The 288,358-nt window shown below is 47.5% G+C and overlaps 2 protein-coding genes, 1 long non-coding RNA gene and 1 pseudogene across 20 annotated transcripts; 3 read left to right on the forward strand and 1 right to left on the reverse strand.

Moving 5' to 3' along the window:
• Positions 1 to 42,042: 42,042 nt before the first annotated feature.
• BTRC (beta-transducin repeat containing E3 ubiquitin protein ligase) lies at positions 42,043 to 221,838 on the forward strand. Of its 17 annotated transcripts, XM_073354542.1 has the most exons (17): positions 42,043 to 42,210; positions 56,361 to 56,414; positions 73,375 to 73,443; positions 97,317 to 97,424; positions 121,361 to 121,438; positions 133,185 to 133,274; positions 180,166 to 180,397; positions 191,622 to 191,808; positions 195,231 to 195,327; positions 196,160 to 196,297; positions 197,293 to 197,411; positions 203,650 to 203,899; positions 204,321 to 204,439; positions 207,140 to 207,250; positions 209,105 to 209,183; positions 214,224 to 214,415; positions 215,450 to 221,838. In XM_073354542.1, exons 1-16 carry the CDS (start codon positions 42,163 to 42,165, stop codon positions 214,383 to 214,385), a joined length of 1,941 nt encoding a protein of 646 aa, XP_073210643.1. In that variant the 5' UTR covers positions 42,043 to 42,162; the 3' UTR covers positions 214,386 to 214,415; positions 215,450 to 221,838. The 17 variants fall into 17 exon arrangements, with proteins under 17 accessions (XP_073210643.1, XP_073210647.1, XP_073210648.1 ...); XM_073354546.1 differs by lacking the exon at positions 121,361 to 121,438; XM_073354547.1 differs by lacking the exon at positions 97,317 to 97,424.
• LOC140915091 (uncharacterized) lies at positions 73,452 to 83,914 on the forward strand. Its single transcript, XR_012160094.1, has 2 exons — positions 73,452 to 80,333; positions 83,402 to 83,914. It is a non-coding gene; the product is annotated as an uncharacterized lncRNA (long non-coding RNA).
• LOC140915090 (small ribosomal subunit protein uS7-like) lies at positions 104,601 to 105,197 on the reverse strand (annotated as a pseudogene).
• A 17,949-nt stretch (positions 221,839 to 239,787) lies between the features above and the next one.
• On the forward strand, positions 239,788 to 259,116 carry LOC140915397 (solute carrier family 2, facilitated glucose transporter member 9-like). Of its 2 annotated transcripts, XM_073354984.1 has the most exons (12): positions 239,788 to 240,072; positions 244,580 to 244,678; positions 245,763 to 245,923; positions 246,346 to 246,470; positions 246,973 to 247,118; positions 248,603 to 248,735; positions 249,336 to 249,523; positions 250,011 to 250,121; positions 251,442 to 251,543; positions 252,103 to 252,178; positions 255,450 to 255,577; positions 258,030 to 259,116. In XM_073354984.1, exons 1-12 carry the CDS (start codon positions 240,028 to 240,030, stop codon positions 258,267 to 258,269), a joined length of 1,554 nt encoding a protein of 517 aa, XP_073211085.1. In that variant the 5' UTR covers positions 239,788 to 240,027; the 3' UTR covers positions 258,270 to 259,116. The 2 variants fall into 2 exon arrangements, with proteins under 2 accessions (XP_073211085.1, XP_073211086.1); XM_073354985.1 differs by lacking the exon at positions 258,030 to 259,116 and having other exon boundaries at positions 255,307 to 255,463.
• Positions 259,117 to 288,358: the final 29,242 nt, after the last annotated feature.

Raw genomic sequence — 288,358 nt, forward strand, 5'->3', positions numbered from 1 at the left:
ATATTGGGTTCCTCAATTGGCTGAGCCATGTGCTCAGGAGGGGTCTGCAGATGCCCCTGAGTTCTTGTCCCAAGCGTTGGCTCTGGGGGAAGATCTCTGGCCCCAAAGCACTCTGAGTGGGGAGCTGCTTTGCAGTCCAAAGACACTGGTGGGGCATAGCAGGCTGGCAGCCCCCTTCCCAGGAAGGCAAGAGCAGGGGGATGAGGAATTGTTGACCGAGGGCCCACTGGGAGAGTGTGTTCCTGTGGGGATGAAGGCTGCAGGGCCCGGCCAGCCCTGCTGTAGATGTGATAAGCGTCCAGGGGTTGGCATGTTTTATCTGAAGTGAACCACAAACCTTTGGAGGTCTCTTGCTTTCATGCCTATTTTTCATAGGTGAACTATCTACTGGGTTTTTTTAATGCAGTTTTGCAGTGGTAAGGCTGGTTTCCTGGGTGATTTTTCTCTAGGTTCTGCAAAGCTTAGGTGGGGTTTGTGGCCTGCTTTTGCCCATAGTCCTTCTGCATCGCTGTGGGGTCGCATCTGTGGTCCCCTAGAGAGAGGAGGCTCGGGCCCAGGGCATTACCAGTGTGCTTTGCTGAGCCACATGTGCCGAAGTGGTTAGCGAGCAGGCCTGGGGCTTAGGAGTCCTGCGTTCTGTTCCTGGTGCTGGCACTGACCTGCTGGGGGGACCTTGGGCAAGTCGTGTCACCCTCCACCCCCCGTCTCCCCTGTCAGTGGGGTCAATCATATAATGACTTGGCTAGGGTGGGTCCCTGCTGCCCTCTACTGGACAGAAATCTGAACAGCTCATCTGTGTGTCATGGGCCCTGTATTGCTATCAGAGATTCTCCTTTAGCTTTAGAGGCAAGGGCCAGCGCTTTGAGAGGAGCTCAGTTCTCTCCCTCATCCGTGAAGTTCCTAGTGGCCATGGGTTGCCACACAGTGATGACCGCAAAGCACTCAGGGGGCCACAGCTTGGCTACACAAATGATCTATAATCAATGTCTGGAGAGCACCTTGAGATCCACAGATGAAGGAGGCTGCAGAAGGGCCGAGTATTATTGACATTGTCCAATCCTCTGGCTGCTTCGATTTCAGCATCGCTTCCTATTGGGCCCTGTAGCAGAACAAGACCAGGACTGCATCTCCCAGTCCCCACAGTGGTGGCTTAAATTCAGAGCTGTCTGTCTCCCCCGACACAAACAGGCACCCACTCCTCCTTGGTGATATCTCTCAGCGAACGGACAGCTGGCTGCACCCCAGCTCAAGCAACCAGAGCCCTGCAATGCTCAGCTGCTTTCCCCCTCCGGTCCCGGGCTCCGGGAATCCCCCGTGCCTGGTTAGCTGCCCTTGCTGCTCCCCGCTTCTCCCTACTGAAGAATTATGTAGCATGAAGAAGCAGTTGCCACCATCTTGAACTGCCAGTGAACTTTGCTTTCTACATATAAATACAGATAGCAATCACACCCCAATCAGCGTGCAGGCTTCGGGGCATCATCTCGGCAACTCTAACTTTCCCATTACGATAATGTGATTTTCGCTCCGTCTATAATATCACCAGCCATGAATAAAACAACTGGCTCGCTCGCTCCCCCTTCCCCCGCCCCCCTTGGATCACATTCTTTGCATACTAATGACGGCTGCACGCCGCTTCCAGGATCAAGCGCTCGGAGAGCTTTCCCGGAGTTTCCCGAAGAGGATGGATTTGGGGTGTCCTCGCTCTCCGCTGCGGGGCTGGCCTGACTGACCTCCGCCCCTCTTTTGACGCCGGTCTAGGTGACATTTGGCCCAGTGGAAGGGCGGAGGTTGGGTCCTCGGCATGGAGCTGCACTGTTGGGGGCTGCCCAGCGGCCGGTGGCTCAGGCTGCGAGAGCGAAATCTCCTGCAGTCAGGGGCGTTTCCATCTAGAATGCTATGCTCCCCAGCGTCTCGGCATGAAACACTAGGAGACATACAGCCTGGGAATAGCCCTCTCCTGGGCAGGGATGGAGGAGCTGCCCAGCAGGTCTCTTCAGCCACTAACTCCTACAGTGTGGAGTTCACCAGCTAGCAATGGGCAGGACCCTGGACAGTTTCTAGGCCTTCAGTTTGGATAATGGTCTGGATCAATGCAGACCATGCTGGGAGCCAGCATAGGAGCTGCCATAGTGGATCAGAGCTAGGGTCCATCGAGACCAGGGTCCTGTCTATCACAGTGGCCGTACCAGCTGCTCCAGAGAAAGGAACCCTGCAGTGGCCACTCAGGGAATAAATTTCTCCAAGGGCAGGTTTCCTCTTAACCCCAGTAGTTGGAGGTTGTAGTTTAATGAGGCTCGGCACCACCCAAGAAAAGGCAGTCGTCAGATTCCTAGCACTTCCTGGTATCCGCTGGAAAGGTAACAGTTATGTCTTGTGGTAGCCTCCAGAGTCTCCAGTCAGGAGCAGCACTCAGTTTCACCAGTTGCTGCTCAAAGAGCCCTAAGGATTTTGCAATCTAGAGCCCCTCCCGGGAAGACCTCATAGCAGGATCAGGGCCTAGGGAGTCAAGGAGGGCAGAGGGGAACAGTCAGGTATATGCAAGTGTTTATTTTTGTAATTAGCTAGATCAAGCAGAGCTGACCCGCCATCGGTATCTGTCTGACTTCGGACCTGTGTCACTGCAGAGATGGGTCTTGAGATGGTATCACAACATGAGCAGGATGTCTTCTCCACTATACCTTGGACTCCGGCTCCAGCCCTAAAAATGGGGTGTGGAAAGGAGAGCAATCAGTTTGCTTCACACCTCAAAAAAGGCCCAGTTTGTGGCAGGAGACTTGCAGGTGTTTGGGGTGGGTCTTGTTTTCTCCAAATTTCTTTGACCAACCGTGCTACAGTCCCCAGCCTGTTGTGATCAGTGACTTCCAGAACAGGTCTCCCTCAGCCTCCCACAGGCTCTGGCCCTTCTTGTGAGTCAGCGGCCCACCTTAGAACCCAGGAGTCCTGACTCCCCTCGCTCTAACCAATCAATCACACTCCCCCTTTCCCCCCTGAGCTGCGAATAATAGAACCCAGGAGTCCTCCCTGTTCTATCCAATAAACTAATCGTATTCTCACCTATCGGCTCTTCCTTGATGTATCACTTGTTACAGGGCTGTCACAGGTAAAAGACTGTGGGCCTGTTTCTCATTTACACTGAGGCCTGTTTACAATGTTCCAACAGTGTAAAGGGGCCTTAGTGGAAACGAGAATCATGCCGCTTTTAGGAAAATGCTCCCACTTTACACCAGTGCAAGCTGGCTGGCCCAAGAGGGAGTACAGGCTAATGCTTGACTCATCAGTGGCATAACTTGTCAGTTGCTAACTGAGCCACTGCCCCCTGGAGTGCCACTTGTCGTCCAATGCCTTCCCACAATTCCCCCTGTGTGCCCAGAAAGGAGAGAAGTTTTCCCACAATGCACAGGGAAAGGATCTATAGGGCAGCTCCGGTTGACTGCGGTGCTAAGAACCATGGGATATGCCCCCGGATGTCTCTGCCCCAGTGAGGACACAAGTGGTGCTGCACCGTGTGGCTGCCTGCTCCCGTGAGCCCGGCACGCCTGAGAGGAGTAACTCACGTTAAGTCTGCCGTGAAAACACCCTGAAGCTAGCCGGGTCCGTTTCCCTTTCTGAGCCACTCGCACGAGCCCGTGCAATCGGAGAGGCAGGAAAACCGGGGGCAGGTTTGGTCTTTTGCAAACATGTCGGTTAGGCTTTGCATTTGCAAACCTGTGGTTCAGATCTGACTTTTTTTTTTTTCCCTGTCCTGTGGCCCAAAGCCTCAAAGGTTTCTAGGCACCTAACTCCCATATAACCTACATGTGGGGCCGAAAGTGCTGTGATGATGTCTCTTTAATTTCTATTCACCCATCAGTTTGGAAGAGCTTATTATCTCAGGGTGGGTAATTAATTACACTGAATGTCAGCAGCTTGTAATAGACTTGGGCTGTGCTGGGAAGCGAAGTTGCAGAGGCAAAGATTGGGTTGTAAAATGCAGAAACACCTGTCCTTTCCCAGGGTTTTCTCTCTGGGATCTATAAAAGGTGGGACTGAGGGAAGGTGCCTGCTATGCAGTGGGGCTGGGGGAACTGGGCTAATTGGTTCCTCTGGCCCAAATAGGGTGCCTCTAGCTGGAGTTTCCACTTGCAGGTGATGAGGGGAGTGAAACTAACTATAGAGGAGAAGAATAGTCCCTTCTTTCCCCCAGATCCAGGGGAGCCGTTGAATAAAGGCCTGAAATGTCATGCCTTCACCCAGGATCATTGCAGGGGTATTGGTGCTGTGCGGAGGCTGAGGGCTAATGGGCCACGGAGCACCTGGCACCTCTCGTGCTGGGGAGGTAGGCTGAGTGAAACGGACCTAGTGTCTCTGGTGAAAAGTTTGTGACAGTAAACGTATGCAGGCCACCTACACTTCTGGCAGCTGAGATCCAGCCCTGTGGGTCGGAAGCTACGCAGTGAGCGTGTCTGAGGGCTGTAGCTTTGCTGGCTGCGTTTCCAGCCCTTGAGTATGATGTGGGCGAAGGGTGATCCCAGGAGGGTTGTCGCCCCACCCTGCAAGCTACCAACTTCAATGACCCCTCCATTGTCCGGCCCAGGAAAAGACAATAGTGGACCATTCGAGTGAATGGCAAGACACTGAGACAACTGGGAATTTCCCCACTCTGAATAACCAGGAGCCACCAGGCCAGGGAGGGAAAGAGGAAAGGGAAAATGGCTTTTAAAAGCACACTTGTGTCTGAGGGGTTTTTAATCCAGAAACTGAAGGGCAGCCTCTAAGTGGGACGCTGTCCCGGAAACACTGGATTCCCCCTGTGACGGGGGTGGGGACGGGGGGACGTTCTGGGAATCTGTTCAGAGGCAATAAGTTACATATTAGAAAAGGGGATTTGTCTAATGTAGATGTGTAAAGGCTGACGTTGTGCCTTAGTTTTGATGTAACGGGTATGTGCTTGCTTTTCCTTGCTATTTCGTCTCTGAATTGGTGGTTTTTCCATGAACTTGTTTGTTTTTCCACCAAGCAGGTCCCTAGTGTGCAAACTGGGTGGAGTGTGTTTGCTAAAGTGAACTGATAATGGGGCTGGTTTTACACCTTTGGGGGTAAGGCACCAGAGAGGAATAGTCCAAATGTCTGGTAGTTAAGAACTCAGGGTGGACAGATTTGGGGAGACTGAGGAGCGTCAGGGTGTTGGGGTCACCCTGCCAAGGAGTAACCAGGCTGGTGGAAGCCAGGGTGAGACCTTTCTGCTTGTGGGCTGGCAGCTAGCATCAGGGCTCTGAGCCAGAGCAGCATAGCGTTACTGCATCCAAATGGAGCAATGCTAACTTACATCCGCTGAGGGTCTGATTCTGCAGAGTTACACTGGTTGCATCTGAAGAAGTGGGTTTTTACCCACGAAAGCTTATGCTCAAATAAATCTGTTAGTCTTTAAGGTGCCACCGGACTCCTTGTTGTTTTTGTGGATACAGACTAACACAGCTATCCCCTGATACTAGTGCAAGTGAGAGCAGAATCCAGCCTTAAGCATTTGTCACCGGAGAGCACCCTACTCGTAAGGGCAGGGACCCTAACCCTAAATACCATCGTTACAGGGATGCTCTCAGGCTATGTGGTCCAAAGCCAAGCTTCCTCTACGGTCTCGCTAATAACTCCTCAGATGCTTCAGCTGAAAAGAACTGTAAAGGCCTGATTCTCCCACAAATGCCTGCTCTGGATGCAAATTACACTTGTGCTTGCTCTAAAGACCCTCTGTCCTGCCCGAGCAGCGTGAAGGGGCCTTGGTGGAGGTGAGAATTGGGATCTAATACCCCGGTTGACTATTCCCCATTTATTCTTCTTCTCTTGCGGTGGCAGGTGGCTTACGCTTCTCTCAGCGTGGCCAATGGACCTGACATCAGAGCGACAGAATAATCTTGAACAGTACTTCTAAGATTCAGTAACGAGAGACTATATGAAACCCAAAAAATGACCGGGGGGGGGGGGGAGGAAGAGAGACTTAAGTAGCCCCTCTTGCTTCCCCTTCCCACTTTGCTTGCTAACAAACACATGCTTCCTTCCAGAGGAGAACTGAACAGGGCAACTGACCCTTGCCCGCTGGCGGGTCGCACTGCTCTGAAATGGATAGGACTGTAATGGGAGATACCTACTGGGGGGTTACCCAGGTGACGTGCTTATCTATCATCTGATTTATCCAGGTTCAGAGGCTGCGCTCAGTCACCAAGGTGGATTCATTCGGCAGTAAACAGTGCCTGAGGGTTTCCAGGACCTATTTCACTGCTAAGCACTCTCTCTTTCCAATGCTTGAATACTTTTGTTCCCTATGGAGCCATTGCTGACTGATATATAAAATATGGGGAGTCCCCATGACTCTTTTTATTTTTCCTCCCCGCTCTGCACAGCTACAAACCCTGTCTCGAATGCACCGAGCTGTGCAAAGAATGATCTGTCCAAGGCAACAGCTTCCTTCTTGTGTCCAGGGGCACAGCTGGCCTCTGCTACCCCGGACAGTCCTAATTACAATGAAACTGGGGCTGTACTGAGCAAAGTGGGAGGCAAGAATCAGGGTGTGGGGCGGGGGGGCTTTACACTCAGGCATTACTTCCCCCTGCACCACAAAGCCTGGAGCTTTAAGGGGATTCCCGGGATGGGGGGCAGACTGGGAGCTTAGTGAGATGGGCCAGAGAAAAGGCACGGGTGAGGAAGCATACAGATGGATGCTGCTGTCCCGGCAGTGCAGTAGTGGCCTCCAGGGGCATGCAAGGGGGGGGGCAAGAAGGGGCACTCTGCCCCCCCACCCCAGTTGTCAGGGGGCACAGAACTTCTCCAGCCCTGGGGCTACGATGGCGGGGGGGGGGGCGGGTAGTGAGCTCCTGCTGGAGCCAGGGGAACAGGAGGAAGGGAAGAGCGAGCTCCTCCCAGGCCTGGAGTGGCACAGAACGTGCCCCACCAAAAGGGATCAAAGTTAAATTTCTGCACACCCCACTTGTGGCCTCATAATGGCCCCAGTGCCGGGGGGGGGGGAGGGGGGGAAGAAAGGGAAGGCGGTATTATCAACCCAACCGATTTGGGTGGCCCTAATCCAGTGTTTACCAACCAGTGGGTCACCAGGGTCAAAAAAGGGCGCTGGGGAGGGTGGGGTGGCTCACAAGTCATTGGGAATTGCGTTACAACCTAAAGCAAAGAAAACCTTGTTCTCCCAGCCACCCTCACCCTTTAAGGTCAAGTACGCTGTCCACCTTTTCTCCTCCCCCCACGCACCAGTTATTGTATTAGCATTGATAGAATTTATTTTTTACTCTCTTTTATAGTAAATATTGGTGTATGTGTGTGTGAGAGAGAGAGAATTTTTGACTTCCAGGAAGGGGTTGCCAACCTAACAATTTTATTACGTATTATAGAGCAAGTACCTCTTGTGATACATTTTATAGATTTCCGGAAGGCTTTTGACAGCGTACCCAGAAAAAGACTTTGGAAAAATATGGCATGTTTTGAAATACCCACAAAAATAATTAGGATCATTAAGGACTGCTGTGATACCGAATGTGCATCCGGAGATGATGACAACATCCTCCAATGGCTTGCAGTGACAGCTGGAGTGAGGCAAGGGTGTATTATCTCCCCATTATGGTTTGCACTGGTCATTGACTATGTCATGGGGAAAGTCACCACAGCACGCAACTGAGGAATTTTATGGACACTTGATGAAGCACAATTGGATGACCTTGTTTTTGCTGGCGACATTGGCCTGCTTCATTCAACACAACACTTAATGGAAGAAAAGACCCAGACTTTTTGGGTCAGATACAGCCACACACAAAAAAAAATTGATAACCATATATTTTGTCTTCCCCTGGTTGATGAACAAACCAATGTCCCAAGAGTAACCATCAGGGGCACCGGACCAGGGAGGGGATAGGGGACCATGGCCCCATCACTTTTAAAAGTAGGAGGGCTATGCCCTCCCACTTTTTACCAGCCATAAGGGCAAGTGACAGGAGGGAGGGGGGAGAGGAGTGAGCAGGGAGCGGGGTCTTGGGGGGAAGAGGCGGAGCAGGGCTTAGAGGGAAGGGACGGTGCTCAGGTGGGGACTAGGGAGGGAGGGGCAGCGCGGGGGGGGAAAGCTTCAGGTGCCGGTGGGGCCCCCGCCTTAGGGAGTTTCCACCGCTCATGGCATTAAAGCGGACGAAGAAATGCTAGATGAAGTAATTTCCCTTATCTAAGGATGAGAGGTGCAATGTTGGTGACACCAGGCTAGATGTCAACAAATATAAAAAGCAGCCCACAATTTTCATAAACTTGAAAAGATTTGGATGATTGGCACTGACACAAAAATACAGATTTTTAACACCAGCATCACATGTGACCCTCCTTTATGGAGGAGAGTCATGGAAATCTACAACAGAAATTGATAAGAAGATCAGTTCGTTCCAAACTAAATGCCTGTGGAAGATCTTCAGAGTCCATTGGAAAGAGTTTCTTGCAACATCAAAAAGTCTAAGTAGAGCAAACCAATCTAAATCCTCAAATATGGTAAGAAGAGGAAAATGGACATATTTAGGAGGCACTTTAAGGATAAGCCTATCGGTCTGCTGGTGCCACAACTCCACTCAGTGCCACAAGGACGTAGGTATGCAAAGGACTGTTAGCAGTGACTGCGGAACCAGAGTCTCTATTGCTGGTCAGAGCGTGTCTCGGTACGGAGAATCTCTTGGTCTCCAGACCCTTATGCATCCCCAGTACCGTCCCCTCCCTTTTCAGTCAGGGCTCCCCTGTTAGGGGAAGAAGAGGACAATGATGGAGACCTCCCTCCAGTATTATCAGGCTCTGGTCAGGGTTCTCCTACTTACCCGTACACGAACTCCCTTTCTCGAAGAGCCAGGGAAGATGTTCGGAGACCTCATCACTCCAGGTGGGAGCAACCCTGGATGCCACCCCCTTCCCTTTATGGTCCTCAATGGCCATATTAGGATGCCTGGACAGCTTATCACCGGCAGTTCTCCAGGGCCCCAACCCTCTCCTATCGAGATGATAGGGAGACTCAGGCTTCTCCTCCCCAGCAACAGGAGGAAACGTTCAAGGATCAAGAGTCTAGGGTGGTTAAAGAAGCTACCCATCTGCCTACCATCTCAGCATCTTCACCGGATGAGGCGGTAATGGTGCCTCCTCCATCTGTGGCCAATGATTTTTGGCAGTTTCAAGACTTCATTAAACAGGTGGCAGACTCCCTACAGATACCTCCCGAGGAGGTCTAAGAATCCCAACACAAACTGTTGGATAGTCGTCACTCTGAAGCACCACCCAGAGTTGCGCTTCCTATCAGCGAGGCTCTGCTAGAAACTGCAATACCCATTTGGCAAACTCTGGCTACCGTAACACCCATGTGGAAGAACCAATAAGAAGCATTCTGTTCCCACCAAGGACTGAGTTCTTATTTTCTCATCCTCTCCCCAACTCTCTGGTGGTTGACATGGTGAATGAATGGGGCAAACAACACCAGTATAAGTCCACCCTGTATGACGGAGACCAAAAGCTCCTGGATCATCTAGGGAGAAAATGGTACCCATCAACAACTCTACAATTCCGCATTGTGAATTACTAATCACTGATGGCCAAATACAACTTTACAAATTTTGCAAAATTTCGCCTCTTTATTCAACACCTTTCTCCAGACCAAAGGGAACAATTTTGGGCTACCATTTGCCAAGGGACAGTTACTGGCCAGGACTTCTCTTCAGGTGGCTCTTGATGCTGCAGATATGGCAAGCCATTCCATCTCCACAGCACTAGTGATGAATAGGGCTTCCTGGCTACAATTCTGTGGTTTCCCCAGAGAATTCCAGAATATGGTAGAGGATCTCCAGTCTGATGACCTGAAGTCATTCACAGAGAATACAGACACGTCATTGCATACTCTTAAAGACTCCAGGGCCACATTACGTTTGTTAGGCATCTACGCTCCTGCAAAGAAAAAAGAAATCGGTAGATCACAAACAGCTCAAAGATCTCACCTGAAGCAATTCTCTGGTTTTCAGAGACCGATGGAAAGAATGTTCCGGAGAAAAAGATCCTCTTACCCACCCAACACAAATTGATAGCAGGCTTCATCTTTGAAGCGTCAGTTTTGACAGGATGGTCAAGAATTTAGACCCTCCTCTGTCTGTAGCCTGTTAGCTACAATGATTTGCCCAACTCCTCCATTTGGGGACTGACTTTCCCATTTCTGACAAGCATGGGTCCATATCATCTCAGACAAATGAGTGCTGGAAATAATATCGGACGACACCATCCATTTTACCTACTTCCCTGTCCTCCTTCATGGACCCTTGTCAGGAGCTCCTACTAAGACAGGAGATAAACTCCCTTCTTTGTTTAGGAGCAACAGAGCCAGTCCCTGCTCAGCACATTGGAAGGGGCTTCTACTCACGGTATTTCAAATTAGAGGATTGGGCCAAACAAAATCTGATGGAGGTTCAACAAAGACAAGTGCAGCATCCTGCACTTAGGACAGAAGAATCCCATGCACTGCTACAGACTAGGGACCGAATGGCTCGGCAGCAGTTCTGCAGGAAAGGACCTAGGGGTTACAGTGGACAAGAAGCTGGATATGAGTCAACAGTGTGCCCTTGTTGCCAAGAACAATGGTATTTTGGGCTGTATAAGTAGGGGCATTGCCAGCAGATCGAGGGACGTGATCGTTCCCCTGTGTTCAACATTGGTGAGGCCTCATCTGGAGTCCTGTGTCCAGTTTTGGGCCCCACACTACAAGAAGGATGTGGAAAAATTGGAAAACGTCCAGCGGAGGGCAAAAAAAATGATTAGTGGACTGGAACACATGACTTATGAGGAGAAGCTGAGGGAACTGAGATTGTTTAGTCTGCGGAAGAGAAGAATGAGGGGGGATTTGATAGCTGCTTTCAACTACCTGAAAGAGGGTTCGAAAGAGGATCGATCTAGACTGTTCTCAATGGTAGCAGATGACAGAACAAGGAGTAATGGTCTCAAGTTGCAGTGTGGGAGGTTTAGGTTGGATATTAGGAAAAACTTTTTCACTAGGAGGGTGGTGAAGCACTGGAATGCGTTACCTAGTGAGATGGTGGAATCTCCTTCCTTTTGAGGTTTCTAAGGTCAGGCTTGACAAAGCCCTGGCTGGGATGATTTAGTTGGGGATTGGTCCTGCTTTGCGGGGGGGTTGGACTAGATGACCTCCTGAGGTCCCTCATATTCTATGATTCTATGATTTCCTCATGGCAAGGGAAAGATGAGAGTGGAGACCAATCTTAGATCTAAGACTCCTAAACGGATTTGTGAGGTCTCAAAAGTTCAGAATGGTGACTCTGGCATCTAGAATTCCTTCTGTAGATTCAGGGGATTTGTTTTCAGCCCTCAACCTTCAAGACTCATTCTGTATAGCGATACACCCATCCCACAGGCGTTTCAAGCATTTTGTCATAGGCCAGAATCCTTTTCAGTACTAGGTACTCCCGTTTTGGTCTCTCCTTGGCTCCAAGAGTTTTTGTTTGTTTTTGTTTTTGTTTGTTTTTTTCAAAGGTTCCAGCAGTGATGGCTGCCTACTTGCATCATCAGGCGATGGTAGTACTCCCATACCTTGATTGGTTGCTCAAGGGTGAATCGTACCAAGAAGTTGTCTCCCACACGGAAAGCACTTTCTCTGTTCTTGGACTTGGGTCTTAATAGAACATGGAAAAAGCCACACTGAGTCCCGTTCAGAACATACCATTTATAGGGGCATCCCTGGATTGCTTGGCCTCCAGAGCCTTCCTTCCCATGGGCAGATTCACAGCACTATTCAACCTTGTCAGAACTGTTCCAGGGAGCCCCCAGACTTCAGTCAGCAACTGTCTTCAACTTCTCAATCACATGGCAGCTTGCACTTTCTTGACAGATCCTGTGAGGTCACCGCTTCACTGTTTCTAGGGGTGGCTGAGATCAGGTTACTCACCAAACAAACACAGCGAGCCAAACAGCTGTCGGTTCCTCACAAGGTCAAACACTCCCTAGACTGGTGGAAGGTTCATCAGTCACTGGCTGCATCTCTGTTCGGATGTGGGGGGGCACCTTGATGCTCTAACGGTACAGGGCAGATGGTCACCCCATGAATCCACCCCCCAAATCAACCTGTTGGATCTCAGAGTGGTTGGAAATGCCTGCCTTCATTTTCTGGCTCTTGTCACACACAGGTCTATCAGAGTCATGACTGACAACAGGGCCTGCAGGATCTACAGTCGCCGACTTTCCTTTTTCTGGGCGGGTGCCCCCCGCCAGGCTGCCCTTTCCATCAAATCCCTGACCTGGATCCGCCTCTTCCTGCCCCTCCCCCGCACCTCCCACCTGGAGCCGACCAGCTGGTTGGCGGGGGCCACCGGTCGGTGGATGGCTGGTAGGTGCTGAGCATCCCCCTTTTTTGTTTTTGTTTTTTGCCAGAGCACCCCCGGAGTTGGTGCCCATGCTTACAGTAGAACCTCCGTGTTAAGAACACCTCGGGTGTTCATAACTCTGAACAAAACGTTCTGGTGGTTCTTTCAGAAGTGTACAACTGAACAGTGACTGAACACTATGCAGAAGAAAAATGCTGCTCTCCCTTTATTTTGTTAGTAGTTTGTCTAACACCGTACAGTACTGTATTTGCTTCTTTTTTCTTTTTCTTTTTATCTCTGCTGCTGTCTGATTATGTACTTCCGGTTCCAAATGAGGTGTGTGGTTGGCTGGTCAGTTCGTAACTCTGGTGTTCGTAACGCTGAGGTTCTACTGTATTTCAATGGGCAGGGAAGAGTGAGATCCCCCTTCCCTTTGCGTTGAAGCAATAAGGTTTTGGAACTGGTACATAAAACACTGCATAAGAATTTCAGCAATGTATCTCCCAAGCAGGCAAAGTGTCACGGCTGATGCTTTCAGCAGGTGTTTTTCTCAAGATTACAAACGGGAGTTGGATTCCCAGGTTCTTGTTGGCATATTTCAAACTTGGGGATTTCCAGAAGTGGACCTGTTTGCCACAGCTGTGAACCAAAAAATGCCATCTATTCTGTTCAGGGGGAGAGTTAGGTCGCCTTTCCTTGGGGAATGCCAAGAAGAAGCTGATTTATGTGCTCCTCCCAATGCCTCTGATTCTCAAAGTGGTGAACAAAATCAGACAGGACCATGGGTGCTGGAACTAGGGGTGCTGGGGGTGTTGCTGCACCCCCTGACTTGAAGTAATAACCCAAATACATGAGTTTGCACCTTCAGTACCCTCACTAAAAAAATTGTTCCAGCACCACTGGACAGGACAAGACCAGAGTTATCCTAATAGCCCCGATGTGGTCAAGGCAAGTGTGGTTTCCTTACGTGTTTTCACCTCGCTCTTTGTCCAGCAAAAAATCTACCCATCACTCCTCAGCTCCTTTCCCAGGGTGCCGACTGACGGCTGCATTCGAGTCTGAGCATTCTCCGCCTCAAGGCACGGCTCCTCGGTGCTGTGGCGGATTCGAGTCTGTCTGTTCTGCAGAGGTGCAACACATATTATTAAACAGTAGGAAAAGATTCTATCAGAAGTACTTACCTTCCAAAGTGGAGACGACTCAGTCATTGGTGTGAACTCCAGAATGCTGTCCCCGAATCTGCCTCACTTCCATTAGTTCAGGAGTAGTGGCTGCAACTAAAGAACTAAAGAACTAAAGAAAAGTGGCTGCAACTAAAGAAAACTGGTTCTCTCCAGGTTCATTTGGCTGCCTTGTCAGCTTGACACACAGCTGTTTCTCGCTATTTGCTCACCCTGCAACCGTCCAGTTCATGAAGGGTCTGGGTAGTCTGTTCTCACTGCTGAAAGTCCCCACCCCACTTTGGGATTGTAATTTTGGTTCTTAAAAGTCTCTTGAAATCTCCTTCTGAACCGATGGCAACCTGCTCCTTACTGAACTTGTCAATGAAAACACCCTCCTTGGTGGCTATTCCGTTGGCCCGCAGAGTCAGAGAGACAGGCCTTGATGGTAGCCCATCCTTACACAGTCTACAAGGACAGTGTTTCATTATGACCACGCCCCGGGTTTCTTCCTAAGGTGTCTTCTGAGTTTCATCTAAATCCAATCATTTACCTACCCATTTTCTTTCCCACCCCACACAATTACAACCTCGTGACCACCTTCCATACTCTAGATGTCAGGAGGGTGCAGTCCTTCTATCTAGATCGAACTAAATCATTTCGTAAATCTCCTAGACTGTTCGTTTTGTTTGCAGGCAGATCTAAAGGTTGTGCTATTTCTACCCAAAGACTCTCGCAGTGGATTTGGGGGTGTATTATAGCTTGTTACGGTGCTGCCGGCATTCCACCCCCTGCTGGCGTGTCAGGTCACTCGACGAGGTTGCAATCTACAGCTTTACTCTAAAATGTCCCCGTATCTGAGATCTGCAGAGCTGCTACATGGTCTTCGGCACACCTGTTCTCCAGGCAGTACGCCTTAGTCAGTGCCGCTAGTCCTGAGGCACCCGTTGGTAATGCTGGTCTTTCTTCTGCGCTGGACTCCGTTCCAAAGCTCCCTTCTCCTTACCCAGTGGTCCCCAACTGTGGGGTGCACCCCCCCTTGGGGGGGCATGGAGGAACATTCGGGAGGTGCAGTGGGGCCTGGGTCAACCCCCACAGTGGGCGGGGAGGGAGCGCCCTCCACCCCCGGACCGCGCCTTGGCCCTCGGCTACAGCTATGCCTCCGGCCCCGGCTCCATTCCCAGCCTCGTCCCCAGTTGTGACCCCAGCCTAAGCCCCTTTACCTCTCTCCGTGTCCACCCTGCCCTTCTCTGGAGCTACGGCCCCAGGCCTGGCCCTGGCTCTGGGGTGGGGGGCGGTGCAGACGGGGCAAGGGAGGGTGATACCCTCAAAAGTTTGGGGACCACTGCCTTACAGGGATGTTTCTCGGGACTCACTGAAGAGAAGCACCCAGAGGGACTCTACTTGGAGAAGAGAGAGAGGTTAGTCACCCTGTGCAGTAACTGTAGCTCTTTGAGATGTGCTCCACGGCCCACCCTCCTTCCCCTCTGCTTCGGAGTTTCCTTCTGAGACTCAGCAGTGGAGCAGGAACGGAGGGTGGTTTTCCCGCGCAGCCTGATATGCCCCATGCTGAGGCTATGAGGGTATCAACGGTGCATGCGCAGGCCGAACAGACGCGGCGAATGAAAATCTCCAATCAAAGGCATATGGGGCACGTGCACAGCTGAAGCGGGGCATCGATAGGACACACCTCTCAAAGAACTACCATTACTACGGTGGGTGAAGAACCGCTTTCTTCCTCTTGAACCTATTAAGAGAAGGGTTTCAGTGACTAGGCAGCAGTTATGCCAAAAATGCTCTTAGATGACAGCGCTTCAGACTCATTTCTGTGTTTAAATTCCTGTAGCTACAAGTGAAGGCCAGGGGATGGAGATGGTAAATGCTCTACCTTCTAGTAGCTCTTCTTTTAAAAACACAACAAAACCCCGACCACACTCACCTTTCAGAAAACAATGAGAGTGTCAGATTGGGAGAAAAATAGGCAAGAAACTTTTTTTTTTTTTTGCCACTATCGATTTTTAGTGCTTTGTGGCTTTAGTTCTCCATTATGTGTGAGAGCAGAGGGGCAGGTGCCAGGATCCTGTTGCAGTTCCCAGATCCTTGGCCATCCAGCCCTGGCAAAAGTTAGAGGAATAGGGGGTCTGCTGTGAATTCCACCCAGTCATGCGATTGGGTGTAGTGAAGCTCTGTTCCACCACTCCTGCCCATGCCCCACCCATGGAATACCCCTTTGCTTCCCTTCGGCTGGAAGCGAAGGATGTAGCTGGCATGGGAAAAGGCAGAGAGATTCCCTGCCATGCTCTCCATTCTGAAGAGTCCAGCCTTGCAACTATTCATCTAATCGATGGGCTAGATCCTCAGCTGGGGTAAATCACTGGAGCTTTATTAGGGGCCTGCCAATTTATACCAGCTGAGGGTCTGGTTCTGCATTAGAGCTGGTCTAAATCTGTTCAGAAATATACATGAAAAGGGCTTTTCTTAAAACCAAAAAACTTTTTCAAAGGTTTGTTTAGGAGCTTTCTCCCCCCACCACCATCCCTTTTTCTTGAGCATCTTCTTCCTTTCTGCCACTGAATGCAATGGAGCGTTTTTTTCCTTGTTTCCATTTTCCTTTCGCTGCTCTGTAACTTTTCGGAAGGCAAGACAGCTTTGAAAAGTCATAGAGTAGCCCGAGGGAAAATGAAACAAGCTAACTACGCAGCATGGATGTGAATTTGGACATGAAACTGTTTTAAAAAATTGTTTGAAAAAATGAGAAACTTCCATTTTAAACCCAGCAAAATGAAAAGAACTTCAAAAATGTTTGCAAAACTCTTTCCCCTCCCATTTTTGCAGCACTCTGTTTGATGTTTACATCTGAATTTGGAGGGGGGGAATCCCTGGGAAGAAGCCTATGATAAAATAGCATTTCCCTCCATTATTTTTAGCTTGTCATGATCCCTTCCCAATTAAAAAAAACCCCACAATGTATTGACACTGCCCAACTGTCAGTGATTCTGTAGCATTGCTCATCCTGGGATCCCAAAGCACTTACTGGCATCATTATCCCCACTTTACAGATGGGCAAAACTGAGACACAGAGGGAATGAATCAGTCGATGGCAGAGTTGGGAATAGAACCCAGGAGTCCTGTTTCCCACTCCACTGGACCATGACCCTTTGTATCGCCAGGCCTGTAGGGCACCTGTTCTGCAAAGTGGATCAGACCTCTTTTTCCCGCATCGTCGCTTATTAAAAGAGTCACCTAAATGTGGATCCAAGTCTATCATCAGAAATGGGTTTGTTAATTTCCTCCCCCTCCTCCTGTCCCTAATTAGATGTAGAGTGAGGAGCTAATGGAGTATCACTACGAGTGACTTCATACGCTTCCCAAAGTGCTTACCTAAGGGGAAAACGCTTGGTGACAAATAGATACGCTTCAAGACAATATGTCCTTTTGATCCTTCAATTGCTAACGCTGTCGCTTGAGCCCAAACCAGAACTCCAGACCTCAGTATCCCTGAACCTTTGGGGTGGATCAGAACTCTGTGGCTTGGGCCCATGCCCGGGTGGTGGCTGAAGCTAAGCACTGCGGGGTAGGCTGACTTTCGGCTCCCGCTGGGACTTGGGAGAGGTGTAGCTTGGTGGGCGAGGCTAGGAGGCTGATTTAGGTTGGCTCTTGCCTGTTCTTGCATCGCAGGGAGGCTTGAAAATGGCATAGCGGGTGGGGAGTGACCAGAACTCTTCCGGAAGAGCTCAGGTCATGAGGCGGCTGATGGCTCATAGTTTATCCAGATCTTTCCTCCCGCCCCGGCTCTGCTCTCTGCATAAGGGGTGGTCTTGGCTTCTGCTGGTACCCTGAGCAAGCTAGAAAAACATTGGGACAAATGGTCTTGTAGTGTCCTGAGTATATCCATCCTAGGACTGATCACAATAAACCGCTCCTGCCAATGGTCAGAGGGAGACATGGAATCACCTGCTACAAGGGTCTCTGTGGGATGAGCTCCTACTTCCAAGCAATTGTTCCTCTGCCCTGGTGCTTTAGCAGGATGGGTCTTTGTTCCTTACAAGCCCATCAGCTCCTCCTGCTTATCTCCTCGCTGGGAGTCAGAGTCCTCTGGTGGTGACCGACTTATGGCATCGTAGCAGGCAAGACTACTTGGGATGGAGAATAAGCAGCCAAAGCGGATGAGCTCCTAATACTTAGCATAACAGCCCCCTTTGTGAGTTGTCAAGGTTCCTCCCCCACTTTGAACTCTAGGGTACAGATGTGGGGACCTGCATGAAAACCTCCTAAGCTTACTTTTACCAGCTTAGGTTAAAACTTCCCCAAGGTACAAATTAATTTTATCCTTTGTCCTTGGAATAACCACTGCCACCACCAAACTCTAACTGGGTTTACTGGGAAACGTAGTTTGGACATGTCTTTCCCCCCAAAATTCTCCCAACCCTTGCACCCCACTTCCTGGGAAAGGTTTGGTAAAAATCCTCACCAATTTGCATAGGTGACCACAGACCCAAACCCTTGGATCTGAGAACAATGAAAAAGCATTCAGTTTTCTTACAAGAAGACTTTTAATAGAAATAGAAGTAAATATAAGTAAAGGAATCACCCCTGTAAAATCAGGATGGTAGGTACCTTACAGGGTAATTAGATTCAAAACATAGAGAATCCCTCTAGGCAAAACCTTAAGTTACAAAAAAGACACACAGACAGAAATAGTCATTCTATTCAGCACAATTCTTTTCTCAGCCATTTAAAGAAATCATAATCTAACACATACCTAGCTAGATTACTTACTAAAAGTTCTAAGACTCCATTCCTGGTCTATCCCCGGCAAAAGCAGCGTACAGACAGACCCAGACCCTTCGTTTCTCTCCCTCCTCCCAGCTTTTGAAAGTATCTTGTCTCCTCATTGGTCATTTTGGTCAGGTGCCAGCGAGGTTACCTTTAGCTTCTTAACCCTTTACAGGTGAGAGGATTTTTCCTCTGGCCAGGAGGGATTTACCATTCCCTTTGTATTTATGACATGAGTCATTAGTGGGCTTTGTACCTGGGAATCCTGGCACCCAATCTTGGACCTTTACCACTTGTGCTAAGGGAGTAGCTCCATTAGCTTGTTATGGCAGTAGGCTTTTATCCTCTGGTGCAGACTGCCCCTACTGGAGAAGGGTGTAACAATCAGCATTTTATATTCGCTCTTGCATATATTTATTTTATATTCGCTTTTCATCTGTCAGTCCTTCTTTGTCACTAGTGATAAAGGACAAAAGGCGAGGGGAAAGGCAGCGGGTACATGACTGAGACGCTGAGTGCTGTGGAGGATACTAACAAAGTATCTGCACCTACACTTCCCTGGGATGAATCCAACAGTGAGCGAGAGCTTTGCCTCTCTGGCTCTTTGGGAGCATGGATTCTAGTCTCGGTACTTAGCAAAGCCGGACACCATCCTGAACAAGTGACCTGCTGGAGGAAACTGGCTCTTCTCAAGGGCCCCTCTTTGCTGATGAGAGCGTGGCCGGGAGATGAGCCTTGCGGGTGCTGCTCTGTGTTGTCCTACCTGAAGCTGAATATCTTCAGGGGGAACCTGGGTAAGCTGTTCTGTGACCAGTAGAGGTATGTACCCCCAGCCAGCCCCCTCAGGCTGCCATCCTGCAAGCAGTGGTGGTTCAGGATAATTTTAACGTGTCACTCTTACACAGCGTTCTTCCCGACAAGGGGATGTCCTCTTAGCCTGGGAGTTTGGCACCTGGATGAGCCTAGATGGGGTGCGAGCAGTCCCACTGCAAAGCCCTGCCCAAGTTACTGCATCCTCATGGGTGCTGTGCTTTCCTACGTGTGTCACTAGGACGTCTGTGGGCACAAACCATGGGTCACTTCACTGAGCTGAGCAGCTCGGCTACTTTCCCACTGAACTGTGGGAGAACTTGTGGGCACGTGGGGGGAGTTATGGGAAGGCATTGGAGGACGGTCAGCACTCAAGTGGTTTAGCCTGTGTCCTCACGGCAAAGTGGGTGGGTTACCAGACCCAGTGAAAGTGGTACCTGGGCTCTTTCCCACATCCCCAGTTGGGCCAGCTAGCCTGGGGTGAAAGCACCAAACTCAGGTGAGAGGCTTTTGCATGTGGACGGGAGGGGGTCTGGGATGTCAGCGTAGCGAGAGCCTGAGCTAATTCCGCAGTGAAGACTAAGAGTCATCAAAGGAGAACCGAGGTGTGGCGGGATGTGGGACTGGGGGTTTCCTGCTTTGCAGGGTTACTTCCTTTGGATATCGCTGAGTTCCTGCAGAATTACACCCTTCCTCTCCAGCAGGGCAGACGGAATTCCAAGACACCAGGGACCAGATCCTCAGTCGGGGAGTCAGCTGGGGCAGCTCCATTGAAGTCAGTGGCAGGCCTGGCCACAAGATTGGAGCAAAGGGGGCAAAAGTGTTTCTTACACCCCTCTGGTTTTCACATGCTGGTGTAACCCCTTTGGGGTTTAGAGAGCATGGCCCCTTTAAATCTTTTTCCTAGGGGAGAGGGGGAGCAGTGAGAGAAAGGAGGGAAACTTGGGGGTGGCTCTGGAGCTCCGGGGGAGAGAAGGGCTGCAGCCTGGAGGCCCTGACGAAGTGAGGCAGAGAGAACCTGCCTGAAGACTGGGAAGGACAGGGCGGCCGATCAGGGACACCCCAGGCCAGGAGCCAGGAGGAGCAGTGTGCCAGGGAGGAATTGCCCGATACTGGACCCAGTATCACTACTGCCCAGAGGTGCATGGGGCTGTGAGTCCTGGGGCTTGTGACTCTGCATAGGGAAGAAGGAGGGAGGCTGCTAGGTAGGTAAGTGGGGAGGTGGTCGCTCTGTGTGGCTTTGCAGAGAGCGGCAGAAGAGGGCACCAGAGGGGTTTGTTGGGGAAAGTTCACTGGCTCCGAAGATGACCAGGAGCACCCAAGACTCACTGCCAAATTGGAACTTTGCTCAGGACTCCTGAACTCTGTCTGCAGACACATTGCTCGGCGTCTGCCCTTTCAGATCACTACTACACTGCTACCACTGGGCCTTGGGGCCTTGGTTTGGATGCAACCCTGTTCTACTGCTCCCCCTGTACTTCCCCTGGTTGTTTTTCTCCTCTCGTCCCTCTGTAAATAAATATCTCCCTTTGTTATATCCATTGTACTTGTCCTAGGGGGGAGGGGGGGTTCACTCTGGGAGGTTTGGAACAGATGGCCCTGGGGTGGAAGGGATTTTTCCTGCTGCGTTCCTGCACGTGCTGTCTCTTGGCCAGAGCTGCCTGCAGAGCAGACTCCATCTTGGCCACGAGGATGCGAAAGTTACACTGGTAAGTGTCCTGCTGTCATAATCTTCTAGCAGTGACTTTTGCCATCACTTCCACAGCAACTGGCTGTGATGTCCCAAACACGATTAGCACATCAGGTGGGAAGTAAGAGGATTTATAAGCGGCTGCGTATCTTGTTTTCATGCTACTCTCTCTAAGTGACTTTTTCTTTTTAAATACTCGGGGACGCCGAATGGGCTACACGATCTGATCTGTGCTGGACTTCGCTTCTCCTCAGATTTCCTGCCGTTGTGGCCACAGTTTCAGTTGCACTGGTGATGAACGTGGGGCAGAGGGGAGCAGTAACACTTCCTAATATCCCAGATCAATGGTGGCATTAAACCAAATTTTGGCCCCAGTTAGAACACTCAGCTTCTGACTAAGACTAGGGGCGAAACTTTGCCTCCAGTACTTGGTAAATGATCACTTTACCAGCTGTCAGTCCTTATTGCGAGCTCTTTTGGGCAGGGATCATCTTTTGTTAGGTGTTTGTACAGCTCCTAGCACAGTGGGGCTCAGATCCCTGATTATGCTGCTAGCCATTACTGCAGTACAGATAATAAATAGTAATGTAGAGACATCATGGTGTTTTAACCACTGGGTTGTCATAAGAACATAAGAACAGCCATATTGGGTCAGACCAAAGGTCTATCTAGCCCAGTATCCTGTCTCCTGACAGTGGCCAATGCCAGGTGCCCCAGAGGGAATGAACAGAACAGGGAATCATCTAGTGATCCATCCCGTCACCCATTCCCAGCTTCTGGCAAACAGAGGATAGGAACACCATCCCTGCACATCCTGGCTAATAGCCATTGATGGACCTATCCTCCATTAACTTATCTAGTTCTTCTCTGAACCCTGTTATAATCTTGGCCTTCACAACATCCTCTGGCAAAGAGTTCCACAGGTTGACTTTGTGTTGTGTGAAGAAATACTTCCTTTTGTTTGTTTTAAACCTGCTGCCTGTTAATTTCATTGGGTGACCCCTAGTTCTTGTGGTATGAGAAGACATAAATAACACTTCCTTATTTACTTTCTCTACACCCGTCATGATTTTATAGACCTCTATTATACCCCCCCCTTAGTTGTCTCTTTTCCAAGCTGAAAAGTCCCAGTCTTATTAATCTCTCCTCATATGGCAGCCGTTCCAGACCCCTAATCATTTTTGTTGCCCTTTTCTGAACCTTTTCCAATTCCAATGTTATTTTTTTGAAATGGGTCTACCACATCTGCACACAGTATTCAAGCTGTGGGCGTACCATGGATTTATATAGAGGCAATATGATATTTTCTGTCTGATTATCTATCCCTTTCCTAATGATTCCCAACATTCCATTTGCTTTTTTGACAGCCGCTGCACACTGAGTGGATGTTTTCAGAGAACTACCCACAATGACTCCAAGATCTTTCTTGAGTGGTAACAGCTAATTTAGACCCCATCATTCTATATGTATAGTTGGGATGATGTTTTCCAGCGGGCATTGCTTTGCATTTATCAACATTGAATTTCATCTGCCATTTTGTTGCCCAGTCACCCAGTTTTGTGAGATCCCTTTGTAGATCTTCGCAGTCTCTTTGGACTTAGTTATCTTGAGTAGTTTTGTGTCATCTGCAAATTTTGCCACCTCACTGTTTATCCCTTTTCCCCAGATCATTTATGAATATGTTGAATAGGGCTGGGCCCAATACAAACCCTGGGGGACACCACTATTTACCTCTCTCCAGTTTGAAAACTGACCATTTATTCCTATCCTTTGTTTCCTATCATTTAACCAGTCACTGAGCTATGAGCAGATCTTCCCTCTTATCCCGTGACAGCTTACGTCGCTTAAGAGCCTTTATCCAGACTTGCTTTGGGCATGGTTAGATATCAGAGTGGTTGAAATGCCAGTGCCAGATCTAGGCTAGAGCTCCCATCATGGGTGTGCTTCACCAGTGGTAGCAATGGGGGAGGCCTAGTGTGGGGACAACCTAAATTAGATGCTTTCCATGAAGCTTCAGAGGCTGTTCTGTCCCTGCAGACTCCTTCCTGGGGGTAGGTTTTCCCAGCCCCTTCCGCTTTTCCTTTGAAAGTCTCTTGGGTATATCATATGGAGGCTGCAACTAAAAGTGTGGGGTGGCAACAGGAGCTGGTGCCCCAAACTGCATTCCCCCCTCTCTAATTCAGCTGGCGCGACACAGCCCCGTCTCGTTAGCTTTCAGAATATGCCAGCAAAAGAGGTGGAGATTTTTTTTTAAATGATTGCTAAAATGCAGCATCACTATCACAAACATCATCTGTAACCTTCAGCTTCAGCTCCTCTGCTTCCCTGTGGGCAGTTCGCTGACATTTTAAACCCTGCCCATGACAGCAGTGCTCGGCGCGCTTTGGGAAGATGTGAATTCACTCTGACCTGAGCATCTGCATTGACAGACACGGGGATGTGTATGTGGGCCCATAAGTGGATGCCGACGTGCAGATGTGAGCACGTAATTTAGCCCTTCTTTCTGCCCCTGAATCATTCACCAATGGGCCTTCTTTTTACACAGCAGCTTGATATTCGTAACCACTCGACTGTCTTTAAACCAGCAAATTTTGGCTGCTGGGTTGTTCTGGGGCTGTTCCCATGATATTGTTCCTGCTCTGGATTGGAAGATTGGAATGTCAGACAGGAGCACAGCGACTAGCCACTAATGAATAACAAATAATGATCAGTGCATGCCCTTTGTCTTACACGCAGACTGGACAGTTCAGGCAAAGGACAGTCATTCAGCTAAGAGTCATGGGAACAAACCTTTCTGGGTATGAATGTTAGCCCATTTCAAAAGGGCACAAACCCGTTTGAACCAAGCAGGTGCTCAGAACTTGAGTACAGGTGTAACCTACTGGGGCATGTGTGTAACCAGTGGGTTTCCTGGCTAAGATACTGATCTGGCCCCTATCCCCACAGCATCTGAGCACCTCACGCTCTTTATTGTAGGTTGCCTCACAGCCACCCTGTGAGGAACAGAGGCAGTTTGATGAGGGGGAACTGAGACACAGTAAGACTAAGGTCCCACAGAAAGTCTGTGGCAGAGCAGGCCCCTAGTCTCCCACACACTCACAAACATGGCTTTGGTGGGCTCCTCCATCTCTAGATGCACTAGAAATCTGACACAGAGAACAGGAGTGATGAACCACATGGTTTCTGGAGGCTGGCCTGAACCAAACCCCAGCTCCAGCCATCCTCGAGTGAGGCTTGGATCCCCACTCACGGGCTGGCCATGGCTCTGTAAAAGTCCAGATGGAAGGCCTCGCTCCCTGCCCCTGAGCTCTTGGGGAGTTCAGGTCCAGGCTCGTACTCAGCTCTGTTGTGGTACAAGGCTCTGAGGTGCCAGACAGTTTGGATCAATTGCTTTGGGAAAAGAACAGAAGAGGCCAAAATCTCTCTCTCTCTCTCTCTCCCCATTGTTAGGCTTTCCCTAGGAGGCTTTTCACTGCTGCCTCCGCCATTCCATCCCCTGCTGGAAAACAGACATGCCCTGTGCCTCCAGGGAGGCCATGCACATTCTCTCTTCCTGCCCCACCACAAGCAGGCGGGTCGCAGGGGGGACCTGCCTTTGGAAAACGTCAGCCCAGATTTGCAGACACAGGCTGTTTGGATAAGCGAACTTCTGGGAGCTCATCTGAACTGACCCGCCAGCTCCACGCCGTTGGGGATGGCCCAGCGCTAGTGTGCGTGTGGAGTGAGGGTGGTGGGCACACGCTGAGGGGGCCGCAGAAGACATTTTATTATTCTTTTGGAGCGACAACCATGCAAGGGGCATGGCAGGGAATGCCCTGCAGTTGGGTCTCTGCTCCGAAGAGCTTGCAATGTAAATGGCGGGTCTGAGAACGGGATGAGGCTACAGCAGACTCCAGGAAGAGGGGGGAAGGAATGACCTGAGTCACAGGAAGAAGCGAGTGAGTAGCCTGTTCAGAAACCCAGAGGGGTGCCTGCGTGGCTCAAATGTGGCAGGATTTGGTTTCTGTTTAACGCTGCCGTTGCCTGGCAATAGCGAAACAGTGCAAGCAGCAACGTGACTGCCAGTTTTGCCATTGCTTTGCTGACCATGGGCCTTTTCAGGACATTCGGTCGCCAATTTGACGACATCCATGGTGCATACGCACGGAGCGGAGGCAGGGTGACCAGATGTCCCGATTTTACAGGGACAGTCCCAATTTTGGGGTCTTTTTCTTATATAAGTTCCTATTACCCCCTACCCCCTTCCCGATTTTTCCCATTTGCTGTCTGGTCACCCTAAGCGGAGGAGACCGTGAGCAGGTTGTCATCTCCTCCCCCTCTGCAATAACAATCCAGACACTGATGTCCCGGGGCTGCAGGATCTGGGTGATCAGAAGGCGGCGAGGGGCCGATATTGGAAGGGTCCGGCAGGGTTAGAGGGCAGTGGGGGTGCAGCAGACACACTTGGTGCAGAGCGATCAGTGGGCGCGCAGCGGACGTGGCTGGTGGGCGCAGGGCACGTGGTAGATGTGGCTGGCGCAGGAGAGTGAGTGGGCATGGCGGCACCCCATTGCTAGCTGAGGAAGGGCAGACCACTCGAGAGGGCGGTTTTGGGGCAAGGTGTAAACAAGGAAAAGCAAGAGCTACCAGAGCCAGGGCTGCAAACTCGCGGCCAGCGAGAGTAGCACGGCCGAGCGTCCCTGCAAGTGAGGGGAACAATTACAGACGTGCTGCCCTTCCCCTACAGGGAGCAGTTACTGCTGCCCTGACCCTCTCTCTGCCAGGGTCCCCTTTCATCTTACTTTATGCTGCAGCTGGGGAAGGGTAGATCAAACCTCCACCTGGCCAGTTGCCACATCCCCCTGCCCCTCGAAAAGGTGCAGAGCAATCAGCGGAGCGGCTGGTGAGCCAGGGTCACTCCGTAGCGTTCCCACCAGGGTGGAATCCTTTCAGCTCTCCAGCAAACCCCTAGTGAAAGACAATCAGGCTCGCTGTCACCAAGCTAATTCCGACCGTATAAAAGCAGTAATGAAATTCACGGCAGGATTAGCCTCTCCATCCAATGGGCCGGTGCGGCGGTGACATATCTCGCTTATTGCCCAAATGTAACACACCATCTAATTTACGTCGTGTAGCGAGCGGGAATGAAATGTTCATAAAGAATTGCTGCATCTCGTCACCTTAACTGCGGCCCCGGGCTCTGAGGCATCTGTCAGAGAGAGGCGAGCAGAGAAGGAGACGCCTGCCTTGCAGAGCTGAGACCGGGGCTCTAGGAGTGTGAAGATGAGTGTATTAATCTTCTGGGGCCATGTGTGTCTAGCTGCATGTGTGCTACTAGGAGCGCAGAGGACCGGGTGGATGGGGCATTAGGAAGCCGCGTGTGGACTGCGGGGTCGGGTGTGCGGAAACGGGGCAGGTGTGAGTGCGTGCGTGTGTCAGGGACTGCATGGATGTGTGTGTAAGAGATGAGAGTGGGAGTGAACATCGGTACGGTCACAGGTGTATACGTGTTTCCGTGCATCTGTCTGGCTGTGGGGCATATGTACGGCTGGGGGTTACCATGCATACGCCTTGGCATGCGTGTGTCCGGTATGCACGCGTGTCTGCGTGTGCAATCCCCTGGATTGCACATACACGTGTGGCTGGAGGATGCTGCGTGTTCAAGGCCTGGTGTGCGTGTGCAGTCCCCTTCTGCCCTCCGCTTTTGGCTCCGCAGTCTCCGGCGTGTTGATTTGCAATTAATTTTCCTGGATTGTAATGGCTCGGATCCTGCCAGGGGTTTCTCTTCCTTGACTCTTCAGCAAGAAAGTTTGCAACAGAAAAATAGCCCTTCCCGTTGTGTTTGGAGTAATAGCATTTTGGTGTCCGGAGGGGAGATGGCAAGACAACAATAAACTTTATTAAGGGGAAGAGATTGAATTTCACTGAGCTTAATTGAAACTGCACGGGTAGGCGGGGAGGGTCCTCGGCTTGGCCAGGCCTGCAAGGGGCTGCTCAGGAGGCATCTGGCATCTCCCAGGCTTGGGCCTGTGGTGTCCTCACAGCAGGATCTCATTGTGCTCCGAGGGGGTGGCTCACAAATTAACCCTTTCAGGTGTGTCTTGTACGCTGCCATTTCCCATCTGTGCCTGTCTCTGAACTCCTTGGTAGTTGTGATCTCCCACGCCTCAAGCTTTGAACCCAGCACCTGCGGCTTCCCCACGCTCCCTCCGCCTCTCTGAGTGGAAGCGAGGGTCCAGGGCCATCATGCAGTCTGCCTTTCCCTCCAAGAGCACCACTTGCCTGCTTGTAGATCCCCTGGGCTGCCTCTGAGGTTTTTGCCTATCGGTGCCTAAAACCCAGTGCAGCTAGTCTGGCTTCCTATCCAAAACGGACCAAATGAGGTGCAGCTGGTGGGCTGACAGCATGCAGGGAAGGCAGAGTCTGGAGTGGATCTCAAGTTGCAAGAGCGTGTAGCGCAGGACAGCGGCAGATCCGTCTCCTGATCCGGCATTTTGGAAATACAGGGCCGTTCGGCACACTCCCCCATTTACGACGAGTGCGCAGCACCCATGCATGGGAGATGCAGAAGGTCAGATTCTGCCCCCGCTAAGCCGCTGCCATGGCAGGAAGAGGTCCACAGGCGTTTCCTCAATGCACGCCCCGTTGCGGGCTCAATGGGGGAGTAAACGTAGCGCTAGGTGCTGTGCTTATTATGGGCTGTGGTGCAGCTGTTCGGAGGGGGAGGGCTGCCGTAAATTGAAGTAGCCCCTAGAAATGCTGGGGGCCACACTGGAGGCAATATAGATTGAAACCACCTTTGTGTCCCATTTCCCACCCCTTCCTGGGCTGTGTCGCTGAGGCACCAAACACAAGCTAGCCTCGAGAGTGCAAATTGTACCTGGTGAAGCTGTTCACTCGGCCTGGAAGAACGCTCCACAGAGTGAGCGGAAGAGCCTGTCTCCGCAGGTACAGCGTTCAGATAGATGCAAAACAATATGTGAATGCAGCTTTGTGGCTGAGAAATTAACTAGAGCCCGAAAGGTGAACAGTCGTATAGTGAACCCCTCGCTGCCTCCAGAGATACCCTTACCACTAATGACACTTCGGGTTGAAAGTGACAAATTTTAAACAACTCACTCTTTTTGCCGGCTTGCTGTATCACACTCATCTTAGAGAATGGAAACCGATGAGGCTAGCTGGTTTCACTTTTCAAACTCCCTGACAATGGCAAAAGGCTGCAGTGTTTGGGGGGTTGCAAACGCTACTGGGGAATATTTAAATCTAAAGCGCACACAAACCTGCTTTAACCGAAATGCTCCAGGGCTCTTGGGTTTTGTGAAACCCGGCTTTTTCTAAAAACCTCCGTTTCAGGCTTAGACTGACCTGATGGCTGACTAACTGGGGGTCTGTGTGCCCACTGAACACCCAAAAGTCAGGAAATTCATATTTGCTTCCCAACAGCGACCCTAACTCGTCCCACTCACGAACAAGGTCAGCTCCCAGACTGCTGTGCTGGGCATCACAACATAGGGAAGAGATGGCCAGCCCTCTGTGGAGATAGAGGTGGTTAGGGACTATTTAGAAAAGCTGGACGTGCACAAGTCCATGGGGCCGGACGAGTTGCATCCGAGAGTGCTGAAGGAATTGGCGGCTGTGATTGCAGAGCCATTGGCCATTATCTTTGAAAACTTGTGGCGAACGGGGGAAGTCCCGGATGACTGGAAAAAGGCTAATGTAGTGCCCATCTTTAAAAAAGGGAAGGAGGATGATCCTGGGAACTACAGGCCAGTCAGCCTCACCTCAGTCCCCGGACAAATCATGGAGCAGGTCCTCAAAGAATCAATCCTGAAGCACTTACATGAGAGGAAAGTGATCAGGAACAGTCAGTATGGATTCACCAAGGGAAGGTCATGCCTGACTAATCTAATCGCCTTCTGTGATGAGATTACTGGTTCTGTGGATGAAGGGAAAGCAGTGGATGTATTGTATCTTGACTTTAGCAAAGCTTTTGACACGGTCTCCCACAGTATTCTTGTCAGCAAGTTAAGGACGTATGGGCTGGATGAATGCACTATAAGGTGGGTAGAAAGTTGGCTAGATTGTCGGGCTCAACGGGTAGTGATCAATGGCTCCATGTCTAGTTGGCAGCCGGTATCAAGTGGAGTGCCCCAGGGGTCGGTCCTGGGGCCGGTTTTGTTCAATATCTTCATAAATGATCTGGAGGATGGTGTGGATTGCACTCTCAGCAAATTTGCGGATGATACTAAACTGGGAGGAGTGGTAGATACGCTGGAGGGCAGGGATAGGATACAGAGGGACCTAGACAAATTGGAGGATTGGGCCAAAAGAAATCTGATGAGATTCAATAAGGATAAGTGCAGGGTCCTGCACTTAGGACGGAAGAACCCAATGCACAGCTACAGACTAGGGACCGAATGGCTAGGCAGCAGTTCTGCGGAAAAGGACCTAGGGGTGACAGTGGACGAGAAGCTGGATATGAGTCAGCAGTGTGCCCTTGTTGCCAAGAAGGCCAATGGCATTTTGGGATGTATAAGTAGGGGCATAGCGAGCAGATCGAGGGATGTGATCGTCCCCCTCTATTCGACATTGGTGAGGCCTCATCTGGAGTACTGTGTCCAGTTTTGGGCCCCACACTACAAGAAGGATGTGGATAAATTGGAGAGAGTCCAGCGAAGGGCAACAAAAATGATTAGGGGTCTGGAACACATGAGTTATGAGGAGAGGCTGAGGGAACTGGGATTGTTTAGTCTGCAGAAGAGAAGAATGAGGGGGGATTTGATAGCTGCTTTCAACTACCTGAGAGGTAGTTCCAGAGAGGATGGTTCTAGACTATTCTCAGTGGTAGAAGAGGACAGGACAAGGAGTAATGGTCTCAAGTTGCAGTGGGGGAGGTTTAGGTTGGATATTAGGAAAAACTTTTTCACTAGGAGGGTGGTGAAACACTGGAATGCGTTGCCTAGGGAGGTGGTGGAATCTCCTTCCTTCGAAGTTTTTAAGGTCAGGCTTGACAAAGCCCTGGCTGGGATGATTTAATTGGGTATGGGTCCTGCTTTTGAGCAGGGGGTTGAACTAGATGACCTCCTGAGGTCCCTTCCTACCCTGATATTCTATGATTCTATGATTCACTTATGTATATGCCGTGTCCTGGATTGCAATCTATGCTGTCACTCCAGTGCTTTAGTGCAATGTGGGAGAGTTAAGAATGCGGTGGGAACCTAATGTTGAATTTCTGACATTTGGATATTTAAAATCACAACCTTTGTGTTGCATTAACACAGACTTTAAGGCCAGAAGGGACCATCCTGATCCTCTAGCCTGACCTCCTACGCATCACAGGCCACAGAACCTCACCCGCCCACTCTTGTAATAGACCCCTAACCTCTGGCTGAGTTACTGAAGTCCTCAAATCACAATTTAAAGACTTCAAGGTACAAAGAATCCACCATTTATGCTGCTCATTTTAAAACCGCAAATATGGCCTGGATGCAAGACTTTTACCACACACTTCAGCGGGAGCAGGATAAACTCTCACAGGGTAGGATTTGGCATGCATAGTTTGAAGGAGTCTGGTATCTAAATAGTTCAAACCACCAAGTGACCCCGTGCCCCATGCTGCACAGGCTCCACCAGGGTCTCTGACAATCTGATCTGCAGGAAAGTTCCTTCCTGACCCAAAATACGGCGATCAGTTAGACCCTGAGCATGTGGGCAAGACCCACCAGCCAGACAGCTGGGAAAGAATTCTATAGTAACTCAGAGCCCTCCCCATTGAGTGTCTCGTGCCCCAGCCATTGGAGATATTTGCTAATAGCAGTCACGGATGGGCCATGTGCCATTGTAGGCAACCTTATCATGCCATCCCCTCCCTAAACTTATCAAACTCAGTCTTGACACCAGGTAGGGTTTTTTGCTCCCTCTGCTCCCCTTGATTTTTGTTTAGAAAGAAGAAAATTTTTGCTCTTGTGGCTAAGGCAGTGGGTTGGGACTCAGGAGATCTGGGTTCAGTTTAGGGGCTACCCTAAACTTCTGACTACCAGAAGCAGGGAGGGGAAGACAGGAGCAGATCACTCCATAATTGCCATGTTCCATGCACTTCCCCTGAACCTCTGGTATGGGCCACTGTTGAAGACAGGCTACTAGGCAAGATGGACCGTGGTCTGACCCAGTACAGCAGCTCTTATGTTCTTAATTCTTGGGTCTGCCACAGATGCCCTGTGTAACCGTGGCCACATCATGTATTCTCTCTCTGCCTCAGTTCTCCATCTGTAAAATGGGACTAATGATCCATCCTTTGTCTGCCTAGTCTATTGACATCCCAACCCTGCAAAGACCTTCACTTCAGCCGTGTGAGCAGCCCCCCAGGAGTCAATGGAGCATAAAGTTAACCCTGTACATAAGTCTCTGCAGAATGAAGGCCTTCAATCGTAAGTTCTCTGAGGCAGGGACTGTCTCTCCTATGTATTCGTACTGCACGTGGCAGACTGGGGCCCCATGCTAGGTTGGGGCTCCGAGGCACATGTGCAAATCGACGTTTACAGTGTGCTACTTAAACGTCCAATCACTGCAGCTGCTTTAATTCACCGTGTAGCTATCTAGATAGACGCATGTCGGGGCACAGATACAGCTGAGGCATTGCACCTTGGCAACTTGTAAAAAAAAACCCATATTTTTTCAAAATAGCGTAATGTGTAATGCAGCTTTATTTAGACACCCGATTCCTTCAAACCGTTCATGCCAAATCCTACCCAATGAGAGTGCATCCTGCTCCCACTGAAGTGTGTGGTAAAAGTGTTGCATCCAGGCCATACTTGCAGTTTAAAAATGAGCAGCATAATTTTTAGTTGTCTGAAAGCCAAGGATGGGTCTGGGACTCTGAGCAAATGCAAGGGCCCACCTGCATGGAGCTGGGGATTGCAAGATTGGGGCCTAAATTGCACTTTTTTTGTTTTTTCACACTTAGCTAACTGGAATTCTGTCCACCTTTGCAAAATGAAAAAGTGAGCTTTGAGAGGAAAGCAAGAGAGATTTCAGCACAAACTATCTGCTGTCTTGGTCGTAACCAGAGAGGTGTGTTGTTCTAACAGATGGGGTCAGTAAGAGGCTGTATGCTGGCATGGGAGGATGGTGGGATTAGCAATGGTGTTTGTCTTGAGGCGTTTCCTCTCAGTGCCATTTGCTGAGATTCATCCCAAATCAGTGGTGGATGAAAATTGTTCCTGTTCTGTTCAGTCTAGATTCTTATACCGCCCTCCTCACCGTAGTCTCTGTGCGCCTGGTCTGTGGTCTGGCCTTTGTGTGAAATGAGGAGACGGTCTCAGTCTAGAACCTTCTAGACAACGATCCAGGCCACATTGCTACCAGCTCAGGTGGTAAAACCACCTCCTCACGGGCAGTCGCAGCGTAGAAGTAACGGATTGTCTGGGCCTTGGAGACTGAACTGCTCCCTTCCCTTGTGAATGGTCCTTCCTTGTGGAGGTTTGTTTCATCTCTGGCTCAGAGGTCTTGTCGATACATCCTCCAGTGGTGACCATAACAGCTGTGGGTGACCTTGTAAGGGCAGACCCATGATGGAGGTCATATTTAAAAGGCTGGTTTGAGGACCAGGCAGAGAAGGTTTCATCAGTGTGCTCAGTGTTGCTCAACACACAGAGGAAGACTTGGTGAAACGTGCTCCAAGGAATTCTGGTTCTAAACAGGGCAGATAGAAGAGTTAATACATGGATAAGCAGATGCAGCTCTAGACTGTGGGAGGTTTCCTCGGTTTTTAATTGTTGATAGCTGGTCCTTTTTTCAAAGAGAGATTGGATTTTTTCAACTGAGAACCCAGCTCTAGTTTGCAGGAGGATTTTGAATGAAGAGAGAAGGCAGTTAATGAAATGCACAAGAAAGGAAGACAGCAGAGGGTGGGTAACATAAAATCCCACAGGGCCCAGCCCTGAAGCTTCTTATTCAAGCATAGAAATTAACAGGAGTTTTGCCTGATTAAGGACTTTGGGATTGGGTCCACAACCTTGATCCCCTATAATGTCAAGTAACTAACTAATTCTTACTGTCCCAGTCATGCAGCAATTACTTTTGGACCTGAGAAGTATAACACACCTCCAAAGGATTCGGCAGAGATGTGATCACTGCATAGTGAGTGGGTATTCGCCAAGCAAACCCTCTCGTGTAGTTACGATGTAAGTCAAGAGTATTTACAGGAGATCTCACTGCCTGTAACTTAAAGCTTTAGCGAAACAAATTGGAATTGCCTTCTGGAGGCCATTGTTATAAATTACAGACCCAACATCTGCAATGTCTAGACAACCCGTCTCGGATACAAGAGTGAGTCTGGGGAGGGAGGGGTTGGAGTAACAAAGGGACTACACCAGTGCCACGTCAACCGCCTCCCCAACCTCCCCACTGAAACCTTCAGCTTCTGATCAAATCAGGGTCTGGCCCCCTTTGTGCCGAGTACAAGAACTCAGCACCTGCACCAGCCACGAATGGAAGCAATTTCACAGGGCTCAGAATGGGCGACATGGCCGGAGAACCCCCTCCACTAGCGTAAGATCCTTCCTCGTTGTGAGACCCACTGCAGTCGGTGCACCGAAACCAAGGATGGATTTGTCCTTTGTAGCCTCTGTCACTTATTTATTACATGTTTGGCAGATGTCAAGGAAGCCAGTCCTTCAGGCCGGCTTGTTCTTTCCTTCCCCTGGCCCCTGGGCAGCGCTTGCGATGGGACCGTCAGCTAAGCGAGGGTTTTTTTTGTTTTTTATTTTTTACAGTTCCTAGCACAAACCTTCTCATTTATATGTAAAGCAGCCATTAGTCATAGCTCCGTTCCCTCACACTGCCTGATGTACAATCACATTTTGCAGTGGATGAATCTTTCCACACAGCTGCTCTGCTATGAATAATCCGTCGCTGGGTCCATAAATCAGAAAAAAATCATGCCCCTTCTTCGCCTGATCCTTACACAAAGTCATATATTTTACATGAGGACAAGCTAAATATTTATGAGGCTTTACAAGGCCTTTCTGACTCCTAGGTACTGGTTGTTAGGGTTGTTTTGTTCTGTTGGGTTTTGGGGGGGTTCTTTCTCCTTTGCACTCGTCTAAACTAGGGATGGTAACCCTGTGCCCTGCCCTTGTGACTTTCATTGAAGGATCTTGGATAATGCTTGAGCTAACCAGGGAAGTGGTGAAACTGACTCAGGGCTGAGGTATGTCAGCAGAACCACATGTGAAGGTGGCCTGGGACTGGAAAAGCGAAAGGTGCCGTAGATTGGGATGGAGGGGGCGTTTACAGAGCTGCGTTTGGGAGACTCAAGCCTGGAAGACCAGGAAGGTCCTCGAGTCAGGATTGAGGTGCATCAGCAAACCTGTGTGTGTGTTTGTGGCACCTAGGATCTGACTAGCAGAGGGCTGTGGGTCAGTACCGCAGCCCATTGGCCATGCTATGTGTGGGAAGCTTATAGCGCACCCAGCTCTCGCCAGCACTATGACCCGCGCCCTTTCAGGGGCATTAAATTCATTCTCAAATGTTAAAAATTACAGACAGTGCCAAGGAGAGGGAATTTTACACCCCTGTGGGATGGTCAAATTAATTCAGCCTGAAACAGTCCTGTGAGGTTGGTATTCTCAGCCTCCCTTTGTAAATGGGGAACGAGGAAGAGACATGCTCAAGGGCACGCAGCAAGGCAGTGGCAGAACTGGGACAAGAACGCAGACATCATCCCCAGAGTCCTGCCTGAATCCTCTGCTCCTTCCGTGGCTCTGCAGTCACATTCCCCAGGCTTTTTCCCTATCATTTCACACCCCAAGGAGCTAAATCTCCAAGGGGTTCAAGAGAGAGAGAGATCACAAGTAACTGGGAGACTGTCCGCCTGGCTCTCCCTAAAGATCTCAGCCAGCAAGTCTGCTGGCTGACTGCAAAGTAGGCAAAACCCCAAAGCAACCCTTTGTCACCTTCCTCCCTGCAGCATCCAATACAAATACATGGCTGCTACAGCGCTGTGCTGTGCATGCCAGCTTCCTGCTCGGACCCTGCATCTGCTGGGAGTTAGCAGGCGCAATCAACAGCCCTGACAATAAAATTTGGTGGTGAAGAGGGTTCTTGGGAGCCTCCCACCCGCAATGGAAGCACCACTAACCTTATGAGAAAGCTGATGCCTCTGCCAGGCCAGACAATTGTGCCAATCCTGCAGTCACAAGGCACCTCTAGGACAGGGGGACCGCAGAGCTCAAAGACTGGTGTGCCACGTGCTGATGATTCTGCAGAGGGCAGGATTCGCTGAAAGCTTTCTGCTGCTACCAGCTAAACCCCTGGTGAATCGGGACATTTCCCCTGTTATCACAGCCCTGCCTGAAGCATCTCACAGCTTCCCCCCTCTTTTCTTTAACTGCTACGAGTCTCCTGTAGACACGTGTGTTGTTCCGGACTTTCCCTTAGTGCCTCTCTGAGCCCAGCCCAGTGGGCAGACAGAGCTCTTTGGAGCAGATGTCAGGCGGAGGAGAAGTCTGCCCATGTAACACCCGCTCCTACTCAAGTCCGTGGGAGCTCTTCTGCTGAATGGACGCACACACTGGCCCTGAGTCTTGAAGCTCAGGGTAGGGGATGTGGCTCGACTGAATGGCTTTGCGGGAAGCCCCCCGACATATTTGAATTGCCCCGGGAGATTTCCAGCTCAGTCTCACCAGGCCCAGATCCTCCAAGCTCTGAGAACTGTGCTAGGCACAGAGCTGGAAGGGGGAGGCCAGAAGGGACCCAGGCCCCAGCACTAGAGAGGGCACCCTTCGTCCTTCATCCTGCTCTATCTTCCCCTGGCAGCCAACAGCCCTGTTCTGGCAGCTGGGGATCACTGTGGTGTAGGGATGCTTCGACTAATGCTCTTTTTCTCCTGGCAATGCACCCAGCAGCTGGTGGCAGGGGGCAGAGGGGCTACTATTGCAGGGCAATGACCCTGGAGGTTTCTACTATACAGGCAGCATCCAACTGGGATTACCGGTGCTTTGGGCAGCAGGGGCAGTGGAAAGCACCCATAGGTCCCTGCAGAAGCAGGCTGAAGAGGTTGAGCTGGAAGAGAGGGGACGTTTTGTTCACACTGCCCTTTTCAAGGGAGCGGGGGGCTGGACTTGATGACATCTCGAGGTTCCTTCCAGCCCTACATTTCTATGCTAATCCATTGAGGCTTCCCAGGCCCGGTTGTCCAAGTCTAACCTTGGCCTCTCCTCCACCAAGTGCTAGGGGGCAGAGCTGTATAATATGGAACATTGACAGTCCTTGCCCCAAAGATCTTGCACGCCAAAGGGAATAACAAGGCCTTCTCTTGCCAATTTTCTCCTTCCCCCTCAATTTCCTTTATTTTTATTTTACTATGGGAATAATTAAGGCCAGGGACTGCCAAATAAGTCCAAACACACACAGATGGCAAGCCCACAAATTTAATTTAAAATCATCCTTTATTATTCAAAATATGAAAATTCAGACACTAATGCCCAAAGGAACTGCTCTGATTAAAGCTCCCAATGTCTCATGGCTGGCTCCTGCTGCTTCCTCCGAGGGTCACTGGGACAAGAAATGAAAACCCTCTGGAATGCGGAGAGAGGTAGTGAAATACCTGCGGTAGATCGTTTAACCAAACGTTTATTTACTGACCCAATCATCTTCACTTAAAGCAAAGCACCAGCTGTTCCTTATCCAATTAATGATTGCCGCAGCAAATTAACATGGAGTTACACTGTGGATGTGGTCCACAGAGTCTGCAATGCACAGAGCAATGTGACAGCACAAAAATAATCCCAATGATAACTTTACAGTAAAGCAGCATCTTTCCTCTAGAATGATCCCAAACTCAGCACATGGCCATGTGGCCACCATAAAATGCAGCCACCCCTGCAGCGCTCAGGACAGAATATTTTATCCCCTTGAAAACTGAAGTTGTTAGAGTTTTGGCCAGGACAAACATGCTGTTGTAGAAAAAGCCATGGGCTCATTGATCACAAGTGGCGAGGACCTCACTAACGGTGATCCAAACAGTATGTTATAATGTACTTGTTTAAGATTTGCTGTGCTTTATCTTCTTGTGTAATGAGACAGGGTGAGAAAGGAGGGATGAATCCGTTTTCACTTCCCCTTCATAACTCTGGGTCCCTAAATCAGGTACTGAGATCACTGTCTATCATGTTGCCCAATATTAAGAAAATAAGAATGGCCATATGAGATCAGACCAAAGGTCCATCTAGCCCAGTATCCTGTCTTCTGACAGTGGCCAGTGCCAGGAAATGAACAGAACAGGGCAATTATCAAGTGATCCATCCCCTGTCATCCACTCCCAGCTTCTGGTTGCTAGAGGCTTAGGTCACCCAGAGCATCGGGTTGCATCCCTGATGGTTTTGGCTAATAGCCATTGATGGACCTATCCTCCAGGAACTTATCTAGTTCCTTTTTGAACCCAGGCCTTCACAACATCCTCCGGCAAGGAGTTCCACACGCTGACTGTGCGTTGGGTGAAGAAATACTTCCTTTTGTTTGTGCTGCCTGTTAATGTCATTGGGTGACCCTCTGGTGCTTGGGTTATGTGAAGGGGTAAATAACACGTCCCTGTTCACTGTCTCCACCCCAGCCGTGATTTCACAGACCCCTGTCAGACCCGCCCCGTAGTCATCTCTTTTTTTTTAAGCTGAACAGTCCCAGTCTTTTTAGTCTCTCCTCAGTGGAAGCTGCTCCATCCCCTAATCATAGGTGCCGACCCCATGGGGCTGGAGCACCCCCGGGGAAAAATTAGTGGGTGCTCTGCACCCACCAGCAGCCAAGCTCCGCTCCTCCGCCTCCTCCCCTGAGCATGTCGCATCCCGCTTCTCCACCTGCCTCACAGCAATTCCCGCCTGGCCACCGCCAAACAGCTGTTTGGATGTTCTGGGGGCGGGGAGAGGAGCGGGAACGTGGCACACTTGGGGAGGAGGCGGGGAAGAGGTGGGGCCAGAGCAGGGATTTGGGGAAGGAGTCAGAATAGGGACAGGGAGGGGGTGGGTTGGGGTGGGGACTTTGGGCAATGGGTTGGAATGGGGGTGGGGCAGGGGCGGGGCCTCATGGAAGGGGTGGGGGCGGGGCGGGGTTGGGGCAGAGGAAGGTCAAGCATGCACCGGTGGGAGCAGAAGTCGGCGTCTATGCCCCTAATCATTTTTGTTGCCCTTCTCTGAACTTTTTCCAATTCTAATATACCTTTTTTGAGATCTGCAGGCAGGATTCAAGGTGTGGGCCTACCATGGATTTATACAGTGCATTACGATATTGTCTCATTGTTTCCTTATATTCCCTCCTCTATCTGCATCCAGCTGTTGTCTCTTGTCTTATACTTAGATTGTAAACTCTTTAGGGCAGGGACTGTCTTTTTGTTCTGTGTTTGTACAGGGCCAGGCATAAAGGCATGTTGGGCCATGCTTGGTGCTTCTAGGTGCTACAGTAATACAAGTAATTAATAGTTTTAATAACTCACTTCTGCTGTCCAGGCTAAATGAAGTATCTGAACTCTGACTGTGTCTGGCATAAGCCCCATGTTAGACTCTAACTCTTTCTCCAGGTCTGTGCTTATGATGATCAAAAGAACTTGAGCTAGTGTAAATGACAGTGGCTACAATCCAGATAGATTAACCAGCCTTAAGGGCCTTGGGACAGTGGCATATGCTCCTGCAGTATTGCACTTTCCAATTTTCCTACAATTAGGCTTGCATCAAACAGCATTGTCACATAAACCACATGATCAAAATCATCGAGCCTTTCATGCTGTTGCAGAAAGGTTCTAGTTACAGTGGCCAACTGCATCCAAGTTTGCATCGCGGCTGGAGCACTGACCCAGAGCTTGGGGCACGAGGGCTCTAGGGCCTGATATAGTCGTGACCCCCTTGTATTACACCCTCATTCGTAATGACGATTGTTTGTATAATGCTGTAAGTGTCCACAGTGCTATACAGAGCCAGGAAAATACCCAGCCCCTACTTCAGCTGCTGAGTCTTCACCACTGACAAAGATTCCCAGGAGTGGGTTTAAGCAGTGCTTCATTTGTGTCGGGGCTTGCTGGGGCTGAGCTCCAGCCCCGCCAGGCTTGGTAGTTCATAGCTCTGGCACCTCTGGGCCCCCAGCCAGCAGCCACGGCTCTCTGGCCACCCAGTTCTGAAGGCAGCACCAGCACCAACACAGAAGGGTAGCAATACACCAGACCAGGCCACCCTCACTTCCGCGCTGCTGCTGGCTGCGGCGCTGCCTTCAGAGCTGGGCTCCCGGCCAGCAGCCACCGCTCAAGTGCTAAGCTAGTGCTTAATTTGTGCTGGGGCCTGTCGGGGCTAAGCCCCAGCGTCTCTTTCATTACAAATGAAGCACCGGTTTTGAGAAGGGGTTCAAAGAAGAGGGAAGTGACTGGCACACAGGTTGTTTGAGGCTGTTCAGCTCATAAGGGGAGGCATGAAGGAAAGCATGAAACTAAGAGGGGGAGAAGGAGGCAAAGGGCGTAGTTAGAAAAGATGATCTGGAGAAGTTATAGGATGAAGTGGCAGCAGAGAGCGATGAGGAGCAACCGAGCAGAGCAGTGCAGAGTTTTGAGAGCCAGCCAGCGTTGCACTGTGACGTTCGGGCTGCTTGTGTTCTTAGAGCTGTTGCTTTTAGGTCTTGTTCAGCCGACCAGACGTACCTACGATCAGCTGACAAGATGGTAAACGCCATTTGTCCCTGTCTACACCGACTGCAAAGTCATGTTTAACATCCTGTTACTTCTACTGTAAGTTCTTTGGAGCACAGACTGACTTGTTCTGTATTTGTACCGAGTCGAGCACAGTGGGGTCCTGGGCCATGACTGAGGTTCCCAGGTGCTACCTCAGTACAACTAGTAAGTCGTAGCTACCACAGCTCCTCAAAGTCGTGTTCTAACAGGATGTAGTTTTCCAGTGAAGACAAGTCCTTACACAAGTAGTTAACAACCCCTTCTTCTTCCTTTGTTTTTTTAACTGGGGCCAGGGCAAACTTGATATGCTACTCCAGGAAACTGACCTTCTGCATCCTGAAGTTCTGGAGCTCTACTTCTCCTCCTCCACCGTCTCCATAACAATCTGGTCTCACCATTCAGTGCGTGTTGGCTGCTGCTGCTCTGAGAATTGATCGAACAGGAATACCTGACTGGCATCAAAGCAGGGTTTCTCCTCTGGTGACTTCCTCTGCTTGCGATTGTTCTAGCTGGTGCCTTGGGGCCAGTCCAATATAGCAGAATCTGACCTCATAATGAACAGGAATGGTTATTCCTCTGGGCCTCATCCATACTGGTGGGGAACAGTCTGGAAATGACAGGGGCAACAGTTCAGTCCTAGGATACTGGGAAAGAACAGGGATGATGAGTGTGTGATGTCTGCTCCCCAAATTCCCTTGCAAGTCAGCAGGTATCCCACAATATGCCAAGAAAATTGCCCAAAATCCAGGGAGCCTGGAGGCAGTGCAAGGGACTCTGGGATACCTACCTGCACTGCACCCTGCTTACACTGATGCAGCGTGGCACTGTGTGGATGCAAGTGATGTTGCTTGCATGGATGCAAACACAATGGTGTGAAATACTGAAACGAGGGTTTCATCAGGGGTAAGTCACAGCAGGACAAGCACAGTTTTCCACCAGCGCAGTCTGCCTGCATTAGCTACGTTGACAGAACTGCTCACCTGTGTGTCATAGGCCCTATACTCTTCAGCGACCAATGGAGATTCCCTTTTAGCTCAGATGACAAGGCTCTGGTTCTAGCCATGCTGTTGCAGTGAAGTTCTCGGCAGCTGTGGGGTGCACCATACTGCCATTGAAATCCTCTGCGGCCTGGCACTAGGCTAAAGAACTCATCTGTAGGGCCTTAACCATCCCCCCCACAGGGGCATCATTTCAGAAAAAATCAGGTCAAGGGGGGTTAGCGGGCTGGTCCCATCTCAGAGGGGGGGCAGGGAGGAGGCAGCCTGGTCCTATCCCTGGGAGGTGGGGGGCATTCTGGGGAGTGTCTCACTCATGGCCAGCAAGGGGCAGAGTTCAGGGCTTAACTCACGCTGTGGTCAGCTCTGGCCCATGCTGCTGCTGCAGCTTCCTGCCTGCCCAGGGGGAAATGAGGGTGATGCTGACACAGTGGCACTGCAGCATGGGCTGGTGAGGAGCTATGAAAAAGCAACTGCCTCTCCCCACCCTCTAGCAAACGATGCTCCCAAGCACTCCACCCATTCAGCCATGGAGCAGGGAGGCCCTGGGCATGATGTCGTACCCCAGTGCCATGCTGGGTCACTTGCAGCCACATCCTCCTAGGCAGCGGCAGCTACTTGTTTTAGTTTGCAAGGCCCTTTGTGGTTGATCCCCACCCCACCTGTCAACTCCCACACGCGACTGAGAGATCAACTTCTGCCTCTGCTCTGCCAATGCCTTGAGCCTTCGCCACCCACTCGTTAATGTTTTCAGATGAACACCTTCACGTTGTCTCCTATACCACCTCTTGCAGTCGGGAGGAGCACGTCATAAACCTCTACCAACCTACTCACCGCCCTCCTTTAAAATCCTCTTTTGCTGCAACAACTCGCTACAAATCACAACACCTGCTGCCCTGCGAGACAGCTGCCCAGCACTCCGACCAGCATCGTCTCATTGTTTCCTTCTGCTCCCCCTCAGTCTGTCTGTAGCCACCCGTTGGCTGTCGATTGCAAGCGGTTTGGGGCAGAGACCAGTTCTTTGTTCTATGTCTGTACAGCGCCTAGCGTAACTGGGGGCTGGGCCCTGCCGAAGGTCCTAGGCTTTAGCACAGTGACGACAGTGAGGATAATGGGGAATTGCAAATTTGGGAGCATCAAAAATTCTCGAGTCAGACCTGGTAAAACCCAAAGACAAATGTTGGGCTGGCACATGAGCCACCAAGCTACACCTGGGCCCGCTTCCAACCTCCCTCTGCAACCACCAGAGCTAGAAACTTCCTTTAAAAAAAAAAAAGAAGCCAAGGGCCGCCCTCATCACATGACTCCAGGAGACGAGCCTGTAAGAGAAAGATCAGCAGACTAATGGGACTCCTCGCAGTGATACTGCACAGGCTTGCCCACCTACAGCCCAAATAGACTACAACTCCCATCAGCCACCGCTGCCCGCCGTCCGGCCTGGCATGCGCAGAGCGGCTGCGGGGCGCGGATGGGCGGTCGCCGCGCGGCATGCCGGGAGCTGTAGTGCCTCTATGCCTCCCAGGCACTTGCCTGTGCCGCCGCTGGGGACTACGTTTCCCGTGGGTCTGCGGGCGGCGCGTGCGCCCTGCCAGGGGAAGCGGCGGTTCCTGCTTGCGCTGGCTGCGGCCTGCCTGGCACTGAGGGAGGGGGCGGCCCAGGCCCCGGACCGGCGGCGGCGGCGGAGCAGCGGGGCGGGGCTATGGACCCGGCGGAGGCCGTGCTGCAGGAGAAGGCCCTGAAGTTCATGGTGAGGGGCAAAGGGCCGGGGCCCCTGGCGGGCTGGAGGACGGGTGTGGGGCCGACTAGGGGGAGGGGCAAGTGGGGGGGCGTGCTGAGGTTGGGGGGCAAAGGGCTGGGGGAGGGGGGAGTTGGGGGGGCGGGCTGAGCTTGGGGCGGGGGGGCAAAGGGCGGGGGGAGTTGGGGGGGCGGGCTGAGCTTGGGGCGGGGGGGCAAAGGGCGGGCTGAGCTTGGGGCGGGGGGGCAAAGGGCGGGGGGAGTTGGGGGGGCGGGCTGAGCTTGGGGCGGGGGGGCAAAGGGCGGGGGGAGTTGGGGGGGCGGGCTGGGCTTGGGGCGGGGGGAGTTGGGGGGGCGGGCTGGGCTTGGGGCGGGGGGAGTTGGGGGGGCGGGCTGGGCTTGGGGCGGGGGGAGTTGGGGGGGCGGGCTGGGCTTGGGGCGGGGGGAGTTGGGGGGGCGGGCTGGGCTTGGGGCGGGGGGAGTTGGGGGGGCGGGCTGGGCTTGGGGCGGGGGGAGTTGGGGGGGCGGGCTGGGCTTGGGGCGGGGGGAGTTGGGGGGGCGGGCTGGGCTTGGGGCGGGGGGGCAAAGGGCGGGGGGAGTTGGGGGGGCGGGCTGAGCTTGGGGCGGGGGGGCAAAGGGCGGGGGAGGGGTCAGTGTTTGGGGGAGCCAGGCGTTGGGGGGACAGGTGAGCGCTAAGCTGTGGGATTCCCAGAGGGTGGGGGAGGGTAAAGGGCTGGGGAACAGGGCATGGGGGGGTGCTGAGCGGCGGGAGGCAAAGGCCTGGGGAAGGTAGGCTTGGGGGAGGGGAAGGGATGGGTGGGCACCTGAGGGGGTAGGAGCAGGTGGTGATGGTGAAGGCAGTATTGGGAGTCTCAAAGGGTGAACACCAGAGTGTTGAAGCACGGGGGGCACTTGGGGCAGAACTGGGTGGGGAAATATGCCACGGTGCTGAGTCAGGAAGGGGGCAAGTTCTGGAATAAGCGAGGCAGGCACCTTGGAGGAAGAGTGAGTGCTGGTATGGGGGGAAGGCACCTGAACATTTGTAAAGTTGGCCAGTGTTGGCAGTACATAGTGAGACAAGTAGTAGAGCTTGGGGTATCTTTTGGCTGGGTTGGGGGATGCTAGTGATGGGAATGGGGCTTACCTATAGGAGGTGGGGTTAAATGTTGGGCTTTGGGTGCAAGAGCATGTGGACAAGAGACATTGCACTGGGGGACAGGGGTGCAGATGTGGCAGGAGGGCACCTGCAGTATGGTTGCAGTTCTCTGGTGGTCCTAGAGATTCTAAACAAGATTTCTAGCCTGACTTGGTGGTAAGAGGTGACCCATCAAGCACTGGTGCCTGAGAGAGGTGAAGATTTTGTTCTGCATGTAGTTTGTGGGGTGTATTAGTTTCATCTGCACATCTGCTCTCCATAGTGGGGTTTCTTTTTAATTTTTCTCTTATGCCCCTTTTTATCTTGGGTGCGGAATTGTATATAATGATGTTTTAATCGGTTATGTTTTCCTGCTACATATCCTTGTTAATAGAGTGGATGTAAATAGCCATTATACTGTCTTGGTTTATAAATGGGCCTGTGGCACAGAAAATAGCTTTGGGCATCAGTAGCCAAATCAGTTTTCAAATTTGACTGTTTAGATTTAAGATAATATACCAAATGAAGCAGTTATATTCCTTTTTTTACCATTGTTGATATTTCTAGATTTTGGTTGGAAAATAGCATCAAGAAACTGAAGCAAACAGTGATGCCAGCTTAATTAAATGCTAATTTTAGATGCTCTAAACTGTTCTGCTTCTAAGAATACATTTCAAGTGACTGGCAACATTTGCTGAAAGTTTATTTGTTGTGGATTAATGATTCAGTGGCACAGAATTAAATCTTTACTCATAAAGAGTCTAAAATACAGCTAACGTGGAAATATTGAAACACTAGATACAAATCTTGGCTTTCATTTGCACTTCAAAAGGTAGTAGAAAGTCTAAACTCTTAATTAGCTTCTATTTTTTGTCTTGTAGAATTGATATCGGTTTTTAAATCTCTTGTTTCTGTTCAGATCATTGAATTCTTTTGCCAGTTCCTTGTATTTTTGTCAGGTTTATGGAATCTCAGGTTGAAGAGGTGAAAAAGATATTGGATGTCAAAATATCTTTGGCAGCAAAAAATGCCCTCTCCATATGTGATTGACATGAGGAGTATGCCATATCCCGTTGGATATATATCTGGCCATAATAATCCACTCATTTGTGACCTACCTCTAGGCTTGATAATTACAACTTATTGTAACTAGGAGTCATGAAGTCTTGCACCTTGAAAAAATTCCAGCTGTCTACTTAGTAGTACAGAGCACCATGTTGATGCTCCTGATTCCACATCGGCTCCCAATTGAATAAAGAGTCCAGTTCAAGGTCTCTGACCTGATATTTGGAGCCCTCCATGGTATTGACCCTAGGTATCTGATGGAATACCTGACCTTCCATGACCACAGCCAGGCTATGTTCTGCTGGAACAATGAAACGTTAATGAATTGGGAGAGGCGAGTCAGTGTGGGAGAAATAACTTTCACAGGAACAGGCCATAGACTGTTGAACTCACTCTGAGTGTTGAGTGACCAAGGACTTCACTGAATTGAGGAATAAATGACAGAGTGCTTTGCTTTTTAGTTTTCCCTAAAAGAGTTCTTTACACACAGATATGCAAAACACACAAAGAAACAAAAGCAATCAAATAAGAAAAACGATAAACTAAGCATTTTATTTTATAAACTGGAAGGGAAGAGAGAGAGTCTTTTATCTGAAGATTTGTGAGTGCTGTGTAGCCTGTCGCTTAAATCAGCTTCTGTACCAGTTGACTGGAGGATCACTAATGTGATGCTAGTTTTTAAAAAAGGTTCCAGAGGTGTTCCTGGCAATTGTAGGACAGTAAACCTAACTTCAGAAGCAGGCAAATTGGTTGAAACTATAGTAAAGAACAGAATTATTAGCCACATAGATTAACATGATTTGTTTGGGGAAGTCAACACAGCTTTTGCAAATCATGCCTTGCCAATCTATTAGAATTCTTTGAGGGGGTCAACAAACATGTGGACAAGGGTGATCCAGTGGATATAGTGTACTTGGACATTCAGAAAGCCTTTCACAGGGTCCCTCACCAAAGGCTCTTAGGCAAAATAACCTGTCGTGGATAAGATGGAAGGTTCTCTCATGGATCAGTAATTGGTTAAAAGATAGGCAACAAAGGGTAAGAATAAATGGTCCATTTTCAGGGTGGGGAGAGGTAAATAACGGTGTCCCTCGGCGATCTGTACTGGGACCAGTGCTGTTCAACATATTCATAAATGATCTGGAAATAAGGGGTAAACAGGTGGCAAAATTTGCAGATGATACAAAATTACTTAAGATAGTTAAGTCCAAAGCTGACTGCGAAGAGTTGTGAGGGGACCTCACAAAACTGGGTGACAGGGTAACAAAATGGCAGATGAAATTCAATGCTGATAAATGCAAAGTAATGTGCATTGGAATACCTAATTCCAGCTATACATACAAAATGATGGGGTCTAAACTAGCTGTTGCCACTCAAGAAAGTGATCTTGGGGTCATCCTGGATAGTTCTCTGAAAACATCTGCTCAGTGTGCAGCGGTAGTCAAAAAAGCTAACAACGTTATGAACCATTAGGATTGGGATAGATGGTAAGGCAGAAAATATCATAATGCCACTGTATAAATCCATCGTATGCCCATACCTTGAATACTTCCTGCAGTTCTGGTCACCCCATCTCAAAAAAGATATATTAGAATTGAAAAGGTACAGAGAAGGGCAACAAAAAAGTGTATAGAACAACTTTGATATGATGGGATATTTAAAAGACTGGGACTTTTCAGCTTGGAAGAGACAAATAAGAGGGGATACGACAGAAGTCTATAAAATCATGAATGGTGTGGAGAAAGAATAAGGAAGTGTTTTATACCCCTTCCCATAAAAGAAGAATTGGAGGTCACCCAATTAAATTAATAGGCAGCAGGTTTAAAACAAACAAAAGGAAGTACTACTTCACACAACACAGTCAGTCTGTTGCCAGGGGATGTTGTGAAGGCCAAAAGTATACGTGGGTTCAAAAAAGAATGAGATAAGTTCATGGACGATAAGTCCATCAATGGCTATTAGCCAAGATCATCAGGGATGTGATCCTGTGCCCTGGGTGTCCTAAACTTCTAACTACCAAAAGCTGGGAGTGGATGATGGGATGGATCACTTGATAATTGTCCTATTCTGTTCAATCCCTCTGAAGCATCTGGCCCTTGCCACTGTCAGAAGATAGGATACTGTGCTAGATGGGCTGTTGGTCTGACCCAGTATGGCCATTCTTAAGTTCTTATCTTATTTATATCTGTTTTTGGGGGAGAGGGGGAGGATTTATATTGGCACCCTTCACTATAGTTTCTGAGCACTTCCCACTTTAATTAGATTGGCAAAGCAAGGTCCCTAATTGGATTTCTTGGGGTCTTCTGCTCTTCTCACATCCCTGATTATGGGGGCTCTGCATAGAGCAGATTTTTGGAGTAGGTACAAGGGGCAATTGTACATGCCAACCAGGTCATGTTGGAAAACTGGTTTGTTGATTTCTCTCTAAATGCTTGGGAGTTGCTTAGGTATCGTGGTGATGGCAGCCATATAAGTACCTACATAGATCTGGAAAGATGTATTGTAGTTCATCCAGTGGTGGATCATCCACAGTTTACTCTCCCATATGTCCACATGGATGATATGCTTGGTATACCATCACTCTGACTGACTAAGTGGGTCATAGATTGGGCCGAAGTGGGATATGCAATTAATTATTGATTTACATGGCATCTTTCACAAGAGCCAAAGTGTGCCTTTCCATATCAGATATTGAGAAACTCTTCATATCGACCAGACCCATTATCTATCTGGCTTCTGGTATTTTCGTTTTTACTACAGAGTCACATGTAATGACTGTTTGAAAACAGTTCAGTAGGTGGTGGTATCTCTGTCCCTGTCTGTAAGATTGTTTTTCATTTTTAAAATGTTTTGTGACTAATCATCAGTAATGACATTGGATCAATTGCTAAGCCACTAGATGTCAAGAAGAAATGCATGCTAATTTTGTTGTTGGTGTTTTCACACCTAGCCAGTGATGGAAAATGTTATATTGAAACCTCATCCAGTGACTTAATGGATGAAATGAAGCCTTGTGTAAAAACAGGAGCTTATTCTTTTTCTGTGTGTCAGAAATCAGTTTATAGATTTGACATTTTGAAAAACGAAGTGGGCTCATATTGGAGTTGTTTTTTGAGCAGATGAGGATAGCAGAGGAAAGGAAGCCCTTGTCCCTGCTAGTTGGTAGTAGCTTGATTACCTGTCAATGATATATTTATGATGCATCCAACCTGTATCTCTCATCGATTTATTAGATAAGTCTGATCATATGTAATACATATTATCTAATTAATTTTAGGTAATGACATTCTACCTACCCAAATTACTCCTACAGTTTCAAGTAGACATAATATTCACTTACAATCCTAAATTATTGTTGTACTGTTAAGCAGCTCATCCTCAGAGATATTTTAGTGGCGAGTTCAGTGATTCCCTCTGTGTAGTTTATGCATCAACCTTATCTTGTAAGGATTCTCTTGGATCCTTTTGGATGAAAACTACTGTATAAATGTAAGGTATAAGGCAGCATGAATTGTATAGGCCAGTGCTCTGTAGCAAGTGCAGGAGGGATTTTGTAGCACTGCAATCTACCTATGTTCCCATCATCCATTTTGTGGTGTTTCTTAAATACCCTGGATAAAACAGCAGTCATCAAAAGGTTTAAGTTATAAGAGATATGGTGCCCTATTAATGCATAAGCTTAGAGGAGAATTACATATGCTCCTTTAGTATTTGAAAAAACGTCTTGTTTTAAATAAAGCTCTGGGTTTTTTTTGTTTTGTTAAAGAATATGGAATTTTATTGTCATAACCATTTTCAAAAGTACTAAGAATGAGGAGTTCAATAAGTAACTTCCCTATTTGAATAAACTGTTTAAAAATGTAGATATAGTGCTTAAAGAATAAATGTAATAGGCTCAGCTGAGACTTTGATTAAATGTCATATAAACTAAACTATGTACGCCTGCATAGAATAGTAGATATTTTTTTCAAAGTAGCTTCAAATGGTTCTTTTAAGTGTATGAATGTTCTGATGATTATCTTTTTAATTAAAATGAGAAATCTTTGTTTAAAGTGGCATTCTTTTTTTTACAGCCTGTTACAGTCTCCGTAACAATCATTTCTTAAGTCTGAACGTTTTTAATTCCAGGAATCCATTTATATGAAACTATGTTGAGACTTAATTAAGGAATGATTCTTACAAAGCTTGTAAATAGCCAGGAAAAAAGGGACAGAAAATAAAACTGACAGTCACACTTAACAAAATGATTGTTACAAGGTATGTAATATGCTATAAAAATACAATAAAGGCCTTTTTATAAGAGTTCATATTTTTGATCCTCATTCTGAAAGGTATTTAAGAAAAATATCAAGGCTCTGTGAAGCAACATCTGTTTTCCTGAATGGACTAGTGACAACTTCAATTGTATTTAATTAGCAGTGCATGGAGCTGTACCTGATCAATTTAGGATCCTGTTTAAAATGCCTCTGCAGGCAGTATTTTAATATAGATTTAAGTTTTACCTTCTGTTTTTCACTATATGTGAATGAGGCAATCTCTGCCCACCGGCATTCCTGCCGTGGTTCATGGATGGGAAGATGTTGATACTGGCATTCTTCACTGATATAGTCTGTCTTCCACATACAAATTTACATTTCCCTTCCCTGGAATGGAGAGATATAAGGCCTGATCCTGGGAGGTGCTGAATACCCTTTAGTGCCATAAGAATGTCAGGCCATTAGCTTTTTCAACAGCTTCTGCCTTTGTGAATCTTCCAGTACTGTTTAATAAATATACACATTTGTTTCATCCCCCATTGACTGTATTGGCATTGATCCTCCAGGACTCTAAAGACTTTGAGATCTATGGATGAACAATGCTATATAAGAGCTAGGTATATTTGTTGTTGTTAAGGTGCTATGTAAATGCAAAGTGTGTTATATTCCCTTACCCATCGCGTATGGTTTACAGCAACTATGGGAACATGCTATCATTGCATTGCCAGAAAAACCCTGTGTTTCCTTAAATTTCATGATTACTAGATTTGTAGTGACTTTTGACCTCCTCCTAGTAAGCCAGCCAATAAGCTAAGCAGGATCCAACATGATTTGGATCTTAATTAACTCAGGATTCACTTTTCCTTTAACTGTTTTTCTCTGGCTGCTTTAGTAAAGGCATTTGCAGTGGAAACAGACATTCAAATTCTTAGCCTCTGTGGTGGTCCAGTTTGTATTGACTACTTCTAGCTTGGGTGTTGGTAAGAACGAACCTTTAATATCCCAGAACTTAATAATTGTTTTAATAGTTATTTTAGATAAATTGCTTTTTACAGGTAATAGTATGCTTGCATTGCTTTCATTTTGATAGAGAATACCAAGTATCCAAGACAAGGGAAACATAAGGAGACATGAGCTTTCCTGAGCTACAGCTCACTTTAGATAAGCTATTACCAGCAGGACAGTGGGGTGGGAGGGGGTATTGTTTCATATTCTCTGTGTATATATGAAGTTTGCTGCATTTTCCACGGTATGCATCCGATGAAGTGAGCTGTAGCTCACGAAAGCTCATGCTCAAATAAATTGGTTAGTCTCTAAGGTGCCACAAGTACTCCTTTTCTTTTTGCGAATACAGACTAACACGGCTGTTACTCTGAAACCTGTCATAAGGAGACATGTATCTAAGAAATAAAGGAGTTCAGGAGAGCTAGCAGTTTCTCAAAGAGACTGTATTAAAGGCACAACTGCAAACTGTGCTGATGAAAAGAAAAGATAGGAAGAATAGTAAGAGGCCAATATGAGCTCTTTAATGACCTGAAAAACAAAAAGGAATCCTACAGAAAGTGGAAACATGGAGAGATTAATAAGGGGGAATACAAAAAGAATAGCACAATTGCTTGGGGACAAAATCAGAAAGGTGTAACTTATTTTGTGCTTTAGCCTAGCAAGGGACATAGAAGACAATAAGAAGAGATTTTTAAAATACATTAGGACCAAGAGAAAGATGAAGGAAAGGCCTCTACTTAGTGCGGAAGGGGAGCTAATAACAAATGACATCAAGGAGACTGAGATGGTTAATGCCTGTTTTGCTTCAGTCTTCACTAAAAAGGCTTATGCATTGAATATTTGGTCACCAATCAATGTTAACTACAAGGGGGACGCAAACCAAAACTGGAAAATAACACATTAAAGAATATTTAGATAAGTTAGATTTATTCAAGTAGGCCAGGCCTCATGAAATACACCTGTGTTACTTAGGGAATTAACTGAAGCAATCTTGGAGCCATTAGCAGTTACCTTCGAGAACTCATGGAGGACAAGTGAGGTACCAGAAGAATTGGAGAAGGGCAAACATAATACCTATCTTCCAAATGGGGAAAAAAGTGCACCTGGGAATTTATAGACCAGTCAGCCTAACTTTGATACCTGCAAAGATACTGGAACAAATTATTAAACAATTTGTTTGTAAGCACTGGGAGGGTAATAGGGTTCTAAGGAATAGCCAACATGGATTTGTCAAGAAGAAATCTTGCCAAACCGACCTAATTGCCTTCTTTGACAGGGTTACTGGCCTGGTGGATGGGGGAAGCAGTAGACGTGATAGATCTTGATTTTAGTAAGGCTTTTGTCACAGTCCCACTGAACATTCTCACCAGCAAACTAGGGAAATGTGGTCTAGATGAAATTACTATAATGTAGGCGCACAACTTGGTACCACATGTCATTTTGATTAAAAAACTAGAACAATATAAAATGAATGTGGAGCACACTAAATGAACTAAAAACTGATCGGTCTTAATATAACTGTAAATGGGGAATGATCACTGAGCAGATCTCTTTCCAAGAGTCTCAGTTCTTGGCCCCGTGCTATCTAACATCTTTATCAATGACCTGGAAGAAAACATAAAATCATCACTGATAAAGTTTGCAGATGACCCCAAAATTGGGGGAGTGGTAAATAATGAAGAAGATGGGTCACTGATTCGGAGCAATCTAGTTTGCTTGTTAAACTGGGCACGAGCAAACTATGTGGTTTAGTACGACTAAATGTAAATGTGTTCATCTGGGAGCAAAGAATATAGGACATACTTACAGGACGGGGGATGCTCCAGGATGGTGTGGATTGCACCCTCAGCAAGTTTGCAGATGACACTAAACTGGGAGCAGAGGTAGATACACTAGAGGGTAGGGATAGGATACAGAGGGACCTAGACAAATTAGAGGATTGGGCAAAAAGAAATCTGATGAGGTTCAACAAAGACAAGTGCAGAGTCCTGCACTTAGGACGGAAGAATCCCATGCATCGCTACAGACTAGGGACCGAATGGCTAGGCAGCAGTTCTGCAGAAAAGGACCTAGGGGTTACAGTGGACGAGAAGCTGAATATGAGTCAACAGTGCGCCCTTGTTGCCAAGAAGGCCAATGGCATTTTGGGCTGTATACGTAGGGGCATTGCCAGCAGATCGAGGGACGTGATTGTTCCACTCTATTCGACACTGGTGAGGCCTCATCTGGAGTCCTGTGTCCAGTTTTGGGCCCCACACTACAAAAAGGATGTGGAAAAATTGGAGAGAGTCCATCGGAGGGCAACAAAAATGATTAGGGGACTGGAACACATGAGTTATGAGGAGAGGCTGAGGGAACTGCGGATGTTTAGTCTGCGGAAGAGAAAAATGAGGGGGGATTTGATAGCTGTTTTCAACTACCTGAAAGGGGGTTCCAAAGAGGATGGCTCTAGACTGTTCTCAGTGGTGGCAGATGACAGAACAAGGAGTAATGGTCTCAAGTTGCAGTGGGGGAGGTTTAGGTTGGATATTAGGAAAATCTTTTCCACTAGGAGGGCAGTGAAACACTGGAATGCATTACCTAGGGAGGTGGTGGAATCTCCTTCCTTCGAAGTTTTTAAGGTCAGGCTTGACAAAGCTCTGGCTGGGATGATTTAATTGGGGATTGGTCCTGCTTTGAGCAGGGGGTTGGACTAGATGACCTCCTGAGGTCCCTTCCAACCCTGATATTCTATGGTTCTATGACACAGGGACTCTGAAAGATTTGGGGTCGTGGTGGAGCATCCCAGTGGGACACTGTAGCCAAAAGAGCTAATGAGATCCTGAGATGCATAAACAGGGGACTCTGGAGTAAGTTATTTTACCTCTGGATTTGGCATTGGTGAGATCACCGATGGAATGCTGTGTCCTGTTCTGGTGTCAACAATTAAATAGAGATGTTGATAAACTGGAGGGGATTCAGAGAATGATTAAAAAATTGGAAAACATGCCTTACAGTGATAGACTCAAGGAGCTCAATTTAGTTAGCGTAATAGAGAGAAGGCTAAGGGGTGGCTTGCTTACAATCTATAAATACCTACTTACAGTAAATCTACATTGCAGTGTAAGCCCGGGGTTAGTGGGACTTGAGTCAGCTGACCTGTGTTAGAGAACCCTGGGCTTGATCATCTACACTGATTCTTAACCCTATGCTAAGATTTTTCAAATCTGGGCTTGAACCTGGGGCTCTGGTGTCCACACTGCAGCTTGTTGACCGGAGTCAAACCAAACATATCCCAGAGCCTCTAGCACCTTCCTGAAATGTACCCACTCTAGCCCTTTGACCATGATGCACTGTGGGAAATCTTTACTGCCCACCCTGCATGTTACAGGAAGTGTGACCAGCCTGCCGAGCAGTCATTTTGGTCTGTGTTCTCCCAGATACTGGAGCCAGCCTTTTGAAGAACTTCTCTTGCTTGCACTTCACTCCTGTGTCAGGAAACAGGCAGAACTTCCATGAGATGCTGGTGGACATTTCCATGGCACTTTCTGACCCACCAAAGGTACCTGATCGATTTCATCATGGAGGAGGAGGCAGAGGAGGAACAGTACCCTGGCATGGCAGATTTGCACTGGCAGATGCTGCTCAGAACAACCAGTGCATCTGGTGCAGCACTACAAGACCTAGGATGACCAGCAGTGGGTCTAGAACTTTCGCGTGAAGAAAGCTACATTTCTGGAGCTTTGTGAGCAGCTTTCCCTGACTCTCTAGTGTAAAGACACACACATGAGGCACTCTTGCCTGTCCATAAGCGGGCTGCTATGACCGCCTGGAAGCTGGCTACCCCAGACTGCTACAAGTCTGATGTCTACCAGTTTGATGTTGGAGAGTTGACTGTGGTTGAAGTGGTTGCCTCAGAAACCTCTGCTATCAGGCATGTGGTGTACCCCAAGGTGGCGGGCGTTCAAGATATTCTGGAGGCAATTGCTGACTTTGAGATAATGGGGTTTCCAAACTGCACTAGGGCCATTGATGGGACTCATGTTCTTAGTTTGCCCTCCTTAAGGCGCATGTGAGGACATAGACCACAAAGGGCACTACATTGTCATGCAGGCCCTCATGGATCACAGAGGCTGATTTATGAATGGCAGTGTGGGCTGCACTGGAAAAGTTCACAGTGTCAGTTATTCGCCATTCGGGAGTCTACATTTATGGACAGGCTGGCATGCTAGTCCCACTAAATGATACTATAAATGGAGTTGCAGTCTCCACTGTTATTCTGGGGGACCGTGCCTACCTCTTTTTGCCTTGTTTTATGAAACTACACCCTGATTTCAGAGGCTCTGGCAAAAGGAGGTTTGTTTACACTCTCAGCAGGTGAAGAGTGGTTGTTGCATGTGCTTTTGGCAGATTAAAATCCTGGTAGAGGTGTCCACAGAGCCATTTGGATGCCAGTGTCATCAACGCTGTCTGCATTACTATGGCTTGCTGTGCTCCTCGCAACCTTTGTGAAGCCAGAGGTGAGTCATTTCCTCCTGAATGGACCTATGACCGTGAGGGGCCGCTGAATCGTTATGCTCAGCCAAACAGTGCATCTGTCTCGAGCTGGCACCCAGGAAGCAGAGGTCGGGGATGTTTTGAGTTCTTACAGTACGGACTTGTACAGCCCAGTGGAAGAGGGGAATAGTACCTGTATGAATGTGCTTGTTGGGGGGAAAGGGGCTAATGGATTTTGGGGAATGTTTGCTTGATTGCTGTGCAATATACTTATGCATGACATGTTGAATAACGAATTGGGGGGTGGCAGTGTAGGTTCATAGAAGGAAGGTATTGAAGGGTGAATTGCTGTACCTAACCGCATAGAGGAATAGTGTTGCTTAGTCATGTATAATTGCCCCGATCATAGAATCATAGAATATCAGGGTTGGAAGGGACCCCAGAAGGTCATCTAGTCCAACCCCCTGCTCAAAGCAGGACCAATTCCCAGTTAAATCATCCCAGCCAGGGCTTTGTCAAGCCTGACCTTAAAAACCTCTAAGGAAGGAGATTCTACCACCTCCCTAGGTAACGCATTCCAGTGTTTCACCACCCTCTTAGTGAAAAAGTTTTTCCTAATATCCAATCTAAACCTCCCCCACTGCAACTTGAGACCATTACTCCTCGTTCTGTCATCTGCTACCATTGAGAACAGTCTAGAGCCATCCTCTTTGGAACCCCCTTTCAGGTAGTTGAAAGCAGCTATCAAATCCCCCCTCATTCTTCTCTTCTGCAGGCTAAACAATCCCAGCTCCCTCAGCCTCTCCTCATAACTCATGTGTTCCAGTCCCCTAATCATTTTTGTTGCCCTTCGCTGGACTCTCTCCAATTTATCCACATCCTTCTTGAAGTGTGGGGCCCAAAACTGGACACAGTACTCCAGATGAGGCCTCACCAATGTCGAATAGAGGGGAACGATCACGTCCCTCGATCTGCTCGCTATGCCCCTACTTATACATCCCAAAATGCCATTGGCCTTCTTGGCAACAAGGGCACACTGCTGACTCATATCCAGCTTCTCGTCCACTGTCACCCCTAGGTCCTTTTCCGCAGAACTGCTGCCTAGCCATTCGGTCCCTAGTCTGTAGCTGTGCATTGGGTTCTTCCGTCCTAAGTGCAGGACCCTGCACTTATCCTTATTGAACCTCATCAGATTCCTTTTGGCCCAATCTTCCAATTGGTCTAGGTCATGTTTTTAGTTTTATCCCAGATCATGTTTTTAGTTTTATCCCAAATCATGATTGTATGAGGTGATGCACTGATAGCAATAAACTTTTAAAAAAGGCTTTATCTGTAGACGAGTTAAACCTGTACGACAGTCGCCTATTGCTACTCAGGCCAGCTGACATTACAACACCCAAAAACAACTACCAGAAGAACCTTTCCAAAACAAAAATATAAAAGAGCAGGAAACAGTGCAAACATGACATAAACCTTCTACCGCTACTTGTCTCTTGGCTCCATGTTCTCCATTCCCTTCTTTCCCCATTTTCTGCGTTCTTGGTGCCAGGCTGGGGGTGGAGGTATCCACAGGAGAGGGGTTCGAAACCCCCAGTAGCCTTCCTTCTTGTTGCTCTGCCCAGCCTTTTTTGGGCTTGAACGCGTGGGCTGCCCCAACATGGAGTTGTCCAAGGTATTTTTAGACTGAGGGTACGTTGCAGGGAGATCAGGTCATGGTGTGGGAAAGGCAGCAGGAGCCGGTGCTCCACCCGCCATGGTGGAGATGAGTCACTCAAACAGTTTTCTGGGCTCTGTCCTTCTCCCTTAGCCACCATTCCTGTTCTAGGAACTGTGTTGCAAGTGACTGCTCCACAGCTGAAACCCTGTCCTCCCCCCGAGCGGCAAGCCTTAGCTTTTCCACCTGCCTCTCAGCATGCTATTGTTCCAGTCTTTCATCTCTCTGCTGCTGGTATTGGACTCTCAAGAACTTTGACTGTAACTTCATCTCAGAAATGCTTCCGTCTGGAACGGTCCACAAAGGTTTATTGGGCCAAGCGTCAAATTCTGGATGTACAGCAACCAATGGAGATTAAGGGGCCTGAAATAGGACAAGAAATAGAGGGTTATTGTCTAAAGTAGCTCAGTGAAGGAGCATAGAGTTAATTCTTGTGGAATCTCAAGGACATAAAATGTTACATTTCAAAACTGAACCAAAATATATTGTGAAAGGGATGCTTCTGTCCACAGAATCTCTCTGGATACAGCCTGGTTAATCACAGTTCCAGAAGTGCAGAGACAATGGTAAGTTAAAATTTATAAGCTTTTTTGGTTTTATAAAAATTTCATAAGTAATTGGATTGTTGGGGGGTGGCAACAAGTGCACTGGCAACAAAGGCTTTTTCTATCATTTCCAGCTTTTCATGTTTTGGAGGACATAACTGTTGTTTGTGGTGCCCTCATCGAAAAAGGAGATGTTATTCCAAGCTATTGGTGGGAAATCTACACTATACGCAGCTGAAGTAGTCAAACGTATAGTCAAACGTCAAACGTCATCAATGAGTGTAGTGAGCTAGTCAGCTACCGAGGTGGCCCTGGAAAATATGCTTTTCCCGGCAATGTAACTACCTAGCTGGAGTTCCTGCTTCAAGAAGACTTTGCAGCTATCAGCAACCAGGCGTGTGTCAGAATCCATGAAGGAATTAACAGGATGCTGCCTTAGCTTACCCGTGGCTTACCCTGTTATGGCTTCATGCAAATACACAGAACTCCACAGCCTTCCTCCTTCCCGCTCATGGCACATTTCTGGACAAAAATTGACACCCCAGTCGTACTTGGAATATTTTGTTACCCACGGGCTGCATGGACAACCTCTAATTGAAATGGACTAGATTTGGAAATATAACAGTTTTACTTACACAAACACACACACACACACACTTCACTGTTTCTGGGTTGCTCCATAGATCCCTGAGCAGTTACAGTGTGGCAGACTTTAGGACCTGTCAATGTAAGGTTATTAACTGTAAGAACTAGAAATGGCCCTAGCAAAAATTTGAGCTTTTCAATTAAAAATGCTCTTTAAATCTGTCCTTTATCGCAGTGATTCTCAACCTGTGGTCTAAGTCCATGGACTGTCTTAAGGGGTCTGCAAAAGACTTTGGCAATGTTTACACTAGAGAGATTACAGTGGTGCAGCTGTGCTGCTGTAGGATCTCTTGTGTAGCCGCTCTATGCCGATGGGGGAGAGAGCTCTCCCGTTGACATAATCCACCCCCAACGAGCACACTAGTGCTCATGCTGACATAATTTGTCACTCGGGGCGTGTGTGTGTGTGTGTAATATTCACACCCCTGAGTGACATAAGTTTTGCTGACAGGGGAGGGATAGCTCAGTGGTTTGAGCGTTGGCCTGGTTGTGAGTTCAATCCTTGAGGGGGCCATTTAGGGATCTGTCCATCCCCCTCACCCCCCCCCAAAAAAAAGGAATGGTATTTGATCTGGTCCTGCTTTGAGCAGGGGGTTGGACTAGATGACCTCCTGAGGTCCCTTCCATAGAATCATAGAATATCAGGGTTGGAAGGGACCCCAGAAGGTCATCTAGTCCAACCCCCTGCTCAAAGCAGGACCAATTCCCAGTTAAATCATCCCAGCCAGGGCTTTGTCAAGCCTGACCTTAAAAACCTCTAAGGAAGGAGATTCTACCACCTCCCTAGGTAACGCATTCCAGTGTTTCACCACCCTCTTAGTGAAAAAGTTTTTCCTAATATCCAATCTAAACCTCCCCCACTGCAACTTGAGACCATTACTCCTCGTTCTGTCATCTGCTACCATTGAGAACAGTCTAGAGCCATCCTCTTTGGAACCCCCTTTCAGGTAGTTGAAAGCAGCTATCAAATCCCCCCTCATTCTTCTCTTCTGCAGGCTAAACAATCCCAGCTCCCTCAGCCTCTCCTCATAACTCATGTGTTCCAGTCCCCTAATCATTTTTGTTGCCCTTCGCTGGACTCTCTCCAATTTATCCAACCCTGATCTTCTGTGATTCTATGACATAAGTGGTAGTGTAGACATAGCCTTAGCCTGAAAACTGACTGAACAGAATTCAGTTATATGCAGTACGCGCCCTCTCTATAACGAACCCCTTGGTTCGTTAATCTAATCTCAGAACTAATCTGAGACCTTCCTTTTCCTCTCTGTCTCATTCAGGCATCTCCCAGCAATGGAACCAACAGCCATTAGGTCTCACAACCACCCTAGGAGATACAATCTGTAAGAGAGATTTACTTTCCCCTCAATGGGATCCAAGCCATTTGTTTGTTATAGCCAGGGGTTCATCATAGCAAAAGAGACCTGCTGCACCTGCGGCGGGGGCTGACAGTTCCTCCAGTCTCGGGACTGGAGGTGGGATCCAGGGACCAGGTCCATTATATCTAAAGGTTTGTTATTATGAAGGATGTTACAGTGAGGGTGCACTGTACACAGACAACAGGTTTCCAAAGGGGTCCACAAATTAAAAAAAAAAAAGGGGGCGAGAACCACTGCTTTACTGTTTGGAATTCCTGGTTGCTGGTTTGAGCTCAACATGGGTCAGGGAGAGGAGACACCAAGGTGCTATGTTACAATCTGCCATTTGCAGATACACACTGGTAGCCAGGGCGTTTCATAACTTTTGCATTAGTTCTTAGAGCTGAAATCCTTTCCATTACTGTAGTAATAAACTTTTCAATTGGAGTCAAACTTACTGGGCTCAGGGGCGGCTTCTGTCTCCTCTGGGTTTGCTCGGCCACGGGGTGGTCCTTGGTGGTTGCGGTGGGGAAGAGCCATCAAACAGCTGTTCCTGTTGATCCTGTCCCACAGCCTGATCTGGGACTGGTTTCAGAAACAGTCATTTCATGCTCCTCACTCGGAGCCTCTTGCTGACTCTCATTTACCAGCCTGGATTCAGGGAACAGCAGGGCACCAGCCTGGCTGACCAGGTTGTCATGCACTATGGTTGGCTCTGTGCTGGGCACAGTTCCCAGCACCAGGTCAAACCCCTCATAAAACGGGCATGTGGTTGGCAAGCTGTCAGGTACTGTTCTAGTCCCTGGTCTGCCCGTACCCGTCTTAAGCAACTTAATCCACTCCCTGCACTAGTCACCAGTCTGGAGAATTTACAGAGCTGCCAGCTTTTTAGCTATTTGCTGGTATGCATAGTCATTCCTGGCACTTCACTAAAGTCCACAGTTTTACTGGCCTCGCACCAGAGATTCACCAAAATCTGGCTGTGCTCCCGTGACCGTGAAGCAGCACGCTTTGCAGAAGGCTTGTTCTGTTCGGTTTCCATTGCAAACACAAAAGGATCTCTGAGGGGTGTTTGCAACTCAGTGATCAGAAGACAAATAGAAGGGTTAATGCTGACTCACTGAGCTGCAGCTGTACATCAGAGGTGGGTAGCTTCTGTTTTCAGCTGAATCAATTGGAGACTGTTGGGATAGATTTCAGAGTAACAGCAGTGTTAGTCTGTATTCGCAAAAAGAAAAGGAGTACTTGTGGCACCTTAGAGACTAACCAATTTATTTGAGCATGAGCTTTCGTGAGCTACAGCTCACTTCATCGAATGCATACTGTGGAAAATACAAAAGATGTTTTTATACACACAGATCAGATTTGTGCTGGAAATGGCCTACCTTGATTATCATACACATTGTAAGGAGAGTGATCACTTTAGATAAGCTATTACCAGCAGGAGAGTGGGGTGGGGGGAGAGAAAACCTTTTGTAGTGGTAAACACCCATTTTTTCATGGTCTGTGTATAAAAACATCTTCTGTATTTTCCACAGTATGCATCCGATGAAGTGAGCTGTAGCTCACGAAAGCTTATGCTCAAATTGGTTAGTCTCTAAGGTACCACAAGTCCTCCTTTTCTTGTTGGGATAGAGAGGACTAAGGAAGTTCGCTACTTCTGGCAGACTCCCAGGACACAAGTCTAGTGGTGTTGCACCAACATTGCAAAGCAACAGGGCTTGACCTTGGGTCCCAGCTTGACTCTGGCTCAGACCCTCTACTCACGCAGGGTCGCAGGTCCAAGCTGAGGGTTAGCATGGTTCATCTGTAGGTGTAAGGGGGGTTAGGCTTGAGCCTGAGTCTGAGCCCGAGTGCTTATTGCATTGTAGACATACCTTCAGGGAACAAATATTTAACAATGGGCTCTTCAGTCTAGCAGAGAAATGTCTAATATGATCCAATGGCTGGAAGCTAGACAAATATAGACTAGAAATAAGGCATACATTTAAAACAGCGTAATTAACCATTGGAACAATTTACGAAGGGCCATGGTGAATTCTCCATCACTAACAATTTTTAAATCAAGATTGGGGGTTTTTCTAACTGATCTGCTCTAAGAATTATTTTGGGGGAATTCTGTGGCCTGTGTTAGACAGGCAGTCAGAGCAGATAATCAGTGTCCCTTCTGGCCTTAGAATCTATGAAAGTGGTTGAAAGACTGTACTCGGAGTAGCTATCAATTGTTTGCTGTCAAACTGGGAGGGTGTATCTAGTACCAGATTCAGGACTGACCCCTCTGGGACCCCACTAGTCAGTATTTTTAATGACTTGGATCATGACTTGCACATTTGCGGGTGACACCAAGCGGGGAGGTGTTGCAAGCGCTTTGGAGAACAGTATTAGAATTCAAAATGACCTTGACAAATTGGAGAATTGATCTGAATTCAACAAGAATCAGGCAGCCCCTGGGCCAGCCGCATTGGCTGCTGCTGTGGGAGGGGGCTCAGAGGTAGGGAAGGGGGTTGGGGTGTGGGCTGCGGTTCCCAGCCAATGGGAGCTGCAGAGCTGGAGCTCTTGGTGGGGGCAGCGCATGGAGCCCCCCATGGCCTGCCTTTTCCCGAGGAGCTGCAGGGACACGAGGAGCCGGGTAGGAAGCCTGCCAGCCCTGCCAAGCCTCCCCCTTCCAGCACCAGCAGGATTCCCGGGCCACACACCACTGCCCGCCTTCCCCCACCCTGCTGTCCCTCATCAGGCATCCCGGGCCATGACCCCCAGCACCTGTGGAGCCCCCAGATGGCCGGCCCACCCACCCCCACCCCAGAGCACCCGCAGCCTCCCTGGCCCAAGTTTTAGTCAGGGCCATATAGTACAAGTCATGGACAGGTCACGGGCCGTGAATTTTTGTTTACTGCCCGTGACCTGTCCACGACTGTTACTAAAAATAACCATAACTAAAACATAGCCTTAAATATGAGTCAGCAGTGTGATGCGATTGCAAAAAAGTCTAATATCATTCTGGGGTGTATTAACAGGAGTATCGTATGTAAGACATGGAAGGTAATTGTCTTGCTCTCCTCAGAACTGGTGGGGTCTGACCTGGGGTAATGTGTCCAATTCTGGGTGCCCCACTTTTGGAAAGATGTGGACAAATTGGAGACAGTCAAAAAATGATGAAAGGTTAAGAAAACCTGACCTATGACAAAAGGTTAAAGAAAAACTGGGCATGTTTAATTTTGAGAAATAAGACTGGGGGGGGGGGCGACTTGATAACTGTCTTCAAATCTGGTAAGGGCTGTTATAAAGAGGACTGTGATCAGTTGTTCTCTGAGTCCACTAAACGTAGGTCAAGAAGTAAGGGAGATTTAGGTTAATCTGCAGTAAGGGAGATTTAGGTTAGATATTAGGAAAATTGTTGTAATTATCAATAGGTTTCGAAGGATTAGATTATTGGTAAATGTCAATAAACGTCCATCCCCCCCGTACGCACGCAAAAGGTGGAAGGAAATACTTCCATCAGTAATGGAAGTTTACAGGTAGGCAGTAAGAAAAACGGTGCCTGAGAGAGTTTTAGGGTTTGATTTAAGGGTATGTTTGTGGTGTATTTCAAAGCGATGCTGACAGTTTGTGTTTGAATGGTTAGCAGGTTTTAAGGTTTTGAATCTCAATGTCTGTCATTTAAATAATTGTCTGACTCCCTCCCCCGCCCCCCCTAATTTAGTGCAACTGTGAACATTTACTTAAAAATAGAAAATAATCTTAAAACCCATAATTTTGTGCAACTGCAAAAATTACATTGATAACAATCTTTTAAAAATGCCTAAAATAAACACTGATATCCTGCTGGGCCTAACAGAAAGGGTAGTTACATTCTGGTATAGGCTTGCAGGGGAGAATCCTCATCATTGGATGTTTTTAAGAACAGGCTAAGCAAACACCGATCAGAGATGGTCTGGAGTTACTTGGTCCTGCATCAGCCCAGGAAGCTGGACTAGATGATCTCTCCAGGTCCCTTCCAGCCCTACATTTGTATGATTCTGTGATAAGTATAATAGAAGCTGGTTGTTAAATACAGGGTTGCAGGGTTTTTTTGCATTTTAAATGACTACTTAGTGGTTTAAGTTAACTACACCGTAATCACTTTTTCCCTTCAGTTTGTGGGTTTTCTGGAATCAGTATATATGTGAATATAAACCTTGATTTCCTTTCTTCTACTCACACTGTCTGCTTTTGGCTGCAGTTTTTTCTATGGTATAGGCTTTAGGTACTTCACTAACTCACCCCTACACTTCTTTTAATTTTTCATTTTAGCCACTTTGCTCCATTAAATGTATGCAATTATAAAAGCAAATGGAATATTTGTTATTGCATCGCTGAAGTATTTTGTTTCACAGACTTAAAAGCAGAATTTGGTGCTCCATGCCTTCCCCCTTATTATATATACTATAAACATCAGAGAGAATAGACTGACCTTAATATTTGCCTCCCATATTAAATCACCGCCTTGCAGCAGTTATTTCCCACTGAATAAAAAGTTTAATTTCACGCCCTGATTAGTGCTAGAATGTGCAGGTGGATATTTGTTTTATGCAGATAAACTAATCTGCCTTGGCAAATGATTTGCCAGTCAGCAGAGCTATAATTCCTCATGAGTATTTGGTGCTAAATTATAGTTCTCTTTAGTAAGGTAAATCAAAGCATTCTAACCACAAAGCTTTGGTTAGGCCAGGGTGTTATATATAAGAGTGGGGTAAATTGAGTGACAAGGTCACAACATAGGGTCAGACTGGCATGGGATACAGAAGCGGGTAAGGAAGGTTTCTAGGAAGAATAAAAGGAGTGAGTGTTGTGTAGTATCTCTGTGTATATCCCAGTGAGACCATGCAGATAATGTAAACCACTCTTGGGTTGCCTAGTTCAGTAGTTCTCACTGAATAAAACAACTTAACTGTGGTCTGTGGCGGACTTATTAGTGAGCCTCAAAGAGCTGGCTGGTTGCATAGTGCTGACTCCTTGTTTCCAGATGCTATTTCACATTAAAAGAAAATAAAAATACCCTACTCAACTGTCTTATTATTCCTTTTCCATGTAAACAGTTGTCACAGGGATGTTACTTGATTTCAGTAATTGTGAATGGCAAGAGAGGTGTGAGCTGATATTTCTATTAAGATGTGGTCCACATTATCAAAGAGTTTGAAAAGGTGATCAGAAAACACTTCAGGTTGCAAATATCTGTTGGCAGTTGGATGGGTCCCAACAGCAAGCTCTTATTCCAAGATGTTCCCATGTTAGCAGTTTGGTTTATGTCATCATGCTTTTTATTGAAAAAATACCTATTTCTGATCACAGTGGAGCCCATTTATAGTTAACTTGGAAATGATGAAACTTTGGTTACAGTGATGTGAGTGGTGGAGGAATTCCACTTTCTTTTCATCTGACAAGTGGCATTGTTGACTATATTAATTGGTTCGTTAAAAATGTGTGTGTGTGTGTGTACAGCACATCTGTATTTGCAGTAAAATATCCATTTGGAAGGCCAGCAAAGTGTTCAGCAGCTTGATTTGGTAGTCTTAAAAATTTAATCCCAAATGAGAAGGGGAAAGGGGAGGGGGAAAAAAAAAAAAAAAAGCTGGAACCAGCTATTGCAATTTCCTTATTCACTTGTAATGGCTGCCATAATCTATGCCTGTGTGTGATGGTGGAATTTTACGTGTAAGGTGTATGTGGATAGCTGTATTCAACCAGTCTGGCTGCAACCCTCCTAGTATTTCCCCAACCCGACCTTTTTCTCTACAATAGTTTTTTCAGAGACTGCTCAGCCAGGTCACTTATTTATACAGAATTTTAGGTGCTCATACAGACTTGCTGAATGTAGTATTTGTGTGTCTAGGGAAACAGAAGAGTTAAAGGAAAACTATAGAGTTTCTAAGTGCTTCATCTAAATATTAAGTGTTTAAAATATAATTAATAACAGTCAAACATGAAGTCGTTATCTTGACAGCCTCCTGTGGCAGATTAGGACTGAGAAAATTCTGGACCCCATAGAAACCACTGAAAATCAGACCTTTTCAGAGTTCGTGTTAAGATATGTTCTGTATCTTAAACAACAGTACTTTATAGTGCGTCTTTGAGGCTCTCAAAGCACTTTACAGGAGTGGGTATATATTATCTGTGATTTGCAGAAGGGGAAACTGGGTCTCAGAAAGGTGAAGTAATTTTCTTAAAGTCACAAAGTAAATTGATAATGGAGAAGAGTGGAGAATCCAGATCTCCTAACATCCAGTCGTCTGCTTCTAACCATGTTTGGGTTAATTTAACAATTCGCTAACAACCTGTTAAGGTAACACATTTTATCCTTAAATTAATTTTTAAAATGGTTTGAAACTGTCTGTTTCGAATGGGATCTGAATATTCTTAGTCCTAATCTGCCTCATGAAACTTGTCATTCTTCTAGGAAGTAGTGTTACATCATTAAAATATCACCGCCTCCCCCTCCACACACACTGAGACACATCAGTCCCATTCACTAAATGGGGATACTGAAACAATGACAGTACTTCTAAAACATGTATTACAAATTCCTTTATTCTTTCTTCCACAAGACCCACAGATCTGAGAGCCCACTGGTTAACAATCTCTCAGTCACTGATACAGGGGGATGTGGCCAGCTACACTGAAGAGCTTGCCAGTTTTTTGTTCTGCTGCCATAGCTTCAGGATGGTCTACCAGACTGCCTGCTGCAGAGCAAAGAACCATCATTTAAAAAAAGATTGGCTATAAATTTGCTTTCTGTAACTGTTTCTGGTCTTCCCTCTCATTGCAAATTTAAGGGTCTGGTTTCTCTTTACCCCTGAGACACTAGATATGCCCCCTATCACCACTCACTCCTGTGAGCGCAGCAGGGAGAAAGGCAAGAAGAAGGGGAAAGCAGGTATGTGTGTTCATGGAATCACTCTACTTGTGGAGATCCTGGATGCGGATCTCTGCAAATTTGTGGCAGGTGCAGGCAAAGGAATCCATTATCTGCATCTGTTTCACAGCTTTCTGATGCTGATTCTCCAGAGAGGGACAGGTCTAAGAGAATGAAGCACAAATCCAGATCTTGCAGGCCCAGGAGTCCTTAGCGTTCTCCTAGGAGGAGGGATAACTTTTTTAGATTTGGAACAGGAACCGCAGGAGGAGGAAAATCAGGAAAAACGTTTCCAGTTAGACTTCTTCGAATCCAGGGCAGTTTCCAGTTTAGCTCTACCCCTTGAGAAAAGTCTGTGAAAGATGAAGAAGAGGAACCAGCTCAGAAAAGCAGTGACAAAACTCAAAAGTATTCTCTCAGGATCCAGAACCAAACCTTCTGGCCCTGATAGATGTGATTGAGGAAGAATAGGGATCGCCCGAGAAACCTGCGAGACTAAGCAAGGTGGCTAAGAACTGTCAGTTTTACAATGTTTAAATCAGATTTTGTTTCTGTTTCTAAGATTGGTGCCACCCTGACATACCTACTCAAGGAAACTGCAACACCTGCTGATTGAGAATTAGGATCTAAGGACCCCAAAAACAGGAGTTTGGGCACCACACTCAGGAGAAACACGAAGGCTGCCTTTGTATCCCAGGGAATATAAATCCTATATAGAATTCAAGTAATCCTTTTGAGGCTTCCAAACCATCAAGCTTAGCAGATGAGAGAATCCCAGCTATTTTGGAGAAAGTGATCTAGAACCGGAGTTGGCCAATCCAAGAATGATACATCCACAAGACCATCTGGTCCTTCCTACCAAAACTCATGATTCTCAGTCAAAGCAAACTGGGATGGAGTAGCACATAGTGCATGGTCTATTTCAGTTTGTGGATATTAAGCCTCAGATCATCTCTGGCAAGTGGGTTCTGGAATTTGTCCTAAGAGGTTATGCATTGGATATACTTAACTCCCCTCCTCCCATTCCCAGGAACCCTCAAGAGTGGGGAAATGCAGCCAGCAAACCTTCATTTCCTGCAGATTAGAGCAACAGAATGAGTTGCAGCCCAGAAAATGGACCAACCTTGTACTCCATTCTGTGCCTGGTCAAGAAGAAATCAGGGATCAGCAGGGCAGTGCTTGACCTGAAACACCTCAATAGGTTCTTGAAAAAGTCCAGATTCAAAATGGAAATGTTAGTCCATAACAGTGACAGTCTGTTTAGATGAAATCAATAGATTTGGAAAGATGCAAACCTCCACATCCCCATTCATCTGTCTCACTGCAAACGTATCCATTTTTCACCGTTGGAGTCCAACACTTCCAATATAGTTCATTACCACCTGGCCACACCACAGCACCCGAGGTATTTATGAAGGTATTAGTTGTCTTGGTAGCTGCTCTTATGTTGGAAGAGATTTACCTCTGTCCATTCCTTAATGACCTGTTGATAAGAGCTCCATCCAGAGACAAGTGGTAAAAAGCGCTGAAGGTAGTCCAAGCAGTAATGGGCTTAATCTGCAGCAAGGAAGATTTAAATTAGATATCAGGAAAAACTTTCCAACTGTAAGGGCAGTTAAGCTCTAGATTAGTCTTGCAAGAGAGGTTGTGGAATCCCCATCATTGGAAGTTGGACCAAGAGTGGTCCTGCCTCAGCACAGAGGGCTGGACTAGAGGACCTCTCAAGGTTCTTCCAGCCCTATGTTTCTATGATTCTGTAAAATAATCCTCTCTCTGAGTTACAAGATCCACAGATCCAACTCTCTCGTTTGGAGTATTTCTTTGGCCACTACAATAAGACGACCTGTTTGGGTCATTCAAATGGGGTCGTAATGTTATGCTTTACAGTAGGAGTTCACCTTATTACTGTAGTATATATAAACTCATTAAATCCCAGTCCACAGGGCTTATCGTTCTGTGCTATGGAAGTGGTCTCAGCTGGAGGGCTCTTCAGTGCACTTGGGCATGCCCTTTCCGATCAGTGATGGATCGGTCTAATTCTGCCATGCAGACTGAGAGTCTGTTGGTTAAGGGATATGTGGACCTTGAAATTCTGAGGAAATTTTCAGAAAGTCAGTTTTCCTGTTCACCAGATGAGATGGTACAACAAATTACTGCACAGAAATACTTAAGATACTATTTAAAAGGAATTAAAAGTATAACCAACCCAGCATTTGTTCTGTAGTGTCATGAAGGAGATGTGGGTTCAATTTCCAGCCTTCTTGATTTGAATTGCATGGAGTGAAGATGCTATAGAGGCTGCTGTCTCCTCTTTCTGTTACATGCTTTTAAAATATTATTTAATCAAACCCAGTAACTCATTCTGCGGTGTTAAATAATTAGCACATATAGATTCCATGCTGATACAAGGACGTTCTTTTTTTTCAATGCACTTCCCCTGCTTCTCATGTGATAAGATATACAGGTGTGGCAACAATCAGATTTTGTCTTTCATGTACCATTCATGTACCATTTCATTTTATAATGATCCCACTGTGGTATAGTTATCCTTTTTTTTTTTAATCAAAGTGGAGGTGCAGATATTTAAGAACCCTTCTTGCACAAGGATCACTGTACCTGCTGGGTACTTAATTAGCACTTGTTTATGACACGGTGTCTGATTTGATTTTTAAAACAAATTGCACTGTGAAGTGGTGGATATTTAAACTGTGTCGTAACCACAGCTCCAGCTGTGACTCAAATATTGTAAGCCTTCGGGGGTTGTGGTAGGCTTAGAAAATAGGAACTCGGGCCCATAGTTTAATGTCCTCTAAAAACCAGCCTTTTGGAGGGTAAAGAAGCGGCTTCCATAGGATTTTAAAGTCTTGACTCATTCTGAGAAGTCAGCCATTCCAGACCTCACAAGGGACTGTTAAATCTATTAGGTTAAACCTGGAAAAGAGGATGAGGTAACTAAAGAAGAATACAGTCAGCTAATGCTTGTAGGGAAAAGACAAGGGCAGCAAAAAACAAAATGAGTTATTCTGGTCCATTGGGTTATGGCGAATAACAAGAGTTTTAATATAGCTGGGGGTTGGGGCAGGAAGAAGTGCTAGAGAGAACGAGGGCCTACTAATAAATACAAGTGGAGATTAAATTTGACTCAGAAAAAGGCTGAGATAGTGTGAACTCCTTTTAAAAATCAGTCTTTGGTGATAATGATAAGCCGCTTTCAAAGCAAGGAAGGCGTTACAGGTAAGGTACTGATACAGGGCAGATAACAGGTTTGTGACACTGCCATTAATGGAGTTAGCAGTTTCTGTGCCACCGGCAGCTGTTTTTTAAAGTACTGTAAGATTAGAGGAAAAGAAAAAGTAGCACCAGTCATCAAAGGAAGAGAGAGAAATTATTTTGGCAGGTACCACCCCGGTAAGACTATCTTCTGTCACATGTACAATAATGGAGCAAATATTAAGATAACTCATTTAGTGGAGAATAATGAAACCATGAGAAATAAGTAGTATATATTTGTAAAAAAAAAAAATAGATCTTGCCAAGCGAATTGATTGCTTTTCTGATAGAATTGCAACGTTATTGAAAAATAATACATCTGAAAGGTTTGAGTGATGATTGGTTTAAAAGGTGATTTTAGTGAGTGGTGCAGCTGTGTCTTGTAGACAAGGCCTCAGCCCATACTTAAGCAACTAAATAAGCTGCTTTTTTCCAGAAGTGCTAACCGCACAGCTCCCACTTGAGTCATTTGGAGCTGTAGTTCTGTTATCGCTCATAGGTCTTTCAGAATTGCTGTTTTCCAGGCCTCTCTACTTAAACTGCTCATTTATGCTGAAAATGCTAAGTTTGGGGCCTCATTCTCATCTGTATTGTGACAACTCAAACACAAAATAGATAAACAAATAGCCCATCCTTTATTTTAGCACCCAACACCCCCTCCCAAATATATTAAATTTCCACAAGTCAGAGCTGAAATGCTTTGACCTAACTATACTCTTCCACCAGAGTTTGGCCTCGAAGTTAACAGGACTTGAGTGTAGACAAGCCCTTAGGAACACGAGTTGCACCAGTTTAGTTGAAGTGGTACAGAGCCCCTAGTGTGGATGCAGTTATACCACTATAAAGGTGTCTTTTACTGGCATAGCTTATTCCCATATAAGGTAGAGGAATAAGCCATATTGGTATGAGGCACCTTGATAAAACTATCCACAATAGGGGTTTTACCAGTATAACTACTCTGGTAGAAGATCACACCCTGCCAAATGAGTTACACTCTTACAAAAGCTGTGTACGCTAGGCCTAAGTCACTTAGATGCTCTTCTGCCAAATATGGGCTAGGAACTGAAGTTTAGGTTCCTATTTTTGTAAATTTAGCCTGTGTCCATAAAAAAGTTTACAGTAACTTTGTTAATCCTCTGGAAGTCTAAATAACTTTCTATTAACACCTGACGTGACTTTGTCACCTCAAAATAAAGATTTTATGCTACTAAGAGATGTTAACAAAAATAAAATTTTAGCTTGGTGCTGCAGACACTTGTGTGCATGCGTAGTTAAGCATGAGTAGTCCCACTGAACTCAGTAAGACTGCTCATGTAAATAAAGTTAAATGCCTGAGTAAGGGTTTGTCTTCATGTACAGTGGCACAGCTGCAGCGCTTTGGAGAAGATTCTCCTGTGTCTCCGGGAGAGCTTCTCCTGTCGGTGTAGTTAATTCGCCTCCGTGAGAGGCGGTACCTGTGTGACTGGGAGAAGCTGTCCCGCTGACATTGTGCTGTCTACAAGGCGCGGGGTTAGGTCAGTGGATTTTTTACATGCCTGAGCAATGTCGTTATACCGCTGTAGGTATGTAGTGTAGACCCAACCAGGCCTCCGTGTTTGCAGGATTAGGCCTTTAATTTTCAGGGGTTTATTTTTTTTTTTTGCTTATAAGTTTTATAAAATTCCAATAAGACACTCTACCAGTAGCAGCATTTTGAGAACAGCATTTTTAATTTAGTTCATTTATATATTTTAATCAAAAGTTTCAATAGTGTGAATTTTCAAATTAGTTTTTACAAAGAGAGTCTTAGCCCGAGGTTTTTTTTTAATCCAAGTAGTTTAAATAATAAATTTATATTGGTTATTTCAATTGTCCCATCCTGATGTGCTTTATAAACATGAAGCAGCATGCCACTCCTAAGTGGTAGATTAGTATTATCCCCCTTCTACAGATGAGGTGACTGAAGTATAGAGAGAAGTGAAGCCATTTGCCCACGTTCTCACTGGTAGTGGTAAATCTGGACTGGTATCCAGGCCTGACTCCCAGCACTGTGCCTTAGGGCTTGTCTGCACTTACATTCTATAGCGCTCTAACTTGCTGGCTCAGGGGTTTGAAAAATCATCCTGCTGAGCGCAGCAAGTCTGAGCGCCTTGAAATGCTAGTGTAGACCGGTTCCGAGCGCTCTGAGCTAATTCCCTCGCAGAGGTGGATTATCCGGAGCGCTGGGAGACCTCTCTCCCAGCGCTCGTGCGCGACCACACTCGCACTTCAAATCGCTGCCGCAGGAGCTTTCCCACGACAGCACTTTGAAGTTTCCAGTGTATCATAGAATATCAGGGTTGGAAGGGACCTCAGGAGGTCATCTAGTCCAACCCCCTGCTCAAAACAGGACCAATCCCCAATTTTTGCCCCAGATCCCTAAATGGCCCCCTCAAGGATTGAACTCTTAACCCTGGGTTTAGCAGGTCAATGCTCAAACCATTGAGCTATGCCTCCCTCCCCCCCCGCCCCCCCGATGTAGCCATGCCTTTAGTCATAAGATCATTATTTTGGTTTAATTATGAGATTTTTTTGATTCTTTAAAGGAAAAAGTGACTACAGTACTTATATAAAACAAAATGTGGTCCTGTACAGCAGTGGTTCAACCAGGGGTCTGGGTCCCCCGGGGGGCCGCGAGCAGGTGTCAGGGAGTCCGTCAAGCAGGGCCAGCATCAGACTCACTGGGGCACAGGGCAGAAAGCTGAGGTCCCACTGCATGGGGCTGAAGCCTGAGGCCCTGAGCCCCACCACCTGGGGCTGAAGCTGACTCCTGAGTAGCTTAGCTGCATGGGGCTCCCTGTGGCATGGGGCCCCAGGCAGTTGCCTTATTTGCTACCCCCCTAACACCGGCCCTGGCTTTTATATGCAAAAAAATCAGTTGTTGTGACACAGGTGGGCCGTGGAGGTTTTATAGTATGCAGGGGGGGCCTCAGAAAGAAAAAGCTTGAGAACCCCTGCTGTACAGTGCTTTCGTCTTGATACTTAGCACTTACATTGAATAGGTCAATAGCTACGTGTATAGAAACATCAGCTAAATGTAACAGCCCTGTGAGATGGGTTAAATCGGTATTATCTTTGTTTTACAGAGACGAGCAAACCACCTGCCAAGCAGGTGGCAGAGCTAGAGTTAGGACTCAGGAGCACCCTGCTCCAAGCCATGCACTCAGTCCATTAAAGCAGGGAGTTCTCAAGCAGGGGTATGCGTACCCCTGGGAGTACGCAGAGGTCTTCCTGGGGGGACATCAACTCATCTGGATATTTGCCTACTTTTACAACAGGCTACATAAAAAGCACTAGCGAAGTCAATACAACTAAAATTCAGACAGACAATGATTTGTTTATACTGCTCTATATACTATACATTGAAATGTAAGTACAATATTTATATTCCAATTGATTTGGGTAAAAACGAGAAAGTCAGCAATTTGTCAGTAATCGTGTGCTGTGACACTTTTGTATTTTTATGTCTGATTTTGTAAGCAAGTTGTTTTTAAGTAAGGAGAAACTTGGCGTGCGTAAGACAAATCACACTCCTGAAAGGGGTACAATTGTCTGGAAAGGATAAGAGACGCTGCACTAAATCATGTTGTGTTTCTGCTATCCAATTAGTGCATTAAATATTGCTAATGCAGAGACTCAGCTGCCACGTTTGCCAGCGATCTATGCTTGGCAATAGCTCACCAGCACAGTTTCGGTTATTAAAACTTGTGCTTGACAGGGATTGTTGGCCAGGACACTGGGGTTAGTCTCTCTACTGCTTTTGAAAGGTGTTTAATTTCCACCAGAGGTGAGCAAAAGGAACTTAGTATTAATAAATCTCTTTTGAACTGCTAATGTTCAGGCTTCTGTTCAGCGGTAGAACTGGAGCTGAGTATGTCCTACTCCCTAGGGTCTGAAACAAAAACAGGGATAACCACCTCCTCCCCATTTCGTTAAAGGTTTATTGGTCCACTGTGACTTCATTTTCTGCTTCACCCATTCTGTGTATATAATATTCTACACTCAAGGCAGAAACAATTTATGTAAGATACAGTTTTGTCAATTTCTTTACATCTCCCACATTGGGGGGCACTGTTGAGTCCATTAGATGTAACGGTTCCTTTGGGTTGCAAAATAATGTGATGGCAGACTGTTTATAGCTGGCAAAAATACCAAAAAATTGCCATGTCCACCTGTAGTATATTGGGACCAACCTAATGACTTGTGTTTTCCTAGACTCGACAGGGGAGGAAACAATAGTTGTGTATAAAATGTGGTGGAGAGGGACTGTGGTCGTCTTTAACATATAAATGTAACTTGTTTGGTGCTAATATTTACCATCACCACCGCCAGCCAGGCTGAGGCTGTCTCTACACTGGTGTTTTTGAAATGTCTCACCATTGTGCTATGGCTGGAGCAGCTCCACTAGGGGGGTAGCAATGGTGGAAGCACTAGTGTAGATTAGCTGCTGGCATTTTACCACTGCCCAGTGGGAAACGTGCCACCAGCTGGTCTATACTAGTGCGCCTGCCATTAGAGCTGCGGTTGTAGTAATTTGGGGGGGATTTTAAGAGGAGTGCCAGTATGCACAAGGCCGTAATGTAAAATAGTGGAAAATGTTGGTTTTCTTTGCTAATGAGGAAAAGTATCAAGCCCTCAGGGAAGCTGAGGCTAGAATAGTGATTTTTAGCAGGAGCTTATCTGGGGACTGAAACTGCATGTGTGGCTAAAAACATTTACATTGCTTAAGATCATCCAGAAATTAGGTTAGGTTAGCCAGGTCCAAATGTAAAAGGAGGTCTCTCTTATGTTTATTCTCTCCTAGCCCCGAATACATATGCCCAAAGATGGATTCCAATTTACATCTTCTGGATACCAAGCATGGCTAAAGCAGGTTGGATTGTATTCCTGTTTCTCATCTCTTGTGAGGGATTGTGCCAGACACTTGTGCTTGTCTCCGTAGTAAAGTACATGTAAAGACCTTATTAAGTTACAGTGCTGTGTAAGCTAATATCTTGCATAGTCATATATTTGTGGGTTTTGTATATGTGCATGTTATGCATGCATCACCTTTTCTTCACAAATCTTAGGCATTTATACTTCTTATGAAGGAAAGTTCAAAACAGAATTGCCATAAGGGGGAATGGATTGGAGTCTGAAAAGAAATCTGCAGCAACAGCTCAAATTACAGAATTAAAATGAGTCTTCAAATGTAAGGGTGTATGGTGGTGGTAATAATGTGAAGGCCAGTGGGTTAATACACCTGAGACTCACAACATCTAGAGCCTAATTCAGATTTGATTGGGTGAAACAAGTGTGGACATTTGCTCACATCACATAACAATCCTGTAGTTTGACACAATCTGACACTATTGGGAGTCCCTGCTCAGAAGGCCTAATGCTATATTACTTGAGCTATTATTAAAGGCAAAGCTTTTGATGTCTCGGCAGCTGGGCTCTAGCGGTTGCTGTCAGCCTCTCACTTCGATGAGTGTAAAATTCCCTTCAAAAGAATCTTCTAATTTTAAAATTGTGTGTATAAAGCTAATCCTTGCCCATGTATTTTCATGGGAGAATCCAGTGTCCTTGAGAAGACGGAGTTAAAGTTGCTGTTTTTGTAGGAAGCCAGAATGATTGCGTTGTTATGGCAACGAAAACTGGAAAAATGAAAACAGCACAGATAAGCTGCATCCTGTTGTCGTGGCAACTAGAGTTGTGAAAATGATTGAGGGTGGTGTTGAAAGAATCTGTGGTACTGTGAGCCCAATAGAAACAGACAAAGAGACAAGTCACTTGTGGTGGATGGGAGAAAATAAAAACCAGAATAAACTTAATCTCACATGATCAATTTTATAACAGGTTTGAGTGGGGTTATTAATGGTCTTGGGTCTTTCAAGTCGTGTCTCACTATCTTATGAGTAATAACCGAGCACCTGATCCTTCAAAGTACATTGTACTCTTAACTCCTATTGATTTCAGTGGAGTTAAGATTGCTTGAATGCTTAAGAGGCAGTGGAGATTGGGTCCTATATTATTAATCCAAAGCAGTGGTCTTTAATATAACAAATGCATCTTTGTAAATTTCTAATATTCCGAAAGAGTTCTCTGGGGCTTGAACCCTGACTGTCTGAGAAACCATCTCTTTCTCCATAGTCCTTCACACTAGCGAAGGTCAGCTAGGACACTGACGCTAATGTTTTCTTAATTTAAACATAACTGGGGAGGAGGCAGGTTATTTCAGTAGAGGGACCTCAGCTTTGCAGTTAACGTCTGTCTCCCAGCCCAAATTTGTTGTCCTACAGGGCACAACATCCTTTTTGGTCCGAGGTGGTGGCCTGGGAGAGTGTGGTAGGGAAAGGATTGTCTAGATTGTGTCTGAGGTAGATTTTCATAAGTTTTACCAAGTGCTCAGGTACATATGGAAGGGTGCTTTTTATACATGCAAAATATAAATAAATGTATAAAAATTTACCATGTTCAGAAGTGAGCCTTTTATATGGAGTCTTTCACAGTGGAGCAAATTAAAAAAAAAAAAAAAGAATCTTTCAAAAAATCAATGTCTGTGGCTGGTATCTTTCTGATTTCACTGTGCCACTGTTGAGTATTAATAAACATCTTCCTCTGTTTTGCTTCTCCTTCTGCTTGATCCTTCAGTGAAATTACAGACCTATTCTTGTGCCCGCCCCCGTCCCCCCTCCCCTCGATGGAAATAGCTGTCACAAATTCAGTGCTATGATTTCACAGTAGGAATTACAGGAGTAAAGTGGCTCGTGCATGTGTGTGTGTGTGGTGGTGTTGGGCGGGGGAGAAGCCTTTTTTTAAACACATAGTTCGGGTAAGTAGCAGAGATGGTAAGAGATTGAAGTGAAATGGATTTAGTTTTAGGTGACTTGTTATAATGGCCTTTTTAAAAATAGGATTTGAGTCAAAAAGCTACTTTAAAAATATGCACAAACCTAAATATTTATTCAAATAGAATGGCGCTATGGTTATGCATCAAGTTTATTCCTCTAAGTGTGCTTTTAACAGGATTCCGCGGTAATGGTTCGTTTCCTCAGTGTAGCCGGGTATTGATCTGCTGCCTTGCTTATACAGAATGAGAAGTATTCCAGTAATACAATGTATTAATGTGGGATAAAAGCAGTTTATATTACAAATGAGATGGAGGAAGATGGAGTTCTGCAAGACTGGACACATACTATAAATATCCATAAAACTGACAATTTTATCTAAAAACCGTGCTGGCAACACTTGCATATTTTCAGCCTACTTGAAGTGGAGTTAATAGTTGATCACTACCTGAGCATGGGTCGCCCACACTAATGCCATTACCCTCTGCCCTTTAATAGCAAGTTTTTATATTTAATGTTGCTGTGGTGTAGCAGAGAGCTGTGTTATATACATATGTGGTCTAGAGGAAGTACAATACAGATGACCAGAAATACATTTTGATTTAAAGAACAGACTTTTAAGTAATCTGTAAAGCTCCATTTTCTGTCTGGGTTCCTATAAGTTCATCCTTTGGTAAAAGACAAACACCTGCAGTTCTTTTGTTCAGCCCTGTTCTTGATTTAATCTTCTTTCTTCAAATGGCAGCATTGTGTTTTCCAACAGTGTGGAACATCCCATCCCCTTAAAGCTGAGCCTTTTGAAAACTAACTAAAATTGGCTTCCACAGGGAAAGGTTTTTTAGGTTTAATGTGTACATAAATAAGATCAATAGAAATATTTTGTTCCCATTCCTGTTTATATATAGAAATCCTATATGTTTTAAATTGAATTGTGAAGTCAGATAAATTAAAGCTGTTAATTAGCTTAAATGTCTTTGATTACATTAACAAGAAAACTAAATATTGTTTAGGTGACTGGTGAGAGCAAGGTAATTCAGAGTTAAAACTGACCCTTGCCCTTCATGTACCATTGTGCCTTAGTATTGTATCACATAAAGAGTTTAATATAATGAGCTCATCTGACCCTCCCTACCACCCACAGTATCCTGGAGTATAATTTTTAGAACCAAGTTATAAACCTGTACAAATATTTTATACTGGAAACTCCGGTGCTTACCTTAGCTAGATTGGCGCCAGGAAAGGCCACTATAATCAGAGAAGGCATTTGAGATACGAATCGGCTATACATCAGTCAAGTCAGCTGGAAAAATGGGTATAAAAATCGTGACCTCAGTGAAATCTGGATCCGTCCTTTTAAGCTGAGCTTTCCTAGAAGAAATGTCCAGAGAGATTGTTTCTGTCCCTGTTTTGTAATACCGTCACTGACATACCTTCCTTACCTTCTGAAAGATATATTCTGTATTTCCAGTGAGTACCTAGAGACTTCAGATAATTTGAATTTAAAAATGCATATACCGGTTTTTTGGGGAGGAAAGTTTAAAATAAGTAGCTCATTAATATGTGGCACTCATAAAGAATTTTGAAAATGTACAGTGCTGTGCACGTATTTAAGTAGTCCTCAAAACACTCCTGTGTGGTAGTTGCATAACATAACAATCTCTCAGCATATGCTCAGTGTGCCCAACTGATTGTATAAAATTATACAAATTGGAAATAGAAAAGACAAATTATCCAGTTCATCTCCCTATCAGTAGAGGTTTGTTCCCTGTAGTACATATTTTTGGAGCTATAGAACTAGGGTAGATAAAAGTCCCAAGTGTGGGGTTCCCCTTAGAGCCTTGATATGTCTTCATAGTAGTTTAGAATCCAATGTGGTTAGGCAGTTGATGTGTCAGGGCTTCTGCTGCTTATTCTAAATGTGATCATTTCACTGTTTTCTTCTTCTTCTTGGCCACTTGCATCTGTCTAGATTAGGTGCTTATCTGGCCCCCAGCACCATGGTATCTGAGCGCCTTACAATCCTGAATATATTTATCCTCAGTACACCCCGTGAAGTAGGGAAGTGCTGTTATCCCCATTTTGCAGAAGGGGGGACCGAGGCACAGAGAGACTTAAGTGACTGCTCAAGACCACAGAGGAAGTCTGACACAGAGCAGGGAATTGCATTTAGTTCTCCTGAGTCCCAGGATGACACCCTAACTGTTAGGCAATCCTTCCTTTCAATTCACTTACTGTCTCTTGTCATGTATTAAGATTTTAAGCTTCTTGAGGCAGGGACTGTTTTTTGTTTTTAAATTACATGTGTGTGTATAGCACCTAATGCAACAGGTCCCGGAGTGGGGCCGATAGGTGCTACTGCGGTACAAATAACAAAATGGAGAGTAGTTGCACAATACTTGATAACGAATGGCTGGTACTTTACACATTCAGTTACCTGTGTAAATATTAATCAACTTCCAAGGTTAGTATCCTGGGCATCAAGGCATGGAAGAAAGTGTAAAGGTGTTGGGGAGAAGTGGACAAATGGAGGCTGGTGGTGAGGAGGAGGCACAAGGAGGGGAGACAGTAAGATTTGAGAGTGCAAAAATAAGCAAGTTGTGAAGGGTCAGCAGTTAAAAACTGGGACTTAGTCATAATCATGTGTTCACTTTTTGAAAAGTTTAATATTTTTAGCCTACTTAATACAGAATGTTGATCTAGGAACTTCAAATACCTCCATGCTTCAGACCTTCGTGAGAAATCGTCCATAGGCCTGCTTTTCATGAGCTGGAGCACAGAGGCTTTTTATTCATGTAAAAGTCATTTTGAACGTCTAGGTCCAGTCTGAAAGTCTCTACTTCTTCCAGTCTCAGGGGGTAGCCATGTTAGTCTGTATCCACAAAAACAACAAAGAGTCCTGTGGCATCTTAAAGACTAACAGATTTATTTGAGCATAAGCTTTTGTGGGTAAAAAACCCACTTCTTCAGATGCATCACAATGTTTCTTCAGTACCTCTAAAGAAGGGTATGGCATCTGCAGTCGTAAGAGCCACAGATGCACTTCATGGTATTTATAAGCTCTGTGGAACAAAAAGCAACAATTCATGGAAACATCAGTATCCACTGGCACAGACAGTAAAGCTTGTAAATTCCAGGAGAGTTATTTACTCAGTTTCCAACAATTAAATTGTAATATTCCTTAAGTAAGGTGTAGTCTCTGCTAGGTGTTTGAAGGAATTTGTAACCATCACTGGAAAATCTTGTGCATGTTTCAGTTAGGACAAGCTAGCTCCTTTGGTTAAGAAACCTCTGCTCACCTTTAATCTCAGAGACTGAGGGCATGTCTACACTAGAAATGTAAGGTGACCTATGTTAGGTCGATTTAAAACCACTGCAAGTAATTACTGTAGTCACTCATGTCCACACTATCCTCCTCCTGTCGGTGGTGCACGTCCTCACCAGGAGCGCTTCCACTGACTTAAGAGGGGCAGTATAGGAGGCTGAGAGACTGGGCTCTCAGCTGCACATGCAGCTTCCTGCCGGGGGCCCGTTTGCTCTCTGGGCTCTTGGCTCCCAGCTGCCAGGGACCCGGAGATGCCCACCAGGAGCCCTGCGCTGGGGAGCTGAGAGCCGTGGGGAGGGATGCAGCTAAGCTCCGGGCAATAGGGAGTAGGGAGCATCCGGGCGGCACCTGGGCTCCCCTCGGGGAGCAGGGAGCTAGGCAGGCAACAGCCCAGCTGGGAGCGGGAAGCCACCCACTTGTCTTGGTGACAACCCAGCTTTCTTGTCAGTTTCATGGCTGGAGCCGTGAAATTGACAAGAATGACAGCCAACAGCCTATGTAAGTAGTGCAGTGTCGCCCTAACTACGCTGACATAAACCCAACACCTCTCATGGAGGTGGAGTTATGATGTTGCTGTAGTAAGGCACTTACATCAGCGGGAGGAAGGCTGTAGAGTGTACACTAACATAATTAGGTTGACCTAAACTGCCTTACATCAGCCTAACTGTAGCGTAGACCAAGCCTGAGAAAGTCTCATAATGACTCTGGGTGGGGAGACACTCCTCCGCCCCATCTAAAACTGACATTCTCCTTCTGGATCCCATACAGGTAAAGAAATACTTGTATAATCTAAACATATACAAATCAGTCCATTCAGATTGCTATCAGCTTTGGTTATTAAGAGTATTACCTAATAAACTTGCTATAGCGCTGGAAACTCTTGAAAATGTATGGTAAACTGGGAAGGTATCAGGGCATTAGGCCTCGTCTACACTACACAGTTTTGTCGACAAAACAGTGGAAGTGTCTGCAATGCTCCTCCCGCCGATTTAACTCTCCTGCTACGCAGACATAATAAAACCACCTCGATGACAGCATTGAGCATTTTGTGACAAAGGTAAAGCAACACAGTGTCAGTGTAGACACTGCATTTTCGTATGTCGCCCTAAGTCATCTCCAGGAGGTGTCACACACTGCCTCTCATGACTGCTCTGGTAAGCAGTTTCTACTCTGCTGCCCTGCACTCAGGTAGACAGGCATGTGCCCCTCCCCTTTAAAGCCCTGGGAATTTTTGAAATTCCACTTCCTGTGGAATGGACATGCAGCAGTGCCATGCTCAGATCAAGGAGCTGAGGTAGGCGTACCAGAAGAGAAGGGAGGCCAACTGTCAGTGTGGTGCCAAAAACATGCTGCTTCTACAAGGAGCTGCATGCCATCCTCCACAGCGACTCCACCTCCACTGTTAAGAGCTCCATGGATACGTCATGGCAGCAGTCAGCGGAGTCAACCCTGAGGATGAAGTGATGGACGAGGAGGTCGAGTTCAAGGAGAATGTGGGACAGGCTCCTCTGGCAGCATGGTGAGTCAGGACCCCTTTTTTGACTCCAGAGGGGTCTAGCCAGTCCCAGCAGTCTGGTTCTGGTGTGCCTGAAGCAGGAGAGAGGAGTTCCGGTAAGTACTAATTTTTCTTTCATACTGCAGGGTTATATGAGGAAGAGATGTCCTTATTTTGTTACATGGTGCACATGGGAGAAGGGATGGAGATTAACAACACTAGGTTCTGTTTCCATCTGCTTCTCTTTCCCCTGTGCAGCTACACAGTGGGGGCCCTGCAGAAAAGTTTGTTGATGAACACCAGGGTCTCCTGGGAACCGTCCATTGAGATCTCTAGCGAGCTTTTCTGCAGATACTTTGCAGTCCCTCTGCTGAAGGTTCCTTGGTAGAGCTCCTTTGTTTCTTAGAATCATAGAATCACAGAATATCAGGGTTGGAAGTGACCTCAGAAGGTCATCTAGTCCAACCCCCTGCTCAAAACAGGACCAATCCCCAATTAAATCATCCCAGCCAGAGCTTTGTCAAGCCTGACCTTAAAAACTTCTAAGGAAGGAGATTCTACCACCTCCCTAGGTAACGCATTCCAGTGTTTCACCACCCTCCTAGTGAAAAAGATTTTCCTAATATTCAACCTAAACCTCCCCCACTGCAACTTGAGACCATTACTCCTTGTCCTGTCCTCTTCTACCACTGAGAATAGTCTAGAACCATCCTCTCTGGAACCACCTCTCAGGTAGTTGAAAGCAGCTATCAAATCCCCCCTCATTCTTCTCTTCTGCAGACTAAACAATCCCAGTTCCCTCAGCCTCTCCTCATAACTCATGTGTTCCAGACTCCTAATCATTTTTGTTGCCCTTCGCTGGACTCTCTCCAATTTATCCACATCCTTCTTGTAGTGTGGGGCCCAAAACTGGACACAGTACTCCAGATGAGGCCTCACCAATGTCGAATAGAGGGGGACGATCACGTCCCTCGATCTGCTCACTATGCCCCTTCTTATACATCCCAAAATGCCATTGGCCGCCTTGGCAACAAGGGCACACTGCTGACTCATATCCAGCTTCTCGTCCACTGTCACCCCTAGGTCCTTTTCCACAGAACTGCTGCCTAGCCATTCGGTCCCTCGTCTGTAGCTGTGCATTGGGTTCTTCCGTCCTAAGTGCAGGACCCTGCACTTATCCTTATTGAACCTCATCAGATTTCTTTTGGCCCAATCCTCCAATTTGTCTAGGTCCCTCTGTATCCTATCCCTGCCCTCCAGCGTATCTACCACTCCTCCCAGTTTAGTATCATCCGCAAATTTGCTGAGAGTGCAATCCACACCATCCTCCAGATCATTTATGAAGATATTGAACAAAACCGGCCCCAGGACCGACCCCTGGGGCACTCCACTTGACACCGGCTGCCTACTAGACATGGAGCCATTGATCATTACCCGTTGAGCCCGACAATCTAGCCAACTTTCTACCCACCTTATAGGGCATTCATCCAGCCCATACTTCTTTAACTTGCTGACAAGAATACTGTGGGAGACCGTGTCAAAAGCTTTGCTAAAGTCAAGATACAATACATCCACTGCTTTCCCTTCATCCACAGAACCAGTAATCTCATCACAGAAGGCGATTAGATTAGTCAGGCATGACCTTCCCTTGGTGAATCCATACTGACTGTTCCTGATCACTTTCCTCTCATGTAAGTGCTTCAGGATTGATTCTTTGAGGACCTGCTCCATGATTTGTCTGGGGACTGAGGTGAGGCTGACTGGCCTGTAGTTCCCAGGATCATCCTCCTTCCCTTTTTTAAAGATGGGCACTACATTAGCCTTTTTCCAGTCATCCGGGACTTCCCCCGTTCGCCACGAGTTTTTCAAGATAATGGCCAATGGCTCTGCAATCACAGCCGCCAATTCCTTTAGCACTCTCGGATGCAACTCGTCCGGCCCCATGAACTTGTGCACGTCCAGCTTTTCTAAATAGTCCCTAACCACCTCTTTCTCCACAGAGGGCTGGCCATCTCTTCCCCATGTTGTGATGCCCAGCGCAGCAATCTTGGTGCTGACCTTGTTCGTGAAGACAGAGCCAAAAAAAGCATTGAGTATATTAGCTTTTTCCACATCCTCTGTCACTAGGTTGCCTCCCTCATTCATTAAGGGGCCCACACTTTCCTTGGCTTTCTTGTTGCCAGCATACCTGAAGAAACCCTTCTTGTTACTCTTGACATCTCTCGCTAGCTGCAGCTCCAGGTGCGATTTGGCCCTCCTGATTTCATTCCTACATGCCCGAGCAATATTTTTATACTCTTCCCTGGTCATATGTCCTACCTTCCACTTCTTGTAAGCTGCTTTTTTATGTTTAAGATCCACTAGGATTTCACCGTTAAGCCAAGCTGGTCGCCTGCCATATTTACTATTCTTTCGACACATCGGGATGGTTTGTCCCTGTAACCTCAACAGGGATTCCTTGAAATACAGCCAGCTCTCCTGGACTCCTTTCCCCTTCATGTTAGTCCCCCAGGGGATCCTACCCATCCGTTCCCTGAGGGAGTCGAAGTCTGCTTTCCTGAAGTCCAGGGTCCGTATCCTGCTGCTTACCTTTCTTCCCTGTGTCAGGATCCTGAACTCAACCAACTCATGGTCACTGCCTCCCAGATTCTCATCCACTTTTGCTTCCCCCACTAATTCTTCCCGGTTTGTGAGCAGCAGGTCAAGAAAAGCTCCCCCCCCCCCCCCAGTTGGCTCCTCTAGCACTTGCACCATAGCACTTTCTTCTCCCATTGTAGGAAACTTTGCTGTGCCAATTGGCAACTGGTTCTGGAGGAACCAAAGCAGCACAAAGATGAGCAACGTACAGACCCAGTCTGAAGCCACACTCATGTAGGAGATGCAGCTTTGCATGTTTGGTTACCCTCAGTAGTGTGATTTTAGCATCGATTGACCCCGCCTGTGGAAAACAGTGCCAGTATTCCGAATAGTGGCCTTAGGCACTTGTACGGATCCCCTTCTGAAACCACCCAGATCCTTTGTCCCATCTTTCACCACCCCCTCCTTGGGCTGATCTCACCACGTTTCGTGCTCTGGCTGTGCTGCGTTTGCCAAGGGAAAGTGAGAAAGAGGTGTATGTAACTTTTACGGTTTGGGACTGTGACAATACTGACTGTTTTTGTTTTGGTTTTTTTTCCTTCTGCAGATGTACTCTTGAGGGGCAGCTCCTACGCATTGGTGGAGCGCCTCTGTCTGATAAGGAGGCAAACAAGGAGGACGTGCTTCACAAAATGCTGCAATCATCAGATCTGGCTGATAGCGAGCACAGAGCATGGAGAGACACAATAAACGAGAAACTCGAAGTGGGTAGCCAGGAGAGGAGACAAGGTCAGGAGTGGCTAATAAAGCTCATGGAGGACCAAACAGAGACGCTAAGGTCCCGATTGCACTGTAGGTGGAATACGTGTGCTCGACTCGCCCTGTAGCCCATACAGAACTTCCTTCCTTGCCCTCCCCAAACTCCCCACACACATTCCTCTCATATTCCCAGTACATTGCAGTACCTGTTGCGCCCCGCCCCAGGGATATTTTCCATAATGACATTTGAACTTACGTGCAACCGAGAGATCCTCACTTCGGAGAGAGTTGCTCACTGTCACTGTCCCTTGTGAGAAATGTTAAGCTGTGTATTGCTGTTTAATAAAAATTCTGTCTTACAGAGACAGTGAGTCTTTATTTGTGACCTACACAGGGTGTTTGCCACTGTGTGTGAATTTCTATTGCAATCAGCCCATTTGCAGACTACAATTAACGCTCAGGCAGGAATCATTATGGGGGTCATTCAAGGTGGCAAGTAAACAACACCTGGCTCAATGCATTACAGAAAGACATGTTACTGGGGCTCATTGTCAAAATGCTGCTTCAAAGCCTCCCTTATTTGAATAGCGCCCCCTGCTTCATTGAACCCCTCAAATAGCCCTGGTGTCTGGCTTGAAATCAGCCACCAGGCGATCCACCTCAGTGCTTCATTCCTGTGGAAACTTTTCTCTCTTGGCTTCACAAATGTTATGCAGAGCACAGCAGACTGCTATGACCATGGGAATATCTTTCTCATTGAAGACTAACCTGTCAAAAAGGCAGTGCCAGTGACCCTTTAATCTGCCAAACGCACATTCTGCAGTCATTCTTCACCTGCCAAGCCTGTTGTTGAAGCATTCCTTGCTGCTGTTAAGGTTTCCGGTGGAAGGCTTCATGAGCCACGGGACTAAGGGGTAGGCTGGGTCTCCCAGGATCAGTTTGGGCATTTCCGCATTCCCTGTTGGAATCTTCTGGCCTGGAAAGAGTCCCTGCATGTAGCTTTTCTATACAGGCCAGTGTTCCTGAAGATGCGTGCGTCATGCACCATCCCTGACAATCCTGCGTTGATGTCAGTGAAATGACACTGGTGATCCACCAGCATCTGCAGTACCACAGAGAAGTATCCCTTTCTGTTGATGTACTCTGTCGCAAGGTGGTCTGGAACCAACATTGGGAAATGTATGCTACCTGTCGCAATTAGGGAATCCCATTGCTGCATAGCCATCCGCTATTTCCCACTCATTGCACAGAGTCACAGTCATTCTTAGCAGGAGGCGATTTATGGCCCTGCATACTTGCATCACTGCTACCCCTAGGGTGTAATTACAGTGGTTTCTGATCGTTCACGTAACTGAAGTTGACTTAACTTTGTAGTGTAGACATGGCCTTAGAGAATATTCAGTATAATACAGGAGAAGGGAGAGTTAAGAGCAACTACAGCAATGAATAGGAGACCGGGGGAAATCACTTTGATGGATTGAGGTTCATAGGTATAGCAGGGAATGTAAAATTTACCAAACACCTACTAGTCAGAGGACTAAACCTACTAGCTATAGGTTGATCTGAAAGATGAATGGGGGGAACCCACCACTGATATCAATGATATCAGGCTGCAGTTTGTCACAGAGGTCACAGATTCTGTGACTTCTGCAGTGCCCGGTGTGTCTGGCTCAGGGACAGCTAAGGCAGCCCCTGTGCCAGGCGCACCGGCTGCTGCTGGGGCAGTCTCGGGCCCCTGTACTGTGCCCCCCATCCCCCAGCAGCAGAGTTTGGGTGTGGGAGGGAGCAGGGGGTTTGGGAACAGGACAGGATGAGACCGGCTCAGGGTGGCGCTTATCTGGGGGGCTCCGCAGAAGCAGCAATATCCCCCTTGCTCAGCTGCTTGGCAGAGGCAAGGCCAGGCAGCTCTGTGCCTCATGCTGCCACCCGCATACCCTCTCCCAGCACCTGCGGTGTCCTGGGCAGCCCTCCCCCCAATTTTATTCACTGGTATTTTTAGTAAAAGTTATGGACAGGTCACAGGCTGTAAATTTTTGTTTACTGCCTGTGACTTTTACTAAAAATGCCCATGACGAAAACGTAGCCTTAATGATCAGTGCTGAGGTTGAGAAGTCCAGTACTCACTCCCAAGTTCTTGGAAGTGGGAAGGTCCTAATGAATGTGCTGTTACTGAACGTTGCTAGAGGGCTTCACTCTCTGGTTAATGGGAGCCAATCATTCTGAACCCTTCCAGTCTCCTAGGATCTGGCTCAGTGCTTTCATAAGTGAAATATACTGTTATCCTTTTGGCTTGAAGACTGTTTGTTTTGTGTTTTTTGCCTGGTGAATTGTGTTATTGCTTAAATGCCCTTAATTGTGGTGGCCCAAAGGGTTTCACTATAGTTGGTCAGTGAAGTAGAAGCATGGAACCAACTCTTTTCTAATTCCCATAGATGTTTGTGGGATGGAGCTCGGGTATGGAGGGTTAGAGGGGTTCTGGGTGTATGGGGTGAGGGTTGGCGGGGATGTCTTGGTGTGCAAGGACCAGATGCATAGGAGTTTGGCAAATGGGGTAGCAGCTTCCTCTACAATGACCCCTCCCCCTGCAGCTGAGGAGTGATGGGGACAGGAAGCAGGGGAGGATGCTGAGCTTCCTGCAGCCAGGTGAGGTTTCTGGCCCCAGCCACTTCTTGCAGGGGAAAAGGAAGTTCTGTCCTCTCCTGTCTCCAGCCCAGCTGGGACTAGCAGCTGATTCCGGCTCAGGGCAGGAGCCACCTGCTGGGATGTCCCCAGCCCTGCGGTGATTTACCTCTCTGCCTGCTGCTCTGGGTGCCTGAAATGATGTATCTGCACAGCTACGGAATGGTGCATGACTGCTCTTGCAGCTTCCCTTTGCTTCCCTGTCAGAGAATCATTTTTCTGCAGGGAAGCAAAGAAATCTGCGGGGCACATGAATTCTGTGGACGTGCAGTAGTACAGAATTCCCCCAGGAGTAAAGGGCAGAGAAGTAGTACTATATTATCAGCCAGTGAGTTTGAGTACCTGTACTCGTGCACCACCACCACCCGCCTCTCCCCGGTTCCTGGTGGTGTCTGCCGCAAACAAGCGGGACAGATGGGGTAGTCGAGCATAACCCCCAAAAATAGAGGCTAAGAGATTGGACCTGTTCGGACACCATGTTTATTTAGTGGGTAGCCTCCAGTTACGTATCTCTAACCAGCATGGGTCATGGCTCCAGTGATTGGGCTTATCTCACAAAGTGCAGCAGTCCGTTCAGGACCTCCCCTTCAAGTGTGCATCCATGTTCTCTAAACAAACAGACTCCAAGCTTCATGGCCTCAAAGACTTGAGGGCCACGCTTCGCTCTCTGGGCCTTTACATGCCCCCAGCCTCCAGGAAGCACTTAGGCCCCAGCAGCCTCCCAGATTCCTGGTGCCTCCTTACAAAAGAAAGGAAAAGGACTGTACATGTCTTCAACCCCTACCTTCTGTCTCATCTTCCCAGTTGGGCTCACACAGATGCCCCGGCGGGGCCAGACAGGCCTTTTGAAGGTGTGCCCAAAGATGACATACCAGTCTCGACTCTGGATCCATCCATCCTTTTGTTTTTGGACCGCCTGTCACACTTCCACCCATCATGGTCTTACATAACATTGGACCGTTGGGTGCTCAGCACTATAACAGTCGGTTACACCCTCTAGTTTTCATCCACCCTGCCATCCCTACCCAGTCCCTTTTCAGGGACCCTTCTCACAAGCAGCTTCTTGTCCAGGAAGTGCAGGCCCTCCTAGGTGTGGTGGCTGTAGAGGAGCTTCCTCAAGACTTGAGAGGGAAGAGGTTTTAATTCCAGTGTTTCCTAATCATGAAGGCCAAAGGCGGGGTAGGGGGTCTATGGCCCATCCTGGACCTGCATCACAACAAATATCTAAAAAACCTGAGGTTCTGCATGGTTTCTCTGGCCTCCATCATTCTCTCCCTGGATCTAAGAGACTGGTACGCCACTCTCAATTTCCACATCTCCATCTGCCGCGAACACAGGAGATTCATCAGTTTGTGGTGGGTCAACACCACTTACCAATTCACAGCATTTCCCTTCAGCCTGTCTGCAGACCTATGGGTTTTCACAAAGTGTATGGTGGTGGTTGCAGCCTTCCTCAGATGTTGAGGCATACGAGTCTACCCATACCTGATGACTGGCTGATCAAAGGCTTCTTGCAGGCTCAAGTCCAGCACAGCATTGGCATAGTATGGGCCACCTTTCAGGCTCTGGATCTGTTAATAAATGAGCAAAAGTCAACTTTGGTTCCCTTCAGAGAATAAACTTCATTGAGGTGGTGCTCGATTCCACCCAGGCCAAGGCCTATTTACCGGAGACCAGATTCCGAACTATGCCAGACGTGATCTCCCCCAGGTCGCAGCCCACTCTCTTACAACCTCCTGGGTTTGCCTCAAACTGTTGGGTCACATGGGGGCATGTACCTATGTGGTGCAGTACATGTGGCTACACCTCCGAGCCCTATAGTTGTGGCTGGCATCAGTCTACTCCCCAGGCAGACATCACCTGGACTCAGTACTCACGATTCCATCGTCTGACATAGCTTCACTGACTTGGTGGAGAGACCCAGGTTCCAAATGAGAGGGATACCCTTTGCCGTGCTGTATCAGTTGGTAAGCTTGGTTTAGGACGCCTCAGACCTGGGGTGAGGAGCCCACCCTGACAATCTGCGGACTCGGGGCCTCTGGTCCCAGGAAGAACTCTCCCAGCATATAAATGTCAGGGAACTGAGGGCAGTATACTTGACTTGTCAGGTGTTCCTTCCCCAGATCTCAGGCAAAATGGTGCAGGTCTTGATGGACAACTCAGCCTTAGTGTTTTACATCAACAAGCAGGGAGGAACTCAATCTTCAGCCCTGTGCCAAGAGGCCCTCCAGCTATGGGACTTCTGTGTGAAACATGCCTTTCACCGCGAAGCGTCACATCTCCCAGGAGCCTGGAACACATTGGTGGATCACCTCAGCAGGTCCTTTTCCTCATCATGAGTGGTTTCTCTACCTGGAGGTTGCCAATGTCATCTTCCAGAAGTGGGGCATCCCCACGTGGACCTATTCGCCACCAAACAGAACAGGAAATGCCATCAGTTCTGTTTGCTGCCTGGGCTCAGCAGGGGTTCTGTCTTTGATGCCTTCCGGCTCTCATCGGCAGACCGCCTGCTGAACGCTTTCCCACCAATCCCCTGGGTTCACAAGATCTTGCAAAGATCAAGCAGGGCAAGGTGAGAGTTATTCTGATAACTCTGGCGTGGCCATGCCAGCATTGGTTCGGTACGCTTCTGGACCTCTCAGGGGCCATTCCACTCATGCTCCAATCCTGTCCGGACTTGATTTCACAAGACCATGGGCATTGGCCTTTGGCTTCACCCGTACCTCGTCTCCTTGCACTTGATGGGATGGTTGCTGCGTGGCTGAACCCTGAAGTCAAACCTGTTCCGAACAGGCCTGCTCAAGTCTTACTAGGTAGCAGAAAGCCTTCCACCAGGGCCACTTACTTGGCTAAGTGGAAACATTTCACGTGTTGGGCCTTTAAGCAGAATCTGTATCTATCCCGGTCTTCTCTGCTGTCTATCTTGGACTATTTGCTCCACCTTAAACATTAAGGTCTGACTCTCTCATCTATTAAGGTTCACTTGGCAGCCGTCTCAGCCTTCCACCCTCCAGTGCAGGGCCAAATCAGTGTTATCCCACGAGATGATGCTCCGGTTTCTCAAGGCCCTGGAAAGACACTCTACCCTCAGGTTTGTGACCTGATCCCCCCATGGGATTTAAACCTGGTCCTGTTGACGCTCACTGGGCCTCCCTTCAAGCCAGATGCTAGCATCTTGTTTCGTGCTACTTCTCTCTCAGAAGGTTGCCTTCCTTGTGGCGATCGCCTCAGCCAGAAGGGTCTCTGAGATCAAAGCCCTGACGATAGAACCCCATTATACAGTGTCTTCAAGGACTAGGTCCAGCTGTGCCCCCATCCGGCCTTCCTTCCAAAGGTGGTGTCGCAAGTCTAAAACAACCAGGATACTTTTCTTCTGGCCTTCTTTCCAAAACCTCAAAGACCACCAACAAGCGTTGGCTCCATACATTAGATGTTACGCAGGCCCTAGCCTTCTACACAGAGAGCACTAAGCCCTTCCTAAATCTATGCAACTCTGTGGCAGCAGCGGAAAGGATAAGAGAACTGCTTGTATCCAGGCCTGTTACATGTAGTTGAAGGTTCCACCTCCAGACATCGTGACCGTTCATTCCATGAGAGCTTAGGCTTCATAAGCAGCATTCCTCACACAAGTACCAATCCAGAACATCTGTGGAGCCACACCATGGTTGTCAGTCTGTATCTTCACGTCCCACTGTGCCATCACCCAGCAGGTCCATGATGATGCCAGTTTCGGAAGAGTGGTGTTGCAGTCAGCAGGTCCAAAAACCTTGATCCCACCTCCGAGGGTACTGCTTGTGAGTCACCTAGCATGGAATGGACATGAGCAAGCCATCAAAGAAGAAAAATGGTTACTAAACTTTCGTAACTGTTGTCTTTTGAGATGTGTTGTTGCTCATGTCCATTCCATGACCCTCCATCCTACCCCTCCATCAGAGTTATCAGCAAGAAGGAGCTGAGATGATGTGGAGCCAGCAGCGCCCCTTATACTGGCACATACATGCATGGCTCCAGGGGGTGCTAGAGCCAGTCCTACGGATACCACTAAGGGAAAAATCTCCGACAACTGTGCACAGAGCGTGCACATCTAGCCTGGAACAGACATGAGCAATACATCTCGAAGAAAACAGGTACGAAAGGGTTGAAACCTTGCTTTCTCCATAGTTCTGAGGCAGTATCCTCAGTTGAGAGTTGTCAGCGTGAAAGCCGATTGATATGCTCCTAATCATTACCTTTTGAGGAGGCGATTGTTCTCTTTTCATTTTAGAAGTTTGATCTTAAAATAATAAAAAAAAGCTCCTCAAAAAAGGCATCAGCTAATCAAGTCTGAATTATTTGATTGTTTGTTTGTTTGTTTTAAATAACTTCCAGGCACAGCATCCTGCAATAGCAAGCGAACATCGGCACTAAATGTGAATTTTCTGTGTTTTCCTGTTGGCTTAATTAAGACCTCCAGTTATTTCTTACATTTTTTCTTATTTCCAAACAAAAACAAACAAAAATTAAAATAAACAACTTTCTCTACAAGTTATAAAAGTATTAATTTGCTCTGGGCCCTTTTAGTCTCTCTGGTAAACTCATAATTAGGCAGGTTTTTGGTTTGTTTGTTTTTTTAAGTGTATTCTCATCTCTAGGGTATATATAACTGTTCCACAACTAGTAAATCTATATTTATATATTAAGGTTTTTAAAGGCATATTATTTACACAATTCACCGGAATGGCTCCTGTGGAAGTTGGAGGTGCACTCATGTAATTATGTATTTAGAATGCCTGGTATCCACTGTTTGTGTGTGTATAATATATATTTATATTTATATATTTCAAAATTTAATGGAGAAGAATTTACTGTTCATTAATTGTTTTGCAGATATTTAAAAAGGACTGTGTTGGTTTTCTTTTTCCAGTTGCTTGCCAAATGCAGTTAATTTTTAACAGGGCTATTTTTGGATTGTAACAGAGCAAAATATGCACTGGAAACTCCTTGTTTTTCTGTCTTCGAATGTTCAGATTTTTTTCTTTGATCCAAAGGTGCAGGGATGTGTGTGCTGTTGTATGGGTATGAGAAAGGTTGAGGGGATGAAAACTGTTCTTGGGCTTGGAATTGGTACATCCAGTTTGAGCCAAAGTGAATATCTATGGCTGTTATAAATCCATGGGAATAGCAGTTTATAATGTAAACGCTAGCTGACATGTAACTGATATGTTGCCTAAAATGAGCTAAGTTCCATGGTTACATGAAAGGCGCACATTGGGTGCAAGTGGCAAAGTGATGGAACTTGTACCGTTTTGACATTGTTGTGATGGCAAAAAGGCACAGTTGAGCAGGAGTGAAGGGATATGGATATGTGTGTTCTCATGCTTTTATTGTGTATGATCCATAAAACAATAATTGGCAATGGCAAAAAATGCTTCTCTCTGCTGGTAGATCACAAGCGGGGCCACATGACATGTTTAGTCTATTATGTCGTCACTGGAATCTGTCAACTGATGGCCTTGTGACTGTTAACCTCAATGTGTGTGCTTGATATAACCTTAAGAGACACAAAGTGGGGAAGATAATATCTTTTATTGGATCAGCTTCTGTTGGTGAAAGAGACAAGCTTTTCCAGCTTGCACAGAGCTCTTCAAATCCTGATCTTACATGGGTCAAGACTCCTAAGCCATGTTGCCTTCATTTTATTTTTAAAAAGGATACAAGCAGTAATACTCTAAAAAGAATATTATATTGGAAGAGCTTGCTTCCCTGCTGGCCAAAGGCCACAGTATTCTGTTTACAAAGTGACATCTTCTCATAGAATCAGAAACTGGAGGTGTTTGGTTATATCTAGTCCAATCCCAGCCATTGCATGCATGATTGTTCTCCTGCAGCCAAGTCTCCAGGGTCTTGTTTCCTTAGTTTTAAATGATGGAGCTTTCACCGCTTCCTTTGGGACACAAGTGCAGCATCTACTTTAGATAGAACTCATTGTTAGATTTTTTTTTTTTTTCCTGGTATTCTGCCTTAATTTCCCTCTGCTCAGTCTTATCTCATTCCCCTTACTTACTTTGCGCACTGGTCCAGTGGGAACAATTCCTTTCCTTAGTTAGCATTTACACTTTCCAGACCTTAGTAGGCTGTGATCATATTCTCTCTCCACACTTCCAGTATGTGTTTTGGGAGGTAGGAGGTAAGATTACACTTTCCCAAGAGAAGCAGAAGCCCTATTGCTTAATCATTTAAAACTGAACTGCACAAAGCACTGGACGCTACTACGGGAGAACAATCCTGCTGTGGCTGCAGACGGAACTCGATGTGGAGAAGCAGCTCCTGTCCCAACCTAATATAAGATTATACTGACCAAAAATCAGGACTTGGAATAAGGCGATCTGGGTTCTATTTTTGGCTGTGCCACTGACTTGCTAAGTGATGTTGAACATGTCCTGTAAAATGTAAGGCATTGTAGCTATACTAAAGGGTCACACCTACTATAGCAAGAGATGCTGCACTGTGAACTTGAAGTGTAGATTGTTGCACATTAATTGTTGTCTCTTTTAGGTTGCATCAACCTTCTTCTTTACACAAAGGCCATAATATTTCTTCCCATTGCCTCTCTTAATAGCTTTAATTCCCCAAAACTTGCTTTTTCAAAAATCTAATCTTTGAACTACTATATCCTACTTTTTCTTACTATAGTGGATTCAGATTTCAGTTTTCACACACTTTGGGTGCGCACTATATTTGTAAAACACATTGTGTTTCTGAAAATTATCTGCTTTTTTCTCCAGGTAATAACCATTCGGTTTTGCAGGCAGGGATGCATTTCTGATCTCGAACAGAATTTAATAAAATAATATTTAGTAACCTCTGACATGACACACATGCTGAAAGGACCCAGAAGAGAACAAATCTGATAAAACAGGTAGGATAGCTTTGTCAAGGTAAAGCATTGTTGCCATGGTTTAGAACCTGGCTCAGAGACGACAAAGAGCAGGAATAAATCATCAATTTTCAACATGGCAAAAGTTAACAATGAGATTTGTATTAGAACTGGTTTTGTTTTAATATGTTACATGATTTAGGAAGGTGGAGGGTGAACCGATGACAAAAATCTAGGTCAGTCTTCGACTGAGGATCTTCAGAGGGACCTACCAAAGGTAGGTGAATGGACAACCCACTAGAAAATGAAATGCATTACCTAGTATTTATTCAGAGATAGAAGACCAAAAAAAAAAAGAAAGAAAGAAACCTAATGATTCCCTCTCTGAGGAGAAATTGAAAAGATTGTGACTGTTTCATTTAGACAGAAGATGAATAGGAAGGCACATGAGATGGGAGTATGTAAAATAATGAATGGCCTAGGGAAACTGGGTGCTCTTGTTTAACCTTTCATAGAATACAAGGTCAAGGGGCTGTCCAATGAAATTGAAAGGCAGCCAATTTAAAACAAAGGAAATAGTTTTCTACACAATTTCTAATTAGTCTGTGGCTACCTTTACCACAAAATATAATTGAATCTAAGGTTTAGCAAGATTAAAATAAGAAAAGAATTAGACATTTATATTTAAAGGACATTCAGAATTATAGTAGATGTGATATGTCAGATATCACATAAAAAACCATCCTGCTTCTGCATTTAAGCCAACCACTAAAGGTATGTCTACTGCATTGTAAACCCAGATTTGTGGGACCTGTGCTTGTGGACTCGGTGTTTCCAAACTCTCCCTTCGGTGTCCACACTGCATTGTAACCCTGGTTTTACAGTTGCTTGACCCAGGTCCCACAACTGTGCTAATTCATCCTTACTGCACTCGCAGACCTTCTGACTCAGGCTGTGGCATGAGCTGCGTCCTCACTCCAAAATGACAGGGCTTAGACTGAAGTTTCAGCAGGACTTGGGCTCTGACCTTGACCCACCCTCTTAGGAGGAAGGGTCTAAGGACCCGGTCCTGAGTGTTTGCTGATCTGCGTCATACTGTTTTGTATGTAGACGGAAATGGGGCTTGGGGTCAAACCTTAGTCAGAGCCCGGGCTTAGTGTGCAGTGTAGATATACCCTCAGTGTTGGGAATGAGGAAGAAAATTCCCTTATGGGAAAGTTGGTTTGTAACTGTCCATTTTGGGATGACTTACACCTTCCTCTGAAGCAGTTGGTACTGACTGCTGTGAGAAAGAGGATTGTGCAGTAGATGGACCACTGGTCTGATCTGATACTGCATTTCCTACATTCTGGAGTAGTGGAGCATGTTCCTGTGTTTAAAGCAGAGGACTGGGAATGAGGACTTAATTTCTATTTGTCTGTGTTGCGGATGTGCTTTGTGACCTTCTGCAAGTCTCCTTCCCCCCACCTCAGTTTCCCCTTCTATGAAATTGATATAACTGTCATGTGTTGAGGCTTACTAATTTTTGTAAAGCACTCTTGGGTCCAACAGGTATGCAGAAATCCAAAATATTAGTATAATTAAATGTTAGATGTGCAGAGAAACTACTGTGGGTTAGGACCAGTACCTTGTGGCAATACCAAGGTTCCCATCTGGCTACAGTCAAAATTCAGTGCTGCTTGCGCCTTTTAAAAATAAATAAATATAGATGTAGATTGACATGGATTCAAGAGAGGGTTTTGTCAGTCAGCTTCAAATAGTAAATGCTGAGGCCAGCCCCTTGTTGGTGGAGCTGTCAATACAGAAGTGAGTATTTGACATCCAGCTTGGTTGGTGGCTGGGGATGGAGGATGTTGAGTTTTTCAGAGATCAGGCTGTAAATGAAGTTGTTCTATTGGGTCACTCATCTGATTTACACACAAGCTGTTTCTATTGAAACACCTGAGGCCTTTTGTTCAAGCTTGTGAATAAGCTTTTTTCAGTCCCCAATTGTAATTTAGAGGCTTCGTTTCTTTCAATGGGCAGAAAGCAAGTACAGGAATGACATTTCCCCCCAATATGTGAACCTTTGCTCTTTTAAAGACAAATGCTGATTTAAAAAAAAAAAAAGGAACAGAACTCCAGTGGTAATGTAAATCTTGTTACATACATGAGAAAAATCCTAGCTGACTGGCTCAAAAGTCACAAAAGGAGTTGGTTATTTTCTGTTGTGTACTTCCTCACAGATCAATAATAACTGAGGTCTGGACCAATATTAACGAACTAGTTTGCGTATGTAAATAAGTACATCCTGATTAGCTGCAAGGAGTTCTGTGACACTGATCTCTTAACTTTTCTGGACATAAGAGCTTTATAGATAATAAGAGTAGGTTTTGTTTTGTGTTTTTGTATTGGGATTTAGAATTCTTCCGTATGTTGGAATACTCAAGTATTGTCTGGTAGGTTAAAACAGCAGACTGAGAAATGTGACTTGGGTTTCTATTGTTTGCTGTGATACCTGGTCCATAATTCCTGCTCTCTCTCGACTTAAGTTTGCCTGACAATAAAATAGGTGACACTTTACTATCACACAGGGGGGTTGTGTTTTTAAAGTATACAGATTCTTGAATTCTAGATTCTTTATCAAGTGTAGAATTTATTTATAAAATTGAGGTGAGATTATATTAGGGTAACCAAAACTTTTAAAAAGCACTTTTTCCTAGGTTAAATTCTCCAGTGAATTTGAAAAATATGTGTATATTTGGAGCGGAAGCATAAATTGGAGCAAAATATCCCAAGTGACATGATGTAAACTGGTGATAGGGTTAATTCAAGTGTGGTTTACTATATGGTAACAAATTATGAATTTAGGAGGCTGTCCTCTTTCTGCCCATTTCTGGATTGGTCACATGGCTCCCACATATTAAATTTAGTGCAGGACTTTCCACTCCTCCCAGAGCAGTGAGAAATAGCAGCTCAAAAGGCACCTGCCATTTCACACCGTTACAGCTGTCCCTTCCACTCATATTTTCTCTCATCCCCCTGCTTCTTAAAAAAAAAAAAAAAAAAAAAAAAAAAAAGGCTTAATATGGCATGGGGGTGTGGAGATGAAGAATATAATGGTGTGAGATTTCATGTAACTAATCTGTCATATCCTACTGTGTTTGTAACTAGCTGCCCATTTAAAATGCATTGGTATTATACCACCATGCCAGTGATACAATAAACAGCAAGTTCAGGCTCAAAAGTTCTGTAACTGATCAGAACAAGGTTGCTGTCAAAATGCCAGTAATATTTTTAACCTGCCGTGCTAAAGATTTAAAAACTATGGATATCAGAACAAAATAGTTTTAAATATCAGGTTTCAGAGTAGCAGCCGTGTTGATCTGTATTCGCAAAAAGAAAAGGAGGACTTGTGGACCTTAGAGACTAACAAATTTATTTGAGCATAAGCTTTCATGAGCTACAGCTCACATGCATCCGATGAAGTGAGCTGTAGCTCACGAAAGCTTATGCGCAAATAAATTTGTTAGTCTCTAAGGTGCCACAAGTCCTCCTTTTATTTTTTTAAATATCAGTGACTACTATTTTCCTTTTTTTGATGGGCTAACCCCCTCTTTTTTATTTTTGTTTTTGATCCATTTGGAAAGGTGAATTATCAGTTTGCTATGGTAACTGTAGTTTAGTTAATGAATAGCAGAGCAAGTAGAAACAGAAAACCTTTGCAAACAGTAACTGAGTTATTATTGTCCTTGGGCATAGGATCTTCCCCACCCTTTTCCCACTCACTCTGGTGCAAGGGTGGGGTGGGAGTGCATGGAACAAAATCCACAAAATCTTTTCTGTTTCCCTGACACTATCCGATGGAATTTGTCGTTCATTTTTCTGCTTACCTTGTAGAATCTTCCTCTCTGTGGTATATTTGAGAGGTGACTATGCATGGAGGGAGAGAGAACTGATTAATTGGAAAGAAATAACTTTGTTTAGTGCAGTACCACGAAAACTGATGCAAAAAGTTGATTAAATAATTAATTTGTTGGACCATAACCTCTTTTTTTCACTTTTTGCTACTGTGTCGTCTAAGAGTTTCTGAGGAGACAAATCAATCCGTAGTGTTTCTTGAAGCTCTTTCAGTCTTAGAGGCCAGCTGCAACTGTGTTGATGCAATTCAGCTAAGCCGTCAAAGTTCCTGTAATCTGTGCCATCCTGTCTCATACAGTCCCATCTCATAGTTGTCCTTTCTCTGCAGTGCTCTATGCCCAGATCTCTGTGGCTGGGCTGCTCCAGCCTGGCGGACAGCATGCCCTCGCTGCGATGCCTGTATAACCCAGGGACTGGCGCACTCACAGCTTTCCAGGTACTTTCTTTCTCTCTCTCTCTTTCTCTCTCTCTCACTCTGTGTGCATGTCTGTTTCTTGCTTGCTTACATCCATTTATTCTGCTTCAAACTGTGTGCTTCCTTATGCCATTCAAAACTCCTACAGTCATAAACTCATCTCGTGTAGATTCTGAGTGTATCACTCTGAGGCATTTTCATTGCTTTGTTTTTAATATCATTTTGCCTGAAGTGGTCTGGTACCAACAACTTTTTGCCATTGTTTCTCAGGTCTATCAAAAGCATGCAGCTGAAGTTTAACAAGTGTAACTCGCACACAGTATTCATCACACAGTCTCTGATCTGGGCCTATGTATAGCCAATTGCCTTAATTTTGCTATCAACATTTTTCTTAAAACTATTAGAAGAATTTGCAATGGGCTGGTGCAGTGGCACTGATAACTGATGCCCTGTGTTCATATTTATTTTGTTAAATTTAATCATGGCAGCCCACGAGCTTCAGTTACAGAAAATTAGAACATAGAAAAGTTAATCAGATGCCACACAAAGCAAGTGGATTTTGCTTTGTACTCTGAAGTTTGGTAGATTTTGACTCTGAACTCTCAAGGGAAATAATTCCAAGGATGGGAAAGGGTCTACTGCTAGACATGGAGAATTCAAATCTTCAGTTCTGATAGCAAGCCTGTCCCACCCAATCTTAATTGTCAATTTGGAGTATAGAGTGAGAGGCAATTCTTGAATAACCACGTCCCAGACCATTCAGGGCTTCAAAATCATTGCCAACACCTTGAATTACAGCTAGACATGAACATGGAGGCAGTGCAGATTGAGCTACACGGGTGTTGTCTTTGTTCTGGGCACTACTGGAAGTTGATAACTGTTTCTGCACTAGGTGAGGCTTCTGCGGTACTTCAGGGGTAGAGCCTTGCAAATCAAGCCTTGGAGGCTCAATGGCATGAATAAAGAACAGGAGGACTTGTGGCACCTTAGAGACTAACCAATGTATTTGAGCATGAATGGGTTAGTCTCTAAGGTGCCACAAGTCCTCCTTTTCTTTTTGCGAATACAGACTGACACGGCTGTTACTCAGAAATGGCATGAATGATTGCTTCAGGGTGCATACTAGAGAGGAATAGCTGCAGTCTGTTATCCTAGGCAGATGTTGGCCACTGGGGCTTTTCCCCAGCAGCCTCTGGGAATCGAAGAGCAATCACTGATCCAGTATGCCCCTCAAGTTGTGAATCATTTTGACAAAAGTCAGTTACCTGCCTTCAAGAGATGGCGTGCAAGAAACCTGCATTTTCCTTTGGATCTGGTTTCCTGCTCCCAGGATTGGCAGGACGAGGGAGTGCTGTGGAGAGATGCTCTCAGTCCCAGGGGCCGCTTAAGTGTCTTACATCATTCTGCAGCAACCCTTCTAGCTGACCTAGCACTAGCATTGATGGACTCTGGAAGGTGTCTTGTCAGCCCTCCTTGGCTGAAACCAGCTTGTTGCAGAGCTTTCAGTGGGGGAGGGGAAGAGAGCTTTTATATCCTTCTAAGAGGACTCTGGAGACACGGGCAGTATTTAGATTCCTACTTCTAATCCTGATTTGCATAATTTGACTGAATCAGATGGGCCTCTTTTTGGATTTGTGTTGAGGAATAAATATCTGACATGTGTAAGCTCTGCTTTAAGGGCAAGCCCAGATAGTGTGTGCGGTGCAGTTTGCATACAGAAACCGGTACCCCTCTTTCTTCTTGATCTGTTTCCGATAGCACAATATATACTTCTGTTTTTAGAAAAATCATACATTTATATAGTACCTTTTATCTCAGGATACCCCAAAGCACTTTACAAACTACTGATATTCAAGAATCATTTCACCACTAACAAATTGTATCCCCATCTGAAGCTGAACAAATCAACTGTATAACAGGAACACGGCTGCTACTCTGAAAAGGAACACAACAGTTCAGGACTGGAAGTGATGATGAATACCGTATCCATTTGAAAGTACAGTGAGAATTTGGGATTTAGCTATACTCCTGTGAGAAATTTCTGAGGCTATTTAATGACCACAAGCGATGGGGAACTCTGCCTCACGTGCCATCCGAAACACCTCTCCAGCAGCACAGTATCCATGCTGGGGCATTGATTCTGTACTCACTGAGGGGAGAAACTTTGAACATCCAGCACCAGTTTCTGCAGCATTTGCATTTGTCTTTAACCCAATCAGTTTTTGAATAGACTTTGACCTTTATTAGCTTGCAAGGTCTGATGAGGTTTCTTCCTTAGGTTGCTGTCTATTTTGTTGCAGTAATCTGAGTGGGTGTGGGGTTGTAACACGTCAGTGACTAGGATATCGAGAGATATTTCCGCCTTTTTTGGTGCTATAAGAATTTTCAATGTAGCATTTTAAGATCTGTTTTTGTAGCCCAGCAAATTTTCTCATATTAAGCTACTTTTTTTTTCTTTTTTTTCTTTTTTTTTTTGTTTTAGCAAGCTTGAAGTAACTGGAGAAGAATATCAATTTTCTTTGCTTGTGGCAAGAAAGAAGATGCCATCTGGAATGCCACTTAGTCACTGCTGAATTTGTCTAGTTATTTACATGCTTTGCCATGAGATGCTCAGACAGAAATGGCAGAACAGGCACTTTCTGAATAGTTCAGCTAACAACCTGCTGACACCTCATGGGAAGCGTTGGCAAATATTCGAGGTAGAGAACTCTCTTGTTACGTCAGATGACATCCAAGTTTCTCTTCCTGTGTTTGTTTTACTATCAGAAACATTTGTTTGAGAACAGGCTCGTACAGGCCCTCGATTCAATTTGACAACGCTTTGTGACATCACAACAGGGAGCAGCAACGTCAAAACTGGAGTTCTGACTTTGCATGGGGGATTAAGCAGCAGGAGCGATATATTTCTCTAGTGCCTCTTATCTCAGAAGATCCCAATGTGCTCACAAACCATGATTGACCATATAAGTGAAAAGCAACCAGCTCTTGATGGAGAGCAACAGCAAACTGGTACATGACATGCTGCACAGCAGTGTGGGTAGGAGATGAAGACGAAATTTTAGCATAGGATGACAAAATGACTGATCCCCTACTCTTAAGAGCAAAACTACCATCAGGCCTTTAATGTTCATGAAGAACATGCCATTCCAAACTGATGGCAAATTTTAGCCCACTGTGACCCTCCTAAGCAACAGAAATCCTGTTTACATGTAGATGTTCTTCATAATAAAAATAGTCACATGCAGAGTTGTCTCTGAAACTGAATATTTTTAAGTTTCCAGGACACACACCAGAAGGTGTATTTATATTCTAGTGAAATTTTTCACTTTGAATAAAATTGTTTACTTCCCCTATCATAAAATACTTGCCGGAAAAGGAAGGATGCAAATTCAGAAATCAGCATATGTCATATTTAAGAGCCCTACCTGACTGTGAACCATGACTTACAGTTAAACTTGGTGTTAAAACACAAGAGTGCAGTGAAAATGGAATGTGTCTCAAGACATCCAAGGTTGCAAGGTCTGAATGTGTAAAAAGTTAAAGTAGTCTGGGTTTTCTGCCTTATTATTTGGGTAACAGACGTTTGGTGGTAATAGGATTTAGCACACATCTAGTGATGGTCATCTGTAGATCTCCAAGTGCTTCACAAAGGTGGGCAAGTGTGATTATTCCCACTGTACAGGTGAGGAAACTGAGCAGTGAGTTTAAATGACTTACCCAAGCTCACACAATAAGTCCGTGGCAGAAGATTTCCACACAAGTGCCACATCAGATATAGACTGTAAACTCTTTGGGGCAGGGACCATGTCTTTGTTGTAAGGTGCCTGGCAAAATTTTGGGTGCTCAAAAAGAAGACAAAACAAAATAAAGCCAGGAACAGCACTGTCAGTTGTAGGCTGCCAGTTCTGAGATCCAGTAGTATGGTGATGGGTAGCATAGAAAACAGAGAAGGGTTAGATTCCCCATGGTAGAGTCAGAAGCATCCTGTTGGGTGAAGGGGAAGATTGAGACACTGTAGTCTTTCTAGACTGCTTTACAGAGTATTTCATATAAATTCCCACAATCTGCTATAGTTGTGGCAGGTTGAATCGAGTACTTGAGCATGAAGCAGTACACACAGAACGTCACTTCCACAGGCTGTAGCTCCTTATTAAAGATGAAGGTGGTTGTGATCTGTGCAGTTTTGTGCAAATTAGTGTGGCCACCTTATTGATGACAGAGGGTGCTGTCTTTTGATTGGGCAAAGCCCTTAGAATGAAGTATACGCGAGAGTAATTTTAACGTTAGCAGATCGGACAGGGTTAAGTTGCTGATGGCATATGTGCACCTTGTCTTCTGATAGAGGTCATTTTTTGGAGAAGGGTGAGGGATAAAGATACGGGATGATTGAGATGCATGGGCCACAACCCAGTACACACAGGCAGCAAAGAGAAAGGGGCAGCTGTTTTTGTTTTGTTTTTTGTTTTGTTTTTTTGCTTGCTTGCCACTTTTCACCATGGCTGATATTGGTATATATGAAGTGATTTTTCTTAAGAGGGGCATTGTCAGTAATTTATATCCGATGTTCAGCTTTCTTTGTAAATTTCAAAGCAAGTTTCCTTCGGACTATTCACAGGTTTTGTTTAAAAAGTTGAGTTTTTCATTACTGAAAATTACTGTGTATATATAAATATGAGAGGGTATAATGACGATATTATTGATGGCCTTAAGGTAAGTAACCCCTACAAAGCAAGCTGTGCATGCTTTCCAGTCATTGTGTTGGGTGCAGATGTCTCTTACAATTTGTCTAAATGAATTATTCAGCCCTGAAAAGAGCAATTATTAGTATGATAGTTTTTGTGTCTAACTGGAGGTGAAATACACTGCGTGGTCAAGAGATTCCATCGGCACAGAGAAATAGCTGCACTTGACCGACTCCTGCTTTGCATTTCCTGCTCTGGTTCTGTTCCAGTGGCCCTGTGAAATGTGCCTGCAGGCTATTTACAGTGAGATTATACAAGTGAATCATAATTTTGGTGACTGAGATCCAGAGCATGTGGCTCCGGCACCCCCCAGCTGGTGGCAGGCTCACCCCTGTTTATGAATGTAGTTAGGTGGCCCCCAACTGTTTACAAGACAGCAGAGGTGAGATTTTTGATTGACAAGTCAGAAATGCATTAGATCATTCCCTCTGCCAGTCTCTGGTTCATGCTGTTAAAAATGTCAGCCTCTCCAAGTTTGAATGGCAGCCCGAGGGCCTCAGAAGCTTTTTGTTTTCTGAGATGGAAACACAAATTGGATGTGTGCCTGAGCGCTTCATCCTGGGCTGTAATTTCATCTTTTAGCTAAGAACCACAAGGTACATGAGCAAAGCACCCTGTAAACAATAATACTGGGGAAAAAAATAAACAAGGTCGTGTTTCTGGTACGTTGATCCACCGGTGTCCTGACCTCTATCACGTTGAACATCTCCACTCTGATTGCTGTTCCCTTTGGCATTACAATGAGAGGGAGAGAGACTGACAGAGGAGGCAAAGATTTAAAGTTGCAGTGTTGCAGTTCCTTGTATTGGCTATGAAATATTGAACTGCCACAATGTGACGCTTGGATTTTTAAGCAAAGTTTCTTATATGAGATGTTCAGAGTCCACTCCTCCTGCTTCCTTCACCCCGGCTCATTGATAAGCAGGGCCCTACCAAATTCATGGCCATGAAGAATGCTTCACGAACCGTGAAATCTGGTTTTCCCCTGTGAAATCTGGTCTTTTGTGTGCTTTTACTTTATACTATACAGATTTCACAGGGGGAGACCAGTGTTTCTCAAATTTGGGGTCCTGACCCAAAAAGGAGTTTCGGGGCGGGGATTCAGGTTATTTTAGGGGGGTTGGGGTATTGCCACTCTTACTTCTGCACTGCCTTCAGAACTGGGCATCTGGAGAGCGGCGGCTGCTGACCGAGGGCCCAGCTCTACAGGCCGCAGCGCAGAAGTAAGGGTCGCAATACCAGACCAGGTCATCCTTAGTTCTGTGCTGCTGCGAGTGGTGGCTCTGCCTTTAGAGCTGGGCTCCCAGCCAGCAGCCGTAGCTCTCCAGCTGCCTAGCTCTGAAGGCAGCAGCACATAAGTAAGGGTAGCAGTACCACAAACCCCCCTAAAATAACCTTGCGACCCCTGCCCCGACACTTTTTTGGGACAGGACCCTTACAATTACAACACTGTGAAATTTCAGATTTAAATAGCTGAAATCATGAAATTTACGATTTTTAAATCCTATGACCATGAAATTGACCAAAATGGACCCTGAATTTGGTAGGGCCCTGTTGATAAGATTGAAAGCAATAGCAATTAAATGCATGAAAGGGAATAAGAGAAATGACAGAACTGCAACCAAATTACCTGCTTGATATTTAGTGGTGTGACAGAGTTAGAGGTTCAGGAGTCCAAAGTCCAGTGGAGTGAGATGCGTGTGCACCCTAGTCTGTGATTTTTAAATGGAGGGATGCTGCAGAGCTAGTCTAGCTGTGTGTGTCTGTGTGTTGTTGAGCTTTGGTAAACAGATACAGTGCTATAGGGCAGTGCACACAACAAAAAATATGAGAGAACCTACTTATCACCCTGTTGCTTTAGTGACCTTGCCATCTAGCTGGTTCTTTAGATCCTCAGAACCAGTGCTCCATGGTCTCTGTCATTCCATGGCTGGGGAATCTACTACAGAATCCGCTCTCTGCTGCAGAATTGTGCTCTAGGATCTAAGCTTCCATTTAAAAAAAATTGTTTCCGGTCTGTGTGATTGCAAAGGAAGCGTTCCAAACATGGCAGTGGATGAGTAAGTGGTGTGGCTTTTCCTGTTAAAAATGCTATTACGAGAGTGAATTACAATTTAATAACTGGAAAGCTGTTTCTTTTCCACCTAAATGTCTAACGTTTGTAACTGTTGAAAATATAAATACCTGTTTCAGCTCTCCAGCTGAAGGCCTGGTCTCCACTAGGGGCTTGTCCACACTGGCCATTTACAGCACTGCAGCTTTCTCGCTCAGGGATGTGAAAGAACCACCCCCCCACCCCCCAGTGTCGACCAGCCCAAGGAAATCCGATCAGTAGAGCTACATCGCTCAGAGCTGTGAAAAATCCGTACCCATGAGTGATGCAGCTACACTGACCTAACCCCTGGTGTAGACAGTGAGTGGAATCACAGAGTTCACTGGGGCACTTCCCGTGGCTTTAACGGTTTGATTTGGCCACACGCTCCAGCTTGTCCTTGATAACGTAGGAGTTAGAGGAGCCCTTGGCAGCGTTGATGAGTTTGTCGGCCAGGCACTCGGCGACGGTCTTGGTGTTGCAGAAGGCGGCCTCGCAGGCCCCATGGCACAGCAGCCAGACGGCCTAGTTGACACGGCACAGCGGGGACACGTCCACGGCCTGTCTCCGAACAGTGCTGGCGCGGCCGATGCGGGTCAAGTCCATCCTGGGCCCACTGTTGATGATGTCGTTGACCGGGACCTGCAGGGGGTTCTCCCCGGTGAGCAGGTGGATGATCTCAAAGGCATGCTTGATGATGCGCACGGTCATGAGCTTCTTGCCGTTGTTGCGGCCATGCATCATCATGGAGTTGGTGAGGCACTCCACGATGGGGCACTGGGCCTTGCAGAAGCGCTTGGCTGCGTAGCTGTGGGGCAGGTACTTGGCCTACTTCTCCTTCACTGCTATGTAATCCTGAAGGGAGATGTCCTTGATCTGAATGTCATCCGTGCTCCATTTCCCAAAGAGCTTGATGTCAGGGGTCTCCGTCACAGCAGGCACAGTCTCCCATTCGGTCATTATGGCGGCAGCTCCAGTGGCATGCTGCCTCTTGGGGAGGTGGATTACCTATGCCTGTGGGCGAACCCTCCTGTCAGCGTAGGTAGTGTCTTCACTGAAGCGCTGAAGCTGCAGCCATTTATGTGTAGACAAGCCCTAAGTAGCAAAAAGAGTGGTACAACAGAGCCTACACCATTCAACTGTTCGCCCCAGCATACAACAATCAATGTGATCATTAGCATAAAAATGCATTGTCACCACTAAGCTGCCACTGCTTCAACTCTGTGTTAATGATCTCTGTTACTGTGTCAAACCCGGTGCTGTTCCCGGCAAGCAGAGTGGTGAGGTCTAGTGAGGCAGCATTGGTTTGTTGATCAATTTAAAAAAAACCCAAGAACTGTTCTGCCAGCCAAGCCTGGATTTTCTTCCCTCCCCTGTTAGAAGTCAGAAAGGTGTAGAAAGCTGTTTTGGCAAATGGCATACGTAGTGCCACACTGAAGGGATACAGGTATTTTTAAAGCTAGCTCCAGTTCTTGAGGATTGTGAACATCTGCTTAGAGGTAGTGTAGAGCTCCACAATGCACTAATTGAATTACTCTTTTCTGGAGTTGCAGACTGCACTAATTGAATTACAATCAGTGTGTGTGTGTGTGTGTGTGTGTTGAAATGAGCAGAGTTGAAGCCTTGGGGAGCAGGAAGGTAGTGGGAGACATGACAGATCATATGTACTGTGCTGCTATCTAATGGCTACTTGTGGTACTGCATGGTCTCAAGGGAAGAGACAGTATTTCAGTCCTTTGCATAACCTAAGGCTAAACTCATCCAATTTAATTCTGGTGGTCCCAGGACATTTTTTTAAAGCTTTAAATAATGGCAAGAAGGAAGGAAGTTTCATTCACTAGAATTTCTAGTTAACAATTTGTTTTTTAAAAAGCTTTAAAATAACTTAATTTTAATAGATACATAAGATGGAGGTTCCAAATATTTTTAACATAGGTCTTATTTAATATCAGTCTTTTTGCAGTGCCTCTAATGGCAACTTTAGTGTCCCGTATTGGGGGAAAGAGTGGATTAAGTATGCTGCATCAAAATCCCTCTCTTAAACTTTAATGCCTGCCTGCATCTATATATTCCTGGTGAAGTTAGTACCAGGATAGACTATTGTAAATCACAGGGCTTTACTATAATTTTGTGTTTTGAAGAACTCTATGGGAAGGGCTTAAAATGTAGCCAGTTCCACAAGATCAGGTTCTATAAATCTCTGCTGAACTGGCAAAGAGTTAAATAATATAATTTTACCACAAACCTGGGAAAGTTTTGAAACAGTGAAAAGTGCAATAAACCTTTCTCATCCAGTCTTGTAAGTCTCTGGTCACAATTCAGTGATTCATGTAAAACAAATATCATGCATTCATAATCCCAAGGAAGAGGAACTTTAATGCAAACACATGTAGGAGAACAGAACAAGGGCTGTCCTTTTATAAAGCAGGAATTTAACTAGGCACATACCAGTTTGAAAAAAAGCCCTAAAGAGAAATGTGCTTGCAGAATCCTAAAATACAGAGGTAGAAGGGAGACTTAAGTCACATTTTTGTCAATTTCTCTTCTATTGAAAAGTTGTTCCCCGCAGCATATGAAAACTTCCTGGTTTATGTACAAAAACAATCAAATGTTCTATTCTTCATGCTCTTTACTATTATGAGAACCCAGCAGCTAGATACAATACCTCACTAATAGATACCTGACTAATTTCCACTATTCTGTTTCCGCCTGTTCTCACAAAATAATTTCTCACGAGAGATCTAATAGCAGAGATAGCACTGTAGTGAGGTCTCGTTAGTAAGACTTCATTACTTTTCGAAAGATGCTAATGTAACTTGCTAGAATGCTATTTAGTGTAACTAAAACTAAACGACACTTGTCAGAATAAACAAACACCATATACAGCGATATGTGAGATCCTTTTCTATTGCATTTGTTCACTTACTTGCGATCTCTTAATATCTGGTCACCTAATGTGAATCAGCAGGGTTCCACTGTATGTGCAACTACTGTGATGTCCCCGGTTTCATTGAGATCTGCAAAAAGACAAAAGAATTCTGCAGACTAATATTTTGTATTAAATGCCACTTTTTGAGGAGGTGTTAACCAAATCAGTCTGCAGAATTTATTTTGGTTTATAGTTGCTTCTCTTTAACATGGTATCAGATTGTCTACCTTCTTGGGTTCCTTTTGTGAAATAGTCAAGGAAACTGTTTCCAGGAGACATTGCCAATCAAAAGTTCAAATAATTAATTGCAGTCCTAATGTTCTTGTCCAAATGTTACATTGGGTGGGGGTTATTTTTAAATGATTGTCAGTGTAATTTGGCACCATTGTCAAACGTTCTTTGACTCTGTCTGTGAACACCGCAGTCATCAAGCCAGCCACATACATGCAGCTTTGTAGAATAGAACTTGAGATCTAGGTCTCCTGAAACACAGCTATATATCCAGTAACCAAAAGGAGGATATCTCTTAGTCCAGCCAATGAAAGGAACCAATAAACGTAGGAACATGTCTGGTATCTCACAAGTGTATGCTTTGCACTCCGATAGCACTTTAGAAGTGATGAATTAAGTCTACAGTGACCCCATGAAGTAGGCGATACATGTTTGTCCGTGCCATACTCTCACAATACCTTTCCTTGTCAAGTTTTAGAAAAATAACGCATTGCTGTTTTGGATTGTTCATAATAAAAATCCTTATGCTCAGCGAACCCCTTCTTACAGTGCCTCCTGCTGGGAGAGCCTGGAATTGGAGGCTTTTTTACAGAGTGTGAGTCACCTTCACGTGGCGTAAGAGTGAGCTCAGTGCTGCTTTAGGAAGCTGTAAGTGGGAATGAATCCATTCCATACAGTGTGTAAAGTGCTTTTTTAAAACAATCTATTTCTAGAACCTAAATTGTCCTGGGACCAGCTCTTGATATAAAAATTCATAGAAACCTGTTTTTCAGAGTGTGGTAACTTCTTGCCATAGTGCTGTAGTGTTAGAATTCACATTGGCCAGGTTGTTCTGTAAATTAAACACTGACAGCTCCCCTCAGGGGAACAGCCAATGTATTTATGATGATGTGCTGATTACACAAAATACACTGCAAGCAGAAAACAGCTGCAGAGAACAAACCTCTTAAAAGAATACAATTACAAATAGCACCCTCAGTATTTCTAGTGGTGAGAGTAAAATACAGCATGCTAATGGAGGTTTTCTAGTCTGCTTCAAAAGAAGAAAAGGGCTATATGAAGGAAAGAAGCTACATGCAGTGCCTATATAGAATGGTATATAATCCTGTTCCTGAAAGCGAGGGTCAAGAAAATACCGCAGGGCCTTGTCTACTGTAGACCTCTCTTCTTAAAACGTCTTTCTATTGTAGCTCCACCAGCATTGGCAACAGTGGGAGCACTAGTGTAGGCCAGCTGCCAGCATTTTAACCACCACCACAACCCTGTTCCGAATGGCTCTAAGCAATGTGGTGGTTAAAACGCCCTCAGATGGTCCACACTAGCACTCTGACCATGGCTAACACCAGAAGAGCTGCGACTGTGGGAAACTTCATGGAAAAGAAAGTCTTAGTTCAAAAATAACTGACCCTGATTTTATGGCTAATTGTTTTTTATATGTTTTGGGAGACTCAGTGGGAATGAAAGAGGTGTGTTCTCTTCTGTCTCTACGTTGCAGATTTAAATTGTTCTGTTCTAGATGGCTGGGGAGTTTGTGTTTTATTTTTTCACCACTCAGAGATCTGGTAGGCACCTCCCCTGTAGGCAAGGCCTTTGGGCGGAGAGCTTACCATCCAATTTAGATATGACAGAATCAAGGCTGCAACAAAACCATGTGGGGAGGATGGTAGAGGAAGAACTTGGCATTATTCTGCTTAGAAAGCTGATGGGAGTTAGAAGAGGTTACTCTGAAGCGACTGTGGTGCATCGGCAGAGTTGTGTAGGGGGAACAAAGGATGAAGATAGCGGGGGTGCTGTGTCAGTACCTATGTGCAATAGAGAAGTTGTGGAACGGCTGATGCAGCCAGATTGTGTTAGGGTTTGTCCAAGTTAACAGAACATGGCTGTAGAATATATTTAGGACCTGCATCTATGAAACATGTTTCAAACACCAGGCACATGGTCTTCTGTTTACAGCCCTAGAAAATGTGTTGAACTTTCAGTGTATAAATCTGTTTTTACATCTAGCTAAGGAAACAACATTGGGATTCTGTGATGAGGAGCACTTCAGTTCACTTGCCTAAAACAAAGAATCAGTTCTTCCATCTGCAGATCCCTAGCATGTACTAATCAACTCTTATACATCTGTCCATCTCTTTTAACTCAGTTTTGAGCCTCCCTGCATTGTGCTGCTCTGCTGACATCTATCCCATGTGGCAAAAGGGAGTTTTGTATAATCACCCCACTTTAATCAATAGAATAATTGATAAACCAGATAAGATTTAAACTGATTACCTCCCGAGTAGAACTCCCCAGGGGCCTTGGACTCTCTTAATTTTGACATGTGTGTTGTGTACCCTGCGGATGAAGTGCAGTTTGAATTATCTGTTTTTATTTGCTTAATGATGGGGAGGGTGTTAAAGTCAAATGTTTAATTAACCCAGCAATGGGCTGCCCTGTCACTTACACACACATCCAGCTGATTGAGATATCTCACCAAGAATACTGAATAGGAATGATAATGTGGCACTGAGACGGAAGATTGCTTTTTCAATCCATTTGCTGGGTCACTGCTTTGAATGTCTTATTGGATGAAAGGCATTCAGCCTGGAAAAAAATCAGCATTTAAGTACATTTTGTTTCCTGGCCCCCTCCCCACCAAGAAGTTAACTAAAACAGATATGTTGTAGGTTTAATAAGCCATTCATGTCCTAGCAAAAGGCTGGGAAGAGTGGATCTCAATAGCCAGTGGCTTAGAGCTGTATAATTTCCTTTAAAAACTAGCCCCAAGGTATCTAAATATGAGCTATTATATACACACACCCTTACCCTTCATTCTTTGGTTGCTCGATTACTCACCTCATTTTATAGTTACTGCAGCAGTGGCATCTCTTCGTCCCCAGTCAGCGTATCTTTGAACGCCCCCTCCAGAGAGAGCTGTTTCAATGTTGGATTTTTTTATGGCCTAACCCAGTAGTAGGGTTTTAAATTTAAAAGTGTTCTATAGGGGTGTTTCATTATTTTGTGCATATTTTGTTACATCAAAGCATCAGAATAGCCCATGGGCCTTGCTCCTTGTGTTGCAGCCATTGTTCCAGCACAATAATACGGGCCAGCCAGATTTATACAAACGATCTCTAGTCCCGCACCCTCATTTTCCATTGTTTCATTAGAAGGGGTACTTTAGTTGCTTGCTATTGCTCCGAAGACTGAGGCACATTTAGACACATGCATTCTTACAATGAGTTTGTCCTTGGTAGTGTGTAGAAATGAATACATAATAATGTACTAGAAGTTAGCTGAGTTTGACCTGTAGTCCAAAGTTAGATGGACCTCTTATGTCCATCTTAGCAAATATAACTTGGTTACTCTTGGTTATCACTGGGAAGGAAGTACATTTAGAGTAGAGAACCACTTTTACTTAATCAAATATTTCCAGGAAGGGATGTGGTCTAAGGGAGCAGAGCCAGGGAGTCAGGTGTTCGGGGCTTTGTACCTTTCCCACCACTAGGTTGCATTTCAGCCTTGAGCAAGTCACTTCTCTCTTTCAAGGGACAACATGAATGAAGGTGTGAAGTTGAGCATAGGGGGGGAAAATCAGAGCAGAGACTAAAAAAGGGGTAAGATTATAGAGGGGTGTAAGGTGAGGGTGAGGAGCTTGAAGCTCCTGCTTTTGGATTTAAGGAGCCAGTCAAAGGGTTTGAGGAGAAGAGATGACTAGTAGCATTTTTGGTCTCTATTTTGGGGAGAGCTGGGAGTGGGGAGACTAAAATCAAAATAAAAAAGGCCGGAGACAGTCATGGTGTGACAGGACTTTTAGTATTGGGACAAGTGAGGCTGTATTTTTTCCTTGCTGAGGGCTTTTGCTGTAAGAAATTAGGGCTGGTCTACATTTGAAAAATAGATCAGCCTAGCTACATCGCTCAAGGATGTGAAAAATCCACACCTCTGAGCAACGTCCTTAAGCCGACCTAAGTCCCCATTTAGACAGCACTAGGTGAATGGAAACTCCCGCCCCTCGTGGAGGTGGATTTACTACCGCAATGGGAGAACCCCTCCTATTGCTGTAGTAAGTGTCTACATGAAGCACTGCTGTCGTGTTTTAAGTGTAGAGTCGTTGTAATGTAGAGTTGCTGTCATGTTTTAAGTGTAGACATACCCTTAGAAAGCAGTGCTTCAGCAAAGGACACAGAATCTACCGTGAAACTAGCCAACCTTACAGCCCATTTATCAAAGCACTTGCAGTTCCCATGTAGATGAAGCCATAATAAATATTGAGCGAAGAAAGTTAACCTGTGTCTAGAGAATTTTAATAAATAAAAAGTTCAAAAAAAAAAACCCTCTCCCCAGACCTGTTGGCTCCTGCTAACTCTTGTTAGTACTAGAAATATGTTTTTGACACCTCTTTGGGATGTTAGCTTATGTGCACAATCTTTAACGTCTGACTGTGATATTTTTCCCCCCATGTGGGGAAAATCAAGAAAGCAGCTGGTTCAAGAATAGATAAGCACCAGTAAAAGCTTTGATTCATATAAAAAAAAAAAACACCCAACAGAATGAAAGTGACTAATCCTAAAATTTGGTGTTTCACATGCTGAAATTCAGTGTTAAAAATGCATTTTTGTGTTCATCAAATGAAGGAATGCAGTAAAGCAAACCAGTGAGGAACAGGGCCAAATCATTTGATTCCCCCTCCCCTTTTGAAGTGCATCTGTTTCTTGATAAATCTGCCTCCATGAATCGTGCGTGGCAATATTTTCCAATCTTAAAGACAGATTAACTAAAGCTGAAATCGATGGTGGGAGATATTAACAGAAATTTGAAAGATCAGGGAAATCGTTACGGTTGTCTTAGAGAGTGGGGACAAAGCCGATTTGTTGGGGGGTGGGAAGGGGAGGCAAGTGCACATAAGACACTGGAGTGAGACTGACCAAAGCAGAGGGTGACTGCATGGTACAAAAATACTCTCAAGGCCAGTCCTTGATAAGTTCACTTGTGTGGTCTTCAGAAGTTCACCCTATATTATTGCTAGCATGAGTTGAATTGGTGTGCGTGCGTGTGTGTGTATACACACACACATATGCACGTGCACTTTGGAAACATGGGCTTTTGGATCCTAAAAAGATGTAGATTGTCTTGATATACCATAAAAAACTTGAAATATGAAATGCAAACTGTAAATACCACACTTACACCTGCCAAGGTGCTAATTGATTTTATCATTCAGGAAAGAGATTCTAAAGCAGACCCTGGCTGAGCAGGGGGTGTCAACATGAACCCTTAAGGTTTCTTTTGCTCTAACTTTGTTATGAAGAATGGGGAAGTAGCGCTGCCTAATGCAGATGTCTGGGAGTTACAAAAATAACCAGATGTCCTGATTAGCAGAAGCAAATGTTCTTTCCTTAATCCCTTAAAATTATATTCAAAGGCTGTCCGGATGTAATGCTTGTTTAAATAAGGCACCAACAAAAATTGGAATATAAAGGGCCTTTGGCCAACTGGCTTGAAGGCTTGAATATTAAAAACAAATTTACCACTGTTGACTCTCTTAAATTCATACAACAGAAATGTGAAGCTGCTTCCCAGGGAACATGGAAAGAGTGTTCTCATTAGCCATATTTTCACTCTCTGTTTTGAGAAATTTCTGGTTAAGCAGAGCTAGCTATTTAAATTCCCATGAATGGTGTGTTCCCACCACCTGGATCCCTGTTTATGTTAAAACAAACTTAATATTGTTGAAACTATTTCATTGTTTCATAATATCTTTGAATAATATTTGCACCGGCTTTTAAAGATCTATGTGTTACATCAAATTCTCTATTCTGCTGGTAGTGTTAAGACATCCCACAACTTTACCTTCATCTTTCTAATAAATTAATAACTGATTTAATTAAAATAATAACTTGGTCTGAAAATTCTCCTTCATTTCTCGAAGTTTTGATATGTCATGTTGCTGTGGGAAGACATTCATTCCAATCTGGCATTTATTGGGTTGAATACAAAGCAAGGAAAACCATATATAGAGTCCACTTCTGTGTATTTGAAGGGTAGAATTGTATCAAATTTTTCAACAATTTTTTGGGTAATTTTGTATGTGGAATGTATTCTAAGTGCAGGCTGAACTTTGTTTATACTTTCCTACCTTTAATTGCAAAATTGCTCAAACCTTTGATTGAAAAATTGTTTGTATTATGATAGCATCTAAGGGACCCTCCCCAGTCATGGATCAGGGCCCTGTTGTGCAAGGTGCTGTACAAATACACAAACTGTCCCTTCTTCTGAAGAGTTTACAGTCTAAGAAATCAAACACCTCACTCTGAGCCCGCTTGTGGGGGGGGGGGTGGAGGGTGAGAAAACCTGGATTTGTGCTGGAAATGGCCCAACTTGATGATCACTTTAGATAAGCTATTACCTGCAGGACAGTGAGGTGGGAGGAGGTATTGTTTTATGATCTCTGTGTGTATATAAAGTCTGCTGCAGTTTCCACGGTATGCATCCGATGAAGTGAGCTGTAGCTCACGAAAGCTCATGCTCAAATAAATTGGTTAGTCTCTAAGGTGCCACAAGTACTCCTTTTCTTTTTTCTTTTCGCTTAACTTGTGTCTTTCTCTCTGACATTAATGGCTGCAAAAGAGGGGAATGAAAGCATCAATTTGCCCCCACATCCTACTTCTCCTCCCTGTATCTCCTTCCTTCTAATAATTAAACCTAAGCCCCTTTCAAAAATACCACTTAACTTTAAACTTTCAAGAGCAAGGAAACTTAGTTCAGTCATTCCATGCTTAAGTCACCCCCTTGTGCCTACATACTGCAATACTGTGTTTTCAAAGAGGATCTCATAGCAATGAATGTTCAGAGCTGCAAGTGCCAAAGACGGCTGAGGTATAATCCGTACCTCTGCATTTTCATTGTTGTAGATCTCCCTGTGTGTTGCAGTTGTCATTTCTGTTTTATTTACTGACCATGTAGAGGGTATGACTTTCAAACTTGCCCTTTTCATACTTGTTTTCCTCACAGTAACTTAGTTCACTTTAAGGACTTGCTTTATGTTGGGTAGTGACTAGTCAAATAAGTGTGAATCTGAGCATGTGTGCCACTCAGGAACAGCTCAAAATGTGTTAACTGGGTGTTCAGGCTATAATTTTAAAATGAAAATATTGCTTGAAGTCTGAGGATGCCTGTGCCAGGTTTCATCCTAGCACTGTTTGAAATGGCTGAGATGTTTATAAACTGACACACAGCATTTATAAAATCAGGATGCTGACAGTCCCTTCACAATAACCATGCTCTTGAACTCATCTATCACTTACAAAGGTTATTGGAAAGGGAATGTAGGGCCTTTGCTATCACTTATTCCTCTTCCTCCCTCTTTTTAAATCCATATTCTGGCTGGCAGAGGCACAAAATAATTCAGGCCAGTTTTTCCATCTCTTCCATCACTTCACCTATTCCCACAGGCTGATGCAAACTAGGAAAAATCCTATTTTCTGGCATCATGGGACAACCAAAAATCCAGATTGAACAAGTGAAACTTCCTTTCTGCCAGGCGAGCTGCTGGCCTGAATTTGAACAGAAAACAATATGCACTGACTGGCAAATATAACCTGGGGCTGGATGGGAAAATGGGTCGTCATCTTCATTTTCCTTGTAAATTACACCAATCAGCAGACAGAATGCTGATGTATTCACCTTGTTAAAGTGTTCCCTCTTGATTAACCCAAGTGCAGTGTGGGGTGATTGGATAAGAGTACTCATAGCTAAGTATGCACATTCCCCAAAGTGCATTATTGGGCTCAACTACTGTTTGATGACCTTTACAAGGAACCAGAAACAGGTGGTCAGCTTTCACTTTCAGTCTCTGGTCACTCAATTTAACTATGAGTAAGGATATGTTTTAATCATGGGTATTTTCAGTAAAAGTCATGGACAGGTCACGGACAGTAAACAAAAATTCACGGCCCTTGACCTGTCCATGATTTGTACTATATATCCCTGACTAGAACTTGGGCCGGGGGGGGGGGGGTGAGGCCCGGGACCCCCGCAGGTGCTGGGGTGGGAGCCTGGGACCCCCGCGGCTGCTGGGGGTGGGTCGGGGCAGGCAGGCAGGCTCTCTACCCAGCTCCGCATGTCCCTGGAGCTCCTAAGGAGAGGGAAGGCCAGGGGGGCTGCGTGCGCTGCCCCTGCCAGGAGCTCCAGCTCCGCAGCTCCCATTGGCCAGGAACCATAGCCCATGGGAGCCGGGGGGGGGCGGTGCCTGCAAGCAGGGACAACACACAGAGCCCCCAGCCCCGCCTAGGTCAGGAGCTGCAGGGTCATGCTAGCTGCTTCCAGAGAGCTCCGTCCCAAGTGTTCGGGCAGCCCCTGAGCCAGCCGCACCGGCCACTTCAAAAGTCATGGAAAGTCATGGAATCCGTTACTTCCATGACAGACATGCAGCCTTACCTATGACTTCAAAGTGGAGCCTCCTCTGAGGAGCTTGTTCTGGAGGGAGAGAAAATAAAACATCTCACTGCTTAATGTTAAAAATGTATAAAAATGGCTACAAAAATATCTGGACAGCTAAATTTGACATCCAGGTTGTTCTTGAACTGGCAACTAATCTCATCTCAAGTTGGACACAATTCGATTCTTTACTAATGGAACTGATGTGCCCAGGAAGACTCAGGCCTTGTCTACACTACCGCTTCAGTCGACGTAAGTTATGTTACTCAGGAGTGTAAAAAACCATCCCACTGAGCGACGTAACTTACATTGACTTACACGGCGTATAGCTCCCACCTCTCGTTGAGGCGGATTAATTATGTCGATGTGAGAGCGCTCTCCCATCGACTCATCTCGTCTTCACCAGACCCACTAAATTGATGCCGCGGCACCGATCACAATGGCACCAATTTAGCACAGTGGTGAAGACAAGCCCTCACTCCCTTGCAGTGGATATGCTTATGTCACTAACAACCCACGCAGCTTTAGCTTTCCACTTCAACAAATATGTGTACACTCACATTGGCTGGAACAAGTGTTAATTGATTGGAAGGGATCTATTTGTCTGAGAGCTCTATTAAAATATAGACTGGCACATAGCAATGCATTTATAATATTTTTTTGCAAAGCAAGCAAGTGCTTTCTGTATTGGATGCAGATGTTAAAGCAATAGTTTCTTTAAGGGCCAGTGCTGCACAAATTCTGGCCTTTGGGATAATGACAAGTGTTTTGCCTGCATAAACAATACATTTTTTCCCCCCTGAGGTCCACGCACACCTAGTTTCCCTCAAGCACATCATCTCTGTCAGGTTAATCAATAGGCACCGTATGGCAGAGGGTCAGTAATCAGTGTCATCGTGCCTTTAAATCGTGTTGAAAATTTGCTTAAAGCCTGGGCCAATTAACATCGAGATGATGAATGGATGGGTAGATGGGAAGAGCCTGGCGCTCAGGGGCTTGTGAGAAGTAGATGCTCAGCTGTTGAGCAGCAGACACCAGCGAATAAAATCAGCCATTCATGTTAGCTCAGTCCACCCACTCTTAATGATAATGTCAATCTAGCAAAATATATACACATTGGAGTTGTCATGAGTTCATAAATCAAAGGAGTTTGTCAAAGGCATTCAGATTAACGAGGCAGCAGCAATAACAAGTCAAATTTGCATAGAGAATTGCCCGAATCTCAGTAAATTATGATCCTGTTTTTCATTTGATTATTTGCTAATGTCTCAAGAGGGAGAATGATTACATTAGCATGCAAAATCTACTCTAGAAGTAGAAATCTGAGGTATAGCAGACCAGCACACGATGACAATTAATCAGTTTCTGCATACTAGCATAAACGTGCAAGGCCCAGAAATGAACTCCGTTTTTTATTATTATTTCTCCTTGCTACTGATCCAAATGGTTCAGCTTGACAGAGACTTTATATTGCTTTAACAGTGTTCTGAATTGTGCCTGCAGGCAAGACATAGTTATGCAGCTATAACCAACCTATCCATCTGCCAACCAGATTGGAATTCTCCTATCCAAGGCTTCCATTAACCCCCACTGACAGCTCCAAACAGGATTAAGAATTTGAAAGCATAAAAAATAGTTGTACACAGTTCTCCCCCACCTCCTCACACGTGGAAGAAGACTGCATCTGTACTGTTTTATAATTAGTGTTGGGCAACCCATCATCAAAACAACTGCCCAGTTGGCAGGTTTCTGATCTCCACCATGAGGAGTAAGGCCGTGCTAAAGGTAGCCCTGTGCAGTTGGTAGCCTGAGTACATTCATCCATCTGAATCCCAGTATTGCTTTCATGTGTTATATACAGAAAATACTGCATGTCATCACACTTCAGATGCTTTAGCCTACAGACTCTGTGTGCTGTGTAACACAGGGCGTGTTTGAGATAGTGGGGACTTCATGTGGAGAGTCAAATAATGAAACAAGTTTGTGGTGGTTACTGGGATGATAACACGCTATGGAATTCTATCCTGTTAGTTACAGGCTGAAGTTTTAAATCCAAATTGTATTTGGAAAGAGTCTCTTGTAAAAGACAGTTACCATTTTAGGGCAGATAAACTATGAAAGGCAAATGCCCTCCATGTGGGCCTCAGAGGGGAAGGCTAGAGAGGAGGGCTAAAGCAGAGATTTGGGAATCAGGATTCCCAGTTTCCATTCCCAGCATTGCCACTGACGTTCTGTGTGACCTTGTGTAAAACCTGTGATCTCTAGTTTATCAATCTAGGCAAATAGAGGTGATAATCTCAGGGGTGGGGGGATGGGAAACTTAACCACTTAATGCTTTGTGGGGCTTGAATGAAAGATGCAAAAGGCAGGCTAGTCCTAGTTTGTAGAAGATGCTCCGTGCACTCCAGCACAAGCACTCTCTTGCCCTATCTGGTTTTGGTAAGGATGGTGGCCAAGAAAGGCACTGCCACTTAGAGGAAATGGGATTTCAGAATTTGCCCCAATTCAAGAAGTTGTTTGGGATTTCAGCCTTATGGTTGCTGATTCTGTCCCCACCCCTTCGTCCTAGCAGATTCCATCTTGTCTTTGCTACACATCAGTTGCAGTTCCTGCAAACCTTTGACATTTCTAATGCACCATCTTAATATATGAGCATTAAATGCCGCATTCTAGAGCTATGATTGCAAAACACCTTTTTGATAGCCTTTTGTCATCCTCCCTCATGGCTGGAAGCCATGCTGAAGCAAACTTAAAATTCTGCCCTCAAATAGGGGAGCAGACCTCCCTTGCATTGGTTCAGCAATGAGACACACGTACAGATGTTGTTTTCTGGTCACTGTTATAACAGACTAACTTTAACACTGGAAAGCTGAGTGGTGACTAATACTGGGCATTGTTCTATTAAGTGGAATTCACTTTAATGCAGGTCTGACTATTTCTGAACTATTTGGAGGCTTGTACACCTGGAATGGTGATTTTTCCTATTCCTGAGAAATAAGCGGGAGTTGGAAACATCTGGGCTTTGTTTCTTAAGTGTAATGCTTTCCAGTCATTCTGTCTTCACCAAGCGTAACTTACTTGCCAACAAAAGTGCATGAGCAGCGCTCCTGTTTAATAGTCTGCTATTGGAGCTGCTGTGTGGGTACTGTAGAATGGTGAGACACCAAGCTGTGAACCACCATATGCACTTGGCAGTCTTTGTCTGGTCTTTGTTCAGCCAACCTCGTAGCCTTGCCACCTATAAAGATAATGAATGCAAAAAGGTCTTCTGCTCGCTTTTAAAATTAGATCTTTAGTTTAAAGAAAAAGAAACTGGAAAACTTGTGACAGGTTGCGATAACAAGGAATTTCAGAATAAAGGCTGTTTTTTCACCTCAGCACTGAATTTCTTGGCTTTTGACATTGGTGTAACTGCAATGACATTGAAAGGCAGTTTGAGAGGCAAGGGGAAGATGAGATTTCACTTTTAAAAACTGTTTTCTAAAACACACAACTTGAGGAAAAATAGGATTTTTGATCCTATTATGGGAGGGGGGATTGAATATTCAAAATGCATCTTTAAAATAGATAAAAGCAGTTCCTGGAATTACTTTGAAATTCTGTATCTCTAGCAATTAATCTGTTTTCAGAAGTATCAAAATTGAAATCCCTACTTGATTATTAAAGTGTGCAGATGAGTACAGAGCAGTTTGTGCAAAGATGCATCTTAATTTCCTTTTCACACTCATACAGTTTAGCTCTCTCTAAACCAGACTTAGCAAATAACTTTCTCCTAGTTGAGGCCCTGTGTGAAAACTTCTCAAAGATTTGGGTTGTTTTACTGAGTTATCAGGCCTGTTTAGGATTGATTCACATTATAAAACCCTCGCTACAGCTGCTCAGACCTCACTGTGCCTCCTGAGTTCTGTGTCTTGTAAAGCTCACTAGCTGGTCTGCAGATCTTGATTTACTTAGAATCCTCAGGACCAGTTTACCTTGAGGGTTTTTTTCCTTCTCTTCCATCTCTCAGCAAACTTTGCTCATGTCCTTGCCATCTTCCCACTCTCTTCTTTTCCTTCAATGAAACTAGAAGCTGTAACCTACCTAGACCCTTGCTGATCACACAGCACCTGCTGCAGGCACCCAAATACACTGCTCCACTGACGGCTTATTGCAGTCTGCTTCCTCTCTCCAGTCCCCACTCGGCCACGCTGCTTGCAGTGTACCAGCCCTTCCTAGACTGACAGATGCTCCAGCCAGTGACTGAAATTTGGGGTTGGGAGCTAGCTCTAAGGGGGATCTGGATATGTTAGGAGCGCTGATGGGTGAGGAGGATTCTGGGAGGTGATGATCATAAAGGGGATGCAACTTCCACCTTAAAATCCTATCCTGATCCCATCTGCTGTAGCCAGAAACTCTTCCTGTTACTGGCCTAGCACTCCCTAATGCCTCTCCCTTATGCCTTTATAAACTGAGTAGTCTTCCAGGTATTGAATGCATGGGTTTGTGACTTAAAGGCTATTACTACTATGGTGTTCAACACTGACTTTACATGTGTGTACAGAATTCCTCCAAACCTTTTTAAGCAACGCAGTCTATCCTTAGCCTATCAACATGGTTGTTGAAAGTGTGATAGCAACCACCATGTTTTAGTATTGCTTCCCTGGCCAGTGTGGACAGGATTTTTTTTTTTTTCAGATAATTGTTTGCTGAATGTGTCCCAAAGAAAGCCTCTGTCCTTAGATAAACAATCGCACGATTCCCAGACAAGTAATCCGTAGCTTAGGAGGACTGAAGAGGACAGAAGTCTCCTGCCTAGTTTTCTGAGCCTGTCATCAGCTGAGGAGCATTTCTGGAGCAGCCTCTAATGGCTCATCCTTCCTCCTCAACACCCTATATTCCCAATATAAGATGTGGTATTAGTAGTGCAGGATACTAGTCCGCTTTTCTGGGGAGAGAGAGCACACACCAAAACCAGCCAGCCACACAAACAGGCATTGGAAGACACAGCAGGAATGGTGCTGTCACTGATATCACAGAATCTGATGACGTGGTTCACCACAACTTAAAGGTGGGCCAGACAAATCTGAATGTTGGTAGTCCACTAAACTCCTGTGCAATCAGTCAGTAATCCTGTTAATATAAAGATACTGGAATATAGGGGGACAGTTGAATTTTATTAGCTACATTTACTCTTTATAAAATGGAATCTTTTGAAAACAAGTCACTGTAGGGAGTTCAGGGACATAAGCAGTGGTATATTAAATCAGGCTATCAAGTCACCTGCTTGGCATCCTACCTCCAACAGCGTCAGTACTGGCTGTTTTAGAGGAAAGTCCTAAACAAACACAACTTCTCCACTATACCTATTGAATGGTGCATTATTTATTAAGAATGAGAAAAATTCTGTCTTAGTCCTAACAAGCCAGTTGGCTTACACCTGAGGCTAGCTTTTTCATGTATGTATAAAATCTAGCTTGTGTAGCTTGCAAATATTCAGTTTCCTTTCCTCCCACAGAATAACATTGGGGATAAGAACTGAATTAAAGCTTACTTTCTTTCGCAGAATTCCTCAGAGCGAGAAGACTGTAATAATGACGAGCCCCCTAGGAAGATCATTCCAGAGAAGAATTCACTTAGACAGGTATGCAACTAGTCTCTTAAAAATACAATAAAACTTCCTAACAGCTTGAATCTTAAAGCACTTCAGGAAACTAGAGTTAGGTTCCTGACTTTTATCTGGAGCACTTGTCATGCTTGAGCCTGAAAGTTCTTTCTTACTCTCCTTAGTGGGAGAAGACAAGTAGCATTGTACCTGGGAAAATCAGATGAGTTGGGCTTTTGTGAATATGAACAGGGATATCCATTTCTGAGCAAGTATAGCGCCATCAGCTGGGACTTTGTATCTGAGTTTTGTTTACTTGCTAATCATTGGGAACTCTCCAGCCTTGCTCTGTAGTACTCCCTCTGTCTCATTTATGCCTTTCTACAATACCTAGAATCTCAAGGTGCTTTACAAAGAACTACTATACTTAGAAGGCAGGCTTTCTTAGAGCCATTGTCCAGACTGATAACCTAAAAGTAGAGCTACTTTAATTTCCCTCAAAAAGTTTAAGATGGGTCCTTATAGATCTGCTCTGCCCCTGAACCCCGCAAAAGTTTTAACGTCTCTTTGATCCCTTCTCTATATTAAAACAAATTCCTTACCATCTTAATTTAAATTAAGCTCTATGCAGCAGGGAGTAGATCTTCCTGTATGTATTGTACATCACTGAGCACCCTGGTGTTCAACAAATAAATGTGTCAATATCCTTTAAAGAGAGCAGATTTTTCCTCCCGCCACACCACCCCACCCAAAAAAGTTAACTTGCCTAGCACCATCAAAAGGCCCATTTCAGCAGTTCCTCCATCCTGGCTGAGAAAAGAGGACAGAGATTTGTAAACTGGCTATGTGCGCCTGTGGTCAATTTTATAATATGTGTTAGGTACTTCAATACAACAGTAGTAGATACAGCATAGATAACTAGGCATCAATCCCTTCAATAATACTGTCGAAGGAAAAATAAGATTTTATTGAAAAAGTACTTCTTTCCTCCCCCCCCCAACCCCCCCCCCCCCAGTTCAGGGGAAAGGGATGCTTGTCTTATACCTCAAGATCCAGCCATACAGAGTGTTAATGATGTATTCTGTGGTGTACATGATGCACAGTCCTGCTGTGAGAAGCCTGTGATCTAAAAGATAGAGATAATACAAGGTATAGTGGGATCCCCAGAAGGGATGTTAGATTACACTGGTGCATGCCCCCTCCTCCCGCTTTCCTATCTTTCTCGTTCCCTAACCTGCTGTCCTTACATAATGTTAGACTACATATTTTCTATGAGGGAGAGCCACAGATCCTAGCAATTGATCTTCAGCCAGCTTGCAGCTTTGGGATCAGAGCCAGAACTGTCTGTTGTAGACAGAGTTGTGGGGCTTCACCAGAGAGCCTCCTGGTTTAATTCTGCTTTTTCAGCTGAGGATGGGCTTTTCTAGGCCTTCCTACTGCTTCCGCAAGGTGCACAAGCATGCTGAGCAAGCCCAGAAAGAAGAGAGAGGAAAAGATTCACTCATCTGGCAAATGTCCTATCGTTAAATATGTTAACGGGGTCTTCTACATATTTTGTATCCTGCTGACTCATCAGAAAAGGGGAAGAAAACTGCAACCAAGCAATAATGATTGCAAAGCTTCCTACAAAGAATGTCACTCTCCTTGTGGTTCCTTGTCTTCTACATACAGCCGACAAGTCACTGGATACAACAGCAGAACATGGAATAACAGCATGGGGGGGGGATGAATGCAATGATGATTTCTCTGCCTGGGCGTATGCCAAGAAATCGGCATGATTCCAACTCAGACCAATCCAGCATGAAAGCAAGATTAGCTGTAAGCTTCTCCAGTTAGCACAGAACTGTCTTTCCTCCTTAAGACAAATGGGCCCTTGACTTTGTTTAGGAAGAATGGTTGTTAGAACTGATCAAGTGTCTCAAACACACACTGACGGTTCTCCTAACCTCCAGCAACACCAACAGGAGCCAGCATAAGAGCAGCCATCAAATACCTCCTGTAGATAAGGTCAGTAGAATAAGTCCCTCCATCAGAGAGAGGACTGGCTCTGACTCCATTGTTCTAGTTCCCAAAAGGATCAAGAAGGGATAAGGCTATTCGGAATCTAAAATTCCTGAAAAAATGCATCAGCAAACCAAAATTGCAAGTTGAGACATTGATATCTACCAAGAAGTCTGTCTCCAAAGGGGGCTTCTTATTGTCTCTGTCTCAAGGCAGTGTGTCCACATATACTAATATGATTATCCAATTGCAGAGCCCTTCACTTCACTTTTGGAAGCCAGTATTTCCAAACTTCTTCCTTACTTCTTGGCCTGGCGGCAGCTTTTGCACCTGTTAGAAAAGTGCTGTAACGCCCTAGATGTGTGTAGGACTCTGTCATCCTGCAAGTTTGGGGAATTGAAATTCTCTGATCTTTCTCCTCGGTTAGAGAAGGGCAAGAAACTGTCAGAGATTTCCAAATCTAGGTGCAGCATGTCAGAGGCATGCACAGCCATATGTTTTATTCTGTCCTCCAGTATTAGGGCACACTGAATAAGGGCAATGATGGTTTGGTTTTGTGGGTGGAAACATCTTATGCCTTGCACAAGGAGAGAAGCAAGGTGGCCAGTTGGTCTTTCATCCCCCTTCATCTTCGCAAAACACTACAGATTGGGTCTGTAAATTAGCTAAAGCAACAATTAGCAAAAAGTGTGGCATACAGTAGTAGTACCCCAGTGAAAAGAAATTAACTCTGTCATTATTGTTTGTATATAGTTTTATTTTTTCTTTCCCTCCTTGGAGACACTGCTGATAAAATTCCGTTGTTGGGAACTGTGGACCTTCCTACATAGAAGACTAGGAAAAATTATCCAAGCTTGAGAATTTCATGTCTTCTGATAGGAATGTCTGCAAATCTAACCCGCTCAGGATGACTTAGTTTTAGATCATGGCTCAGATTCACTGGTCAGTTTCAGTGGCGGTGTAGTCTTTACATGCCCTGCAGTAAATAAGTTTAAGTGAGTTGCTCCATTGCTTTACACTTGACTGCTCTGATTTTTTTTGTTGTACCGAAGCACAGCCTTTGCTTTGAAAGGTATCTCAGGCTGGCGGGCTCTTTTGGGGCTGGGGGCCTGTGATGGTTAGATTCATAGACTCCAATTCCAAAAGAGACCCTTGTGATCACCTCATCTGACACAGGCCAGAGAACTTCCCCAAAGTAATTCCTAGAGGAGGTCTTCCAGAAAAACATCCAATCTTGATTTGTCAAAATTTGTCACTGATAGGGAATCGACCATGACCCTTGGTAAATTGTTCCAATGCCTAACTACTCTCACTGTTAAAAATTTACCCCTTATTTCCAGTCTGAATTTATCTGGCTTCATCTTCCAGCCACTGGAACGTCTTAGACCTTTCTCTGCTAGATTGGAGAGCCCATTAGTAAATATTTGTTCCCCATCTAGGTACTTATAGACTGTGATCAAGTCACGCCTTTGTTAAAATAAATAGATTAAGCTCTGTGAGTATCTCAGGATAAGGCAGGTTTTCCAATCCTTTAATCATTCTCGTGGCTCTTCTCTGAACCCACTCCAATTGATCAACTTCCTTCTTGAATTGTGGGCACCAGAACTTAGGACACTAATCCAGCATTGGTCTGACCAGGGCCAAATGTAGAGGCAAAAATAACCTCTCTGCTCCTACTCGAGATTCCCTTGTTTATGCAGCCCAGCATCTCATTAGCCCTTTTGGCCACAGCATGGCACTGGGAGCTCATGTTCTCTAACTATCCACCATGACACCCAAATCTTTTTCAGAGTCCTTGCTTCCCAGAATAGTCCCCTGCCCTATAAGCATGGCCTATATTCCTTGTTCCTAGACGTATATATTTACATTTAGCCATATTAAAACAAATATTGTTTGTGCCCAGTTTACTGAGCGATTCAGATCCCTTGGAATCCGGGACCTATCCTCTTCATTATTTAGCACTTCCTGAAATTTTGTGTCATGTACAAACTTTATCAAGGATGATTTTATGTTTTCTTCCAGACCAGACAGAAAAATGTTAAAGATCTTGTTCTGCTTCCAGAGCTGTACGTAGGCTAAAGACCATTTGATTCAGTCCTGTGGACTTTCCTACTAGAAGAAATGACATTTTCCGGTTGACTGAAATGAACTTTGTGAGAAGTTAGGGAGTTGAATGAGTGTAGCTTGGACGCCTAACATATTGGGGCTGGGAGGGCTTTCCACCCATGGTGAGCACCATGGAAGAAGTTGTGGGGTTTGGAACAGAGGAGAAAACAAAGTTGGGGATCGAAGCTATTTTTGTTGGCAAGAACATGACCAAAAAAATGAGAGCTGTGCAGAGCTCTGAAGCAAGGATTTGAAGGTTCTATTCTTGACAGCTGTTTGATATGATCAAATAAAATTTTGAGATGTAAAGTGAAAGTCATGGTAGAAAAACAGCCCTCAGAAAAACAATGACAAGTGGCAAAAGTTTTTGGCAACTTTATTTACGCTAACAAACGAATTTGCACACTGCAAAGTTATAAATTAATTTTAATAGGCTGATCCAGATGGTCCATTTGGAAAATGGATAGCTTGAGCTGTTGAAAATTAAACTAAATTTATCTCTCTCATACTTCAAACTGAAGCAAGCGTGAGAGGAGTGCCCAATAAGTCCAGCACATACAGATGGACCGGCAGGTCACACATGGGACTAATCTGATTCATTTTAAAAATAAATGCATGAGTTATTGAATCAGGTTCCTGTTTCAAGCCGTGTGCGTTTGTATGTGTGCGCGCGTGCAGCCTTTTCAAAAAGACTCACAAATGCTTCAGTGCCTTTTTAACCTGTGTGTTTCAATTTTAATTCAACCTCCTTGCCAAAAAACATAATTAGTTTTCGGGGCCTATCATTTAGTGTTAGACCCAAATGCTAGATTGATTAGGTCAGGCATTTGTTATTTTAAGGGCTACATCTCCATTCTTAATTTATGAAGAACATGAGCTCAATAGTCTTGGGGAGAGAACTGGCCTTTAGAAACTGTGAAGCTCTCTGGGGGCCCCTCAAGCCTTTTAGCTTCTGGGTGTTTTAAACAGAGCCATGAATGCAGATTTGTAAATTTATTGCAGTGCCATCTGGTTTTTTTGCAGGAACCGTATTATTGTTGGCTTGTATCTGTCTATTGTGGTGGTCACTCCCCAGGAGCTTGCCCTCATAGTCCTAAGGAAAGTGATGAATAGTGGGGGTCAACATGAGTAGGTCACAGGGCAGCTGTCCAGGGCTGCCCTGAACTTGATTACCCCACTGTTCTTTAAAAAAGACAGGCACAGTGCAGGTTGTTTAAAAAACCTCCCCTCCCTCTCTTGAATGGAGTAATAATGAAGTGTCTTTTGCTGCCTTGATTCCTTCTGTGGGCGGGCTGCGTGCAGGGAAAGCTGTGTCAAAGGTGCCTTGTGGGGAAGTGCTGATGGCAGCGGGATTGCTGTCATGCTGCAAACCAGACTCCATCATCTTCCAGATGGAAGTCAAAGGAAAAAAAAAACCCTTGCCTGCCAGCCCACTCCCCAAGTCCCTCCGCAGTTTCAAAAACTGCCCCCTTCGGCTTTGCAGCATAGAATATTACTGCAGTTCGGTCTCATGGATTTGAGATGATTTTTTTTTGTAAAGGGGTGAAGCACCCCCTGAAGCATATTGTAGGCACTATTCAGAAGGTAAAACAGGAATGGTCCCTGACCTGAAGAGCTTGAAGTCGAAGTGTAGACAAAGCACAACAAGGGAAGACAAACAAAAGAAGAGCAAGGGAATGGGAAGACAGGGGACAGCAACAATCGGACACCTTTCTTTTTAGTCTGTAGCTTTCCTTTTTGGGACTTCTCGCCAAATGAATCTCTGATGTGCAATTCTTAGTCCCATGTCTCATCTACTTACTGACTGTTATAAAGGGAAGCATACAGGTGCTACTCACGATGCAACTTCCTCTCTTAATCTAGATCAGCTATGCTGTAGTTCAAATTTTCGTTTTTCTAGAGAGTGGATGGGGCAGGGGGAGGAGTGATGTTCATTTTATAGTATCATATTGAACTTCTCTCTCACTATTGCGAATGTTCGCTAGGAAAAGGTCGTGGGGTGAAAAGCTTTGTCAGAGTAATAGAAATACTTCATAGTCTATAAAACTGCTTTTTTTATCCTGTAACTGTTGCAAAACTAAAATGACTTCTTGCCTTTAATTCGGATTAAGCATTATAAAGTGTTAGTGAAGACCATGTTTGTGCTGAAGTCCAAGTTAAAATGAAAAGGTTGCCTTATGGCATCAAAGCCACTTGGTTCTTCCAACATTAGTGCTAATAGGAGCTGTCAGCCTTGCTGCATTTCTGCATTCCTCTGTAATTGAGTAAATTGCAAGTGTTGTCTACTCCCCCTGCCCTTTGTGTTTGTGTCCACTTACCATCTGAAGAACGTGGGCAGTGATAAATAAAGCACTGAACAGGGCTCTCTCAGCTCTTTGAAAGCAGCATGTTGCCAGCCCCCTAGTTGTATTTCTTTAAGTGTTTACGTTTTTCTGTATTCTCTCTCTTGTGTGGCTGGAACCCTGGGGATCCAAAGCCATGAGAGAGGCCAAGGAGCTAACAAAGTAGCTGTCCCCTTGTTAGCTTGTTCCTTTCTTCTTTAAAAAACAAGATGAAAACCATCTGGCTCAGGGCATTACATTTTCCTCCCCCATGCACCTCTATAGATGAAGAGTTTCACCTGCAGCGAGGGTTTACATTGATTAGGGAGGGAACCGTAATTCAAGCCTCCATCCACTTCAGTGATACTTTGCAGTCTTTAAAGGTGCTGACCCATTGAGTTAAACTGTCATGGGAGGATAAAAAAGGAGCTTCGTCCCAGGAGGTAACAGCTGCCAGGTTTTCAACACCTTGCGCGCTGCTGTAGAAATGTCACAAATTGTCAATGGAAAGAAAAATCACTTGGCTGCCATCTTCTCTTAATGATGAGCCTGATAAAATGAAGGATTTAAACCTTTTAAGATCAGCAAGGAGTTGTCAGAATAATCACTATATAAATCCAGAGGGATTTTGAACAATGGCACGGAAAAACCTTACCCCGAGAGGCAGCAAATGAGCTATCTGAGTTAGAATAACCTGATGTGGTTGGGGGTGGGCATGTGGTTATCTTTGCACAGTTGGACAAGAGGGAATGAAAGCAGCAGCGCAGAAGTCCAACATTAGTTTGTCTATATTAAAAAAAAAAAAAAAAAGCCTGATTCATAACCCAGTGAGCTGAGAGAAGATGTGCTGTATCTGTGCTCTTTTGAGGACAGTTTGTTTTCAAACAGCTACCAGATGGCTAAATAGCACGACATTTCTTTTTCTTTTTTTTTTCCACAAGACATCCCGTTTTCCTTGCTCTTTTGTTTTGTTTTTGTTTTTTGTTTAAATGCTTTTACTCCGTTGAATAGCCCTGTGGTGCTTGGACATTGTGACGTATCCTTTTCTCCTACTTTGATAGATGAGGAAACCAGTGTAAGATTTAATGAAGATTCTGAGAACAGGCAGGGTGGGGTTTATTTATTTATGTGCTGTTTGTTATGGGTTAGTCATTTTAATTGTAGTGAGTAATTAGGAGGTACATGCAACCACAGGAGCTTTGTTATGGTAATTGCTCAAGAAAACCCTTTCCCTGTCTACCATGTGTTGAGATACTTCTTCCCTCTAGTGGCAATATTAAGGACTCTGGCTTTGCAGTAGGCAAGGTGTAATTGCAATATGACAAACTATGCTTTAGGGACAGTCTTGCAAATGTTCTAGTTTTTTGTTTGGCTATCCTATGTTTTGTCTTATCACTTCCCACAGAGACCCCCTCCCCCAGCACAGTGGGCTTTTGGTAGCAAAAATGTAGTCTTAAATGTGCTTTAAAAAAAACCAAACACCTCCACAATGGATTCTGGGTAATGTTTTGCAGCTTGACTTAATTTTAGTCTTCTGTTTCTTTAATTACCTATTTATAAAAATGCATTTAAATTTGTAGACATTATTTAATACTTTCAGGAGGAGCACCTCATTTGAAATAAATAAATAAATTTGTGTTTATTTTAGATAGTCCATGTGAAAGACCTTAAGGATAATTAATGCAGGTCTCCGAAGACCCTGTAAGTGAGATGAAACTGATCTTTCCAAATCTTCTGGAGTGATTTGTTTACATAACTTCCCACTTCTGCTGAATCCTTCAGAGTCTAATAACCTTTTTTTTAACTGTTTGGCAATTTGTGCTTAGCTACAAAGCCCTTGTTTGAAAAGAAGCAGTTTAATAATCTGCGCTCTGAAAATGATTTGGAGGAAGGCTATGGGTTTTGTCTTTTTGTTGTGTTTTTATTAGTGTTAGCTTTCTCTGATAAATCATGTAATTATTAACTAGTGAAAAAAATCTTATTGAACTTCTGGGTTGTAGTGTCTATTAAAAAGTGGAGTTTCATTCAGAGACTGGGGATTCTCTGGATAAATGGCCAAAGAAATGACTTTTCTACTGGTTGAGATCCTTATGAACACAATTCCACTTTGCGTTCAGTACTTCAGTCTGGCATTCCTTGCTCATCCAAAGCTCCATTGACATCTGCACTCCTTTACACTGGGGTCATGCTCTCTTTTTAAAAAGGCAGAAGTCTATCAGACCCAGTCATATAAGCATTAGAAAAATCTAATCTAAGATACTCATGGAGTGAGATTAGATATGTTTAGTGAACTATGGTCTAGCATCTGTGTGGCATTTTAAGCCCTTGGCTAAGAATGAATGCAGCTTTGTGGTTCCCGTTTTCTGCACCACATTCCTGCTCCTGACATGATTTGATGCTGCCATATATTTGTAGACTTTTTTTTTTTTTATTAGAGCTGTTTTGCTATAGGGCTGCTTAACGTTCTTCTTGAACGGCTTTTGCAAGGTTAAGGGAATGCAGCTTGGTAACAAGTTTGTGTCATTTTAAATATATACCTCCTAGTAAATAAGGAGGAGTCTGGCAATCAATCCCTTTTAGTGTGTTATATGTTTCACCTGACAACTAAACCCTCTATTGATTAGCCATTACTTTGTTAGATAATCCCATGTCAGTGAAGCCACTGTAAAAATTAAACTCTTTAAAATGTTTTACCCTAGCAGCAGTGTGAAAATTGAAAACTTGTTCAGAATTACAGCCGGCTTTCGCAAAGAGGGTAGCTTTCAGCAAACTGGTTTATGTTTGCATGCTTTATATGCAATATAAAAACATATTAAAGCACTCCAACGCAAAGCTATATGCCTCTGGCATAGAACCAGGCTACCGTTTCCAAGTGCTCACTGTGCAAAGAACCCTCTTCTAATGACTCAAAGTGTGGGGAGACTGGAACAGGGTGGGTTCAAACTAGAAAAGATTCTTACTAGGGTCCAATTTTAAAGGTGAACTGAAAAGGTTTTTATCTTTCAAGACCTGGGTTCAGGGTTTTGTTTCTCCTGGAACAGTAGCTGATCGCCAAAGCACCTCAAACAGTGAAGGGAGCTGTAATACTAGAGTCCCTCAAATTCAGATGTCATGGAATCATAGAAGATTAGGGTTGGAAGAGACCTCAGGAGGTCATCTAGTCCAACCCTCTGCTCAAAGCAGGACCAACCCCAACTAAGTCATCCCAGCCAGGGCTTTGGCAAGCCGGGCCTTAAAAATGTCTAATGATGGAGATTCCACCACCTCCCTAGGTAACCCATTCTTAGGTTTACATGTGTTTCAGTTGAAACATAGCGCTCTGAACTTGGGCATGGGTAAATAAGTGAAGGAAGAATGAATGTCATACGGTGTCATAAACTGTCAACATAAGTGCATGCATTGCTAGTGATTTAGTGTCTTAAACTCTTTGTATTGATTTAAAAGAATACATAGATCACTCCTAAAGTTTAGCCTGAGACCTTTTTGAACGTGCTGCTGGCATGTATATACCTTCTCCAGGTTGCAGTATATTTGTTCATTGCACAAGATGAATGCATTTCCACATCCTTAACAAAGAAGTTATATACTCCTTGAAGTTTCATTTTCTTTCTCATCTTTTGTGGAAAGGTGAGGAATTATATGGCTGTTTTATAATTTAGCACTTACATAGTGCTTTATGCTGTCAAAGTGCCATGAAAACGGCCATTTGAGATACGTAGTACTATCCCTATTTTATAGATGAGGAAGCTGAGATTCAGAGAAATTGGATGACTTGTTGTCCAAGGCCACAGGGAGTCATTGGGACTAGAAACTTTTGAGTGTCCCTGTCCCTTGTGTGTGAATAAAAATAACGGGAGTTGTGCAATGCTTTGGAATAAGTGTTCTTCATTTATACACTGCCTTGCTCACTAGTGGTTCTGTGTGGTTATGATAGAGGTCACCCTTCCTACTGAGCCAGTTCTAGTTTTTAGATTCTGCTTCATGGACTCAAAATGGAATGTTGCTGGTTTTGTATTCAAACAATCAGTTCTTTCCCATCCCTATAATTATTAATGTGGTTATTGGGTAGAATATTATTCTAAGGCTGACTTCTGAAAAGTAGGCTCGTTCAGCAGGCTTGTATACTTTGCCTGGAAGAGAGATGATTGGACCAGGACTCAAGAGCAGGGTTCAAATCCTAGTTCTGCTACAGACTTCCTTTGCATCCTCGGCAAATTACTTAATCTCTCTCTTTCTTCTTTCCGATCTGTAAATGGGGAATAATGCTTTTTTTGTTTGTTGTCTATTTAGATTGGGCCAGGGACTGTCTTTTAATATGTACCTAGCACTTAATCTATGCAGTGCCTAGTAATACATTCTATCATGTATTCCTATACATAATCATGGATTTATAAATTTGGGGGGAAGTCAGAATGGAGGAGATGTAAGTATAAAACGCTGCAAATGCAAGATGCAACAGAAAATAGTGAAAAATCAGGAGGATAAAAAAAATGCTCAATTATGAATGATGAGGAAACAAAGCATCTCTCTTCCTCTCTCAAGTTTTGGATTGAATTTAGTGAATGTTGATGCTTGTAAAATGAGGTTCAGATAACAGTGGCTGGAGCAATACATAGAGCAAGAAGGTGCTGTGCAAATTTCCTCATGACAGTTAGGTCAGTGCATCTGAATCATGATTTATAATGTTTTTATTCATTCTGATCTCTCTCCTGAGTAGGAAGTGCTAAACATGCCAAAGTGGTGGTTTTATGATGTGGGCAAATGTCTGCAAGGAATAGTTTGAGGCCATCAAATGCCTGTTTGCTTGTGACTTTGTCCCAGTTTGAATCTAGACATCCCACTCACTGCTGAAAGACCTAGTGCATTAGTCCACATAGCAGAGAGCCATTTGGAAGGATTTGTGTGTTTTGTTTTGTTTTTCAATTTCTCCTTCTTTTGGATCAAGTATCAGAAATTGCTGAATTCTATCTATATGCTAACCCCAGCCACTCTCAACAGATATTGGTGTTATGACTTGTGAGGAGAGTGGGGTGAACCAGGCCATTCTGTATTCCTTTACTTTAAGCTTCTACTTAAAAATAAAAATATATCCAGGCAGGATGGGGGGGAGGGATGTTTTATGTCACCCCCCCCACACACACACACACACATAGTGCATAGATTTATTTTATAGACTAGTTTGAGTGGGTTTCGAAACTTCATTTCACCCTGTTTTCCTCTTTTGTTCAGGAAAGACAAGTGATTCCAAAATGTAGTAGAATGGTTTCACAGAGTTGTTAGAGTATCTTGCACCAAAAATCTGATGCCTTACAGCAAATTGTGTGCCTCCATTCAGAATTTTTTTAATCTTTCCACAGACCTACAACAGCTGTGCCAGACTGTGCTTAAACCAAGAAACAGTATGTCTAGCGAGCACTGCTATGAAGACTGAAAATTGTGTGGCCAAAGTAAGTAATGTTGTAGTTCTGTTATCTTTGTGTCAATTTTGTGAGCAGTACCTGTTTTTTTCAAAAACTAATTTTTAACATACTTTAAACAGAAAACAAGTAGTTTGCTCAGGCCTTCTGTCTTTCACAATTGTACCATAGGCTGACCTGGCAGTGTGCCGCATTCCTAAGACTGTGATAAATGGGAGTATGGGTCCCCAGCCACCCAGATCAACGGGCTGGATGTCCTGTAGAAGCAGTAACTGTTCCCATTGTGCCGTTGTCTCCAGTACCCTCTGCTGGTCAATACCCAGAGTTACATGAACATATGTGGATGGAGGCTCTTCGCAACATGGGGCCTTTTGTTGGTTGGTGAAGAGGAAATACAGAAAGAACATTGAAGGAAAACCTTGTAATTAAAAGAACAAACATAACACGATATTTGGAGGGAAGGGGAAAAGAGAATTGGAAGAAAAAATGAATATGTTCATTTTCACATCACTATATCAGATAAGATACTTTTGTAGGGCAATATAATAACTGGGTGGGGGAAATGTCAGTAACCACCCAGCTCTCGGTTTGCTTTTCCTAAAACTAAGTGTAACTAGCATAAAATAAGATGTATACATGCGGGATTGTCAGTGAGCAGAAAACATCCTAGCCATGACACTGTATGTATAAAAAGGGCTGCATAAAGGATCTGTTCAGCCTTGCATAAGCTCCATGTTTCCGCTGGAAAGAAGTTCGGTGGGCATGCAAGACAGATCAGAGCATGCAGCCACCTGTTACTGAAACCAGCTGGCATTTTGTTGCTCTTCTGTCACTATCAAGCGACCAGTAGAAATCTTGCTCCCTCTTCTGACTTATTCCTTGGATCTTCCTGAGATTCCCTTTTCTTGGAGTTAATTTTGAATGGCTGTTAAATCTGCCCTGTCTGTTCAGGACTCACATTTCTGCTGGCCTTTGAAGGTGCTCCTGTCGCTCCATCTGTGAACTGTTCCATTGCACAAATGTTGGCTTCATGTTGCACACAAGTGATCCAAAGGGCAGCTTGCAGTGATCCAAAGGGCAGCTTGCAGTCACCCTCTGTTAGAGAGGGGCAGCCTTGTGCAAGCTACAGATCCTTGCTTGCCCCTTGCTGCCCAATGACCCTCTTTGATCAAGAGGTACAGTATTGCATTCTGCCACCTGCAGTCATGCCCGTTGTTATACAACAGGGGTCAGCAACCTTTCAGAAGTGGTGTACCTAGCCTTCATTTATTCACTCCAGTTTAAGATTTCGCGTGCCAGTCATACATTTTAACGTTTTTAGAAGGTCTCTTTCTGTAAGTCTATAGTATATAACTAAACTATTGTCGTATGTAAAGTCAATAAGGTTTTTAAAATGTTTAAGAAGCTTCATTTAAAATTAAATTAAAATGCAGAGCCCCTGGACCGGTGGCCAGGACCTGGGCAGTGTGAGTGATTTCACTGAAAATCAGCTCGTGTGCCATAGGTTGCCTACCCCTGTTCTACAAAATGGGTGAAACGCTCCTGACAAGATACCAAAGTACACGATTTGTAGCCCTCAGCAAAATGCCCTTGGTATTTAGCATTTTTCATCCTGGGGTCATGATGCCGATCACAAGCATCCTACAAATGAGCCAGTGTCCAACTACTACCAAGATAGTCTAAGGCTTCCATTCAGGGCCCACCTACTATGCGACAGCTCCTTTTGACCTGATCAGCTGGTTTTGAGGAGGGGGTGTGGTAGAATCACAACCATTAACTTCATTTGAGCCCCTCTGAATTGAAATTGCCCCTTCAAAATGGTAGGGACAAAAATGAAATCACTCCTTACAAAAATATGTTTAGCGGGCTACTGACAAGCCACGAAGCGAGAGTGCCAGAGATTGCAAGACTCATTTTATGTTGTAGAGATGGAGCTGAATTCTGGCCCCAGACATGGAAAAGCACATGTTCTTAATACTGCATCTCCAGGATATATGTACCCTGGAGATGGAGTATTTATATATATTTTGCATTGGTTTTGCATCAGCTTAACAGGGGCTTCTTTGAGCACGTTTCCCTACTACGTAGGGATAATTGCTTTCCCTTAGTAGTGGTTTCTGTCACTGACAGATTACTGATGCTGTTGTTTTGTGGTTACAAAACAAAGTGAACTTGGCTTTCTCAGGACCGCTTATGCTCCAGGTGTAGCAAAGGACTTTATAAATTCTCTGTTATAAATTCCCTGACCAAAAAAACCAAAAAACTTCATTAATGCAGAATTAAGGTTGTCTGGTGGTATCTTGCAGCTTTCCAGAATGTCAAGTTCAGTAAAACTCAAAACTATGGAAATTGGGTAATAATACAGAGATAAGGTACACACCAATGCAATCTTAACTCTGCCCTCCTGGAGCTGACAGAGGCCACTGGGAACTATCTGCGTGCACTCTAGCTGCATTTTCTGTGTTAGGTGTAGTTGTACTGAATGGAGGAGGCATTAGTTGGAGCAGATTGGCAGAGCTGTGATTGTGATATGAGGGGATCTGGTCTGAGACCCCATGTGTGATGAAAGGAAGGAGGCACTTGTGTACCTTGAAGGATCCAGTATCCATCATTGCATTGCTGTTGTGTTGGTTGTCAGTAGCAGGACATAGAGGCCTTCTAACCATAGGTATTGTCAGCAGTGAGGTGGGATATGAGAGCTGTGTGTTTGTTGGAATCCTGTGTGTAAAGGCTAAAGGATTGTAAAAGGAGTGAAGAAGTTGTAAAGTTTAACACATGCCGGTTTGTTTCTGGGGAGGAGACTCAGTGTTTGAGTGTAGAACAAGTGTAGGTAGCTCTTGTTCTATGCAGCTCACCTAAAAACAAGTTTTGCTTGGCAAAGAGAAGGTGTTTAACTGTGCTACAGTTCTCATGTGCCCTGTTTCCTGCATGAGATGCACTATCTGCAAAGGCAGAATGGGAGTGTGTGTGCTATGGGTGTACTGTGTCATCACTCGGGGGCAGAGTTAAGGCTGCATTGACCTGTACCTTACCTCTGTATTTCTTTGTTTTCAGAGGTTTAAGTTTTGCTGAACTTGACCCTCTGGAAGGGCACAAAATACCATCAGGCAGCCTTAGCTCTGGGTTAACAAAGGTTTTTCTCAATTAATTTGCTAGTTTTTTTAAGAGAAAGAGAAATGTATGTTAGAGTTAGTGGTCATTTAGGCAATTATAGTTCTCATTTAGAGTTCCATTGGACACATACTGTAGCTAGGTAATAACAGAAAAAGCTAGCATTTACATAGCACTTTTCATCAGTAGATCCCCATTTTAGAGGTGAGAAACTTAGGCACAGAAAGCTGAAGTGACTTGCCCAAGGCCACTCAGGAGGCCAGTGGCAGAGCCAATAATAATCCTGGTGGTTTCTCCATTAGGCCCTATAGTTGCTATGGGATTCCTGAGTGCTCTTCCACACTCCTGTACATTTTGTTCGACTGGAATGGAGATAATGGTCGTGCTTTGAAATATTTGCACTGTGTAGTGGCTAACAGGGCCAGAGAAAGAAATCTCCCACATGGTCTGTGTCACAAAATCTTGACCGTTTTATTACAGGATTGCTACAGTAACTTTAGGCAGGAGAGAGAAGACAAGTGTGTCTCTCTCCTTTTCCGCCCCCTGCCCCACCATCTTCTGCAACATGTAGCGACCCCACCAACATTTGCAGCTCCTGCTCGCTTTCCTGTCCCATTAAGCCATTAGTTAGCACTGTAGAAGCCATGCTGAGCAGTTGTTCCTTGCTGTCTCCTGCCTGGTGCTGCTGCGTACACACATCACAGGCAGCAGCTTACTTGAGGGCTGTGCATTTCCTTGATTATGTCACCGAGTCCATGTTGCACATCAGGCCGGGCCCCTCACCCACACTATGCAACCCCAACTGGGCTTCCTGCCCCTGCTTCAGCCAGGTTTCGTGGGCCATGCCTTAGCTCCACCCAGTTCACCCCCTTCCAAACTGGTCCACTCACACTCTGGCCAGCCACCCCACTGACACACTCCACAAAGAAGTGATATGTACCTTAATGATTCATTTCCTGGTTTTCAGTTGTTTACATTTATATTACCTTTCCCCCCCAGCTCCCATGGAGAGGGGCTCAGACACTTCAAGAGGAGCAGGGTCCCCCAAATCCCAGCACATACAGAAGGGAAGATTCAGGACTGACAGGCTCCCACCTCTAAGCCCCCAACTTCCCCTGCCACCCTTCCCATTGTCCAGTCCCTCCTGTTCCCCCAATCCCCACCCCTTCCCCCTTGCCTGAGGCCCCAACCACTTTTCCTTCCCCTACCACTTTATTGCATTTATCTCCCTCCCCATAATACCCCCAACCCTCAATGCAGACCCTACCCCTATTCTCACCTACTCTTCCACCCCTAATCACCCTGCTCCACCCAGTGAACATTCACGTGTATAACATATTTTCTTTTCAGAATAGGTTGAGCACTTTCTGAATTAGTTATTCTACTCAGGTTACGTTTCTCACAAAAACAAACCTTGACAGAGGCTTGTTTTTCCCAAACATTAACAGTTCATTCTCAGCTTTCTGCTCAGGGTGGGTTTCAGAGGTCAAAGTTGCTAGAATCTGCAAACATTATGAAATGCTGTGGTGTTGTTTTTTTTCCTAGAAGTATCTCGGCAACCTCTTGGTCAGCTGGGTCCAAAGTTGGGTCACTCACCCTACCCTCATTCCCATGAGACACACACAATTTCAAGACAATCCAGGCATGTGGATTTTAGAGCACTTGGAAGAGTCACCCTTTAAACAGAAAAGTCTTCTCAAACTTAGTAGTAGAGCTGGCACTCAATAATATTGTATGAAATTAGTCATCTGCTGTATCCAGATCACCCACACCGGATAATACTGAAAGGATAGGAGGCTCTGCGAGGTGTGATGGTCTCAACCCCATGGAGAAAAATAAAGCCTGAAACAAATCACTCTGAGGTGTGTACTGCTCTGTTCTTGTCCGTGGGTGTTCCCCATCCTCCCTCCCCAGTGCTTGAGAAATCTGTGATGTGCATCAAGCATGCCCGTTCTTAGCTCCTCACTGCAGTCTCAGCAGTGTGTGGTGCATGCTTCCAGCTTGCCTGTTCTTGGCTTCCCCAGATGCTGACTCACATGCAGGGCTCAGGCCCCTTCAGAGGGAAGCAGCAGCCCCCCAGATCCTGGCTCACAAGGAGAAGGGCTTTGACCCCCTTTAGCATGACAGGGCTCCCCAAATCCCCTGATGCGGGGCAGGCAGGGGGCTCAGACACCCCCAGGGGGACAGGGCCCCATAGATCCCAGCTCATATGAAGAAGGGGGGGGAAGGGGGCATACTACCATATAGGGGCAGGGCCTACTCCCTGATCCCAGCACACACACATGGGAGATCAAGGAAAGAGGCAATGCTCCTGTCTTGTAGTTCATATGTAGAGGCAAGGAGGGACGATCAGACCCTCCTAGAGGGACAGGTGGCCCCCACCAAATGCCAGCACACACCCGAAAGTGGAGAGAGACACTCGAACTCCACAAGAGAGGAAGGCCCCCTCCAGATCCTGGCGCACACAGGAGGGGAGAATGTGGGGCTGACAGGCACCCTGCTCCTATTCTCCCCCAGTGCCCAGGCCATTCACATCCATGTCCCCCTTCCCAGTCTCCCAACCCCTCTCCCCTCCCCACCCCATTCTCATTTAACCCCCACTCTTCCACCCCCCAAACTCCCTTCCCTTCCAGCTAGCATTCACATGCCTGTTTCTTCCAAAAATAGTTTAATTACGTTCCCCCAAATTTAAAAAAGAAAAAAAAATAAGGCCGACAGAATGTAGCATTATGCCTTCAGACCTTTTCCAGATTTCTGTCCTAAGTGAGACTTGACGTGCCACTGGCTGAGCTCCTTGAGCTATCCAGCTGCGGCGAGACACTTCTAGATGCAACCTATAGGCTCTATAGGCTCCTCTGTCTGCATGCTCAGTGTAAGCCATTCACTCGTGAGCATTAGCTATGTGCCTACAAGGAGAGCTGAACTCTGGCTAGCGGGTGGCATGCTCTCTTTGCGGGTAACTTTCGAGCAATTGAGACCCTGGTGTGTTGATCCCTGTCTGCGAACAAAAATATTTTGGTAAAATCCAGGGAAACCATTGAGGTATGGGGTGGGGGGGGGACCATGTCTCAGGAACCCCTGGGTCAAATTACCCAGGTACACCAAATTTCAAGACAATATGAGTAACTGCAGATTTCAGAGCACTTTGAGTCAAGCTTGAAACAGAAAGCTGATCTAAGCCTTAACTCTAGTAGACGTGTTGGTCCACTATAATCCAGTTAGCACTATACCAATAGCTTAGTAACTGCATGGCAGTGGTGCGACTGTTAAGTGCACTCAGGGTGAAGGACTTAAGTGGGACTTAAGGAGTTCATAGGCCATGTGCTAGCTCTCAGCACGGGAGTGGATTTCATCCTCCATGATTGATATGTCTCATAGCCTGGGGTGTTACAATGTGTTTTATGGAAAGGGGAATGTTGGCAAGGTTGAGTGGGGTTCCTGCATGTCAGCACTCTGTGCTTAAAGTCCCACAGGATTTTCAACTTCCGTTTAGCCATCCAGTGGTGAAAGACAGAAGGGATTAACATCTGATTCCGAGGACTGCACCTTTAACTGTCTGATTACCCTTTCTAGTACTGCACTGTAATGTCAGCACTGGGTAAGAATCAAGTCCTAGGCTCCACGTCAGCATCATAATTCAGTCTCTCATAAGCTTTGTCATTCATTTTTTATCTTGCTTCTGCGCTATTCAACAGGAAAGTGGTCTGTGCACCACTGCTGCTGAACTTGACCTTGTTTGCTGGGTTTGCACTTGATGTTTATCTGATCTGTGCGGTGGCTGATGTGCAGTTTCATCTAAGATTGCAGGTAGAGTGACTTCCACCTCCCAGAGAAGCTTTTGTTTGCCATTCTCCAGCAAAATCTGTCTCTAACTGGTATCTTCTGTGCAGCCTTTCCGCTGTAATTGACCTAGTCAGTGCTCTTCTTCCTAATTCAGAGAAAAACACAGGAATTTTTTTAAAAAGCTTTAGATCTTCTTTTTTTTTTTTTTTTTTTTTTGGATGTGAGGCGCTGCGGCATGGGGATACCACCTCCAGGCTCACCCAGTGGGCTGTCTGGATCTATTTTAAGATGTTGGGTACTCAGTGTTCTGTATAGTGCAGAAGGTCTCAAACTTCATTGCACTGTGACCCCCTTCTGACAACAAAAATGACTACACGACCCCAGGAGGTGGAACCGAAGCCCAAGCCCACCCAAGCCCTGCTGCCGTGGATGGGGAGTGGGGCAAAATCGAAGCCCAGGTCAGGGGGCTAAAGCTGAAGCCTAGGGGCTTTAGCCCCATGTGGGCGGCATGTAACCTGAGTCCCGCCATCCAGGGCTGAAGCCAAAGTCTGAGCCCCACCACCCAGGGTAGTGGGGCTCTGGCTTCGACTTTGGCCCTGGGCCCCAGCCAGTCTAACACCAGCTCAGGCAATCACATTAAAACGGGGTTGCGACCCACTTAGTGGTCCCCACCCACAGTTTCAGAACTGCTGGTATAGTGCTTTTCTCACTGTCTGTACTCAAATAATCCATAGGCTGATAAGGAGCAACGATTGTTTTTGACAATGAAATGCTCTGAATCTTATCTTGCATATGGGAGTTCATTCTACTCTTCAAACAAACAAGCCCTGGTGATTTTACTGCTGCTGAGATTCTGCTCCTGGCCTCTGTCCTGCTCTTTTGCTATGAATTTGTTTTGAAACTCCACCATGTAGGAATTTGGCCATATTTGAATGCAGTGAATTAAATAAAGAGCAGACGTGGTCTTTTTTTAGACGCATTTGAAATTGAAGCACTACATTTCAAGTTGCAGTGGGGGAGGTTTAGGTGGGATATTAGGAAAAACTTTTTCACTAGGAGGGTGGTGAAACACTGGAATGCGTTACCTAGGGAGGTGGTGGAATCTCCTTCCTTAGAAGTTTTTAAGGTCAGGCTTGACAAAGCCCTGGCTAGGATGATTTAATTGGGGATTGGTCCTGCTTTGAGCAGGGGGTTGGACTAGATGACCTCCTGAGGTCCCTTACAACCCTGATATTCTATGATTCTAGTGGAGTAAATCACAGTTTACTGTAAGGTGTTTTCAGTTTGTAGCTGTTACCTACAGTCCACTATTTGTTACTTTGGTTCTCAGGAGTAACTCCCATTGATCTTTGCCATCTAATCCTCTTCCATTGGGTACATTACACAAAGGTGGTGTTGATTTAGATACGTTTTTTGCAAAGGATATTTGTGTTAAAAATTATATGTGACACTTGCTTAGAGTTTAGTCCCCACACAGACCATAACATGATTGGGAAACAATTCCTCACCCCCAAACCTCTCACGCTGCTGCTACTGGTGTGCAGCTACAAGTGGACAACCTCCCCAGGAGTTGCTGATATATGGTTAAATAAGGTAAAGACCTAGCATGAGCTGCAGCTCCAAAGACAAGGTGTTGATTTATAATGAGGTTTATTGAAAGTTGACCAAATGAGCATCTGTTCCTATTGTTCGTTCCATATTTTGTAAGCCAGCATCTCTGAGCCAGATAGCGATGCTGATGTGCGCTTCACCCTCTACTAGAGTGGTGCATGTTAAAAATTCCCTGGCATCTGGTATGCCACCGTGTTTTCTGTAATGCATTTGGATGTGCAAATAAGGTTTCTCATCGCTGTTCAGCATCCTTTCTCACTTGCTTTCTGCTGCTGACCTTCACCTCTTATTCACTACCTTTGTCCATTTTATTCTCCCTCTGCCCCAGAGGTGATCTGGTTTAGTTTGGCTCTTCAGGCTTTTACCAACTGCTGGCTAACTCGGAAGGGTCCACAATCTCCCTGGCTGCACCTTTACTGTAGATGGCGCATTTCCCTTACTCAACAGGAAGGTCTTGTCTTTCTGCCTTCTCATAAACTGGATTGCACTAGACCCAGCTCTCAACCCCTTCCCTCCCCCGCTCTGGTAGCTTCCCTTCTCATTTGAAGGGTTCTTTTAATAAAGGGTTTGCTTGTAAGTTGATACCACAAGGTCCCAATTCCACCATTAACCCATTTTTCTGTGTTCAGTTGGCAATTCCTGGGCTTTAAATGATCGGCAGCTAGTTCAGCCTCGTACATGTGCTGTACCAAGTGTTCACTCTATTTCATATTCCATGGTACTTCTTCCTTCCTAGCTTTCTAGAACATTCTTTGCTACCCACATGGTATCACTCGTTCTTTTCAAGGTCACTTTTCCAGCCCCATTCTGGCACAAAACAAGCTTGTATTTGCACTCTGGGTTTGGCCTGCTTATGATGGGGAAAACTCCAGTTTAGACAGTGCAGTAGAAGGAATATGCTTTCTTTCCACCTTCCTGATGTCCAGAGTTCTGCTGTACTACATTGATTATGGGTTCTTGATTTCATATACAGCCTATTAGGTTGTAGTCAGTGGTTTTATCCCAAAGCATGTTATCTGTTCTGGGCATTGTCCTTACAGGCTGACGGTCATTACTTTTTTCAGAACCTGAGTGAGTATAGTGGTTGATCAAGGGACTAGGTGTGAGGATTCCTGCATTCTGTGTCCAGCTCTGCCATTGTTTCTCTGAGACCTGGGGCAAATCACTTCACCACAATGTCTCAGTTTATCTCCCTCTAAAATGGGGCTAACTGCCTCATAGGAGTGATATGAGGTTTATTAATAAGATGCTTTTGAGATCCTTGGATGAAGACACCTACCTATGCACAGAGTAGTATTTGCCAGCTCAGCCAGCCCGTTTTCTGCATACGGAGACCTAGTTATCTTTTCTGGCTCTGGAATAATACAAGGCCGCTGGATGTTTTTATATGACAGTTTTCTTTTGGGAAGGCTTAGTTTTAACTAGTTAGTTTCACCTCCTGTGTTCTGAAATGACCCAAGAGGTGAATAAACAAAAGAAGCGAGGAATGGGGATAGACTCGCAAACCGCCATCTTTTTCAGGCTCTGTGTACCACCACCTATTTAGAAACCTTAAGCAAATAAGTGTTCTCCACTGCAATCTCCTAATGGTCAACTCTTAGGCCTGGTCTGCTCTAGAAAATTAGGACATTTAACTATGTCAGTCAGGGGTGTGAAAAATCCACACCTCGAGAAGTTGGAGTAACCACGCCGAAGTCTCCGGGCATTGCTACGCTTCCAGATGTGGAGCGCTTTGAGTTAAACCAGCCTTCGTAGCGCGCAGTAGGGAAAGCGCTGCAGTCTGTCCACACTGACAGCTTCAAGCGCACTGGCGTGGCCACATTTGCGGCACTTGCAGCAGCATTGGGAGGGATGCATTATGGGCAGCTATCCCAGCATGCAGGTGGCTGCAACGCGCTTTTCAAATGGCCGGGGGGGGTGGAGTGTTACAGGGAGTGTGTTGTGTGTATGTGGGGGGAGAGAGAGTGGGCTTTTTGGGGGGCTGAGACCATGTCAGCATGCTGTCTTGTAAGTTCAGACAGCAGCAGACCCTCCTCCTTCCCCCCGACCTCTCTCTCTCTCTCACACAGCATTCCACAATAATGGTTGCTTTGTCTCGGAGGAGCTAAGCAGCTGGCTGTCAGAAATGGAGCTTTCAACGCAGCAGCCGTGTTAGTCTGTATCCGCAAAAAGAACAGGAGTACTTGTGGCACATTAGACTTTGTGTCTCTAAGGTGCCCCAAGTACTCCTGTTCTTTTTGGAGCTTTCAACGGGCGTTTCCACATTCCTACAGCCGATTCCAAACAATGACAAGAGTGGCCACTTGACTTAAGGGGATTATGGGAGGTTTCCGGAGGCTGATCAGAGCGCAGTAAAGCAACGCCTCGTTCATGCTGGTGCCGCAGCAAACGTTATTCCACTCACCGAGGTGGAGTACCAGCAGCGCTGTGGCCACGGAGTCAGAGCGCTCTACGTGCCTTGCCTCTGTGTACGGGTAGTGAGCTAGTGCGCCCGGGGCTCCTTTCCTGCGCTGTAACTCACAAGCGTCGCCAAGCCCTCTGTGTAGACAGCACTAGGTCAACGGAAGAATTCTCCCATCAGCATAGCTACCGTCTCTTGGGAATGGATTATCTACGCCGATGGGAGAACGCCTCCCATCTGCATAAGTAGTGTTTACACTGAAGCACTACAGCAGTGCAACTGTGCCACGGTAATTTTTTAAGTGTAGATAGGCCCTTAGGCCTGACCTACACTACAAGGTTAGGTCAACGTGAGCTGCCTTGTGTCGACCTAGCCGGGGAAGCGTCCTCACTCAAATTTGGCTCCCGCTGATGTAAGTGCCTCTCTACACCGATAGTAACACCTCCTCAAGTGGTACAGAGTCATGGTCAATGTAGTTAGGTTAACACAGTGTCCGTGTGGACACCGAGTTGCTTACGTCAACTGTTACTGGCTTTCAGGAGCCATTCCACAATGCCCCACACTAACAATACAGTCAATATAAGCGCTCCTGGTGAGAGCACGCAGTGCCAACCCAAGGAGCCAAGTGTGCACACGCCCGCGATTTAATCACGGCAGCGGCTGCGTGCCGACATAAGTTAGGTCAGCATCATTTTGTAGCGTAGACAGGGCTTGAGGCACAGACGTTTTTCTTGCATTCCAAGTTGAGCTGCAGGTACTCTTTAAAATGGAACATTTAGGGTTCCATGCTGAATGCCCCAGATAATGGCAGAAGGGCTTGACCTTGTATATGTGAAATTGCCCTTTTGTATTGTTTCTGGTCCCTTTAAGTCACAGATGGATAACTCCTGTTCTTTGAGACTGTCCGAGCATTCATTATACTTGAGACATCACAACAACCACCACAGAATTCTGCTTCGCCGTTCAGGGAGGTCTTCTGTTTTTCTTAAACAATGCAGTTTTGCAGTATTGTTAAATCTTAAAATACGTAAGAATCAGAGTAGAGAAGGTTATTCCTGGATGAATTCAACTTGAATAATTACATTTTTTCCCTAATATTCTCTTAGCAGTTTGAATCAGAAAGTATATTCTTCAGCTTCTTAAATTTCTGTCCTAAACCTCTCTGTAGTGTTGGGTGCTCAGCCCTGACTGTGGCTGTATTTACATGGTGATTAGTATTTCCTGTTTATAGTTTGGATACAAAGTGTTTTGGGATGAAAGATGATAAAATCATCACGTGAAAGAATGAGGATAGGGTTAGGAGTTGGGAACTGAGTTAATTCCACCTCTGCCATTGACTTATGTGATCCTGACCAAGTCACTTTGCCTCTCGGTGCTAGACTCCCCATCTGTAATGTGTATCAGAGTGGTAGCCGTGTTAGTCTGTATCAGCAAAAATAACGAGGCGTTCTTCTGGCAACCATGGGGATGACATGTGCTGCCTACTTTACAAGTATGTTGCTGAAGATTGATTAATGTTCAAACAGTGCTTTGAACACATAAAGAGCAACATAAAAATCTCAGTATTTTAGATCTTTGAATAGCAAAGAAATTCAGAGGTGCTTATAAAAGCTCTGATGTGATAGTGATCTTCCTTTCATGACCATGTGTCTGCCTGGGATTTTTACCTTAATTTGGACTTTCCTACCCTTTGTGAGGTCAAGGCAAGTTTTTTCCTTCAGCTTCCCCCCAGTCTAATAATCTCTTTGCAAACGACTGACAGAAATGTGTGATATTCTCCCTCCCACCACATACCCATTCTCCAGTTTTTGATAGACTTGTTTTATTTATTTCCAAAATTATATCCGCAGGAAACAAGCTGTTTAAATTCAGATTATGCTGAAGCAAAATGGTCCTAGTATGAGAAGCGACGTGCTGTTTTATGAGCGCAGAGTCCCTTTTCTCATAACTGATTGATAGTAAATATTTTCCTGAAGAATTATTGCCAGCTATGAACAGTGCAACTGTTTCACTTTTTTTGCCCTGCTACTTGCTGTACCAGCCATTGTCTGTAATTAAGATCTACAATTCACAATGCAGACGTTTGCACTTCCTCTGGGTCTGAGCTATTTATAAGGCATTTCAGCTGTTCAGAGTTTCTTTTGAGTGTTAAACTACATGTTAACAGGCTTCTTTAGTCTCCAGTGATGCAAACACTGTCAGGCAGTTTCCTCTTCCCCCTCTCCCCCCCTCCCCCCGCCATTTTAGGTCAGCAAAGTTATATATCAAATAAGAGTTAGAAGTGCCTTTTTGAATAGTCTTTGAGAAACATTGAAGCAATATACTAATATAATACTTCGCACTCAAAAATCGTCTCTCAGCCAAGGATCTCTGAATGCCTTACAATTATGAATCCTCCTAAACTCTTCTGTGAGGGGGAACTAACTGTATCTTTTGGGGGGAGGTTAATCTTGATATAATGCGTTCAGTCATCTCTTCGGGGATGGCTTACTGGTTTTAGCATCAAGTTTGAAACCTCTAGAACTAGAAGTTCAAATGCATTACCATCAGCTCAACCCATCTTTCCATTGCTCAGATGGAGGAAAAACTGAGTGTTCTGCTATAAACTATTGAGTCTTCCTCTTGAGGTCTTAGAAATTGAGCTTCTGTCTTCTCTGCCTGGGCACCAAAGATGCAATGGCAATTTTGTGAGAATAAGAATTTAACCCTGGTATCCTTGGCCATAATCTCTGTGTGTGCATATGGCTATGCAATATGATGTGCACTGGTGGTTTGAACCACTCCACCCCAGAAGTGACTGCATTAGACATGTAGTCACATTGAACTAGATAGGGCTACTCACCTGAATAAGAGCTGCAATCTTGGGCCTGTAGTTTTAAAGTGCTTTGGGATCCTTCAGGATAGAAATGTAAAATATTATGAGTACATTACCGAGCATTTTAAACCCTAGGTGGCTGTAGAAGCAGACAATACATGTCAGTTCAGGGGACCCGAGAAGCAGTGCCATTTCTGAAGTTCACTACAGGGGCCGTGCCAAGACAGGGATTGCCACCACAGATGGCAGTCAGGGTCTGTGCCAAGATGGCAGCATCGACCAGACTTTTCTTACTATGTTACCCAATTTAAGGCTACAGAGTAAAACGTGTTTGGAAAACATGAGAACTCCTTATGAATGTTTTCAGCATGAACGTGTGACTGACCTGCTCTGATTGTAACCCAGTGCGGGGACACCACTAGATACATTTGAATGAGGTGCTTCAGAAGCTAAAATTACTTCTGATTTTAATCTAAACAAAGGAGCTAATCTATTTGAGCCAGTCTTTGTAGACTGGTCTAGTTTAGTGTGGAGGAGGCTTTAGTGTCGTCTTTGCTGGGAGGGGACAGGGAGGAGAAATAGTCTAAAGCAAATTCATCATCAAGCATGTACTGCAGCATTGCCCACTGATGCATGCCGGATCACCCGCACACCGAGATCACATGGCTCCTCCAAAAGTCAAACGATCAATTCGCCTCGTTTTGGCTCTGTACTTAATGCACAAACAGTGCGATCTGCAGGGCTGTAATTGCATTGTTAGGGCCAAGGAACAAGCCTGTGCCTTTTCAGCAGACAGCTGGCAGGGAAAGAGGCATGTTGTTAGGAAAGAGAGAGGCAAGGCAAATAAAATTACTGCTAACGCTCAGAGATCGGCAGGAGTCCTACTTGCCTAATCTTACCGGTGGGAGCAAGCGGCTGTTGTAATCCAATTATAGCAGCATAAGCAATTTGTTAGACACTCCGCATAATGTAACAATTTCCCAATAAACTCTGACTTGTAATAACGTCGGCAAGAGCCCACATAAATCTGCCCGAATGGTGGGGGCTGGAGTGTTCGGCTGGGGGCTTGTAATTTGTGCCATCAGCACGTTTTGCAGAGAGTAGTATGGTGCAGGCTTTCAGTGCAGGAATTTTAAGGAGAAAAGCATGGCACGCCCCTCAAAGAGAGATCCATTAGAAGGGGGCCAATAAAAAAAAAAAAAAAGCCAAGCAAAGCAGGGACTTAGCTCATAGAAAGGAGGAAAAATTAACCCAACAAGCTAAACTCTGTAGCAATTCTAAAGAGTTTTTAAATATATATTAAAAAACATTAATGAAAATTATCATGTAAATTACAGTAAGAGAAGTGAGGAGAAGCCAGATTTCCATCACTTTTGGAGGGGGAAATAATCCTTTTTTATATAAAATCTGCTTAATGATTGACAGGGGTCTTAGCACTGTGCAAGACACACAGGAGTTCAGTTCCTGACCAGAGCAATTCATAATTGTCAGAGGCAAACAATTAAACCTTACCTGGTAGCCAGTTACCTTTTTGTCCCCTTTCTTGCGATTTCTAGCTCGCCTCATGTATACTGGCACAGCATCTTGGCAATAAGCCTGAGGGATAAAATGTAGGTCTAGAACTAGTCACTTTGAATTTACCCCAGTGGATCTAATTTAGATATTTATTTAAATGTAGAAATCAGTCATGTGAGCTCTGCCCATCACTCCGAGGGCATAGTGAGAGTTGCAGGATAGCAAGCACCAGTTTGGAGGTTATATTTAGCAGGGTTTAAGCTATCATATACTTGTTAATCCCCCATTTAGCATTTCCCTATACTAAGATACAATAAGCAGCAGCCAGAACAATACGAATCCTTTGCAAGCGTGAAGGCACTCTATATATACAATCTAGACGTCAAATGTTCTGAACTTGAGACCCCTCGGTATAAAAATAATGCCTGACTTACCACCACTAAAATACTTCATTTATTCATTTAGCTGTAGAGTCCTTGGAGGCTCAGTGTGAAATAACATTTTCTGCACTGACTGACTCATTCCCAAATTGTAGCAGCACGATACTTTTCTGTAGGAAAAGTAGTTCCTGGCTACTTTTGAGACCATGTCTCTGTAGCATATCATCTGGAAATCCCACTAGCAGACCCTATGTTTTGACTCTGTTGACCTTCAGGGAACTGTTTAGGCTCCTCTGTTTACTGAAAGCCAAATCTTTGACCTTGTGTACTGCCCATATAATCATGGACCCACCAGCCTTGCCTCTGTGCACCCCTTTGAACTGGTAAATAGGATTTAAGTTGTATTTGCGTATGTGTTCATAGTCTTAGTGATGGGCTTGTTTCTGTGTCAATTGTAGAGTAGCAGCTGAGATATTCAGACACCCTTGTGTACAGATACACTGTATGTTCTGCCCTTCCTAATGTGTAACCTAGACTTCCATTGTTTCTTGTCTGCATTGCACACCAAGGTCCCAAGATAACTGCAACAGGACAGCAAGCATCCTATTGCAAAGAGTAGTATTCCAGTACATATTTCCTTTCTACATAAACGTTAAAAAAGCATGGTTAGAAAAGGACGATATTATCTTAGTTTCCAGAAGCTGCATCAATAAACTGCAGTATTCCTAATAAAGCCACTCAGTGTCTAGGTTTAACTAATGGCTGATTTTCATGGCTTTGACAGTGAGCTGTGTGAGTTATTTTCTCCTGATATTGTAAAAATAATGAGAGCAAATTAGAACAATCAGTTTACCCAGATAGCTCCTGATTGGAGGTGATGGGCAATATGGCAGCGGGTAATCCATCTTCGGGCTCCTGTCACATTAACTTCAGCAGTGTGGAAAAGATCAGGCGGAGCAAACCGGAATCCTGCCCAATCAGAACACTGAAATTAATGAGAAGAGCATTGTTCTGTGATCAACCTTTTAATTAGCAAGACTGGCGACGAAGGGAGTGATGAAGCTGGCAGCACAGCTGCACAATGGCAGGCATGTTTTCTGTGAGGGGGGAGGAAAAACATGGGTTTTAAATTATCCCTTCTGTGCTCCCTGTACACCAGCAGTGTGTCTCCATTCAAACCCCTTTACAGATCTTAACAGACAAACAGCCGCATCCAGGGTAATATTGCAAAGCATGGCTGTTACTAATGAGTGGTTCAGTACCAGGTCCTAACTGGGGTCAGTCAGGAAAATGTTGATCACTGTTTTAAAAAAAAAATAATTAAATTCAGTAGGTTACATGAGAGATTTCAAATTTCACTCTGTTTCTAATGAGGAGGGGTAGAGTAGATAAAGCACTAGCAAGGGTCTCCCTATTTTATCCCCTTCCTCTTCAGTTTCCCTTTAAAATTCGATTCCCCAGCCAAGAGTATTACTCTGATTCTGTCCCTTTCGGTAATCAAAAAGAGAGTGGGAATCAGATACTGCATTAATTTCTTAATGCTCTCTTGTTCTCTCTTGCACCTGCATGGTTTTGTTCAGCTGTTTTCACTTTTCAGTGTGAAATTATTATTAAAGGGTTTTGACTTCACTTCATATGTAAGCTGAGAAGATCAATTTGATATTTTATGTAGAGGGAAGAGAGAGAAACTCAAAATGGTTCTGAAGTGCACACTAAAAATCAAAACTAAAATTAATGATTGTTCCAACTGCAGGACCCACCTTTAGGATTGACTTTTCTAAAAAGGGGGAGAGTAGAATCTTGGTGAGAGAGTGAATTCAGAGAGGGGTATATTTCTGAGGAGGAAGATAGCAGGAAAATATTGGAAAATTGTATTCGCGTTGGCACCAAGGTGTGAAAACTGTGGCATGAAGCTGTAGATCTCGAGTACTGTGCCTGTCTTTCCCTAATATCTGCAAGATGTTTTCAGACACTGTTTTACTCCTTACACCTCACCTCTGAAGAAGGCCGAATGATGGAAAAAGCAATGCTAAAGGTTTGTTTTCAGTGTCTGTGCTAATTCTCTTTTGATTTGCAATCCTTCTGTTATTTTGCCACATTTTAAAGTAACTGAAATTATTTTTAAAGCAAGTGGAAGTTTGGATATTCTGTCACGGTATTGTCCATGATGTCGTTTCCTGTTACATACTATATTATAACTTCACAACACAGCGCAAAAAGAAAATATTAAAGGCACCTGTGGTGTCAGGTTATTTGGGGCAATGATGCTGTATTTGCAATTTAATTATAGAGGGGTTCGGAATGACACCTGTTGTTAAGGTTTCCTGACACTTCCCTTTGTCTTCAGTTGCTTATAATTTTGCCAAATTTTCATATTTGGGCTGAAATGTTCCTTCTCATGCTGATTTTTTTTTTCCAGCCTGAGACAGAGGTAAAATTCAGTGCACAGGATGAAAGATGCTCACTTAATAAGCAGCTATTCAATATTTTGTTTCATCATCATTGTTTAGTATGTGGCCCCATGCTTTATTTACTGCACATTATTTCAAACCCTGCTCTGAAGACAGGATTATTAATTTCCTCATGGGTATTCTGCAAGGTTTATCACTTTAGTATTTGAATGCTTCACAAACATCAATTAAAATTATCTTCACAGCACCACTCTGAGATGAGGGAGTGAATTATCCCCATTTTACAGATGGGAATTGAGGCACAGAGAAATTAAAGTAAAAAGTTTCTACTGATTTTGGGTCCCCAATTTGAGACACCTAGAACCTGAGTTTTCAAATGACTTAGCATTATATGGCATTACATATACTCAAAATACATCTCCCATTGACTTCAGTTACAGCTGTGAGTGCTCAGCACTTCTGCAAATCAGACCCAAGGGTTTTCAATCAGGTACTCAAAGTGGAGCACACCATAGGTGATCATCTGTGAGAAGTTTGATTTAAGTGACTTGCCCAATATCCCTTAGGAACTCTGTTGCAGAGGCAGGGATAGAATTCATTTCTCCAGGGCAGCATTCAAATGCCTTAACTATGAGACTGTCCTTTCTCTTCTTGCAGTTTTCTGCTTTTTCACTACACACCTTCCAACTTCTGCAACAAATGAGGCAAGGGTCCTATCAACAAAATCCTCAATCATTACACAAACCTAAGGCCATCCTATATGCTGAATGAGATGGGGTCCTGTGGATAAAATTGTATGTTATCATGTAATTAAAGACTGAAACATAATACACACAAAGGGACTGAATTAAGGTTGCACAGGCAACCTTAATGCTGGTATTTCCTAACTTTGGAGTACTTGACTTTGCAACCTTAATAATAATCTTTTAACATAGTTTTGTGTGTATGTAATTTATAGATTCTGTGAAATTGAAGTTTAGAGTAAAAAATCATTGGCCCATAGGTTGAAAACTGACCTGTGGTCAGTTACAATTCTTGAAGTTATACAATAATAGGTTCAAAAGATTACCTGTACTGATCAACAAGTAAGTCAAAAGACGTTCATTTACTATTATGATGGACACTACAGACGTTCGTGTAAGTACAGTAATTGTTCCTCCTTTGCATGTAAAAATTCAACGTCCTTAACATAAAAAGGTGTGTTGCCCTACACATATTACAGCTTCAGTTGCTCACAGAATCATGTGACCATGTTGGCCAATTGCAAAACTGCAGTGATAGTGGCCAGCATGTTGGATCCATATTTGGTCATTGTTCTCAAATTTTACATTCCTCTGTCCTTTCATATTCACACTGAAATTTCCTTTACACTAGCTTTGCTGGGTGCACACCATTTACTATTCCAGGAATGTTTAAAAGGCTGTATGTTTTATTTTTGTAGCCTGTTTTCACTTTTTCCCATCAGGACTTTTTATCCTACATGGTGTCTGAGAAGCCTAAAAAACAGCATGAGGGAGAAAGTATGCCCAATTGTTGCATTGAGTGCAGAATAAGTGTAAATATCTTTGTTCTCGATTACTGTCTAGAGCATCTGCTTTAAAACAATCGTGTGACCCTGTGTCGGCCAATTACTGATTGGTTTGGCTTAGATTTGGATGCCAAAAACAGTTGACCAATTTAGGAAGGCAGCAATACAAAACTATTCTGGTGGACATGTCTCTCTCAATTAAAACCCAAGGATGTAATAGCGTATTTCTAATGAGAGGCAGTGTAGTCCATGGGCACTGAACTGCGAATTAGGGGACCAAGGTTCCATCCCCAGCCCTGCCCAGTTTGATGCCTGTTGTGTCCTTGGCTAGTTGTTTCACTTCTCTGCCTCACTCATTTGTAAAATGGGGATAATGATTCTCAACATTTCTTTATAAAGTCTTTGGAGATCTAGGGGAAAAAAAATCTTACATAAGAAATAAGAAGTAATAGTATACTCTAGCATGGTCGTTGGTAGCGCAAACCTAAAGCGGCTTTCCACACACACCCCTTATGGAGAGTTATATGAAAAATGTGTAACTGAGAAACGAGTCCACCTGAAAAGGCTAAAGAATTTTGTTTGTTTCTTAACCTTACATGGCAGGCTAAGTCCAAGAAAAATTAGAATTTTTCAAAGCCTGCCATTTTTTTTAGCTGAAAGCACAAAATGGTGGGGAATTTTTTTTATAAAACACACAGCCTAGTAAATTGGCCCTTTAATTCAATTTAGAGAGTGACAAAGTGATTCAATTGTGGGCTAGAACTAAATGAGAGATTTTCTGCCCAAAAGTAATTTTTATTCAGAGAAGATGCTAACAGGCGGGGAGGAGATATGTCCTAGAATGTACTGGCTCCTGACACCATAAATGTGGAGTCACTACCGTGACTCCAGAATGGAATATGCTGGCATGGGGTATAATAATGTAAATAGCATGAATATATCACATGTGAATTAATAGGCAGCCTAAGGAGTGTTAATATTTACATATATGTGAAACTGCACATTTGCAATTCTTGCTCTTCTTTCTCTTATGGATCAAGTTTTCCTGTCTGACTTCTGTTTAGCTTTAGCATCTGGCTGATCGGTCACTGTTCGATATTTTTGGTGGTTTTTTTGAAACCGGGTTTTCTATAATTTGTCTGAGATTGTGATATGTTTTGCATGTTTAATCTAGTTGGAACACTGGCTGTACTTCCAAGATAACTTTTTTTGGTGCTGTTTTCCCCCCAGGGTTTGAATGTTGCTTTGAGACTTGTATATTTCTGCAGTGTTCCGTCAGGCTGAGGCAGGATGTTTCTCTGTACTGTTTTGTGTTCTTTTCCTGGATAGTTCTGAAGTTTTTCTCTGCTTTACTTTCCCTTTTCTTAACTTCATTAATTTATTTTAAGGTATGTGGAGTTTTATAAACTAATGTCTTTCATCCCAGGATCATGCTTGCTTAACAACATGCTTAACAACAAAACCCTCATGAGGTAGGTATGTAGAATTCCAAGAGGGGAATGGTGACTTGACCAAGGTCACACATAAAAGTCTGTAGCATAATAATAATAACAACAGCCTGTAGGTCTACAGATACCCCAGTCTTTTGCTTTAACACCTTCTTTTCCTTCTGGGTACATGTCAGCTTTCATTAGTACTATGCACCTCAGGTATCTGTAACTATTATCTAACTGATACAAGTCATTTTGCATAATATAAACAGTGTGGATATGGCCAAACTGGCTATTAAGCTACAAAAGGCCTGCCAAGATTTGACAGTGTTCTTGAGATTTTCCTGGTAAGATTGTTTTAGCAGTTGTGCTGGTTCTGGTTGATGCAATTAAGGTTTCAAAGCAGTGTTCATCATAAGCCTTTTCTTCACAAATTTTTAATACCTTTTTGAACAAGTCACTTGGTTAAATTTAATTTTTCCAGCATCTTTTGGAAGATGGAACAAAACACAGTCTAATTTTTTTCAAGATGAGAAAGGGGAAAAAATATAAACCTACAGTTAAACTGTCAGTCAGGAAATTCAAGAGTTACTGCTGAACATGCAAATCTTAACTCTGTCCCAGTACATAAACATTATAATAGTCTTTATACTTAAGCACTGTCTTAGATGATATATGTATTTAAGATTGCCAAAAAAATTAATTTGAGAAATAGCAAGGGATTACATAATTAGCCTATCAAAATGTGTATATTCAACCTTAACTTTCAGATTTTCTGACTTTTGAGGCTTAACTTGTGCAACTGTGATATTGAATAACATAGCTTTTTGCACTTCAAATATGTTGCATGTTATTTGAACATGTGCTTGTTTTGACATTATTTGAATTTCCCCTTCAGTTGAAAGATTGCAACATTATTTTAAAACATAAAAACAAAAGTAAATTTAGAGTATGATTCTAAAAAATGCTCCTTTGACTCTAACATAGAAGACTAGAAGATCACCACAAAAGCTGCTTTTCTCACCAGCCTTATAATGACAGGTTTCAGAGAAAAAAGAAAAGGAGTACTTGTGGCACCTTAGAGACTAACCAATTTATTTGAGCATAAGCTTTCGTGAGCTACAGCTCACTTCATCGGATGCATACTGTGGAAAGCACGGAAGATCTTTTTATACACACAAACCATGAAAAAATGGGTGTTTACCACTACAAAAGGTTATAATGTCATGCATAGATGTTGCAATTGATAAGCTTTTCAAAGGGTTGACAATCACAGTAGTGGGGGAATCTTGTATCTCTTATTCATTTGAGCGTAAGCTTTCGTGAGCTGCAGCTCACTTCATCGGATGCATGAAGTGAGCTGTAGCTCACGAAAGCTTATGCTCAAATAAATTGGTTAGTCTCGAAGGTGCCACAGGTGGTACTCCTTTTCTTTTTGCAAATACAGACTAACACAGCTGTTACTCTGAAACTTTGCAAAAAGAAAAGGAGTACTTGTGGCACCTTAGAGACTAACCAATTTATTTGAGCATGAGCTTTCGTGAGCTACAGCTCACTTCATCGGATGCATACCGTGGAAACTGCAGTAGACATTATATACACACAGAGACCATGAAACAATACCCCCTCCCACCCCACTGTCCTGCTGGTAATAGCTTATCTAAAGTGATCATCAAGTTGGGCCATTTCCAGCACAAATCCAGGTTTTCTCACCCTCCGCCCCCACCCCCACAAACTCACTCTCCTGCTGGTAATAGCCCATCCAAAGTGACCACTCTCTTCACAATGTGTATGATAATCAAGGTGGGCCATTTCCAGCACAAATCCAGGTTTTCTCACCCCCCCCCCCACCCCCATACACACACAAACTCACTCTCCTGCTGGTAATAGCTTATCTAAAGTGATCATTAAGTTGGGCCATTTCCAGCACAAATCCAGGTTTTCTCTCCCCCCCCCCCCCCCAAACTCACTCTCCTGCTGGTAATAGCCCATCCATTACCAGCAGGAGAGTGAGTTTGTGTGGGGGGTTATTTGAGCTCATGCTCAAATGAATTGGTTAGTCTCTAAGGTGCCACAAGTACTCCTTTTCTTTTTGCGAATACAGACTAACACGGCTGTTACTCTGAAACCAGCAAGAGAGTGAGTTTGTGTGTGTGGTTTTTGGAGGGGGGTGAGGGAGTGAGAGAACCTGGATTTGTGCTGGAAATGACCCACGTTGATTATCATACACATTGTGAAGAGAGTGGTCACTTTGGATGGGCTATTACCAGCAGGAGAGTGAGTTTGTGGGGGGGGTGGGGGCGGAGGGTGAGAGAACCTGGATTTGTGCTGGAAATGGCCCAACTTGATGATCACTTTAGATAAGCTATAACCAGCAGGACAGTGGGGTGGGAGGGGGTATTGTTTCATGGTCTCTGTGTGTATATAATGTCTGTTGCAGCTTCCACGGTATGCATCCGATGAAGTGAGCTGTAGCTCACGAAAGCTCATGCTCAAATAAATTGGTTAGTCGCTAAGGTGCCACAAGTACTCCTTTTCTTTTTGCAAAGACATACTAACACGGCTGTTACTCTGTACTCTGAAACTTGTGTCTCTTGAGAGCTTCAACACCATAAGATGGGTATAGCAGCTTCATTTCTTAAGTTCTTGCTTGTTGTAGATTTGAGTGAGACCCATAATACATTAATGTTAAGAAGGGAAGAAGCTGTCCAATTTATATTGGTCCTTAAGGATCCCATGATGCCTATCGCAAGAGTTAGGGTTATTAACCCTGATGATGTGGCCAGAATCAATTCCGGTGATTTCAATCAGCCAACCTAAATTACATATTTCACATGTTTCAGCAGGAGAAATTCACCTTCTCCGAACGCCAGTGTAGCTCCCGCTGCAGGTGCACACGTGTGAAACCGGAGCTGTTCTGTGTGGTAATGGCATCGGGGCTGCACGTGCACCCTATGCCACTTCACGTTTCCATGCGAAGGCGAAAAGAGTAGCCACACCATCTGATTTTCTTGTAAAACTATTTCCCCATGTTTATTGCCCCCCCCCCACCCCTGTTCCTCAGAAGTTCTTGTCAACTGCTGGAAGTGGCCCACCTTGATTATCACTACAAAAGGTCCCCCCCCCCCCTTACCTGATCACTCTCTTGTTACAGTGTGTATGGTAATACCCATTGTTTCCTGTTCTCTGTGTATATACATCTCCCCACTGTATTTTCCACTGCATACATCCGATGAAGTGAGCTGTAGCTCACGAAAGCTTCTGCTCAAATAAATTTGTTAGTCTCTAAGGTGCCACAAGTCCTCCTTTTCTTTTTGTGGATACAGACTAACACGGCTGCTACTCTGAAACCTTTGATTACCTTCGTCTTCAACTATTGTGCTCATGTTGATCCATCTTGACCAAGTCTTGATGGCTAGACTCCTCCTATGTAGGCCTCATTAATATGGCAGACTCAAACCTGTAGGCTTCAAGCCCTGTCCATGGACGGATTAGTTCTCTCAAAGAGGGACGCAGTAGGTGCCTCTTTCTGTTTAGGGGAATCTTACACAGCTAGCAGACACTTACAGTGTCAAAGTCTAGCACTGACAGGGACCATTGTAAGCACAGAGGCAGAGACTCCAGGCAAACCTGGGTGTCCTCCCATAAAGACAGGCAGTGCAGAGCCTCCTGAAAGAAATCCATCAGGCCCTGTACAGAGTCAAGCGATGGGGAGAACATGCAGCCTACAGCATTCGACACTCCACCTGGCTGGCTCTGGGACTGCCCCTTTCAGCATCAGTGATGACTATGGAAGACTAGGAGAAAATGGGATCATCCACCAGTGCCAAAATATCTGCTGATACAGACCCTGGAACCAAGAGTGCCAGTCACATCAGCAGCACCTTTACAAGACATCTCCTCATCATCACCACCGGAGCATGGGTTCTCCCCATCTTCAAGCTCTGGAGTCCTCTGCTACCCCTGGTTTCGAATTGCAAGGGACCTGAGGGAGGGTTGTGGCTACTCTGCCCTTTAAGCCCTCATATGGGATCACAAGGAGGCCCAGGGCACATGTGCAGCCCAGATGGATACAGCTAGAGAAGCATGGGATCTAAACAAACTAAATCATCTTGAAGAGCCATGGTTACTGGCATTATGATCTAGTGGGCAGAATACTGGACTGAGGCTCCGGCGGCTTACGTTCTATTCCCAGCCCTGCCACCTGCCTGCTGGGTGACCTTGGGTGAGTCTCTTCACTGCTCTGTGCCTCTGTTTCCCCCCTGTAAAATGGGAATAGTGATACTGCTCCCCTTTGAAAAGCACATTGAGATCTAGTGATGAAAACCACTATCTAAGAACTGGTTGGTATTACTATTATTATTTATTAACCAGTCATTCTTCATCATGCTGTGGTCCGCAGATCAGCTACAGTGGGTACTTCAGCCTGCTTGCAGGTGGGGCAGAACCAGACCTTGCTGCTGCTCCCCCAGCCCTTGCTGCTGCAAAGCTTTTCTGAGGGAAATTCTGCACTAGATTTCCAATTACTGAGCCAAAAAGAAGTGTCTGATTCCCAGCCATACCCCAGGGCTGCCTTTGCCTTTAGGTGGTTATGTCTCCTCTGCTCCTCTTCCCCTTCTGAGGTGTTTGTAGCAGCTGGTGCGCCTAGAGGCTTCAGAGAGGGAGTTAGGCCAAGAAAAGCCAGAGGTAAAAGAATGGATCTGTGTCCCCTGCTCCCCCACATAGAGTGCCTCACTGGGGAGCTTGGATGACTCTGTGAATTGAGCTCAGTTCTCCCTATCCCCCGTCCATATGGGGCCAGCTCAGCCATGCATAATCTCATACAGAATTCATGAGTTCAGAAAGATTCCCCAAATTGTCATAGTGGGCACTGGACACTGGCATTGGCAGCATCCCCGCTGAGAGTACAGTAAGTTGCCTTTAGGCCCAGCTCTCTTTCACCGTTGCTACCTTTATAGCAGACTTCCCGGGGGATTCTGCCAAATGATATAGGGAAATGCAAATCCATCTCTGGTCCTTGTGAATCCCATGCAATAGAAAGGGGTAGAGTGGGGAGTTCCTTCCATGGATAACAGACTTGTTCTGGTTGTGATGGTCAACCTGTCTGTTGGGTTTTCATTTAGGAGAAAATAAAAATGAAAAATACCTCAATTAGCAGCAACGCCACAAAAAGTTAAATTGTTAATTGAGTGGGGCTTGTAATTTCTTAGCAGAGCTGTCTGATAAGCTTTCCTTGTAAGGCTTTGGTTGCAGGTAATAAAACTGTTGTTTAATTAATGCCAGTGTATTTTTCTAAACCTCTGCATTTTGCAAAATTGAGTGGTGGAATGTGTGAACCGAAAAATGGAATCAGATTGCTCTTTTATCATGTTAATTTAGGTCTGTCACTCCCATTCTAGATCATGATTTACTGTCCCAACAGTTATTAAGTGGGTTGCAAGAGAAGCACTTTACTACCATCTGAATTCTGACTTAGGAGAAACCAAACATGATTAGTTTCAGAGTAGCAGCCGTGTTAGTCTGTATCCGCAAAAAGAAAAGGAGGACTTGTGGCACCTTAGAGACTAACAAATTTATTTGAGCATAAGCTTTCGTGAGCTACAGCAAAGCTTATGCTCAGATAAATTTGTTAGTCTCTAAGGTGCCACGAGTACTCCTTTTCTTTTTGCAAACATGATTAGGCTCCACAGTAAGTTAATGTATCATTGTTTGAGATCTGGATTTCAAAATTGGCTTATCATAGAATATCAGGGTTGGAAGGGACCCCTGAAGGTCATCTAGTCCAACCCCCTGCTCGAAGCAGGACCAATTCCCAGTTAAATCATCCCAGCCAGGGCTTTGTCAAGCCTGACCTTAAAAACCTCTAAAGAAGGAGATTCTACCACCTCCCTAGGTAACGCATTCCAGTGTTTCACCACCCTCTTAGTGAAAAAGTTGTTCCTAATATCCAATCTAAACCTCCCCCACTGCAACTTGAGACTATTACTCCTCGTTCTGTCATCTGCTACCACTGAGAACATCCTAGAGCCATCCTCTTTGGAACCCCCTTTCAGGTAGTTGAAAGCAGCTATCAAATCCCCCCTCATTCTTCTCTTCTGCAGGCTAAACAATCCCAGCTCCCTCAGCCTCTCCTCATAAGTCATGTGTTCTAGACCCCTAATCATTTTTGTTGCCCTTCGCTGGACTCTCTCCAATTTATCCACATCCTTCTTGTAGTGTGGGGCCCAAAACTGGACACAGTACTCCAGATGAGGCCTCACCAATGTCGAATAGAGGGGAACGATCACGTCCCTCGATCTGCTCGCTATGCCCCTACTTATACATCCCAAAATGCCATTAGCCTTCTTGGCAACAAGGGCACACTGCTGACTCATATCCAGCTTCTCGTCCACTGTCACCCCTAGGTCCTTTTCTGCAGAACTGCTGCCTAGCCATTCGGTCCCTAGTCTGTAGCTGTGCATTGGATTCTTCCATCCTAAGTGCAGGACCCTGCACTTATTCTTATTGAACCTCATCAGATTTCTTTTGGCCCAATCCTCCAATTTGTCTAGGTCCTTCTGTATCCTATCCCTCCCCTCCAGCGTATCTACCACTCCTCCCAGTTTAGTATCATCCGCAAATTTGCTGAGAGTGCAATCCACACCATCCTCCAGATCATTTATGAAGATATTGAACAAAACCGGCCCCAGGACCGACCCTTGGGGCACTCCACTTGATACCGGCTGCCAACTAGACATGGAGCCATTGATCACTACCCGTTGAGCCCGACAATCTAGCCAGCTTTCTACCCACCTTATAGTGCATTCATCCAGCCCATATTTCCTTAACTTGCTGACAAGAATACTGTGGGAGACCGTGTCAAAAGCTTTGCTAAAGTCAAGAAACAATACATCCGCTGCTTTCCCTTCATCCACAGAACCAGTAATCTCATCATAAAAGGCGATTAGATTAGTCAGGCATGACCTTCCCTTGGTGAATCCATGCTGGCTGTTCCTGATCACTTTCCTCTCATGCAAGTGCTTCAGGATTGATTCTTTGAGGACCTGCTCCATGATTTTTCCAGGGACTGAGGTGAGGCTGACTGGCCTGTAGTTCCCTGGATCCTCCTTCTTCCCTTTTTTAAAGATTGGCACTACATTAGCCTTTTTCCAGTCATCCGGGACTTCCCCCATTCGCCACGAGTTTTCAAAGATAATGGCCAATGGCTCTGCAATCACAGCCGCCAATTCCTTCAGCACTCTCGGATGCAACTCGTCCGGCCCCATGGACTTGTGCACGTCCAGCTTTTCTAAATAGTCCCTAACCACCTCTATCTCCACAGAGGGCTGGCCATCTCTTCCCCATTTTGTGATGCCCAGCGCAGCAGTCTGGGAGCTGACCTTGTTAGTGAAAACAGAGGCAAAAAAAGCATTGAGTACATTAGCTTTTTCCACATCCTCTGTCACTAGGTTGCCTCCCTCATTCAGTAAGGGGCCCACACTTTCCTTGGCTTTCTTCTTGTTGCCAACATACCTGAAGAAACCCTTCTTGTTACTCTTGACATCTCTTGCTAGCTGCAGCTCCAGGTGCGATTTGGCCCTCCTGATATCATTCCTACATGCCCGAGCAATATTTGTATAATCTTCCCTGGTCATATGTCCAACCTTCCACTTCTTGTAAGCTTCTTTTTTATGTTTAAGATCCGCTAGGATTTCACAATTAAGCCAAGCTGGTCGCCTGCCATATTTACTATTCTTTCTTCTCATCAGGATGGTTTGTGCCTGTAACCTCAACAGGGATTCCTTGAAATACAGCCAGCTCTCCTGGACTCCTTTCCCCTTCAAGTTAGTCCCCCAGGGGATCCTGGCCATCTGTTCCCTGAGGGAGTCGAAGTCTGCTTTCCTGAAGTCCAGGGTCCGTATTCTGCTGCTTACCTTTCTTCCCTGCGTCAGGATCCTGAACTCAACCAACTCATGGTCACTGCCTCCCAGATTCCCATCCACTTTTGCTTCCCCCACTAATTCTACCCGGTTTGTGAGCAGCAGGTCAAGAAAAGCGCCCCCCGTAGTTGGCTCCTCTAGCACTTGCGCCAGGAAATTGTCCCCTACGCTTTCCAAAAACTTCCTGGATTGTCTATGCACCGCTGTATTGCTCTCCCAGCAGATATCAGGAAAATTAAAGTCACCCATGAGAATCAGGGCATGCGATCTAGTAGCTTCCGTGAGCTGCCGGAAGAAAGCCTCATCTACCTCATCCCCCTGGTCCGGTGGTCTATAGCAGACTCCCACCACTACATCACTCTTGTTGCACACACTTCTAAACTTAATCCAGAGACACTCAGGTTTTTCTACAGTTTCATACCGGAGCTCTGAGCAGTCATACTGCTCCCTTACATACAGTGCTACTCCCCCACCTTTTCTGCCCTGCCTGTCCTTCCTGAACAGTTTATAACCATCCATGACAGTACTCCAGTCATGTGAGTTATCCCACCAAGTCTCTGTTATTCTGGCTTAGATCACAGATGGAGATGAGTTTGGAGTTTAATGTTTCATAGAAGACATTAGTCACAATACTGAATCCTCACATATAATTCAACACAATTAACAGATCTGAAGACTTGAATAGGAGGGGATGTTATAAGTCAAGACCCATTCATAGAGCTGCCTGGAGGTCCAGGTATGGGTCAGGAGAGGGTGTTTCTGGACAGGCCTGAAGTTCATTAGCAGAACAGGTTTCAGAGCAGCAGCCGTGTTTGTCTGTATTCGCAAAAAGAAAAGGAGTACTTCTGGCACCTTAGAGACTAACCAATTGATAAATTTGTTAGTCTTTAAGGTGCCACAAGTACTCCTTTTCTTTTTATTAGCAGAACAGTTTGGAGTCGAATATAGGAATAGCAGGGCTGCTGCAAGGAAGGGTTGAGATGCATTGGTGGAGCTTTGTTCGGCCCAAATTGGAGTAGCCCAGTATCTTTTTTTCATGTATTATATAACACACCTTTCAAACACAAACCTCCAAATTCACTTATTATGAATAAAATAAAAACATCATCATACAGCTGATAAGCCAGTTTCAGTCAAACAACCTAAATAACTTTTTGCAGCACTGTTGGTCCCAGGATATGAGAGAGACAAGGTAGGAGAGATAATATCTTTCGTTGGACCAACTTCCCTTGGCAGAAGGTACAAGCTAACAGAGTTTTTCAGGTCTGAAGAAAGGCTCTGTGTAGCTCGAAATCTTTGTACCTTCCAACAAAGGAAGTTGATCATAAAAGACATTACCTCCCCTACCTTGTCTCTCTCAACCTAAATAACAGTAAGGAGTCCCCCTTCCCTAAAACTTGGGTAAGCAGATGATCTTTGACCTTCAGGGCATGCTGCAACTAACTTGGGCTCTCTAGGGCCAAGAGAATAGTAAATTCCAGAGTTGAGTCCTTCATTGAGAATGATTTGTCCCTCCCAAACCAAGCACATCTTAGGAACTGTCAGCTCCCAGCTGACCTCAACTGCTAGGGGGAAAAAACACAGACAAACAGGTTTCTATATCACCTGCAGCTTTCAATTAATCTCTCCCTGTGTAGCCCCCAGCAAAGCACATTGCAGTAACTCAGTCCAGAGGCAACAAAAAGTGGGGATAACTGTGTCAAAAGCCACATCCAGAAAGAAAGGCTATAACTTCCTTGCCAGGTATGGATGGGGAAATGCACTGTTGCTGTCCAGATATATAGAAGCAGTCAAGGATCCAACAAGATCCCACGTGAACATGAGTAATGAGAAAGGAATTCAGCCCTCCCAAGATAAAGACTATGCCACATCCTGCAGTTGTGCCTATCAGTATTATAAGTGCAGTGGCAGGACTGTATGAGGGGAGCCTGGATCTCGAATATCGGAGAACTCTCCGTCAGGCCTGAGGGGCACTGATTGACAGGGTAGTGTGAGAAAGTTTTAATGGTTTCTGTGCAGCACCCCATAGCACAGAGGTTCTCAACCTTTTTCTTTTGGAAGCACCTCCCCCCACCCCCCGATGCTATAAAACAAACTCCACGGCCCACCTGTGCCGCAATAACTGGTTTTCTGCATATAAAAGCCAGGGCCTGCATTAGGGCGTAGCAAGCAGGGCAATTGCCTGGGGCCCCATGCCACAGGATCCCCTCTCAAAGCAGTATTGCTCAGGCTTCAGCTTCAGCCCCAGGGCTCAGGGACCTGGGCTTCAGTCCCATGCGGTGGGGCTTTGGCTTTCTGCCCTGGGCTCCAGCGTGTGTAGTGCTGGCCCTGCTTGGAGGCTCCCCTGAAACCTGCTCGAGTCCCGCTACGGGGCCCTGGACCCCTGGTTGAGAACTGCTGGCATAGTATACTTGGCTTTAGTTATTATTTTCAATCAGTCTTTCTCACTCCATCAAATTCTTAGAAAAAAGAAAAGAAAAATGTAATTGTGGTTATCGTAATGCATCCTGTTATATTTATCACCTTTGCTATCTCTCTGAATGGCAGTAATATTAATCACTAACTTCCAAAATTCAGCAAGTCCCCTTGTGGTTAAATATTGAACTTACTATGATAAGTAAGGTGACTTTACTGAAGTGAACCCTCTCGAGGGCACTTCTTTGGATTCAAGGAGAATTTGTTAGCTGGCTTTGTATTTGTATTGATTTTAAGGCGGTTGTCAGGATACAATGTGTCTTTCAGAAAAAGTCAGGAAACTTCAGCAGCAACAGTGTTGGGTTTTTTTACTTTGCGGTTTTGGTCCAAGCTTTAAAGGCTGCTTAAATGGTTGGCATGATTCAGCAGATTGACTGCAAAGTATAGTGGTAATTTAAATAAAATATTCAGATAGTCTAGGCCATGCCACTGGTTAGAGTTTGGAAGCCTTCATAGATGGTTCTTGGCGACAAAAATATCAATGTACCAGTTGGTTTATAGTGCTTGAGGGGAAGATGCACACTTAGGGGTATGTGTGAAATGCTGTTTGGTGATGCATGCCCTTCTGGTGGGAGCACCTTTCACCTGAGTACTACTTATCTGCCTGTGAGATAAATGGTTTTATGTCATGGCTGTTTAACAAACGGACAGCTGAAGCAAGGAGAGGTGAAGTGATTGTCCCAGGCCATGCAGCGAGTCAGTGTAGTATAACTCGGGAGACCTGACTCCCAAGTCCCTGCTCCGGATTGCTACACCATATCATGAGCATGGAGCTTATCCGTGATCAATAAATAATAGCCTCTTACTAGAAAGATCTGCTTTTGTTTGTCGTTAGCTATCTCCGTGTACAGAATTAAACGTAATATGGTTGTACCTTTCTAGTCTCACTTACCCGAGGCTACTTAAAGCTCAGTGTTGAAACAGAAGCACCTAATTTGGAAACCATTCCTGGACTGTAGGTGACCTGCCATCCATCTGTGGAGGACGATTGATAACCCGTGAGAGGAGAGTCGGTGATGACAACAAGTATGCTTTCCCAGTCGTGAAAATTAAAGTTTTTAATTGTCTGATATTTTTTAAAGTAACTAGATCTGCATGACGCACATGGCTGACGTGATCAAAACAGATCGTTGAGCAGCCCCTGAATCATGGGATTTGAAAATGCGCTCCTGTACCTCTAATAGCAAGCTGAGTATTTTTAAGCTCTTTTACTTTTAGAAAGAATTCTCATCTGTCATTGGGTTTGCCTGAACTTCAGAGAAACTAGTGGGGCAGCTTATTAATTATTCATGTGCCAGCAACACTTAAAGCCAATTAAAATTAAAAACAGCAACATTGCAGCTAGCTGTAGGCATCACCAAATTGTCACAGCTGTGGCTGTGACTTTTCTATAGTGAGAGTGCTAGAGGGAGCTCTAACCTTGTTCAGAGGAACAGTATAGGAACCGTGCCTTCTATTTATCTAGCTGGCTCACTGTCAGCAAAAGCTGGATTCTCTTAATGTTTAATTTTGTTTTGTACCAGAAAGTTGTGTGCATCTTTCCCAAGACTGATCATTTAATGCTGGAGCCCTACCAAATTCACGGACCATGAAATCTGGTCTCCCCCCGTGAAATTTGGTCTTTTGTGAGCACAGGAGGCTGGACTAGATGATCTCTCCAGGTCCCTTCCAGCCCTACATTTGTGTGATTGTGTGTGCTTTTTCCCTGTACTATAGAGATTTCATGGGGGAGACCAGCATTTCTCAAATTGGAGGTCCTGACCCAAAAGGGGTCGCAAGGTTATTTTAGGGGGGTCACGGTATTGCCACCCTTACTTCTGCACTGCTGCCTTAAGAGCTGGCTGGCCAGAGAGTAGCGGCTGCTGTCTGAGGCCTCAGCTCTGCAGGCAGCAGTGGAGAAGTAAGGGTGGCAATGCCAGACCAGGCCATCCTTACTTCTGTGATGATGATGCTGGCGGCGGCGCTGCCTTCAGGGCTGGGCTCCTGGCCAGCAGCCACTGCTCTCCGGCTGCCCAGCTCTGAAGTCATCGCCACAACAGAAGTAAGGGTAGCAGTACCGCAACACACACCCCCAACTTCTTTTGGGTCAAGATCCTTACGGTTACAACACTGTGAAGTTTCAGATTTAAATAGCGGAAATCATGAGATTTACGATGTTTAAAATCCTGTGACCATGAAATTGACCAAAATGGACTGTGAATTTGGTAGGGCCATGCATATGCTCTTCCTAGCAAAGGAGAGTCAAACTGTGTGTTCTCCAATATGATGGTGCCAGGCGTAATGCATTAACTGCCACAAGACAGAGAAGAAACAAGGGAAAGATGATAGGATAGAGGAGGTATTTAAATGAATAGTGCAGAGAAGGTAAATTGAATGGTTCTGTTTACTCATTCTCACAATGCAAGAACAAGAGCACACCCAATGAAATTAAAAGGCAACAAATTTCATATTGATAAAAGGAAATGCTACCTTACTCAATACATAATGAATCTTTGGAATACGCTACCTTAAGATGTTTAGCCAAATACCATGATAGATTTTGAAAAAAAAGGATTAATAATTCTTATGAATAACAACAAGTGGAGTTGCACGAGACAGGATAAAAATGCATGAGCGATACCAGCCCTCTTGTTTTAGGGCATAAGGCACCACTTTACTGTCTGGGATGGATGAAACTTCTCATATGGATTTGATGAGCTGCATGACTTAATTTAATCTCATTACTCTTGGTACAAGAGAGTATAGCTAGGAGGAATGGGGTGAAATCAAGAAAAGAAAAGTGTAGGCTGAGTTAGAGACGACAAACTTCCAGACTGGAGACCATTGCACAGTCTAACAGATCTCCTGATCTAGGCTGAACGTAATCCTAGACAATAGAGTATGGTGAATAATCCTGCTCTGACTACCAGGGGAGGGACTGAGTGGGAGCTGAGAGGTCCCTCCCTGTCCAATTTGATTCTGTTACAGGCAGTTGCACTAAAGCTATCTCAGTTTGACTGGTTTCAGAGGAACAGCCGTGTTAGTCTGTATTCGCAAAAAGAAAAGGAGTACTTGTGGCACCTTAGAGACTAACCAATTTATTTGAGCATGAGCTTTCGTGAGCTACAGCTCACTTCATCAGATGTTTACCGTGGAAACTGCAGCAGACTTTATATACACACAGAAATCATGAAACAATACCTCCTCCCACCCCACTGTCCTGCTGGTAATAGCTTATCTAAAGTGATCAACAGGTGGGCCATTTCCAGCACAAATCCAGGTTTTCTCACCCTCCACCCCCCCACACAAATTCACTCTCCTGCTGGTGCTAGCCCATCCAAAGTGACAACTCTTTACATAATCAAGTCGGGCTATTTCCTGCATAGATCAAGGTTTTCTCACATCCCCCCCACCCCCATACACACACAAACTCACTCTCCTGCTGGTAATAGCTCATCTAAACTGACCATTCTCCAGGTTTAAATCCAAGTTAAACCAGAACATCTGGGGGGGGGGTAGGAAAAAACAAGAGGAAACAGGCTACCTTGCATAATGACTTAGCCACTCCCAGTCTCTATTTAAGCCTAAATTAATAGTATCCAATTTGCAAATGAATTCCAATTCAGCAGTTTCTCGCTGGAGTCTGGATTTGAAGTTTTTTTGTTTTAAGATAGCGACCTTCATGTCTGTGATTGCGTGACCAGAGAGATTGAAGTGTTCTCCGACTGGTTTATGAATGTTATAATTCTTGACATCTGATTTGTGTCCATTTATTCTTTTACGTAGAGACTGTCCAGTTTGACCAATGTACATGGCAGAGGGGCATTGCTGGCACATGATGGCATAGATCACATTGGTGGATGTGCAGGTGAACGAGCCTCTGATAGTGTGGCTGATGTTATTAGGCCCTGTGATGGTGTCCCCTGAATAGATATGTGGGCACAATTGGCAACGGGCTTTGTTGCAAGGATAAGTTCCTGGGTTAGTGGTTCTGTTGTGTGGTATGTGGTTGTTGGTGAGTATTTGCTTCAGGTTGCGGGGCTGTCTGTAGGCAAGGACTGGCCTGTCTCCCAAGACTTGTGAGAGTGTTGGGTCATCCTTTAGGATAGGTTGTAGATCCTTAATAATGCGTTGGAGGGGTTTTAGTTGGGGGCTGAAGGTGACGGCTAGTGGCGTTCTGTTATTTTCTTTGTTAGGCCTGTCCTGTAGTAGGTAACTTCTGGGAACTCTTCTGGCTCTATCAATCTGTTTCTTTACTTCTGCAGGTGGGTATTGTAGTTGTAAGAAAGCTTGACAGAGATCTTGTAGGTGTTTGTCTCTGTCTGAGGGGTTGGAGCAAATGCGGTTGTATCGCAGAGCTTGGCTGTAGACGATGGATCGTGTGGTGTGGTCAGGGTGAAAGCTGGAGGCATGCAGGTAGGAATAGCGGTCAGTAGGTTTACGGTATAGGGTGGTGTTTATGTGGCCATTGTTTATTAGCACTGTAGTGTCCAGGAAGTGGATCTCTTGTGTGGACTGGACCAGGCTGAGGTTGGTGGTGGGATGGAAATTGTTGAAATCATGGTGGAATTCCTCAAGGGCTTCTTTTCCATGGGTCCAGATGATGAAGATGTCATCAATATAGCGCAAGTAGAGTAGGGGCTTTAGGGGACGAGAGTTGAGGAAGCGTTGTTCTAAATCAGCCATAAAAATGTTGGCATACTGTGGGGCCATGCGGGTACCCATAGCAGTGCCGCTGATCTGAAGGTATACATTGTCCCCAAATGTGAAATAGTTATGGGTAAGGACAAAGTCACAAAGTTCAGCCACCAGGTTAGCCGTGACATTATCGGGGATAGTGTTCTTGACGGCTTGTAGTCCATCTTTGTGTGGAATGTTGGTGTAGAGGGCTTCTACATCCATAGTAGCCAGGATGGTGTTATCAGGAAGATCACCGATGGATTGAAGTTTCCTCAGGAAGTCAGTGGTGTCTCGAAGGTAGCTGGGAGTGCTGGTAGCGTAGGGCCTGAGGAGGGAGTCTACATAGCCAGACAATCCTGCTGTCAGGGTGCCAATGCCTGAGATGATGGGGCGCCCAGGATTTCCAGGTTTATGGATCTTGGGTAGTAGATAGAATATCCCAGGTCGGGGTTCCAGGGGTGTGTCTGTGCGGATTTGATCTTGTGCTTTTTCAGGAAGTTTCTTGAGCAAATGCTGTAGTTGCTTTTGGTAACTCTCAGTGGGATCATAGGGTAATGGCTTGTAGAAACTCGTGTTGGAGAGCTGCCGAGCAGCCTCTTGTTCATATTCCGACCTATTCATGATGACAACAGCACCTCCTTTGTCAGCCTTTTTGATTATGATGTCAGAGTTGTTTCTGAGGCTGTGGATGGCATTGCGTTCCGCATGGCTGAGGTTATGGGGCAAGTGATGCTGCTTTTCCACAATTTCAGCCCGTGCACGTCGGCGGAAGCACTCTATGTAGAAGTCCAGTCTGCTGTTTCGACCTTCAGGAGGAGTCCATCTAGAATCCCTCTTTCTGTAGTGTTGGCAGGGAGACCTCTGTGGATTAGTATGTTGTTCAGAGGTATTTTGGAAATATTCCTTGAGACGGAGACGTCGAAAATAGGATTCTAGGTCACCACAGAACTGTATCATGTTCGTGGGGGTGGAGGGGCAGAAGGAGAGGCCCCGAGATAGAACAGCTGCTTCTGCTGGGCTGAGAGTATAGTTGGATAGGTTAACAATATTGCTAGGTGGGGTGAGGGAACCATTGCTGTGGCCCCTTGTAGCATGTAGTAGTTTAGAAAGTTTAGTGTCTTTTTTCTTTTGTAGAGAAGCAAAGTGTGCGTTGTAAATGGCTTGTCTAGTTTTAGTAAAATCCAGCCACGAGGAAGTTTGTGTGGAAGGTTGGTTCTTTATGAGAGTATCCATTTTTGAGAGCTCATTCTTAATCTTTCCCTGTTTGCTGTAGAGGATCTTGATCAGGTGATTCCGCAGTTTCTTTGAGAGCGTGACTCTCTTGAGGTGGGTATAATTCTGGAAGGGTGACTACCTCCTCTGCTTCGGAGTGTCTTGATTTATTTGCAGTGAAAAGATAGGAGTCAAGGAATATAGGGAAACGTGTGATTCTCTGGGCCAGAGATAGGAGAGATCTGTAAGATTTTCTGGTTGCGAGCAGAGGTTGCTTATTGTTTTAGCTATGTGAGGGGGACCCCAAAGACCCACTGGCTTCATCGCTTAAATTGTAAACTCTCTGAGGTAGGGGCCATCTTTTTGTTCTGTTGTACAGCACTTAGCACAATGGGTTCCTGGTCTGGGACCATGACCCTTAGGCCTACAGCAGTGCAAATAATGAATAAGGATGGTGATGGAGGGAGCCCTCTTTGGTCATGACGTTTGGTTATGTTTTAGGGAAGGAGTACTCTGGAAAGAGATGCTTGCTGATGACTGGAAGCAATTCATCCCCAGCCTTTCTCAACCTCTACGCTTCTTCCTTGCTTACTGTAGAGCTACAGTCTACATGCTCTTCTTGTCTAGTCTTTAATTCTTTTGTGATCTGGCATATCCTGGACCAACGTATTCCTCTCTAAAGATATAGGGGAAATGGGAGAATTTCCTTTTGCCCACCCATTTGGAGGCCAGAACTCAGGCCATCTTCTATCAAGGAAAGGATGTGTCTAGTCCTAGGTAATCCTGAGAAATGAGTGGTAAAGCCAGCAGAATGACTGAACAAGCAAGATACCGTGTATGCTGGTGGATAGCAGGTAGGTGGCCTCATCTGGTGGATGAGCAAAGGCTGAGAGATGAACCCCTGCAGATTTTTGTCCATAGCCCGTTGACCAGCTTTAACCTGAAACAATACAATGGTTTGGTAGATGAGCAACCCAGCTCCATGCTCCCCGTGCAGTTGCCCCAGCACTGTTCACACCATCCCTCCTTTTCATCCCCGTTTCTCAGTTGTTCCTTTGCTTCTTCCCTCCCTGTTTGTCCAGCTCAAACAAGTGCTACATGCTGCTCACGGCAAGGTGGAGACATCACATGATGCCACCTATGACTAAACAAAGTGGGAATAACATGAACAGAGAAGAGGTACTTAAGCTGGCTAAGGTGCAAAGTGAATGTGAGCTGTTCCTGCAGCTAACTGAATTAACTGGCCATTTCAGGAGCAGGGAAGGTGATGAATTTCACTGAGCAACTTGTAGGAGCGTGTTCGCAGTGGGAGGAAGTGTGGATCAGGAGTCGTGCAGTTTTCTCCTAACCCCACTGCTGTTTTTGTTTGTTCTATGAAAGGAGGAAACCCTGGGATTATCTGGTGTTTAAAAGGCCTTGGAGTGTCGTGGCCTCTAATCCGAGATGGGGCACTAACTCTCATTGTGACCTTGGGCAAGTCACTTACATTCTTTTGGCCCCATCATTGCAAAAAGTGTTCAAAAGCAGGAAAGTCAGTGAAAAGTAATGCCACATCTGAGCTGTGCTCTCCTGAGTAAACTATGGGGAGAAATACCCAAGTATCTCAGAGAAGGCTGCAGTCTCTTAATGCTAAAAGTGTATTAAAGCTTTCCATTGACAAGACCAAGATGTTCCATGTATCTTGATCCTTTTATCCGGTGCACCCAGCCATGGACATTAGACCTATTAGGTCACCCCCTCTTTGAATGTGTTGTCTCGTCTCATTTAAAATTATTTATGTTGGCCTGCCCCCCAGTACACTGTTTCCTGGTGGCTTTCTGTCTGGGTTAAGGGAGTACACGAGGGAAAAAGGAAACTCTTCGGTAACACCCATAAAGGGAACTGCCACTCAGTCAGTAGTGTATGTGTTTACAAGTGGCTGTTTTAGAAAACTAGAAACCTGCTGCCTGGAGCATAGCCTACTCCTTGCCATCCCATTAATGAGCCCTTTGCTGCTACTGGTAAAGGCTGACTTCAGTAGATTGTTCTCCAAGTAATAATGTGCATTTTGCTGCTTTCCCTTAACAGTAGTAATGTGTAGTAGTCCCAGCTGTCCAAAGCTGGGTCAGGTAACATATGCGAAAGGGGAAGTGTTTCTGTTTAACTAATTTAAGAGTCACTCTTTACCTGTCTAAGAGTGCCTCTAAAGTATGTGTAGGGTTTGGTTATTTCTAACATACCCCTCACCATGGATTCTCAGTGTTTATAGGGAAGAGAGGAGGGTTATTAATGCTAGTGATTTGTTTTGCTCTCAGTAACTTGGTTTCTTTAACCTGGGGAAAGTGTGGCATATGCCAGCATTGTCCAGGTGCTGCCATCACAAGATGATTCCTCACCAGTCCCAGTTATTTTCAAAGGAATCCTACAGAGACTGATCAAACTTACAGTTAAGGTAGGGGGGAAACTCCCCCTTCGCTTCCATTTCTCCCAGCACAGAAATTTTATTTTGGTGGTTTTACCAACATTTAAAATCCAGATGTGAGACCTATATCAAAGGAAAGGTATACAGTATATACAGATTCCAGACAATTAAACTTTATCAGTCTGTCTGACACATTAAGTATTAGCTTAAAAGAACAGTTTTTCATCTGCTCTCCCTGTTGTGGTTTACTTTTTAGCAGTGTGGGAGAGGAGCTTCTTCTCTATCCAGCATTATTATTGCTGTTCTTTGTGTAGCAGGTGTGCAAGCATGCATGGCTCAGTCTTGCCCTCCCCAGTCCCTGGAGAGATTCAGCACATTACATCGGTGGTGCCTGCAGCTTTCTCTGGTCCCAGAAGAACACAACCTTTTCTCTAAATGTCACTCCTCTGATTTGGAGGTGAAGTCCTTAGCCAGGCACCCCTTAGCCCAACAAAGTATCGTATGTAGTTAGATGGTACCTCTGGGAACTTTTTTCAGAGAAACAGCCGTGTTAGTCTGTATTCGCAAAAAGAAAAGGAGTACTTGTGGCACCTTAGAGACTAACCAATTTATTTGAGCATAAGCTTTCGTGAGCTACAGCTCACTTCATCGGATGCATCCGATGAAGTGAGCTGTAGCTCACGAAAGCTTATGCTCAAATAAATTGGTTAGTCCCTAAGGTGCCACAAGTACTCCTTTTCTTTTTGCCCTCTGGGAACTGTTGCCCACACCGGACCTCAAGAAGCACAGCAGCCTGAGCTTCTCATTCCACTGACTTTCCATCTAAATGTATCTTTTTTTCCTACCGAATTTGCCGCTGTGAAATTAGAAGCCGGATGTGAGCAAGCAGCTAACAACCAAGTACAGGCAAAATTGTTACTACTTTGGATATCCAGGGGGCTGTTCATTTCAGTTGGTGTTTTTTTTAATTTCCTTCTGGAACTAAAATCCTGGCTCCTTTGTGTGGGGCTTTCTTTTGACTCAGATGTGGTTGGTGGCGATCTGCTCCCGGGTTGTGTTGGGTTTTGAAAATGTTCCAGCGAGCTTTGCAGTGGAGAAACTGTAGTCCAGTACATGGCAAGTAAGCCCATGTATGTGCTAAACTAATGGTTAACTTTCCTGGAATCTGTTGTGCGAGATGGAGGCAGACGAAATGGGTAGCTTCTAAACTGAGCTTTTAAAATAAAAGTAAATGGACTGAGGTGTTTAATGACCTAGTGTTGTAGCTTTGAGTTCTATCAAGTCAAATATAGGAAAAACAAGTTCCAGCAAAAGAGGGCATCATGACAAATGGACTGCCCTTCTGGTGTAATTTCAATTCTGTGGCTCATTGGCCCTTGGTTCTTTGTGCTAATCCCTCTTATGTGGGGATGGTCTTACAGTGTGGACGTTCATCCACTGGGAGCTGGACGGAGCCCTGCCTCTTCCAACCCCGCCCTTCAGAAAACCCCATTTTTTGTTTGAAGAAGTAGATTGTTAATTTCTGTCTGAGCCTTACAGGTCCCCATGGGGGGAGAATAGCTCAGTGGTTTGAGCATTGGCCTGCTAAACCCAAGTTGTGAGTTCAGCCCTTGAGGGGGCCATTTGGAATCTGGGGCAAAAATTGAGGATTGAATCATAGAATCATAGAATATCAGGGTTGGAAGGGACCCCTGAAGGTCATCTAGTCCAACCCCCTGCTCGAAGCAGGACCAATTCCCAGTTAAATCATCCCAGCCATGGCTTTGTCAAGCCTGACCTTAAAAACCTCTAAGGAAGGAGATTCTACCACCTCCCTAGGTAGGAGGTCCTGCTTTGAGCAGGGGGTTAGACTAGATGACCTCCTGAGGTCCCTTCCAACCCTGGTATTCTATGATTATATGTTACACCCATGCTCCCAGGTCGATCTTGGGCATCCTCCTTCCAGCTTCTCAAAACAATGTAGTTAAAGAGATTACTGGTAAGTGACTTCAGAACATGTCCATCCTCTGTCCCAGCCCACTAGGGCTAAGCAAGCTACCTCTGCAGCCCTTGGTAATTACAGGCCCAAGGAGGAAGACACAAGCCATGGGACTTGGGCCTCGGTGTCCTGCCGCCTCTGCTGTGTGCTGCTGTTAGGTCACCCAAGCAAACCCTTCCCAACTTGACTTTAAAGTACTAGTTCTTATTAGTTTAGGGGTCACATGAGGGGCATCGGGGCACATTCAGATGCTCCAGTACATCAGCATGCACTGAGTGGTATGTGGTTATGGGCAAATGATTTTGCGGCCACAAGGTGGCTTGAAAACCCAACAGTGCTGGAATTGTTCAGCTGACAGTGACTTCTCCAGATATAGAACTGTGAAGAGAGACACATCTCGCTGCTGTAGCTGCACCATTTAATTCCTCTGCCTTTGCCACCCAGCTTCTAAAGTGCACCAGAATATTTGAGCATGACTTGTACTGCTGTTTAATTCAGTTATTTGTCTGGATTCATTAGATTTTTTGTAATTGCTTAAACATGCACATTGGCCATGACTTTCCTTTCAATGTTGTTTGCTACCCTCTCTCTGTTTCCCCCCATCTGCCCCTCAACCTCCCATGTGGTAACACTGCTTTGACTTTCCCCAGTGTCTTTTATCTTATGAGCAAAGTTTGAGCAGTACGCAGAAAGTTAACTGCCTGGAGTCTTTTAAATATAAGTAACACGCACCCAGTAATAAGCTGTCGGTTGTTTTTTTGCTGCCTGCAAAGAAACATAAACACAGCGCTCGTTTCTGGCAGGTTTTTACTGTCAGAGTTTCTCCTATTATATTTATCTTACAATTTGCCAGGGGGTGAAGTTATTAAGTTTTAGCAGCAGCCATCGATCAAGTTCACAAGTTAACACGATAAAGGCTTTGAGCCGCTCCGATCCAGGAAAATGATGATCCTCACTCGGTAATTAACTAAATGAGAAAGTTAAATCTTACTTGAGAGCTGGGAGAGATGGAAGAGAGGTGTTTGTCAGTTTCTCAGTGGAAATTAGAAGCAGTTTTCTGCAATTCCCTAAGCTGCTGCTCTGTCATATTTTACATAAGCACTGGGAAAACGTCTTGTAATTAGTGCTGTCAAGGAGGATTTTTTTTGCTGAAGGATGTTGGAATAATTCATTAGATTATCAAGAAAGGCTTGTGTCCTGAAATGATTAGCACAGTGAAATTTAAACCATTAACGATAACAAGTTTAGAGCTTGCTGCAGTGCAGAGGCACCCGGGGTATGTCTGTGCCTATTTCAATCATTTCTTATAATTAAACATTATGTCCTTTTTTTCCCACTCCCCTTCAGTAGGACCCATCCAAAAATGCTGTTAAGGTGGATCAGCGAGTTTACCAGCACTGGTGGTGCACATAGTTAGTAGTGAAAAGATGCAACTGCAAATAAGCAAGACAAAGTATTTGAGTTTGAGAACCAAAGAACACATGACCCCTGATGCTCTTTCGTGCCCACGTAAGTGACTAAGACACATTAGCGCTGGAATATCATGGAATGCCTTTCCCTCCCCTTTGGCTGTAGAGAAACTCAAGTGAGAAACTTGCAGCATTGTTTTATTTTCTCTGAACCATTTTAGAGCTTCACAGACATGTAGGTGCATTTCTTGTGGCACTAGCTGGGGTTTTTGAGCATCCATGCTTTGCAAGAGACAGGACAGTTCCTACCACAAGAAGCTTATGGTCAGAGTCAATATGTACACAAAAAGAGCTCTAACATGGTTTTCTACAGTGAGTAGGGGACATCTGTGTTACAACCCTTTTCCCAAAAAATAAATAAATTAAAGATTGCTGGTGTGGCTGAAAAAATGGATTCTTGTAATAGTAGCGGAGAGCTGTGCCGGCATTTGGCTTTTCCCATACTGAAGAAGGACCCATAAGCCCCATCTATACAACAAAACAACCTCTGTTACTAAGTTGGTGGGCCAACCATGTTATACCATGGTTATTTTTGTTTTGTTCACACAAATTTAGACTGATCCAACCTTTGTTTATCCATACTAAAATGTTGCCCCTTCTTGTAGACGTAGGCTATTCTTTAGACTCAGGTCCTTCATTATGTTAGTTCTCTCCTACCTCCTCGTGCATACAAATAGGCTCTGTTAATTGTAGCCACTCAGAAAAATGGCCTTGTAATTGTTGTTTGCAGTGTTACTGTCGCTGTGTTTGTCGCAGAATACGAGAGAGACAAGGTGGGTGCGGTAGTATCTTTTATTGGACCAACTTCTGTTGGTAAAAGAGACAAGCTTTCAAGCTCCACCAAGCTCTTCTTTGGGCTTGACTGTCTGACAGCTTCTTCAGGCCTGAAGAAAAGCTTGTAATTACGGACAGCTTACTAAACCAGTCTGTTCAGTGCCAGGATGTCTGACTAGAATTGATGGAATGCCTTCACTATCTTGGGTATTGTGTTCAGTGCTGGTCACCCCATCTCAAAAATGGTATCACTGAAATAGAATCACAGAATATCAGGGTTGGAAGGGACCTCAGGAGGAAATAGACCTCTGCAAGTATAAAGGTGCCACTCACAGAAGCTACAGGTCCCAGCATGTCACGCTGCTCAGATCAAAATGAAGCACTGAATGGTGGCCCCTATCGTCTGCAGGGTCATGCCTCCACATTCAAACCTGGGAGGGAAGAAGAAAAAGGTGGCAGACTGTGATCTGCTACATTTGGGCGCTTTCCCATGCCGTACACAGATGCATCTTCTTTGGGTAACATGCAGTGATTGTTTGCGGTTCCTGTTGTCTGTGGTTATTTTTGATAGTGAGGCAGGTAATACATCTTCATCCCAACAAACAGTAGAAAGCTCTGGGCTGAAAACCTTTTGGGTGGTACATTTGTATGAATATTTAACTTCATTTTATTATCCATATGTCTGATAGCACTGTCTCTTCTGGAGGGGCTTCTTGATTGCAACAGATAAGAGGGCATTTAATGCTCTAGCAAATAGTGACTGTTCTCACTGAAAGGAGGACACAAAAGGCAGAGGGTACAGGTTTAAAAACCATGCTCTATTGAGATAGCCTGCTGTAAGATTGGCTGTGCAGCAAATGAAATGAGAAATGAAATGAGGTCAGGCTTGTAAAATACACCATTTGTCAACTATCTCCAGCATTTCATGGGTTTTTCTATTTTGCAAACAGCTAAACTGCAGTAAAAACAGCCAGAGTCCCTCAAGGCTGATGTTCAATACAGCCCATCCTTAATCTTTGTATGCCATGCCATTGCCAGGAAAAATCCAACCTTTCACGCCATGGAGTTCATTCCCACAGTTGCCTCAGAGATGTCAGCATTCTCTCTATATAAAGAGAGTGTCCAGAAGAAGAGTGTGTGTTTCTCCTCCCTCCAAATATCCCATTTATGGGACACTATTATCCACATGATGAGAGAATATAAAACCATTGTACAAGGATTTTATACTTTGCTGTTAGTTTGCAACTCTGCCACCAGCTATTAGCTATCTTTGATGATCCTTACTGAATGCTCCCAGAAACATTCCCCAGTGTTTGAGGACTCTCAGCTCCATTTTGAGGGGAATGAGAAAGGAAACAAAACAAGTGTTGCAGACCAGTTTGCTCGTGATGCAAAGTTGAACAATGATACAATCTGTTATCCTTGTACCGTACTATGGTCTCAGAAAGTCAGAGTTAATTCAAACCATAATACAAAGCCAGAATATACTTTTTGTTAAAATGGCTGCCACTTACCAGGGCAGTTTTGTAAGAAAATCTATCCAGCCATCTCTGTTAAATGAAAAATTAAGTAGATTTTAAAGCATTCTGTCACTTTTGGTAATCCAAGGTGTGGGTAACACAGGTAAGGATTTTAGGTGGACAGGGAGGTGTAATCTGGGGTACAAGCCTGGGAGCTAGAAATTCCTGAGTTCTTGTCCCTGCTTTGGCAGGCACTTTCTATAGCCTTTTAACAAATCACTTAACATCTTTCCATTGATCCTTCCTCCCAGTAAATAGATTCTATGTATATTCCTCTTAGGTACAAATTACATGTAGAGCGTGTACAGTCTGGTTATTTTCTTTTAGATTGACTAAAATATCATTAATTTTGTTAATACACATTGTGGTATAGCAAGTCAGTGAAACTGAAATACTACATCACAAAATATAACTTATATTTATCATGATAGGTGCAATTTGGTTTTAATTGATAATTCATAATGCAGTAGCAAATGTAGACTAGAGTGTTTTTGTAAAAGAAATGATCTAATAATGTGAACTGTCATTACAGTGCCGTCTGTTATTAAAGCTTTGCTGTGACGTAGGGCTAGACACCACCTTTTAGTAAGACTTACCAGGTTTGCAGATTACTAAAATGAGACTTATCAAGGTTCCATGGTACATGGATATATCTTGACAATGTCCCTTTAAAACTTGTCTTGGTTAAATGTAAGACCATTGTACTTGGTTTTATTTTTTATTTTTTATTTTTTTTAAGTTGGGGCAGTAGAATCCTAAAAATAAACAGACATTCCCTTAGTTTAGTATTTAATAAAAGCTATTTAGTAACCAGCATGGGAAAACATAATTTCCCAGTTGACAGCTAATTTGGCTTGGGATGTGCTCATGGTACAATACGTGTGCTTTTCTTTCAGTTAAATCATTAAAAACAAAACTTCCGTGCATCTTGCTTTTAGGCGATAGAGTGAAGAGTCTGTTTTCTCCTGTCCCTGAGATCCCTTCTTCAAAATCAGACTATGTTGAGACCTTCTGGCAAAATATTAACAGTGACTATAAAGTTTAGTATTTGATTCTTTGCATGAAGTACAGATGAGCACCAGATGTTGGGGTGTTGATTTAACAGATTTTACTGTATACTATGTGTGTTATTAAAATGATCGTTGTGCAGTTTCTTATCCATCTCATGTATTTTCTATTAATTTTAGCAGCAGTCCATTGTAGCCCTGAAGCAAATACTTTAGAAGAGAAACAAAATACAAATGCAGTCTTCTGTGGTGCACTGAAGTAGCTGATAATGGCAAATTAGGAATCTGTCAGCATTTTACTGTGTGTAAAATGTAACTAAAATGTGTTTGTATTAAGCTGCCACTCTTGTTCTCCATCTAACCACAGTCCTTTGTGTACAGCTCCAGCATGAACTGTACTGTCCTCCAAGGTTACCAGTTTCTGGGGCCACTTGCGGACTGACAGCAGCAAGATATGGGATATGCAGACTCAGAATGTTAGCATCCCAAGCTTTATTTCATGTTTTCTTCTTTCCTTTCAAGACAAAACTTGCCAATGGCACTTCCAGCATGATTGTGCCCAAACAAAGGAAGCTGTCTGCAAGCTATGAGAAAGAGAAGGAGCTGTGCGTCAAGTATTTTGAACAGTGGTCCGAGTCCGACCAAGTGGAGTTTGTGGAACATCTCATCTCCCAGATGTGTCATTACCAGCACGGACATATAAACTCGTACCTCAAACCCATGTTACAGAGGGACTTCATCACTGCACTGCCAGGTATTTCCACCCGGTTGGGGGAAGGATCTTCCAGGTTGTCCTTGAAAGAGCTATGGTATTTGGCTTCCTCTGACAGTGGGCGTTCCCTGTGGGAGAGTGTTCTTCAGGGAGAAGTTTTGCGAAGTAGGTAGCAGCAGATTGTGAATGAAAGGCTTTATAGAAGTGCACAGTAGTAGTAACATTTCACTCAATATCACTACCCTTTTGATTGAAATAAATGGATGATTTTACCAAATGTCTAGGGCATGTGACACAGAAAACAGAGCATCTGATTGTCATTAAGACAGTAACAGTGTCTGAATAACAGAATTTTAAAAAATTGTAACTACCTTTTATCGTCTCTGGTTTTCCCTTGGGATTTTTTCATTCAGAATTTTGACCCCTTTTTATTAATAAAATATTTTCCTGTAGCCACGGATTTGAATATTAATTACCTACAGTGAACAACATGTCAGGATAAAGAGTGGACGTGATAACATATTCATATTTTGTACTTCTATAGTGCTTTTCATCTGAGGACATTGGCCCCAGGTAAATGTTTGGCTATTGTGATGAATGGGGGTCACAGAACTACCTAAGTAGAGGAAAGCACTGAGCAAACAATTCTGTCAGTACCCCTGTGAGGGAGGTACCATTATTTTCCCTGTTTTACAGATGGGGAAACTGAGGCACGGGATAGTAAGTGACTTGCCCAAGGTTGTGCAGCAAGACAGTATCAGAACCAGCTTTAGAATTCTGGCTCTCAGTCCCATTCTCAAACCATTTGATCATACCTCCATAGACGATATTATAATTCAGATGGCTTGGTTCCTGAGTCTCTGATGGAATTAAGTAAAATGTGTTGCCATCTTTGCTGAAGACTCTGAACACTTAGTTGAAGAGAAAATTGCTTGGAAGAATTTCTCACACATATTGTTTATCCTGTGCAGACCTTTGAAGAGCTGCTCAATTCCTACGTGCTCCTTCTTTCCAAACATTTGACTTCTAATGGGATTGTTCCACATGATACTTAAATTCTAGGGCTGAAGAAGGAGAAAACATGTTTGTTTTTTAATTGTGGATCTTATAAAGAATAACACCATCATGGGAGTGTTGCTAGGAAATTAAATACACAGATTCCTGGGATTTTATAAATTATAACTGCCTCATAATCAAATGGCGCTGGTAGACCTTGAAAAAAATCTTTGTTGTGCTAAGTGTGTTATTGTGGTAGTTTTTAGAGGTCTAATGGCAATAATCTCATGTACCAGAGCAGCATTATAACGTGTGGAACTCTTCTGTTACACAGACATAGGGAGCAATTTGAAGAGGCATTTGCCTTTCCATAGTTAAGACTGGTTTCAGAGGAACAGCCGTGTTAGTCTGTATTCGCAAAAAGAAAAGGAGTACTTGTGGCACCTTAGAGACTAACCAATTTATTTGAGCATGAGCTTTCGTGAGCTACAGCTCACTGAAGCACGCTCACTTTCTGTTATAAACCCAATTTTTTTCAGTCCTTTTTCTGCCCAACTTCATCAAAGACAAACGAATCCACCTCATATTTCACCCCTTAATTTCACCCTTGGGGCCTTTTTCTGGAAAGTTTCGGCAAGTAGCAGAAGTCGTTTCAGAAGGGATTTAAAAAATTTTCTTTGGGTGGTTGCAGACATATTTTCCATTCAGGTGTGCGTGTGGCTGCTGCACCCAAGCCAGAGAACTTTGCCTAGTAGTGCCCTGAGGGGCAGCACCCATGCCCTGTGTCTCTTAGCCCCTCCCCAGGCTATTTAAAGGTAGTGTTCCTCCGAACCCCCTCAGTTCCTTCTTGCCACTCCTGAGTAGACTCAGAGCACTTGATGTGGTATTTTCTTCACACTGTTCCATCTCGGTCTCTCTTGGATTTTGTTGTCCATATAGTAAGTTAGTTTAACAGTATTTATGTTTTTAGTTTATAGGAGTTAGAATAAATATTCATTCACCAGGGTTTAACTGTTGTCCATTGTTTGGGGTGGCTGTTCCCAGCAGTGACCCCCCATATATGGTACTTGTTGCTCCTGGGAGAAGGACACATTAAGGAAAGGAGCTTCATCTGCAAATCATTCAAGAACAGAGGTGGTGAGGGACTTGCACCTCAAGCAGCACCTTGTGGAGCTGGCCATGAGGCCCGCTTGGCACTGGAGACCTGTGTGGATCGTTCATCCTCTCAGACAACTTTCAGAGTATCAGCTGTGTTAGTCTGTATTCGCAAAAAGAAAAGGAGGACTTGTGGCACCTTAGAGACTAACGGTGCCACAAGTCCTCCTTTTCTTTTTTCAGACAACTTTGGAACTAGAGCGAGCCAGTGTTCTGTGACCAGACTCTCATGCCTCCCCCAGGAGATAGAGAGATCATTCTCCTTCTTCAGGTCCTCCGGACTGCAGAACCACTCCAGAGGTTGGGGAGATTCCACCTTCTCTTCCAGGTGGAGCGAAGACAATCACCATGATTCTTCTGATATGTGGGATGGAGCTGGGCCATCCACTCGCTCTCCGGTACCGAGGCGGCATCCGTTGAGCACTTTACCATTCATGCGATGCCCATTGAGTACATTACCAACAACATTGGCACCAGCTATTTCCATGCCATTGGTATACCAGGCAGCATCAGACTTGCTTTGCCCCTCTGTTCTTGCTCCCCAGTTATTCAGGAGCATTCTGCTGCCAGGAGTACTTCTGTGTGGTCCTCTGTGCCACCTGAATTGACTGCAGACTTGTCTCAGTCAACAGCACTGTCTTCAGTACTGCCAAGACTCAGAGTAGGCACTCGAGGTCAACCTCCTTATGGGTACCGTGAGGCGTGTTACCACAGCTGCTATCTTCGGCACTGATGATGATTGCAGTGCAGACCACATCTATGGCATCGATACCAACCCTGACTGCAGCGCCATCTTGTTTTGCTGCCAAGTGGGAGTACAGTGCCCTTGCCTGTCCTTCAAGGCATCAGCTTCTCTCTCTGCTTTGGTAACGATGCAGCCAGCATATTGGGCTTCGGACAATGCTGGATGTTTGCTTGCTGCACCTGGGGTGGATCCCCCATTGTCTTCAGATGACTTGGGGGTGGGGGGTCATCGAGAGCAAGTTCGGAGGCACCATCTCCCTCATTACCAAGACCTCATTCTCAAAGATTGTTGAGACCTCCTATGGATCACAATCAGTACCAAGATCAGCACTGCTCCTGCAATAGGGACCGCGGGTCTTGGCCCAGTGCCTACTGCCCACCTATGCCATATCCCTATATTCAGTGTCTGCCTTGGAATCTCTGGACTGTTTCTCAGTCTGTGAAGTCCCAATCGTCAGCCCACTCCAGGGCAAGGTCTCCTGGCCATCCCCGGTATTCTCTCTTCAGTCACCTACATTGCTGACTCAGAGGTGGCTTCCTCAACCCAGGTTCAGCCTGAGACACTCATACAGGCTGCCACAGAAGGTTCCACAGGCTCCACTTCCTTCATCTTTATCACCAGCTGGTTCTGCAATACTAGACTCTTCCTCTCCAATGGCTGAGGATTTTAAATCACATCAGGATCTCTTGCAATGAATGGCTTCAGCCTTGGGTATTCAGGCTGAGTTTGTGCAGGAAAATATACACAAGTTGGTGGAAATTCTTCAGTCCTCGGACCCAAGGAGAGTGGCTCTCCCTATAACTTGAAGCGTTGTTAGAACCTGATAAGACTTTGTGGTGTACCCCAGCTTCCTTGCCTCCTATGGCAAAGTGTACTGACAAACGATATTGCATTCCTATGCAGGATTTTGAGTGCTTCTATCCTCATATGGTCCCTAGCTCTCTTGTAACAGCAGCTCATGAGAGATGATGTCAAGGGCGGTACAAGTCCATGCCCAAGGACACAGAGTACTAAGAGATTGGCTCTCTGAATTTATTCGACCTCATCCTTATAAGTGGGCATTGCAAATCGGCAGGCACTGTTATTGAAATATGATTTTGGGAATTGGGAGTCTATAGCCAAACTCACAGACAAGTTGCCCGAACCCTCCACGGAAGAGTTCAGAATGTTTATTGCATAAGGTTGTCTGGCTGCCAAGACATCTTTGCAGTCGGCACCAGACATAACAGATGCAGCTTCCAGAGTTATGGCTTCAGCAATCACGCTGAGAAGGGCCTCATGCGTGCAGCACTCTGGCATAGCTTTGGAGGTCCAGCTGGAGTTGCCAACACTCCAGGATTGTCCTGGAGTCTCCAGGAATTAAAAGATTAACCATTAATTAAAGATTATATCATGTGATGAAACTTCCAGGAATATGTCCTGCCAAAATTAGCAACCCTAGGTCCAGCAGAGAACAGAAGACCTAGTTTTCAATGATTGATTTTTTTCTTCTCTGACAAAATGGATGAGACTTTACATTCATTTAAGAACTCAGGAGCAACTCTGCATTCATTGGGGGGCTTTACCCCAGCCATAGAAAGGTGCCAATTTCTGGGTCAGCCATGGCAGCCACAGTACTGTCCGCAGTGGTCCTTCCAGCAGACATCTTACCTATCAAGGCAGCAGGACTACTCCAGGAAGGGGCACAAGTCGCACAGAGGAAGACCTCCTGGGTCTAACTTTAATGAGCCAGCCTGTCCTCCCCCAGCTTTGGGCAAGCAGCCATTTTGACTCGTTGATCGACACCAGTTGTGAACTTCCCACCATTCGGGGACAGGCTTCCTCACTTTCACAGTGCTTGGGAAGTGATAATCTCAGACAAATGGTCCTAAGCATGTGGGATCAAGTTATGCCATCCAATTTCCACTCCCCCACACTCTGTCCGTTTTCAAGGACCCCCCTCACGAGTCACTGCTCCTACAGCAGGTCCAGACTAAGTGAGCTTTGGGGGCATTAGAGGAAGACCCCCTGCAGCATTGGTGGGCTGGGGTGGGAGGAGAAGGATTCCACTCACAGTATTTCCTGATTCCCAAGTCCAAGGGGGACATGAGACCTGTTCTCAAACTCCAGGGTCTCAACAGGCACATCAAGCACATGAGATTCTGCATAGTTACCTTAGCTGCCATCCTCCCAGATTTGAATCACAACCACCGGTTTGCTGCCCTTGTTCTTCAAAACTCCTATTTCCATGTGGCAATTTTTCCCAAGCCATGTCTTTCCTTACCTGGATGATTGGTTAGTGAGGGGAAAGTCACCAGATCAATTCCTCAACCATGTCCGGTTCAGACTGGGTCTCCTCGATGGGCTGGGTCTGATAGAAAACAAAGCAAAATCAACTTGAGTACCACCGCAAAAAAATCGAGAGTATTGGGGTTCTACCAGATTCTGTGAATTTGAGGGCATTTCTGCTGAACTGTGATTTCAGACAGTTCATTGTCTGGGACTATCCCTCCAGTCACTCACTTCCATTTGGATTCATGTGTGTCCGAAGTCGCTAAGTCATATGACCGCACGTACTTGCGTAGTTCAGCATGTGAGGTTGCACCTTTGTCTCTTCAAACCTGGCTCAAGTTGGTATATTGCTCAGATGGTCAGTTGTTGGAGAGCCTAGTGCGAGTGCTGCCCCCTGCCCTGTGGTGAATAGATTGAATCAGTTTTTGTAAAGGTATTCCCTTCACCCGTCCTCTGCTTTTCATAACAGTTATGACGGATGCCTCCACAAATGGGTTGGGGAAGCACATCTGGGGACTTTGAAAATTCGGGGACTGCGAACAGATCAGGAAGCCTCTCTTCGTGTGAAGGTCATAGAGCTTTGAGCCATTTACAGTGTGTACTGGAGATTTCTGGTGCACATCAAAGGCATAGTGGTTCGTATACTCACCAGCACAGTGTATTATGTGAACAAACAGGGTGCAGCCCACTCCAACCAGCTTTGTCACAAGGCAGTAAAAAGTTTTGGCAATTTGGCTAAGCTATTTCACATCCCCAGTAGGTGAATGGCCATGTGAATGATGTTCTCCCGATGCAAATCACCTCAGCAGGGGTGTCTTTCAGCATCATGAATGGTCCCTGAAGAATAGGTTGTTGAGGCCCATCTTGAAAAATGGGGCATTTCAGCTGTCGACGTGCTTGCAACGAAAGACAAGAAGTGTAGTCAATTTTGTTCCTGAATGGGCCTCAGTCCAGGCTCCTTCCACCTGAGTGAGGATTGGTGTTCTCGTAGGCCTTCCACCTGATCCCACTCATCCCGCAGGTCATTCTCAAACTGAAGTTGGATCTTGCCAGACTGATTTTCATTGCACTAGTGTGGTCAAGACAGTGTTGGTTTTCCAGTCTCCTCAATCTGTCGGTTTGACTGCCCATCTCTCTCCCTCTTCATCGTGACTTACTGAACCAGCCCCACAGTCAGATTTGGCATCCGGCGCTGAACAACCTGCACCTCACAGCATGGATTCTTCATGGCAAAATTAAGAGGAGGACTGGCGTTCAGAAGCTGTTTGACAAGTGTTACGTCATGGGAAACCCTCTGCTACAGCTTCTTATTTGACAAGTGGCAGCGCTTTTCAGTTTGGTGGCTAGCATGGGGAATTCAGCTCGTGCTGGCCTGCATTCAGGACATCTTGTAGTGCCTGTTATAACTTCAGTCTTCTGGTCTGTCGCTCAGTTCATTGAAGGTTCTCTTATGGCGATCTCAGAGTTTCATCTGCTCATCCAAGGGAGGTCAAGTTTCTCAAACTCCATGGTGGTGAGATTTCTAAGAGGAGTCATTTGTCTCTACCCACCTGTTAAAGAGCCAGTTCCCTTGTGGGACCTCATTATTGTCGAACCCCTGGCAACCTGTTCTCTGTCCCTCCTGTGCCAAAAGACAGCCTTCCTTGTAGCTATAACATCTGCAAGGAGAGTAAGCAAGCTGCAATCCTTAATGGCAGAGCCCCCACACACTCAGTTTGTCAGAGACTAAGTGACCCTATGGCCACATCAAAATTTTTTGTCTAAAGTGGTTTCACTGTTTGCCCTTAACCTCATGATTTACTTACTGGTGTTCTCTCCTAACAATGCACACTCCAACGTGGATGAGCAGAGACCTCACACATTGGATGTGAGACAGTGCTTGGCATTTTACCTAGAGAGAACTTAGCTTTTTGGGCCCTTTTTGGGTCATCTTTTCATCTCCTATGCGGATCCAATGAAGGGTCAGGCGGTCTCTGTGCAGACGATTTCCAGGTGGATAACTTCCTGCATTACAAATGCATGTGAAGTAGCTCAGATGGTGCCTCTTCTGAGATTACAGGGTCATACAACGACGATAGCATTCCCCAGAGATGTTTCAATATTGGACACCTGCAGGGCCAATGCCTGGTCTTCTGTACGTACTTTTACAAAGCACTGCGCAATTACCACTGTGTCTAGGTCAGATGCAACCTCGGGGAAGGCAGTCCCGCAGTCGTTTTAGTAGACTCCAAGCTCCATCTCATGTAAGTACTGCTTGTGAGTCACCTGATTGGAATACACATCTGCAACCACTCGAAGAAAAAGCAGTTACTTACCTGTACTGTAGATGTGAGTGCAGATTTATATTTCGTGACCCATCCTCCATCCGCTCTGCATCGGAGTCTGTACTCTTGGTGTGAAGGATCTAAGGGGGTTGGGATGGCACTGATTTTGAGTAGCCAGAGGAGGGGAAGGGCCACAGGGCGTGAGCACCACTCCTATAAGTTGGTGAGCTGGACACACGCACACCTGAGTGGAATGCTTGTCTGCGCTCACATCTCAAAGAACAACAGTTACAGTACAGGTAAATAACTGTTTCTACCTTGTCATTCACTGCTTGTATCCATGAAATAGAGCTACCTTCAAACTTCACTTTTTGTGTGGTACTGAACGGATGGGAGGGGCCTTTCTCTAGTTTGCCGCATGTAGACAGCAGTTATTCCGTGATTTAAATAAGCGCACAGTGGTAAGTGGCATGTGTGTGCATCAATTTGCATGTTTCCAAAGTGTGTATATCCCAACACATGTGGCCTTAATGACAAGGAATCTCAGAGGGGCATGTAGTTGCAGGCTGTACAGTGCACATGCAGAAATGTCACATGCAGGGCAAGGATTCCAGTAAGGAGAATAGGAGGTGAGAAGCCATATGAGTAGGCAGAAGGTTGTCTGGAATGGAATTGTGTTAATCTGTGGGCAGCTTGCAAGGACTGCGGTGACTCCTGATCAGACAATTGTTAAACATTTTTTAAAGCCTAAGGAAATTTTCAGAAAAAAATGTGACTCACCTGGAATTATGAATATGTCACCTCAACTAAAAAGAACCCACAGGAGAGCTTTGTAGCTTTCTCACAAAAGCACATGTTAAAAAGCCTGGAAGTTAAGTTCAAGCTCTACTTTATCGCTCTCATCCCCTTGCCCCCACCACACACACACAAAATACACCCTAAAACCCTGAAAGTTGGCAAATTCTCATTCTGGTTCTCCAGACCACCTACTCTGCCCACATAGTACTGCCTCTTATCCATCAATCAGGCACATTTATTAAACTTGGAGTAAAATTGTTTGATTTTTATCCTGGTGCTGTGGAGGTCAGAGTTAAGGTTGTTTGAGTAACTTTAACTGTGTATTTATTTGTGTACTTTGTTCAGATTTTGAAAAGCGAAGCCTCAACTTTGAACTTCCAGACTGTTTAGAATATGTGTGTGTGGTGTTTTGGGGAGGGAAAATGCATTTTTTGCATCAGGTTTTTGTGTGTGAAGTAAGTGAAAGATTCTTTCAACTTCAGGAAGACAAAGCTTTTCTGCCTAGGACTATGTTGTAAAACCAGTACTGTCCTGAAAGATAATTTGATATGGAAGAATAGACAGCTAATCACATTTCAAGTTAATTTACCATAATTTTTGGTGAAGGAAAATGTCCATTTTAAAGTGGCTTCTCTAAATAAGAAATTCCTTAAAATTTATACTATAAATTAATTGTACCGTTTCTTGGGAACAAATGATAACATTGGATTGTAACCATGCCACTTGTTAAAATAGGTTCTGCCTCTTCTCCTCCTCCCCAGCGCCCCCCCCCCATTAGTACTAGAGGCAAGGCAGGGGGGTTGTATGATGGTAGTTTTCTCTGACAATGGTCCGTTATCTCTCTATAAAAATGGTCTAAGATCAGTGATCTGAGTCAACTACTGTGATTGAAATACACCTATCACAGCAATGAAAATAAAAACTAACTAAAGATGGCTCCATTTGGAGACTGAGAGTCAGGGGGAGGTGGACAACTAGAGGGATGATCGGTGAGGATTGATTAGGAATCGGCAAGCAGAACTTCTACAGTGTGGGCCCATTTCTTGCCATCCTTTCTCCTTCCTTCCTCTTTTCCTCATACAGAATTCCTATGGAGCTCAGTATATTCACCTGAAACTACTGGTATCAACTCTAGGGGTGGGCGCACAGTGTCTAAGGTGTCAGTGAAAGCTTCAGGCCGTGGGAAAGCAAACTGACATCACCTTTCCCCACTAGATGAAGTTTGTGACACATAAATAAGGGGTGGCTAGAGGAAACACTCCCCATCCTGCACCTGCTCAACTGATAAACAGAGGACTTCAGCCTTCAGAACTATCAATCCAGCTTCTTTCACAGAGTTCGTAAAGCTATATGTGTAATATCTATGTGTATAAACTGAAACTGTACAATTGGGAACCCTGGTGGGTTAATACTGCAATATAGCACCCAAACTCTGCATCGGTGTAGACACGTTTGGGTCTCTTTCTCCACCACCTGGTACCTTGTGTCGTCATCTGCATGCTCTTTTTTGCACAGTTGTAAATGATACAAGGCGTTGGGCGGTGGAGGATTGGGCCCAAAGCATCATAAAATTGTTTCTCTGCATGTGGCTACGTTTTAAACTGTTGCATTAGGAATAAGGGAAGGAATCAGGAGCCATGCTGTGTTATATCATTTTCATGCATGAGGAGCCAATTTTGAGATCTCTTTTAATTTATCAGTCTGACACAAAAGCTAGAACAGATAGTGTCCTGTGAACTCTGATAAGAATCAGCTGATACATGCTTCACTTTCCATCTGCTTAAGTATGGACATGTGACTCAACCAGTCACAATTCATTTACTGCTTCCTACTTCTGTGCTGCTGACAAATGGGGCTCAGTCTTTGAGGCTGTTGTAATAAGAGTAAGAAAAGAGGTATTTAATCCCACTCCGGATGTTTAGTGGGTTTCGTTAGGGAGAGGAGGGAAGTTGCATGTAATACCAATCTGGCATGCTTGCTCTTTGTTGGGCAGAACTTTGTGCTTGGGGGAGGGCAGACTCCTCCTAACTACAGCTTCTGTGAAGCCTCTGAAATGTGATCTGTGAAGAGCAATAACCCCCTCACTATTGCTGTCTCACTTGTGAATTAGAACAGCAGCCAAGAGAAGCTTTATTAGTGCAACCATGTTATTTTATAGGCATCTTATTCCTCTGAGGCCTCTGTGCAGATTAGGTTTGAGGGGGTGGTAGAGAATTGTAATGGATAAACCCATTCACTTTAAACAACACAGGGTGAACCCCCCACTGTAGTCCAACATTTTATCCTATTATATATCCACTGGGGTGTTAACCAGGCTATTGGTCGAGTGCCCTTTTATTTTTTTGAGTCAATTGTCTTCCATTTGACTGCAGCACTATTGAAACACAAAGCAACCCTTCTGGTATTCACACTGGAAAATGTTTGCAAATGACAGTGTCAGCATACGCTTTCTTCCACCTACTGAAATAAATGATACCAGCAAACCTGCTTCACTCTCTCCTTAGACTGTCTCTCCTCCATGCATCTGCATATACTTCCCCCCTCCCATGTCTAAAGGTACCACTACCCTTCAGGGTACACACTGGGAATATATATTTTTTTCTTCATTACGTTCAAAAGCTACTACTTTAGCAAAAACAGCTTTTGAGACGTTGGAACATGAGAACAGCTGTAGCAGCAAGATGAGAAATGGTCCTAATATAGAGATATTTTGGGGGCTGCATCGCTGCGTTGGAAATGCCATCCATAGACTATCCCCCTAGTGCTAAAACCCATAGAAATAGATTGGAATGACTTCCTGGATTCTTTATTATTTTTAATGCCTTGTTGTGTTTGATCCAAAACAAGTTGGGAAAACACTGTTTGTTCCTGAACTTAGCAGCAAATACTCTTCTGTGAACTTGGTCCAGCTCTGCATACAGGGGAATGGATGAGCAGTGATAGGAAAGAGACTGCATCTCCATAATAGACAAGGGGAGTTGTTTAAACTGTCTTACGATCTCCCCAATGACTAATGCTCTTTTTTTTTTTTTCCCAGCTCGGGGTTTGGATCACATTGCCGAGAACATACTGTCGTACCTGGATGCCAAATCATTATGTGCTGCTGAGCTGGTGTGTAAGGAATGGTACCGGGTGACATCTGATGGCATGCTGTGGAAGAAACTTATTGAGAGAATGGTCAGGACAGACTCGTTGTGGAGAGGGTTGGCAGAGAGGAGAGGATGGTGAGGGAATTGCAAATTCAGCTTTCTTAGCCATCTAGGCCAGTGGATGGTGTGTGTGTAATGCTACATTTGTAGTCAGCCCCTGTTGTTTCTAGTTTGACATTTGTTTACAGCAAAATTCAGGGATTGGGGAGGTTGGTCGTTTTTGGTTCTACCGCCAATTTTTCGCGTGTTTTTCCCTGCCCCTCTCACAGGTGCTCCAGTATCTCAGTAATGAGTGAGAGATAAAACGGCAGAATCTGTTCAGCCTCTCATTCAGTTTCATAGTAAGAAGCTGCATATGCCTAAGAAGGGCAATAAGCTCACCAGCAGTTCAGAGCAGAAAAACATTTTTAGGATTAGGAGCTGGGGCGTGTGGTATGAATTAGTGTTTCCTCAGCAAACTTTCACTCTACGCTGTATCTGTGCACTCCTCAAACTGGAATCCGAGGGTAGGTACCGTGGAGAGTAGGGGACTCTAGAAATGCAGATAGATTAGTTAATAATCAGCTGGAATAGCCTTCCGAGGGTCTCCCTTGAGTTTGAAGCTGCTCTGTTAACACTTCATTAGAACTTTCCCTCTCTAGGGTAAGCCCTTTAATACATAATTTTCTTTTCCAAGGGTGTCCCCAGGATGTTAGCGGCAAAAAAGCTGGGTATGAATATTTCATAAACAAGATAAAAGTGACAGCTTAGGCATTTTAGTTGCTATTAAAAAGAAAAAAAAGATACAAAGTTGCAAACAAAAATTCCGTTGTGTGTTGAAGTTCATTTTGTTACACTGTTTGTCACAGATTACAAAGACAAGTAAATCATGATTATGAACTGTCCTTAATACTATGCAAATCTGCTTCCAGGAGCATAGTGATTATCAGAAGTGTTCAGTACTCCTTTCCATGACAGTATTAGCTGCGGACACAAGGGGAAATGTTAGAGAAGCCCCATGATTATCTTTCAGAGTAGCAGCCGTGTTAGTCCGATGAAGTGAGCTGTAGCTCACGAAAGCTTATGCTCAAATAAATTTGTTAGTCTCTAAGGTGCCACAAGTACTCCTTTTCTTTTTCCCATGATTATCTGTATTTCATTCTATATTTAGAGAAATCCCAGTCCTGTATTTCATTCTATATTCAGAATTTTACATTGATGCCCATTGCTGATCGTATGGGTATTTGAAGGTCAGCAGTATACTCCTCCACCCCCATCATTATGCTGCTCCCTCAGGATTGCACTGTGTCCTGTTTAAGTTGGTTGCAGGATGGAATTCCCCAAGCATGTATTCCCAGGGAGAATATCCTCTGATAGGGAGGAGGGGGTTAACCCTAGGAACAGTTGGGTGGGGAAAAGAGGCAGGCAATATCTAATTTAACTTGGGGACCTGCCATATAGCATTTTGTAGCTTGGAATCAGTGCTTTGGATGGCACAGGGAAGTGAATAGATGGACAGTTCAGAATGATAGATGACTGGTGTCATTCGCTTAAAGCTCTTCACTTAGCTCGGTGCATGGACCACTTGATTTCATCACTTGCTTCCTGGTACCTTACAACAGGAGAGCCCAAACTCTGCAGCACAAAGGACCACACTGACAACTTGCCAGGAATGAGTGGGGTCATATGGATTGGCACAAGTATTTATAGAAAATTTACTATAAAAAAACAAACATACCTGGGCACTGTTTGTGTCTGTCTCGATAGTGACCAAAAGACATTCGGTTTTCTAGACATCAAAACCTGCAGCTGATTGAGTTCCTTTTACCCTACAGTCATATATATATAGAGAGAGAAAGTACATGGGTACATGTCCCTCAGGCTCTGTCCTTGGGGCACCCCTGCAGTGTCCGATTGTCCTCAGCTGGGGAGGGGACATGAAATAGTTACTTCTATATCATTCCAAGCACTTCTTTAGCTAAAACGCAACTGGTTCTATTTGAAGACCAACCCAGATGTAACCTAAATGTTCCAGGGTCTGGGTCAAGCATTGTCCACACCTCCAAAGCATGTGCAGTTTCCAAGAGCCTCCAGGACTCCCCAGGAAGTCTTCAGAACATTGCCCCTGTGATTAACCTTCACTCTTCTAAAAGCACTCCACATGTGCAAATACTGTATCAACTTCTCTCTGCAATGATTAGGACCTGGACCACAATTGCCTGCTTGCATGCATGTGCCTATCTGGTCATGTGCACACATCCTGGAGAGTGAGACCGGAAACACAAACCTTTATTCCAGTGCTGTTAATGGCTGATACTTCTTGTAGTCTGAAAATCTGCAGGCTTCTAAGTATGGAGCTGAAAACTGCTCTGCCCCAAAACATGTGTTTAAACTAATTTCTTAGGGAATTTAAATATATGCCGTTCCCCTTGTGTGTCTTTCAGATGCTTGTTCAGCACTCTATTTTGTTGTCCTTATAAACTAAAAACTTCAGATCATTTTTGTAGCTTCTCTGATGCAGGTTTCATGCTATGTATAGCTGAGGCCCGAGCTGTCAAGGTGTACTGTAGTTTCAAGGTGTACTGTGAGGAAGGGACAGACAAGAAAGGCACATGGGGATCTGGAACAATTAATCATGCTGTAATGGAGTAGTGGAGGGGAGGAGCAGAGAGCTGGCCCAGTGTAAACGCCATGCCTCTGATGCCAGGATTACACTCCGAGGCATTTGTGCCTATCTCCACTTCGCAAGGCATGTTGCCAGGCAAAACAGCAGTTAGTACGCCCATGGTAGGGTTTACTAGCTTCCACACCGTGTTTGGTGACTTCTTAACTTCAGGATGAGGAATTAAAGTTCTTTACACAGCAGGAAGTGATTGCCGTTTACTGAATTTTTTTTGAAGCAAAAATCTAGCTTGGGATATGAGTATTCCAAATCTGTGTTGAAATGAGGAAGGAGCCACTAATGAAATGTTGCTTACCAGAATCTAGCAGCAGCCGTAAAATGTCCATGTGCCAAAGCAGATGTCACTCCTGCTAATGCAGCTTTCAAGCCTTGGGCACGTAACATTTTTGGGGGGCCTGCCTTCCTTAGTTTTCTCCCATTGCTGGCCTTCCCTGCAGACCCTCCCCCACTTCACTGGCAGTTATGAAGGTTTGATCCCCTTCTTTTAAAAGTGACACACATAGTAGCTACAGAAGCCAGGGGACGTATGAACCACTATTTCTCACATACTGGGCAATAGTGGCTCATGACCTATATGCATTACACATTTGAAATTCCCTAGGTGTCTGCTAATACCTGTTTTGAATTTGTCACATATCCGAATTTGTCACGTATCCAAATACAACCCAGTCACAGAGCAGATCAAACAGTGCTTACTGAGCCCACCATGCCTGAATGCTAATCAGTCCCCTGCCCCTACGGTCAGCAATGCATCTAGTAAAGTGCCTTAGAAACCTTTGCCCAACACTGCTGAAAAGTGGACTGTGTTGAATGGGAAATGTTTCTTGTGTTCCAGGGGACAGTATCTATTTAAAAATAAGCCACCTGATGGGACTGCCCCACCCAACTCCTTCTATAGAGCACTTTATCCAAAAATTATACAGGACATAGAGGTAAGAAACAAACGTTTCATTTTGTATGGTTTTTAACTTTCTGATTTGTTAAAATGTCAGCAAAACCCTCACACTGGTTTTGATAAATGTTGCTCATGGCATACATATGTTTTGCCCCAAATTCACGTGTTTTGGAGTTGTCAAATAAAGATCATAGGGCTTAGCAACTCCCTTCCCTGAATGTAATTGCATGAGCTGTCAGATGTATTTAAAGTAGCAGATTCTGGTGAATCTGCACAGCATACACGGTGTCATAGCAGCAGCTGGACAGCATTCAGGCATCTCATGGCTCTTTCTATGAAAAAATAGTGAGGCCTAGTGAGAGGTTGTGGTGAGGTGCCAGAGCTGAGCCAGGGAGACCTGTGCATTGCCGGAGAGGACAGTCCGTGAAATTCAAAGAGAAGGGCATCAAACATGTGGCACCAGTTCTGTGCAAGGTACCAACTCTTGTCTATGCTTGAACTCTTAATTGCAGGAGAGGTGCTCAGCTGCTCTGATCACTGAGGCCATATAACCACCGGCTAGATCTAGATCTTTTTGCTTTTCTTTAGTCACTGAGCGTCCTCTTGTTGAACGCTCCACAGAGTCACAGAAGTTAGAGATGGAAAAAACCTTTTAGGTCAGCTTGTGGATCCCCAACATGGCCCATGCAACAACATTCACCATGCTATACTCTCCAGCACTTTGTCATTATAAATCACTCTAGCCTTAGTTCCCCCACCACCACTTCCCTTGGGAGCACGCTGTATCATCTAATGGGCTGCCTTGTTGGGAAATGTAACAGGACTTTCTCTAATTTGCTTCTCTTTCTTCTCTGCTCCCCGTCCCCAAGACAATAGAATCAAACTGGCGGTGTGGAAGGCACAGTTTACAGAGAATCCACTGCCGGAGTGAAACTAGCAAAGGGGTTTATTGTTTACAGTATGACGATCAGAAGATAGTAAGTGGCCTGCGAGACAACACTATCAAGGTGAGAACTCCCCAAGGTGGCCAAGCTAGGGTGTGTAAAGCAGGCTTCATGAGCAATATTAGATGGGGTGGGATCTGAGTTATCCAGGAAAGAATTTTCTGTAGTATCTGTCTGGTGAATCTTGCCCATATGTTCAGGGTTTAGCTGATCGCCATATTTGGGGTCGGGAAGGAATTTTCCTCCAGGGCAGATTGGAAGAGGTCCTGGAGGTTTTTCGCCTTCCTCTGTAGCATGGGGCACAGGTCACTTGCTGGAGGATTCTCTGCTCCTTGAAGTCTTTAAACCACGATTTGAGGACTTCAATAGCTCAGACATAGGTGAGAGGTTTATTGCAGGAGTGGGTGGGTGAGATTCTGTGGCCTGCATTGTGCAGGAGGTCGGACTGAATGATCATAATGGTCTCTTCTGATCTAAATATCTATGAATCTATGAATATTGTGTCCTAATTTCAGTGTGGGAGGAAGCAGTTGGTAAGAAACTTTTTAGAAGGTGCCCTAGCCCAGCAGTTCTAAACAACGGGTCCGTGGACCAGCGCCAGTCCCTGCAATCTCCCTGACACCGTTCAGGAAGGCAGCAAGCTGGTCCCTGGTGTCACAAAGGTTGAGAAACACTGGACTAGCCCAGGCGAGTTTTTCTTTGGCGCACACAAGGTAGCCTTCCCCCGGAAACGTCTGTAAATCTGTCTCACCTGGCAAGAAATGCTCCGCTTCCTTATAGAACGGACTTTGCTAGCAGTGTTGTTGGTCCTCCCGTCATGACAGGCGACCCTGTTCCCTGATGAGAAGCGTAGAGCCTGTATTTATATTAAAACCAGAGATATTAAGAATGTTTGATATTGCACCAAAGCTCCCGTGGAATAACAAAGTGCATTCTGTGCTACTAAGGAAGCTCGATCCGCAAACAGTATGTAATAAACACCGAAACAGCCAGCCCAGCAACAGACACCGTTTATACAGTGATGAACGTCTTACTTACCAGGCTGTTTGCCACCCTAGATCTGGGATAAGAATACATTGGAATGCAAGCGAATTCTGACTGGACACACAGGTTCCGTCTTATGCCTGCAGTATGACGAGCGGGTGATCACTACTGGATCTTCTGATTCAACCGTCAGGTATGTACTTCTGAAACTGAGCTTTGTGCCCTCAGACGGTACGGCAAAGATTTTTTTTTAATTGTTCTCTGTTCAGCCTTTTCCACGGAGTCGTCCCAGTGAGCTCCTTTCTAGCAAGAAGCCCTACTTGTTTAAAAATCAATTTGCCACTCAAGTGTTGCTGCCTATTACAGGGAAATGGAAAATAAGCAAAGACTGGAGATTTCCAAGCTGGGTTAAGGAGACTTTTGTGAATTTTTACTAAGAATTTACTAAGAATCTGCCCTGGGGTAGAGATTTTTAAAGACCTTGGTTAGGTTTTCAAAGCCATGCAGGGGTTTTAGCCACACCTCTTCCATTAGATTTAACACAAGATGCCTGGCTAGATTCCCTGTGTGTCTTTATTAAATTTCAACTAAATGGTTTTTTACCACTCTATGACCTTGTTCTCTTCGCTCATCGCCAAACCCATGCTGCAAGGCTGGACAGTTCAAGTTAGAATCTACTCTCCAGATGGGAAGGTCACGGGGCCTGGTTCAGGAGACTAGAGTGGGCAAAATTGTAATGAGATCACTTCACGAAATGAAAATATCTGGAAATACATGTTCAATTGTTGAACTAGAGACTCACCAGCTCACTATTGTGTATAGCAGGAAGGGGGGAGGGACATTTCTCCCTTGGCTGGGGAAGAAGGATAGAGCTTGGCCAGAAGAATAGGTCTCCCTGTGCCAGTGTGAGTAGGAGGTCCCCTCTTTCTGCTTGAGTATGAACTATGCAGCTCCAAGCAGCACTGTTGAAAGCAGGCCAAAAGTTATGTCAGTTGCCTTTTCTGCAGCATTTGCACTCATGCTCCTGTTCCCGTGGCTGCCGGCTCCTCCTCTCTGTTGTTGCCGAAACTCATTTTGAAGCCACCAGTCATAAGCAGGTGACCCTAAAATTCAACCCCTGCGTATTGCACACACAAGCTTGTGGCGCTGGGAGTTCTGTTGGTTCCTACTATTTGCATAAATCCAGAATTCATGCCACATCTCTTACTGGGACATTTAACCAGCGCTGAGATCGGATGGGGCAGCATTATGTTTAACTCTGAGTACAAAAGAAAAGGCTGACCGATGTGAAAGACTCTCTTGTTTCCCAGTCCATGGTGGGAAGGTCAAACTGCAGACTGGGTACTGCCTAGAATACTTCATTTCCCGCTGTATCTATAAATATGTGCACTGACCCCAGAGGCTGAACGATGGAACACTTTTAGCCCTTGAGAAGGAGGGCTTCATCCAGTTGGCTGTACAGATGGACTTTAACATTTCTCCAATACAAAATCTCAGGGACCCACCTGACCAGGTAAGTCATTAGATCACTAGCTCCTGCTCAGTTTGACAGCCCTTTCTCTATACTGCTGATTTTCTAATGGCACATTTCTGTAGTCCACAGCCTTCGTTCCTTCACATACTGGAGGCAGCCGTCTTTGTGCTTTCCACCATAAACGGGTGTCTGTCTACACAGCCTGGGGCTCCATGGTTTTCACTGAATTGGTTACTCAGAACTACTTACCAATCTCTCTGTCTGTGCAGGGCTTTGGGATAGTGATTCTTGACCACCAGATGATATGCTAGTAGGTGAACTTCAGGCTGAGTTCTTCAGATTCACCTGAGCCCTAGTGCGTAGCTGCGACCCCCTACCATTCAGCTGTGTGCCTCCTGCCGTGCAATAAAGTGTGGGCTGTTTGTGGATGGATATAAAGGTGTACATATGCACACACATGCACAGTGCAGTATGCCTGGCTCCCCACGAGTGCAAGAGAGAGGCCTCCCCTGAAGAATATACTTACTGCCTAGCTCTTCCTGGCATTTTTTGGATGTCTGCTGGATGGAGTGAGATTCTTATGTTGTTCTGCAATGTGAGGGTGTGATTTTCCCAGGAGGGTTTTGTAATGCCAATGCCTGGTGCTCAGATAACTCAGCGATGAGCACTGTAGACATGCCTTTAAATAAATGCAGTGGGAAGGCGTGTGGTTTCCGTAACTTTGTGCGGAGATGGGAATGTTGTAAGTTGTGCTTTCAGACTGAAAAGAGTGGGCACAATGAATGTGAGACTCCAGCTGTGATGTGCGTTTTCACCAAATCGCATTTCCTTTGAGGTGCAGTGACTCAAAAGAAGGTGGGAGTGAGTTCATCCCCTCTTTCTTTCTTACTGTTAAATTTTCCAAGCCAGCAATAACTCTTATCCTGGGCTCATGCAGAGCAAATTTTGCCTTTGGTAGGCACCAAAGGTATTCTGCCACAGCAGCTAGTATACTTCATGGCATGGCCACAGCGGTACAGTCAGCGCTTCAAACTACAAATATGTACCCTGGGAGTTGGGGGAGTTTGTACTCAGGTGGCTAGCCCAAGCTGCTGCCGAGGCCATTGTGGCCTCCCTCCTATTTTCAGTGTGCGACCTCAAGGAGAGCTCGCGTGTCTGCCTGCCTACACTAGGAAGCACCCTCCCAGAGCTGTGTGGACATATCCCAAATGACAGGTGTAACGCTGCCTGAAGTGGCTCAAGAGCATGGGTACCAACCTCCGGGTACCCTGTCAGGAAGCAGGGCACAAGCCCCAAATTGGCTGTGCGTCCTATACTTAGAATTCACCAACTAAATATCAGAGAGAAACTCTTCAGGTGCTATAACAGCCTAAACATGGAGTCACAGACAGTCCTCTTGGGTGCTCTGATCCAGCTCCCCACCCAATTGAGCCTGCCTTTGTTTTACACAACGGATCACAGCAATATTCAGATTACTCCATCCCAAAGGACCAGTCACTTACCCGAGGTCAGTCGCACCTTAGATCTCACTGACTATGCTAGTAGCCAATCCTACAATAAACTACCTACACATTTATTAAGTAGGAAAAGGAAACGAGTTATTTACATGGTTAAAGCAGGTAAATATAGATGCATAAATGTGTTACAAGCTTAAGTGTCAAAAAGTAATAGAAGCTTCTATAGTCAACAAGCTCTGTATGACCATTAGGGCTAACCCAGGCTGGGCACTGGGGACCTCTTGCTTATGCCTAAAAACCTTGCCACCAGAGTCCAAGTAGCACAGAGATCCAGTTCCTTCTTGTTGGGGGAGGGAATAATAAACCCCTACCGTGTGTTCTGAGCTGCAAGCTCAGCTGATGGGAGGAGTCCACTTGCATGGCTCATCTTCATGTAGGGTGGGGGGGATGGGATGGACAACAAACATCTTTTGTACTCTTTATAATCCCACAGAAGTCTGTCAGGTGTTGATGGACCTCCTAACACCTTCCTTGGAGATCAGCACTTCACACTAGTTAATGTCTCTCTCCTGTCTGGGATTTACAGAGTGTCAGAGCCTCACAATACAACCACTCAAATATTACCTTACAATAAGGGATACAGATGCTATAAGTAAGATTAATTTCACTCACAAGCATTCAGTAAAGTCTAAATACATTCTTACAATTCTAATGCCTATTTGAAAAATACTAACACACAGGTGAGCCAGACTGATTCCAGGTATATGTTTCAGAGTAACAGCCGTGTTAGTCTGTATCCGCAAAAAGAACAGGAGGACTTGTGGCACCTTAGAGACTAACCAATTTATTTGAGCATAAGTTTCGTGCGCTAAAGCCCACTTCATTGGATGCACGCAGTGGAAAATACAGTAGGAAGATTTTATATACACAGAGAATATGAAACAATGGGTATTACCATACACACTACAACGAGAGTGATCAGTTAAGGTGAGCTATTACCAGCAGAGGAGAGGGGGAAAAAAAAAAAAACCTTTTGTAGTGATAATCAAGATGGGCCATTTCCAGCAGTTGACAAGAACGTGTGAGGAACAGTGGGGGGGGGGGGGGGAATAAACATGGGGAAATAATTTACTTTAAGTAATGACAGATCCACTCCCAGTCTATTCAAGCCTAATGTAATGGTGTCCAGTTTGCAAATTAATTCCAATTCAGCAGTCTCTCGTTGGAGTCTGTTTTTGAAGTTTTTTTGTTGTAATATTGCGACTTTTAGGTCTGTAATGGTGTTTATTCGTTCACCTGCACATCTACCAAACACCATCATAGGGCCTAATCACATCAGCCACACTATCAGAGGCTTGTTCACCTGCACATCCACCAATGTGATCTATGCCATCATGTGCCAGCAATGCCCCTCTGCCATGTACATTGACCAAACCGGACAGTCTCTACGTAAAAGAATAAATGGACACAAATCAGACGTCAGGAATTATAGCATTCAAAAACCATTCGGAGAACACTTCAATCTCTCTGGTCACTCGATTACAGACCTAAAAGTTGCAATTCTTCAACAAAAAAAACTTCAAAAACAGACTCCAATGAGAGACTGCTGAATTGGAATTAATTTGCAAACTGGACGCCATTACGTTAGGCTTGAATAAAGACTGGGAGTGGATGTGTCATTACACAAAGTAAAACAATTTCCCCATGTTTGTTTTCCCCCCTTACTGTTCCTCACACGTTCTTGTCAACTGCTGGAAATGGCCTATCTTGATTATCATTACAAAAGGTTTTTTGTTTTGTTTTTCTCTCCTCTGCTGGTAATAGCTCACCTTAACTGATCACTCTTGCTGTAGTGTGTATGGTAACACCCATTGTTTCATGTTCTCTGTGTATATAAAATCTTCCTACTGCATTTTCCACTGCATGCATCCGATGAAGTGAGCTGTAGCTCACGAAAGCTTATGCTCTAATAAATTTGTTAGTCTCTAAGGTGCCACAAGTCCTCCTGTTTTTTTAGGTATATGTTTGTCAGTGTTCAGTTCACACATGGGGACCTTCACGTGAGCTGGCACCTGCTCTCCCAGCATCACAGTACGTATCACTTTGCATTTTCAAATAAGCTTGCCCTGTGACAGGAGGGAGGCATCCAGAGCCTACTCGAAAAGCTGTCTCTTTGAGAGGGGTTAATGGGAGGTGGCATGCACTCTTCAGAAACCCCTGGTTTTTAGGACTGAGAGTTGCTGCAGCCCAAGTTTCATGATGGGTTAGAGCACACACAACAGGATTCAGAGTAGCAGCCGTGTTAGTCTGTATCCACAAAAAGAACAGGAGGACTTGTGGCGCCTTAGAGACTCACAAATTTATTTGAGCATAAGCTTTCGTGAGCTACAGCTCACTTCATCGGATTCATAGAATGGAACGTGGGCATTGTTACTGTAGCATATGGAATCAACCATTTGTATTTCATAACCATGAGTGACATTTTTCCTCTCCTTCACATCCCTGCCGTGTTTAATTGCAAGCTTCGTTAAGGGAGGAGGGATTCAATTTCCACAGCCTTTTGCTATTTGATAATACAGCCATTATGCTGCTGGAGTTTAGTGTAGCTGGGGTTCAGGGGATGATAGGGCTGCAGGAAGCTGCTGAACGGAATTTTGCCTTGAGGTAAAGACCTTCACAAACAATGCACCAAAAGGAACTGTGTCGCTTTTTAAACTTTAATATCCCCGACGCCTGTCCTAGAAGCTCTTTAAATTGAGCACGTTCCTGATTCTTTTAACCACAAGTTATCCTTTGTGTGTAATAGACTATACCTATTAATGGTCAATTGACATAAAAACTCTGTATTAATTTCTGCCTTGTCAACAAATTCCTGAAACGTAGTAGTGTTCCTTTGTGTGTGTTCAGGATAAATAATTTGCTGCTGTTAGAACCCCATCTAACCCAATAGTGTAATTTTTTTAATGATTCTTTTAGATTTGCTAACAAAGAAAAAGCACACTCTGGTCTTCTGCTACTACAGAAAATTGTCCCCTTTGTTGGCAGTCCCAGCAGCAAGGGTGAAGTTTGAATGGACCATTGGGGGTGAACTTGCCTCTAGCACTGGGTCTCCCCAGGTCAGGGTAGATAGGCATAACTTTGGGGGTGGAGAGAGCAGCCGGCAGAGCTAACAGGGGACTTCAATCTCCAGGGCTGTCAGTTTGGTACCTTTCATCAGCACTACACAGTCACTTCATTACAAAACGCTTTGCTGTGTTGTTGTTATGGGGCTAATTGCATTGCAGGTTTTTTGGTTGCTGGACTCCTTTAATATTTTCGTAATCAGCTCGTTTATGTGATATATCTTGTCGTGAACTATTCAGCAGATTCTAGGTTTAGTATGTGATGTTTGCTTGTAATAAAACCAACGACTTGATTTTTCTTTTCCTGCAGAAAAATCAAACGTAATTTTTTTCACCCTCTTTCCCTTCCATTGGTTTGAAATATTGTGTGGATTTCAGGGTGTGGGATGTAAATACCGGCGAGATGCTAAACACGCTGATTCACCACTGCGAAGCAGTGCTTCACCTGCGCTTTAACAATGGCATGATGGTGACTTGTTCCAAAGACCGTTCCATTGCCGTCTGGGACATGGCTTCCCCGACAGACATTACCCTGCGGAGGGTCCTGGTAGGACACAGAGCTGCTGTCAACGTAGTGGACTTTGATGACAAGTACATTGTGTCAGCATCAGGTGACAGGACTATAAAGGTAAGAAATTTCAGAGGTTGCTTACTTACAGCACTTGTCATTGTTAACCAGAAAGAATGACCAGATTCCTGAGAACATAAGAGTTGGCGATGTTAAAACTCAGAAAAAAGCCAATTCATACATAAACTATTAATCGGTTTTGAAAGTGCTATGGTTTAGTTTGGGAACAAGTCCTAATATAATACAATAAAAGCTCTGTGTATGAAGAGTCAGTCTGTTAACTATAGAAGTCTGTAGCCATGTGTCACTGGTAAGGTAGTGTTCCCTACGTCAGCAACAATGTCTTGAATTTGACTTGTGACCTCGAGGTTGTGATGACTTTTTGAACATTCCGGACACACCTGTTTCTCCCACAGGTCCCTCCCCTCCGTTAGTTACCTCTTAATAATTAGGCCCCGTGTGTTTTCTCTCCCCATCTCAGGTCTGGAACACTAGTACCTGCGAGTTTGTGCGCACCTTAAATGGCCACAAACGAGGCATCGCATGTCTGCAGTACAGAGATCGGCTAGTAGTGAGTGGCTCTTCAGATAACACTATCAGGTGAGAGGCAAGTTCCCATCAGGGAGTTTTGCGCACGGTGTTCTCGTTTCCTGCAAGGCCGTTGTCTCCGGTTCACTTGGGACATGCCGAAGTTAGATAACCGAAATGATCTGTGCCCATTTTCCCTGGAACTGGGCAGCCTTTGCTGTAGAATGCTGTGAACTACTGAAGGGGGGTATAGAAAGCCATTTTTCTGCATTGCTTTGTAGCCTCCCTATCTCACAAGTGCCATACTAATCAGCAAGTCAGGCTGGTTAGACAGTTTTGGTGAGTGAAATAGCTGGCAAGCTGGGTCAGACATGCAATACGAAGCATTTAATCCTCTGCAGAAATCTCCTGGGCTCACACCAAACTCCTCTTGTAGTGCTTGGCATCTGGTATAGTTTGGAATAGCTGGTTGAGAGCATGAAGTTCAGTTTTCTCCCTCTTGCACTTTCCTGGCTGCCCTAATGGCAGCCTGAGATGTAACCCATTTCATGCCGGGAGTCAGGATTTCTTGGTACATCATGCAGCTGCAACTAGAGGGATGTACCATTATCTCCTTAACTAGCGTTGTTCAGTAAACTTGAATCGACGTGAAACTGACTGTGGTAAGTGCCTGGATCATACAAATGAGTGGTTGGGTTGCCTCCCTTTTACCTGTCACCTGCTGGTTTAGAGGAGAACTTTTCCCTGCAGCTGAAACTTGGGAATGGACTGTCTCCTTTCTTGTTTTACCAGTCCTCTGTTGTCAGTGGTGAATACAGAGGCTCTTGTTTGCTGGGCGCCCTTCCCCACAAGCAGCCACCTTTTCCTCCTCTGAATTCCACAGGAAGCTGACACTCCTGTCTGTGACACCACAAGGTGATTGAACCAATTGTGCTGTGCCAAATTTTGCATGCTGTCTGCTTGATGACATGACCTAGTAAAAGGACCAGCCAGATTGAGAGAGCACTGACTCCTGCTTCCTTTTACACAGTGAAATGGGGGGTGATTACATTGTGCTGTTTTTCTAAAACACCCTTAAGTGTGGCAAGAAGATTGTGCACTTGAATTTGAATAAATCCTTTTTTGTACTGTACTTTGAAACTCAGAGCCAAAAGAAATGGGAGTAGAAAATAGTTAAATATCACAGCATTTAGAAAATCAGCTAAAATACCACTTGTAATAACCAACAAAAATTTCAGTACAGTAATCAACCTAAAGAGGAATACAGTTACTCTTATTCTTACACTGAATAAAATTCCTAGTTGATAGATAAATTGTGCTATAATTTCATGAAAGTTGGCAGTGAATCTTAGCTGAACCCAAGTCCAGTGGCCCTCAAGTCATGGTGAAAGGTTTACCTGCTCACTTACTCTGCCAGCCTTCCACAAGCATTGGTTGAGCGTGGGTATCTGTGGGAAGGTGATAAGAGTGCAGCTTACTAAGTAATCTATGTGGATGTCTTGATGTATGTTTGATTTTAATTTACATGAGATACAAGATGTTGGCCTTCAATTGGGTGAAGTATGATGTGAAATCTGAAGTTTGTAACTTCTGAAATTTGATGTCCTAGAGGCTGAAAACCTTTAGACTCCCTAAGAATTTTTTTTCAGAAGGGAGTGTTTTAAAAGATTTTCCAATTCTGTAAATATAGAGTGTACAAAAGAGTAGGAAATTAAAGTTTGTCTTCCTTAGAGATATAGTCTATCTGAAAATTATTTGGGTGGGATTTCAGGTCAGTTCTTCAACTGATGCAAGTCAAATTTTCCAGCTGAGGAATGGGCCCATCATGTTTCAAGGCATTTAAACCCAAAAACTCGATACAGGGAGCCATTGAGGCCAGGATGTTTCATTGTTCCAAATATAAACTATCAGTAGAGAAAAGAGAAGAAAGATCAAGTGGTGACTTGATCATGGTGTAGGAGTCCCTTCATAGGGAGAAAATAATGGATATTAAAGGACTCTTTCTTTAGTACTGAAAGGCATAACCAGAACCAATTGCTGGAAGTTCAAGCCTGAAAAATTCCAATTAAAAATAAGACACCAGTGTTTAACCATGATTAACCATTGGGACAAGCTTCCAAAGGAAGCTGTGGATTCTCCATCTCTTGATGGCTTCAAATGCAGACTTGGATGCCTTTTTGGAACTTGCTTTAGTCAAAAACAAGTTATTATCCTCAATACAGGGTAACTGGGTGAAATTCTCTGGCCTGTGTTATACAGGAGTTCAGGCTTGATGATCTGTTGGCCTCTCTGGCCTTAAAACGTGAATCATTCCCCCAGCGCCCCTATGCACTAAGGCTACACCTCTGCCTCTGTGTAAAACATCCCACCAAGCTGAGCCCTTCTCAGGCGGCAGCTGCTTCCGGGGCAGGGAGGCGCTTTGCAGCAGTGCTGCTGTACGTCCTCCACCAGAACTGCAATGAGATTGCACAGGTTAGGAGCCAGGGCCGACTATTCAGAGTCACTGGTTTGCCATGTGTCAAGTCACTTGACCTCGTACCCACTAGAACCTGAATGTAACGTAACAGGGTTTTCTTTGAAAAATATGCTCCAGCTGAGCTGCAGGAAAAAAGTGGTGAGGTTGTGGGTGATGAATTCAATACCTTCCACATTTGCGCCATCAGGATCTTTATTTCCAGAGAACCCGTTGACCAATTATAATCTGAAACCAAATATTTCATTGCAGTAATGGATTTTCAGACTTTCTCTCCTCTTCTTCCTAATCTCTTCCAGGTTGTGGGATATCGAGTGTGGAGCGTGTTTACGAGTACTGGAAGGCCATGAGGAGTTGGTGAGATGCATACGCTTCGATAACAAGAGGATAGTCAGTGGGGCGTATGATGGGTGAGATGGTTAACGAGGTTCAGACACCTAGTATCCCTCTTCCTCCCCCTCCCCCTCAAAAAAATTAGACCTGTTGTCAGTTGTGCTATTCTCACATTTATGGCCAATATATGAGAAGTGTGTTACGTTCACCTGGCCTTTCCCTTTTCTGGATCGGGTCTTCTGTGGTGTGTGTTCTCCAGCAGTTTCACATGGCAGATCCATGCAGAACTCCTCATGCTTAAATCACTGACAACCAGATCAGCTAGTTCTCTGCCCAGGAATGTAGTAGATCAGAGCACTGAGTCCATAAGGTCAGTGTCTCTTGTCTAGCAGTGGCCAGACCTGAAGCTGCTTTTCCTACAGCTCCCACAATTCCTGCTGTTAGTTTTGTTCCACATAAGTGTGCGTGCACATCTACCTACTCCCTTCCCCCACATAACTGAGTAGTATAGAGAAGTGAACGAGCAGACACACAGCCAGTCAGAGAAGGCAACAAAGTACAACAGGCGGACTGAAAAGCACACAGTGAGTGTCTTGGTCTGGAAACTCCTGTCGATAATCTAGGGCAATGTGCTTAACCAAGCATTGCTGCTTGCACTGTGAAAGGGACTCCAAAGAGCAGGGTCCTTTTCCAGCACTCTCCACTGCAGCTAGCCAGATTTCCGTGGCACGAGGAAGAGGCTTACTTCACTCCGGAGGTTGTATATGCTATGGTGGGCTAGCTTCCTGGTACATTGCTGGTGTCCAGGCTCCCTTGGGGAAGAGCTGACTTTCCTTTTCCAGGCTTGAATAACTCTGAGCTACACTGGGGTCTTGTGTAACTAATTTGGATAGCATGTCCCCTGTGCTACCAAGTCAGCTTCTTGCTCCTGGGCAGGGAGTCCCTCTACTAGTGTATAGAATCCCACTCTCTTCCAGCCCTACACCTGCAGACTGATTTAAATGAGGGTGCATGGGTTCCCACACTTCATTCTCCCCCATCCTGTTGTTAGCACCCTTCATACTACAAGATAGTCACTACATTGTACAAGGGAGGAGGGCATGTGACTGAACTCTAGGGGTGACCGTATGGCTTAAGGGTGAGGGAAATCTCCAGCCCAGCCCTGTTTGATTTTCTGTAATAAATCTGACATTACGATCTGGTGCAGTCTAATGCTAAGACATGGGTGTCATCACCCCAGCTTTATAGCTAAACTCCAAACCTCTAGCAAGCTGGATACCAGTGCAGTGGCATGCCTGGGCTGTGGAGCAATGGAGATGCACCTTTTCCTCCCCACTGAATGTGTCCTGTTTTCTGAAATGCTTGAGCTCTCGTGGTTCTTGTGGAACCTGCCTGTGGCTGCCCATAGCAGTAGTTTGCCCTGGTAGAGCAATCCTAGCCTGCCTGCCTGCCTACATTCTAGGAGGAAGGGACGCGCTTGTACCAGTTGAAGGAGGGGATGAATCCACACTGTGGAGACTTAGACACGCTTTTCTTCTTGTCCAGCAAGAGGCTTTATATAATGTGTCACATTATCTGTGTATAAACCCAAATGCATTCTCACAGCTGTGATCACTCCGTTTCATTGCCTTTGGCCTGTTTGCCATTAAGGAGGAAGTGTCTACATTAACCTTCACCCAGGTTTCTACATTAGTTACTGTCACCTGCTTTTTTATGTAATTCATTTGTATGGTAACCATATACTTTCACCTGTAAGATCAGCAGGCTTTACCCAAGAGAGCATGTGAGAGCCAAGTGTCAAGAGCAAAAAGGTTTCTGTATGTTTCCATGAGCCGGATGTATTATCTAAGCTGTTAACTTTAATTGCTGATGAACCATTTAAACTTTTCTCTGTAACAAAGCTTTCGTGCTTGTCCCTCTTTCCTCTCCAGGAAAATTAAAGTGTGGGATCTTGTGGCTGCTCTGGACCCACGTGCTCCAGCTGGGACCCTCTGTCTGCGAACCCTCGTGGTAAGAGCTTTTGGTTGGGGGGGGGGGTTTCAAGGTGGGGGCGGACAGCCTTTGTCAAAGCTGTATTACGCCATGAAAGCTTGAGCTGTTGTAGACAAAGTTCAGATGAAGTAGATGATGATAGGCCCCAAAGGGCAGGCTTGTAGATGTGTCTGAATGTAAGGTATTATGGGATCTTTCACCCAGAAAGACTTTCAAACCAGAGCCTTGCAAAAAGTGCCATGGGACCTTTAACACAGTCAAGGAATCCGTTTTACAGCCTCTTCGGCAGTCCCTAACGATACACCAGGGCATCAGCTCAGTGCCAGTCCCAAGGGAGAATGTTCCGCTCCTGAACACCCCTGTCACCACTTCAAACATTGGAAGTCAGTGGAGCTGTGATACTTTGCACCAGCTGAGGGTCTGACCTCAAGGGCATGATACCCTCCGCTGAGCATACCTATGGAGTCTGCATAATCTATTAGAGACTAACAGATTTATTTGAGCATAAGCTTTGCTGTAGCTCACGAAAGCTTATGCTCAAATAAATTTGTTAGTCTCTAAGGTGCCACAAGTCCTCCTTTTCTTTTTGTGGATACAGACTAACACGGCTGCTAGTCTGAAACCTGCATAATCTATGTGCTGCTGAGTGACCAGGACTTTTCCTGGACCTCTTTCTTCTCTCTGGCAGTTTTTTAATGTTGCCAGACTATTGTTGTTAAAGGGGGTAGTTAAAAGAAGTGCTTTCATCCCTTTTTAAAATTGATGTTAAGTTCATAACTAAAATCTATTTGTGACATTTTCTCTTTAGCACCCACATGCTGGGTTGTGTTTATTGTAGGGTTGCTTGTGAGGCCGAGTTGCTGGCATCGATTATTAGACACAGGACCAAAAACATCACAACTGGCACTAATTGGCTCCCTTCTTGGAAATCTAAGCAGAGGTGCCTCGGATAGAGTGGGCCGCAGACGCTGAACCCGTCAGCCTTCAGCCTTGTCTACACTAGCATTTTTCTTCTCTCCCACTGGTGCTCAGTGTGGGTCTAAATGATGATGGTAAAAGTGCCATTGGCTATTGCTTTCAGCAGAGTCACACTAGTTGTAGAGCAATAGGGGAAGGTTTTCAAGAAAAATGCCAGTGCAGACAAGGTCTTAGGGGTGATCCCTCTAGGTCAGAGTTGAGATATATTAGCAAGAGGCCAGAAGAAGCTTGGCCTACTGCTGTGCTTTTTCTGTGGCATTCAGCATCCAGTTCACTTTGAAAAGTCAGAGAAGAGGACATTAAAGCACTGGCTTTGGGGAGAGAAACACTCAGGCTTCAGTGGCGTTAGTGTATGTCAAACCTAGTCATATTTCTGGGGTTCTATGGCCATTTCCTTGGCTGTAAACCTTCCACGTATTGAAGCTCGCCAGTTCTCGAAGTTAGTGTTCAGAGGAATCTCCCGTGTGTTGCTGAATGGCATGTCTTCAAGCAATACATTGGAAGCCCCACTTGTTAGCACAGCAGAACTGCAAATAGTGCAATGGCTCGTACCCAAAAAACCCCTTTGTCATGTATCAGCTGCAAACCATGGAGCGGCCCTGTGCCTGTGAATATACAGACCCAGAGAGTCTGAGACTTCCATACATTAACAGTAAAAAGAAAAGGAGGACTTGTGGCACCTTAGAGACTAACAAATTTATTTGAGCATAAGCTTTCGTGAGCTGCAGCTCACTTCATAGGATGCATTCAGTGGAAAATACAGTATGCATCCGATGAAGTGAGCTGTAGCTCACAAAAGCTTATGCTCAAATAAAATTGTTAGTCTCTAAGGTGCCACAAGTACTCCTTTTCTTTTTGCGAATACAGACTAACATGGCTGCTACTCTGAAACCATACATTGACAGTGTTGATCCAATCTTAGACCCTGCTTGGGTACTGTGGTTTTTCTGCTAACCTGGGAGGCTTAATTTAACTAGTGCAATTCCATTTGCATTTTCCGGCAGTGAAAAATACAGGTATCCTGAATAATTGCATTATAAATCAGAAATTGTGGGATGAAAACATTGTAGGAATCTGTGAATGGATGCCTAGAAATCCCCGTTTGTAGGAGTGAGCGAGCTAAGGGGAGAAGATAGGGCATGGAGCATTACTTTTAGGGTCTTTCATGCCTGTAACTGCAGAGCATCCTAGTATCTGATTATTCATGCTCTTTTTTCTTCCCTCGTCCTCCAAAATGAAACCTCTCAATAAACGTTGCAAGCCTCCTGCTGTTTGTGTTCAATTTTCAAGCAGTAGGAGAAAAGTCTGCAGATAACAAATGCTCGCTGTGTGCCAGTTCCTTTCATTTTTCCCTCCTTTGGATGGAGCAACAGCCTCATAAGCTTGACAGCAGCTTCCCAAGCTGAGAAATAAGTATGGCGCAGCTTTACATTTCAAGCTAAGGAGGCCAGGTTCTTTTGGCTTTAACTTACAATGGGAAGCGTGCATCACACCAGCTGCCCCTGTGATTTTAAAGGGCAAGTAGAGTGATCAGTGCATAGGATCTTTAGGTAGAGGGATTTCATTTAGTAAACACTGATTGAAAAGTTCATTTTCAAAGCAGTCTTTCAAAGTACCTGTCTCTTTCAGTCTCCTTGTGGCACCTGCTATTGTCGTGACTTTCCCCAGCAGGAGCTCTAGTCTGTTGGGCACACGAAACACCATTCCTATTTGAATACATGCCAAGCCAGACTCCTGGAGTATCTGTCTGTTTAATTAACTAGAATTTTAAAACTAAGGATGCTACTTGTAAGACAAACCTTATTTAAAACAAAACAGAACTTGCCTTACAACTATGAAACGGTCCTTTTTCCTTGCATTCAAAAAGAAGCTGCATTTCAGAGTCCTGCTCTGTCAAAACAGTAGCTTCTTGTTCGGTGGGCAACTGTTCTGTTGATGAGTATATTTGAGAGACCTTTCATTTTTTGTGATTTACCCATCTTAAAACTAGCTGTCGTGGTTAGAATATCTTATCACATTTGGTTTTCTTTACACCATGTCTGGCAGCGTGGAAGGCATAACAAGGAGCCACGTACTGATACTAAAGTCAGGAGGCATTGCGCTGGTTTTGATTGCAATCCCTTTTGACCAGGGAAGCTGCTGCCCACGCCTGCAGCAGGGAGCACCAATAACAGCTAGCCAGCACATGTAGGAAAGTGTAGTGAGTTGTGCTTTACAATGTGCAGGATCTGGCGTAGATTGCCATACTCTTTCCACTCAGCCTCCTAGAAGAATACAAACTGCCTCTAAAGAAGGGCCTTTCCTGCGGCTACGTTTAGAACTGCTTAGGAGGAATTATTACAATGTCATTTTGACTTTATAATGGTCCCCTTTGTCTCTTCCATTTTAAGCTGTTTCCTCCTTCAGCAGTAGCAACAGTGCCAAGCAGGAGACTCAGGATCAATTCATAGATAGAATCATAGAAGATTAGGGTTGGAAGAGACCTCAGGAGGTCATCTAGTCCAACCCCCTGCTCAGAGCAGAACCAGCACCCACTAAACCATCCCAGCCAGGCCTTAGTCAAGCCAGGCCTTAAAAACCTTTAAGGATGGAGATTCCACCACCTCCCTAGGTAACCCATTCCAGTGCTTCACTACCCTCCTAGTGAAATAGTTTTTCCTAATATCCAACCTAGACCTCCCCCTCTGCAACTTGAGACCATTGCTTCTTGTTCTGTCGTCTGCCACCACTGAGAACAGCCTAGATCTATCCTCTTTGGGACCCCCCCTTCAGGTAGTTGAAGGCTGTTATCAAATCCCCCCTCACTCTTCTCTTCTGCGGACTAAATAAGCCCAGTTCCTTCAGCCTCTCCTCATAAGTCATGTGCCCCAGCACCCTAATCATTTTCGTTGCCCTCTGCTGGACTCTTTCCAATTTGTCCACATCCCTTCTGTAGTGGGGGGCCCAAAACTGGACAGAATACTCCCGATGTGACCTCACCAGTGCTGAATAGAGGGGAATAATCACTTCCCTCGATCGGCTGGCAATGCTCCTACTAATGCAGCCCAATATGCTGTTAGCCTTTTTGGCAACAAGGGCACACTGCTGACTCATATCCAGCTTCTCATCCACTGTAATCCCCAGGTCCTTTTCTGCAGAACTGCTGCCTAGCCACTCAGTCCCTAGTCTGTAGCAGTGCATGGGATTCTTCTGTCCTACGTGCAGGACTCTGCGCTTGTCCCTGTTGGACCTCATCAAGTTTCTTTTGGCCCAATCCTCCAATTTGTCTAGGTCACCCCGGAACCTATCCCTACCCTCCAGTGTACCTACCTCTCCCACAGCTTAGTGTCATCCACGAACTTGCTGAGGGTGCAATCCATCCCATCATCCAGATCATTAATGAAGAAGTTGAACAAAACCGTCCCCAGGACTGATCCCTGGGGCACTCTGCTTGATCCTGGCTACCAACTAGACATCGAGCCGTTGATCACTACCCATTGAACCCTGATCTAGCCAGCTTTCTATCCACGTTGTAGTCCATTCATCCAATCCATACTTCAACTTGCTGGCAAGAATACTGTGGGAGACTATATCAAAAGCTTTGCTAAAGTCAAGATATATCACATCTACCGCTTTCCCCATATCCACAGAGCTAGCTATCTCATCATAGAAGGCAATCAGGTTGGTCAATTGCCAAACTGTCCCTGTTCCCCTATAACCCACTGCTGGTGGAAATGCTATGGAGGCAGTGCTGAGCTGCATAGTAGGAGGTATGAGGCTATCGCTCTGTCAGCCACACCTAGCCACTCTGGAGAAGAGCTGTCCTATGAGGAGTGCTCGGTTTAAGGGCATGGGGCTCAGGGAGCAATGTCTCCATGCAGGTGTCTGCTCTGGTGTGTGTTCCCTGCTGAAGGGCCAGGTTCCAAATATGGCAGATGTACTTTTATGCAACTAGCTTGTACCACAGAGATAATGGCACACAGTAGCCATATAGGGTTTACTGACCAAAAACTGAATCAATTATTAATGTTCACCATGCATTCCCAGCAGCCAGGCAGTCTGTAAAGTAATCCCTGCTGTCTCTCTGACCCTCCCGGTTAGGAGCATTCTGGGAGAGTCTTTCGACTCCAGTTCGACGAATTCCAGATCATCAGCAGCTCGCACGATGACACAATCCTCATGTGGGACTTCCTGAATGACCCAGCTGCCCAAGCAGAATCGACCCGCTCCCCATCCAGAACATACACCTACATCTCCAGATAAATAACACTACACTGTACCTCACGCGCACAGGTAAAAACGGGGCACAAGGGCATGTGGGCACTGGGGAGAAGAGGCAAACGTTGAGCTGGAATGATTTGTTTGGGTGGTCAGTATCTCCCATCTTGGCTGGTGGTAGTTATCCCTCCAGGAGGCAGAGAACCTTTTGGTACCTTCGAGCAGGAGTTGTTGAAGGGTTCCTGGCATGTGGCACCTGCAGTCCTTATACCCAGTTCCCCTTTTGGCCCAGCTTCCCCTCAACAATTAAATCAGCAGTTGTTGCCACCCAGCCAGGAAGAGGGGGGCGGGGGGAGGTTCTTCAGAGTGAATGGAGGAGCTGCTGCTTAACATGGGGGTGCAGGTGGTTTGATACTGGGCAGTTGTCACCAAGCTAGAAGGTTCTGCCAAATCATGGCAATTGCACTTCCTCCTAGGTAGTGACGGCTCCGTTCTCCCAAAGTTGGGGAATGCAGGATAATGGATTTGGCCAGTGGAGGAGGTGCAGACGAGCGAGTCCAGCCTGATTAAATGGAAATTTGCTGATGTATAGTATTATCTATTCATAAGGCCCAACGCCCTAGCCGCATGAGTTGTAGGCTGCTAAGATCAAGCTTTGCCTGTGTGCGTGTGTAGTGTTAACCCTCTAGCTTTTATCCCAGCAAGGAGAGTTACCACTTCAAGGCTGTTATGGGGGATCTTAATGGATGACCAGATTAATCATCGAGCTGGATTTGACTTGGAGGTGTGTGGGGTATTATGGAGGGTGCTGCTTAGGATGGGCTTGGGTTGTACCCTGTGGTTAGCGTATCTGCCACCCTTGCCTTTGCGGCCCTGGGTGGCAGTTTAGTTTCACTGGCGGGGGTGAGGCAGGTTCTCTGTCACAGGGCGTGGGAGCAGCACCACCTGCACTGTGCGCCCCCTGTTCAGTGTGTAAATACACCTGGACTCTCCAGAGCTCTCAACCCAGCACCAGCCACCTCCTCAGAATACACGGGAAATGAGAGAGGTGTTCCTTAAAAGGATGAGTTTGGTGCAAAAAAGGGCTCTTCTTGTTCCTTTTTTTTCAGAACTCGTTTAAGCTGCAGTATTTAAATTATCTGCCAATGCCGGGACAAAAGAACTATCCACGTAACCAATCCTTGCGGAAGAGAGAGGCGCTCAGATTCATTTCTAGAACAAAGTTGGCCTGCGGTTGATCTCCGACAGGGTCTGCTCAGCGCAGCCGACTGCTGAAGTGCTGCTATATCAGAAGATGTCTTTGGTCTTTCATGAACGATTAACGTTTTTAAACCAGCCCTCTTCCTTTTCCCCTCTGCCTAGCCACTCCCGTCCTCACTCCCCTGTTTTTCCCTCTTGCCCCAGTCACAGATGTCCTATAAATATATTTAACGTGTTGCCAGAATTTGTTGCTTTGGTGTTAAACAGAAGACTCATTGCCACTGTGCATCCTGCTGAGAGTCACTTCCGAGGGGGGGGAAGGGGCTGCTGCTTAGAATATTAAACAACATCATTGCTGGGCTTTTGTAAGACCATGTAACTGCTGACTCTGAAAAGCAACAAACGCCGTGTTGGAGAGGAGGTGAGAGCCCCTGCTGCCTTGGGCGTTCTGTCCGGAAAGTGGGCCGTGTGGAGCTATTCGGCATCTGAAGCTGACAGTTTGGAGCCAAATCCGCCTCTTGCTTTCATCTCTTGCTTGTCCCTCTAACTCTTTAGAGGCTGGATGTGTATTGCAATTTCCCTCCACAGTCATTGGGCTGCCAGTCTGGGCAGTGCCAGTCCACAAAAGGCTAAACTGGCTTCTGCCCAAGTCCCATATTGCCTAGGGGTGGGAGTCAGTTCCAGGAGGGCAGGGGGCAGTATTTCACTGTCAAAGACATTCTCTGTACCCAGGGCAGGGGTCTGTTTCTCCTGCTACTGGCCCCAAGGGCCGTGCGGATTTTGTTAATGGTTTACGATTTCTACTTCTGATCAGATAGAAACGTGAGGCTGGGGTGAGGAGAAGACTCTGGCTCCCTCTTTCCTCCTCCCCCAGGAGATGCCACCGCCAGAGGGTGGAAGAGGGAGCCGCAGAGGACCTTGTTAGCCCAGCTTTGGGGGGCTTTTGTGGCTGACCACATCCCTAAATAAGAATATAAGAGCTGCTGTAGTGAGTCAGATGAGTGGCCCAAGTAGCCCAACATCCTGTCTCTGGCAGTGGCCAGCATGGTGCACCGTGACCCAGGAGGGCATGGCTGGGTTGGGTCCTGTGGCTGATGGGGCAGATACAGCCAATTGGCTGGGACAGGCATGCGTGTTTTCTCATTGGTTTAACCAGTGGGATTGTCTATCTTGGCCAGCTGGCTGTACCTCTAGGCCAGCTCTGCAGTAATTCTGGGGGCTGGCGCTGCCAGTCCCCACTGCGGGCGAGGGAGATGAGCCTTGTGACCTTCCTGAGCCCCAGCCTTCTCTGCACTACAGTTTAGGAACAGGACGATAATTAACCCATGTCTGATAATCACCCTGACTCTTCACACGCTAGCTGAGACCTTTGAGAACTACTGTGGCTCAGAATGGAGAGCATCCCGCTGGCAGGCAGAACACGAGGAGCAACTCTCCACGTCTCAGCCAGTCAGCTAGACCAGAAGGGCCAGTGGGGGACCCCGCAGGCGCTGGCTTCCCCACTGCAGCAGGAACAGCCATCCGAAAGGCCTTGCTTTTGGAAGAGGAAGGGTTAAATGAAATAATCTCCAGTCATTCCAACCTCAGTTGAGGGTCTGTCGAAATTTCTGGTACAAACCTTAGGCCCAGTTCTCCCACTGCAGGTCTTGAACGACACCCATTGCCTTCACTGGGAGTTTGTCCTGTCCTGCACTGGGAAACTAGAACCCTTTATCTCCTCAGCTCTAAGGTTGGAACTTGGCAGATGGGAGATTTGACTGGTACATTCTCGCCAGCCTTGTTCTGCCGGGGGTCACGATTGCATCACTCTAACTAGCTTTGCTGTCCTTTTTCCACCAGCGACGTTTTTGCAAGTGACTAGCCCAATATACGAGACTCGCTCTCGGTGACTTGAGGAGCTAGCAGATGGGAAGGCAGTGGAGACGTTGGAAGAGCTGGTAGAGCTCAGAGTACTCAGAACAGCTCCAAAGGAGCGTGAGAATCAGTGCAAAAAGAAACACCCAGCTCTCATATGTCTTCAGGAGGGCCTAGGACCCAGAGCGACTCTAAAGAGCCTCTTAGTCAGAGCTGGTCATTGACATGCCTCTGACTTTCTATTTGTTTAAATTACTATTGTAAAAAGAGCAAAATAAACGAACTCCGTTCAGATAACATTCATGGTCTGACTCAGACGGGCAGAGGCAAAGAAATGCTGAGTCAAGACCAAAAGCTTATCCTTAATACTAGGCTGAACTATTGCCGAGGTCACTGGGTGATCAGACATGCTGGATCCCCAAAGCATGGGCAGAGACGGGTGGATCATTTTTTTCGCTCTGAATTGCTCCGGCTGAAGTGGAGTTCCAAGTCTCATCCTTAATGTTGTTTGAACACAGCTCCTTTTGGTGCAGTTGTTACAAAACAGCAGTGTGACTGTGTGAGAGTGGACATATATATGGAGCTGGCTGCAGACTCAACAGCTTTTCTTTCCTCCATTTGTCTTGTCGCTTTTCGGCTACAGGCTGTGCTAGACGATCATGACTCTTCGTCTTGGATACTACAGAGGTTCTCACTGTTTTATCACTGTCCTTGGGGGCGGTGCCTGCTAGTGTGGAGTTTGTTTTGCTAGTTATGAGGACTTGGGGAGATGCAGAATGCTTAATGGCCAAACATGGAGACAACACTGTTGCAAATCATCATTGGTTGTCCTAGCCCTGCTGTTCCATGCTGCTATTTTGAAACTTCTAAGCACTGTTGGGTTTTTTTTATTTTTATTTTTTTATTTTTATTTTTTTGTATGGTGTATAGTAGAGTGGTGGTTGACTCTTCAGGAGGGACTGTGTCTGGGTACTTAAATACAGAATAGCTCGATGGAGAATCCTACCCCAATCCCAAGTTCCTTCTGATGTCTAAGAAGGAAACTGATCTAAGAAACTCAAATCTGCCACAGCTCCCAGCCTTGGGGTCATCTGCTGTTCAGCATAGGAGGAATAATGTGGTTATTAGACCTTCATGTCAAGACCAAGGTGGCTTTCTACCTTCTCCACTAAGGATCTGTGTGTGAAGATTTCAATGTGAATTGGCTGCGTAATCCCCAACAGGGCTGGAGTAAATGCAGCATTTAAAAAGAAAAGAAAAATGAAATTAGCCTGCTGAAAGGAGCTAGAAGCAAGGGCTAGAGGTGTCCATGGACTTCATGTGTTGCACATCCATTTGAAATGAGATACATCTGCTGCATCGAGACTGTCACTTCTCCCACGAGAGTCTTGCCTTTTGGACTTGGGGACTGGAAACGAGGTGGGACGTAAGAGCAAGACAATCCATTACAGTGTCACCAACGCCAGTTTGCAACTCCAAGGCAGCTAGAGGCCAGGAGGGAGTCTTGCTGCAAACCCGCGTGTTTCTGATCCCAGGAGGAAAGCTGCTCATGTCAACCTATGCAAACCCCGAGAACCTTTGCAGCTGTTCCTCTGCTCCCTGTTAATTTCCAGGGATGGACACATGCTGTTGGAACTGAGGGTTTCAGGTGGTGAGAGTTGAGGTCTGATCATTGTGAACATCAAAATACTTTAAACTTGTTTCTGAACTGGAAGACGATGTGGCCCGCCGTGCTTCCCCTTCCCATCCACCTGTCCCTGCATTGAAAGGATCCTTCAGTCTGTATTTTAATCCCTGTACACTCAAAAGCTGGAGAGTATGGTGCATATTTTTCCTCTTTCTCCTCCCCGCACTGTCTGAACAGAACATTGGGCCTGATGCTGAGACTCTCATCACCCCGAAGTCCGGTTGGGAGTTGTGGGTGTTCAGCACCTGTCAGGATTGGGCCTGTCACTCAAGTGTCCATCGATTTCCTTCAGCTCCCTTTTAGGTCTGCTTTTGTGACCCGGGATTCCTGAACTGGTCCATGGAGCATTTGGGGGGATGATGCTTAGCTGCCCCTCCTCCTCAGCAGCTGATAATGGAGCAGAGGAGCCAGCTTGGCTGCTGCAGGGATATGGCTCTTTTGCAAATGAGCTCTCCCCTGCGGGAGGGGAGGGGAGGGGAAGGGAAGCAGCCCAGGGGATTGGAAAGGGGAGAGGAGAGAGGCCCCTCTGCGAAGGTGGGGACTACACTGAACAGATGTCATGGCCCTGGTCTAGATTGTGCACCGCCCTACAGTGTGCAGCTGGTTTAGAAGGCAGGAGATTCTTCTGTGTAGGAGAGGGTAAAAAAGCCTTGTCAGAAACAACGGCTTCCTAGAATTGCCGGGTTAGTTGACTCCCCTTTTTTTGTACCCTTTCGGGGTCGGGAGGACAATCTGAAATACAGTCCTTGGGAATACCAGCGGCCAAAGAGAACTTTACCAGGGGCCTCTTGCGGCATGCAGGATGCGTTTATCTTGCTGAGCTTTGCCTTGTTGTTACTCCCACCTCACCACAAGCAACAAGATTTGCAGAGAGAGGGTAACTTCAGGTGACCCCAGCTGCACCTTCAGAGGCAGGGCCTGCGTGTGAAATCTCTCCTGTGACTGCCTGCTGGTTTTCGTCCATGTGGTCCACGGTCACCCTACCTTCACTATGGAGGAGTGCTGCTCAGGGAGACTACAGGTCCCAGCATGCAATGCTCCGTCTTGAGCCAAGCCTCCAGCACTTGGGTTGAGATGGAAGATGGCCTGCTGGGACTTGTAAGCTCTGACAGCTGCACCTCTGTGCTGAAGATACTGCCAGCTGCATTCTGAGGCTTTTTTCACGTAAGGTTTGGTCTTTCGGCTGCTGCTGGCAGGTTCCCAACTCAGCCCTCAGTTGGTCCGAGGTTGGGCACCCTGCACCCTGTCATAACGTGTAATACCTAATCTGGCTCAGGAATCTACCCACTTGCTACCTTTTAAATCATCCTCTAGGTGCCCTGCCAAACAGCCTGGTGGCTAGCTCCTCTGTCTGCCTAGGACCAGGAGCACCCTTCCACGCAACTAGATTTCAGTCCCCATTTGCTCGTGCTGTTACAGTTCTGTTCAACGCACGTCCATAACATTAGTGACACTTGGTCTGCCCTACCAGCTTACACTGGTGTAACAACGTCACTCAGGAGTGTGGGAAACCCACCCCCCAAGCGACGACATTATACCCACCTCACTATGTCGGTGGGAGGGCGTCTCCCATTGCCCTAGCTGCTGTCTCTTGGGGGGTGGAGTCCCTACGCTGGTGGGGGCTGCCTAGTAGCTGCACCGCTCCAAGTGTAGACAAGCCCCGTGTGTGTGCACACCCGCTGACCGGTTTAATTCTCAGCTTGAGGGGGACACACGCACTCCAGCCATGCCTGAGCAGACCCCCCTGGGTACGGTCCCGCACAGCTAGCCCGAGCCACCTCCCATGCTGCTGCAGCCAGGCTGCCACTTTTAGGTACAAACTCGAGCAGAGCTAGTGTATCCATCTACCCAAGCTGGGAATTAGAACTCCCAGCGGCTCCGTGGATGTAAGCTTAGGGATGCATTGCTCACCGCAGGCCCCTTACAATACTGCCCCTGGCTACTGGTTACATTTTAGCAATGGGCCACCCTGAGAAGTTTCCAAGTGACTCCTAAATGATTATGGCCAGAAGAGTGACTTGGTAAAATTTGGTCCTCCTTACTCAACATGACTGCTGCCTGCATGTCTTTGAATCCTAGTTGCTGACTTCACTGGTAAAATGTGTTGATCCTGTTAGCAGTGCAGAGCTAATTATTAGTAAAGTTCTACTTGCTGAATCATTACTCCTGGAAGAGGGTGACCCACCTCTGTTGTCAGGTCCCAAGTTGATGTCCGTGCTAGTGAGCTGGCTGGTAAAAAGGATTTGTCCTGCTGTGAAACTAATTGAGACAACCAATGTGGAACTCTATGTTGTCACCTCTGAGTGTAACCCCACTTTCAGCTCCTTTCCTTGGTGTTCCGACATGAGACGCTGGGGTGCTAATTCCATCCATAGTCATGATGCAAAAGTCACTGGTAACCGACAAAAGGTAATTGATCCAGTAACTTGTAATTACTTTTACAGTGTAGCTGTTTAATACCCCTGAGCACCCAATCGTCCAGCCTGTGCTGCATCACTTTTAAACAGCTCAGATGGAGGTGGGTGTGAAAGTGGAAGGGGTAGAAAGAACATGGTCTCTTCAGAGTTTTCTGTTTGTTACTCTGCTATATTTGTTCTCTAGATTCTTAAGTAATGAGTGCTTTGAATTTTGTGATTATGTTACCGTGACGTGTAGGTAATGTACTAATGTTCACTTGAACTAGGATCATGGTAACCGTGTGGGTTTTTTATTATTTTAACTGTTCAGAAAATAAGTTAAATACAAGTGTAATATTAAGCTGTGAATCTGTTGTTTTATTTCTGGTATGGAGGATGTAACCCTAAATACAAAAAGTCTCAATTCTTCTTTGAATCTTTGTCCATGTGAGTCCCTCTTATGTTCTGCTGATGAACAAAACATCTCAAACCACAGTTACTGTAAGGTAAGTAACTGTCCTTTCCCGTGTTGCCCTGCAGTCAGGATAAATGTGGCCTTTATGTAGCACACACAACCTGTGGTTAGCTAGTTACTCAGCAGCCAGTTGTCATTCATTGATGAATGAAGCTTAAAAGTCTGCTCTGCCAGTCAGAAAACTGCATATTTGTAAAACCACAGCATACTTTTTAATTAACAAACTTGCCCATTCATGGGTGATGGCCCCTGGCTGGGCACACCAGTCCATCCTGCAAGTCAGAGAATGAATGCATGAGAGCTGACACCCATCCTATCCATTTAAAAGAGGGAACCAGAGTGGGGGCGAACTATAAAAAATTTGTGCTTTTCTAGATAATCTTGCAAGATCCTGCTTGGAAAAGCACAAATTTCTTTTATAAGCTAATCAGAATCCAGCTGTTCAATAACGAGTGAGTAATTGACACATCGCAGCACCAAGGTAGGACACAGTGGTTAGGATGCTGTTGTCATTATAACTGGCCTAAAATTTGACTTTCACACCCTCCCCCTGAAAATACCTTTCTTTTTTACATGTCCCTTTGATAGTGGCCTTGTATCTCTGTTTTATGTAGCAGCCCCTTTTAAAACAAAGGCTACATGGGTTTTAAGACCCTAGCTCCTAGGGTGGTGAGAAAAGAAAAACACACTGCACTCCTTGATATCCATCTCCCGCCCGCCTCTATTCTTGGGAGCCAGCAGGGGATTTGAAATTGCTAAGACTCCTGCTTTCTGAAGTGCTGGGAGCAGGAATCCTGTCAATTTCAACCCCCTTCTGTCTTTGTGACAGAATTCCCAGTGGTTCTTTTATTTTATTTTATTTATTTTGGGGGGTGGGGAGGGTAGACTTACACCATTTTAACCCTTCATATTTTTTCTGATCTTTCACTTACAATATGAGGTTTGGAAGAGGAAACTACTGTCGCCTGTTTAAACGACTTCCAATCACTCTGCCACTCTGAATGTGGGTTGGCAGTGTACCTGCCACCCTGGCATGCAAAGAATCAATGCTCTCCTAGTTACTACACTACCCCTTCTTTCTTTCAAAGGTTCTATAGGGGTCCAGCACATTTTCCCACTGATTGCCAGCCCTGCATGTTTCACATCTGTGTCAGGTTTCAGAGTAGCAGCCGTGTTAGTCTGTATCCGCAAAAGGAAAAGGAGGACTTGTGGCACCTTAGAGACTAACCAATTTATTTGAGCATAAGCTTTCGTGAGCTACAGCTCACTTCATGAGATGCATTCAGAAGTGGGCTGTAGCTCACAAAAGCTTATGCTCAAATAAATTGGTTAGTCTCTAAGGTGCCACAAGTCCTCCTTTTCTTTTCACATCTGTGTGCATACTATGACCCAGCACCAACCACCAAATATCAAGCCAGGCCAAATTGCAACAAGTTCTCACTCTGGAGCAAACTCCTAGCAATTCCAGAGTTAAGATCCTATATTACAAGCTGTGTTTTCATCCCTTCTTCTCATCTGTATAATTTTAATAAATCTTTTTGGCTTGAAAATGGGTAGACCGGAGTAGTTTTGTTCTGTTTTGGAGGAAAATGATCAAACTGGGGGGTTTTGATTTTTTCTTTTTTCTTTTTCTTTTTTTTTTTTTAAGGCCAGCAGGCACCATTGTTACCATGTGGTCTGACCACCTACATAACACAGGACAGAAAATTTCACCAGAAATTCCTGCATCAAGCCTGGAAACTTGTGCTAGATCAGGTCTTCTAGAAAGAAAATCTCAATTTTAAAGATTTCTAGTGATGTAGAGTCCACCACAACCTGTGGTACGTTCCAGTGGTTAATGACCCTCACTGCTAAAAATGTGTCTTATTTCCAGTTCAAAAGAATAAGAATAAAGTAAAATTTACCCTGGCTTCAAATTAACATAATTTGGTGTCCTTATCACTAAAAATTATTTCAAATTTGCATGTTAATTGTCTCTGAAAACCAGCATGTGGGGTAGTTCTTGGGGAAGGGGAAATTGGGCAGATTCAGACCTGCTATATAAATAAGTGTGACTCCCACAAGAAAGTTTGTTAGAAATAAATTGATCAGTGATGTGAATGGTGCTGTAATTCATGTCAGTTTGAAGTGGGTTGGGGAAACAGCTGTTTGTTGAAAAAGCAGTGTGATGTCTAGGAATCCTAGGTTCTGTTTTCTGCTCTGCTTTGTAACCATGGGCTAGTCCCGCCCCCCCATGCCTCAGTTTCCCCTCTCAACTTTTGGCTGTTTTGTGTATTTAGACTGTAAAGTTCATGCTGTGGTTATGTGCAATGCCCAGAGCAATGGGCCCCCAGTCTTGGTTGGGGCTTCTAACTGCTACCGTGACACAAATAATACATGCAACAATAAACACTTCAGTGGCAAAATGGTGAGACTTGTGTTGACTTGGCTGTCAGGGGTGTGAAATTACAACCCTGGGAAAGGACTTAAGTAGCACAAGGCCTGGAGGTGTGTCCATGGGAGATGTCAGTGGGGTTGGTGTGACCGTGGTGGGGTAATGCCTTCAACTTGCTCTTTGGTTGGAGGAAAGAATCGGCCCAGCAGATAACTACAAGGTCAGGTGAACACAAGTGGCTTCCAGGGATCTTGAGACTAATTCATTTTCTGCCACATAGGGCCAGCCGGATGTGGATCTCTGCAAAGCATCCACAATTCTGCTCCGGCGTCCCCGTGTGGTGCCAAACAAGTGGTTACACTGGGGCAGAGAATGCATGTCTCTCGTCCCCACTGAGGAGGATTCAGCGAGAAAGGCCGAGTGATTCTGGCTGTCCCTGCATGGGCTCTGAGGTGTGACTCTCAGTTCTGTTAGTCCTATCCAAGGGCAAGCCCTGGGTTTTTTCCTCCTGAGCCTGGATTTCTCACCGCAGCCGTAAGGTCAGGGCCTTCAGCCAGCCCCAAATACTCGTCGTCTGACAGCCTGGTCTCTGGGTTGCTCAAAGGTCCCATCTGCTCAGTCAGTAAGGTTTTCATAGCCCTTTTTGCAAAAGATTGCCAGCTTAGGTACCTGCAGCAGAATCCCATTGCCATCTCAGTTGGGTAGAATGTTCCCCGTTTCTTCCCGAACTGGTTGTGCAGTGTTTGGGTCCACTGTTGAACCAGGTTCCTTATTCCACCCTAGAGGTGGCTACACTTCAGTTTTGAATGAAACTATCCCTATGTAGAGAGAACTTAAGTGCTTCAGGGTCCTTCTGGATGGAAGATGCAGACGAGTTTCATGGGAATGCTGCCTTTATGGGTTAATAACTGCAAAAGCATCGCCAGGAGCCGATTCCTGGGGAAGTGTCTTTTTAATAGAAAGACTCAAACAGCATCTCTTGCTTCCAGGATCCGCAAATCTAAGTGTTCCTGGCCCCCTGTCACACCAGCAACACCGCATGCCCTAGGAGAGTCCCTGAGTTGGTGGAGGGGTGAGATGGTTTGAAGAAAATAGCCCTCTGCTTGTGTAACTTCTCTCTGCCCATCAAAGTAACCAGCGAGCAGGCTGCTCTTCTCCCCTCTCTGCTTGGCAAGAGCAGCTGCGGGGCTTTGGAGCAGAGATCCTACACTGAGAGCACCAGCCGCATGTCTGCAATCACGAACCTCCCTGACAAATGAGTGAAGGACAGGCTCCGGGATAGTGTAATCTAATACGCAAGTGGCGTTCCAAGCATGCAAGCAGGGATTGTGTTGAAGCAGATACCGGTGGCAGATGAGTGTTTTTCTGCCCTTACAACACCTGACTCCCTTTAAGGAGAACGGAAACGCTTTGACGTCTTAGCAATCCAGAGAATTTAAGGTGGTTATAGGAGAACAGCCAATAAATCTGTGGTGCTTTAAAAGGGCCAGTTGCATAAGGTTGGGAACAATTACCAGCCTTGCTGGGAGGGAGAATGTAATCAGAGAAATGGGAATGATAATTGGGAATTGCTTAAGAACACTTTTGCTAGATGCCCAAAAATCCGTAATCAAGGAGGAAGATTATACTGGTTAAAAAACTTACCTGGTTTTAGAGGGAAGTGAAAGCAGCTGTAAAAAGAAATTATGTATAACAAATGGAAGAAAGGGGAAGTTGATTGTAATGAACATAAAACAGAAGCTAGGAACTGTAGAAAATTGATAAGGGAAGCAAAAGGACACAAGGAGACGTATATGGCCAGCAGAGTTAAGGACAATTAGAAGTTTTTAAAGTATATTAGGAACAAAAAGTATCATAATCATGGTACTGGTCCATTACTAGATGAAAATGGTAGAATTATCAATAATGCAGAAAAGGCAGAAGTGTTCAATAAATATTTCTGTTCAGTGTTTGGGCGGGAGGAAACAGAAAATGTAGTCATTGTATGATAACACTTTACATTCTACGGATATCTCAGGATGATGTTAAACAGCAGTATTAAAAACAGACATTTTTAAATCAGTGTGTCCACATAACTTGCATCCAAGGGTTTTAGAAGAGCTGGCTGAGGAGATCTCTAGACCATTAATGTTGATTTTCAATAAGTCTTGGAACACCAGGGAAATTCCAGAAGACTGGAAGAAAGCTAGTGTTATGTGACTATTTAAAAAGAGTTTATTTAAAAAGAGTAAACAGGATGATCTGGGTAATTACAGGTCTGTCAGTCTGACATTGATCCTGGACAAGATAGTGAAGCAATTGATTCAGGACTCTATTAATAAAGGAAAAGTAATAAAATGTTGCCAATCAACATGGGCTTATAGAGACTAGATCCTGTCAAATTAACTTGATTTTTTTTTATGAGATTAGAAATTTGTTTGATAAAGGTGGTCATGTTGATGTAAGACACTTACACTTCTGTAAGGCATTTGACTTGGTACCACATGACATATTGATTAAAAAAATAAAAAGATATAAAATAAACATAGCACACGTTAAATAGATTAAATGCCAATGTAATTGTAAATGGGTATATTTCTAGTAGGGTCCCGCAGGGATCGGTTCTTGGCCCTACGCTTTTTAACATTTTTATTAATGACCTAGAAGAAAACAAATCAATGACAAAATGTGCATATGACACAAAAATTGGGGGAGTGGTAAATAGTGGAGAGGACAGGTCACCGATGCATCAATCTGGATCGCTTAGTAAACTAAGCGCAACCAAGCAAAGTGTGCTTTAATATGGCCAAATGTAAATGTATGCATCTAAGGCCAAAGAATGTAGGCTATACATACAGGATGAGGGACTCTACCATGTGACTCTGAAAAAGATTTGGGCGTCATGGTGGATAATCAGCGGAATATGAGCTCCCCATGCAACACTGTGGCCAAAGAGTACTTGGATACAGAAATGCGGATCTCAAGTAGGAGCAGAGAGGCTATTTTATCTCCACATTTGATGTTGATGCGACTGCTGCTGGAATCCTGGGTTCAGGTCTTATCGTCACAATTCCAGAAGAATGTTGATAAATCGGAGACGGTTCAGAGAAGAGCCATGAAAACGATTCATGCCTCACAGTGAGACTCGAGCTCAATCTGTTTAGCTTGACACAGGGAAGGTTGAGGGGCGACTATCACAGTCTATAAGTACCTACATGGGAACAGACATTTAATAATGTGCTCTTCAGTCCAGCAGAGAAAGGTCTAACATGGTCCAAGGCTGGAAGTTGAAGCCAGACAAATTCAGACTGGAAATAAGGCATGGAATTGGAATACTGAGAGTGGTTCTCCACTGGAACAACTTACCAAGGGTCATGGTGGATTCTCCATCACTGGCTGTTTTTAAATCCAGATGGGATGTTTTTTCTGAAAGCTCTGCTGTTGGGATTATGTGGGGCTGGTCTCTGGCCTGTGTTCTACAGGAGGTCAGACGAGATGATCACAATGGGCCCTTCTGGCCTCGGCATCTCTGAATAGAAGATGGAAATGACATCCCCTTCCCAAGCAGCATGCTCACGGGGTATGTAACACCCCTCAATAGGGTTTGAACCTGAGACCTTTGGAGCCATGCCACAGACCCAGCTACCTCTTGAGCTAAAGCAGTAGCTCCGTTAGCTGGTGGCAGTAGTAGGCTGTGATTCTCTAGTGGACCAGCTAGACACATGCTAGGCTTTGTCAGGCTCTTACAGACGCACAATCAGTATATCACCCACCATTATCTGTTCTGCGGGACCTCAAGCAGACAATGTCCACCTCAGTCCCCCAGCTCCCCTGTGGCTGGGCCATGCAAATACGCTCCATGCTGGTGAGGCAGGAAATGATGTCAGCTCTCCCAGCTGTCAAAGAAGTTGGCTGGCCTCTGGGGGGCTGGGTAAGGGACTCAGAGCAGAGAGGTGCTGAGCAAATAGGTCTGGGGTGAAAAGGACTCCCCTGTGCAGGTAAGTGGCACTCCTCCTCAGGGCCAGGAAGTGGAGCTGGAGGGAGGGCACTGTGGGACAGCCAGTTACTGCTGTTCCAAACCATTGCGTGGCATTGCTGGATACTGTTAACAGCCACCACGTCCCACCCTAGAGGTGGCTGCATTCAGCTGAAGGACAAGTTTCCTGGATAGTTTGCACAGGGGGCTTGGGAGCCTTCTAGCTGCACGGTGCTGTGAGAATGGGGAACAACATCCACCGTGCGTGCAATATTTCTCAGGGAGCACAGCTGAGTTCTCACTGGAGCCCAGCATTTCTGAGGCAAGCCATGGGCCCTAGGTAGTTCATGCAGCTGATGTGGTCCAAGACCCCATGCCATTCTCAGGGCATCCTGCCATGCCTTGCAAAGAAAAATCAAAGGGCTCCTAATTGCATTTAGCACAGTGTGGATGATGCTTGACGATTCGTCACTTTCTGGGCCTCTATTAAAAAAGGCAGCTTTGGCAAACTCCAGGCTGACCTTTTCACGCTGCTCGAACTTGTCCGTCGTCAGCTCTGCTTGAAGATCAGAGGCATCTGACGCTCAGCACGTCCTCCGCTGCTTCACAGCAGAAAGCAGAAGCCCCTTTCTCTTCCAAAGGGGCCTAGGTTTCCTAGGGGAGTGTAGCAAAGTGACAACTCACTGGTGCGGCACCTCCTGCTGATCAACTGGGAATTAGCTCTTGTCCAGGTCCGGAGCGCCTCCTTCTTGCCAGTGTCTTGCCTGCCTTAGGCCCCGGTGCCCTTTACCTCGGGGTTCTGCCCTGCAGTACACCCACGCTCTAGGTCTCCCCTCCCAGGGGAACCCCCAACCCTCTATCCCCACCTCGCCTCAGTGGCTACTGCCAGTCGTCATCTAGCCCCCTCTCACTGGGGCAGACTGCAGTCTGTACTGGCCACTCATCATTGGCAAGGGGGTCAGACCAGCTGCCTCTGCCTATCCCCGGGCTGCCCCTCTGCAGCCCCGGCACCTGCATAGGCCTTTACCACGGCCTCAGCCTGGGGAGTAGCCTGGCTGGAGCTCCCCAGCACTGCTCCACTTCAGGTACCCTGCTCCCAGGCAGCCAGGCCCTTCTCACTCCTCGGCTGGAGTGAGACTCCTCCGTCTCCTGGCCCTACAGCCCTTTTATCCAGGCCAGCTGTGGCCTGATTCAGCCAGCCACACCTGGGGCCCACTACCTCCCCAGCCTCTTAATCCCTTTTGCCTTGGAGTGGGGCAGCCGCCTACTACATGGCGAAAGTGACTGAGTGGGGTCTCCAAGTCACAGCCGACACTGCTCAGTGTATTTGAACCCGCCAGGTTTGCTCTGACCAAACACCACCTTTCGGCTAAGGGCCAGGGTAGTAACGGTCTAGCGTGTCCTCCATCGGTGGTTGTGCCCCATCCTAGCAGGGCGATGGACTCTGTCTCTACTGGGTCTCTTCCCCCTAATGCCACTGACCCTTGCAGGAAGCCCTCCTGGTCGCCAGAGCGCCTTCACTGGCCATTTACATTTCTTGGCAGCTGTTTTAGCTCTTCGCCAAGGGGAGCCCGAGCCTCAGGTTCATAGTCTGGCCATGCTGAGTCTTGGAGGGGCAGCCTGGGCTGGGAGCCAGGACCTGGGTTCTATTCCCAGCTGTGCTACTGATCTGGTCATCGTCCGTGGGCTGCTCGCTCTGCTTCTGCACCTCCCGTTTACTCGTGCCCTGTGTCGGTCTTGCCTATGCAGGCTGAGCTCTTCAGGGCAGGGCTGTCTCTCCTGCTGGCTGGGCAGTGCTCACGCTGCGGGCCCTGAGCTCTGCGGGGGCCCCGACTTGCTCCTATAATACAAACCTATTACGCTGTTGACATAGGTCGGGGAAGCGGGACCGTGGCCGGGTCTAGAACCGGCAGGGTCCCGTGTCCATGCAGCGACCCACTTATTCATGGGGCCCTGTGGCCTGGAAAATGCCACAGCTCAGGCCGTGAAATTGGCAAACTGGGAGGGGAGCGGGATTCTAGCGGAGCAGGCAGGCTGAGGACACTGCCGCCTCCGAGGCAAGGCTGAGAACCTGGAGCCTACCGAGCAGCCCCGCTCTGAGGTCTCTGTGGGTTTGCCCTGCTTTCTTCAGCAGCGCCCCCTACCCGGGCCGCGGCGGGGACTGGCTCAGGTGTGATGTGCTTTTGCCCAGAGCCAGGCTCCGGAGGAGCCGTGACACCTGTAAATTATCCAGATGAGCCCCCCTTCAGCAGGAAATGGCAGGCGTTTGCCACAGGCGCTCGTCAGCCTCCTGCCAGGCACTGGTGTCGGAGGGTCAGGTCGCAGGAGTGTCTCCAATTATCCACATTCCCTTATGGCCCCGAATTGTCACCCCGGGCCTTTCCGTGCTCCGTGTCCCTCACCTGAACATCTGCTCATTACGGCTCCTGCTGGGCACAGACACTGATAACCCAGATTCAGCCTCTCCGCCACCCCTTCTGCGTGCTGGCAGGCGGCTGCCTTGCAAGGCCTGGTGGCCCCCTCCTCTCTGGTGCTGTCTGTGGGGGGGCTGCCTCGCGGGGCTGGTCTGGTTCTGCTTTCTGGCACTCGCCCTCAGCCCCTGCCCCATCAGGGACTCCCCGAGCAGGCTGGCAGGAGTTCAGAGACAAGCGAGGAGCATGGAGGAGCGGGTCTTCAGTGAGGAAGCCACAGGCCCCGCTCTTGGGTCAGGTTCTCCTTCGTGTCCACCTGGCCCGAGGGGAAATACTCCACCCCCCTGCAGGCGCCAAGCAGGGGGACACCTCACGCCGCACACATGCCGCTGTCTTTACACCAGCCCTTCTCCAAGCGTGAGCCAACAGCGAAGGTCGGAGGACGCTCTTCGGGTGGCAAAGACGAGCCCTTCCGGAGTGAGGAAGCCCCAGAGAAGGTCGCCTTTGCCACCTAGATCCGGCCCCCTCGTGCGCGTGCCTTCTCATATGGTCTGCGATGCCCTGAGCGCAGGCGATTTCTCCACAGGCCCCGTGCCCAGGATGGCCGGTGCTCACTCAATGAGCCAGTCCGTGTTTCGGTTTCTCCTCGTTCTTACCAGCGCGGGGCCCCAGGCCTGATTCACGGTGCGCTATTCGCACCCGGCTCTGCAGGCAGTATTCCCTGCCCCAGGCTTTCCTGTGGGGCTCATCCCTACAGTACCTGAGGGGCTATGAACAATGAATATTCATACCCCTCTCCCCGCCCGCACGTGGGGCTAGAGTCTCCATTGGGCCGATGGGCAACTGAGGCACAGAGAGCATAAGGTCAAAAATTTCCACTAATTTGGGGGCCCCAATTTGAGGCTCCTACATACGCGACATGTGAGTCTTCCATTTGGGGAGGCCGGATGTTCCCTAGAAATGGAGGGGCCACCGGTTCTTGGTCCATGGCCCCACCCCCACTCTGCCTTTTCCCCCAAGACCCTGCCCCCGTTCTGCCTCTTCCTGCCCCTGCCTGCCCCATCCCCTGAGCCCCCCGTGGTGGGAGGGGGCAGGGCCTCTGGGGTAGAGGCGGAGTGGGGGCGGGGTCAGGGTCCCAGCACCAGTGGCCACTTCCGGCGCTTCAAAGGTGGCAGGCCGGCACACCTCCAAAGGGAGGTAGCCCATGCCACATCCATGGCATTTGCCCCCCCTGCATGGCCAATCCTTGGCATCCTATAGCTCTGTGTATGTTCAAAGCACAGCTCCCGTTGACTTCAGCTGCAGCTGTGAGCGCTCAGCACTTCAGCAAATCCGACCCCAGGGTCTCCAGTCGGGCACTCAGTGTGGAGCACGCTGGGGGCGATCACCTGGGAGAAGCTGGGTTTAAATGACTTGCCCGGGATCCCATGGGAACTCTGTGGCAGAGGCCAGGACAGAATTCAGTTCCCCAGCACAGCATTCGCCTGCCTTGGCTGTCCTTTCTCTTCCTGCTTCGCTCATTACAAGCCAGCGGCAAACAAAGCTGGAGATCTACAGAGAACAGCCTCCTTCACTGCACCACCTGAATTCATCCCCAGAGCAGGTCCCGCCCATGTGCTGAAGGAGGCAGGAGAAACTCGCGTGTGGTCCTGTCATTCCAGACTGCGTCGTAATCCACACACACGATGCACCAGAAGTCTTAATTCTGGCATTTCCTGACTTGAGTGCTTGACTTTGCCTCCTTAATAATGTTCTTTTAACCGATTTTTTGTATGAGATTTCCCTAGGTTTTTAACAAAGCCAACGGAGAAAACAGCAATTCCGCCCTGAGACACTGTATTCCCTGCCCCGGGGTCGGCACACACCGATTGACCTGGGCCACTTGAGCGAACGGAGGGCCTGTCAGCGGTGGGGAGTTGTCACCCTCGGTGCGGAGCAGTGCTCGATGGGGATGGGACGCTTTGCCAGTGGGGTTCGTGGATATTTGCTGCCAGGCGAGGAAGTGTGCGACTCAGGAACTCCGTTCCAGGACTCCTGTCCGTTCCCCACCATGCCCGACTCTTCTGCCCTATTCCCTCCAGCCAGTCCTGGCTCTGCCCCATACCTGGCTCTTTGTCCCATTCTTCTACTCCGTCCCAATCTCCCCTCCTCAGGCTTCTCTCTCCTTGCAGCCAGGCCTAGTCTCCCCCCCACCCCACAGGGTCTCAGGTCCAGATCTCCCCCTGCTTGCCTCAGGCTCTCTCCCTGCCCCACTCCCAGTTTGTTTCCTCGCCCAGCCACACCCAATTCTCCCCCATAGCCCTCCCCCCACTGCTTCCTAGTCCCAGTCTCCTCCCCTTCCCCGAAGCTGCTCATCTGATCTCAGTGTTTCCTTCCCCCCAATCTCTTTGTCCTCCCAGCCCCACCCGGGTGGCAGATACATTCCGATCGTTCTGCCTCTCTAACTTCCTCCAGCACTTTTAGATGGCACCAATATGTGTCTTAACTTCCTGCGTCGCGCTGTCTAGGGGGGTGCGTGGCACCGGGGGGTGAGCGCTGGGGCACCGCTGCTTCCCTCGGGGAGGCTGTTCCACGGCCGGGCGCATCGCACCGTCGGGCTCCTCCTCCCAGGAGTCAGCCTGTCTAATTTCACCCCATTCCCCCCAACTCGGTCCCCTTCTCTTTGCTAAGAACCCCACACACACACACACACTTGATAGTCACACCCGTCAGCTATTTGCATTGCCCCTCGCTCGAAGCGTATTGTATTCGATTCATGCCCTCAGGCTTTGCCCCCATCCCCTCCCTCTGGGCCCGGGTCGTGCTCACGGCTCGTCTCTGAACTCCGGTCGGTTTGTCTGTACCTGGGCGTTGCATTCTGGGCCCCTCGCTCCCCTCTTCACAGCGGAGCTGGGCAGAGAGGGGCGGTTTCTGACGCCAGTGCAGAGCCGCTAGCCCGAAGCAGAGGGATCCATGACCTGACCATCCGTGTCCTCCTGCCCAGCGCTCTCTAAGCTGTATGGTGCCCAGGAAGACGGTTGATAGTCGGGTCTTTGCCCTGCTATGCTCGGTAATGAAGCATTACCTAGGGTCCAGCTTCCTGCCTGCATCTCAGCTCTGTGTATTCCTCAACCCTCCCTAAGGCCACAGCCTGAATCCTGCTCTCTCTGGGCCCTGCACCTCCCCTGGTATAATGTGGCCTGTCCAGTAGAGAAAGGGTTAATTAGATTTCGCACCTAGGTTGTCCCCTTCAGCTGAGGATCTCAAAACACTTGACCAGGATTACTGATAGCTGTCAACATGCCTGTCGCAGGAGGAGGGGGTACTGTCCCCATTTAACAGATGAGGAAACTGAGGCATAACATGGTTAACTGGTATTCGTGCACATCAGAGGTGCCCACCTGTCCTCAGAAGGGGCTGCCAGGGTGTATGAGCAGAGTGTAGTGCAGGGCTCGGGATCGGACGGGATTTGGAGCAGCAGGAGGTACTGCAGGGCTGGAGTGAGAAGACAAGAAAAGCAGGGGCTGGGGGCTGCACGGCTGGGAGTGGGACCCAGGAGTCCGTCCGCCCCGTCCGCTGGCTTTAGGCAATAATCCCGTGGCTGGGCTCAGGAAAGGCCCTACCCTGCCCAGCAGCAGGCGGAGACAGGAGGGTCCCAGCCCTGGCTTCGCGTGCAGCACCTTGTTTACACGGGGAATCGGCCACTTTGGAATTGAAAAGGCTCCGAGTTGCAGGGTGGGTGTATCTGTCACAGGAGGTCAGAGGCTGGAACTTATTTGGATGGCTCTGGGGCCTGAACCCTTTTACACCCTTCAATCCCAGCCCCCTTGCCCCCCACTGGTGCCCCTCAATCCCAATGCCTAGCCCCCTGCCTCCCACCCTCTCTCTGCTGGTGCCCCTCAATCCTGACCCGCAGCCCCCTTCTAGCCCTGCCCTACTCCCCACCCCCCAGCTCTGATGATGCCCCTCCAGACTAGACAGAGCCCTGGAGCTGGTGTGTAGGGTATGGGGGGGTCCGTCCCAGGTGGCTGGAAACCCCCATAGGCAGGCATGGAACTGGGACACTGTCTGCCCTGCATGTCCCCCCGTCCCAGCACTCCCCAAACACCCCTCCCAGCATGCACTGGGCTGGCTTCTCTAGGGCCGTGTCCTCCGGCCGGTGACTGCACCCGCCTGGGCTAGAAGGCAGAGGCAGAGAAGAGGGTTGGACCCCGGCTGCCTGGGGCAGGGGACAGGCCTGGGCCCGGCAGGGCTTTCGCCCTCTCACTCCCAGGGAGCGAAGGCGGTGGGCCAGCCCGGCTGGGGCCTGTCCCTTTTAAGCCTGCGGAGCTGCGGCTGACGCTGGCTTGGTGGGGTCCCCGTCCTTTGGAGGGGCTGGTTGGAAATGAAGCGATTTTGATGAGGCTGCTAATTAAAGACACTTCATTAGCAGCAGGGGAGGCGGCTCCTGGCTGCGGCTGCTGCTGCCACCAGGAAATTGGATTCCTCTGAGCCCCACGCGCCTCCTCTCCCCTCCCTGGGCGGCGGGGAGCGTCTGTGCAGTACCCCAGCGGGAGCGGGCCCGGGTCTGGCTCTGCCTGGGGCCCTTCTGAGCTCGATTCCTGGTGGTCCCAGCCCCAGGCCACGTCCTGGGGGCATCTCCTCGGCCTGCCATCCCCGCTGATCAGGACAAAACGCCCCCAAGGAAGACCCGAGACACAAGGACACAAAATCCTGCCCCCCCCCTCCAGGCCTGGCTACCGCCGGTCCCGGCCCCTCTGCCTGCCAGCAGCCCCCTTCATGCTCCCCTGCCAGGCCCAAGCAGGGGACCCAGCTTCTCCTCTGTATTTCCTGTTGTTCGTTGGTTGGCGATGGAGGTGCTGGGGGGCAGGAGATGCCGGAACCGCATTTCCCCCACGTTTCCATCGCATTTCTGAAATGCTTGTAAATTGTTGTCTGCATTAATCCCACTGCTACTATCTTCATCACCTGCTACACGGGAAGAGTCCAGGTTTTGCTTTGTGACTGTAAAAAACAGTTTGCCCTGAAACTGTGAACCCCACCCGGAGGGATCGTCTCCCACCCATCAAGCAGGCCGATCAAAACTCAACAGGCCATGGTGGGACATCACAATATGATGACTTTGTTAATTGCCCCGTTACACCCATGAAGAGGCTACGTGCGAAAGGCCTCGTCCCATCAGCTTGAATTCTGGAGGGAAGGAAGGAAGTGGACAAGAAAATTGTCCATCTACTGCTGTTAGGACTCTCCCGGGGCTGGAGCTATGAAATAGAAGCAGAGATCCCCAGGTCAGCCTGGGTTAGCCCTGAAAGACGTTCGGTGCTGATCGATTGCTACAACTGTCACCTTTTGAAACCATAAACCATAACTCATTTGTGTGTATACGTTGCCTGCTTTAACCTGTAAATAACTCACATTTCTTTTTCCTAGTTAATAAACCCTTAGTTCGTTACTATCGGACTGGCTACAAGCACTGTCTTTGGTGTGAGATCTGAGGCACAAACTGACCTGGGGTAAGTGACTGCTCTCTTGGGACTGGAAGCAACCTGAATCTTTTGTGATCATAGAATCATAGAATATCCGGGTTGGAAGGGACCTTAGGAGGTCATCTAGTCCAACCCCCTGCTCGAAGCAGGACCAATCCCCAATTAAATCATCCCAGCCAAGGCTTTGTCAAGCCTGACCTTAAAAACTTCTAAGGAAGGAGATTCTACCACCTCCCTAAGTAATGCATTCCAGTGTTTCACTTTGATCTTTGGTGTAAGTGACCATGTATCACTTAGTCCAGCTTGCCTGGGTGGCAAGATAGACTGGAGTGCCCAAGGGGACTCCCTGGGACTCCAGGGTGAGTCTCCGAGTGCTTCTGGAGTTCATCTTTGTTACTGGGTTGGTGAAATCTAACTACAGACCATATCACCAGTTTGGGGTCTCAGCCCTGCATCCTGACAGTCTCCCCTGAGGTTGGCACCCCCAGTGGTGAGCCCCTCATGACGGGGTGAAGCTGTGCTTTAACCCACACCTCCTTGTGTGGTTTCAGTGGAAAACCTGCCACACGCCCCACCCGAGCTCTGCAGCGAAAGGCGCGAGCTGTCGGGGGAGAGCATTGAGCAGTGTGTTGCTTGCAGCCCCAAGATGTGAAGCCGAGTTGGGGGGATTCAGGCACTGTGGAACGGGCATTGCTTGGGGCAGAACAGAGAACCGGGGTGTGATGTTATGAGTGTAATATATCTCATTGAAAGGTGACAGGACCAGAAAGAGTTAACGAACTCCCAGACTGGCCTGACCCCCGGCCGAACTTTAAAGCCTGGTTAGGAAGAGATGGAAATGGAGAGAGCTGTGAAATGCAGCCGGCATGGTGAGAGAGAGAAGGGGAGCTGTGTGCTCAGGGCTTGTGATGTCAGCAAACGAGGCTTGGCTATGGCTATGGCTTTGATTCAAAGATCGAAAAAGGAGGATTAACATTTAGGAAGACACTTGAGTGACATAGTATTGTTGTCTATGTGCCTCTTTGAAGGTTGTGGTAACCTGTGTCTGAACCGTTAATGGATAAATGACCCTGTGCTAATTGCCAGGGTGTTTGGGAGAAGGAAAGTAAAGCCGATTGTCTTCTCGGGCCAAGAGGCTGCTGGAAATGTATAAAAACCTTGGGACACGATCCTTCTTCATCTCAGATCTGCTTTGGGTTTCAAGAGGGGGAAACCTTAAGCCATGAGGATTGAGATCCCCAGTCACTGACTGGAGTCACCCTGAATATGGACATTGGACTGTAACCTGTAGACTATTTCTAAAAGGACTTTTGGCAAATACAAGCTCATCTTTGCTCTGTATCTGAACCTCAAGAATTGAATTCAAGTCTGTCTGTATACTGATCTTTCAACCAACTCTCTTTTCCTTTTTAATAAATTTTAGCTTAGATAACAAGAATTGACTATAAGCGTGTATTTTGGGTAAGATCTAAGTTATCATTTGACCTGCGTGTGTGGCTGACCCTTTGGGATTGGAAGAACCTTTTCTTTTATAGGATGAAATAAGATTTTCAGAATTTATTATCGTATGGTTGACAGGTGTGTCTGGACGGAGGCCTGAGGCTGGGCACTTTAAGGGAAGTGCGTTATTTGGACGTCTGAGTAACCAGTGAGGTGCTATAGAAGCTGGTTTGGGCTGGCTGGGTAAATCTAACTATTGGAATATCCACCAGCGTGTGGGGTTTCTCTGCCCCGTTCTATTTGCAGTGCACCCTGATTGAGTGAGCTCAGCCGGCTCCCACGGGCAGCACCGTCACACGGGGCTAGGGCGAGGAGCAGCCCGGACCTGCGAAGAGACGGGCTGAGCAAATGACAAACTTTGCTTCCCCCATGGGAGCGTTAAAGGGCAGGGACAGAGGAAACTGCAGCGGATTACAAATGAGCCACAGCTGGGTAAACACTGGAGCCCAGCTTGGGAAAGGAAGGATGGCTCAGGCCTGAGCCTGGGGTCTGAGAGACCCATGTTCAATTCCTTGCTCTGTCACCAACTCCCCGTGTGACCCAATCCAATTTGGGCTTGTCTCCATGGGAAAACTTAGCAGCAGAATTATACTGCCTTAAATGACAGCGCTGTCGGTACCGCCCCGGGTCCGGCCTCTGGGGCGAGCCTGGCTTTTCCCGGTGTGGCTCAAACAGACCTGAGTGAATCTGGAAATCTCCACTCGTACCTAGATCTGCCCAGGGAGTGACAGCCGCATAACGACTACCCCAGTCTAATTCTGCTGGTAAATTTCCCCATGTAGACCAGCCCTCTGAATCTCTGTGCCTCAGTCCCCCAGCTGTACCGCAGGGATAAGAGCCCTGCTTGGTGGTGGGAGATGAGAAGACGGGAGGTGGGGGCTGCTCGGATCCTGCGGGGATGAGGCCAGAGTAGCACCTGAGAGACATCCGTTAGTAACAAGCACGGGGGCAATTGCAACACAATACCCAGGTGCCCCGCACAGCAGATGGCTCCGCGCCTGCCATTGACCATGTCGCAATCGTGCGGGACTCTTAGTGGAAATGGCAAAGCCACCTGGTAACAAACCACATCCGGGAGCGTACGGCAGATGCCCCCAGCTGCAGTGATGAAGCTGGAGGGGGGGCATTTGCGCGAGTGCCCCGGTTTGCAAGGGGCCGCAGTGGGTTGGTTTGGGAGGCAGGAAGTCAACGGAGCAGCTAGTTCGAGCAGAACCGGTGGGGGGACGTCTACACGAGCTGGGAGGTGTGACTCCCAATGTGACTCTAGTGTAGACGTGCCCTATAAGGACAGCTCCCATTCCATGGATGTCCCGCGTGAGCTTGGCTTGACAAGCAATGTACACATGCAGATGACCCAACAGGTAACTTCTCTCCTGATCCGGATGCTGACGATACTTGTCAACGGTTTGATGCCGCCTTTTGTGGCCTGGTGATACGGATGCCAGCAGCCACGCGCCGCCAGCAGCCACACGCCACCATCCGCCCACCCCCTTGCTAAGCAGTGAAGGAAAAGCTGGCCGTGACCCGATGGCAGGATGGGGTGTTGCTGAGTGCACAGAGCTACCCGCTGAGGGGGTGCCAGGTTTGGATAGCCCCCGCCCAGCGTGGCAGGGGAGGCCATCGGGTTTGGGCTGAGAAAGGCCGCCATGATTTCCTGGTCTGGGTGCAGGCCAGCGGGGCAGGTGGGTCTCGCTCGACACGTGGCACCGCTGAGCCCGAACCCAAGCGCCTCCCGCTGTGGAGACACGTGGCTCTGCGGGCTCCTCTGTAATTGAACCGGGCCCCTGGTAGCCTGTGACCCTGCTCCTCCCGCTGCTTGCAGTCCAGGGCACAATCCACAGGCAGCTCCTTCAGCCCGGTGCCTTTGACAGGACCTCAGCCGGGGGCACCAAACGAGCTGCTGAAGAAGCCCGGTGGCGGCCGGCCACGTTCTCCAGGGCAGATCTCCCCAGGGCTGCCCCGGTGCCCGGAGGGTTAAACGTGGAAAGGTCCAGCCCCTCCGACTAATGGGCTGCAACATCTCCCTCCTCCCGAAAGGCAAAGCAAATCACGTTAGCCGCCATGTGATTCCCTTCTGCCCTGCAGGGCTGAACCAAGGGCACCGTGCCACACCTCGCCCCGTTGGGTCGGCTGCCGCCGTGCAAGGCCTCTCGCCTCTTCTGCCCATCAATCAAGCGGAGAGGCCCCAGGGCCCACCTCTCCCTGGCCAGGAATCCTCCAATGGCCTCGCGGGCATCGAGCGATTCCCCCCCTCTCCCTCTGATTTTTCCTCCCTGCTTTAAAAAAAAGTCAAAGTAAGTGCTGAAATGAGCGAGAGGGCTGCAGTCAGGCGGCCCCATCCTCTGCCTCTCTAGGGCCTGCATCGACCCGATGGAGGGGAGACCTGCCCTGCACGCCCACCGACGGATCACCGGGGTGAGTGACCTGGCTGGGGGAAGGGGAGCTCCTGGGCTTACCTCCCTGGCCCCAGCCCGCCCACTGCCTCCCTGCCAGGCTCTCTGCGCCGGCCGGCTGCCCCGGCTGGCGTTCCGGGTGGGATTAGGAGGATTAGACCTGCACGCGACTTGGGCAACCTGGAGCCGGCTGCAGCTCCCAGCTACCGTTCCTGGGGCCGGGCAGCGCAGGGATGTCGGCCACTGGGCTGGCATAACCCCCCTGCTTTGAGGGTTTGGGGGGGATATCTCAATTTGTCAGGACTGTGGGTTCTGTCCCACCTCTGGGAGGGGAGTGGGGTGTAGTGGTTAGGGGGAGGGGCTGGGAGCCAGGACTCCTGGGTTCTATCCCGGCTCTGGGTGGGGTGTAGTGGTTAGAGTGGGGGCACTGGGAGCCAGGACTCCTGGGTTCTCTCCCAGCTCTGGGAGGGGAGTGGGGTCTAGTGGTTAGGGGGAGGGGCTGGGAGCCAGGACTCCTGGGTTCTATCCCGGCTCTGGGAGGGGTGTAGTGGTTACAGTGGGGGTACTGGGAGCCAGGAGTCCTGAGTTCTATCCCAGCTCTGGGAGGGGAGTGGGGTCTAGTGGTTAGAGCAAGGGGGGGCTCCTGGGTTCTAGTCCCGTCTTTGCTGTGGACTCACTGCACAATGCTGAGGCAGACCCAGCACTCCTCGGTCCTGTGACATCCCTGGCTACGAGCCAGGACCAATACTGGGCTGTGTCCCGGGCGGGTGCGAGGGTTCGCTCGCTCTCAGGAAGCAGTTGCACTAAGGAGAAGCTGCTGCCCCGGGGAGCAATAGGCAGCTTCGTGGGGGAGCCTCCAAGGCAGGCGAGGCCCGTGTCAGGCCCGGCATGGGCTGGGCTGGGGCACTGCAGGCCCATGGCGGGAGGGTCCCCAGAAAAATGAGGTGCAGCCGGTGGGGTCTTTCAGGGACCCCCAGTCTCACCCAACTTGGGAACAAACCCTGTTGTACTGCCCCCCGCTCCCTCGTTCTGCATGGCCTCACTGGGGAGCAGTGAGCAAACCCCCCATTCCTGCGCAGTGACCAGCTGGTTCCAAAGGGACCCCCCCCTTCCTAGAGCCGCCGACTGAAGCGGGGCACTGCCCAGGGTCGGCCCGGTCCCCGTTCACACCCGCTAGCTGCTGGGACTTGGGGATGGGCCTGGCTAGAACTGGGGCGAGGGGATTAAAAGTGACGGCTGAAGGAACTTGCTCCCCCTCCCCCAGCCCCATTGGCATCTCCCACCCCTTTCGCCAGGCCGAGTTAAACAAGGGACCCCCCCCCCCACTCCCCAACTTTTGGGCTTCTCCAGAAAGGGCCAGAGGGAGGCGCTGCTGAGCCAGGCCCAGTTCTCCCCGCAGGGTGGCTGCAGAGTTAGGGAGTTTTATAACCGAGGCAGAGAGACAAAAACAGGGCAGGAGAAAGCGATGGAGAAACACTAGGGGGGTGGCAGGGGACGAGGGGCCTGGAAAATGCCCAGCGAGAGAGAGACTGGGAGAAAGGAGGCGTTTTCAGGCAGAAAGGCCAGTGGGCGCCGCCCGCTCCCCAACTGTCTAGGTCAGTGGTTCTCAACCTGCGGCCCGTGGGCCGTTTGCGGCCCATATGACATCCTCAGGGCCATACAGCCGGTCCTGGATGCGGCCCACAATGGTAAATAGGTTGAGAGCCGCTGGTCTAGGTGAAAGGTGGAGAAGCTGAGAGATGGGCAGAGGCCGTAGGGCGCACGCTGCGATTATCCAGCCGCGCGTCCCAAACAAAGCCCGTCGGTGCCAGTTTTCCAGGGCGAGTCCGGCCGTGCGCTCGCTGGTGAGATTTGTCTGCCAAGCCGCTCAGAAGGCAAACGGGCGCCTGCAGAAACAGCCCAACTTCGAGGCGCCGGAGGCTCTGAAGCGCCAGGGTTTGGAAGCTGGATTCCAAGGGCTGCCCGGCTCCCACCGCAGAAGAGAACCGACATGTGGGGGGGCGGGACTGAAGCTGCGCTCCCCTGGCAGGGGGGCATGGAAGGGCCAGCATGGGGGGAGCGGTGGGATGGCACTGAGCGGCTGAGGGTCAGGGGAGCGCCGGTGGAGTGAACACGATCCAGTGGCTGGAAGTTGAAGCTGGGGCTGGAAACAAGAAGTCCATTTTGAACAGTGAGCGTGGCTGCGGGGGCAGCCTGGGGTGGTGATGGTGCTGGGCCATTGCAGGGCAATGCAGTGACAGGACGACTTCCCAGGGGGGTGGGGACCATGCCACCCTGCCCTCTATTGCTTTTTGATCCTGGGCAGGAGAGATACTCAGCTGGCCACCCCCTTTCTCCATTCTGCCCGCTGGGGCGGGTTCCTTTCCTGCCTCACTGCCCTAGCTGCACCAGGCGGGCACAACTGGGCAGGTATGGTTGATGCTGCTGCTCTGAAGCCTCTGCTGGGCCGTGGCCTGTTGCTACGTGACATCTCCTCGTGGGTGTCTGGCATCATCTTCAATCTGGACCAGTCCCTAGGTCCTCAGACCCAGGCTTTGGCTAGGCCTCGCTGATTCTTTCTGCAGAATATCCCCAGGCTATGGCCCTGCCCAGCCGCCCACACAGCGAAACGCTTGGCCGGGTTCTCCTCCTCTCGCAGCTCGACTATTGCCACTGTGCTAGGTGCTGTACATACAACAGTCCCCACCCCCCAGGAGATTATAATCACCGTTGACCAGACAGACAAAAGATAGGTGAACCCCATTTTACAGAAAGCGGAACGAGGCCCAGAGACATTGACTTGCCCCTGGTCACCCCAGGATGTCTTTGCACCTTGCGGGGAGGGACCCCAGTTCTTGTCTGACCTGTAACAGGTTACACAGAGCTGGGCTTAGCGCTCAGATCTGCTGAGTTCCAGCCCGGTACCTGAACCCCCAGCTCAGCCTGTCCGCTCCCTCCTGCCCTTTCTCCAGTGCCTGATGTTCCTTGGCCAGCGGAGCTGAGCCCTGCGGCTTTCAACAAAGTTATCGGCAGGCCCAGCGCCCCCCCACCTCCCCCAAAACTCAGCCCCTGGTGTCTAGGTCTCAGACTCAGCTCTGTCCCCAGGTGTCCGGTGATGCCCCCCCTCCCCGCGAGGGACGGAGGGTCACTGTCTAATGCACATCCCTCACTGGGGAAAGGTTTTGCCGCACACGCTGGTCTTGCCCGCTTGGGCTGGGCTCAGGCCGTCTTCTGCAGCGAGCTCCGTAATCGGTGTCGTCCTCAGCACCTTCCTTCAAGGCCCGTAAACTCTGCTAACAGCTGCCCTGGTTGCTGAATTCTCCAGCCAAAACGCCCTTTCGGGCACCACGGTTCTCTGAGGTACAAAGTGCGCGCCAAACCCCGCCGGAGCCCTTCCACTGTCTTCGGAAAAGGGGAAAGGTTAAAAGACCGGCTCTGCCTGCTCCCCGCAGCGCAGGCTAACGAGTGAACAGGGATGGCTTCGGTTTCCTGCTGGAGTTCAGCTGCAGGGTGATTTCTTGCAGGGTGCAGGTCCAGTCTGCCCACTCGGCCGTGCGGCTCTCTGGGGCCTGGAAGGAGTGGCTCTTTAGGGGGATCCATCTGCCTTCAGGACTCCCCCCCTGCCATTTGCAGCCTTTGCTGCTACTTTCCTTCTCTTTCCGTTCTCCGCCTGCGAGGCGGCCTTTACTTCTGACGCCATGTCATGAGTCCGATATGGGCTGATGACTGGGCTTCCAGCCCAGAGAGAGACCCCAGGTTCCTTCATGCAGTGCAGGGCAAGCTGTTGCATGCTCAGAGAAGCTATGAGAGAGGCAGGGTGCGGGGAAGGAGCATCTTTATCGTACCAACGCCTGTGGGTGAGAGAGACGCGCTTGTCTCTCTAATAGCCTGGGCCCGACACGGCTCTGCCACCACGTACGGCGCACACGGCGCCAGCCCGTGGCCGACCAGTGTAGCACCGCTGAGCACTCGGTTACTAGAGTCCCTGAGAGAGCCCAGCCCACGACAGACCAAGCCCAGAGCCTTGCATGGGACCCGGGAGTGAGCCTATGGGGCAGGGGAGCTTGCTGGGCCTCGGGGGCGCTCCAGCTGGGCTGCCAGGCATTGCTTTGGCTGCAGCCAGGTCAGGCGGCCACAGTGAAAGCTGGGAGAAGCTGGAGCCGCGTTGGGTGCATGGGAGCATCCGGTTTTCACCGCTGGGGCCAGCTGCGTGTCCCACCCGGGTGACCTGTGGCCAGAGACGCTCGACTGGCGGTGGGATTGGAGCTGCAGCCGCTCCTCCTCACTGCCCTTTCCCCTGGGCCCAGCGGGAGCCAGGTGCCCCCCATCCTGCAGGCAGGAGCTCCTGTGCTGGGCGCACAAGGATGGAGAGATGAGACACACTCCCCCCCGCAGCAGCTCATCTCACTTGTGACCTCGCAGAGAGGGGCTGGGTGCGGGGTGGGGGGGAGCAGCTCGCGGCTCTGCCGTCTTCCCCCTCCTGCTGGGGCCGCATCAGACCCCTGGCCATAGCTGCACTGACGCCTGCTCGTGTCTCTCCTCTCTCCTAGCACCTCACCTTTCCACTGCTCGCCACCACCCTGCTGGCTTCCTTCGGCTCCTCCCTGCTTTACGGCTACAACCTGGCAGTGGTGAACTCGCCGGCTGTGGTAAGAACTGGGTCCGTCTGTCTGTCTTTGCGGGGGAAAGTCGCTCCCTCCCCGGACTGGGAAATCCTAAGCCAGGCAGATACCTTGACCCAGTGGGTCTCCAGCAGGCAGATTAATTATACTGACCGCGGTGCGGCCACCTCTGGGGTGTTGAGCAGCAGGCCTAGGAGCAGGAAAAGAGAGGCAGCATCCAGGTGACGCTGCAGGGAGAAATGAGGGGATCAGGATGGGATCACCTGAGCCGGGAGGATGCCCTGCTCATACCCCGACTCTGACGAAACGCCCCATGGGAACTTTACTGACCATGACCGGGCAGGACCAACATTTACCCACCCCCACAGCGCCCCTTAGCACCATGGCTTAGTGCTGACGTGGAAGGAAGAGCCTCCCCTTACTAATTACCTTTGGGAAGTTCTCGCACTGATGCTAACAGGTTGGATCACAAAGCATCGTGGGGTCAGATCAGGGGCTTGGTAACCCAGCCCCCCCGGCACAGGGAGAAGCAGAGCGGGTTGAAGATTTCCCAGTAGAACGGTTTTGCCATTTTGTCGAAATCTAAACTTCCCAGGGAAACATGTCCTTTTTGCCAACGTTTCACCGGGAAAACACTGTGAAGCCACGCATCGGCCCCAGTCGGACTGTTCGCTTTGACCTTGCCAGAATGGCCCGTTTCCGTTGGTCATCTGGAACCAATGGTTTGAAATCCGAGGTGGTTGTGGACAATATCAGATAACTTGGAAGGGAAGCTCACGGCGTTGCTAAAATGGGAGGTTTCGACGGACCCGAAACGATGTATTTCCCGGAATTCCCTGGTGCAGGACATTTTGAAATTGGCTGTTTTCGTTCCTGGTTTGGAATGGAAGTGAAGTTTGAAATGTTGGGATTTCCCGCCCCCCAAATCCTGCATTTCAAGCCGCTCTGGTGCGAGGGGAAGCGGGACCAGCTCTCTGAGGTGCTGAGAGAGGAAGCCCTGAAATGATCAGAAGCTGGGAGTGTTACAGACACATTCAAAGACCCCGTAGGGCCGGCAATCCAAGCGCCGTGGGCACCCCGGTCTGCTAGCCCCCGTCTCTCTGCCTTGCAGCACATAAAGGCCTTCTACAATGCCACCTGGTCCCGGCGCTACGGGCAGAGCCTGAGCCAGGAGCTGCTCACTGTCATGTACTCGCTGACCGTCTCGGTCTTCGCCCTGGGGGGGCTGGTGGGCTCGTTTCCAGTCGGGATGCTCGTCACTCGATACGGGAGGTAAGATGGGTGCAGGAGGGGGGCAGGACAGGGGGCCCATAGGGGGTGCACCCGTAGCCTGGCTAGAGGAAATAGAGGGGAGGATGGTGGCTTGTCTGCCCCGGTGCCAGCCATGGGGTGCCCGCCTCTAGACCAGATGGAGCAGGGGGATGCCCAGCATGGAGTCAGCAGCATTAAGCTCTGCCAGGGGTAGCGGAGAGGAGAAGCCAGCCTGACACATGCCCCACTCTTATGGGTGCAGGGAGAGCTGCCAGGAATGCCCCCCCCCCAAGCTCCCCATGGGACTGGGATGGAGAGGAGCGGGGAACGGCTGTTGGATGGAGGAAGAGAGAGCACGGAGCATCCTGCGGGGGGCGTCATGCCCTGCAGAAGGGGAGCCCATGCCAGGTGGAAGGCTGATGTCCTGCCTGCCCCCCTGCTAGGAAGGGCACCCTTGTGCGGAGCACGCTGCTCGTCTTCCTGGCCGGCTTTCTGATGGGCTTCAGCCGCTACCTGGGGTCGCCCGAGATGGTCATGGCTGGCCGCTTCGTCATGGGGCTGCATTCAGGTAACGCCCTGCGTGGGCTGCCCCACCGCCTCCCAGGGGCTCTGCCTGGCTCCGGCACCCAGCCAGGCCTGCCTCGGCGCTGGCCCTGCTCCGCCCCTTGCTAACCCAGCGCCGGGCGGGTTTGCATCTCCCTCTGCAGCAGGAACGGGACCCGCCGGTGCCAGCCCAGACGCGCACGTGGCCGTGGCTCCGTCCGGCATGGGGTTGGGCTGCTGCATGGGCGGGAGGAGGGGGGCAGGACGGACCCGCTGGGGCTGTGCCCTCCTGGGGGTCAAAGTGGCTCATGACCAAGAGGGGTGTCCCGGGATTGAACAGCCAGGCCCAGGGCATTCTGGGAGGAGAGGAGCTTGGCTGGAGCCTGCCCGGGGAGCTGCCCCTCCGTCCCAGTTGGGGTATTGGGTCTAGGGGGGATCCAGAGGGTGCCCTGCCTGGTGCCCTCCCCCGCCGCCTCCACATCTCACGTGGCTGCTCCTTGCCCTGCCCGTCTCCTTCTCCGCCCCAGGTATCTGTCTCAGCGTGGTGCCCATGTACCTGGGAGAAATCGCCCCCAAGACCCTGCGTGGCTTCCTGGGCCTGGTGCCCAGCATCTTCATCTGCCTGGGGGTCTTCTCCGCTCAAGTCCTGGGCCTGCCGGAGCTGCTGGGGGAGGTCAGTGCTGCTGATATGCCCCTGAACCGCTGCTGCTTCCTCCCAGCCCCCGTGAGCTCCGGCCCCGCGGGAGGGTGGCCAGGGATGGGGGCGTCTCCTGGGGGTCTCCAGGGTCCCGTGTCTGCTGTGCAAAGTGCTACGCTTGGGGAGGAAAAATCACATGCACAGCTGTGCACGGGGCCCGCCTGGATCTGCAGCTGGGCTGCTCTGACAAGGATCTCAGGGTTCCAGGGGCTCTGCCAAAGAGGCTGAGATCAGGCCGGGGAGTATTAACTGGGTGGCCGCACGTCCTACCCGGGAGGTGATCATCTCGCTCGGCTGGAGTCCTGTGTCCAGTTCCGGGTGCCGCACTTTAGGAAAGCGGGGGAGTCCAGCAGAGAGCAGCAGAAAGGATCAAAGGTTTGGAAAGGCTGATCTCTGAGGAAAGGTTAAAACCCTGGGCATGTGTAGTCATAGAATCATAGAATATCAGGGTTGGAAGGGACCAACCTCTAAGGAAGGAGATTTTACCACCTCCCTAGGTAACGCATTCCAGTGTTTCACCACCCTCTTAGTGAAAAAGTTTTTCCTAATATTCAACCTAAACCTCCCCCACTGCAACTTGAGACCATTACTCCTCGTTCTGTCATCTGCTACCATTGAGAACAGTCTAGAGCCATCCTCTTTGGAACCCCCTTTCAGGTAGTTGAAAGCAGCTATCAAATCCCCCCTCATTCTTCTCTTCTGCAGACTAAATAAGCCCGGTTCCCTCAGCTTCTCCTTGTAATCATTTTTGTTGCCCTCTGCTGGACTCTCTCCAATTTGTCCACATCCCTTCTGTAGTGGGGGGCCCAAAACTGGACACAACACTCCAGATGTGGCCTCCCCAGAGCTGAATAGAGGGGAATAATCACTTCCCTCGATCGGCTGGCAATGATCCTACTAATGCAGCCCAATATGCCGTTAGCCTTCTTGGCAACAAGGGCACACTGCTGACTCATATCCAGCTTCTTGTCCACTGTCACCCCTAGGTCCTTTTCCGCAGAACTGCTGCTTAGCCAGTCGGTCCCTAGTCTGTAGCGGTATATGGGATTCTTCCTTCCTAGGTGCAGGACTCTGCACTTGTCCTTGTTGAGCCTCATCAGATTTCTTTTGGCCCCATCCTCCAATTTGTCTAGGTCCCTCTGGACCTTATCGCTACCCTCCAGCATATCTACCTCTCCCCCCAGCTTGGTGTCATCCATGAACTTGCTGAGGGTGCAGTCCACCCCATCCTTCAGATCATTAATGAGGAAAGGTTAAAACCCTGGGCACATGTAGTCTGGAGACAGGAGGGAAACGTTTCTAACTCTACAGTGCTTAAGATCTGGAATAGGCGCCCGAGGGAGGTTGTGAAATCCCATCACTGGAGGCCTCCAGGAAGGAGGTTGGACAAACACCCCTCAGGGGTGGTCTGGGTTGATTTGGTCCTGCCTGAGCGCATCTCCCTGCCTGGCTCGTTGCAGGATGGATACTGGCCGCTCTTCCTGTCCCTGGTGGTCATTCCCGCCCTCCTGCAGCTCATGCTGCTGCACTGGTTCCCCGAGAGCCCCCGCTACCTTCTGATTGAGAAGAACAACATCTGGGGGGCCACGGATGGTGAGTGGAGCCCTCCTGGCAGGGGGGGTGGCTGATGTATCCCCTAGGGTCAGGCTGCTCCCAGAACCGGGTGAGGGGGGATTAGGTCTTACTGTGTCCTACCCCGTCCCAAATCCCAAAGAGACACATGATCCTGGAACTGCAGGCCCAAGAGCCCCCGGACCAGATTCTGTGCTGGTGCAAATCAGCTACGGCTCTGCTGACCATCCAGAGCACTGCCTCCCCCTCCCGGCCCAGCCAGCTGCGGGAAGGCTCCTGCCTGCTCACCTCTCCAGGGTCCCGGGTTCAAGCCGCAGTCCGTTGTGCTGCAGAGGTGGCTGCATCCTCCCCCAGCCCTGACCCAGCAGAGGGGCGTCCTCTGTGCTGGGGCTGCTGACAGGGGAAGCCGGGGAGGGCCAGGTGCGGAGGGGCATTTCCCTCTTCGTTGCACCATAAAGTGTCTGGGTGCCTCCAACCCTCCTGACTTCAGCCGCACACCCCGATGGGGCAGGGCAGGGCCTGTACAGATGGGAACTGAGGCACAGGGGCGCACAGCTGGGAATTGAGCCCAGCTCGCCTGCGTCCCAGCCCAGTGCCTTAGCTTTGCACCGCTCTCCCCAGCGCTGCGCTGGTTCCTGGGGAAGGACGACGTGCGGGACATGCTGGAGGAGATGCAAGAGGAGCAGCACTCGCTCTCCTCCGTGGAGACCATCTCCGCCTGGCAGCTCCTGCGGGACGGCTCCGTGCGCTGGCAGACCCTCTCTGTGGCGGTGATCAACATGGGCATGCAGCTCTCTGGGATCGATGCGGTAAGTGCTGCCAGGCCCACGCCCCATGCCCTGGAGGGGAGCTGCCCTCGGCCCCCCACGTCCCCTGCCCCAGAGAGGGGCTCCCCCAGGTCTCCCTGCACCTTCGCCCTGGTTGGGAGCTCACCCCGTGCCCTGGAGGGGCTTCTGTCTCCCAAGAGCCTCCTGGCCCATTGACTCCTTGGCTTAGCAGGGAAATAGTCGTGCTGATCATGCAGCAGGTCCCTGCAATGGGGACCCTGGCCCAGGAGGAGCTAGGCTGAGCCCCCCAAGCTCGTCTCACCCAGAGCCAGCGAGCATCCCTGGGTCGGAACAGCCTCCAGTCCCATCCCAAGGCAGGCTTTGAACCAGCGACCGGGGGGCTCCTGCAGTGCCATGGCCAGAGCCCCCGGAGTGCCCCCACCCCTGCTTGTGGTTCCTGAGTCCCGGGGGGGCCTCTCTCCCCCCAGCCCCACCACTGACCCCCTGCTGTCTCCCCTCCCCTCGGCAGATCTGGTTCTACACCAACACCATCTTCCAGCATGCCGGCATCCCGGGACCCGAGATCCCCTACACCACCGTGGGCACGGGTGCCATCGAGGTGCTGGCCGGCCTGCTCGGCGTAAGTGTCGCCGTGGCACTGGCAACACGGGGGGGGGGGTGCGTGACCCCCACTGAGCAGTATTAACCGGGGTCGGGGAGGGGTCACAGTGGGGGGCTGGGAGGGGATGCCGGTGGGGGAGAGGGCACCGGGGAGGGGTCACAGTAGGTGAGTTGGGGGACAGGAGGCAGTGCAGGTGGGGGGAGGGGTCACACTGGGGGAGATGGAGGTGGCAGGGGTGCAGGTGGGGGGAGGGGTCACAGTGGGCAAGGTTGGGGGGTGCTGGGGAAAGGGGTCCCAAGGGCTCATTCTGGCTCTACTAACTTCAGTGGAACAGCCCATAATAACCCCTGTGAGCTGAGGCCGTCGCTGGGCGGGGGGGCTGGTTTACGGCTTTCCCCCTCAGTGCCCAGCCGGCTGAGCTAGGAGCCCCCTTGCCCCCGGCTCCACCCCAGCCCGGCTTAGCCGGAGAGTTGGTGCCGCGCTGGGCGGATTTACAGCCCTCGGCCCGTGGGCGCCCAGCCAGCCGCTGGAGCTCAATTCGCAGGGCGGGCGGCCCCCAAGTGGCCTGGCCTGGGTGAGCAGCAACCCTGGGCAGGGACCCCAGCCCCTCAGCCCCCGGCCTCCCAGCAGCAAGCGGCCCCAGCCGGCGGGCAGGAGCTCAGCAGGCTGGCAGCGCCAGTGGGCTGATTGATCCGTGGCACGGACACCAACGGCCCCCGATGGACACGCCAAGATTGGGTCTAAAATTACAAGCATTTGTTCTGCTGCCAATATCCCCCCTGCTGCTGCGGCTGCTCTGGCTCCCCACGCCCGCCCCACGCCCCAAAGCAGCTGCCTGCCTCCACTGGGCACTCGGGGCAGCTCAGGCCTGGCTGGGGCCAGCTTGGCCCCGCTGCTCCGGGTCACTTCTGCCCTGGGCCCTGGGATTCCAGCCCATGAGTGAAGGGGACAGGCGGCTGCTTCTCTGTCCCCTTTCAACATGCAAGGCCCTAGAATGCCGGTGGCCCCTGCTCTAACCACTAGCCTGCCCTCCCTCCAGGGCTGGGAAAAGAACCCAGGAGTCCTGACTCCGACAGTGCCCCCCCCCACTCTAACCACTAGCCTGCCCCCCCTTCCAGGGCTGGGGAAAGAACCCAGGAGTCTGAGAGGTTACCGGGTAAGTGTCCCACCCTCACCCTCAAGCTCCTGAGTCAGCCAATGAGAACTGGGTCTGGTGACGTCATATATTGGTGCTGTGCGTTATTGACTGAGCATGTTGTCGGTCTGTGCCCTGTGGGGCGGGTGGGTCTCATGCCCTCTCCTGCTAACACGCCCCATGCCGCTGGCCTTTCCCTGCAGTGCTTCACCGTCGAGAAGCTGGGCCGGCGGCCGCTCATCGTCATCGGCTTCTCCTTCATGGGCGTCTGCTGCGCCAGCATCACCTTGGCCCTGTTGCTGCAGGTAGGAGCGTCCCACCGGGAGGCGCCTCGCCCTGGCACCTCCCTCCCAGACCAGCAGGGCCAGCGCGCTAATCCCGGGTACCGCCCCCGCCCCCGCGAGCGCTGCTGGGCTCCTGTAGCCGGCTGTTTCGGGACACGCCGATGAGTTACATTGGAGTGAGGCTGGAGCAACCCACTGGCACCATTGCAGGGCAGCCAGGGGCCGGATCCTGCTCTGGGGCTCGAACCGTGAGAGAAGCTTCCTTAGCCAAAGCCACTTTGTGTCTGGTGCAGGCCGGGAGAGAGCTGGGTGCGAAGGGGGGCTGCGGGTCAGGAGTGAGGGGCACCGGCACAGCTGGGCGGGCAGGACTGGGAAAGCATGGGGCTGTGGGTCGGGACTGAGGGGCACTGGCCGAGCTGTGTGAGGACTTTGCCTGGCATGTTGCAGCTGGTTTTCTCTCCCTCAGCCCTTCGGTTTCCCACAGAGCAGCTCCCCAGATTTGCTTTGCAAGGAGGCGGTAACTGGGCTGTTAGTCCAGCAGCATACAGCCACCCCCAGCTTCTGCACCTTCCCTCCCCAGGCTACGGTGCCCTGGATGCGCTACCTCAGCGTAGCCTGCGTCATCGGGATCATCGCTGGCTTCTGTATGGGACCAGGTGGGTGCCAGGGCCTCCCTTCTCTAAAACAAACAACGGAATGGCTGGGGGCTGCGTGTCGGGGCACCTGGGTGGAAGGAGGGAGCCTTAGACTGGACTAACAAGCTGGGGGGCTGCAGGAATCCAGTGAATTGGCAGAACTGGGTGGAAGGAACTTCCCAGATTCAGCAATGGCCCAAGTACATGAAGGGTCAGGATTTTCCTTCCTCTGAAACATCAGGTGACAGCACTGATGGGGACCGGGCCATTGAACTGACCCACCAGCGCTGGATACAGCGTGGTCGGATGCACCATGCTGGACTTGGTAGCCCAGTGGTTTGATCTGGTAGGGTAGGACTTGGCAGACTTGTCTGGACCAATGGTGGGACCAAGGATGCAAGGTCCTGGGATGAGACCCTCACACACCCAGATCCAGGGAGGGCTGCGATGAGATTGCTCCCCTCCATATCCCCCCCTACATTTAGCAAACTCCTCAAGACCCTTCTGCACATGCTAATAAACTTCTCTTACTTACTTAGTAGGCGAATGGTTTTCCACCTTTAAATAAGCGTGGAAGTGAGAGCTCCCTAAAAATGATGAACGAGGCCTGGAATGGTTTACCCAACTGATGTATGAGTGGGGCTGCCAACAGATCTATAATTCATTCTCAGCCCAGAATTTATTTGCTGTAATTACATCTTTAATTAGGGTTTTAATGGCTCATTGTTCACAAACAATGATGAATCGGACTTAAAAATACATATATATATATATTTATTCCTGGCGAGCTGTGAGTAACGGTCCATCAGGGGCTGCTTTTCCCCATGTGAAATTTTTTTTTGCATTAAGTATCTTCATTAAAGCAAAAAGAAAAGGAGGACTTGTGGCACCTTAGAGACTAACCAATTTATTTGAGCATCAGCTTTCATGAGCTACAGCTCACTTCATCGGGCTCACGAAAGCTGATGCTCAAATAAATTGGTTAGTCTCTAAGGTGCCACAAGTCCTCCTTTTCTTTTTGGAAATACAAACTAACACGGCTGCTACTCTGAAACCTTTATTAAAGCAGTGCATATGATTGCTTTCCTACTCTGGGAGGTTCTGGTCAAACCATCATAGTTAATATCATAACTGTACATATTGCAACAAACTCAAAGTCCCCTAGCTACTCAGGGCTTCAGGGCAACCCTGGGGATAGAACTGGCCTCTCGTGCTCCAAAAGCACAGGCCCCAACGCTTGAGTGAAAGGAGAATCTCCCTCAATTATTATCAGTATAGGGCAGATGAGACACAGTGGAACAGTTATGAGTTCACACACTAGATGGCAGTGGTGCATAAAGCCCCATCTTTTCTCTATGGTATTTTTAAATTCTTTTGAAATACTGTTTGAATTAATATCTTGTGGTATCTGGAGGTCTCAAATTGCTTTCCCCATGGGGTTGGATACAGGGTCAGTAATAGGATGCAGTCTTTCACCTTTAAGTAGCCAGTTCAAATCCAGCCACAGGTAAGCAGTGTCCAGCCGCCCTCACCTGGAATGAACAAGTGGTCTCAGCCCAGTTCTTGGTGGACAAATTGGGCCAATGAAAAATTTCCCATCAAAGCTATTTTTCAACAGCAATTCGTAGAGCTGATCAGAAAATGGTATTTCCATCCCACAGGAAATTCCAACCTCTGATAAAATTTGTTTTTGTTCTGAATTGGGCTAAAAAGTTGGACTGTTTCACCAAATGAACCATTCCAAAATGTTGTATTTGAAAACACCGAAAACACCTTATCAAAATGTTTCACTTGAATAATGTTAGGTTTCAGAGTAGCAGCCATGTTAGTGAGCTGTAGCTCACGAAAGCTTATGCTCAAATAAATTGGTTAGTCTCTAAGGTGCCACAAGTCCTCCTTTTCTTTTTTTTAATAATGTTGTTAATAATTTTATATATATGTAAGTCTAAACAAAAGTTGGAATGAAACAGAGTCGAAAGAACACACTCCTTTGGATTTTGAATAGTTTCTAAACTTTTTCTGCAGTAAATTGGTCCATCAAAAAAAAAATTTCAACCAGATCTAAAAATTGCATTTTCTACAACAAAACTTCATGAAAAGCGTCTGCTTTCTGCAGAAAACTTAGATTTTTCATCAGCAAATGGAATAGCTGAAACCCAAACTATTTCAGCTGTGAAATCCTGCCCCGGTGTCTCATGGGAGTTACAGTTCAGTTGCCCCATGGCCACTTTCTCCTCTGTGGGCTCAACTCCTCAGCTGGACTACATCTCCCATGGTGCACTATGGCCAGGGACTCCCAAGATGCACCACCTGCCCTCCAAAAGGTGAGTCCATGGTGCATTATGGGAGATGGAGTCCGACAAGGGAACCTGGCTTATAGAGGAGAATGGGCGCATGAGAGACCTGTACTTCAACTCCCATAAGGCAACGCGGTGGAATTTCCAAATTGAATTATTTCAGTTTTCGAACTTTGGCCAAAAATCAAAATTTTAAGTGGAAAAGTTTGATTAAAAGGATTTTTCATTTTCGTCAAATTTTTCTGCGGAAGAACAAACCTGTTGTGACCGGCTCTCTGGACCAGCCCCCCCACAGCCCAATCCCCCGCCACATTAGCAGCCTCAGCAGAGAGGCCCAGCCCCGGGGCTGAGCTGGGTGCATTGGTGGGGGATGGGGAAGCTTGCCCTGCAGTAGCCCAGGCTGTACCTGCTGAATCGCTGGAGCCCGTTAGTCTCCAGGGCACCTTCGCCAGGGACCAGCCTGGCGCTTGGGGGCAGCGGCTGTGTGATGCGTGAGCTGTGTCTGGTTCTGGGAGGGGCAGGGCGCTGTGCTGGGGATTGCAGAGTCGCTGGAGAAACCCGTGCTTTCTCACCAAGGGCCGCTCCCCTATGGGCCCCGGAAAGGCACTTGCACAGCAGCTAGAGACTTGACCAGCCAGTTCGGCAGGCTGCTGGACCCCCGGTGGGGCAGGCCCTGGGGGCGGGGAGGGAGAGAGAGGGTCCCGATTCTGAGATCACTCACACACCTTTCAGTCCGGAGTCACTCCTGGTTCACGCCCCAGACCCCGGGTTTCACCTTGGCCTTTTCCTGGGAGGCTCCAGGCTGGCACCTGGCTACTGACGCTCTTTACCCTCTTCCCCCACCGGATGCAGCCCAGAGGCGTCTGTGGGACTCGAGCCCCCTGGCACGTGGTCTCCTCATGGGCACCCGCCGCAGAGACCGCTAACCCTCTCGTTGCTGGATTGCGATCCCATGCCAGCATACAAGGCATTTAACCCACCTCTCACCTGCCCAGCTGGTGTGCCCTTCCTGATGACCGCGGAGCTCTTCAAGCAGTCGCACCGCCCAGCTGCCTACATTGTGGGGGGGTCCCTGAACTGGCTCTCCAACTTCACTGTGGGCTTCGTCTTCCCCTTCCTACAGGTAATGACCAGCCATGGGTGTGGCCTGGGGTAGCATCCAGCAGCCCCAGTCAGGGATCAGGGTGCTAGGTGCTGTCCACGCACACTGGAAGATGGTCCCTGCCTCAGATAGCTAACAGCCCACCCATAGACGAGAGGTGGATACAGACAGATGGAGGAGCATGAGGGAATAATAGGACGAAACCAGAGGGCAGCAAGTTTTTAACAAGCCCAGTGAAACACGGACTCATGCCACATGTTGTTAACCTGAGGAACTCACTGCAGCAGGAGATGAAGTCCAGATAGATCACTTCTGCTGCACCCCACTGCCCCATACACTAGGCCTGTTACCCTTCACAGAAGGAAACTAGGTTGGTTGGGCATGATTTTTCCTTGACTGTAAAGTGCGACATTCCCCAGAGTACAATCGGGACCAAAGAATAGCTGTGTCCCCTCAGTCCTCCAACCTGGGGGGTCCTTTACGCTGCTTTGCTCTCAGAGCTACCACTCCTGGTCTGCTCACATACAGCCTCCAGCATGCAAATCACTCCCAAGTCCCAGGTATACTGTCTGAGTGTTGTAGCCAGCCACTCATGAATTACACTGGAGAGCGGCACCAGCAAATTCCCAGTACCAAACACTCCCCAGAAATGTCTGGCTGGTACTGCCCGGCATCCTCCTGGACAATACAAGCTCATATAAAGTCTGTCATTTATTAATAGAAAATCATACACACCCTTCTTGCTACCTCAAATAGAGTTTCCCAAACACTTCAATTCAAACATGTTGCTTTAGATCAAACAAAACAACAAGTTTATTAACTACAGAAAGCTAGATTCTAAGTGATCACAAGTAATGAGGCATAAAAGTCAGAATTAGTTACAAGAAAATTAAAAGTAAAATGCAACTAATGCCAAACTTAACAAAACTAAATGAATCCAAAGCAAAGGTCACTCTCACTTGTCTCTTCAGTCCTACTGGCTGAACTCTTTTCAGGCAGGATCTCTCCCCCAGTCCAATGCTTCCTTGTTCTTCAGCTGTTGCTGATGCCAGGGGTAGAGAGAAAGGTAGAGGCGATGTAGTACACTTTTACTCCTTTGCTATAGTTCCTTCCCTTCTTTGGGAGTCATCTCCAGCCAAGGTTCAGGAGACTGAAAGTCTGTGTGGGTGGGAACGGCAAGCTGTTCCTTTGTCAAGATGTAGATTTTTTTTCACCCACACCCTCTTTCCTGCCAAAGAATGGCCATTTAACCAGGTGATGGCCCATTTAATCTTGTGGACACCTGGCCAAGGCATCAGCCAGCCTTTTGTCTGTGAGGAACTGGTTTGTGGCTGTTCCCCAGACTTAGAGCATGTCTTAGCAATACCATATGGTAGAATCTTATAACTATACATACAATGTTGCCACACACATTTTACCAGAACAATAATGATCAGCAAATTATGAGTTTTCAGATGATACCTTGCAAGCCATACTTTGTACAAGATTTATCATAGGGGTTCAGACTGTCACAAAGTCCATGCTGGCAATTCCTCATAATCCTACTATCCTCCAGGGGCTTAAAACTGATTGTTTAATAATCTGTTCAGTATCTTTCTAGGTCTTGAAGTTAGGCTGCCTGGGTCCTCTTTATTCCTCTTTTTGAAGATAGGTTCTGGGTTTGCCCTTCTTCAGTCCTCTGGGACTTCCCCCATCCTCCCTCAGTTCTCTCAAAAATAACAGCTAATGGGGCAGAGATTGCTTCAGCTAGCTCCTTAAGTACCCTGAAGTGAACATCATCAGGCCCTGCTGACTTGAATACCTCTAACTTTTACCTCTTTAACCTGTTCCTTCCCAGTTCTGGCTCAAGATCCTTCCCATGTTGTTAATAATAAGCGTGTTAAGCAGCTGGTCACCATTAACCTTCTGCGTGAAGAAAAATATCCTCTGGGGGGGTGTTCTCATGCTACAGGGGTCTCTCCAAGGGGCAGAATTAAACCACTGGCCAGGGACATCATGGGGGAGGCTCCACCTTCCTCTCTATCGGGTTTGCCCTACCTGGCCTCCTCACTTTGGGGCAAGGGCCCCACCCGTGGGAATGGATTTCTCCTGGCAGCCAGTCCCGTCCAGCAGGTCAGTGCCAGCACCCCATTGCGCACATGAGGGATGGAGGCACAGAGCGGCTAAGTGACTAGCCCATGGTCACGCATGGAAACTGTGGCGGAGCAGGGCCTTGAACCCAGGTCTCCTGAATCCTGGCCCAGCATCTTACCCACAAGCCCAGCCTCCCCCTGGAATTGTAAGGCACCAGCCCCTGCTGAAGGGGAGGTGCCCGAGGCTCAGTGGGGCGGTGGAACAGCCCCGTGGGGTGGGAGGCAGAGAACAGGACTAGGGGCACAAGTGGGCTGGGCCCCTCCAAGGTGGGATGCAGTGCTAGGTGGGCCCAGGGCCAGCTGGGAATCCCTTCTGAGGCCGCGTTCTCTCGTTGCTCCAGATGTCAGCTGGCGCCTTCTGCTACCTGGTGTTCTGCGGGGTCTGTGTGCTGGTGGCCCTTTACGTCTACATCGTCATCCCCGAGACCAAGAACAAAACTTTCATGGAGATCAACCAGATCTTCGCCACCCGCCACCCCTTCCTCGCTGCCCCGGCCGGCGCCGTCAAGATGGTCCCGCTCGGCGGTTACGGGGCCCTGGAGAACAGCTCCCTGGAGCTCTCGGGATCCAGCCGGGAGTGACCCACTCTTCTTCCCCCTGTTGTAGCACCCCAGCCCTGGCGGGTCAGGCCAGGAGGAGGGCTGGGCTCAGATGCGGGTGGGGGGTGGTTGCTGAGGCTGCAGATTAATTCCCTTCCTTTAACCTCTTCCTGCCTGGCTCGGTCCCAAAAGCCATGAGCGGTCGGTGGGGTTGGAGGCGTCGGGATTGAGGGGAACTGGCAGTGCTGTGGGGGGCGGGGAAGGAGGCCAGGGCTGCGACAGGAGATGGGCTGCGGGTCGGGTGTGAGGGTCGCTGGGCCCAGGCTCTGTCCCTCCCCATCCCACCAGTTGCCTTCTCCTCCAGGAGTCCCAGGGCAGCTGCTCCAGGTCGCTGCTCTCCAGCCCTGCAGGGCATCGGGCCTGGATCACCCTGCACCTGCCCTGCATGGCGGAGTTGGTGCCAGCCTGGGGCAAAGAGCCAGCAGGCTCAGCGGCTGCCCACTGTCCCCGTGGTCAGGGGAGAACCCCTGCTCCCCCCAGGGCCTCGGCTGCCCCTGGCTGGGAGCCGAGTGGGGGCTCATCCCTGGGCTCCATCCAGCCTGGGCGTTGGAGTCTTTCCTCTCCCCACCATGAGCTCTCTGGGTTTTCCCCTTGGCACGGTGAGCCAGTGCCGTGGGTGAAGCAGCCGCAGCCGGCCCCACCTCTGGAAGCGGTGACATCACCGCGGTGGGCAGGTGTTGATTGGCTGGTGCTGCCGGGGTGTCATTCCTGGAAGGACCACCCTTGAAGAAGCGGGATCTTCTTGGAAGGCCCCGGGGCGGGGGGCAGGCGGATCCTGCCCGGGTCCTGGGTGTGACGCCCAGGGGGAGGGAGGTCCCGGGGAATTGAATAAAGGAAATTGCCTGTTCTCAGGCTGCAGTCGTGTGCGGTGCTGGGGGCGGGTCATTCCCTGGACCTGATTTGGGCTCCACAGTCCCCAGAGCGGTTGTCTCATTAAACACGGAGATACGTCAGCAGACCTATGGAACGGGGCTGCGGGTCGGGAGTGAGGGGCACCGGCAGTGCTGGGGGGGCGGGGAGGAGGCCAGGGCTGCGATAGCAGATGGGCTGCGGGTCGGGAGTGAGGGGCACCGGCAGTGCTGGGGGGCGGGGAAGGAGGCCAGGGCTGCGACAGGAGATGGGCTGCGGGTCGGGAGTGAGGGGCACCGGCAGTGCTGGGGGGGGCGGAGAAGGAGGCCAGGGCTGCGACAGGAGATGGGCTGCGGGTCGGGAGTGAGGGGCACCGGCAGTGCTGGGGGGCGGGGAAGGAGGCCAGGGCTGCGACAGGAGATGGGCTGCGGGTCGGGAGTGAGGGGCACCGGCAGTGCTGGGGGGGCGGAGAAGGAGGCCAGGGCTACGACAGGAGATGGGCTGCGGGTCGGGAGTGAGGGGCACCGGCAGTGCTGGGGGGCGGGGAAGGAGGCCAGGGCTGCGACAGGAGATGGGCTGCGGGTCAGGAGTGAGGGGCACCGGCAGTGCGGGGGGGGCGAGGAAGGAGGCCAGGGCTGCGACAGCAGATGGGCTGCGGGTCGGGAGTGAGGGGAACCGGCAGTGCTGGGCGGGCGGAGAAGGAGGCCAGGGCTGCGACAGGAGATGGGCTGCGGGTCGGGATTGAGGGGAACCAGCAGTGCTGGGCGGGCGGGGAAGGAAGTCAGGGCTGCGATATCAGGGGGAGTTTGGCAGGACTAAGGAATCGGGGTGGGGGAGGGGGGTTGTGAGGCTGCAAATCAGTTTTGTGGATTCGCCCCTTGCTCAGACCTGATGTGGCGGCCTCTGTCCTGGGCAAGGGGAGGCCGAGGCTTGGTCAGCGGGAGCCGCCTGGCGGTGCCACCCGGGCGAATGACAGATCCCCACTCGCTGAGCCGACTCCTGCAGGGGTTGGATGGGGATGGGAGAGGAGCCCGGCTCAGCCTCCTGGCCGCTCTCTGGGGACAGCCTGCCCGGGCAGTGGGGGGCCGCATGTTGCATTGGCCGGGCCCTCGGTCGGGGGTCCCTGTGCTCCAGGCTAGACACTCTCCCAGAGGGGATGTGCCATGTGGCACTTTGTCTGGTTGCTGGGATGGCACAAGCTCTGCGTCCCGGCGCCTCTTACCTGCCTGGGAGGAGGGAGGAGAATAGCAGCTCCATCTAGCGCAGGAGGAATCTCCAAGAGCCCCAGGCCGTCACTGCAGAGAAGCAGCCACACATTCAGCTCCAGGTCCCAACCTCGCTGGGGATCTCAGCGGACGGAGCGGGATTCCCAGTCCCCATCTCTCCAGGCTCCACTCCCAACCCAAAGCCAGATCTGCAGCCAGGTCCCGCGCAGGCTGGGGCGGGGCAAAGGGAGAGACTCCCAACTCTCTCCCCACTCCGGCGTGCTGATTTGAGCCTGGCCCCCTGTAACGAGGCTGGTTCTGGCGGGACCCTACTGAGAGTGCCAATTCAGGACAAATTGTTTCAAGTATGGCAGTTACAGCCCAAGGCTGGGGTTTCTGTGCACACCGAGGCAAACCAAACCAGCCAAGCAGAGAAGACTTTGGTTTTACCCCACTGGCTAACCACCGGTCACACAAGCAATTCCCTTAGACACCCCAGTTTCCCAGTATCCCCACCAGTGCCACTCGTTATGGAGATGAATGGTTATGAAAACCAATACCCCTGTAAAAGAAAATAGGTTCTCTCCATCCCAAAGGACCAAGCCCCAGACCCAGGTCAATATACAAATCAGATCTTACCCACAAATCACGCTGTTACCAATCCTTTAGAATCTAAAATCTAAAGGTTTATTCATAAAAGGAAAAGCTATAGATGAGAGCTAGGATTGGTTAAATGGAATCAATGACACACAGTGACGGCAAAGTTCTTGGTTCAGGCTTGCAGCAGTGATGGAATAAACTGCAGGTTCAAATCAAGTCTCTGGAGAACATCCCCAGCTGGGGTGGGTCATTCAGTCCTTGGTTCAAAGCTTCAGTGCAGCAAAGTCCCTCCAGAGGTCAGAAGCAGGACTGAAGACAAGATGGAGGAGCTGCAGCAGGTTTTTATAGTCTCTTGCCATGTGGTCTCTGCTTTCTTTGTCCCAAGGACAAGCTGTCCCTCACACGGCCTGGAAACACCTCAGAGTTCTGTCCATAGGCAGGTCCCCACCTTGCTGAGTCCCAAGGCGTGTCTGCCTTCTCTCAGGGGGTCAGTTGTGTAGCTGATGGTCCTTAATGGGCCATCCAGCAGGCGAGGCAGAGCTGACACCAACCTGTCTGGAGTGTTCCCCAGAAGCAGAGCACAGGTTTGAACTACGGACAGTACAGAGCCAATATTCATAACTTCAACTACAAAAATGATACCCACATATAGGCAGCATAATTATAACCAGGAAACCTTAACCTTGTCTTAGACACCTCATTTGACCCCCTTTATAGAAGATCTGGTGCCACTACAGGACCTTGGTTGCAACGATGATCTATACGGTCCCAGCTTATGTCAATAATGTCACAACCCCCTAGAAACCAAAAGGTCAAAGGTTTTTTTCAAACCACACACCAAATTCTGATTGGCGTTCTGGGGCTGGGTCAGGCCCGTTCTTACCCTGCCAGCCCTGTTCTCCCACCTAGTTACACCCTCAGCTTGAGCTGGGCCCTGGAGTTTACAACCTCGGCTGCCTTGTAGTCATTGGTTTTGCAGGCCACAGATACCGGCGATGACCACTAGGTGTCCCCATCCATCAGCGCTAGGGGTAAGTGGACCGCAGGAGGGTAGGGGCTCAGGGCACGTGGTACCCGAGGGGCAGAGCATAAGGGGGAGGGGGCCCCAGCCTGCTTGCTCAGGGTCAGGGTTGGTGCATGGCAGCAGACAGAGCCGAGGGCACCAGATCTCCTGCTGTTTCTCCCCCACATCCTGCCCCTTGGAGGCGCTGTGGGGAGCCCGGAGAGAAGCTGGGCGCCCTGGCAACCCTGGTGCACGGTCTTGTCAGTGCCAGGGATTTGCAAACAGCCCCTCTGCCTGTCCTATGTTCACTGGTACAAGCGTTCATCAGGGGACAGTGCATCAGGACTCCTGGGTTCTATTTCCAGGCCCATCCCTCACTTTCCTGGGAGAAGGGAGAGGTGGTGCATCCCCAGTGAGTGCTGCTATTCCCTGCCTAGGAAATGGGGATGGTGAGTGACCCACCTCCCCGGGGCTTTGTTAGTGCCCGCAAGGCACTTGGAGATCCGCAGCTGGCGGGCGCTTGAGTTGGCTTGCAATATCCTGGCCAGCCTGAGGTGGAAGCGTGCAGCTGGCTGGCTGGCGTGACCCAGCTAATACGGTGACGCGTCAGCTAAGGCGCCAAGACCCTGCAGGCTGCAGCAGGCGGCTGTCCTTATTGACGCACAGACTCACCGCTCCTATCCTGGCTCCGCGTCGCCCTCGCCCCGCTGCGTCTAGCGCTGTTACGCTGGTGCTAGGAAAATGAGATTCAACGGCGAGTCTTTTCTCCCACGATACGGCCTCGATCAAAGTCTGGAGCCGGTGAGTGTAATTCGCGTGAGTCACCACCTGGTCCCTCTCTTCCTGGCTCGGGGCAGCCCAGCCAGACACAGCGGCCTGCCCTTGGCCCATGCCCTCTAGCGCCATTAGACTGTCTTTGCATCAGAAGCATGGGATCTTTGCTAAGGTAGGGGGTTTGCTGCTGGGCACCTGTGATGGGTTGCCCCCCTTCAAGGTGCTACCTGATGTGCTGAGATACCACTGACCTCGCCTGTTCTGGCAGCCTGGACCCCCTTTAACCTGTCTTGCTGAACCAGGCTCTTAAGCTTTCTCTAGCACACACACAGGCAGGGCTACACACAGCTGCAGAAAGACACAGACACTCAGATCAGCTCTGGTAAGACTCAGCTTAAGGGACTTGCCCCAGCACTCAGGTGCCTACCTCCCTTGGAGTACAGACCCAAAGGTATAGTGTCTTGCACTGTATAGAAAAATCTGCACAGCGCAAGCTCATAAAAATTCGCCCTCTCCCTCAATGTGAAGAGAAATGTGCACAGCTTCTTGCCCCCCTCCTCCCACCGCATTAGAAATTGCACAAACTGGGTTTAATAATAAACAAAACAAATGTTAGTTATAAAAGGCAGATTTTAAGTGATTATAAGGGATAGCAAACAGAACAAAGCAGATTACTAAGCAAACAAAACAAAACACACAAACTAAGCTTGATTCACTAAAGAAATTGGCTACAAATAGTAATTTCTCACTGTAAAAGTTGTTTCATGCAGATTACAGAGATTCTTGAAAGCCAGCTGCACTGGCCTTCATCTTGAAACTTCAGGTATTGTTATTCACAGACTAGACACCCTTCTAGCCTGGGCTCAGCTCTTCTTCCCCCAGTTCAGTTCTTGTTTCCAGGTGTGTCCCAGTGTCTTTTTGGGCGGGGAGGCAGAGGAGAACCGCGATGATGTCACTCCCCTGCCTATAGCTTTTGTGTATGGCGGGAACTCTTTGTCTTCCAGGGGAAAAACACTGGCATTCCAAGGTGGGTCCAGTACCAGGTGACTCAGACCCGTGTCTCTGCAGGGTTGTAGCAGCCATTACTTGCAGGCTGTCTGGAGCATCCACAGGCAGACTAAGCTCTTTCACAGTCCACTGTCTTTGTAATGGGCTATCAGCCCCCTCTGGCTTTTCATTGTTATACCTGAAGGGCTAGTTGTGGGTGTCACCCTAAGTAGCACATTTAAAATACAGATACATGGTCAATATTCCTAACTTCAGATACAGAAATGACCCATGCATAAAAATGGGATAATCATGTTCAGTAAATCATAACTGTTCCAATTATATCTCACATGAGCCATCTTGCATAAAGTATATCTCAGTTATGTCATATTCATCTCATAAGCATATTTCCATAAAGAATATGGAGTGTAACATCACAGCACCATATAGAGCCTTTTGCACTGAGGACATCGGTGCAAATCCTGAACAGGGAGGGCCTGGCTGCATTGGGCCACAGATGGGTTGGTTGTCCAGAACAGCCCGGGGTCTATGCCACAAAACCTGAAAGGGGGTTCCAAAGAGGATGGAGCTTGGCTGTTCTCAGTGGTAGCAGATGACAGAACGAGGAGTAATGGTCTCAAGTTGCAGTGGGGGAGGTCTAGGTTGGATATTAGGAAAAACTTTTTCACAAGGAGGGTGGTGAAGCACTGGAATGGGTTACCTAGGGAGGTGGTGGAATCTCCTTCCTTAGAGGTTTTTAAGGCCCAGCTTGACAAAGCCCTGGCTGGGATGATTTCGTTGGGGTTGGTCCTGCTTTGAGCAGGTGATTGGACTAGGTGACTTCCTGAGATCTCTTCCAACCCTGATATTCTATGGTTCTATGAAACCCCTCCGGCACTAACTGGAGATTCAGATGAGTGAGTGGTTCCGGATCTTTCAGCCATCTCCCGTCTCCCTGGGGCAGGGAGGAGGCGGGGTCAGGGTGCTGCAGCCTCTCTTCCGGCCCCCACACCTCCATGCTCGGCCTCCCGGCCCAGCCACAGCCCACAGCAGCCGGGACACCCGTTAGGTTCACCAGCAGCAGCACAGGTTGTGGCCCCAGCTGGATGAATTAGCTTGGCCTCAGCAGAGAGGCCAAGGACCGAATGGGCTGTCGAGTCTGCTCTCTGCTCCCAGTGGGGTCTTGGACAAGCCGTGGCAGGATAGGGCTAGCGCTGATGCTGCCCTTGTTTTGGGGCACGGAGCGGCCCCTGGGGCCTTGTCTACTAGCACCGAGATCACTTGTATTTAGGGCTGCTGCTTTTTTCCTTTCAAAAGGTATTTCTGGCAACCTCAGGCACCGATGCCCTGGCTGGCTGAGTCACGGGGGGACACGGGGAGTGAGGCTGGCACTCAGTGGCTAGAGGTCACCCCAGCACCTGCCTTGCCCCTGTCGTGCCTTCTGCTGCCCTAGAGAGCGTCACGGCAAAACCCCTCCTGGGTGCTCCAAAGGCATTGCAGTGCACAGCAATGTGACTCCGGCACTCGAGAGCAGATGCTGGCGAAGCTGATTACTGGTGCTGGGTGACGCCCAGAGCATGGCACATACACCCAGCCCTGGCGAGCTGCGGGCAGGGGACCAGGACATGGATTCAATCCCCCTGTTTCAACAGCGAGGCTGCTGGCAATCAAAGTGGCTACGGAAAAGACCATGCAGTGTCAGGCTGCCCTGTGAGCGGTAGTAGCAGGGAGGGCAGAAGACAACAGCCTGGCACCGGTGGGAGCAGAACCGGATTTTCCAAGGACGGAGGAGCTGCGCGTGCAGGAGGGAATGACGCTTCGAGGCCAGACAGCCGCACGGCGTTCCAGAGCGATGGAAGTGCACAAAATACCTGCCTCACTCCTGGGTATTGACAGCTATCTCAGATGGGTGCAAGAGCGTTTCCTGGCCAGGAACCAATGCGCAGCTCTGCTCCTTGATAGACAGGCTTGACACAGGAGCGGCAAAAGCTCCCGAAAAATGGGGGGGCCACCGGCATCTGAACCGTGGCCCCGCCCCTTCCCCGAAGGCCCTGCCCTTGCATGGCCTCTTGCCCTGAGGCCCCGCCCCCCGCCCCGCCTCTTCCTCCCGAAACCCCATCCCCTGCTCGCTTCTCTCTGCCCCCACCCCCATTGCTGGCCCTTACAGCTCCTAAAAGGGACATAGCCCTCCCACTTTTAAAAGTGATGGCGCCATGGTCCCCTGGTTCCCCCTATTCTGGTGCCCCTGGTTTGATACCCGCCTGCCATGTGATTACCGCCAGAAGAAGGAGACTCTGGTACCACATAAGCTGCCCACCTGATCGTGGGAAAAGGTGGGAGTGGACTCCCTGAGAGCCTTCAAGGAAAACAGGACTTGATTGCTCCGGACCATGCCTCAAACTCTGAGGAGGTCGCTGTGCTGCCTGAGACAAGCAGGCCGATGGCTGGCAGACCCAAGGCCCACGCTGCGAGATACAGCATTACAGACGGTGGATTTGCCCCCGACGGATCCCAGTTTGCCTTGGAAGATTTCAAGGAATTTGTGCGCAAACAGGGGGTTGACCACCACACCTCCACCCAGCAAACCCCCAGAGCAATGGGAAGGCGGAACCAGCTGTGACAACGGCTAAGAGACTGGGACGCAAGGCTGTGCCTTGTGGCTCATTCCTGGCACACAGGGTTCATCCATGGCAGGTCTGCCAAATGATGCAGGACAGGCCCTGAGGGGACGAAGGACCAAAAGCCTGCTACATGTGAGGGGAGACCTGTTGCTGCCAGAAGGATGGAGATCCTGCTGAGAGACAGAGAAAGCAGGCCCTGGAGACAACCGGGCAGCCCAGGATGCCCCGGCTCTGGAGACAGGCCCCGCTGTGAGACTCCAGCTATTAGAGAGTCCCCAGAAGGAGTGGACTAAAAAGGTCGAGCAGGGTGCAGCATCCTGCGAGGCGGCCAGAGGGCCCATGGTCCCTGGAGGGGCTGGTGTTGACGGGACACCAGGAAATCTGGGAACGTGGGGACTTGGGCTGGAAGCAACTCAAACACAGGGGCAGAGCGGTACACAGGGTGGAATAAAGTTCCGCTTGTTCAATTTAACCCGCAGCCAGAGCCGCTCTGTGCTAACAAAACAGGGAGGGTTACGACGTTTGTAGTGAAATTGCAGCGTTTTGCCTGTGATCGTTGGGTGGGGTTTTTTTCCCTGATTGTGAAAAGTGTGAAGGGCAGCACAGCAAATGGTTCACTGCTCTCCTGTGTGTCATAGGCCCTGTACTGGTGAGAGAGAAACCAGCTGAATTGTTTTTTGCAACTAATGTAGCCCTATTTTTAGAGCGTGTTTGTTTAATGATCTGAGAATGGGTTGTAATTTTCAGGCATCAGTTGGGTATTCACAATTTAGCCTCTAGATTATTCATTCATTAGTCACTAGGAATTATTCACTGCTCTCACTATGTGATTGGCTGCCTAACTCTTCTCTATGCTTAAAACAGTGGTCCCCAAACTGTGGGGTGTGTCCCCCTAGAGGGGTGCGGAGGAACGTTCGTGGGGTGCAGTGTGGCCTGGGCCAGCCCTCACGGGGGGCAGGGAGGGAGCCCTACCCCACCCTGTTCTGCCCCGGCCCCTGCCACAGTTCCCAGCTCCGGCTCCTGACCATGGCTCTGGCCCCATACCCAGCTCCCGCTTCCGACTGCAGCTCCCTGGGGGGCGCGGACCAGGTAAGCAGGGGGCACAAGTAAAAAAGTTTGGGGACCGCTGGCTTAAAGCATATACTGGGATAGCTATGTGGGTCAGAGGTATGAAAAACGCAGGGACCGCTTGTGACATCGACACCAGTGTAGAAGCAGCTATGCCAACAGAAGAGCCCTTCCATCAGCCGAGCTGATCTCGTTCGGGGAGGTGATGTTCCTACACCACGAGAAAACCCCCTTCTTCTAGCATTCACTGCGTCACACAAGGACTCACGCCGTCAGAGGCTCTGTAGTATAGACATAGCCTAAAGTTTTAGAAACAGGACGTTGCTCACGAGCTGGGAGCTTTGTAATTGTCCAGTGAATCTGTGGTGCAAACAATTGCAAATCTTTTCCAAAGGGCCGGGACAGCTCTTCCCATGCAAATACCCTTGTGCATGTTTCTTTGCACAAGTGCTCACTCTCTAGGAATGTCCATGTGCGTTAAAACACAATCACCCACTGCGCGAGAGTAGGCCACAGAGCGCACTGAGAAGTGCACCGGTGGGTTTGATGAGCTAGAATATTTGCACGTCCTTTGCCCTGCGTCCGCTCAGCCCTAGGAGTGAATCCTCGTGCGCGCCAGCTGGCAGGAGCGCCAGACCATCGGAGCAGCTGGGATCCGCGTCTGCCCAGCATCAGAATGTGTGGCATAGCGACACCTACTGGCCGTTGCTTTATCACGCTGTTCTTATTGCGCTGGATGTGAATGCTGGGGTCCCAAGGGCCCGGCATCAGCCCTCTTTCACACTGGTGTGAATCTAGAATAACTCCATTAACGTCAGTGGTGACTTGGGATTGATGCTGGTGTCATGGGGATCGGGATCAGGCTGATGGGCAGCAGAAGAGGTGTGCTGGGATCTCTTGGTCCATGCTGACGGTTGCATCCTGCTCCCGCATCCCATGTGGCGACTCTCCCATCGCGTCCCAGGTCAGACGTCAGGTCAGGAGCCCTTGCCCCTGATTTCCCTGCAGCTCAAAGCATGCCAGCTTCCATCTGTAAACGCCCTCAGTCAAAGAGGGGGCGTGCAGGGGGACGGGGGGCAAACCAGAGCCGTCCCAGCCGCATCTCCCTCCGACTCAGCTCTGCTTCACCGCAGATCAGAGCGGTAAATATGTGCAACATTACATATGTATAATGGAGTGTAAATAACCCAAAAAAGTGCATTGTAAATAGACTCCAAGTTTATCCTTTATTAATGAGCCACCGAGTGCCCTGCTGTTTTAGAGCAGCGAGACTTTCATAATATCAAAACCTAAATTACACTTGTGTCTCTCATTCCCGGCAAACGACAGTATCATTTCAGGCCTCTTTGCCGCTTGTATTTATTTATTCTTTTATTTATTTTTGCCGGCGCGTGTCTGACTCGGTGCACTGCAGTTTAGGGCAACGGCAGGGCCTCTGCAGGCTGGAATTAGCCCCCTGGGAAGGCCTGCGTCACAAGGTCCCGGGCAATGGGTGGCAGATGCAAGCTAGCTGCCGTTCGTGGGCCTGATCTACGTTTTCCAAGCGAAGTAGCATAAGACCAGCTCCTGCTGTGGATGGGAGATCCTTGGGGTGGAGACGCAGTGGAGACCGTGCCCTGGGGAGCTACTGGAGTGTTGGCTCTCGGATGAGATTGAAAGTCACTTCGGGTCATGAAAAATCCCAGGGCGCTTCTTGTATGACCCAACACAAAATAGCTGCAAAAAAGGCTCATGATTTTGGGGGCCAAGCTTGTGATTTTGAGGGGTTTGGCTCAGAATTTTTGAGCTTTGGGGGTTGGTGATGCCAGGGCGATGAGCAATGGATCTACAATCTGTCTCTCTCTCCTCCCCTTACCAAGCCTTGAGCTGTCCCTGCCCTGCCAGGGGTTAGGACCTGTTCTTCTGGGGACTTCTTTCCCCAGTGGTGCTCAGGATCTGCGTCCACTCCAAACCCTGCCCCTTGAGAGGAAAACTGGTTAGAGGGGCGACCCACAGGGTTTCCTGGTTTCCCTCTCCCTTGGGGGCAATGGGGGATTGAGCTGGACAGACACAATTGGTCCCTCTTTGCCAGGAGAGCCCCTAGCAAGCTCAGAAGCAGGCCTGGCAGGGATGGGCCTGATGATGCGGCTTGGAGTCGTGCAGAACGCGGGCAGGGCTTCGGCCGCCTTGCAGCCAAGATCGTCAAGTGACTCCTGATGCTGGGCCCTGATTCCCAGAAGGTGCTGAGCCTTCGCCCTGTGAAAATCAGGCCCCTTGAGGGGTCTTAAGTTGAGCCCCCCACCAAATCACTAATCATGTTGGAAAACCTTGACTTGTTCACACACGAGCAGGGTGCTACACTCCGTTAAAATGGCATTAAGGGGCGACTCATTTAGCTGCCATGCTAGAGCAGAAGACCACGGTAAAGGGCCCTAGGAATGGCATCTGGGACCTGCTCTCACCTGTAAAGGCCTGGGAATCCACCGGGCATGCTGTTTACACAGACGGTGTGAGCCACTTCTCCAGCGTTCAGGGGCAATGAAACGCATCACGTTGAGTCTGCTTTCTGGCTGAGGAGGAGGAACTGGAGTGCTCTGAGAAGTGAGCAAATGGCAGACAAATTATTTCCAACTAGTCACTGGATTGAAAAGTGGATCAGATTCAGTTGCCCTTTGCTTCTCATGAGCATTCAGCCTCTGGGGTATCACAAACAAACTGCCGATTTCAAGCTCCAATGATCAAGTATTCGTCAGGTTCTAATTTCCCATTGCACAATCAGCTGGATCATTTTGACGGGGAATATATCTGAGAAGCATGTCGACAATTGGAAGGAAAGGCCACATTTTCTTTAGAGCCAGAAACTGGACTCCTGTGTCCAGTTCTGGTGTCCGCAACATTAGAAGGATGTGGAAAAATTGGAGACAGTGCAGGGAAGAGCCACAAAAATTATTCGAAGGCTAGAAGAATTCCTTACAGGGAGAGACTTAAAGAGTTCAATCTTTTTATCAAAAAGAAGATCAAGAGGTGACTTGGTTACAGTGTATAAGTATCTTGATGAGGTGAAAATACCAGGTACTAAAGGATTCTTTAACTTAGTGGTGAAAGATAGAATATGAACCAACAGCCAGAAGTTAAAGCAAAATTAATTCAATTTAGAAATAAGGCAGAAATGTTGAATGGTGAGGGTAATTCCCAAGGGAAGGGGTGGCTTGGATGCCTCTCTGGAAGGTTTGCTTTGGTCATAATGAAATTCTCCGGCTAGTGCTACTCAGGCAGTCAGGCGAGGTCATCTTGTGGCCCCTTCTGGCCTTTACATCAATTAATCATACATCAGATAACTTATTGTGAACTATTAGCCCCATTCAAGTTCTGCAGCATTCAGTGCGACGTGTCGCCAATCCAGAGATGAGATACGCAACTCGGTATCTGCATGCAGGCTATGGAAACGACTTCTGTTACTCAGTGCATGGCAGGCGCGACAGTTAATGTACGTATGTCTTCTTATTACGGGAACATCTCTGTTCTAAGTGGGCATCTCAAGCCAAGTGCTCCAAGGGGGCTCAGTTATTTAATGCAGAGTGGCTAAGTTGTCTAGGTTAGACCCTCTGCTCATTGACTTCAATGGAATTAAGCCCATTGACGCCCGCTGAGTTATCCGGTCCTGTGTGAGAATGGCCCAGACTGACCAGTGTGTAAATTCCTCTTCTTTATACATTTTTCCATCTACCCTATTATCTGTCCTAGAACTATGACACCAGCTTTGGGGTCAATTCCGTATGCAATACTAAGGAGCACAGTCTCTGCTGTGTGTGTCTAGCAGGCCAGGATACTACATAATATGCCAGAGCAGTCGAGAAATTGGGGGGTGACTGTCTGCTGTACGTGTTGAATTCAAGAGGAGCGGGGGGGTGCGGAGCACCCTTGAAAATCAGGAGAGTGCATAGAAACAGGCACTGGGAAAAATTTATGCCGCCCACCTTGGTAGCCAGTGCAAGATTGTTCCCCACTGCCTGTCTCGCTTTAAAATTCCCATTTCCTGAGGTTTCCACTAGAGGGTTTTAAGGCCCGGCTTGCCAAAGCCCTGGGGGGGATGATTTAGTTGGGGATTGGTCCTGCTTTGAGCAAGGGGTGGGACTAGACACCTCCTGAGTTCCCTTCCAACCGTGAGATTCTAGGATTCTCTGATATATTTTACACGTGAGAATTGTTTTTTGCAAGGACAGAGAGAAACCTGGTAAACTGCTCACACTCCCCCGGTTTTATTTTTCGCTCTCTGACAATATTTCCGCTTAGGGTTTCTGCAGGGTCTTATTAAACAGGTGAGTCCCTGAGCTAAGTAGTACTGTAATTAGACACACCACAAGATGGCGAACAAACCACTATGTAAGCACATGCCTACTTGCCATGAACCACTTCTCTTGTGGGATGCTGGATTTACACCATGGAGTGAAGGGCTTGGCCAGCTAAACCAGGAGATGCCAGCAAGTGTGTGTCTACACTGGAGATTTACGTGGCATGGGTGGTAATATACAACCTTTCCCTGTTGCTGGAGAGAGCTGGTTTGACAGTCTTTTAGATGTGGTGTTGTAGCCATGTTGGTCCCAGGTTATGAGACAGGGTGGGTGAGGTAACATTGTTTACTGGGCCAGCTGTTGCTGGCAAAAGGGACCGCCGAAAGCTCTCCTTCGAAACCCTTGTCTCTTTCCCCAACAGATGTCGGTCCAATCAAAGATATCAGCTCACCCACCTCTCCTCGGTCCGTCAGGCAACACGAAAGCTAGCATTAGCTGTCCTTCGTGGAGTGGAAGAAGAGAAATGAGTTGTGCTAGACCGGAGCTGCTGCTGGATCCTGGTTTCTTTCAAACAAAACCAAGACACAGGGGGAGCGAAACGAACAGCACAGGGAGAAAACACCGCTTCCGGCTCTCGTGCTGACTCTCACCCGGAGCCTCAGTGCTGGAGCAACGCAGGCCTAGCACCTTATCTGATCCCCTGGCAAATGTGTGGCCTCCTGGGGCTGTTTAGGGCTTAGCTTTTGACTGCCTCTCTGGTCCCGGGCTCACGGCAGTGTTGCAAAAGATGGAGCAGGCTTGGCTGGCTCAACCAGACTCTCAGCTGGCAGGAGGCAAAAGGGGAGAGAGAGGAAAGAGGAGAAATGAGCTGGGGAAGGAAAATGCCGTGCCAGGGAGGGGGTGACAGCAGAGCCCCAAGCTCACATCCCGGGTGGAGTTCAGGGTTTAGCCAAAGCCAGTGGAGGTGGTGATGGCTCCTGGGTCACCATCTCTGGCCCTGTCTGGTTGGGATCAGGATGATGAAGACCCAGTGGTGTCATGATGGGTCCCAGCATCCCAGGAGATGGTGAGGGGTGACAGCAGTCCCCTTATTGACTCCTGGTAAGCAACGGCCAGGAAGGGACGGCAACCTCATCCCGGTACCATTAATCAATCGAATCACATTTAGGTGATTTCAGCTATAAAAATTTCCTCCTGTTGCTAGACTCTTTCCGCTCATTGTCATGCCAATCCGTGCTTGTTGCAGGCTTTTCAGACCCCTTCACCCAGTTCTTTTAACTTAGACTGGTGCAAACTGGATTGTTGATTTGTCTCCAACTTTTGCTGACTCTTATAAACAGCTTGATGTGACAGACAGAGCTGGACTCTTGTTACTTTGCACAGCGCAGCGTACAGGCTGCTGCACAGTAACTGTCACTAGACATCTCTGCGTGCTGGATGCAGTTCCAGGCAGGAGGTGGTCATTCCTGGTAAACAAGTGGGACAAAGCTGGGACAGAAGCAGGGTGGAAGCCTGTTTATTCAAGAAAAGAATTACAGATCCAAACACACACCTGATTTTTTAAGAAGGTCTGTGATTCCATATGTACCAGGATCTGTCTGTGTCCAGCAGTATCAATCCCAATCTCTTTAATATACACGGCAGCTAAACTGTCTCCTCTGTGATGACACTATGGGAGGGGGCATTTTCTCCCAGTTCCCTAGCTGCGATGACTAGGATAGGTTGACATATTTTGCAAGACATTTTTTTAACAAAACAAAACAAAAGGCTTTTTGACCAAAATGAAAACTTTTGTGCAAAATGTTCATTTTTGTTAAAATTTTTGGTTCATGGGCAAAAAGCCTGAAATCTCCAATTTTCAGTAAAAAAAAACCCCAAAACCATGTTTTGATCTTTGAAAACCAACTATTTTCCCCCCCACAATGGATTTTGAAAACTGACTTTTATTTACTTATTTTGGCTTTTCGATAAAAATCTGAACATTTTTCAAGGAAACCATTTTAAATTCCCTATGAGAAATAATTGCCTTTTGCCATCCGGCTCTAGTGTCTATGCTCCCCCGACACAAGCCAGGGGGTCAGCTCAGAGAAGGGGCTTAGCTGCCCTGAAATAGACATGAAATAGATCCGCTCTGGGAATTATTTTGGGCAAGTTCTCTGGCCTGTGTCCTACAGGAGGTCAGACGAGACGATCACAACGGTCCCTTCTGGCCTTGGTATCTCTGAATTCCTTGTGTGGCGGAGGGTGTTTACATGGTGGAGTCTAGCTGCCCGCCCAAGGTTGTGTACCAGCAGAAGGCACTAAAAGAATTTATTGCTACAGCAAGCTGCCTCTTGGAGCTCAGTCATGTAGGAGATGTCCTATTATATGGGCAGTTGACTTTAATAGTCATTGTGTGCTTAAAGCACAGCAAAACAACAGTGGGGGAAAAAAATCCCTTCTCTGCTTAGATGGCCCTTTTCCCCCCAGCCCAGATAGTCTATTTGTACAGTAAATTAAAAATATGAATCACTTCTCCCTATTGCCTCCCCAAACACTCATCCTGTCAGGCGCTGTGTTGTCTTCATTTGTATTACCTTAATTTAATGTTAATTATGTTCTTCATTTACAAAGAACAAGCATTTACACTCCCCGTCTGGGGATTTTCTGCACTCACTGTCTCCACAGACTCGGCAGAGAGGGGAGAGGCAGAAACTGGTGTGTGTGTGTGTGTGGTGGGGCTCGTTAGCACGCCACTCAGAAAGCAGGGCAGGGGAGCTGCAAATGGCAATCTCTCCCCGCCCCCACCCCATAACGAACTGACTTTCCTGATCATGCCAAGCGCGATTGCCTTTCAATTTATGAATATCGGTATTGCTCTGGCTTCTAGAGCCCCTTATCAATCATTTCAAAAGTGCTCAGCCGCTGGGAAGAAATGACTTCTTGTTAGGGGGCGTGTTACAGCGGAATTCCTGTGTTTTAATGGCAGCGCCCAGTTTGGACATGGGGCGAGCTCCCCGAACGGGACTGCCAGACACCACTGATGATGGAAACTTGTGCCATGGCTTTCCACAGACGAACTGTACAAGGGTCTCTATCCAGGCTCTTCCACCAGAAACACCACGGATCAAGGCTAGGCCATCAGGTTGTGGGGCAGCCAGAGGGCACAGCTTGCCTCTGTATATTTTAAACTTAAAAACACCTTGGCTGCTGTTGAGACCCGAAGTGCTTCGATGGCTTGTTTCCTTTCTGCGCTTTCACTGCCCTTGACCTGGGATGCTAATCTGGTCTGTTTCAGTTTGTTGCTGCTGTTTCACAGCTCTGCTCCCCTGTTACTCCTGGGGGAATTCTGCGCCAAAACATTAAAAATCCTGCGCACAATATTTTAACATTCTGCGTATTTTATTTTTCAAAATAATACAATATAATCACGCCAGTTTCAATTATTTTGGTAATTTATTTCAAAATATCTGTCAGCAAGTCTGTCTGTGACAATACCGACCCCCCCCACCAAAAAAAAGATTCAGGAAATGTGTTTTGACAAATAGATTCCTTACTAGGCATATTAATACAGAACTTTGAATAATAATTCATTTAAACTACAATACAGAAACGTATTTCCCGCACCCCTCAGAAACAGTGCAAAGGCTTGGGGGAGCCAGGGGTAACAGAGGAGCTGTGGGAGAGGGAAGGAGCCTGGGAGTGAACCTGGAGGGTTGTTGGATGTGGGTGGGAAAAGTATGGAAGAGGTTTTTTTGCGGGGGGTGGACAGGGGAGGGATTGTTAGGGAGTTGGGGAGCCTCCCCCATTCAGACCCTGGCTGACCCCGAGCCTCTCCCATTCAGTCAGCTGCATCTTCCCCTGTCCCCATGTGTCCCTGCACTGCCCCATGCCCATGTGTCCCTGCACACTCCTACCCCCTGTGGTCCTACAGCCCCCCCTCCAGCTTAATGCTATCACCCCACTATCTCCTGAGCCCATGCCCCTGTCTGTCCCCCCGCCACTAGCCCTTCTGAACCCCAGTCTGGGACCCCCCCCAGCAGCCCTGTGTACCCCACTCTTGCCTAATCTGGCTCTGCAGGCAGGGTGCAGTGATGCACAGAGCTGGCTGTTCTGGCCCCACAGCGGCCTCTGGTGGGTGAAAGCAGAACTGCAGCACTTCTCAGGCAAAATGTATTTTCTGCAGAAAAAAAAAATTCTGTGCCAGACATGAATTCTGCACCTGCACAGTGGCGCAGAATTCCCGCCAGGAGTACCCTGTTTTGGAACCATGCTATTCCGGTTTAAAATCCAGACACATCCCAGACACTTTTCCCAACGGTGGGAGTTTGTCTGTTTTGTTTCAACCTTCCACTTCAGGGTTTTAAAGAGGCGTATTTCATAACAGGCCAAACCCATCCCCTGGGGTGGGGGGAGGCGCCCTGCAAACTGTTTTGTTGCCTCATTGTTTCATTGTTAACCCCTTCCTCCCCAACTGTCTGTAGCCAACTGTTGTCTCTTGGCTTATATTTAGATTGTGAGTGGTTTGGGGCAGGGACCATTGGTTTGTTCTGTGTTTGTACAGTGCCTTGTGCAGTGAGGTTCTGGGTCATGTCTGCGGCTCCCAGGTAATGATTAATAATAATAATTTACTATGTGTGATGGTTTCAAAAGTGACTTAGGAGTCCAAATCTCACTAACATTCAATGGGGCATGGCTTGGGGCCGGATTTCTAAAGGTATTTCCATTGGGAACTAGGTGCCCTCATGGCCCTTAGGCGCTTTTGCAAGGGCTGCTCTGTATGTTTGTACTGCATAACCCGGTGCCCTGTGGCTCTGACCTTATTTGGCCTCCAGGTTCTGCATGCCATGCATGTTAAATGACCCTTGCAACCTGGATTCACTGGAGTTTCCTGGGGGGAATTTTGGTGTACAATCATATTATTTTTTAAAATCACTAACTCTGGGGCTGGAGCTCTGCAGGTTGAGTTCCTTTGGTCTGGGCCATGTGACAAAGCATGGGCCCTTTTGGCCGTGTGTGGGTGTGTGGTGGAGAGGTGGGCAGCAGGGAACAGGCCTGATTCTGGGCTCCCTGGCAGAGCTTTCACACCATCAGCTTTGCTCCCGATATACTCGGGTGGGAACGAGAGCTGATCAGACCACTTTGATCTCTTCAGCGCTTATGGGTCCCCACCCAGCCCCAAGGCTTACAGCAGAGGATGGTCTCATCCCCCACTTGCTGGGGCAGGAGAGAGCCGCTTAACCCTGCCAGGGAGGAGATGGGGGCGGGGTGGGGGGGCTCTTTTTGCGATAGCAGGGGTGGGTCTGTGCTCTGCTGCTTTCAGTAGAGCATGAGAAAGCCAGGGCCCAAGCCCAGAGACAGCAGCGCCAGCTGGGAATGGGGAAGCCCTCTGAGAATATAGCAGAGACTCGGGGCTCACCCACCGCTGGGGACCCCAACAGCCAAAGCAACACATGGTCTCGGAGTCTGACTGGAGTCGCTGCTGCTTCTGGGGGCTCATGCAGCAGCCGTGGCCAGAGCAGCCTCCTTACACGGCCGGAGCCTTTTCCTCCCTAGGCCCCCATCCTCGCTGGTCTCTTGCAATGCACTCGGCCTAGCGGGGCAGCATGGACATTCTGACTCCCTGCCCGCTTTCCCTTCCACCCTTCGCCCAGGGCCATGGCCTGGTTCCCCCGGAGACCTTCCCCGCTCGCCTCCCCCTGCACCAGCTGAGATCGGGGGGAGGTCGAAGCTGGAGAACCTCTGAGCAAGCCTGGTTCGGCCTCGGCAGTGCGCCCTGGGCTGTGGACGTCAGCCCTGGGAATCCAGCCAGGCCCACACCTCACTACCGAGTGGGTCTGCACCAAGGTTTGCTTGTTTCCCTGTAGAGGCTGGTGGAAAAGGTCCTGACTGGCCCAGCCTGGGCTTGCTGAGCCTGTGACATGGATCTCAATGGAGCCAAATCATCCTCTGGGACTTTCTCCAGAAACATGCCCAACAGGCAGGTTATTCCCTTATTCTCTTGCGCCCTCCTCCGATGCCAGCCCTGGCTGCAGAGAGGACACTGGGGCAGGGGGACGCTGGTCAGTGGATTCTTCTGGGAGTGGGTTCCGGGCTGAGTCTGCGCCCTCTGGACTGACCCGCCCGGCTCCCCCAGCCCAGGGGTGCTGTGTGGCTGCCAAGGCCAGGCTGTGGTGGCGAACAACTGGTGGATTGCTGTCTTACCATTAAGTGGCAGAAAGGGTTACCCAGGCAGCATGCAGGGGCTGTAATCAAATGGGGGGTGGGAGGGCTGTGGCAAGCCCTGCCCTACGGAGGCAGTAACTAAGGAAAGGGATTTGGGGCAGGGGAAGGGACGCCGGGAGCTCTCGCTTGTTCTCTGGCCCTTTGACTTTACCACAGGCCCTGAGGACTGTGTGATCAGCCACACCAGGGCACCCAGGGCTGTAGCCTCCAGCCCTGCAAGCAGGATCCATGCCCCGCTAGCCAGTTCCCAAATACCCCCTCCCGCATCCACATGGGGGGAGCTGCTGCCTCTGTCCCTAACCTCGCGCCACGCGGCTCATGCCGGCAGCGCCCACAGGAGCCTCAGCCCTGGGCACGGGCTTAGGCAGGAGGCAGCTGCTAGCGAGTTTTGTCCTTAACATGTGTTTATAACCTGGCTCCCAGGTGGGGGGGCCTGAGCCAAGGGGGGGAGCCGCTCTGCTGCCAGCAATGGGTCTGCTCCCAGAGCAAAGCTGACTGCATTTCTCAGCACGGCCCGACTCGGGTGTCAGGCCCGGCTAAGGTGGCCAACTTTCGAATGTCTGAAAACTGGACCCCCGCTCGTCCTCCTGAGGTCCCGCCCCCTCCCCCAAGGCCCTGCCCCTGCTCCGCCTCTTTTCCCAAGGCCCCCCCCTTGACCCACCTCTTCTCCTGAGGCCCTGCCTCTTCCCTGAGGCCCCACCCCGCTCCACCTCTCCCCCTGAGGCCCTGCCCTTGACCCCCCCCTTCTCCCAGGGCCCTGCTCCCCACTCACTCCCCCCATCGCTCTCTGCTCTTCCACCCCAACTGTAGCTTGAGGAGCCCGCGGGACTTGCAAACCCCAGCTCCAGCAGGCCGCCGGGCAGTGCAGGTCAGAAGAGCGCTGCAGCCCACGGGAGCAGCCAGGCAGCCCCGCACCTGAGCAAGGACGCAGCCCTCCTGCCCGGCAGCCCCCTTCCCTGCCTACTCCTCTTCCTTCCCTTCTGGGCATGTCCCCTGCCCGCTGTTAGCCCCTTACCCCGCTCGCCATGGGCCCCCGCACTCTGCCCTGCGCTGCACCCCGCCAACCCTGCTGCTCAAAGGGGTGTCCTAAGGCCCGAGCTGGTGCACAGGCTGCTGCTTCCCACCCCCTGCGCCAGCCCGCAGTAACCGGCCTTTGAGCGTCCGGGCAGTAGATCTGACCGGACATTACCAGATTCCCTTTTCGAGCAGCAAGTCCAGGCGAAAACCAGACACTGGGCAACCCGAGGCCGGGCCCTTTGCGATCTGAGCTTTGAAAGGGTCCCTGGCAGAGAGCCGGGCCGCCAGGCATTTGAAAAACAAACTCCATCAGCGTGGCCCAGGGGCCGATCCCCAAACCCCGCCACCCCCTGCCCCTGCAGACAGCTCGTTCACGGAGGAGCCCTTCGACCAGGGGGTGGGTTTCGTTCTCTGCCTCCTGGTGAGGAGGGGCCTAGCAGCGGGGAGGGCCCTGTGGAAGTGGGCGGGGGGGGGGGGTGCGGGCAGGGGGCATTACAGTTTTGCTCCCCCACAAGGCTGTACCCCCAGCACTGGCCTCTCAGTGAGCAAAGGGCGACAAAGGATCACTACTCCCCAAAACGGGGTAGGTCTGCCTGTCCTGCAACCCCCTGCTCATCCACCCCTGGGCTTGCTTCCCCCTGCCCCGCCCATGCCCCTCAATCACATCCTGCAGCCCCCCCACCCGCCCCCCACTATCACAGCCTTGGCTTCCCCTCCCATGCCTCTCGCGCCCGACGCGCAGCCCCTCCTAGCCCGGCCCTGTGCGCCCCACCACCCCTGCTCACTTGTACACACAGCCTCAGGCACAACCTCCAGGCATGCCCGCCTCGCCCCCCAGCAATGCTGGTGCCCCTCACTCCTGACCCGCAGCTCCCTGCTATCCCAGCCCTGCATTCCCCGTGCCCCCAACTCTGCCCCTCAAGTCCGACCCACCGCCCCCTGCTCTTCCGGTTTTAGCATGAGACGCTGCTGAGCCGAGCCTGCCGACAGCTGTGAGCTGCTGACATCATGACACCAGCATGTCCCGTGCGGTTTAGCCAGAGCCTGACCCTAACCCTGCGGGGGGGCAGACACGCCACGCGCCTCACCCACTGTGCCAGGGCTGGGGGGTTGCATTAGCAACGGCGCCTGGAGCTGAGGTTGGCAAAGGTGGGCCCCCTCAGGGTTCCTGAGCCCTGGCACAGACCGTGATTTCCAGCTCCGTGTGGGTCTGAAGAGGAGCAAACGGCCCCCTCGGCGCCATGGGGCCAGGACAGATCTTCGTCCCCAGCCTTGGGGCTGCCACACGCCCGCTCGCCCCTTATTACCAGTGACCCGCCTACTGCATTTGCTGCGGCGTCCCCAGCCCCACTTCGCTTTTAAATGTGTTTCAGGAACGGCTCCGTTCCCTGTTAAAAGGCCAGACGCGCCCAGGCCAGGGGGAGACACGCCGGGGGGCCAGACAGACCCGCCCACAATGACTCCGCCCATGCGAATGGTTTAATTAATGACACCGGCGGGGTTTTTTTTTCCCCGCCTCTCCCCCTCCGAAGCGCGGGACTGCGTGTGCGCGGCCCACCCGGGCCCCACAGCCATGGAAATATTAGGTTGACGGATGTGCTCTGTCGCAGGGGCTCCCTCGCCGGGCCCAGCTGTCAGCGCGCCGCTGATGACATTAATGCGGGCAGAAAGTGATGACAAATGCCCGTTATCAGGGAACGAGGCCTGTGACAAATCGAACGGAGCCTCCCAAGCAGCCCCATTACGCTGTAATAAAAAAAGATGGATGGCTCCCCGCGCCGGGGCCCGGCGCTAATGCGATTTCGCCTGGTCTCGCCGGGTTCCAATTAAGGCAGAGAACAGAGAGCGACCGGGAGATCTGAAGGCCCAGCCCTGTGCCCCCCCCCGCGTCTCCCCCCCACCCGAGGGCCCTTCCCCGGCCACCAGCTGCCCGAATGGAGGCTGAAGGGAAAGGGAGCAGCGAGCGCCCAAAAGCCTGATTACCTGGCTCAGCTGAGCCGCAGGCCCAGTGCCCGAAGGGCCACGGGGGCTCCAGTGCTGGGTGGGAGCCGAGCCATGGCTTGGGCCGGGGGCGGGCAGAGTGTGGACAGATGCGCTGCACAGATGGGGCTGGGCCAAGGCGAAAGGATGGCGTGCCCCCAACACGTGCACCCTTGAAGGTGGGGAATTCCCTGCTCAGCTGCTTCCAGCTCCGGCTCTTCCAGGTGAACTGCTTAATCGACTTCACAGCTGCATTAGTGTGCAGCAGGGTGGGTGCACGCCTCGCACCTGGGCGGGGAGGGGGGAGTTCCCATGGCCGAGGACGGGGCGATCAGGCCCCCCCAGGTCCCAGAGGAAGGCCTAGGGTGGGGTGGAAGGGAAGGCAGCAGTGGGAGGAGGAGCGGGCGCCCAGGATCGGGGCCTTGTGTGGGGCTCAGGGACTGGGCAGGGCAGTCAGAGAGGGACCCAGAACCCTGCAGCCCTGTGGGGGAGCAATGTGACCATCTTTGAAATGCAAAAAAAAAAACCAACCCGGTAGCCACCCCCCACCACAACAGCCAGTGTTGGATCTAGCGTGAGAATGCCGCTCGATACGATTGAGACCATCATCGGCTTACCACACACTGCAGCAGCTGGCGCTGGGCACAGACGCTTTCCCCATGTGCTACCCCGGGGTGCTGGGAGAACAAGGCAACGCTTTAGACCCCCCCTTAAAAAAAATGCAAATTAAATTATTTTGCTGGCAAACCCATTAAAAACAAAAAAACCCCGACCAGGCTGGTCAAATACGAGCCAGATGCTAGCCCTACCGGGAAGGGGCCCAAGACAACCTGCCCTTCAGCATTGCTCTTGACCCACAACTTGGGGGGGTGTGCGGGGGGGGGGGGGGTGGCAAGCGGCCCTTGTGGGGAGGTGGGGCGGTGCATCCAGGTGACGAGCCCCTTGGAGCATCGGGGGAGGGAGGGTGGCTGCAAAACCCTGGGAGGTTGGCAGAGGCATGGCTTTTTCTTTTTCCCTGGTGGGTGCTCTGCCCTGAGGCCCTGCCCTCACCCCACCCCCTCCCCCAAGACCCCCCCGCCACCTACCTGCCCACTCCTTGGTCTTCTCCATTCCTCCATCCCTGAGCACCGCCCGCCCTATGCTTCCTGAGCTGTGGCCAGCTCCAAGGGTCACCACAGCTGATGGGCGGCCAGCCCCGGGGCCCCTGGAACAGCTGATAGGCGGCCAGCCCCGGGGCCCCTGGAATAGCTGATAGGAAGCCCACCCCGGGCCCCTGGAATAGCTGATGGGCAGCCAGCCCCAGGGCCCCTGGAACAGCTGATGGGCGGCCAGCCCTGGGGCCCCTGGAATAGCTGATGGGCAGCCAGCCCCAGGGCCCCCGGAACAGCTGATGGGCGGCCAGCCCCAGGGCCCCCGGAACAGCTGATGGGCGGCCAGCCCTGGGGCCCCTGGAATAGCTGATAGGAAGCCCACCCCGGGCCCCTGGAATAGCTGATGGGCAGCCAGCCCCAGGGCCCCCGGAACAGCTGATGGGCGGCCCGACCCTGAGGCGGAACCACTGTGGCTGGTAGGTGTTGAGCCGCCCGTATTTTTTTAGTGTGGGTGCTTGAATCTTGGAGCACCCATGACATTGGTACTTGGGGGGGCAGAGGGGAGTGCTGTGTTGTGGTAGCCCTGGCCCCTACCCTGTGTGGGTGAGACCAATGCAAGAGGGGCTGGGCTGCAGCCCCCTGTGACCCTTGGGGAGGTGCCCAGTAGGGCACACCAGATGCAGGGGGAGGGGGGTCTGTCTGTCTGTCTGGAGCCCTGTCCTGCTGGGGAAGTGGGGGGGTTCATTCAGAAAGGGGGGCGTTGGGGCAGGCCCGGAACTGTACAGCCTGAGGGTATCACAGGAGCCCCGGAACCAGCGCAGCCCCCCCGGGATTTTTTCCCTCACTCCGTGCAGGTACCTCCCCAAACACACCCACCCAAGTGTCCAAGAAGCAGCCAAGAGTCAGCTGTCATCAGCGAAATCGCCCCCTTTTATGAAACACAGGCAGGCTTCTCACAATACAGCGTAACTTGTCTCCCTCGCCCCAGCTCCCCAAGGCCCTTTCCTAGCAGTTGCAACAAATTGAGAAATTTTTAATTGGAAACTAAAGAAACAATTTTTACAAGACGGAACCATTTTTCTTCGGTTCATTTTGTAGAAAAATGCCATAAAATTTTCCAACCTTCTTCAAATTCCCCACAAATTGTTTCATTTGATATTTTTCATGGAGAATACCTACCATTCAAACCAGCCCCGTTCTGAATGGTTCGTTTGGCATAGTTAGATTGGAATGAAGTTTGCCAAATTGTTTATCGTCCTCCGGAATCTCTGTAATTCTGCTTTGCAGAGTTATTGCAGTTGTTGTCTCTGGATCAGTGACTGATCCATCTTTCTGCAATTTATGTGCAATGCTGATACTATCTGCTCGACCAGTTTTTTACTTTTTAAAGCTGAGCATTACTACTTGAGGATTCCCTGTTCTGTTCATTCCCTCTGGGGCACCTGGCATTGGCCACTTGTGGTAGACAGGATACTGGGCTAGATGGACCTTTGGTCTGATCCAGTATGGCATTCTTATGTTATGTTCGTTATGTTTCCTTCTTTCTCATGCTACAAAGCTTGTCTAAGTCTTTTTTAAAGTTCAGCTTTTTATTCAGTCTATCTTCTGCACCTTGTAACCTTGCAGAGATGTATTTGACAACCCTTTGAAATACCGCAGGAGCAGAATTAATCCCAAATGGCAGTCATTTACATTCAAAATACTTAAATTGTGTATTAAAAGTTACTAGTTTGGAGTCTTACTGACCTAACTTTATTTGTCAAGTTGCATATCCTACATCTAATACAGCGATTACTTATGCTTCTGAGAGCTTATCTGAACCTCCTTCAGTTGTTTCCATTGGCTAATGGTTGCATCATATGACTATATTTAAGTGGCACTGATTTCCCACATAATTGGCCCAGTCTGTTGGGCGTTTTACCTCTTCAGTAAGTCTCAGCTTCTCAAGTCCAGTTTTTATTTCATCTGTGAGACCAAATGCCATTTTTCTTGCTGGATGGAGCACAGACATTATTACTCCATCTGTAGGATTCACCTTCCAGGCGTACGACAAGAATTCTCTCAGTGTGTCATCCATGCTCCATGCCTGACCTTCCATGGCATTTACACCAATCACCTTTGCAACTAACCTGCCCATAGCTAGGCAGGTTTTCATCCCTAATGAAGGAAATGCAATATATGCATTTCGTTATTAATTGATTGTGTTTCTTTCAAGCAAACTGAAACAGTTATTTGCCCTTGTAGCAAAAATAAATAATGAGTGAATCAATAAAAAAAATGCCTAATTCTTATGTAGCACTTTTCCCCAGTAGATCTCAAAGTGATCAGCAATCTTTAATGTATTTAGCCTAACAACACCACTGGGAGGCAGCGAAGCATTATCATCCCCATTTTACAGATGGGGAACTGAGTCACAGAGAGGCTGAGTGATTCACCCAAGGTCACACAGGAAGTCCATGATGGAGCTGGGTGTGACATTCCCCTCTGGTGTTATCGGGACTGGTGATCAGCTAGGTCACTCCAATCCAGCCTTACCCTGCTCTGCTGTGAGAACCTCCACTCCTGGGCTGTTCACGCACAGCCTCTGGCATGGAAGCTGCTCCCGGCTACTTGCAACTGAATAACACTAGCCAATATCTCCGGTCCCAGACACAACCCTAGGGACCTCCGTCTTGCAGCGTCCAGTTATGCCCGCTGGATGCTGCAAGCTTATATAAGTTCGTCAATTTAACAGAGAAATTGATATGTACCAGGCTTGTTATCCCAAGGGGAGCCTCTGACACACTTGAAACCAAACGCACTGCTTCAGGTAGAATAAACAGACAGATTTATTAACTGTAAAGATAGATTTTAAGTGATTATGAGTCAAAGCATAACAAGTCAGAGTGGTTACCAAAATAAAATAAAATAAAATAGAAGCACGGAGTCTAAACTCTCAACCCTATTAGACTGGGCAGCAACTAGATTAAGCAGTTTTTCTAACCCCACTGGATATTGCAGTCCTTTATATACAGGTTTGTTCCTTAAACCTGGGCCAATGTCCTGTGTTGGAGTCTTGTCTTCTTCTCAGTGTCCTGGTTGTTCACGGGGAAGGTGGGGGCAGGAGAAGGCCCTGTATGTGTCCACTCTGTCTGTTTTATACCCTCAGCCCATGTGCTCGGGGAGCACAGTCCAGGCATGGCTGGGGGGCACTGCTGAGTCTCTCCAGGCAAGGTTGAGCAATTCCCGTTGTGGGGCTTCATGCAAGCGAGTCATCGTGGTGTAGCTCCCTTTCTGGACAATGGCTGTGGATGGTTGTTTGATACCCTGCCCGGGGGTTGGTGACTTTCCTTGCTGTTGCCTCTGGGGAGCTAACGTCTGGCGGATTCCCCAACTTCCAGCATGATTTAGTGACCACCATACTACACAATCTCATAACTCCATCTGCATCAATGATACACATCTATGGACAGAGAAATGACTCTCAGCAGATCACAACCTTTCCCCGGATACCTTACAAGGCCTGCTTTATATGTGAGATCACCATTATATGAAAATGAGAACTATGGGGGTTACAGCACGCTCCCCCAAGGTATAGAATGTCACTATGGGAATTGAGCCCAGGTCTCCCACATCCTACACAAGGGCCCCAACCACTGAACCACCCTTCCTCTTAGCCAGCTGACTGCTAGTTTACATCCTGAACATGAAGCAAGCTTTGCATTTGATTCTCCACGGGCTGCATACTGACTGTGGTATAGATTTGCCTGGGAAAAACACCGAGCTGTGTTCCCACATCTGGTTTAAAGGCTACAACTCTGCCACTAGTGGTTAGCTCGATTTGTCCAAATGGAGTACTTTGATTTGCACTCTCTGTAGCTATCTAAGAGGTCGGCATGATTGCTTTCCCCATGCCGAAGAACACAGATGCTCTTGGCTTTAATTGTGCAGCGGACCTATGACAAAAACATTTTTCTCTTACTTACATAAGTGGCATTTTTGACCAAATCTCAGCAATTTCCTGACTCGGGTGGTCTCACCCAAGTGCAGAGGAAATTTTTGCCTATTAGCAACCCTGTTATTCTGGTTTTGATTCCCTTCTTTTCTATCTTTAGGTCTCTGACCTGATACAACATCGATTAAGTGCAGAATGAGCATCTAGAGCCCACATCACCTCTAACAACTCTCTATGGCTTGGGATAAGGGCATTTAGCATAGTGGAAATGGATTATAGCCCTTTAAATAGTTTCGGAGACCGCTCCTGTTTCAGAGGTCACCAGAACCCTGCCAGAGGAGCAGTACGTCACTGGGCCTGGCACGTTGTGGGTCATTAATAACTGTGGGCCTTTGGATCCCGCTGTGCAATAGGTATTATTCCGTAAAGATCCGCAGATGTGGCAATCAGTGACATGGGTGGGATCCTAATCCAGGGAGAGTGACCACGGAGACCTCAAAATGACCCTGCAGCTGCTGAGACCGAGTGACCGGTTCATTTTGGGGGGCGTCCCTGGGTTCACTTGCTGCTCGAGGCACCTCCGGCTGGCCATCTTGGGAATCAGCTCTGCCAGCTGGCGCTCTCCCTCCGGTGGTGTCTTCTCCTGTCTCGTCTCGCTCCGTGGCCCTGCTTGCTCCCAGATCTGCAGCCTCCTCTTCGTGGCTTGGCCCTCCGGCCAGGTCACTAAGGTCCTCCCCTTCCGGTGAATTCACAGCCTTTCCAGACCCGCTGGCATCTCCAGCACCCCTATGCCATTACCCAGTGGCTGGCAGGGGAACACAGGCCTGCCCTCTACAGGGGGTTCCAGCCCAGGGACCCTATAACAAGCAGCCAAGGTCTCTGCAGGGTCCTACCCCAGCTGCTGTTTCCCTGGGTTTCTTCCTGCCTATCTGACTTCCCCTCTCTCTGGGTTTGCCAGCCTCCCAACTCCCCACACTCAGGGAGTGACTGCAGCCTGCTTCCCAGGAGCAGCCCCCCTGTCTGTAGCCAGCTAGCTGGCTTTATACAGCCCCGCCTGTTCTGGTGCAGGTGAGCCTGTTCCTCTAATCAGGGCTTTCTTCTCCGGGTTCAAGCTGCTAGGTTAATTGGTCCATCTGGCCTCCATTAACCGGTTCCACTCCTGTGTGAGGTGGACACCCCATCACGGGGGTTGGGGAAGGGTTTTAAATGTCTGGCAGTTTGGGAGAAATGGACTTGTTTTATAGCTCAGTAGGGGACTGGCCCACCTCTATTGCAAGACTGGAAGCTACACAATAGCTACTGGTATCACTGATGAGGAAAAGGTGGCGGTTTTGCTCACAGTAAGAGGGGCTAAAACTTCCAACCTGCTGCATGCCCTGATGCTGCTTACTAAGCTGATAAGCTAAATATTTGCAGAGATTGTGGAATTTCTACAAAAATCCCCTGCCCCTAAAGAGACTGGGGCATGCAGACGGCGTCCACTGTTATAAATGGAATCCAAAGGAACCAGGTTCCAAATACGGGGCTGGATTGTGGTAATGAACAGCGAGTTGCCAATTCAGAAAGATCACGTTCAGTGGATGCATTAAGGGACCAGTTAGCACGTGGTATGGGCGACGAAGCAATCCAAAAACCAGCTATCGTCCCGGTTGGATTTTGCCCTCGAACGTGGAGTGTAAATTGCTGTATCGATGTAGACAGCTAGAAGAGATGCCAGGGACCTGCAACAGCATCCTGGTATTTGTGCAACAAATAACCTGGGGGTCATGCAGAAAGGCCAGCCCTCCAAGACTGTGAGCTTCCATTGTGGAAAACCGCCTCACAGTGCAAATGAGTGTTGGTTCAAGGACAAACCCTATTGAAACGGCAAGAAAATGCACAGGTCAGTGGAAAAAGCACAACCTCTCCCTGCCCACAAGGGCAATACCAGAGAATTTCAGATTCATCCCTTCCCAGGTGACAACCCTGAGAATGTTACAGCATCCCTACAATTGGTTAATTAAGATGATGCTAAAGACACAAGCTGAAGTGTCAAAATGACTGTTTTCAAGGCCAGGAGTTCCTGAGCAGATTGCAAGGGACATCGGAACTCAGTTCCCACCGGAAGTTTCAACGGCTTGTCAAAAGAAACGGGACCAGGGACGCCACATCAGCTCCTCGCCTCCCTGCCACACATGGGTTTGTGTCTCGCACCACAGAAAGTTCGTAAGAGCTCAGGGGGCTGGAGCATTAGCGAGATGGCAAAGCGCTTTCCAGAATTCGGGCGCGCAGCCCCCCCCAAGTGCACTCGGGCACCTGGAGGCATCTAAGGTGCACAGAGCGCTCTCAGAGGCGTTACACAGGCATTAGCAGAGTCCATAGTCATCCCCATTGACTCATTTCCTGACCTGGTTGTGTGTAACCACATCTCCTGAACAGAGCTTTGGGAAGAGAGCTGCTCTGTACCACCCCAGAGCTGGGTGCATTT

The sequence above is a fragment of the Lepidochelys kempii genome, chromosome 7, assembly GCF_965140265.1.
Source record: "Lepidochelys kempii isolate rLepKem1 chromosome 7, rLepKem1.hap2, whole genome shotgun sequence".
NCBI lineage: Eukaryota > Metazoa > Chordata > Testudines > Cheloniidae > Lepidochelys > Lepidochelys kempii.

Excerpts from the sequence above, each read along its gene's own strand:
- BTRC (XM_073354542.1), top strand. The coding sequence starts at position 42,163 with ATGGACCCGGCGGAGGCCGTGCTGCAGGAGAAGGCCCTGAAGTTCATG. Across the intron at positions 97,425-121,360 it reads GCGCACTCACAGCTTTCCAG|AATTCCTCAGAGCGAGAAGA; the intron begins GTACTTTCTTTC and ends TTTCTTTCGCAG. Across the intron at positions 121,439-133,184 it reads AGAAGAATTCACTTAGACAG|ACCTACAACAGCTGTGCCAG; the intron begins GTATGCAACTAG and ends ATCTTTCCACAG.
- LOC140915397 (XM_073354984.1), top strand. The coding sequence starts at position 240,028 with ATGGAGGGGAGACCTGCCCTGCACGCCCACCGACGGATCACCGGG. Across the intron at positions 248,736-249,335 it reads CATCTGGGGGGCCACGGATG|CGCTGCGCTGGTTCCTGGGG; the intron begins GTGAGTGGAGCC and ends CGCTCTCCCCAG. Across the intron at positions 255,578-258,029 it reads TCGTCTTCCCCTTCCTACAG|ATGTCAGCTGGCGCCTTCTG; the intron begins GTAATGACCAGC and ends TCGTTGCTCCAG.